Source organism: Monodon monoceros, unplaced genomic scaffold, assembly GCF_005190385.1.
Source record: "Monodon monoceros isolate NGI ecotype Baffin Bay Population unplaced genomic scaffold, NGI_Narwhal_1 Super_Scaffold_19, whole genome shotgun sequence".
NCBI classification, from domain to species: Eukaryota; Metazoa; Chordata; class Mammalia; order Artiodactyla; family Monodontidae; genus Monodon; species Monodon monoceros.
This window is the reverse complement of record NW_021703775.1, coordinates 42,737,827-43,026,184: the sequence shown is the minus strand read 5'-3', so window position 1 is coordinate 43,026,184 and position 288,358 is coordinate 42,737,827. Positions and strand designations below refer to the sequence as shown.

Sequence of the window (288,358 nt, the reverse complement as noted above, 5' to 3'; positions counted from 1 at the left end):
TGTACTTTTAATTTGCATTTCTCTAATGATTAGTGATGTTGAGCGTCCTTTAATGTGTTTGTTGGCAATCTGTAGGTCTTCTCTGAAGAAATGTGTACTTAGGTCTTCTGCTCATTTTTGGATTGGGTTGTTTTGTTTTTTTTCATATTGAGATGCATGAGCTGCTTGTAATTTTGGAGATTAATCCTTTGTTGCTTCATTTGCAAATATTTTCTCCCATTCTGTGGGTTGTCTTTTCATCTTCTTTATGGTTTCCTTTGCTGTGCAAAAGCTTTTAAGTTTCATTAGGTCCCATTTGTTTATTTCTGTTTTTATTTCCATTTCTCTAGGAGGTGGGTCTAAAAGGATCTTGCTATGATTTATGTCATAGAGTGTTCTGCCTATGTTTTCCTCTAAGAGTTGTATAGTATCTGGCCTTACATTTAGGTCTTTAATCCATTTTGAGTTTATTTTTGTGTATGGTGTTAGGGAATGTTCTAATTTCATTCTTTTACATGTAGCCATCCAGTTGTCCCAGCACCACTTATTGAAGAGGCTGTCTTTTCTCCATTGTATATTCTTGCCTGCTTTATCAAAAATAAGGTGACCATATGTACATGGGTTTATCTCTGGGCTTTCTGTCCTGTTCCATTGATCTATAATCTGTTTTTGTGCCAGTACCATACTCTCTTGATTACTGTAGCTTTGTAGTATAGTCTGAAGTCCAGGAGCCTGATTCCTCCAGCTCCATTTTTCTTTCTCAAGATTGCTTTGGCTGTTTGGGGTCTTTTGTGTTTCCATACAAATTGTGAAATTTTTTGTTCGAGTTCTGTGGAAAATGCCATTGGTAGTTTGATAGGGATCGCATTGAATCTGTAGATTGCTTTGGGTAGTACAGTCATTTTCACAGTATTGATTCTTCCAATCCAAGAACATGGTATCTGTTTGTATCATCTTTAATTTCTTTCATCAGTGTCTTCTAGTTTTCTGCATACAGGTCTTTTGTCTCCGTAGATAGGTTTATTCCTAGGTATTTTATTCTTTTTGTTGCAGTGGTAAATGGGAGGGTGTCCTTAATTTATCTTTCAGATTTTTCATCATTAGTGTATAGGAATGCAAGAGATTTAGGTGCATTAATTTTGTATCCTGCTACTTTACCAAATTCATTGATTAGCTCTAGTAGTTTTCTGGTAGCATCTTTAGGATTCTCTATGTATAATATCATGTCATCTGCAAACAGTGACAGCTTTATTTCTTCTCTTCCGATTTGGATTCCTTTTATTTCTTTTTCTTCTCTCATTGCTGTGGCTAAAAATTCCAAAACTATATTAAATAATAGTGGTGAGAGTGGACAGCCTTTTCTTGTGCCTGATCTTAGAGGAAATGGTTTCAGTTTTTCACTATTGAGAAAAATGTTGGCTGTGGGTTTGTCATATATGGCCTTTATTATGTTGAGGTAAGTTCCCTCTATGCCTGCTTTCTGGAGGGTTTTTATTATAAATGGGTGTTGAATTTTGTTGAAAGCTTTCTCTGCATCTATTGAGATGATCATATGGTTTTTCTCCATCAGTTTGTTAATATGGTGTATCACATTGATTGATTTCCGTACATTGAAAAATCCTTACATTCCTGGGATAAACCCCACTTGATTTTGGCATACGATCCTTTTAATGTGCTTTTGGATTCCGTTTCCTAGTATTTTGTTGAGGATTTTTGCATCTGTGTTCATCCGTGATACTGGCCTGTACTTTTCTTTCTTTGTGACATCTTTGTCTGGTTTTGGTATCAGGGTGATGGTGGCCTTGTAGAATGACTTTCAGAGTGTTCCTCTCTCTACAATTTTTTCAAAGAGTTTGAGAAGGATAGGTGTTAGCACTTCTCTAAATGTTTGATAGAATTCGCCTGTGAAGCCATCTGGTCCTGGGCTTTTGTTTGTTGGAAGATTTTTAATCACAGCCTCAATTTCAGTGCTTGTGATTGGTCTGTTTATATTTTCTATTTCTTTCTGGCTCAGTCTCAGAAGGTTGTGCTTTTCTAAGAATTTGTCCATTTCTTCCAGGTTGTCCATTTTATTGGCATAGTGTTGCTTGTAGTAATCTCTCATGATCTTTTGTATTTCTGCAGTGTCAGTTGTTACTTCTCCTTTTTCATTTCTAATTCTATTGATTTGAGTCTTCTCCCTTTTATTCTTGATGAGTCTGGCTAATGGTTTATCAATTTTGTTTATCTTCTCAAAGAACCAGCTTTTAGTTTTATTAATCTTTGCTATTGTTTCTTTCATTTCGTTTTCATTTATTTCTGATCTGATCTTTATGATTTCTTTCCTTCTGCTAACTTTGGGGTGTTTTTGTTCTTCTTTCTCTAATTGCTTTAGGTGTAAGGTCAGGTTGTTTATTTGAGATGTTTCTTGTTTCTTGACGTAGGAATGTACTGCTATAAATTTCCTTCTTAGAACTGCTTTTGCTGCATCCTGTAGGTTTTGGGTTGTTGTGTTTTCATTGTCATTTGTTTCTAGGTATTTTTTGATTTCCTCTTTGATTTCTTCAGTGAGCTCTTGGTTCTTTAGTAGTGTATTGTTTAGCCTCCACGTGCTTGTATTTTTTACGGATTTTTTCCTGTAATTCATATCCAGTCTCATAGCGTTGTGGTTAGAAAAGATACTTGATATGATTTCAATTTTCTTAAATTTACCAAGGCTTGATTTGTGACCCAAGATATGATCTATCCTGAAGAATGTTGCATGAGCACTTGAGAAGAAAGTGTATTCTGTTGTTTTTAGATGGAATGTCCTATAACTGTCAATTAAATCTATCTGGTCTACTGTGTCATTTAAAGCTTGTGTGTCCTTATTAATTTTCTCTCTGGATGATATCCATTCGTGTAAGTGAGGTGTTAAAGTCCCCTGCTATTATTGTGTTACTGTCAATTCCTCTTTTATAGCTGTTAGCAGTTGCCTTATGTATTGAGGTGCTCCTATGTTGGGTACATATGTATTTATAATTGTTGTATCTTCTTCTTGGTTTGATCCCTTGATCATTATGTAGTGTCCTCCTTGTCTCTTGTAACATTCTTTATTTTAAAGTCTATTTTGGGGCTTCCCTGGTGGCACAGTGGTTGAGAGTCCACCTGCCAATGCAGGGGACACGGGTTCGTGCCCTGGTCTGGGAAGATCCAACATGCCGCGGAGCGGCTGGGCCCATGAGCCGTGGCCGCTGAGCCTGCGCGTCCAGAGCCTGTGCTCTGCAACAGGAGAGGCCACAACAGTGAGAGGCCCACGTACCACAAAAAAAACAGAAAACAAAAAACAAAAAAATGTCTATTTTGTCTGATATGAGAACTGCTACTCCAGCTTTCTTTTGATTCCCCTTTGCATGGAATATCTTTTTCCGTCCCCTCAGTTTCAGTCTGTATGTGTCCCTAGGTCTGAAGTGGGTCTCTTGTAGACAGCATATATATGAGTCTCATTTTTGTATCCATTCAGCCAGTCTGTGTCTTTTTTTGGAGCATTTAATCCATTTACATTTAAGGTAATTAGTGATATATATGTATGTTCGTATTACATTTTCTTAATTGTTTTGGGTTTGTTATTGTAGGTCTTTTCCTTCTCTTGTGTTTCCTTCCTAGAGAAGTTCCTTTAGCATTTGTTGTAGAGCTGGTTTGGTGGTGCTGAAATCTCTTAGCTTTTGCTTGTCTGTAAAGCTTCTAATTTCTCCTTCAAATCTGAATGAGATCCTTGCTGGCTAGAGTAATCTTGGTTGTAGGTTTTTCCCTTTCATCACTTTAAATATGTCCTGCCACTCTCTTCTGGCTTGCAGAGTTTCTGCTGAAAGATCAGCTGTTAACATACAGGGGAATCCCCATAAGATTATTTGTTGTTTTTCCCTTGCTGCTTTTAATATTTTTTCTTTGTATTTATTTTTGATAGTTTGATTAATATGTGTCTTGGCATGTTGTTCCTTGGATTTATCCTGTATGGGATTCTCTGTCCTTCCTTGACTTGATTGACTATTTCCTTTCCCATATTAAGGAAATTTTCAACTATAATCTCTTCAAATATTTTCTCAGTCCCTTTCTTTTTCTCTTCTTCTTCTGGGACCCCTGTAATTCAAATGTTGGTGTGTTAAATGATGTCCCAGAGGTCTCTGAGACTGTCCTCAATTCTTTTCATTCTTTTTCTTTATTCTGCTCTGCAGTGGTTATTTGCACTATTTTATTTTCCAGGTCACTTATCCGTTCTTCTGCCTCAATTATTCTGCTATTGATTCCTTCTAGAGAATTTTTAATTTCATTTATTGTGTTGTTCATCATTGTTTGTTTGCTCTTTAGTTCTTCTAGGCCCTTGTTAAATGTTTCTTATTTTCTTCATTCTATTTCCAAGATTTTGGATCATCTTTACTATCATTACTCTGAATTCTTTTTCAGGTAGACTGCCTATTTCCTATTCATTTGTTTGGTCTGGTGGATTTTTACCTTGCTCCTTCATCTGTGTGTGTTCCTCTGTCTTCTCATTTTGCTTAACTTACTGTTTGGGGTCTCCTTTTTGCAGGCTGCAGGTTCGTAGTTCCCATTGTTTCTGGTGTCTGCCCCCAGTGACTAAGGTTGGTTCAGTGGGCTGTGTAGGCTTCCTGATGGAGGGGACTGATTCCTGTGTTCTGGTGGATGAGGCTGTATCTTGTCTTTCTGGTGGGCAGGACTGAGTCCGGTGGTGTGTTTTGGGGTATCTGTGACCTTAACATGATTTTAGGCAGCCTCTCTGCTAATGGGTGGGTTTGTGTTCCTGTCTTGCTAGTTGTTTGACATAGGGTGTCCAGCACTGGAGCTTGCTGCTCGTTGAGTGGAGGTGGGTCTTAGCGTTGAGATGGAGATCTCTGGGAGATCTTTCAACGTTTGGTATCACATGGAGCCGGGAGGTCTCTGGTGGACCAACGTGCAGAACTCGGCTCTCCCACCTCAGAGGCACAGGCCTGACACCCGGCCAGAGCACCAAGACCCTATCAACCACATGGCTTCCTTCAACCAAGAAATGTTATTTTTGTCATTTTCAAAATGCTCAGCTGGTCTGACTTTTATCTTTTCCAGCTCAGTTTCTGACATCTGTTTGTTCCCAAGGGAGGGGGCCCAAGGCATGGGATGGGGGAGCAGCATGGTGACGCTGTGGCCATCCTCCCTTCTCACCTCTCGATGTCCAGCATTCCTCTCGCAAGCACCTTGTTAATGCTTACTCTGCCACAATGTTCCAGGAACCATGTAGAGTGATAGAAACAGCCCTTGCCCTCATGGAACAGACAGTCTCATCAAATCTTCTTCTTAGCTCTTGGGACTTCAGGTGTGGTGTAACCTGGGGAGTCTCTTTGGCAGAGACTAAGGTCGAGTTAAGGCCATCTTTTTCCCAGGATCAGGCTTCAGACTCTAACGCTGCCAAGCTCTGTGATTTATCAACCCAGTTGCCTAAGCAAAAAACTGTCAGGTTTGACATGTTCAAGCTTTTCCTTAGCCTCAAACACCCTCACCCTGTCTCTCTCTTGCTCTCTTTCCCTTACATATCTCTTGACTCTTCTTCTCCATCCTCTCTGCCCCCGTCGTACCTCACTCTCTCTCACCTAGTCTCTGGCCTCTCTGCTTCCTGTCCTAACAGCCCTCACCCATCTGTTCTTCACACTGTTCCTCACTGCTACTAGGGTTACCTTCCTGACATGTGAAACTATTTATGTTGTATCCTGCTCATGACTGTCAGTGATGCCCTAACTTTCTGGCCCGATTAAAAGGGCTTTCAAGGCTGCCCTGGCCTGCCCGTTATTATTTTATGTGTCTGTCCTTCCTTTTAAGGTGGGCTTCTTGAAAGAAGGGCAGTGTATTTTCTGTTTCTGTTATCTATGGCACCACCTGACATTTCATAGGTCCTTAAATAAGGGTTTGTTGAACGAATGAATGAATGAACTAAAATATACTAAATTGTCATAGGGTTTTCATAGACTGCTTCCATCCACTATTTTAATGAAACAAGTATGACACTCCATAATCTACTTGCAATTTTCTAGGACATCTAGAAAGTATCAAGGACCAGAGGTATCCCAGCAAAATTGATATTAAGAGGGTACTTTTATACTTTATTGGTCTTCTCTCACCAACTCTGAATGCTGAAGTGTTCTACAAGCTTAAAATGTTTTAAAGCCTCTAACAGTCACCTATTGTGAAAAAGCTACCCTTTTATGTGTGTCTTCTTTTTATTTTACTCCTCATAACGATCCCAGAGGATATATTTTCCAGCAAGTACTAAGATGGCCAACTCAGACTCGGGGCACCCACGTGTTTCTCATCCCAGCCCATCCTCTCCTCCCTTCCCCTCCATCAGGACCCACGTTCACTCCCATCACAGCTGAAGCCAGGAAATCACCTGCACCTTGTTTGCCTTCCCGGGAAACCCCACACTCCCCCGTCCAGAGCAGCCCCAGGCCCATAGACTCCCTGACAGAGTTCGAAAGAGGAGCACGTTTCCTGACGGAGGGGCTTGCCTGGAGAGGCCGGCTCCCCCATCGCAGGGCGCAGGCAGTTGGACTGGGTCAGAAAGGGAGAGCAATGCCTGAGGTGGTGCTGCAGGGGAAAGGCTTGAGGAAAAGGCAGCCATGGTCTCCTGGGGTGAATTCTAGACAGCTCGCTGCTGCCAGGAGGAACAACTGGCCCCCCCCGAGGACGTGCAGTGACATGGTGCATAAGGGTTGCTGCAGCCTTGGACCATGGCAGATATTGGATTTGTCCTTCCTCTTCCTGAAAGATGATAGACTTTCGGCCCGCCTGCGTGCATTTCACTCCCAAGTTCTGAACTCAGGCAGTCTCCCCACTGCACAGCCTTTGGGCCACAGCCTGGTCCCCAGCGCCTTGCCAGGCCCCTGGGGAGAGTGCCCTGTGACTATGGCTGGCGGTGGGAGGTAGGGGACAGGGGGTGGGGGGAGGGCAGGTGAGGCAGATTGAGATTTGCTTGATTGGTGGTGTGAGCCAAACTCCTTTCTGACTGGAGCGTCCTCACTGGCACCTGGAGCACGCAGGTGTTTCTCATCCCAGGAAGCCTCCGCCTCCGCAGAACTCCCGAGATCTCGTGAGATGGGGCTGTTTCTTGGAAGGGCGGTGGCGGCAGAAGCGCCTGGGCCTGATTCCTGTGAGACGACCCGAAGGTCAGCGCTCCCAACCCATCCTCTTCCTCCCCCTCCATCTGGACCCACACTCACCCCCTCCCCCACCCTGCAGCCAAAACCACAAAGCTCACCCTCCAGGCAGCTCCAACTCCACCCTTTTTGCTTACAAAGAAAAAGGAAAAACCAAAACTCGATGAAGCATCCAGCCTCGTAGGGAGAGTGCAAATGGAGCCGACCTCCAGCTTAGGAGGCATCACGGGGACTGAAGACCTGTGGATGGGGGCACTGGGAGCTCCTGGGAAGGCCAGCTGCACCCCGGCGCCAGGGTGCAAGGGCCTGGGAGCACTGACGGTAAGGAAAGGGAGCCAGCACTCGGGGTCCTGTGCAAAAGATGGTACTAGGTTTGGTGGGAGACCCAGGAAGTGAGCACAGTGGGATGAGAGACACCAGAACAGACTGTGGGGCTTGGTGGTTGCAGAATTGGGGGCGGGGGGAGAAGCAGAAAGTAGTTTGTTTCTGAAAGGAACACCCGTATCCACAGAAACATGCCTATGTTGGTTGTATCTGTTGCCAGTTACACAAATAATGATGATAATGAAACTTGAGTGCTTCCCCTGTGCTAACTGCTCTGTATTCATTATATCATCTATTTTCATATATTATCTTCATTTCATAGATGAGGAACCTGAGGGCAAGAGATCAAGTAATATGTCCAAGGAACTAGAGGTATTGAGGGGCAGCCAATGTGCAAATCCAGGTGTAAATCCAAATACTCTGATTCCAGAGCATATATTCTTATCAAAATCAAGCTGAAAATTGAAAAGGAAAAAACAATTCTGCTTCTGTTAACTGTAAACAGATGCTGAAATTGAAAAGGAAAAAAGTTCTACTTTTGTTTATTGTGTAAACAGTCATCTGCTAGTTTTTTATATAGGTCTTTCGTTTAATTCCCAACACCTATTTTTAGAAAGGCACAACTCCTTTACACAACGAATTTAAAACGTTCAAGTGATTTCTCATCTAGGAGTAATAATGATTACATTTCTCCCTCTTAACTGCTACAGATTCCTTGAAATTCTAGTTGGCATTTGACAGTTTTATTTTGATTGCACTACAGATGTAGGAAAAATTCTACACAAACCGCAGGCATAGTAATTTGTGGTTCTCTTAGTGTCACAGTGATTTGTGTAAAATAGAAATTTTCATTTAAAATACATAATCTATGGCAGCAGATACAGAAACAGCACTTGACTCTGAAACCCCCCTCCATGCTTTGAAATCCTAATGAGGATGGTATCCAGAGCTTCTGCAAGCAGGTTTAATTAATTCTGAGAAGTATGCTTTCTCCTGGCAACAGCATTTTTTTTTTCCAATTTAAAGTCAAAAGTTAATTTGAAAGCTGAGTAATATTTTCAAAATCAGTAAGTAAATACCATAACATAAGGCAATGATAGAACATAGAATCACAGAATTATAACAGTTGTCTGATTTTCAAGGTTACCAAGCGGGTAAGATGAGATGAAATTATCGTTAAACTGTGCTAAGCCTCTCTTTGCCAAAGTTGAATGTTTCTGTTAGACCAATCAGCTAATTCATTACTTTGGCGACAGTTTGGACTCTTTCTCTTGGGATTATCTTGTTAGATGATTAAAATGAGAAATGTGGATAAAAGATGATCAATGTTTTTCTTAACTTTGTTCAATAGGAAGATGTGAAAGAGGCCTTTTTCTTTTTCAGCCTTGCCTTACACCCAGATAAAACCCTTGTTGCAACTGGCCAAGTTGGGAAGGAGCCATATATATGTATATGGGACTCCTATAATGTCCAGACTGTGTCTATTCTTAAAGATGTCCATACACATGGAGTCGCCTGCCTGGCTTTCGACTCGGATGGACAGGTATGTGTCTTTTTGCATTTTCTTTTTCTTTAATGACTTCTCACAAGTCACCTAGAATTATAATGCACATAGCGTATAGGCTCAGAAGGTCTATCAGCCCTCCCTATCTCCCCTTGTCAGCCTCTTAGAATCCTCATATGTTTGGTCCTTTTCCACACTCATGGTGCTGAGATCCAGCTCTGGATAGGACCTAGTTTTGGTTCCCCCAGTCTCACTATTCGGTTAAAAAGCCTCCAGAAAGGAAGTTGTGAACTTCATGTTGATTGGGTTCATAGTGACTCTGATTCTACTTTGTCTTCCATTGTTAGCTTCCTATTTGGAATGAGGGTTGGACTGAACCTTTTTCACTGACCTCAAGCCCTGAGGATCTCCTTGGTTCCCCTTGCTTTCAGAAGATAGCATCACCTCCTAATAATTCATTGAGAAGATTCTATTTGATTCTTTAACCTTGAGGTGACTTCTAACTGCTTTCCCCTACCCACTCACCTCAATTCAAGCAGTCACTGATCCATGTGTATTTATTAGTTTCTTTACAGTGACTCTGACATTCATTCTCTCCTTCCCATTCTCCCTGCCACCATCCTTTAAGTTCCAAATCTGTGTCATGCCTGACAGTTTAAGTAACCTCTTAACTGGTCTTCACACAGTCAATTTCTTGCTAATGCATTTCACCAACTGAAAAAAGTGTCAGAACGTTGTTTAAAAACAACAGAAGCTTGGCGTACCCCCTGAATGAAGTCCACACTTTGTGGCTGAGCATTCTAGGCTGACCAACTTTTCTAGCCTTCTCTTCACTATTCCCTTGCAGTCAAGTTGGACAAGTCAGAGAGATTCCTCTACCAGACCAGGTACCTTGGCACCTCCAGACACTTTCTCATGCTGCCCTCTTCACCTCCAGTGCCCTGCTCACCCTGTTTGCCCCTTAAAGTGATTCATTCTTCCAAGACACTTCATAGGTCTTCATGAAGCCCTCCCAGTCTCCCATTCCAACAAGGTGTCTCTCTTTCTGTGGACTTCCAGATTTGTTAATGTGTTATAGATACCAATTCTATCTCAATTTTTAAAAGATGTTAAAGAGAAGGGAGTGGAAGCGTAAAGGCCTCATTCCTGGCTCCCCCTGCATTTACCTCCTCACGAAGGCCATGCCTTTTCTTCCTAGCCTTCTCCACGTTCGTTCCTAGGACGCCCTTCCTCTGTCTCTTTCACTCTTGTATTAATGCCAGTTAGTTCCTTCAGTCTATTTTTTGGTAAATTTTAGAGTTACTTCTCTAAGTCCATATTGTGGAAAGACCTGTGAAATTATTCATAGAAGATTGACCAAACTGAGAGTTTCCAGGTAGTTCAGATAGGACTTGACCTGGTTTGGGTCACTTTTGAAACAGTTAAGATTTACTTTGTGTTTTCTGCTATTTTGAGAGAGTAGTGATCATTCTATTCATTTTTCTTTCCAGAATTAGATTCAATACATATGTGGACCCCTGGTAAATATGTTTTTGATTTAACTACTCTATAATCTTGTCCAGTTTAGTCAGGATAATGCATAAGTTCTATTGTATATCCAGGTCTAAAGAGAAATAGCTAGATAGTAACATGTGTTCAGATTTGCAGTTATTGACTTCCTGACTAAACTGAATGAATGTGTCAGGATGCATATGTATGTACAAGTGTAAATGAATGCTTTGATGTGAACTTACATGCACATTCTCTATCTGATTTTGCTTTTCTAGCAAACATTCTTTATCAAAATTCTAGCAAACATTCTTTATCAAAATCACAAGAAAAATGTAATGTAGCAGGGGGAAATCCAGCTGTAACTTTTAGTTCTTTGTTCATGTTATTTTGTGTTAGAATCCTAGCTATTTTTTTAGGTTCCATTTTGAAGATAGAGACAGGGATGAACTGCATGGTACTTCCACAACTGTCAGTTGAGAAAAATAACCTCCTATTTGTTTGCTGTGATGGATTTCGTGGCTTGTTGATGCCTATTGCTTCAGATCTGCCTTTGTCCCTGGACAGAGTTCACTGGAATCGAGCGATATTTAGAAAATAACAAATGGACCATCACCTCACAAGCATCAAAAGGCAATTGAAATGCTTTTCAGGTAGCGATAGGGCCTGTCACTGCAAATGAACAGAATAGATTTCTTTTGGCTTTTTCTCAGTCTTCTTCACATTTCTTATGTGGGTTTTACTTTAGTGCCCATGTTTATGTTAACTGCTTTTTCTGTTTAAGTAAAGAGAAAAGAAAAAAATAAGCTGAATGGAATTCACCCACTTCAAATTTTCATATATAGATAAAAATACAACCATGTCTTAAAATCATTTCCATTACTGGAACTCTCAATTGAAAATTACAGCAAAGACCTCCTTTCAATAAGCACCTATTTTAAAACCTCCAGCTATATATTTTTTATACTGAATATTCCTAATGGAAGCTACCTTTAGTGAAGAAACCTGAATAATCTCTGCATAACACTAAATGTATTTAGCCATATATGGCTATCTATCATTGCATATATATGCACGTACACACACACAGTGAAATACATAAGCTCACATACTGTTATACTTGGGTAGTGATGTTTTTAAAACCTTTTGACTTACATTATTTCACTGATCCATACAACAATACTACTTTGTAGACAGAAAAAATATTTTACAGTTGAAAAAACTGAAATTTAAGGAGTTTAATTTTCTAAGGTCTTATGTCTGGCTAATCATGAAGTCAAAAGTGAAGCCAAATCTACTTACTCCCAGCCCAGACCTCTCTCGATTACATAGTTTTGTTTCTATGCTGCTAGAAGCTCTGATTTTGGTGTCCCTAATATGTGTTTTGACCCTATTAATTTTGTATATACTCAGGTGTGGGATTTTTTTTTCCCTTTGAGGACAAGGTCTGATCTGAATCCAATGAATTTAGACTGAGAGATGAAGTACCAGAGTACTTTTACTAAAATTATGTATCCTTCTGTATTCACTCCAAATGTTTGTGAAATTATGAAAATTAAGAAGAATGAAGATAATATTCATTTATGGGATTTCTTCTCCATGTGTTTGTCAAACCCTTTCATTTTAACAGTTTGGTGAGGCTTTTAGACTACAGAATCCTAGATGCTCTTAAAACCATATTAAGATCTTAAATTTGAAATTTTAAATCCTGCCTTATAGTCCTGTTCCTATGGTTTCCACTGATTAATCAAAGACTTCATGAGATTTTGCATGTTTCCTAGGTTTAAGAAGGACAAATTGGTTGTAGGTTTTAGGTTGTTGAAATTTTAGTGTATGCTAATGGAATAATATCTACTGGGATATCTTTAGTTTTGGATTTAAGATGGGTTTTGAGAAATCATTTTTTTCACAAGAAATTCAATACTTGGCCCATAGTAGGTAATAAGAACTATTTATCGAAAGACAGAATGGATAATAGGAAGTTTTCCCATCATTTTCTGGTATTAAATTATTGTTCTTATTCTTAGCGTTTAGCCTCTGTGGGATTGGATGCCAAAAACACAGTCTGCATTTGGGACTGGAGGAAGGGAAAACTTCTGGCCTCAGCCACTGGCCACTCTGACCGGGTAAGAAGACCTTGTTGGATCAAGCCATGCAGGTTTCATTACTGTAGGGGAACTGTGATGTAGCTTCTCAGAGTTGTATTTTTTAAAATAAAATTTTCAAGTGTAGATTCTCCCTCCATATGCAACTTAAAATGTTACTGTTTATAAAAATTAATTTATGATTAGTAGCTCTGTCGGCATGATCTCTTCTGGTGATCAGATGCTTTATTTAAATTGTTACTGTTATTCATAGGCAAAACAGATTTTTGATACTGGCATTTAGCTTCATAAAATAAAAGTAGAATTGAATTTGAAATTATATGCACTGTTTAGGTGTATTCATTTAGAAATGGAAATAGTTGTTAGAAAATAATATTCACAAGGTATGTTTACAAGTGTATACATTTGAATTTCAAATGAATGTAATGACAACTGTGTGATTCTTTGTTATATTCAAGAAACTGGAATATAAATTGTGGCCTGCTTACCATTCATATTGAAGTCATTGTGATCGTAGATGATAATTCCATGTAGCCATAGCTGGCAAGATGGGGTAGGAAGCAGGCATGTGCATTAGCTGGTCAGAAATCTATTTCTCAAGTGTCTGGAATAATTAAAATAATTTGGCTATTTTATTGTCTTGATTTTCTAATTTAAAAAAATGAATTTGCATACTGTCTTACATTGATTCCTAGTTGTTCTGTATTTCTGCAAAGTATAACTCCATGCAGAATGAGGCCTTAATTAAATGTAAATTCACTGCCTCTTGATTGGTGTGAACTCTAAAAGATTTCTTTATATGAATGGCATATTCATCTAGGGAGAATTCTCATTTTAAGGGGCCCCCATAGTTTTTACTGAACGTTTGCGCAAATTGTATTCGAGGATTAAGTCCTCAGAAAGTTCAGGAGTGATCAGCAGTGGAACGTTAAGTGTTGGAAGAGGCCTGGCACCCCTCTGGCGCAATGGTTCCCACCACTGGCTACACTTCCTGGGAAGTTTTTAGAGTATAGTGATGCTTGGGCTTTACCCCCAGGTATTGATATTAACTTACTGCTATTTAACTGGTATTAACTTAGTACTTAATGAGCAGGTTGAAAATATTTGTGATTCTTGCATTTGGTTTTTTTTCTACATTAAATTATATCAGTATTTATTCTCAATTTATTAATTTTATTTACTTATTTTTAATATAATTTTAATTTTATATTAAAGTATAATTGATTTACAATGTTATATTTCAGGTGTACAGCAAAGTGATCCAGTTGTACATATACATATATCCATTCTTTTTCAGATTCTTTTCCAATATATATTATTATACAATATTGAGTATAGTTCCCTGTGCTATACAGTAGGTCTTGTTGATGATCTATTTTATATATAGTAGTGTGTATATGTTAATCTCAAACTCATAACTTATTCCCCCCCCCCACCTTTCCCCTATGGTAACCATAAGTTTGTTTTCGAAGGCTGTGAGCCTGTTTCTGTTTTGTAAATAAGTTCACTTGTATCATTTTTTTAGGTTCCACATATAAGTGATATCATGTGATATTTGTCTTTTTCTGTCTGACTTACATCACTTAGTATGGTAATCTCTAGGTCCATCTATGTTGCTGCAAATGGTATTATTTCATTCTTTTTTATGGCTGAGTAGTATCCCATTGTACTTATACCACATCTTCTTTATTCCTCTGTTAATGGACATTTAGGTTACTTCCATGTCTTGACTATTGTAAATAGTGCTGCAATGAACATTGGAGTGCATGTATCATTTCGAATCATGGTTTTGTCTGGATATATGCCCAGGAGTGGGATTGCTGGATCATATGGTAGTTCTATTTTTTAGTTGTGTAAGGAACCTCCATGCTGTTCTCCATAGTGGTTATACCAATTTACATTCTTTTGTACCAATTTACATTCCCACCAACAGTGTGGGAGGGTTCCCTTTTCTCCACACCCTCTCTAGCATTTATTGTTTGTAGAATTTTTCATATGGCCATTCTGACTGGTGTGAGGTGATACCTCATTGTAGTTTTGATTTGCATTTCTCTAATGATTAGTGATGTTGAGCATCTTTTCATGTGCTTTTTGGCCATCTGTATGTCTTCTTTAGGGAAATATCTGTTTAGATCTTCTGCCCTTTTTTTTTTTTGGTTTGTTTGTTTTTTGATATGGAGCTGCATGAGGTGTTTGTATATTTTGGGATTAATCCCTTGTTGGTTGCTTCCTTTGCAAATATTTACTCCCATTCTGTGGGTTGTCTTTTCGTTTTGTTTATGGTTTCCTTTGCTGTGAAAAAGCTTTTTAAGTTTCATTAGCCCCCATTTGTTTATTTTTGTTTTTATTTTCATTACTCTGGGAGGTGGATCCAAAAGATCTTGCTGTGATTTATGTCATAGAGTGTTCTGCCTATGTTTTCCTCTAAGAGTTTTATAGTATCCAGTCTTACATTTAGGTCTTTAACCCATTTTGAGTTTATTTTTGCGTATGGTGTTAGGGAGTGTTCTAATTTCATTCTTTTACATGTAGCTGTCCAGTTTTCCCAGCACCACTTATTGAAGAGACTGTCTTTTCTCCATTGTATATTCTTGCTTCCTTTGTTGTAGATCAGTTGACCATAGGTGCAAGGGTTTATTTCTGGACTTTCTATCCTGTTCTATTGATCTATATTTCTGTTTTTTTGCCAGTACCATACTGTTTTGATTACTGCAGATTTGTAGTATAGTCCGAGGTCAGGGAGCCTGATTCCTCCAGCTCTGTTTTTCTTTCTCAGGATGGCTTTGGCTATTCAGGGTCTTTTGTGTTTCCATACAAAGTTAAAACTTTTTTGTTTACCAAATTTATTGATGAGCTCTAGTAGTTTTCTGGTAGCATCTTTAGGATTTTCTATGTATAGTATCATGTTATCTGCAAACAGTGACAGTTTTCCTTCTTCTTTTCCAATTTGGATTCCTTTTATTTTTCTTCTCTGATTGCCATGGCTGGGGCTTCCAAAACTATGTTGAATAAAAATGGCGAGAGTGGATATCCTTGTCTTGTTCCTGATCTTAGAGGAAATGCTTTCAGCTTTTAACCATTGAGAGTGATGTTAGCTGTGGGTTTGTCATATATGGCCTTTATTATGCTTAAATAGTTTCCCTCTATGCCCACTTTCTGGAGAGTTTTTATCATAAACCAGTGTTGAATTTTGTCAAAAGGTTTTTCTGCATCTACTGAGGTGATCATAGTTTTTGGTTTTTTTTTAAATTGGAGTATAGTTGCTTTACAATGTTGTGTTAGTTTCTGCTGTACAGCAAAGTGAATCAGCCATATGTATACATATATCCTCTTCCTCCCAGACTTCTTTCCCATCTAGGTCACCACAGAGCACAGAGTAGAGTTCCCTATGCTATACAATAGGTTCTCACTAGTTATCTGTTTTATACATAGTAGTGTATATATGTCAATCCCAGTCTCCCACTTCATCTTTGCTACTATTTTTTGAGGATTTTTGTGTCTATATTCATCAGTGATATTGGCCTGTAATTTTCTTTTTCTGTGGTATCTTTGTCTGTTTTTTTGTATCAGGGTGATGATGGTCTCATAGAATGAATTTGGGAGTGTTCCTTCCTCTGCAATTTTTTGGAAGAGTTTCAGTAGAATAAGTGTTAAGGCTTCTCTAAATGTTTGATAGAATTCACCTGTGAAGCCATCTGGTCCTGGACTTCTGTTTGTTGGAAGATTTTTAATGACAGTTTCAATTTCAGTACTTGTGATTTGTCTGTTCATATTTTCTATTTCTTCCTGGTTCAGTCTTAGAAGGCTATACCTTTCTAAGAATTTGTCCATTTCTTCTAGGTTGTCCATTTTATTGGCATATAGTTGCTTGTAGTAGTCTCTTATGATCCTTTGTATTTCTGTAGTGTCAGTTGTAACTTCTCCTTTTTCATTTCTAATTTTATTGATTTGAGCCCTCTCCCTTTTTTTCTTGATGAGACTGGCTTAAGGCTTGTCAGTTTTGTCTATCTTTTCAAAGAACCCGCTTTTAGTTTCATTGATTTTTGCTATCATTTCCTTCATTTCTTTTTCATTTATTTCTGCTCTGATCTTTATGATTTCTTTCCTTCTACTAACTTTGGGTTTTGTTTGTTCTTTCTCTAGTTGCTTGAGGTGTAAGATTAAGTTTATTTGAGATTTTTCTTGTTTCCTGAAGTAAGATTGTATTGCTATAAACTTCCCTCTTAGAACTGCTTTTGCTGTGTCCCATAGTTTTTGGATTGTCATCTTTTCATTGTCATTTGTCTCCAGGTATTCTTTTATTTCCTCTTTGATTTCTTCAGTGATCCTTTGTTTGTTTAGTAACATATTGTTTAGCGTCCATGTGTTTGTGTTTTTTACAGTTTTGGTGTGTGTGTGTGTGTGTGTGTGTGTGTGTGTGTGTGTGTGTGTGTGATTGATTTCAAATCTCATAGTGTTGTGGTCAGAAAAGATACTTGATATGATTTCAGTATTTTTTAATTTACTGAGGCTTGATTTGTGGCCCAGCATGTGATCTATCCTGGAGAATGTTCCATGTGCATTTGAGAAGAATGTTTATTCTGCTGCTTTCTATAAATATCAATTAAGTCCATCTGGTCAAATGTGTCATTTAAGGCCTGTGGTTCCTTATTGATTTTCTGTCTGGATGATATGTACATTCATGTAAACTGGAGTGTTAAAGCCACTTTCACTGTGTTACTGTCGATTTCTGCTTTTACTACTGTTAGCATTTGCCTTATATATTGAGGTGCTCCTATGTTGGGTGCATATATATTTACAATTGTTATATCTTCTTCTTGGATTGATCCCTTGATCATTATGTAGTGTCCTTCTTTGTCTCTTATAACAGTCTTTAAAGTCTATTTTGTCTGATGTGAGTATTGCTACTCCAGCCTTCTTTTGATTTCCGTTTATATGGGATATTTCCATCCCTTCACTTTCAGTCTGCCTGTGTCTTTTGGTTGGAGCATTTAATCCATTTACCCTTAAGGTAATTATCCATATGTATGTTCTTATTGCCATCTTGTTAATTGTTTTGGATTTGTTTTTGTAGGTATTTTTCCTTCTCTTTCTCTTTTGTTCTCATGTGATTTGATGACCATCTTTAGTGTTGTGTTTGTGTTGCTTTTTATTTTTTGTGTGCGTATCTATTGTAGATTTTTGGTTTGTGGTTCCCATGAGGTGTTTTGTTTTTTTTTAACATCTTTATTGGAGTATAATTGCTTTACAATGGTGTCTTAGTTTCTGCTTTATAACAAGGTGAATCAGTTATACATATACCTGTGTTCCCATATCTCTTCCCTCTTGCATCTCCCTCCCTCCCACCCTCCCTACCCCACCCCTCTAGGTGGTCACAAACCACCGAACTGATCTCCCTGTGCTATGCAGCTGCTTCCCACTAGCTAGCTATTTTACATTTGGTAGTGTATATATGTCCATGCCACTCTCTCACTTTGTCACAGCTTACCCTTCCCCCTCCCCATTTCCTCAAGTCCATTCTCTAGTAGGTCTGTGTCTTTATTCCCGTCTTACCCCTAGGTTCTTCATGACCTTTTTTTTTCTTAGATTACATATATATGTGTTTGCATATGGTATTTGTTTTTCTCTGACTTACTTCACTCTGTATGACAGACTCTAGGTCCATCAACCTCACTACAAATAACTCAATTTCATTTATTTTTATGGCTGAGTAATATTCCATTGTATATATGTGCCACATCTTCTTTATCCATTCATCTGTTGATGGACATTGAGGTTGCTTCCATGTCCTGGCTATTGTAAATAGAGCTACAATGAACATATTGGTACATGACTCTATTTGAATTATGGCTTTCTCAGGGTATATGCCCAATAGTGGGATTGCTGGGTTGTATGGTAGTTCTATTTGTAGTTTTTTAAGGAACCTGCATACTGTTCTCCAGAGTGGCTGTATCAATTTACATTCCCACGAACAGTGCAAGAGTGTTCCCTGTTCTCCACACCCTCTCCAGCATTTATTGTTTCTAGATTTTTTGATGATGGCCATTCTGACCGGTGTGAGATGATATCTCATTGTAGTTTTGATTTGCATTTCTGTAATGATTAATGATGATGAGCATTCTTTCATGTGTTTGTTGGCAATCTGTATATCTTCTTTGGAGGCCAGAAACTATCAAACTTTTAGAGGAAAATATAGGCAGAACACTCTATGACATAAATCACAGCAAGATCCTTTTTGACCCACCTCCTAGAGAAATGGAAATAAAAATAAACAAATGGGACCTAATGAAACTTAAAAGCTTCTGCACAGCAAAGGAAACCATAAACAAGACCAAAAGACAACACTCAGAATGGGAGAAAATATTTGCAAATGAAGCAACTGACAAAGGATTAATCTCCAAAATTTACAAGCAGCTCATGCAGTTGAATAACAAAAAATCAAACAACCCAATCCAAAAATGGGCAGAAGACCTAAATAGACATTTCTCCCATGAGGTTTTGATATAGCAGTCTATATATATACAAGATTGTTTTAAGTTGCTGGTCTCTTAATTTCAAATGCATTTCCAATATCCTGCATTTGTACTGCCTTCATGGTTGCTGGTTTTGATATCATATTTGTGTGTGGATGATTTCCTACATTTACTGTACGTTTGTTTGCCTTTCCCGGTGTGCTTTCCCATTCGTAATTTTTTTGTTTCTAGTTGTGACCTTTTCTTTTCCAGCTAGAGAATTTCATTTAGCATTTGTTGTAAAGCTGGTTTGGTCGTGCTGAATTCTCTTAGCCTTTGCTTGTTTGTAAAGCTTTTGATTTCTCCACTGAATCTGAATGAGAGCCTTGCTGGGTAGAGTATTCTTGTAGGCTGTAGGTTTTTGCCTTTCATCACTTTAAATATATCATGCCATGCCCTCCGTTTTCAGGTAAATTGAAGTAGATTGACTTCTTTTTCAGGTAGATTGACCATCTCTACTTCACTTAGTTGTTCTTCTGGGGTTTTATCTTGTTCCTTCATCTGGAATATATTTCTCTGCCATCTCATTTTGTCTAACTTTCTGTGTTTGTGGTCTCTGTTTCTCAGGCTGCAGGATTGTAATTCTTGCTTCTGGTGTCAGCCCATTGGTGGGTGAGGTTGGTCCAGGGGCTTGTGGGAGCTTTCTTGTAGGAGGGATTAGTGCCTGCCCACTGGTGGGTGGAGCTGCGTCTTGTCCCTCTGATGTGCAGGGCCGTGTCAAGGGGTGAATTTATAGGCGATTGTTGGCTCAGGACAACTTTAGGCAGCCTGTCTGCTGATGGGTGGGGCTGTGTTTCCCCCCTACCCCCACCACTGCTTGTTTGGCCTGAGGCATCCCAGCACTGGAGCCTGCAAACTGTTTGGTAGGGCCAGATCTCGGTGCCAAAATGGCAACATCTGGGAGAGCTCACACCAATAAATATTCCCTGGGACCTCTGCTACCAGTGTCCTTGCCCCCACAGTGAGCCACAGCCAACCACTGCCTCCCCAGGAGACCCTCCAAGACATGCAGGTAGGTCTGGCCCAGGATCCTATGGAGTCACTGCTTTGCCCTGGGTCCCAGTGCATATGAAACCTTGTCTACACCCTCCAAGAGTGGAGTCTCTATTTCCCCCAGTCGTGTGGAGCTCCTGCACTGAAGTCCCACTGGCCTTCAAAGCCAAATGCTCTGGGGCCTCCTCCTCCCAATGCCAGACCCCCAGGCTGGAGAGCCTGACATGGGGCTCAGATCTCACTCCTGTGGGAGAACCTCTGTGATATAATTATTTTGCAGCTTTTGGTCTCCCACCCAGTGGGTATGGCATTTTATTATATCATGAACGTGCCCCTGCTACTGTCTTGTTGTGGCTTCTTTTTTGTCTTTGGGTGTGGAATATCTTTTTTGGTAGGTTCAAGTCTTTTTTGTAGGTGGTTGTTCAGCAGTTAGTTGTGATTTTGGTGTTTTCATGAGAGGAGGTGAGCTCAAGTCCTCCTACTCTACCATCTTGTTTCCTGCTCATACCTTGCATATTGGATATTACTGTTTCTGCTGTTCCATGATCCCATTATATCTTATCTTCCAAAGTGGTTGAATTGGACTGGATCTATACATGAATTTCCTGTTGTTTTGCTGATGAACTGTACACTTTCCAGTTAGGAGTAGATTGTAAAAAGTACAGTGCTATCTAGTGAGAACTCTGTAATTTTAAGAGCCTAGAATGTTTTAATGAAATACTGCTTTTAGAACACTGTTCTCCCAGACTCCATAATTTGTATCGCACAGTTTTACTCTTTATTGTTGACGACAGTATGAATTATTATTGGTTGCTTATGGGCAAATAATTATTTTCAAGATTATTTTAGTGGCTAAAATACTTAGCCCCTAGCACTAATTTGTATAATCAGTGCTTTGTAGTCTGCAAAATGATCGTACATACATTATCTTAATTGACCTCACAACAGAACTGAGATGGTGTCATTCATTCATTTTAGAGTTGATGAGGTTAAGGTTAGAGATGCTAAGACTTGCCTGAGCTCGCATAGATAAAATGGGTACTTGGACCTTATTCATACTTGGTCCTTAGACCAAGTGTTCTTTCTTCAGAGCTGTTTCTGTGGTCAATACTTGTTCCTTTCTACCTAATCAAAGGTCCTCCTTCTTTGTCTGATGATTGGAGCAATAGCTTCCTACTTGATGAGAGGTTAGCAGCCTCTTTCTCTAGTCTAGTCTCTGCCCCTACAATTGGTCCTTCTTTCTATTAGAGCTTCACAGAATGTGGTCCATGGACCACCTGCATCAGAATCTCCTGGGCTGTGTTTTAAAATGCATGTGCCTGGACCTAATTTCTGATCCACTAAATCAGAATCTCTGACATGGGCTGGGGGAATATGCACTTTAAACAATTGTCATTCTCTTTGTTTTCATTGTAAAGCTATCTCAAAAGTATGTTATTAGCATTGTGGAGAGCCACCAAAAATTTGATCAAAAAACTATCCTAAATCATCACAGTTTATTAACCTTGGATGGACAAAGTTAAAAATGTGATACCAGTTCTCAATGATTGTGGTTAATTATTACTTATTCATTCAGGACTAAGGTAAGTAGATACAAGGTGCTAAAATGTGTATTAGCAATTCCTGACTCATCTCCATAGCCAAGTACTCCATTTGAGTAGGTAACATTGTGCTCTGAATGTTAGGATAGAGTCTTGGCAATTGGACAGTATCTGTAAGAAAGCAAAAACACATGAATGCTGAACAGAGCAACTTTTTATCTTTTTTAAACAGATTTTTGATATTTCCTGGGATCCATATCAGCCAAACAGAGTGGTTAGCTGTGGAGTGAAACATATAAAGGTAAAGTAGTTATTTTAAAGAAATTTTGGTACCTTGTATGAAAATAATTCCAGATGTTTATATATATAATTTGGTGTTGAGAAACTGCTTGAAACTGCTTTTTGCCCCTTAAATTTGGAGGCTTCTTAACCTGCATCTCTGATCCCAGAGCACAATAACATCAGCTGATGGGCCTCCCGTTTAGAAATGCAGTATAACAACAGTCAAGCGAAGTGCTCAGCAGGCAGCTGAAAAGGAAACTTTATGTTAATTAAATATTATACAGAAGGGCTTCCCTGGTGGCGCAGTGGTTGAGAGTCCACCTGCCGATGCCGGGGACGCGGGTTCGTGCCCTGGTCCGGGAAGATCCCACATGCCGCGGAGCAGCTGGGCCCATGAGCCATGGCCACTGAGCCTGCGCGTCCGGAGCCTGTGCTCCGCAGCGGGAGAGGCCACAACAGTGAGAGGCCCGCGTACCACAAAAAATATATATATATTATACAGAAGACAGAAGACTCATAATACTTTTAGGATTGCATGTTTTAAAACAGTTCTGATTTTAATTTTGTGAATTAAGTTTTTTCATTATGAATGTTTATACATATTGCATGTCAAAACTTTTTGATATGTCAAAACTTTTTGATATGTTGATATGTTCTTTTAGAAGAAAGATGCCATGTTGTGTTGGACCTAGAAGGAGAGCGATATATAGTACAAACCTACCTGGGCCATTGGCTTTTAAATGCCTAGCTTCCTGTAGACTACACAGCCTGGAATATTACTAGTGGAGCAGGACCTGCCTCTGTCTATTTGCTCCTCTCTATTTTGTTACACAGGTAGCAAAATTAACACCATAGACATCCTTTCCTCTGACATAACAAAAATTTCTCCTGGACCCTGGGATACGGCCCAGGATCTTCTGTCTATAGGTTTGTAGATAATATAAGTTAAAGTCCATAAAGAAAAGAGTGTAAGGGTTACTTGCTGGAACAGAGCATGTGTGGACCTCTGCTGCTACAAAAATGGTGCATTTCTGTGTGAACAGAGGAAATGTCTGTGTTACTCCTCCAACCAACTCCTCCTGTTTCCCAGTTCTTTTGTTCTTCTTTTAGTCTAGTTTTTCGTGATCCTTCCCATTATTCCTACTTAATGGTTAGAAAGGGACACATGATAAGATGCTCAGAAATAAACATAACAAGAAATATGCAAGACCTAATTTAAAAACTATTATAGAACTTTATAGAGGAATGTAAAAGAAGACCTGGGCAAATAGAGAGAGAGACAACTTTGATTCCGGACATGAAGTGTAAAAATGATAAATGCATTATTTATCTCCAAGTTAATTTATATTTAATACAAGTTCAATTAAAATCTTTATAAGCTTTATTGTTATCTGACAGCATTTCCCTTTAAGTTATTCTAAGTTAATCTCTGAGAATGAAAGAGAACCAAGAACTTTGGCACAAAAAAGAATACTGAAAAGGAAAATGCACTACTATTTACTAAAGCATATTATGAAGTTTCAAAAATTAAAATGGTACAAGACTGGGGTAAGGATAAATAAAAACCAACAAAAAAGAAACTAAGCTGAGAAATAGACCTTAATATGTATAACAATTTAGAATATAATAATAGTACGTCTGACAAGTGGGCACTAGAAAAATTTATTATTCTAGTTGTATGTCATTACTTCATAGCATATACTAAAATAAATTATTTATGAATTAAAGAGTTAAATGTTAAAAAAAACTATAGACGAATATATATGTAGATATCTAATTTCTCTCAAGTTGGAGAAAGGTGTTTCTAAATGTAAAAGCAAATAAACCACAAAGGTGTTTGACACAAATAACCAATAAACAGTCTACAATAAGGAATAGAAGGGAGTTTTATTTCAGCCAAGCTGAGGACTAGCCCGGGAGTGCAGTCTCCACCAAGGAAGAAAGCACTCTGGAGAAACATGGTTTTCAACACAGTTTTATATTTTCTCTGAACAAAGAACATACATACATCAAACATGACAGGGTACATTCCTTCAAGCTTTCAACAGAGATGTGTAGTTTCAGATTAGCACATACACAGAGAGTCAGCATGACCTTGACCTCTGGGAAGGGAACTTTGTCTTTGAAGGAGTACTAACATGGGCATCATGGAAGGGTAGGCATTTACTCCTGTGTTCAAAGAGAACATTCTTTACTTCTGGATAATGCATTCTTTTCTTTAATGGTTAAAGCAAATGTACAATGTATGTTTGACAGGCCATAAGTCAGGCTGTTCTAGTTCACATAAAATTCAGGCCAAATCACGTATAAGCCAGAATGGCTTCCCCACACCCTAATAGGTGAAAATTTCTTCCATCAAAGGATAATACTATAGATTCAACTATATAAATATTAAAATATTCTGTTTACCTTCCCACTACCCCCAAGAAACAAAAGAGGCAGACCACAAACTAGCAAAGTATAGGCAACAAGGCATAGAATGTTGGCTTGTTTTTGAAATATAAAGAATTCTAGCAAATCTATAGAATGGACAAAGAATGTCCACAATATTTTTATTTTTATCAATTGTCTGCTAATAGACACATGAAAATGCTGACTCATTAATAATTAAGGAATAGACATTTTAAAATAACAATGTTTTTAATATATCAAAATGATGATCAAAATGTATCCAGTATTGGGAAAGATTTGGGGAATGAACACTCTCAAACCTTGCTGGTGGAAGGGTAAATGAGTATAGTCTTTCAGTCCAGAAATTTGGCAATACCTGTCAATTACCTTAGAAATGTTGATACCCTTTGAAACAGTAATTTCATCCCAACTTTAGTATATGTGCTGCCAAAGTAAGCACAGCCAGTATTGTCATATCTTGTAATTTATCCCAAGGAAATTCTTAGGAGTATGAACCAAGCACTGGTTCATTGCTGAATAACTTACCAATAGCAAATAAAACCAAACAAAAGATGACCTGAAACCCCCTAACTGCCCTCAGGTGGTTAAATAAAATATGGTATATCCATATGAAGAAATACTGTGCAATCATACGTCATGTTTTAGAGGATTATTTAATATTATTGGACATATTTAAGATCTATTTACAGTCTACTTCTGGGTGGGATAAATTTATGGCTTTGATTTTTTTACTTTAAAAGTATATTTTTGTGCAGGAAAAAATTGGAAGGCTATCCCAAAACATTAAACAGTTATCTTGGGTAGTGAGTTGATAGTTTTTAAATTTTCCCATTATTTTAAAATTATTTTACAATAACATGCATTTCTTCCAAAATAAGAAAAAAGTAATGGAAACACAGGGGGCAAAAAGATAAGTCTATAGGTTCTACTCTTCAAAGGTGTCACATGTCCTTAGGGCTTCATAAACATTTTATAATCCTTGTGCAGAGAGCTGATTTTAACCTGAGACTATGTTTGCTGAAATGAAGGCACTTTTTGCTTCAACAGTAGTTGGACAATCCTTCCTCATAATTTATACAGTCCAACTGAAAGACTAGAAAACTCATTAAATTTGATAGATAAACATTGGTTGAGTTTGTACCATGTGATAGAATAAAAACTGACCCGATTTTCAGTTTGCTTAAAACTGAGCAATTAAAACATTGAAATAGAACATTCTGTAAGAGTGGCAAAACCAAAATTCTCTAGGGATAACAGAGAGATCCCAACTGGTTAGAGGAATGTTAAGTGGTTCAGGAAGGGATGCTATTTGAGCTGAGCCTTAATGGATAGGTGAGTTTGGTAGGGTGGGCTTGGAAGGCAGCAGAACCCAGGGAAGGGGTTGCCCTTCAGTCAGGAGTTAATAGGCAGGGACTGGTCACCCATCGAATCATAGGTCTGGGGAGCAGAAGGGTCCTTGGCCCATTAACATGTTCACAGATTATCAACTTTTTCATCACCAAAGAACATGTTAGTTTTCTTTCCCAGGGAACAAATATTTTGAAAAATTTTGGCCATGAAATACATGGTAGCCGTTACATCTTAATTCCCTTAACAGTTTTTAATTAACCAAGGATATGTATCTGCTAGCATGAGTTTCTGATCATAACATATGGAAGAGGCACTGAGTTGTTCTTTCAGCCACAAGCAAAGAAATACATGAGCTCAAGATGAGCCGGATTCCATTATTCCATGGTGGCTCTCTGGAAGTCTGGCACCCTGACCAGGGAGCCTTCAGCCAACTTGCATATTCCACAGTGAGGAAGCCAAGACCTAGGAGGTTGTTTGACTTTGAATCCTGGTTCTGTCTCCCTCTACTTGATTCTGGGAAAGCTATTTTATCTCTGAGACTGAATTTCTTTCTTTCCCAAAAAAACAAAAACAAAAAAGACAGGATAAAAAGGGGGGTGGGGATAACTACCTCCTGAATTTAAGAGTTACATTAAACAGTGTATGGAACCAGTAGGGGCACAATAATATTAATTTCTTTTCCCATTTCCTAGGACTACAAAAATAGTGGCACAGATAAGATTTAAACTCCGTTTCTGGCTCCCTTTGACAAGCTCTTTTCTCTTAGCAATTATTTCTTTAATGATCTATCTTGGCTTAAGTCCCCACCCCCAAACCAGGTTATCAAAGATAATAGAACCCTGGAACCTCATTTGAAAACACTAAGAGCTGTTTGTCCTGTTAAATTTGTTAATTGTGTTTTGGCAGACCTAGGCATTTTTTCTAAGCAAAACCAAGCATTTTTACCTCAAATGGAAGAATCTCCAAATGCAGATTCTTTATTAATTATGTCATTCTTTATTCTTTATTAATTTTGTTTAGAAGGAAATCCACAACAAATTTCAGCAGGCTTTAACAAATTATTTTCACTATCTGTATTTTCTACATCCAATTCCAGGACCCCCACCTTTTTTCCCCAAAGCTGCCTAACATCAAACGAATCATTCCAGTCACAAGGTGAATGCAGAATCTCTGATGCACTCCAAGAAATTTTTTTTTTTTTTTTTGTGATACGCGGGCGCCTCACTGTTGTGGCCTCTCCTGTCGCAGAGCACAGGCTCCGGACACGCAGCCTCAGCGGCATGTGGGATCTTCCCAGACCGGGGCACGAACCCGTATCCCCTGCATCGGCAGGCGGACTCTCAACCACTGCGCCACCAGGGAAGCCCCCAAGAAAATATTTTTATGTGAAATTTTTGTAGGGGTAAAATTCTTTCTCATTTTACAATCCCCAGTGTTTGGCAAACAGGCAAATTATGATTATCTGAAATGAATGCTTGAAAAACAGTAGCAGTTGAGCATTTTCTGCTTGCTTGGTTTTACAGGAAATGAGCCTACCAGGTTTGTTGGCTGTCATTGTACTTTCTCCATTCTCTAGTCGCAGACAGAAGGGACCTCAGGGATTACTTAGGGGCAGATGAGCTCCCAAGTACCTGCCAGTTCTAACAGAATTTGCATTACAATCTGTGAATGGAGATTGGAGAAGATAAACAATGTGCTTTCATTTGATGTGGAGTTAATGGTGTGTTGCTACCCTAATCTGTCACTGTTTTCCAAACATGAAGTGCTTCTCAAGAAGAGATAATGTCTCAGATTTGCCATTTTCTGCAGAAATTCTCATGCCTATCCTGTCATTACAGCTATATATGCCTTTTTAGAGAATCATCTGATTATCTGGAATGTTTCATGTTGACATTATGTCATCTGACTGGGTGATTTCATCAGAAAAAATCTTTGTGTAGGGATAAGTCTCTCTTTTTTGTGGTTGTCCATCTAGAAATATTTCAACAACTCAGGCCGAAGTACACATCCCAAGTTAAAGGGATAATAATTACCAAATAGTTACGCTTACTTTAATTTTCATGCATGGGGAGATATAGAAGGATAAATGTCTGCCTTAAGCATCACCATGTACCAGCAAGTTCTTTGGCATGTAGGTACAACCAGTAGTTATGTCTCATAGTTTGTTCAGTTTCAAAGTTAATACTTAAATGTTTTCCCAAGGCATATACCTAACTATCTTTCCCCAGATTGTTCTTATTCGTTTGATGTATACTTCAGTGCCTTTTTGTAAAATCAGTAATAGCCCAAGAAGCAAATCACCAGAGTTGATACTTAATGAGAGAAGAATCTTGTATAGTCTCAGATGATGGCACATCTTTCTCTTATTCTCTCCAAGGGCCACCACCTCCACAGCTGCCTGAGTCCTGGCCCTCCTGAGGGGTGCACCCATCTAGAACTGCTTCCTCCAATACCCAGCTACTCTGAGAGGACCATCATTTTTCCTCTCCTGCAGGCACAGAATATTAGGGTTGTCACTAATTTTTCAGCACACATTTCCTGTCACTTGGATTCACCTAACCCTGCTCTCCTAAACCACAATGCAATTTCTTCCTCACCAATGATGCAAATCCTATTTTTGTTCATTCCAGTTAATTCAACATGGCTCTCTATCTTCAAATTTCCTTACCACTTGTATGCAGTCTGAATATGCTGCCTTCAAATGATCTTTTTTGTTTTATATGTATCTTCTTCATTGGATTTAAAGTTCTCAAGGCAAATATTTCAATACCTTCTCATGTATAACCCCTGATGAACCTTTGGCAAGTCACTTATGCCTTCTTTCCAAATGGGTGTAATAATAATATCTGCCTTAGCCTATTCGTAAGGGTATTATGAAGATCAAATAACTAAACACATGTAAAGAGCCTTTATAAATTGTGAGACGCTACGTACATGGCAGTAAAATTATACCAGTTCACATACTGAAAGAAAATATGTCAGTATGAAATACTTAATTTCTACATAACCATGGGAGTCTCCCTGCTGCTATCTATAAAGCAGCTCAACCTTTATGCTTATGGTCTCCCTCATAATAAATTATGCAACTAAAACTGAAAAGCCTAGTCAATTATTTGGCTATATGAAATATAACTTATATTTAGAAACATTTCTGAGTAATGTTTCTACAGTGAAGATTTATGTAATTTTTAGTTAGAAATTATTTCTAAAAGAATATATATATACGTGCAACAAAAATACCTAGAAGATATATCAACATGTTAACAGGAGGTTGTGAATAATTCCAATTTTCCTCTTTTCACTTTTCTCTGTTTCTAAACTTCTCTACAGTGAACCTATACTAGTGCTATAACTTGACAAGAAATTAAACAACAAAAAAATTAAACATTTAGCAAAGTTTTGGAATGTTGCAACTTTGAAAGTTTAAAAAATATTGTTATAAGTTTTTTTTTACTGCTAGTAGTTGGCTAAAATGTTTTGCAGTTCTCTGCCGTTATAACAAAACAAGTTAAATTATGTGTATCTAGTGCACCTATAGTAAATTATGTAAAATGTATTGAAACATTAGCAAATAAATACCAATAATGAGATGCATCAGAATACTCTTTTTTTTTTTGGATCTATTTATTTTATCACTTATTTTCTAGTTTTGGACACTATGTGGAAATGCCCTGACTGCAAAAAGAGGGATATTTGGCAAAACAGGGGATCTTCAGACCATCCTTTGCCTTGCATGTGCCAAAGAAGACATCACCTACTCTGGTGCTTTAAATGGCGACATCTATGTCTGGAAAGGACTCAATTTAGTCCGCACCATTCAAGGAGCACATAGTGTAAGTATTTCCGTATAGAAATTTGGGATTGACTTATTAAATAAGTTAAAGTCACAAATCTCTGTATTTTTGCCCTGTTGCTTTAAGATCAGCCAGTTCTGCTGAACACTCACTAAACATTCATGAAGGATTTCCCTAATTATTTTTGTTCACCTGGAAGAAATTAATATTTCAAAAGCTTAATAACTTAATTAGATTTCGTCTCAATTATCGATTGACTGATTAGTGTTGTAATTCAGCAGCAGCAGCTTGACAGAAACTAGAAGTATTTCATCGTCAGTTTCATCTTCTAAACCAGCATTTCTTTTTTTTTTGCGGTACACGGGCCTCTCACTGTTGTGCCCTCTCCTGTTGCGGAGCACAGGCTCCGGACGCGCAGGCTCAGCGGCCATGGCTCACGGGCCCAGCCGCTCCGCGGCATGTGGGATCTTCCCGGACCGGGGCACGAACCCGTATCCCCTGCATCGGCAGGCAGACTCTCAACCACTGCACCACCAAGGAAGCCCAACCAGCATTTCTTAAACGTTAATGTGCCCACGAATCTCCTGGAGATCTTGTTAAAATGCAGGTTGTCAATATCACTGATGAGCATAGATGCAAAAATCCTCAGCAAAATACTAGCAAACAGAATCCAATAGCACATTAACAGGATCATACACCATGATCAAGTGGGGTTTATCCCAGGAATGCAAGGATTCTTCAATATACACAAATCCATCAATGTGATAAATCATATTAACAAATTGAAGGAGAAAAACCATATGATCATCTCAATAGATGCAGAAAAAGCTTTCAACAGAATTCAGTACCCATTTATGATAAAAACTCTCCAGACAGTGCACATAGAGGAAACTGACCTCAACATAATAAAGGCCATATATGACAAACCCACAGCCAACATTGTTCTCAATGGTGAAAAACTGAAACCATTTCAACTAAGGTCAGGAAAAAGACAAGGTTGCCCACTCTCACAACTATCATAAAACATAGTTTTGGAAGATTTAGCCAATGCAGTCAGAGAAGAAAAAGCAAGAAAAGGAACCCAAATCAGAAAAGAAGAAGTAAAACTGTCACTATTTGCAGATGACATGATACTATACATAGGGAATCCTAAAGATGCTACCAGAAAACTACTAGAGCTAATCAATGAACTTGGTAAAGTAGCAGGATACAAAATCAATGCACAGAAATCTCTTGCATTCCTATACACTAATGATGAAAAATCTGAAAGACAAATTGAAACACTCCCATTTACCACTGCAACAAAAAGAATAAAATACCTAGGAATAAACCTACCTACAGAGACAAAGACCTGTATGCAGAAAACTATAAGACACTGATGAAAGAAATTAAAGGTGATACAGACAGATGGAGAGATGTACCATGTTCTTGGATTGGAAGAATCAATATTGTGAAAATGACTATACTACCCAAAGCAATCTGCAGATTCAATGCAATCCCTATCAAACAACCAATGGCATTTTTCATAGAACTAGAACAAAAAACTTCACAATTTGTATGGAAACACAAAAGACCCCAAATAGCCAAAGCAATATTGAGAAAGAAAAATGGAGCTGGAGGAATCAGGCTTCCTGACTTCAGACTATACTATAAAGCTACAGTAATCAAGAGAGTATGGTACTGGCACAAAAACAGATTATAGATCAATGGAACAGAATAGAAAGGCCAGAGTTAAACCCACATACATATGGCCACCTTATCTTTGATAAAGGAGACAAGAATATACAATGGAGAAAAGACAGCCTCTTCAATAAGTGGTGCTGGGACAACTGGATGGCTACATGTAAAAGAATGAAATTAGAATACTCCCTAACACCATACACAAAAATAAAATGGATTAAAGACCTGAACATAAGACAAGACACTATAAAACTCTTAGAGGAAAACATAGGCAGAACACTCTATGACATAAATCACAGCAAGATCCTTTTTGACCCACCTCCTAGAGAAATGGAAATAAAAACAAAAATAAACAAATGGGACCTAATGAAACTTCAAAGCTTTTGCACAGCAAAGGAAACCATAAACAAGACCAAAAGACAACCCTCGGAATGGGAGAAAATATCTGCAAATTAAGCAACTGACAAAGGATTAATCTCCAAAATTTACAAGCAGCTCATGCAGCTCAATAACAAAAAAACAACCCAATCCAAAAATGGGCAGAAGACCTAAATAGACATTTCTCCAGAGAAGATATACAGATTGCCAACAAACACATGAAAGGATGCTCAACATCACTAATCATTAGAGAAATGCAAATTAAAAGTACAATGAGGTATTACCTCACACCGGCCAGAATGGCCATCATCAAAAAATCTACAAACAATAAATCCTGGAGAGAGTGTGGAGAAAAGGAAACCCTCTTGCACTGTAGGTGGGAATGTAAATTGATACAGCCACTATGGAGAACAGTATGGAGGTTCCTTAAAAAACTAAAAACAGAACTACCATATGACCCAGCAATCCCACTACTGGGCATATACCTTGAGAAAACCATAATTCAAAAAGAGTCATGTACTACAATGTTCATTGCAGCACTATTTACAATAGCCAGGACATGGAAGCAACCTAAGTGTCCATCAACAGTTGAATGAATAAAGAAGATGTGGCACATATATACAATGGAATATTACTCAGCCATAAAAAGAAACGAAATTGAATTATTTATAGTGAGGTGGATGGACCTAGAGTCTGTCATACAGAGCGAAGTAAGTCAAAGAGAAAAACAAATACCGTATGCTAACACATGTATATGGAATCTAAAAAAAAATAAGTTATGAAGAACCTAGAGGCAGGACAGGCATAAAGACTCAGACATAGAGAGTGGTCTTAAGGACACGGGGAGGGGGTTAGGGTAAGCTGGGACGAAGTTAGACAGCACTGATATATATACGCTACCAAATGCAAAATAGATAGCTAGTGGGAAGCAGCCACATAGCACAGGGAGATCAGCTTGGTGCTTTGTGACCAGCTAGAGGGTTGGGGTAGGGAGGGTGAGAGGGAGACACAAGAGGGAGGAGAGGTGGTGATATATGTATACGTATAGCTGATTTACTTTTTTGTACAGCAGAAACTAATAGAGCAGTGTAAAGCAGTTATACTCCAATAAAGATGTTAAAAAAAATGTGGACTGTTACTCAGTGGGTCTGGGATGACATTACTGCTGCTGGCCAGTGGCCCATATGTTGAATAGCAAGGGTGGAGACAGCTGTTATTTTTATAGTGGTTAATAAGGTAGATTTTCCTCATCCTGAGTGAGAGAGCGTCACCTCCATGTCCACATCACAGTTTCTTAAAATGCAAACAAAAACCACTGATAAATTCTTTTGATGGTCTGCTCTGTAAGAACAAGGACAAATTTGACTCTGAGCACTCTGCTGAATTCTGATATATATTAAAATAGTTATATGGCTGTGTCTATAGATGGTAAAGTAGAAATGACCAGAAGAATGGGGAGATGATGTGAAAGGTAAAGCCTGTTGTAATAAATGGAAATTTGGTAAAATGTTATCAGAAACTCAACAGACCTTTAGCTTCTTGTCCTATTACTATGAACCTGAAGAAAAGTTTCAGCAGCTCTTAGCAAAAGAGCTATGAAATTTTAGAACTTTCACTGTCTTGTATGTTGAAGACCAATTTTCTTGGCTTCGCTAATTATGAAACAGCTCTTGAAACAAAAGGTCAGTATTGGTCCTCATTCATAAAAACAGCTGCGTTAGTAACCTAATTTCTCTTTACACTGGATATTATGTCAACATTATACTCTTGTAACACATTTTCCATGGAAAAGCATCTGTAAGTTGTGAAACCACATCAGAGGTGAAGAGCATCTTCAAATAATGCTTAACAAGCTAACACAAGTGTAATTTATGCTTCCATTTAGGCTCAGATGGTGCGTGCTTGAGCTCATCAGGATGCATTTCTGTCACCACTGTCCCTATAGAAGTGTTTGTGCTCCTAGCCTGCATATCTTTACTTGTTTTAAAAGGAATTTATATGAAACACCCCCACCGTTGTCTTTATAATGATTAGCTGTCACAGAAAGAAATGTATGATTTTTATATTTGCTTTAGCCAAGGAATTCCTGAATTTTCTTTACAGCCTGTTATTAGTTTAATCGTGGCAAAGGAGCACTTGAACTAGTTTGCTTTAGTGGTATTATGAATTTTTAATCTAGCTAAAATGGCTACTTGTTCTATTGCCAGGATTTCAATAGAGAGCAAGAGATTTGTTTTTTGTTTTGTTTTTACTTTGTTTTGTATTTTTATCATCAAGATCCAGCTATAATGTTTAGAATGATTGCAGCATTGAGTATTATCTGCCTTAATCAACAGGCTGGAATCTTCAGCATGTATGCTTGCGAAGAAGGCTTTGCCACTGGTGGACGAGATGGGTGTATACGATTATGGGATACTGATTTCAAACCAATAACCAAAATTGATCTCAGGGAGACAGAACAAGGATATAAAGGTAACACGTATTAATACTTACCCATAGATCTTAATGTGTTAAATACAGTGTGAAAGTCTGTTTCTATATTTGTTTCTCTTACCCCATCTTATACCATGAAGGATTTAAGGTAGTTTACATAAATGTAATGGATGCAAGATTAAAAGTATGTTGAATGTAAGTGAATACCCCTTTTTCCTAATTTGCACAAAGGTATCTGTATGTACAAGCAGTGGTCCTGCTGCAAAGATAAACAACATAATAATAAAACTACTGAGTGGTAACCTGAGAGATGGGACTTTCAGTTATAAAACTGGGAAGTTCTGGGTAAGTTAGTGACCCTAAATGTAACTGCATGCAGCCTCTGAAAATAAATAAATAAATAAATAATAGGAAAAACAAGAGAACTTATTTTTGAAAAAAACAGCTTTAATGGAGTAGCTACCATAGTAGTAGGAGTTAAGAGCCCGGGCTCAGAGTCGGGGAGCCTGGGTTCAAATCCAAGTTTTACCTGTGATAGATTGGAGACCTTGGTCAAATTTGTTAACATCTCTGGGCCTCAGTTTCCTCATCTGTAAAATGGGGGTAATGCCAACACCAACCTCATAGAGTTCTATGAGGATTAAATACACTTGCAGAGGGCTTAGAGTAAGTCATGGTGCATGGTCAGCACTCAGTAAATGTTGGCTACTGTTAACAATATGTTAAGTATGTGTACCAGAGAATACAAAGCAGTTTATATACATCTTTTAAAATTCTCATGATAGGCTTATTATCTCATTTTTCATATAGAGAATTTGACACTGAGAGAGATTAAAGTGGAAAATGTAAATAGGAAAGATAAGATGAAGTAAGTCACAAGTGACGTTAGTCCACGGAGCACATGTGAGGAGTTCTGTTCACGTGAGAATTTAGTGTCCACTTCATTGCATGGACAGTCAAGGCCCTCAAGTTCTCTGCCAGAGAACATGGGCCAATGTAACTTTATCCGGAAAAGTACTTTAGGCAGATATAAACAAGTAAGCGCCCATAAAAGCAATGTTAAAAATGCTAGAAAAGCAGCCAAAAATGTTTGACCTTGAACCGTGAAACTTCTTGGTGTATCCCTCAAGGTAAACTGGAAGCAAAACATATACTTAGATAACTCATGAGTTAACTTACTAGATAGGATTATTGACCATCAACTGGCTAGATGTTGGGGAGCATCAACCAGAAATAATGATTCCTTTCTGGCAGTCACTTTATCCAGCTCATCCCAAAATTTTATCACATAATCAAGGTATAAATTTTAAAGTGTGAGGATCAGGGCCTTGCAGGGGGAACCTGCTCTACTTGTCTACCTGATACCCAGTCCCTGACTTCAGGCTCTCATAGGAGAGTTCAGGAGCCGGTTCAGAACAAGCATCTGTATAGCCAGGGATTTGTATTGATTGTACAAAGCCACCCCCATGGTCAACTCCTATCCCCAGAGTCAAGGGAAGGTGGTCAGGGACACGTTCTGTTTTCTATCAGTCTCAACTGATTCCCACACACACTTGCTTGCCAAGATCAAAGAGGATATAGGTGGTGCACAGTGGACAGAAGGACCTTAAGCAAGCCTGCATCTCATAGGTGTGGCCTGTAGCACCTGGGCTTATAGCTATCAGGGGAAGGATTAGCATGTATTTTTAGATGGATGGCCAGTGGGACAGTAGCCTGTATTTCAGGAGGAGTAGTGAACTATGCTTTTAAAGGACTGGATAGACCATGCTGCTGTTCAGGAGCCGTGAAAATGGGTGCCGTTTTCTTGCCACCTTCTTCATTTTTGCAGTCTCAGCTCACTACCAATACTCTTGTTTACTTCGTGTTTTACTTTAAATGGATGTGAATGCATCTCTTTCTTCTTTTTTTTAACTTCTCCTCGTAAGCAATAACATCTGTGAAATTATGACTTTAATATACTGTTTATATATATTTTTTTACTTGTTAAGGTAAGTTCTAGCTATTGGATTAAAAAATTTTGTCCATGTATCATCTTCACCATCAGTGGCGCCTTTGCCTGTCACACTTTTGGCAACACTGTAACAGAAGTCTACTAGGTGCTATCAAACTTCCAAAGAATCGCCGGCATTTTTTCCAGCCCTTAGTGGAAAACAGGACAAATGTCTAGAGTCAAACGAATGAAAGGCTCGTGGTTGAAGTGTTGGTAACAACCCCAAATCTGGCTTACTCGTCACCCTCAACTCAGCTAGTTCTCGAGTCTGTGTGGACGGGGCCTTGCAGGGGGAACGTGCCACGATCCTGAACCACCCTCAGGGACTTTCTCTTGCCCTCAGCCGGGCCTTGGCGCCATCATCACACTGAAGCAGGGCCGGGGGGCCGTTGAGTTGAGAAGCCAAGTCTCAGAACAGGCCCTCCATGATGTTCTCTGAGACCAGCTGCCAGGGCCACCCTGTGACAGGGGTGTACTCTAGGGCACCTGAAGGTGGGAGTGAGGCCAGAGTGAGCTAGGAGACCCAGCACAAACATAAGGATTAAAATATGTAGGATTGCAGGTGAGGATTAAAAGTAGTTGAAATGTATACAGTTTTCTGTTCCAGCTCCCTCTTCAACCAGCCATTACCATACATGCCCTTGCTCTTCCAAACATTTGCAGGCAGTGTGGGTTAAAGGGGAGTGAAGGAAAGACTGTGGGGAGAGGCTGAAACAGGAGGAAGAAGGCAAAATGGACAGGACTTGGGGTGTACTTTGTCCCACCCCATCCTGCCCTGCACACCACCACCCACCCGCCCCGCCACCATTCCCCCCAAAAGGAGTCTTGACTTTTCCTCCACCTTCAGGCTCTGCCTCAAGATGGAAACAAAGTGCCATTTGAAAGGAGCAGATTCAAGCAAAGCACTGTTAGAACTAGTTACCAACCAGGGTTCTTGGCCTCCTTAATCAATGGAAATTGATAAGAGGCCAGTCAAGAAATTCAGGCAAGGCTTTATTGGGGCTCCTGCTGCAGCACGAGGGAGCAAAAACAAGTAACACGTTCCCTTGCTCCCTCCCTGAACGGGGGTAAACTGCTTCCTTATATGGGGTGAGGGTAGGGGTGGGTCCAGGGGTCCGGCCGGAGGGGTGGCTTAGGCGGTCTGCCCACCCCCTTGGCGGTGCTGTGTGCAGGGGGCATGCGCAGTACCCTGCTTTTCCTCTGGGTTGGTCAGAAGTGGCAGTTGGGTTTTTGGTCTTTTTGTGTCTTGTTGTTCATAATTTAGCCCAACTGTGCACGCACACAGTTATTTTTAGTTCCTTATAGTTTATTTGTATTTTGTTGCTGGAGGAGACTGTCCAGGTGCAAGCGCTGCAGCAAAGGGTCCCAGGGTTTCAGGTCCAAGCCTGTCTTACTACTTTGCTCTCAATTTGGACATGAAGCTACATGTATGGACGGTTTTATTCTAGTAAAAATTTCTTGATATGAATGAGCCTTCTTCGATATTTTTGCTGTTTGTATAGCAATGACTCTTGAATTCATTTCTGTGGAAATATAGTAACTTCTCATATTACTCAAACAACTATTTAAATAAATTTAGCAAGAGAATTAATTATGGCCATGTCCCAATTCCCATGACATAGTACCGATATTCTGTAGTCCTTAAATTTATAAACTTACTAGTAAAAATTCAGAAACTGCTACTTAACGTTTGGTAATCTGAGTCTGTTTGTAACAACCACACTTACTATGGCACTATTTCTACTGCCCTTCCTATAGACTTTCAGAAGATCTACAAAATGAATCTGGCCATTTCCAAGTTGTTTTATGTAAATATTCATAAGATTTACCTATATTTGCATCTTCTGATAACTATTACTTGCTAAAAAACAAGAACGAGAACAGTTTTTAGATGAACTAAGATTAACACTAAGCTCAGGAAAAAAAAACCCCAAAATGATATTACAGCTTTATTATAAAGTGATGGTATTAATCAGTTCTCCTACATCTTTATAGTCAAACTTGAGCTAATTAAGACTTTGACTTCTACTGAAAACAATTAACCCTTCTTTAAATTGAGGGTGAACCAGCTTGGAGATAGGTCATTGTCATATCAACAAGAATCTGTACAGCCAGAGCTGATTCTCAGGGCTTCTTCTCCTCTCCCCAAGTCTTAGTAAAAGAAAATGGACTTCATAAGCCCAGAGGACCATTCCTCAATCAAAGGAATAGTAGTGTTTTATTTATACCAGTGACATACAACTTTTGCGAGTGGTGAGTCTGCAAACAAGTTTTTACTAACACTACATGGTGATATAAATCAGCGATCTAATTCATCCAGGATCCCTTATCTACAATTCTGAAGTCAAAAAACTCAGAATGCCAAAATGTATATATATTTTTTATGAGGGCAACCAACTTTTTTATTGTGGTAAGATATACACAATACACAGAATTTACCACTTTAACCATTTTTTCAGTAAACATATGAGTGCATCAAGTACAGTCACCTTATGCAGCCATCATGACCATCCATCTCCAGAACATTGTTCATCTTTCCAGACTGAAACATCATACCCATTAAACAACAACTCCCCATTCCCTTCTCGTCCTGGCCCTGGCAGCCCCCATTCTACTTTCTGTCTCTGTGAATTTGCCTGTTCTAAGTTGCCTATTCTTATTCTTGTATAAGTGGAATTATGCAGTATTTGCTCTTTTGTGACTGGCTTATTTCTTTTAGAATAATGTCTTCAAGGTTCATCCATGTTGTAGCATGTGCCAGAATTTCCTTTGTTCTTAAGGCTGAATAATATTTCGTTGTATACCACATTTTGTTTATCCATTCATCTGTTAAAGGATACTTGGGTTGCTTCCACTTTTTGGCTATTGTGAATAATGCTGCAGTGAACATGGGTACGCAAATGTCTCTGAGACTCTGCTTTCAATTCCTTGGGATATATATCCAGAAGTGGAATTATTGGATCATATGGTATTTCTATTTTTAATATTTTTGAGGAACTTCCATACTGTTTTCCATAGCAGCTGCACCATTTTTATATTCCTACCAGCAGTGCACAAGGATTTCAATTTCTCCACATCCTCACCGACACTTTCTGGGGTTTTTTTTGGTTTGTTTTTTTGTTTTGCGGTGTGCGGGCCTCTCACTGTTGTGGCCTCTCCCGTTGCGGAGCACAGGTTCCGGACGCGCAGGCTCAGTGGCCATGGCTCACGGGCCCAGCCGCTCCGCGGCATGTGGGATCTTCCTGGACCAGGGCATGAACCTGTGTCCCCTGCATCGGCAGGCGGGCTCTCAACCACTGCGCCACCAGGGAAGCCCTGGTTTTTTGACAATAGCTATTCTGATATATGTGAAGTGGTTTTCAATTGAATTTCCCTAATGATTTTTGATGTTAAGCATCTTTCATAAGCTTGTTGGCCATTTGTATATCATCTTTGGAGAAATTTCTATTCAAGTCCTTTGCCCGTTTTTTTTTTTCACACACACACACTGTATTTTATTTTTACAAGAGATAAACTGACACCAAGCATTGTAAATGGAAGACCACAACAAAAGCAACAATGATTGCAATTACCAAACACAAAACACACTCATACTATGTCATAATATTGACATTCAGTCCAGTAATCCTCCACTGTAACAGCTCCATTACTTTGCAGTGAAAAAAAAAATTTTTTTATTTCTGAGATATACATTTTAAAGTAATAACTAGAATTATGACTTATAACATTATATCAGACCGTATAAGATTTTTAGAAATTTCATGTAATGTCTGAAACATTTATATTAACATATTTCCATACAAATAACCCAAAGAAAGTTTAGTATTAGCTGGTTTTTTTGTTTGTTTTTTTATACTGCAGATTCTTATTAGTCATCAATTTTATACACATCATTGTATACATGTCAATCCCAATCGCCCAATTCAGCACACCACCATCCCCACCCCACCGCGGTTTTTCCCCCTTGGTGTCCATATGTTTATTCTCTACATCTGTGTCTCAACTTCTGCCCTGCAAACCGGTTCATCTGTACCATTTTTCTAGGTTCCACATACATGCGTTAATATATGATATTTCTTTTTCTCTTTCTGACTTACTTCACTCTGTATGACAGTCTCTAGATCCATCCACGTCTCAACAAATGACTCAGTTTTGTTCCCTTTTATGGCTGAGTAATATTCCACTGTATACATGTACCACATCTTCTTTATTCATTCGTCTGGCAGTGGGCATTTAGGTAGCTTCCATGACCTGGCTATTGTAAATAGTGCTGCAATGAACATTGGGGTGCATGTGTCTTTTTGAATTATGGTTTTCTCAGGGTATATGCCCAGTAGGGGGATAGCTGGGTCATATGGTAATTCTATTTTTCATTTTTTAAGGAACCTCCATACTGTTCTCCATAGTGGCTGTATCAATTTACATTCCCACCAACAGTGCAAGAGGGTTCCCTTTTCTCCACACCCTCTCCAGCGTTTGTCGTTTGTAGATTTTCTGATGATGCCCATTCTAACTCGTGTGAAGTAATAACTCATTGTAGTTTTGATTTACATTTCTCTAATAATTAGTGATGTTGAGCAGCTTTTCATGTGCTTCGTGGCCATCTGTATGTCTTCTTTGGAGAAATGTCTATTTAGGTCTTCTGCGCATTTTTGGATTGAGTTGTTTTCTTAATATTGAGCTACATGAGCTGTTTATATATTTTGGAGATTAATCCTTTGTCCGTGGATTCATTTGCAAATATTTTCTCCCATTCTGAGGGTTGTCTTTTCGTCTTGTTTATGGTTTCCTTTGCTGTGCAAAAGCTTTTAAGTTTCACTAGGGACCATTTGTTTATTTTTGTTTTTATTTCCATTACTCTAGGAGGTGGATCAAAAAAGTTCCTGCTGTGATTTATGTCAAAGAATGTTCTTCCTATGTTTTCCTCTAAGTTTTATAGTGTCTGGCCTTACATTTAGGTCTCTAATCCATTTTGAGTTTATTTTTGTGTATGGTGTTAGGGAGTGTTCTAATTTCATTCTTTTACGTGTAGCTGTCCAGCTTTCCCAGCACCACTTATTGAAGAGACTGTCTTTTCTCCATTGTATATCTTTGCCTCCTTTGTCATAGATTAGTTGACCATAGGTGCCTGGGTTTATCTCTGGGCTTTCTATCTTGTTCCATTGATCTATGTTTCTATTTTTGTGCCAGTACCATATTGTCTTGATTACTGTAGCTTTGTAGTATAGTCTGAAGTCAGGGAGTCTGATTCCTCCAGCTCCAGTTTTTTCCCTCAAGACTGCTTTGGCTATTCAGGGCCTTTTGTGTCTCCATACAAATTTTAAGATGGGGCTTCCCTGGTGGCGAAGTGGTTGAGAATCTGCCTGCCAATACAGGGGACACAGGTTTGAGCCCTGGTCTGGGAAGATCCCACATGCCACAGAGCAACTAGGCCTGTGAGCCACAATTACTGAGCCTGCGCGTCTGGAGCCTGTGCTCCGCGCAACAAGAGAGGCCACGATAGTGAGAGGCCCGCGCACCGCGATGAAGAGCGGCCCCCACTTGCTGCAACTAGAGAAAGCCCTCACACAGAAACAAAGACCCAACACAGCCATAAATAAATAAATAAATAAAATAAAATAAAATTTTTTAAGATGATTTGTTCTAGTTCCATAAAAAATGCCATTGGTAATTTGATAGGTATTGCATTGAATCTGTAGATTGCTTTGGGTATTATAGTCATTTTCACAGTATTGATTCTTCCAATCCAAGAACTTGGTATATCTCTCCATCTGTTGGTATCATCTTTAATTTCTTTCATCAGTGTCTTATAGTTTTCTTCATACAAGTCTTTTGTCTCCTTAGGTAGGTTTATTCCTAGGTATTTTATTCTTTTTGTTGCAGTGGGAGTGTTTCCTTAACTTCTCTTTCAGATTTTTCATCATTAGTGTATAGGAATGCAAGAGATTTCTGTGCATTGATTTTGTATCCTGCAACTTTACCAAATTCATTGATTAGCTCTAGTAGTTTTCTGGTGGCATTTTTAGGATTGTCTATGTATAGTATCACATCATCTGCAAACAGTGACAGTTTTACTTCTTCTTTTCCAATTTGTATTCCTTTTATTTCTTTTTCTTCTCTGATTGCCATGGCTAGAACTTCCAAAACTATGTTGAATAATAGTGGTTAGAGTGGACATCCTTGTCTCATTCCTGATCTTAGAGGAAATGCTTTCGGTTTTTCACCATTGAGAATGATGTTTGCTGTGGATTTGTCATATATGGCCTTTATTATGTTGAGGTAGGTTGCCTCTACGCCCACTTTCTGGAGAGGTTTTATCATAAATGGCTGTTGAATTTTGTCAAAAGCTTTTTCTGCATCTATTGATATGATCATATGGTTTTTATTCTTCAATTTGTTAATATGGTGTATCACTTTGATTGATTTGCGTATATTGAAGAATCCTTGCATCCCTGGGATAAATCCCACTTGATCATGGTATATGATCCTTTTAATGTGTTGTTGGTTTCTGTTTGCTAGTATTTTGTTGAGGGTTTTTGCATCTATATTCATCAGTGATATTGATCTGTAATTTTCTTTTTTTGTAGTATCTTTGTCTGGTTTTGGTATCAGGGTGATGGTGGCCTCATAGAATGAATTTCGGAGTGTTCCCTCTTCTGCAATTTTTTGGAAGAGTTTGAGAAGGATGGGTGTTAGCTCTTCTCTAAATGTTTGATGGAATTCACCTGTGAAGCCATCTTGTCCTGGACTTTTGTTTGTTGGAAGATTTTTAGTCACAGTTTCAATTTCATTATTTGTGATTGGTCTGTTCGTAGTTTCTGTTTCTTCGTGGTTCAGTCTTGGAAGGTTATACCTTTTTAAGAATTTGTCCATTTCTTCCAGATTTTCCATTTTATTGGCATAGAGTTGCTTGTAGTAGTCTCTTAGGATGCTTTGTATTTCTGCAGTGTCTGTTGTAACTTCTCCTTTTTTATTTCTAATTTTATTGATTAGAGTCCTCTCCCTCTTTTTCTTGATGAGTCTGGCTAATGGTTTATCAATTTTGTTTATCTTCTCAAAGAACCAGCTTTTAGTTTTATTGATCTTTGCTATTGTTTTCTTTGTTTCTATTTCATTTATTTCTGCTCTGATCTTTATGATTTCTTTCCTTCTGCTAACTTTGGGTTTTGTTTGTTCTTCTTTCTCTAGTTCCTTTAGGTGTCAGGTTAGATTGTTTACTTGAGATTTTTCTTGTTTCTTGAGGTAGGACTGTATTGCTATAAACTTCCCTCTTAGAACTGCTTTTGCTGCATCCCATAGGTTTTGGATCGTCGTGTTTTCATTGTCATTTGTCGCTAGATATTTTTTGATTTCCTCTTTGATTTCTTCAGTGATCTCTTGGTTATTTAGTAACATATTGTTTAGCCTCCATGTGTTTGTGTTTTTTACGTTTTTTCCCTGTAAGTCATTTCTAATCTCATGGCGTTGTGGTCAGAAAAGATGCTTGGTATGATTTCAATTTTCTTAAGTTTACTGAGGCTTGATTTGTGACCCAAGATGTGATCTATCCTGTAGAATGTTCCATGTGCGCTTGAGAAGAAAGTGTAATCTCCTGTTTTTGGATGGAATGTCCTATAAATATCAATTAAATCTATCTGGTCTATTGTGTAATTTAAAGCTTCTGTTTCCTTAATTATTTTCATTTTGGATGATCTGTCCATTTGTGTAAGTGAGGTGTTATAAGTGAGGTGTTAAAGTCCCCCACTATTATTGTGTTATTGTCGATTTCCTCTTTTATAACTGTTAGCAGTTGCCTTATGTATTGAGGTGCCCCTATATTGGGTGCATATATATTTATAATTGTTATATCTTCTTCTTGGTTGATCCCTTGATCATTATGTAATGTCCTTCCTTGTCTCTTGTAACATTCTTTATTTTAAAGTCTATTTTATCTGATATGAGTATAGCTACTCCAGCTTTCTTTTGATTTCCATTTGCATGGAATATCTTTTTCCATCCCCTCACTTTCAGTCTGTATGTGTCCCTAGGTCTGAAGTGGGTCTCTTGTATAGACAGCATATAGATGGGTCTTGTTTTTGTATCCATTCAGCAAGCCTGTGTCTTTTGGTTGGAGCATTTAATACATTCACGGTAAAGGTAATTATCGATATGTATGTTCCTATGACCGTTTTCTTAACTGTTTTGGGTTTGTTTTTGTAGGTCCTTTTCTTCTCTTGTGTTTCCCACTTAGAGAAGTTCCTTTAGCATTTGTTGTAGAGCTGGTTTGGTGGTGCTGAATTCTCTTCACTTTTGCGTGTCTGTAAAGCTTTTTTTTTTTTTTTTTTTTTGTGGTACACGAGCCTCTCACTGTTGCGGCCTCTCCCATTGCGGAGCACAGGCTCTGGATGCGTAGGCTCAGCGGCCATGGCTCACGGGCCTAGCTGCTCCGTGGCATGTGGTATCCTCCCGGACTGGGGCACAAACCCGTATCCTCTGCATTGGCAGGCGGATTCTCAACCACTGCGCCACCAGGGAAGCCTGTAAAGCTTTTGATTTCTCCATAGAATCTGAATGAGATCCTTAACGGGTGGAGTAATCTTGGTTGTAGGTTCTTCCCTTTCATCACTTTATCATGCCACTCCCTTCTGGCTTGTAGAGTTTCTGCTGAGAAATCAACTGTTAACCTTATGGGAGTTCCCTTGTATGTTATTTGTCGTTTTTCCCTTGCTGCTTTCAATATGGGAGTTCCCTTGTATGTTATTTGTCGTTTTTCCCTTGCTGCTTTCAATAATTTTTCTTTGTCTTTAATTTTTGCCAATTTGATTACTATGTGTCTCGGCGTGTTTCTCCTTGGGTTTATCCTGTACGGGACTGGCTGGGCTTCCTGGACTTGGGTGGCTATTTCCTTTCCCATGTTAGGGAAGTTTTCGACTATAATCTCTTCAGATATTTTCTCTGGTCCTTTCTCTCTCTCTTCTCATTCTGAGACCCCTATAATGTGAATGTTGTTGTGTTTAATGTTGTTCCTGAGGTCTCTTAGGCTGTCTTAATTTATTTTCACTCTTTTTTCTTTAATCTGTTCTGCAGCAGTGAATTCCACCATTCTGTCTTCCAGGTCACTTATCTATTCTTCTACCTCAGTTATTCTGCTATTGATTCCTTCTAGTGTATTTTTCATTTCAATTATTGTATTGTTTATATCTGTTTGTTCTTTAATTCTTCTAAGCCTTTGTTAAACATTTCTTGCATCTTCTTGATCTTTGCCTCTCTTCTTTTTCTGAGGTCCTGGATCATCTTCACTATTATCATTCTGAATTCTTTTTCTGGAAGGTTGCCTATCTCCACTTCATTTAGTTGTTTTTCTGGGTTTTGTTCATTCATCTGGTACATAGCCCTCTGCCTTTTCATCTTGTCTGTCTTTCTATGAATGTGGTTTTTGTTCCACGGGCTGCAGGATTGTAGTTCTTCTTGCTTCTGCTGTCTGCCCTCTGGTGGATGAGGCTATATAAGAGGCTTGTGCAATTTCCTGATGGGAGGTACTGGTGGTGGGTAGAGCTGTCTGTTGCTCTGGTATGCAGAGCTCAGTAAAACTTTAATCCACTTGACTGTTGATGGGTGGGGCTGGGTTCCCTCCCTGTTGGTTGTTTGGCCTGAGGCACCCCAACACTGGAGCCTACCTGGGCTCTTTGGTGTGGCTAATGACAGACTCTGGGAGGGCTCACGCCAACGAATACTTCCCAGAACTTCTGCTGCCAGTGTCCTTGTCCCCACGGTGAAACAGAGCACCCCCCTGCCTCTGCAGGAGACCCTCCAACACTAGCATGTAGGTCTGGTTCACTCTCCTGTGGGGTCACTACTCCTCCTGGGTCCCAATGCGCACACTACTTTGTGTGTGCCCTCCAAGGGTGGAGTCTCTGTTTCCCCCAGTCCTGTGAAAGTCCTGCAGTCAAATCCCACTATCCTTCAAAATGTGATTCTCTAGGAATTCCTCCTCCTGTTTTCAGACCCCCAGGTTGGGAAGCCTGACGTGGGGCTCAGAACCTTCACTCCAGTGGGTGGACTTCTGTGGTATAAGTGTTCGTCAGTCTGTGAGTCACCCACCCAGCAGTTATGGGATTTGATTTTACTGTGATTGCACCCCTCCTACCGTCTCATTGTGGCTTCTCCTTTGTCTTTGGATGTGGGGTATTTTTTTTGGTGAGTTCCAGTGTCTTCCTTTCGATGATTGTCCAGCAGCTTGTTGTGATTCTGGTGTTCTCGCAAGAGGGAGTGAGAGCATGTCCTTCTACTCCGCCATCTTGTTTTCGACTCCCTTTGCCCATTTTTAAATCAGGTTATTTGTTATTTTGTTGCCAAGCTGTAAATATTCTTTATATATCTTAGATATTAACCCCATTATCAGATATATGATTTGTAAATATTTTCTCCCATTGCATAGGTTGCCTTCTCTGTTGATTATGTCCTATGATGCATAAAAGTTTTTAATTTTGATGTAATCCAATATATCTATTTTTCTGTGTTGTTACCTGTGCTTTTGGTGTCATAGCAAGAAATTATTGCCAAATACAATACAATTTCATGAAGATCTCTCAAGATTTCTTATAAGTGTTTTATGGTTTGGGCTCTTATATTTAGGTCTTTGATCCATTTTTGAGGTAATTTTTGGACATGGTGTTAGGTAAGGGTGCAACTTTTCTTTTTCCAAAATATTTTTTATAACTAATTTGGCAGCAAAACATGACTTACACTTATTATGAAGCTGTTTATTGTCTTCATATGTGTGAATATTCATACCCTTCACGGCAGAAATATTTGATTTCAAGGTGCTGCCCCAGACTCCACTGGATCTATTACATGAGTTCAAAATCCAAAATTTTCAAAATTCCAAAATGCACCTACCACCAAAAATTTCAGATATATGGGATGGTGGACCTCCAGTACATTTTTCAGTGAATATCAAGTTCTGGAATTTTCAAGCTGGGCGAGACATAGAGTTCCACGTGATGTCATCACGTGGAACTCTATCACCTTATGATGAATAGAGTGAAGCTCAGGGCCGTTGTAGGATTAGAGCTGTAACTCAAGTCTCACACCAAACTCAGCAAAAGTGCGTTTTGAGTCTGATCATTTTTAAAGCAAATTTATGACCTAGGTGAAATAATGACGCTTAAATGACTTACAGTGGCAGCAAAAAAAGCCAAAAATAATTCTTAAAGCAAGGCAATCAAAATGAATTACATCTATGGTAATAAAATACTTTGAGCTAATGGTTGTAAATGATTATGTCTAAAGGAGTACAGTAATTAGTCACACAGTATAAGATGCATTATTCATTTACTTATCCATTCCATAAGCATTTATTAAGCATCTACTAAGTGTCAGAAACGTGCCTAGGAACTAGATAGGCTCTTCTAAAAAGTGTGCTTCATGCATTTTATTGGAGTTTTTTGTGTGTTTATTTTAACTCCCAACACATGTTTATTGAATCGTTGCTATGTCTAATGAACCGTAGACTCTGAATCTGGAGATACCTTGCATTAGGTCAAGCAGCATTCCCTCGGTGTTGAGCAAGAGAAGGAGGCTGAAGTCTCGAGGATACAAGATGCCTCTTCTTAGCCTTCTCACCATCTCCTCTGCCCCCTCACTGGTCTGAACCACCATCTTGCGTGCGGGCTACTGCAGTTGCTTTATAACTTGTGTCCCTGCTTCAGCTGTTATTCTCAGAATAGCAGCTGGAGGGAGTTGTTGGAAATTTACATGACCCAGGTCATATTTCCTCAAAACCCTGCCATGATTCCCATCTTCCAAAGAAAAAGAGTACACATCCTTAGGATGGCCTACCAGGCCCCTTCCCCCTCAGGCCTCCCGCCCTCTGCTCTGCCCTCTGCCCAGGCTGCTCCCTCTGCCTGCACCACTCTCCCCAGGAATCTGCATGATTACTACCCCTCTCCTTTGCTCAAGTGAAGCTGCCCTGATGACCTTATTTAAAATTGCAACCCACTCTGCCTCCACCATCCCGCACTCTTGATCCTCCCTTCACAGATCTTCTTTTCACCTTGTAACAAACAGTATAACTTACCTGTTTGTGATGCTTATGGCTGTTGTCTGTTTCTACAAGGGCAGGAGCCTCTTTGTTCACTGATGCCTCCCAAGCAAGCCCTTAGAACAGTGCCTGGCACACGCAGGCACCCTGGAAACGGACGAATGATGAAGAGTGCATCGTGTGACTGCAGTGCACGGTGACAGGTGAAAGGCTTCAGAGGGAGGAACAGATAATTTCTGTGTTCAAGCTTGGCCCCCACGGACCAGCGGTAGGAGGTCATAGAAAGGCTTAAGGGGGTGAGTGTCACGGTCAGGGCTCCACCTGCTCCAGAGCAGAGAGTGGACTAGAGTGGGGCAGGATTAGAGGTGGGAGCGCAGGTGACTCTTACCCACTACCCATTCTTCTTATTACCATTTTTCTCCCTCAGAGTACATTGAGGATCATTCTGTCCAGTGGTTCTGAAACAGGGGCGTTTTTATTTTCTGGAAGACAGTTGGCATTGTTTGGAGACATTTTTGATTATCAACTGGGAGGGTGCTACTGGCATTCCTGAGGCCAGGGGCGCTGCTAAACATCCTAAAATGACATATTGCAATGTTAGACACCTCGACTAAGAATTATCCAGCCCCTAATGTTCACAGTGCCGCAACTGAGAAACCCTGGTATAGAAGGTTCAAAGGACCAACTCTCAAATCTGAAAGCAGCCTTGTTGATGATAGAAACAAAGCAAATATCTTCTGTGGTTCTCCTGGTCCCTTGAGTGCTTCATTGCTCACCTCCACTCCCATCGCATCCATCACCTCTCCCTGTCTGCTCACCTTTGTCCTTTAGGGCCTCCTGCGTCACTGGTGTTCTGAGCAAGCAGAAGCCCTGCAGAGGAACGTGCAGGAGCTGCGGATGGTGAGGTGCGCCACCCGAGGAGCGGCGCCTGTTGTTTGCTCAGGCTTGGTGTGGGACGTGGTGTCAGAGAAGCAGAGGCTGACTGTCTGGTTTGTTCTGGTAGTAATTCCCCTGTAAACACTCTGACCGAGCCGGCCTCCTACAAAGACCAGCCTGGGTGTTCCTTCCCTGGGGTGAAGGCAGCGGGCTTGGCAGTGTGTTTCTGTCCTCTGGGGTCCCGTTAGGCTGTGTGGATCCTTCAGTATTCCTGAGGCTATGGGATTTGGGATCCTGAGGAGTGGATTTTGTAGAGAGTATCTGCTGGAAGTTCTCAGGGAGAGAGCCCTTGTAAACAGGAGCAGCAGGCCGTGGGCACTTCATGCTGCAGGCTCGTGGTGCTTTGTGCTAGGCGCTCTGCATGCAGGATCCCGTATTTCCTGCAGCAGCTCTGGGGGTCCCCAGGCACGGCTGGCTCCCGGGGCATGAGCTCTGCCTACTTGCAGGAGGGCCCTACAGTTGGTTTAGTGCTTGCTGTCATCATCTTGAAATTCTTTTTTTTTTTTTTTACATCTTTATTGGGGTATAATTGCTTTACAATGGTGTGTTAGTTTCTGCTTTATAACAAAGTGAATCAGTTAAACATATACATATGTTCCCATATCTCTTCCCTCTTGATCTTGAAATTCTTAATCAGTTTTAAACAAGGGGACCTCACATTTCCATTTTGTACTGGGCTCTGTGAATCATAAAGCCACTCCTGTTCCCTGGTCATTGGTGCTCACGAATCCCTGGGGAGATGCCCGCCTTCCCTCCCTCTTGTTTCCCTCAGGTTCCGAACTCTGCCTTCCGCATTACCCTAGGCCGCCAGAGCCCCTGGCCCACCTCCAGACTCCTTAGGCACCTCAGCCACCTCCTGCTGGGGGGGGGGGGCTGCAGTTTTCCCACACCCCCTCCCAACATTCCCTCTTCCCTCTGAGTGAAATCTCTCTCCCTCTTGTCCTTTTATTACCTTTTACCTGGGGCACTCCTTAGTACTTCACCTTTAATAAGATTAGGTTGGTAGGAGAAGGCCATCATGCTCTCTTGTTTGATCTTTGGTACCATGTCCTGGGTGCGCATCCACAGAGAAGGGAAATACCTTTGTGGGGAAGAGAGTTTGCTCCAGACTGGCACTGCCTGAATCCTCATTTTATCTCCATCACCTGCTCGCTCTGGGACTTGGGGCAAATAAGGTAAACTGTCTGTGCTGTAATTTCCTCATTTATGTATTTCCTGTCCCTACCTATGGCCTGGTGCTGTCCGAGGGCCTCCTCCTGAGTCGCTGTGAGCCTTCCTGGGCACATGTGCAAAGCTCTGGGTGCAGGGCTGGGAATGTCTGGGAGAACCGTTCCTGCCTTTACAGAACTTGCTTGTTTGACTCCAAAAGGATTTCTCAAAGTTGCACTTATTTTTGGCTATCTGCTCATCAGGCCTTCAGCTTTCTAATCTACTAGAGTGGAGTTTTCCAACGTTTGGTTGAAGAACCACTGCATTAGAATCAGCCTGGAAATCTGAATTTTCAGCAGTCTGACTAAAGTCTGAGAATGCACACTAGTTTGGGAACAGCTTGATAGTGGTTGGTTCTCAGCCCTGGTGAGCTAAAAATAACTATGCCCAGCTCCACTCCAGACCAATTGAGAGGAACTTCTGAGTAGGGTCCAGGCATCCATGTTTTGTTTTGTTTTGTTCTGTTTTGTTTTCGCCCACGCCGCGAGGCTTGTGGGGATCTTAGTTCCCCGACCAGGGATCGAACCCGCCCCCTCAGCAGTGAAAGCACAGAGTCCTAACCACTGGACTGCCAGGGAATTCCCTGGGCATCCCTGTTTTAAAAACACTTTCTATGTAGTTTCTGATGGACAGTAAGTGTTGGAGCAACTGCTCTTGGCCCTTTACCATATATCAGGCCTCGGTGCACCAGATTTAAGAACACTAATAAGTATCAATACCAACCCCCTCCCAGCTGCCAGTCTTCCCTTCTTGGGCCAAACAACTGAGGGAAGAAAAACATTTTATTCCCCAAAGAGTTCTTTTTGTCAGATATAGCCTTTCCTTCTGAGAGTCGGCAGTGCTGGCATGTCAAAATGACCTAGAGGAGTGGGATAGGGAGGGTGGGAGGGAGGCTCAAGAGGGAGGGGATATGTATGCATATGGCTGATTCACTTTGGTGTACAACAGAAACTAACACAGTATTGTAAAGCAATTATACTCCAATAAAGATCTATTTTTAAAAATGGTAACAAACAACATGACAAATAAGTTGTAACACAAGGATGTAACTAAGAGACTCAAGGAAAGGCAAAAGCAGCAACTTCGTAGCTCGTGGTGCTGACCCTGCCTGGGGACGGAACCTGACCACACGCACAGCAGGTTGTTCTCCATTGAGATGTGAACTCAATAAAAACCTGCTGGTTAAAAATAATAACAACTGATATTTATTGATTAGTTTCCTAAGTACCAGACACTGGGTCAAGTGTTTAAATATACGATTGCATTGAATCCTCATAACAGGGCTGTGATGTGTGAGTGCTAATATTCTCTGCAATTTACAGGTAGGGCAACTGAAGCTTTGAAAGGTTAAATACTTGCCATGTCACAGAGCTGGGATATAAATCCAGTCCATGTACTTAACCATTCAATGACCTAGTGGAAAATAAGCAATGTCCTTTAGGTCTGTGTTGATACTCATGGACTAGATCTCCCATGCCCAGGTTTCAGAACTGTCACAGAGGGGATTGAAAGGATACTGTTTCCCACTCCCTGGTCTGAATATAAAATCCGGGCAAAGGGCTGGTGAAAATTTGACCTTAGCCTCTAGGATTTTTATGTTGAGGTGGGTGGTTGCTCTCTACTGCCATCTGCTGGCTGTCTGGACCAAGCACAGGCCAGAACCCCACATTTCTCATGGTAGAACGAGCGGCCAAGAAGGCCCCCGTGTCCAAAATGTGCACCCCTCACCAATTCAGCAAAATGCCTTCAGTTCATTCTGTCAAGAGTCTCTGAAACATGCACTTTTTAAGAAGAAAGGAGAATTTCTGTAGTTTAAAATAATTAGGATGGTTTTCCCTGGCTCTTTTCACTCCTGGTGGATTTCTAACCGTAGTCCAGATAATACCTTATATTTGTCTGACTCCCAGAGCAGAAGATAAAGAAACAAAGCCAACTTAATACTTACCAAAGCAATGGTCACCTCGGCCAGTCCGAGGTGATCAATAACATTCCTAAATGGGACGTTATTAGGAAACTTGAATACAGCTCTCTACCCACTGAGATGTCCTTAGGAAGTCATTCCTTTTTTTTAATTTTTTAAATTTTTTTGTTGCTTAATTCTTATTTATTTATTTTTAACATCTTTATTGGAGTATAATTGCTTCACAATGGTGTGTTAGTTTCTGCTTTATAACAAACTGAATCAGCCACACATATACATACGTTACCATATCTTCTCCCTCCTACGTCTCCCTCCCTCCCACTCTCCCTATCCCACCCCCACCAGGTGGTCACAAAGCACTGAGCTGATCTCCCCACGCCATGCGGCTGCCTCCCACCAGCTATCCACCTCACGCCCAGTAGTGTATATATGTCCATGCCACTCTCCCACCCCGTCACAGCTTACCCCTCCCCCCCCATATCCTCAAGTCCATTCTCTAGTAGGTCTGTGTCTTTATTCCCGTCTTACCCCTAGGTTCTACATGACCTTTTTTTTTCTTAGATTCCGTATATATGTGTTAGCATATGGTATTTGTTTTTCTCTTTCTGACTTACTTCACTCTGTATGACAGACTTTATGTCCATCCACATCACTACAAATAACTCAATTTCATTTCTTTTTATAGCTGAGTAATATGCCTTGTATATATGTGCCACATCTTCTTTATCCATTCATCCGATGATGGACACTTAGGTTGCTTCCATCTCCTGGCTATTGTAAATAGAGCTGTAATGAACATTTTGGTGCATGACTCTTTTTGAATTATGGTTTTCTCAGGATATATGCCCTGTAGTGGGATTGCTGGGTCGTATGGTAGTTCAATGCAATCCCTATCAAACTACCAATGGCATTTTTCACAGAACTAGAACAAAAAATTTCTCAATTTGTATGGAAACACAAAAGACCCCAAATAGCCAAAGCAATCTTGCGAACGAAAAATGGAGCTGGAGGAATCAGGCTTCCTGACTTCAGACTATACTACAAAGCTACAGTAATGAAGACAGTATGATACTGGCACAAAAACAGAAATATAGATCAATGGAACAGAATAGAAAGGCCAGAGATAAACCCCCATACATATGGCCACCTTTGATAAAGGAGGCAAGAATATACAATGGAGAAAAGACAGCGTCTTCAATAAGTGGTGCTGGGACCACTGGATGGCTACATGTAAAAGAATGAAATTAGAACACTCCCTAACACCATACACAAAATTATAATGGATTAAAGACCTGAATGTAAGGCCAGACACTATAAAACTCTTAGAGGAAAACATAGGCAGAACACTCTATGACATAAATCACAGCAAGATCCTTTTTGATCCACCTCCTAGAGAAATGGAAATAAAAACAAAAAAAAACAAATGGGACCTAATGAAATTTAAAAGCTTTTTTGCACAGCAAAGGAAACCATAAACAAGACCAAAAGACAACCCTCAGAATGGGAGAAGATATTTGCAAATGAAGCAACTGACAAAGGATTAATCTCCAAAATTTACAAGTCATTCCTATTTTAAATGGTTCTCTGGGAAGTGAGAGTGGCCTAGCATCCTGTCTGTCTCTGTAGGTAGAGCCCTGGGGTCGACTTGTCTGATGTGACAAAATCCAATTTATCTCTTTGAAGAACTGAGTGTTTGTGGAGATCCTGAGCTGGTCTCCAGAGAAAATGTTCACAGCTCATTAGGTTTATGTTGCAAACAATGAAAATGAAACGACTCCTCCCCTGGTTCTCTCTGTCTCCTTCTTCCCCTGCCCCTACTTAGTCAGAAATAATCCATTATCAGTTTAAGTTCATTGCCTTTGCTACATGTAAATCTTCTCCCTTTTGTTGGTTAGTTCAGTGGAAAGCTTTTTTCAAATGAAATCTGCTAGAAAACATAGACTGTGAGTTGTTGAGAGAAAAGCAGGGGTTGGATCCTCAGACTCTGCCTCTCGCCCCTCATTTCCCTGCACTCTCCTTGCCAGGCCCCTGTGGCTCTTTTAGGAATCCAAGAACTCCCTGGACACAGTCTGAAAACACAGTTGGGTGCTGTGTAGCTGGACTGCCTCATCAGTCTAGGCTGAGGTGGAAGGTTCTTTTTTGTTCTAAACCTCTTAAAGACAAAGCAAATATTTTTAAAATGTTAACACATTGATTCCATGTGACGGGTTGTTTGTTATCATATTCTTGACCTTTCTGAATTTGTTCCCCAAACAAGAAGTTAAAAAATAGTGGGGGTGGTGGGGAGAAAAATGTTTGTACGCTGGATCAAATACAGTGCTGGTCCTTTGGGAGAAATTCTGTTTTCAAGCCATTTAGTCTTAGGGGATGGAGGAATACACTGTTGGAGGAAAACGGGAAGAACTGGCCTGTTCATGCTTGTAGTAGTGCCTTGGATGCCAGGCCTGCTTGGAAAGGGTGAGTCTTTAGGACAGTCAATGGAATTATAAAAGGATTGTGCTTTGAGTATTTTGATAACAGTTAAAATATGTAACATTGCTAAGATATATAAGATGTGTATATATATATATATATAGCTGTATATATGTATGTATATATCATTTTTACTGATATAATTGACATATAACAGTTTCAGGTATACAACATAATGATTATATACAATGTGTGATATATAATATTATATTACATATATTATAATATGTATGTATTATATATGTGTTGTCTATACATAAAGTATATATTTGTCTCAAAGCGATGACCACAATAAGCCTAGTTAATGTCCATCACCACACATAGTTACACATTTTTTTTCTTGTGATGAAAACTTTTAAAATCCACTTTCAAGATACATTAGCTGCTCTCAAATATACATTACGATATTACTAAATGTACATTGTACATATTCATCATGCTGTCCATTACACCCCCAGGACCTATTTATTTTGTAGCTGGAAGTTTGTGCCTTTGACTACCTTCGCCCATTTTGCCTACTGTCCACCCCTACCTCTGGCAATCACCAATCTGTTCTCTGTATCTGTGAGTTTTTTGGGTTTGTTTTTACTTTTATATTTTAGATTCCACATAAAAGTGAGATCATACAATATTTGTCTTTCTCTGTCTGACTTATTTTGCTTAGCAGTATGCCCTCAAAAGTCACCCATGTTGTCCCAAATAGCAATAATTCCTTTTTTTGTAGCTGAATGATATTCTATTGTATATGTATGTATCACATTTCTTTATCCATTGATGGACGCTTAGGTTGTTTGCATGTCATGGCTATTGTGAGTAATGTTGCAGTGAACATGGGGGTGCAGATACCTTTTAGAGTTAGTGTTTTTGTTTGCTTCAGAAGCAGCAGTGTTGGATCATACAGTAGTTCTATTTTTAATTTTTGAGGAACCTCCATGGTGTTACCCATAGTGGCTATACCAGTTTACATTCCCACAGTGCCCAAGTGTTCCCTTTGCCCCACATTCTTGCCAACACTTGTTATTTCTTGTCTTTTTGAAAAAATAATAGCCATTGTAATAAGTATGAGATAATATCTCATTATGGTTTTTGTTTTTTGTTTTTGTGTTTTTGGCTGCACCCTGCAGCTTGCAGGGCCTTAGCCCCCTGACTAGGGATCAAACCCCTGCCCCCTGCAGTGGAAGCATGGAGTCCTAACCACTGGACCACCAAGGAATTCCCTCATTGTGGTTTTGATTTGCAGTTCTCTGCTGATTAGGGATGTGGAGCATCATTTCATGTATCTGTTGACTATCTGTATGTCTTCTTTGGGAAAGTGTCTATTCAGATCCTCTGCCCATTTTTTAATCAGATTGTTTGGGGGTTTTTGCTATTGAGTTGTATGAGTTCTCTATATATTTTGGATATTAACCGCTTATCAGATGTATGATTTGCAAATATCTTCTCCCATTTGGTAGGTTGCCTTACCATTTTGTTGATGGTTTCCTTTGCTGTGCAGAAGCTTTCTAGTTTGATGTAGTCTCACTTGTTTACTTTTGCTTTTGTTGTTTTTGCTTTTGGTGTCAGAGCCAAAAAATTATAGCCAAGACTGATGTCAAAGAGCTTACCACCTATGTTTTCATCTAGGAGTTTTATGTTTTCAGGTCTTATATTCAAGTCTTTAATCCATTTTGAGTTTATTTTATATGTTTCTTTTGCATGTGGCTGTCTAGTTTTTCCAACACCATTTATGGAAGAAACTGTCCTTTCCCTATTGTATATTCATAAAATGAATATACGTATCTCTGCTTACAAATGTCTGGCTCCTCCTTAGAGTGCAAAATCCATGAGGGCATGAGCCTGGCTTGTTTACTGTTCAGGCTCCAGTCTTGGGCATGTAATAGGTGCTCAATAAAAATTTTTTGTATAAATAAATGAATATATCCCTCCTTCTTTGAAGGGTCTCATTGAGGGTGGAGATGTTGTCTTTTATTTCTTGGTATCTCCAAGACTTGAGAAATGTTTGTGATTTGAATGTTTTATTTTATTCATTCATCAATTCTTATTGAGCATCTACCACATGCCAGACTCTGTGCTAGGTACTGAGGATACAGCAGTGTATAAAACTGAGAAAACGCTTGTTTTCACAGACATTAGTGAGAGGAAATGGACAATGAATATAATAAACTAGTAAATTCTTTAAATTTTTTTGCCAATTTTGGAATATAATTAATATCCCTATTTACCTCCTATTTCTGAAGAACAAAGTATTATACCTTTCCTGTAATAAAATTGTAGATGATGCAAAGCCTGCTGGGGAGACAACAAATTCACCCCCTTCCTAGAGAAAATAAGAACATGTTAATAATAAGGCATGGGAAAAAGATAAGGATGAGAAAGGGACAGTAGCAAAACGATTGTTTCCTCCTTAGCTGAGCTTCCTGCCCTGTCAGTCTGCCATCTTATCCCGACTGCTTTCCCCACACATCTGTCCTTTTCAATCTTGAAAGCCCGTCGTGATGTTTGCAGTGGAGGATTTTGAGTGACCCTGAACTAGCCGTTGCCAAGGTATCCCTACTTAACTACTCACAGCAGGAATAATAAATCTGCCTGTGTGCTGTCTCCTTCCATTTCAAGACACATAACAATGAATTCAGAGCAGGAAGTAAAGAGAGTTATCTCATGTAATAATAGCCTTGTACCTTAAAAAAAAATACTTTTTGTAAACAAATTCATTATCTCATTGGATACTTTCAAGACCACAGTGAGTTGAGATGAGGATTTCAGGAACTTCCCTGGTGGCGCAGTGGTTAAGAATCCGCCTGCCAATGCAGGAGACACGTGTTTGAGCCCTGGTCCAGGAAAATCGCACATGTCACAGAGCAGCTAAGCCCGTGCACCACAACTACTGAGCCTATGCTCTGGAGCCCGTGAGCCACAATTACTAAGCCTGTGTGCCACAACTACTGAAGCCCGCGTGCCTAGAGCCCATGCTCCACAACAAGAGAAGCCACTGCAATGAGAAGCCCGTGCACTGCAGTGAAGAGTAGCCCCCGCTCACCGCAACTAGAGAAAGCCCACACACAGCAGCGAAGACCCAACACAGCCAAAAATAAATATTAAAAATAAATGAGGATTTCAGTTATGGTGTCCAGATACCCCCAATTAAACCTTATATTGTCCCATCATTTGTCCTGGATTTTTTTTAACAGACTTTATTTTTTTTAAAGCAGTTTTAGGTTCACAGCAAAGTTGAATGGAAGAAGGTACAGAGATTTCTCATATACCTCTGTCCTCATACACACACAGCCTCCCTGTCAACATTGCCCACCAGAATGGTACATTGGTTACAGTGGATGAACCTGCATTGACATATCATCACCGAAAGCCTATAGCTCACATTAGGGTTCACTGTTGGTGTTGTATATCCTGTGAGTTTTGACACATGTATAATAACATATACCTACCATTATAAGTCCTATGGAGTTTCATGGCCCTAAAAATCTTCTGTGTGTCTGCCTATTTGTCCCTCTGTCCTAGACCTTTCATTCTGTGATAAAGTGTCATTATAATTTTAGATTTGAAAATATTTTTGATAGAATTATTTAATAGGTTTTTCAGTATAGTAAAGCTGCTTTCTTGGTTAATAAATATTTTACAAACTTATGTAAATTTAATAATTTCTAGAGCCTACTTTTACTTGCAGAGGGGTCCTGATTTGGATGATAAATTACATGGTCTCCATAATTACAATCTGCATTTAAGGGGAGAAAAACTGGTCCCCAGAGAAAAGGGGACTCTCCCTGGTATGTCTGGCCAATCGGGTGTAGAGCAGGACTGAAGTCCAGGTGCTTTGATTTCTGGCACTTTCTACACAAAAGACACAGCCAGACGTGGAGACAACTCAGATCTCAAAGCTTATCACATCCTTAAGTAGTTTAAAGTTATGAAAGTGGGATTGCTTCTGCATTTCTAATTCAGACGTGAGAAAATTCACTATGTACGTAAATAATGTAGCCGGTGAGGAATAGAACAGACTGAGAGAAGCCCAGATCAACACGCAGGCAGGCAAGTGGGGATCTGCCTGAAGAGGATGGAATAATACGGAGGAAGGTTGGGTTTAAAAGGGAGTACTGTGCTCTTAGAGAAGATTCCATAAATCGTTAAGTCAGTGAGGAAAAACATCTTCAGATGTTTGATGGTATTCTGAGACTGAAATTAGAGTTTCATTTGCATATTTCTGGGACACGGGTGCATCTATTTATCCAGCAGAATGAGTCTAGGTTCTGATCAAATACATACTGAACTTGCCTAATATGATAATCAACCGTCCTGTAGTATCACCCACGTATAATTTTATTACAGTGTTAGCATCCTAAAGATTGAAGTGATTATTAACTTTTCCATAGCAAATCAGAAGGAAATTGTTTCAAAGAGGGTTAGGTTTTCATAAAGACCAATTCCTGTTCTTATATTCACTTTAAGGTGTTGTATTTAACATAGACGCTGCTGTAGAAACACAGTTAGCCTAAGTCAGACAGGAAAGAGCAATCACTCCTTTACAAAATAAATCACAAGGGGTCGGGGGAACAACTAACACACAGAAGGCAGTGGTCAATAACATAGGGTGGTGTGTGGAGTTGATTCTCCACCCCCAGGCATTGTTCAGATGTGTTGCCTTAGGTGCTATCCCGGTGACAGGGTATTAACTTTAGGTGTTTTATTTGTGAATGGAGATATGCGTTTATTTTATTTGTTTATTTTCGTCAGGCCTCTCTATCCGGAGTGTGTGCTGGAAAGCAGACCGCCTTCTAGCAGGGACCCAGGACAGCGAGATATTTGAAGTGATCGTGCGAGAACGGGACAAGCCAATGCTGATCCTGCAGGGCCACTGTGAGGGGGAGCTCTGGGCTCTGGCCCTGCACCCCAAGAAGCCGCTGGCTGTGACAGGCAGCGATGACCGCTCTGTCAGGTGAGGCCCCAGAAGTGGTGGCTGTAACCTCACTCACCTCCCTGGGATAACAGATTCATTTTGCCCAAATTTGTTTATTACTTTCAGAGAAGGATAGCCCACAGTGCAGAACCTCACAATTTCCAAACAGAATGTTAAGCCATTTTGCTTAACAACAGTTGGCTTCTTGACCTTTTCTTGTTGCTATCTTTCTCTGGCTCCATCTTAAGTCAAGAAAATTGTTCTTAGAAGTGAAAATTCACTACTGCTGGTTAGATTGGCCTCCAGGTCTCTTCCAGCTGAAGATGTAAGCTGAGTGCACTCATCTGTGATAAGATCACGTTTCTTCCTGTACCTTCGGTCCTGCTGGAGGCAGCCTGGCAGTTTCACAGCTGAGTCACTCATCATCAGTTTAGTCACAGACTAAGCATCACCAAGAGAACTGAAATTCTGATTTTCAGAGTCGTCCTTAGCACGTGAGTCATTAATTCTTTCTTTGCTCAAAATTCCCTGTGAGAATTTACAATGTCTTCAGATCAAAGGAAAGTGGGGGTTCCTAAGAAAATAGGCCCATTTTTTTAGGGCCTCAAGTGTTCTCACTATGGATCACCTGTTATTTGAGAACATGACAGTAGTAACATGAGCAAAGTGATTATGCTTCCACTGTTCTTGAGACTGTTGAAAGACTGATTTGAAAGTGTGAGATGAAGACTATTCCACTGATTCCAGTATTTCCGTACTGCTGAGCTTTAAGTGTGCTCAGCAACAAGCAGGCCAGAAAGAGAGTCCGTGACAGTGAGAGGAAGAGACTGATTGATATTCAGTTGATGGATTACTGCTTCTGGGTTTGAATAGCTAAAGTGGAGCACTGTATACTAGACTAAAGGTCACTGCTCCCCCCCCCCGCCCTTATTCTGTATGTTTGTGAATTGAATCCAGATGCAATGGGTATACTCATTAGAAAAGCATAAATCCAAAGATAAAACCATTTTTGAGTTTCTACTGAGCACTAAAGCCTCATCAATCTAAAAATCAGTGAAAACGATTACAATTTTCTCTTGATGTGACATAAATGTTTATTTGGCTTTTAGTTCTCTACACTCACTTCCTCCTCCTCTCTTCCTTTTCCTTCCATTACTCTGAGCGAAACCAATGCCAAGTTATTCAGACACCCAAGAAACTCGATTCATACCCATCCAGATATAAGGGATTTCAAGAAAGTTTTTGGCTTTTATATTTTAACAACTGTGTTGAGTCTTAGAATTGCAAAGAGCCCTTACTGCCAGAATTTGTATTACTTTCCTTAACCATTAATTTGGCTAAAGTTTTAAATGGCATTTTTACACTGAGTTTTGAAATGTAGGAAGGGTATAAGTCATAATTTCTTGATAAAGATTAGCTTAGCGGCTTTATAAGATTAGTGCAGTTTGCTGAGGAGTGATGGTTTCTTCATGCTAGTCAAGCAAAGCTTACATTGCTTAAAATAGTACAAGGCTAAAAGCAGCGTGAGATTATGAATAATGGACAAGGTATTGAAAGCATACCGTACGCTTTAGGCTGAACAGTGCAGGCTGCCTAAGGGATAAACTATTCACGGCGCAGCCCTGCATTGCAAGGCGCATGCCACCATCCCTCCTGAGGGCGGAATGCATTTAGAGAAATTGCACCGCATTTGACTTATTCGTGGTTCTTTATGACAGGACTTAGATTCTCAGACCCCCTCGCAGATACTGTTGTTTGCACGTTATGAGAAGACTGTCTTCAGAGTAGTAACAGAGAGAGGTCAGATGCCGCAATTGCGTCTCACATGGAAACCCTTATTTGGGTCTTCAAATGTTTAGTTCGTGTTCTCTCAGTTTGAGGTGCCTGGATTAGGTGTTCCAAGGAGCTGCTGAAGATTCTGTGAGTGGCACTTGCACTTGACCTCTGTTTCTCCAGCAGTAGCTGTGCTCATCAGCCAGGGGCACGGCGAAGCATCCCCCGCCGCCCCGGCCCCAACCAAGAGGGGACCCATCAGCAGTGGGGCGCCCAGGTTGCTCGTGAGGAGTGACAGCATATGAGTGTGTACAGCCAACTTTGGAACCATCCTGGGCAGGGGTATCATTCGTTCTTCTCCATCTAAAATACTTCTTGCTCAGGAGGCCAACAAATGTAATGTGTATTTCAATCTGTATGTGCTTACATAACACAGTTACTAGAATGGAACTCGAATTTTTTTTTTTTAAAAAAAAGCAATAACAGCATCTAGTAGTACTTCTTATCCTATAAGTGTTATTAACAGCCATTGGTATAAATCCAGAACAATTTTTAATCTCCAAAGTATAATTTTGTGTGAAGTAGTGTTTAAAATTTCCTTATTTTATGAATCTCAAAATCTTTGGAAATGTTATCTCATTTTATATTTCTTGCTGGGTATTTCAAATGGTGAGAATCACATAAAGATAGACTAAACACTTTCCCAGATTCCCAGACATGCCAAGAGGAAGGACACTGGTGTGAGGTTACTGCAGTCTTTCTTGTTATTATCTCAGTGGTGAACAGGCCTTCGGCCTTGGGCTGGCTGATGACTATGAGAAGTTGTTTTGTTTCGTCTTTGACTTTGAATTGTGCTTAGGCTGTGGAGCCTGGCAGACCATGCCTTGATCGCCCGCTGTAACATGGAGGAAGCGGTTCGTAGCGTTGCTTTCAGCCCCGATGGATCTCAGTTGGCCCTGGGCATGAAGGACGGATCTTTCATTGTTCTCCGAGTCAGGCATGTACTGATACTGAAAATGACATTAGAGATATTCTTTTGTTAAAATTAATTCTCCTGGTCAGAATGTATGCCAGGACCTTAGGAAAAATGCATTTACTGTTTTCAATAGGAGCACTGTAGATTCACAACCGCCTGTCTATAGTTACAAAATCCAAACACTCTGAGCGTCCGAAGTTCTTTGGTAACTTGTTTGGCAGCACTGCCTGACCCAATGAACTGGATGTACGATTGTTTACAGTCTGTTAATCTCTTTAGTAGGGATAGTCATGTATCATCTGATTTGCTGCAAAAATATTAATGTGTTCAAAAGGGGTTGCTGTCTTAACTCCTACTGGGGATGTTACATAATAGATTGTATGCAAACCTTTCTAAAATCCAATGAATGATAAACTCCCAAGCTTGTCTGGTCCCAGGGGTTTTAGATAAGAGATTATGGGCTTGTAATAAGCCAAGAAAAGAGGAAGAAAGAAGAAAGCAGCCTCCAAACAGCACTAAATTTTTAACGGTAAACTTAAGATTTTTCTACCTATAATCACCAATAAAATGGAACATTTCATATTTATCAACCTCCTATATTATTTCTACTGGAAAAAAATTATGACCCACCCTTGTAATTATTTGAAAACATTGGTTATTCTTTTGGATTACACATTTTGTGATTACAGAAAGTAAATGTAGCTGTAGATTAGATACTGCATCTCTCACACACAGCAAGTTCTATATAGCTCTTGGCATGGTTTATTACACTAAATTCTCATCACCAGCCACACAACTTATTACCAAATGGGTGGGCAACATTTTCTTTCTTTGCTTAGCGATGTGTGAAAAGATAGCTAATTACCAAATTTTCTTTTTGATGGATTTCCCAAGCTAAAAAACAATCCTCCCACACCTATTTTATGGCATTATAGTAAACTATAATGCTATTAGTAAGTGATGCAGCAGGTATGAGAAATTATTATGTGGAAGCAAATATTTGGCATTATTTATGCATTCAGTTCATTTTAGAGTTGATGAAGGCATCATTACTAGTTCAGGGGACCTGCTAGTCATAATCTTGTCTTATAGCTATGGGGGAAAAGCCTCAGTGAGCTTTCAAATAAGAGTAGAAATTCTTACCAGAAACTTATCAGAAAGGATATGGAATATTCCAGTGATTCAATGTAGGCATTATTGACCTTTCATAGTGAAAGTTAAATAATTACATAAAAATTCAACATTAAAAAAGTAGTTTTCCTCTTCTGCTTTTTGAACTTGCTCTTTTTACAATAAGCATCAAGCTTAACAGTCACTGGTTTCTTGTTCTTAAAGTATTAGAAAGATAGTTTATTTTTATGTTAACCTTGATATGTTTTACCTTTCTCTGTGACATATTTTTAAAACAATTTTACAAACCCCAAATTTTAATAAAAAGTTTTAGAGAAAAAGAATACGTATAATTGAACATGAAAGCAAAAATGCATTTCATTAAAATTGTTTTGTTTTTTACTTTGGGAGCCCAAAATATTATTTAAAATGTTTAATTTCTCCTGCATTGGCCATGAACTAAATAATATTTTATATCTTTCCATAAAAGTTAATTCTGTAATTCCTGTAGTTTTTCTCTCCCTTTCAAAGTAATTTTTTTCTGTGGCACACAGATTTTAAAACGTGACTTGGGGTTCCTATCTCTAGATTTGCTGCTTATCGCTTTGCTTTTCTATTCTTATAGAGATATGACAGAAGTGGTTCATATCAAAGATCGAAAAGAAGTCATTCACGAAATGAAATTTTCTCCAGATGGTTCTTATCTGGCAGTGGGATCCAATGATGGCCCAGTAGATATCTACGCTGTCGCCCAGCGGTATAAGAAAATAGGAGAATGCAACAAGTCTCTCAGTTTCATCACACACATCGACTGGTCTTTGGATAGTAAATACTTGAAAACTAATGACGGTGCCGGAGAACGGCTGTTCTACAAAATGCCATGTAAGTCACAAGGGCGATGAATGTTTGTACAAAGCGCAACTCTGAGCCATGGCAGAAAATTTATGAGGATATTCTTAGGACCTCAGGGCAAGGAATGTTTTCTGAAACAAGACCCTCAAACCACAAACTCTCAAAGAACAGATTCATAAATTGGAACACATTAAAATAAAAAATTATTGCACAGCAAAAGAGACCACGATGGGCATAAATACTTGGAATTGTTATAATGGACAAAGGATATACATGAACAATACAAGTTTGAACTGCACCAGTCTACTTCTGTGCAGATTTTTTTAGTTGTAAATACTACAGTACTACATGGTAGGAGGTTGGTTGAATCTGTGGTTGTGGAACCATGGATGCAGAGGGTCAACTCTAAGTTATACATGGATTTTCGACAGCATGGAGAGTTGGTGGCCCTAGCCCTCAAGTTGTTCGAGGGTCAGCTGTACACCTATAATATATAAAGAATGCCTAAAGATAAGCAAAAGGAAAAAATACTAGGAAAGTACTAAAAAAAATACTGAAGATTTGAGGATCACAGTCAACTACTATGATTGCTTTCGTCTCTTTTGTGTCCTTCATAATTGGAAGCCCTTATATGATTATTTGGTGAAATGTGCTCATTGGGATTAAAAAAACCCACAAATTTTATTTGTAACCCTCACTATAACTTCTATATGAGATTTATCTTATTCATCTTATTTATATAATACTCATTTAGTAACATTTAATCTGTGATGTTAAAATGTCATAAATAAAAGATAGATTTCTGTATTACAGTCTTTGATTAATGATTTTTTATAATGTAAAAGGAAAAATTTGATATTTAACATGAATCTTGACCGCAAAGAATTATATTTTAATTTTGTATTGAAAAATCAATTTTACCATAAAACAAGGTGTGACATATCTTCAACATTTTTAATAGTCTCTGCCCTATCAATTCATCAGTATACCTTTACTAGGTACATATTTCTTTGTGTCTACTTTCTCTGCTTGACAGTATTTCGTATATATTTTCATATGTGAAAAAATATGGAACACATTTTTGTCGTTTGCAGAAACAAAGTAACACCCTACTCAGTGATATCAAAGATACCAGTGTTATCTTTGCTGGTACACACAGTGCAGATCCAAATATCTTTGTAGAGGTGGGATTTTTCTCTTGTGAATTACTTCCTTGGACTATATTCTTTAAAGCAGGAACACTGGATCCAAGACTATGTTCAGACTATAAACTCTCCGATTCTGTGGTCTTCATAATGGATTTTTATATAATGCTGTGTTAGAGTCTAGAATTGCCAATTTGACAGTGCACCAGTAATGTACAAGAGCATCTATTCTCATAGGTTCTTTATTTGAAAATATTTGTTATTTTTGAGGGGGAAAGTATGAGGTAATACACTTAATTGTCTTGATTTTGAATTTTTAAATTGTGCATGACTAAGCATTTTTCCAAGCTTTTCCTTATCCATGGGCTTCCTCCTTCTTGTGCTCCCTGGGGACGTCCCTTACCAGCTGCTGGTGAAAACTGGGTATTGTGCCCCACACATAAGACCATACCTAGAACAATTGTCAGGACTATTTTCCCCAGCTAATTACATTTATTTCATCAAAATTTGGTGGATTTTCATTGTCTAGCACTTTAAAATTTAAATAGAAAATCTATTCATTTTTTCCACTAATTAATTGAGGCTGACTTCTAAAAAATCACTTCTGTGGTTCCTTGAATTATGAAAAGTAGGAGTTCAGAATAAACTCTTTAAAAACCTGGCAAAATGTTAGTAACTAAATATGATAATATATAATTTAATAATAGTCATTTCATCAATAACACAAAGCATAATATCATCTGTATCTAAATAATTAAGGTCAAGTAAATATCAGTAGTTTAAGACATTAGATTTAGTACCATGATCATTTTCTTTCTCCTATCGGAGTTTTGAGCATGTGCTTCCTTTAAACCCTGCTAGAAAAAAAAATCACCATTTGGGGAAAGAGATTAGAATTTATAGTTTCCTTGGTTTATAAACATTTTAAAACAAAGGTTTTAGACCTCTATGAGAAAAATGAATAAAGTAAATTAGGATATGATTTTATTTAAATGTAACATTATATTAAAATTTATTGATTATTTTCAGCTGGGAAGCCTTTAACAAGTAAAGAAGAAATCAAAGGGATTCCCTGGGCCTCCTGGACATGTGTGAACGGCCCAGAAGTGAGTGGGATTTGGCCAAAATACACTGATGTCACTGACATCAACTCAGTGGATGCAAATTACAACAACTCAGTACTGGTGTCTGGAGATGATTTTGGACTGGTTAAATTGTTTAAGTTTCCTTGTCTCAAGAAAGGTAAGGCCAAAAGAAATGTTTCTTTGAATGAAGATTCGATCTAGAATATACATACAGTATAATTAAGGCTTATTTTCTTGATGTCTGTTACTGCAGACTATTCATTTTATCTTTATATTTACTCTAACATTTTTCAATAGAAAGTCTGCTATCTTCTGCTTTTGACATTCTGAAATGTGGTTTTGCAAATTTAAGTCAGCATTTGTTAACAGAGATGTTACTCAACATTTCGTGATTCATAAACTTCATGTTTTAAACAAGTTGTATTCTATTTTATTTATATATACGTAAATATAATAATTTAAATTACATGTTACATTAAAATATTGTAACTAAAATTCTTTTATGTGTTACACCTAATTGTGCTTATACATAGGAAGCAAAGCAAATCCTTATAGACATATTTAAAATAAAATCTGGAAGTGATTGTTGTGGTGATAATACAGTTTGTGGGCCCCTTATGATAGCACTAATTTTGCACACCAGACTTACGTAACTGGTGAAATTTTTTTATTGAAGTATAATTGATATACAATGTGTTAATTTCTGCTGTACAGAAAGTGAATTAGTTATACAAATATATACACTCTTTTTAAAATTCTTTTCCATTATGGTGTACTACAGGATATCTAATATAGTTCCCTGTGCTGTATGTTAGGACCTTGTTGTTTATCCGTTCTGTATATTAATAGCTTGCATCTGCTAATCCCAAACTCCCAATCCATTCCTCCCCCAACCCCCTCCCCCTTGGTAACCACAGATCTGTTCTCTGTGTGTGAGTCTGTTTCTGTTTGGTAGATAAGTTCATTTGTGTCATATTTTAGATTCCACATATAAGTGATATCATATGGTATTTGTCTCTTTCTGACTTGCTTCACTTAGTATGATAATCTCTAGTTGCATCCATGTTGCTGCAGATGGCATTATTTCATTCTTTTTTATGGCTGAGTAATATTCCATTGTATATACGTACCACATCTTCTTTATCCATTCATCTGTCAATGGACATTTAGGTTGCTTCCCTGTCTTGGCTATCATGAATAATGCTGCTGTGAACATTGGGGTGCATGTATCTTTTTGAATTGTAGTTTTGTCTGGACATATGCCCAGGAGTGGGATTGCAGGATCATACGGTAACTCTATTTTTAGTTTTTTGAGGAATCTCCATACTGTTTTCCATAGTAGCTGCACCAACAATGCAGCAGGGTTTCCTTTTTTCCACACCATCTCCAGCATTTGTTATTTGTAGATTTTTTAATGATGGCCATTCTGATCGGTGCGAGGTGGTACCTCATTGTAATTTTGATTCGTATTGCTGTAATAATTAGAAATGTTGAGCATCTTTTCATGTACCTGGTGGCCATCTGTATGTCTTCTTTGGAAAAATGTCTATTTAGATCTTCCGCCCATTTTTTGATTGGGTTGTTTGTTTTGTTATTGTCGAGTTGTATAAGCTGTTTGTATATTTTGGAAGTTAAGCCCTGTTGGTTGCATTATTTGTAAATATTTTCTCCTACTCTGTAGGTTCTTTTCATTTTGTTTATGGTTTCCTTTGCTGTGCAAAAGCTTGTAAGTTTGATTAGGTCCCATTTGTTAATTTTTGCTTTTGGGAGACTGATAACTGGTGAAATTTTTGAGAGAGTTTGATTCAAAACAACTGTTTCTGCCCTTGCATTTTATTATTTTGTTTTATTGTTGTTAAAATCTTGTCACTTCAATTTTTCTGGCACTGTCAGGCTTTGTAGAATGTGACTGAATTAATCATGTAATGACCCTGTCCTCTTCTTCCTTCAAAAGTTTAGGCAAAGCCCATACACAGGCTTTTCTGAGACTCCCTGCCTGCACCCTGAAAATCTGATCAGCAGTAGGGATATGCTGTTGCCTGAAAACCCTTTCACTTGAACAGTTTTTAGAATAAGCAAGGAAAGGGATTGAAAATGTCATCAGAAAGTCATTTTCAACTAACTGGCAGTTTTGAAGCAGTGACAATCATGGTAAAAAAATTGAACATAAAATGCATAGCAAAACCACCATCACTTCCACTTGACAAAATGACCATCAGATTAAAATGCTTGAGGCACAACATTACCTCAACCTGCCTAATTCAAACTGTTCTCTTTCTCCATAATGGGTCTTTTGAGTAATAGGGCATGTCTTGTTAAATTGAGTAATGTACTTGCAGAAGTTAGGCAACCAGAAGGTATCTGGATATTCAGGAATCAGAAGAAATATCATGAGGGTCAGAAGCAATACTATTGGTATCAAGTATCAGGACTTGGGAATTCAGTGAGAGTTGGTATTTCCTATAAGTCATTGAGCCTTGTAGGATAGACTTGGGTCTAGAAAATAGCAGTGGAGATGTAGATCTTGGATTAGCTTATTAGGATGGGGGAGGCAGGTAGGGAGGTACAGTGAGTAGTGCTGTTTGTCAAAATGAGATACCCTTATATGTAAAACAACCCTGAGGAGGAAGGCAGCCAGGAGACATCTGAATGAACAAGGAGACACTGACAGCCGGAGCGACAGTATGGTGAGAGCAATAAAACCCACCTCAACAATCTGCATAAGTATCCATGTCCTCATAACAAACTGACTTGTTCTACTTTTCATGACACATTCTTTAAACATCTTGCAATTTGCCTCAGAGTCATTTAGGCTCTTGGAGCCTTTTTGTGCTAAAGCTACTGGTGGAGAAGTTTATAACAGAGTGTTGCTGATGAGAATGGTAACAGTTGGTGGAACTTGTCTCCCTATAACCAAGGTACAAGTATTCCCCCAACTTTTGAACCTGTAAACACCCAAATATTAGCAGGGGCTGATGACTATGAGAAAGTGTGGAGACTGAGTAAACATTATAGTTTTCCATTGTGATTAAATAAAACTCACAAGTTAATTGACACATTTATGATTATGTGTGCATAGTATTCTTTTGCATAATAATTAGACATAAGTGTTCTGCAGTTAATGAAAATGACTACAATTCATATTATTTTTATATAGCTGAACCAATTTGTTTTCCTCATTTCCTTTTGACAGTTTTCAAATCTTAAAATAATTAGGATCAATACTGATAATTTTCCCTGATGTCATTTAGAGTACATCCTGTTTGACCATCACCCTCCAGACACTGACATGAGGTAAAATTCAAAGCCTTGCTCATTGGCATTTGCCACATCTTAACACCCTTGGCATCTACCCACGCTCCTAGGGGAGGCTCAAGGCCGAGGATCTCCATGTTTCACTTGTGTGCTGCCATTCCATTAATCCTTCACACACACACACACACACACACACACACATACAGTCCTTGAACAACTACCTCCTATGGCAAGTGTCCTAGATACTGTAAGACTTGAGTTGCAGAAACCCTAGACCTTGGAGGGGAAAGTGCTGGCCTTCAGTATAGCTTGGATGAGCTTGATGGAGGAACAGAAAGGTCAGTGTGTCTAGAGCATGATGAACGAGGGGAGAGCTGTGCACTCCAAGGCTGGAACGGCAGTAGGGGCCAGGCATGAAGAGCCTTGAAGCAACTGTTAGAAATGTGGGTCTTATTCTAAGTGCAGTGGAAAACTGTTGAGGGTTTTAAATGGAAGACTGACATGAGCAATTTAAGTTTTTAAAATACCACTTTGATATTGTGTGGGATGGAATAGGGAAGGGGAGGCTTCAAGTAGAGAGATTATTGCAAGAGCCCAGGTAAAAGATGATGTGACTTGGACAAAGTTGTCAGGAACAGACCTGAAGAGAGGTGGTTGAGATTAGGAAACAGTGTCAAGGTAGAGCTGAAGGTCTTGCTGATGGATTGGGTGTGGGAGTAGAGGGAAAGAGAGGAATTGAGGAAAACTCCTAAGTTTTAGATTTGAGCAATGGGGTGGATGGTAGCACCATCTATAGAGATGGGAAAATGAGAAATGAAAAGGTTTTGTGTGTGTGTGTGTGTGTGTGTGTGTGTGTTTTATAGTGGTAACAGAGTAGGAGGGGAAGGGGAAACTCCTGGTTTTTCTGTGATAAGTTTGAGGCACCTATTAGACATCCAAGTGGGCATAGCACACAAGCTGTCAGCACTCTTGGGAGACTTCAGGGTTGGAGATGAATGTTTGGCAGCTGAGGGAATATCAACAGTATTTAAAGCCAAGGAGAAAGAATCAATAGAGAGGAGATGAGGGCTGAGCCTTCCTTAGGGTCCAGAGAATAAAGGGGGGCCTTGTAGAGTCACTCAGTGTCCTAAGGAAAACCTTGGAAGAGATGGATGTAGCCTTCATTTTTTCAGTAAATATGTACGTGCTATTCTAGAGGCTGGAGATATGTCAATGAATAAAACAAGCACAAGTCCCTGGAGCTCTTGTTCTACTGAGGGGACCTAGTCAATAAACAAGACAATATAAACACATCTGATGGTGAGAAGTGCTGTGATGAAAAATAAAGCAAACAATGGGAGTAAAGAGCACTCAGGTCGGGCAGTGTAGTATTGCTGTTTTAAGTAGGATGGTCAAAGCAGGGCTCACTGATAGTTTCATTTGACTAGAAACCTGAAGGAGATAAGAGAACCAGCCATTCAGAGATGCAGGGAAAGAGCATTCCAGACTAAGGGAACACAAGTGCAAAAGCCTAGAGGCAGAAGAGGGCCTGGCATGCAAAAAGGCCAGTGAGCGTAGAGTAGAGCAAGGAGGGAGAGAGAGGAAGAATTATCAGAGAGATAAGGCCTAAATATTGATGACACTAATGCTTTTGCAGGTTCTACTTCCAGCCTCCCAATGGTGTATGAGCTAGCTATTGCTGTAGAACAAATTCCCCTCCCTCCCAAATTTAGCAGCTTAAATCAATAATAATTTATTTTCTCACAGTTTTGGAGGGTCAGGAATTCAGGAGCAGCTTAGCTGGCTGATTCTAGCTCCAGGTCTCTCATGAAGCTGCAGTCATCTGAAGGCTAGACTGAGGCCAAAGATCCACTTCCAAGATGCTCACTCACCTGGCCCTTGGCTGGAGGCCTCAGTTCCTTGCCATGTGAGCCTCTCCATAGGCTGCTTGAGTGTCCTTTTCACATGGTATCTAGAGATCCAAAAAAGAGCAAGGAGCATCTGCACTGCCTTTTATAACCTCCTCTTGGATGTCACATACCTTCACTTTTGACATACTCTGTTTTGATTTGTATCAAATAATTTGTAGACATATATTTCATATATGTGTATATGTTGTGAAATGATTACTACTTTAAAGTTAGTTAACATATCCATCACCTCAGTTAGTTATCCTGTGTGTGTGTGTGTGTGTGTGTGTGTGTGTGTGTGTGTAGTGAGAACATTTAAGATCTACTCTCTTGGCAACTTTCAAATATACGGTATTATTAACTACAGTCACCATGGTGTACATTAGATCCCCAGAACTTATTCATCTTATAACTGAAAGTGTATCTTTGACCAGCATCTCCCCATTTCCCCCTAGGTCCCTGATAACTGCAAATCTACCATGTGCTTTTATGAGTTTAACTTTTTTTTAGAATTGTGGACATTTTTTAAACAATTCCAAAGAGACGGGTTAAATCATCTCTGAGGAGGGTCTAAAGGTCAGTGCAGCAAAGAATAGCCCAACAAGATCTATAGAGATATGGGAAGAATATATATTTACTTCATAATTATTGAATTATCATCAGCCAGCATTTCCAGCTGACCGGAGTTGGAATCTGTTTGACTTTATTAAATCTGTTTGACTTTCTTAAATCAGTTTGACCAAAACTGATTTAGGAAACTCTTTGAAATGGGCATGGTTGCTTTTGAGACTCAAGTCCTTCCTTTCCCCTTCTGTGGCAGCATTCCCCCTGTCTTTTTATAATAAAACCTCACCTGGTCAGAACACGCTCTCAGGGAAGGGACATGTGGCAGTCATTTTCGCCTACATATAAATTTAAATCATTACCTCTCCAGTGGGTATTTAAATTTTAAACATGTGATACTTGAAGAGATGGCCTTTTCCCCTGTTAAAGAGATTTCACTTAGAGGGGCTGTAATAGGTAGAAGTATTTCTGAAGGAGGGATGGTGTGCTTATTGGCCCCAGAAATCTCTCATAGTCTTTGGGGTCCTAGCCTCCACATGAGAAGATGGATCTTGCTTATTTCCATGAGTGCCTTTATGCTTCTGTCTACTCACCATACACTGGAGACTTTGCTGCAGTTATTCAACCACAAATAGAAGTTCACATAGCTTTTCTGTTGCATTCACTACCTGGGGATGGTGTTTACTGAGTAAAGCGATCAGTTTAAGAGAAAACAAATTCATTCTCCCAACTCTACATCTACATGACCCCAAACAACAATTTTACTCCCCCCGCCCCGCCACAGAAGTATTTTCCATTTCCCAGTTAAAGGATTGCCTGTTGCATCTTGTATTTAAATAAGAATGTGTAAGATATTCATTCTTTAGCATTTATTTTCAGAATCAGTGAAGCAGTAGGTGTTATTTGGAACAGGTTCAGATGTGTCTTTAGACACAGGGCTTAAATTTTAAGACCCAGTTTTAGTTTAATCCATACTGGAATGATTGAGATAGCTTTTGGAGCATTTGATTATTTGTTATTATCTATAAGATTGAAATTATATTTTCTAATATACTTAAATCTTTTACTTCTCAACATGAATAGAATGTAATTTTTTAACCAACAGATTCTATTTTTTGCACAACTAATCTTCTCCTCAAAAATATCTTTTCAGGAGCCAAATTTAGAAAGTATGTGGGTCATTCTGCACATGTCACAAACGTCCGCTGGTCTCATGACTTTCAGTGGGTATTAAGCACAGGAGGGGCTGACCACTCGGTTTTCCAGTGGAGATTTATTCCAGAAGGTGTCAGCAATGGCCTGCTGGAAACAGCACCCCAGGGTAAAACCAGTAATAATTTTTCAACATCTATTTATTTTTCAATAAAAATTTCAAAGAATGGTCTAACATCTCTTCTGAAGGTAAAGGGTTAAAGCTGTTTTGAAAAATTCATTCCTACAGTAAATTTAGCATTAAAAAAAAGAACAGAAGAAGATTTTGAGATATGGGCCAATTGAGTATGGGTCAGTTGGATAATTTCCTTCAAAGGATTTTGCTTATACCAAATGCAAGTTGAAGGTCTAAGGTTTACATGAAGAATTAACTTTTGAGAATAACACGAACAGATACATCTCGGCCTCCTTAGACGATTCTAACAGGTGGTGGGTCTGCTGGGTCAGGTGACAAGGTAACATTTGGAATAGAAGTTGCCTCCTGAACGGCGTTCAGAGAACGGTCCACTATCAGGGCCACTGTGTTCCAGTTCAATGGATGTGTATAGTCCTTTAATTTACTGTGGTGTTGGCAGGAATGATCATGTAATATGTGAGGAGATGTTCTTATTGGGAGGGGTTCTGCAGCCATTTTGACCATGGCAATTACCAGAATGGGTGGGCATGTTAGCAGGCTAATGAGGATCTTTACTGAACTGAGTGGTTGGATTTCTTTCTGTCCCAGCCTTCTCCTTGGGAAAACCTAGCCCCCCTCCCGCCCCCTTTTTTTCCCTTTCAAAGCAAGATTTAAAACCCAAAGATCTGTTATCTAATAGAAGTGTGGAAATAGTGGGGGGAGTTATCCTAGTCTGGTAATACTCCTGAAAAGGGGGTTAGAGGTATGGTGAACTTAACGAAAAGATGAAAAAAAAAAGATGTTTTAAGAATCTACAACAAATGAAAACTATGATGTAGTTATTTTTATTGACCTCAATAGGAGAGAAAAAAATTTTAAATAAAAGTTTTAGCCATTTAAAGTCTCAGAATTTCTGCTTGTTTCTCATGGGGTGTTTCTGCAGAAGGTGGCTCCGATTCCTACAGTGAAGAATCTGATTCGGATTTATCTGACGTGCCGGAGTTGGATTCTGATATTGAGCAAGAAACTCAAATCAATTATGATCGCCAGGTCAGTAAACAGGGAGCCTCATGACAAATGCCTTATAACCCCGAATCTCGATCTCATTGAATTTGGACATTGCACTAAAATTGGTTAATGCTTAGGCAGAAGAAAATCAAGAAAATTAGGGAAATTGCCTACTTCTTATCTTTAAATACAGATTTGAAATAAGGCGTTTACTGGATCATATCAGTAAAAAATTGTTAAGTAGAGGTAGTAGCAAATTTTCAAAAGGGAACCCATGACAGTTTGGGTTTTCTGCCTTCCTAGCAGCTAAAACTTTAAAATAGTTTTTACAGAAAAATGTGCAAATAAGTTACAAGATTTTTCATTTTCTTAGCAGATCATTAAAGCATGTGTTTTCTTTATAGAATAGGTATCCCTGGAGGCATGGTAGTTTACAAATGAGCTGTTGTCCTGATTCCTCTCTTAACTTATGGAGACTGTTATCCATTTAATTAAAGTAAAAGCCCAAATACAATGCACATTATCCTTCCAGTCAGAAATCATCTTTAGTAGAAAAGTTGGACAATTACAACCAAATTTTTTGAAAATAGACACTTAATTTTAGCACTAAATTGTGTGTATTAAAGCACGTAATCCTTCATTGGAATCTGGACAGCTATCACCTTCTTAATGGTGATAACCCTAGGGGTTCTATTTTCTTCCTTGTCATTTAACAGAGGTATGTGAAGCAGATTCCATACGTGAACATGGAGTGAATAAGATTTCAGACACAGCAACCATCAGTGTTGCCCCATGGAAACTTACCACATAGGCCTGTGGCAGCTGCCATGTATCAAGTGTCTCTATGGGGCCACATCCTGTGCTTTACATACACCGAATTCAACCCGACAGTAACCCCTGAGAGGCTGAGTACTTTGCCCACATCCACGTTGCCTGTAGTGGATCTGGGCTTCTCTCCAAAGCGCACATTGTACGTGCTACTTGGCTTTGCCTCTACGTAAGCTCTGAATGTACAACTTTTCAGATGATGACTTTTTTTTCCAACCCATAATTGTCACTCACTGATTCAATATTTGAAAAATTAGGTTAGTACAAAAGTAGTCCAACTGATGGTTTAGGTTAACTTCAAGACTAAATCGGTTTGACTGTGTATTGGTACAATATATTATGCTATAAAACTGCTAAAGATAAAGATTTGAAAGGAAATTATTAATATCATGCAAATATTATACCCTAATATCAAGGGGAAATGGAATTTAAGCAAAATAAACACACAATTTAGGGAAAAAGAAATGCAATTTTTTTAGTTGGGATGTTTCTATTTAATAAAAATAGTGCTAGTAAAAGAATGAAAAGGAATGACTCAATTGAAATTCATGCCTAGGATTTATATATTCTCCCTGACATCTTACTTTCTAAAGCTTTCACCTAGATTATTTAATTCATGTTGTCTATATTTGATTCCTGAGTTGTTCCTGAGCAGGCAGTCTGTTCTACAGATGGGACTTTGAGGCCCACAGAGGTTATGAGACTTGTTCAAATAAGCAGTAGAAATGCCAAGACTAGAATTCAGTTCTCTAAAGTAGTTGAGCTGATGAAAGCATCATGAATTCAGATGAATAATTATCATTAGATTTTAAAAGCTTAGCTCACTGCATCTGTAATAGACAAGGCAGTAGTGAGATATCTTCTGACTTCCGTTTTTTTTAAACGATTTTTGGTCAAATCCTAAATATGAATTTCATTATAATATTTTCATGATTTTTTGTAATATAGTTTGATTAAATGAAAACTTTCCTATATGAAGATGAGAAATTATGAATCGTATTTCATTTAAATGTGTTAAATTTATATCTCTTGATAGTAGGGCATAAATACATGATAGACAAAATTTTAGCTACATGATTTTATCTACATTTAAATTATCGAGAATGTTCTCTCAGCCAGCAGCACATTTTAGGTCCTAGGTTAGACCAAGAGCTTTGCTCTGTATCCCAGAGTCTGATCTGAAAGATTCATGAGGTCATGAAAGAAGGATAATTCCAAAGAGTGATCACCATGATTTATGTGGCCCACATTTTACACATTTCTGAATCATCAGGAGATTTCTTGCCTTAGAAGACATTATAACAAAATATTTAAATTATATTTTATTGATAATTTTATTTAATAATTTCCTTTCTTATTTATCAGAAAAGTAATATATTTTCTGGATATAAATTTATTTAGAAACATAATAGCAAAATTTTTTTTAATTCTTTTAAATCCCAATGACTTAAAAGATATTTCAAGTTAGTTTTGTTCATTAGAAAAAAGTAAAATTCAATCTCATGTCTTACGTTCTCAATGTTGTTTGTCTTTTCAAAGAACCAACTCTTAGTTTTGTTAATCTTTTCTATTGTTTTCCTATTCTCTATTTCATGTATTTCTGTGCTAATCTCTGTTACTTCCTTTCTTCTGCTAACTTTGGACTTAGTGTCCAAACTAAGTCCAAACTTTTTTTCTAGTTCCTTGAGGTATAATATTAAGTTCTTTATCTGAGATCTTTCTTTTTCCTTAATGTATATGTTTATTAGCTACAAAATTTCCCCTGAGAAATGCTTTTCTGTATCCTGTAAGTTCTGGTATGTTGCATTTCCATTTTCATTTGTGTCAAGATTTTTTAAAATTTCCTTTTTGATTTCTTCTTTGATCCATTAGTTGTTGAGGAGTGTGTTGATTTCTGCATATTTGTGACTTTCCCAGCTTTCTTCCTGTTACTTATTTCTAGTTTCATACTATAGTGGTCAGAAAATATACTTGATATAACTTCAATCTTCTTAAATTTACTGAGCCTTGTTTTGTGGTCTAACATGATCTGTCCTAGAAAATGTTCCTTGTGTGCTTGAGAAGAATGTACGTTCTGCTGCTGATAGATGAAATGTTCTGTATTTGTTGGGATATTTGGTCTGTAGTATTGTTCAAATCTGCTGTTTCATTATTAATTCTGTCTGGATGATCAATCCGTTGTTGGGAGTGGGGTTTTACAGTTCCCAACTATTATTGTATTGATATTTATTTCTTCTTTTAGTTGTTAATATATGCTTTGTATATTTAGATGCTCTGATGTCGGGTGCATAAATATTTACCATTGTTATATCTTCTTGATGAGTTGACCCCTTTATCATTATATAATGCCCTTCTTTGTCTCTTGTGACCATTTTTAGCTTCTTATGTTTTCAAAAACTTGAGTTCCTGCAATTAAAGATTTCCTGAGAATGTCAAGGCATTAATATATTTGGAACCTGAAGAGTCTCTAACTAAATGTTTCTGTTACGCTTGAAGGTTTACAAAGAAGATCTACCTCAGCTAAAGCAACAAAGTAAAGAGAAAAACCATGCAGTGTCCTTCCTCAAACGAGAAAAGGCTCCTGAGGACAGCTTGAAACTCCAGTTCATACATGGGTGGGTGGCCTGTCACCAGCCTTATCACCTTGTCATCCTTCTTCTCAGTGCTACCCCAATTCAGGCTGGCTCTTCTCTCCAGTTTACACTTACCTGCAGTTAATATTTTAACCATGACTCTCTGTCCAGTTTTCTCAGTGTTCTGTGGCCTTCTCAGTGTTCTGTGGCCATCTCAGTGTGTGTATCTAGATTTTTCACACTTCATGTACTTTCGTGTTGCATGTGTTACTACCACTCATTGTTATTTCATTTTATTCTCTCCATCTCTGCTTCCTTTATCCCATAACTCCTGCTCTATTCACCTGGCTTTCCCAGGACAGTATTTCCTTCAAATGCTTTTGTTCACGTGTACCCCAAATAATTTTGAATTTTGAAAATCATGTACAACCTTCCACACTTTAAGTTGACATCTAAGATTTTTCAACCTAAGCTTAAATGGTTGTGAAGAATATATCTTGTGTTTTATAAATACATTATTTATTTAGATGGCTCCAGTGGAACCCAAATGCCATAGATATTTGATTCCCCTTATCATCAATATCACAAATACATGAACTCATATTTCTATTCTACTTCTCCCACAGAATTTTACCCTAATATAATATTTTTATGCTTGTAAGTCTTTTATTGATTACCCTGTCATAACTTCAACAAGGAAAAAACATATCTATATGTTCAATTTAAATTTAATTCCCTGTGACCGTAAGTCTCTAACTCTGTGCTGTCTGGTACGATATCTACTTGTAGCCAATGATCACCTGAAATGTGGCTGGTCTAAATGTGCTGTATGTGGAAAATGCACACCAGAGTTTGAAGGCTTAGCATGAAAAAGAAATTTACCTCATTAAAATGTTTTATATTGATTACATGTGGACATGATAATATTTTGGACATAATGGGTTAAATGTTCTTAAGATAAGTTTCATCTGTTCCTTTTTTTTTAATGTGACAATTAGAAAATTTTTCAATTACCTATGTGACTCACATAATAGTTCTGTTGGACAGTGCTACTCTAAGCATTAACAGTTTTTTTCTGGATTTAATTATTGTTATAACTATTAGTAATAACTAGCTAGCCAAATCAACATAAATATAGTACAAATTCTGATAGCTATTAAACATAAATAATTTTATTGGAAAAATTCTTTTAATAAGATAGAATTTTTTCAATGAGTTCAGATATATGTGCATATATATTTCTTATTGCTAGAGGGTAACAGTTTAGCATTAATCTATTCCAGTTTTTCACTTTTTAATGTAAGCACTAAGAAAGCTTATTCATATCTAGCTACTTAAGTAGATGAGAATAGAGGCAGTTTTATCACAGCAATGGTGATCAATTCTTTAAACGCCTCTTTGTTACAGGCCAAAAATATGTGTCGTGGTTTTGATATATCACACAAAAATGTAGTTTAATGATCCATCAGCTAACAATTCAGTTAAATCACTGTTCAAATTTGTTAAAAGCAAAGAATTGGAAGTCACTTGACTTGCAAAAGGATTTCTTACCCAGTTGTTAGAGTTATTCACTTTCAACATCCATCCGCACTTGTATTTGTTTTGGTGTCCCTGGAAGGTTTGACATTCCAGGGTAATATACCATAGTAAGATTCCCGATGGATGAGAGGAATGACTTCCTAAATTGGGGGGAAGGCGATTAAGAAAGGGGAGGTGGGAAAGGAAAACCAGTACCTCATCACAGGTGTGTTCTCAGACTAGTCAGTTTTAAGAGAAAGCACATATAGTACCTGAGGATCTGGAAATAGATTCTGTTAAAATTATCAGTGTCCATTTGCCCCTTAGAAAGTCATCAGAGGTCCTCATACCCCCATTGAAGATCACTGTCCTAGGCAACTGTGGAGACACGTGGGTTCTGCTTGTCCATGTCCATATTAACATGTTCACTTTATCTTCTCACAACTTCTGTTCATTCACTGTGCGTTCAACTACTGTGCATTTCTTGGACCTGTGCTTCAGCTATAGAGGCTACGATTGTAGAAACAATCTGTTCTACACACAAGCTGGAGAAGTGGTCTATCACATTGCTGCAGTTGCTGTCGTGTACAATAGGCAACAACACACCCAGAGGCTGTACCTGGGACACGATGATGACATTCTCAGCCTGACCATCCATCCAGTGAAGGACTATGTGGCCACTGGGCAGGTATATATCTCTCCTGTAAGATGGGAATTTAGCCACAGAGAGAGAGGATTTAATTTTGAATTCAGTTTACATATGAGAAATTCAAGAAATACTTGGTAGAAATAAACATAAGGCAGGAAGCTGAAAGTGCAGTGAATGCTGGATCATTTCACGATGATGGGAGAGTCAACCAATGCATTCCAGCACTTTTGGGAAGGCTTTGAGGGATTCTTATTCTAACATGATGAGATCTATGAATAGGATTAGGTAAAACTAGAGTATTGTAAATTCCATGAAGTCTTAATATATTTTCCTCATTACTGTTTACCCAGAACTTAGTATATCCTAGGTACTCAATAAGTGTTTATTGAATGAACCATCTTTTAATACTACTGTAACATCCAGTGTATAGTTATTTTTGTAAAACTTAAAGTCATATGAACCTTGGCTAGTTTATTATATTTTAACCTTCAAAAAACTAAACTTTATATGAACCATTTTGGAATACCAAACTTTGGATTGAGTCTATAATTGAAAAGCTGCTCAAAATAGAGCCCTGTAGTCAATCATTTTGTGCGGAAAAGGAGGGGGATAGAAGTAAACTCAGTAAACAAAGAATCTGTTAAACTCAAATTTATTGTCTTGCTGGTAAAGCAATAATATTGTCAACAGTATTTTCAGTGTTGTGCTCTTTTCTACCAATGTATAGATTACATTTTTTGTTCAGTTTTATCATGGGCTTTTAACTGTAGGTAATACTTCACCTGATCCTCAACATGTAAATGGCAAATTCCAAGAAAAACTACTGGTATGAAGGTCAAAGATTAACATGAGACAACGAACTATTTCTGAGACTTGACATACAGGAGGTAGAAGTGTTTGAACAGGGTTTATAGCCTGATGTTCATGAGATCCATGGATGAAACTGAGGGCCTGACGGGAGTCAACCCCCAGAAATGTGCATTTGAGGGGAGAAGAGTTCGTAGCTCTTATATTTGTAAAAGGATTACAGTCTCCAAAACGGAATAGCCATTAACTGAAACACTGGTTTGCTGCTCTTCCAAATGCAAATTAGACCATCTATTCTGACATTAAGTTTTATAAGTAATTGATCACTACTTTGCCTTTTCACTCTTTCCTGCCCCTTCCCCCTTTATTGTCTTTCTTAGAAACAGAAGATGCTTGATTCATGGGTGTTTAGTAGTCTTCCTTTGAAAGAAAAAACAGAGATTGGTTCTTTACGTAAACCCCTGAGGAGCTACCACACTCTATACTGTAATTGGGAGGTAGACCAGTATGCAATAGCCACTCCAGGGGTAACTGGGCCTCCACAGGCCAGTGTAGGAGTTGGCCAGACTCTGCTCAGTTATGTGCATGGCTTTATGTCCCATTTTCCCTTTTAGAGTCATCATACCCAAAAGGGTTTTTTCCCCCTATGCATTATAAGTGAGGAAAACCACTTTAGTATTACAGTTTTCTCTGTTGTTGGGAATTGGTATGATAGAAGCTTGTGTCCCCTTGAGGAGAAGCCACCTTAATGACAGAGAGTTAAGCCATGAAACTTTCATTTCCCAGGGGGAGAAGTAGGGTCAGGCCTTCTTGAGGCGGGTAAATAATTGAGGTGGGTAAAAGAGCTCTGAGGATTGTGCCATGAAAACATACAGCTGAGTGGAATCATGTGTGGAGTTGAGAAGGCAGAAGGGAAGGGTAGAACTAACTGACAAAAACAAAGCACAGTGGACGTTTGAGCTAGAGTTTTAAATATCCCTTAACTGGGAGCCATGTACCAGGTTAGATTCTGCTGGCACCCACCTTGATGCCAGAACAAGACCCTTAGACCCTGTGCCTCAGTTTCCTCATCTGGATAACAGTGGAGTTGGACCAGATGATTTCCCAGGGTCTTCCTAGTCTCCAAATGTGTAGGTTTTGATTTCTGAGCAGCACTTGACTCTAAGGAACAAAATCATTCTTATTATAGTTTATACTTAGTTAATAACACTCATCCTGTAATTTAAGGTTGGGAGAGATGCTGCTATTCATGTGTGGGACACGCAGACTCTAAAATGTTTGTCACTGTTGAAAGGACAACATCAGAGAGGAGTGTGTGCGCTCGATTTTTCAGGTAAGCACAGTTTGCCACTGGAGTCATTGACAGATGCTTCCATATTTACTTTGGGTTTGTTTTAAAAAAAAAATCCTTTTATTTAGTTTAGTCCTGCTTGAAAGGAGGTAAGCCCTTCGTCTGTCAGCTACCCAGTCTTAGACTGGAAATCAGATGTGTGAATATGATCACACCTCCTTTCCTCATCTTCCCTCTCCCAACTCATTACCCAGAGCTCACACTGTGTTCTGCATTTGCTTGAGAGATTTGAAATCCAGAGCAGCTGTTACCATTGAAAGACTTAGTTGCAAACGTCTGGCAGTGACTCAGAACATCAGTTTCATCTCTCCAAATAAGTGGGAACACAGCACCTGTGATTTAAAATGTAAAGAACTAGAGCGAGGGGTGCAAATTCTCTGCAAGGGTCCACTTTACAACACTGGTGTTTTGGAAATAAAATTTTGTATTGAAAAAATAGAACTGAAGTTTTCATCTTCTTAATTTAAAATTTTAACACTGTGCTGTTAAAAAAATACTAACTTATAAATATAATTTTCTTTAGAATAAACCATTTCTTTATGCTAGAAGTGAGGAATGAGGACCTATCGCAAAAGGTGTTTTTAACCTAGAAATTTTTAATAACCCCAATGTAGATATTAGATCTGTAGAAAAAATTTCTAAACTTTCTACAGAAAACTGATTCTATAATTTCCTTTTTCTAAATTCCGTTCAAATGTTTAATATGTGCAATGTATAATATTGGTTGTTAAATTCCATTTCACAACCCCAGTCTCTCTCTTATGTACCTCCCTCTCTACTTTCTTTGTTCAGGCCCGAACTTCCTGTAGTCTGTGCATGGTGGTTATGCTGGTCTCTGATTCCATCCCCACTTTGTCCAATCCATCCTGCCCATTTCTGGAGTCTTCTGGAAGTGCAATTACATTGCTACCACGTGGACTCCCCTTGGCTGACTGACTCAGGGCTGAGCCCGTGGTTGGACATTCATGGCCTTCTATGATCTGGCCTCAACCTTCCTTTGCAGTGTTTTCACCCACTAACCCACTCGTGCTCCTTTCCATCTACCTAACTGTAGAACCTAAATGCACTCCTGTCCTTCTTTTTGCCTGTGTTCCTTTGCTCATGCTGTTCCCATGTGTCTGTTCAAGTCCAACCATCCTTTAAGACCAAGCTCAAAGTTTTCTCCTCCATCCTTCCAGGGAGAAATGTCCTGTCCCTTCTCCTGTATCCCTTAGCCCATTTGTTGTCATTGCTCTTGTGGTACCTGTTAGAGTCTATGTGGTACAGTAGTTATGTGTCTTAGCAGCTCCTATGCCCTTCTCAGACAGTAATCTACTCATCTAGCCCATCTCTCTGTTCCCCACTGCACATGCTGTAGAGACACAGAAGCTACTCCAAAAACGTGAATGAATGAATGAATGAATGAAGTTTTGCTTAATGCTCTCTGTCTTGCCTTTCACTGCTGCTACTAGAACTTCACATTGTAAACCATCTTTGGATGAAAGTTATCTTTATTCTCTGACCAATCACATGGTGCAGATTTGTGTGAGTGTGTCACACGCTTATTCTCATATGCTGTAAACTACTATACAAATCTGAGTTGTTATATCACTATTAGAAGTTATTCAATACTTTGGTTATTGAATTAGTAAAAATCAAAGCTAAATTGTTCATACTCTACACTGGTGGGCATGTGAGGTACATAAGGCATGAGGAGCGAGGAAGAGAGAATTACTTGGCTACCACCTGCCAGTTGAAGGCCCAGATAATGCACCTGATAAACAGTGAATACAAAGTCCTAAACTTCCAGGAGTTTGATGTACATACAACTTTCATAAGTGTACCATGTATCCTTGATAAAGCAGTAAAATCTAAAATGGAACTATAATTTGAGTTCAAATAAGATTCTCTTCCAAATATGTGAATGGATTTCTGCTTTTTTTTTTTAATAGTTCTACCTGATGGCTGAACTGTGTTCTTTTCCTAAATTAACTTGCTAGCGGATACACATGTGTATACTTAACATAAAAATTATATTAATCAGTATGTTCTAGAAGAGTGGTAAGATACCCATTAAATAAAATAATAAAAACTAAATGTGTACTAGGTTATGGAGACTCTCATAATTCATATTGTCAGCAACTTTGCAAATTGACTCAATAATTCTAGTAGACAATTTGGCACTGTTTAACAAAAGCTATAATTCAAAATGACAAGTATGTGGACCATGTGTATTTCATACACATTTCTATGTATCAAGTTAAGAAAAAAAGTAGAACTCAAAGTATCTACTCACTGATTTCAACTGAAATGTGTGTATGTGTATTAATGTATAAACAGTGGCAGGAAATTTAGAATACTAGAAATAGAATTCAATAATCATCAGATTATTTTTTCTAGAGAATTGATTAAATTTTTGGTTTTTAAATTTAGGGAAATCGGAAGAACCAACTCATGCTGAATACCTTTAGAGAAGAGATTAGAGGAATGTTGATCAAAAACATTGATTATGAGGCAAGTTAGTAGCAATAAGCTGGTACCCAGTAACTTGATCTCTGCATTTCTGAGAGCTTCCGTCTCTTCTGGGCTTAGTAGTTTTATAAAAGGAAGATCGAGAAATTAGCTGCACTTAGAAATCTTCCCCTCGTAAGGCAGCCCCTTATGTCATTGTCCGGGATAGAGAAACCAGGCACTCTGGAAGAGGCCGAGAAGCTGATTCTGTCACTGCTTCTAATTCCCATTTTGGGAAAATAAAGAAATGCCCAGATATAAAATATTTTCTGCATAAAAAGGATATTTCAGTTTTAACATTCTCTATTCCCCAGATAATAGTCACTAAGGAAAAGCCCATTTATGCAGCAAATGTGGGTTTTTCGTTTTGTTTTGTTTTTTGTGGTACGCGGGCCTCTCACTGCTGTGGCCTCTCCCGTTGCGGAGCACGGGCTCCGGACGCGCAGGCTCAGCGGCCATGGCTCACGGGCCCAGCCGCTCCGCGGCACGTGGGTTCTTCCCAGACCGGGTCACGAACCCGTGTCCCCTGCATCGGCAGGCGGAGTCTCAACCACTGTGCCACCAGGGAAGCCCTGAATGTGGTCTTTTTGATTGTGGAAAATTATATTTTTGTCTCAGAGTTGAAATACGATGTTAATTTATAAATGGCAGAAAGGAAGCTAGGTGATAGTTTGAGAAGGCGCTAACATTAAGGACTATTCAGGAAGTAAGGAAGTATGTACTGTGTTTGATCCATCACCGTGTATGGTTACATGCAGATGAACTGTGGTCGATTGATCTTTGTGGTCTCTATGGTCCTACTGAAGGTGTGACCTGAAGCCTCTTTGGTTTAATTTATATTGATAGTAGTACCTTGTGTTATAATGATATAGCTTCAGTCTTAAACAGATGCCTGCACCACTTTATAGGCCAAGAATGTAGATACAGAGAGTCTGGTTGTATGGCTGTGGTAAAAGTCAGACAGTGGCAGATCCAGAGTGAGGACCCAGGTCTCCTGGCTCTCAGTCCCGTGAGAAAGCCACCAGGCCTGGGGCCGTCAGCTGGTGGAAGCTGTGCCGGCTGTGCTCTCCCTCTCCGTCCTCCTGCCCTTTCCTGCCCCTGCCCTCCACCGGGGCCGGTGTGAACTTTTAGCATGAGAGTCGTACCTGGACCACTCATTGTGCCCCCCTACTTCCTCACTCCTTCTACCCAATGGCCAGTGCCTCCAGCTGCCTCCACCCCCGCTCTCCAGTGTAAATGTGGTGTGGGCATGGTGGTGCATAGAGGCTGTCACGTGCAACAGCACCCTCGTGAAAAGAGACCCCTGTCCTAGAACAGCCCTGAGTCAAACACTTTCATGAGCAGGAGTATCTATCCCTTCTTTTTGGATGCTTGCAGTCAAGTGAGGAGTTCAAGTCAGAATGCTGAAAGAGAAGATGATTTAGGTTTCCCAGTTTAACCATGTAAACAGGACACCTACATTGGTTATTACCTAGCTGGTGGCCCCAGCTGAGTGCCTCAGCGTATCTCCACACCCACCTGTCTCTTAGACACATCAGCTCATCTTGGGGGGTGTTGTGGAAACCTACCGATAATAGAAAGAAATTAGAGAAAGAGATTGTCATGGAAATACAAAGCAGGCAAATGAGGTGAAAACTAGACAGCAGATAAGCAGTTATACCTAGGAATTCAAATTATTCTTGCCACTCTTCCAAAGCAAACAAAAAAGATGACATTTTTAATCAAAAACATTTCTAACAACATAACCCATACCTCTAAATTATGTCAACTAGAAAGAATGAATTTATATTGTGTCACTTAATTGAGCAACTCGTTGTGGATTTATTTTCAGTGTCTGGGGAAAACAGAGCCGTCTTTGCTTCTGTACTTGCAGTCAGGAAAGTGCTTCCACATGAACAGAAAACCAATTAGAAAGAGACAGGTTCAGATATAAATATTTTCTAGCCTAAATATCATCCTCATATTTTTAAAAACCTTCATTGAATAATACCGATTTCCACAGGGGCACATCTAAGACTAGTGTGATTTCATTGTGTCAGTTCCAAAAACGTATGCATTTTTTATGAGCGCTGAATACAGGACCAACTTGTAATTATCTGAGTAAAATATTTCTCTTTCTAATTTGCCCTTTACTGTTGACATTAAGCTCCTTAGAATTATTTCTGGACTATGTCACAAAATATCCATAATTAATACATACTGTGACTGGAAAGATTTGAAAGGACATTACCTAAACCCTAAAAATATGGTTGAAAATCAAAAACTCTGACTAAATGGTCAAGGAACAATGGATTTTCAAAGCTAAGATCAAGCCTCTGTGAGGGGAAACAGAAACTCAGAAAAAATTAAAGATAGCCAATTATATTTCCAAACTGTGTGGTATGTAGAAATTGCCCACACCTGCAGAATTCAAGAAGAAGTCACCATCCTAAAGAAGAGGTATGGCTGTTGAGGCACCTCTAGATTTGTTCTGCTGCTTCATTGTTACTCATAGTCACAAACTGGGGTGGAAAGGTGGTATAACTGGGAAGACAAGCTGATGGGGCCTTGCAGAAATTCCAATAAAAAGAAGCAAAAAAAAAAAATATCAACTTACCCTGAGGACTTCTTCAAAAGACATAAAATGTAAAAAAAAAAAACCTATTTAAAATGTGTGGATGTTTGCATTCTAAGAAAGACATACTAATATAGCTACACAGGTTACAAAAGAAAACAAAATGTAGAATTAACAAATGCAAAAAAAAGGAGACACTGAATATCTGTGCAGTGTTTTTGATTAAAATTTTTATATAACAGAATATTCCCATTCCCTCTGCACCATCCGTAGGCATATTCCATTTTTATCTCCCTCATCCTCCTGATGTCACCAGTATCATCAGAATTCATTGAAAACCATCTCAGTACGAGGATCATGTTGGAAATGCGATACAAGTACTGTAAGTCTTAAATAAGAGTTTAGGATCTAAAAAGGGAGAGAGAACTCTCTAATAAAAATAAAATCACCAAATACAGAGACATGCTAATATGGAAATATAACCAGGCCACACCAAGAGGTACAGGAAAAGTAATGCTGCTGGTAATGAATCGAAAGTCATCACCAGTCCCTTCTCCCAAATGCATGAAAAGACACGGGGCACAGTTTAAAGCCTGGTAACGTTTAAGCATAAAGACATATTGTGATTGAGAAGACACATTTGTTTACAGTACTCACCTGGTGGTGATTTAGGCCTTTGGCAAAGTGTTAATGTCTTCACCTACTGTAGTCTAGGAGCTTGAAAGGGTTAATGTAACTTTCAAATCCTTGCCTCATACTTGGTGGTAGTAGAGGATTGGGGAGGATTTGGTTTGTTAAGCCAGGCTCTTACTCTCGTTTTTCCTCCAGAAAAGGAGCAGACTATGGTTCCCAGTTGGTGGGGGGAGGGTCTCTGGAACAAGTAAGGGCACCCAAGGGTTGGCCATTAGTTAACCAGCATTTGGGGAGGGTCACCAGATAGAGCAAATAAAAATACAGGAGGCCCAATTAAATTTGAATTTCAGATAAGCAACAAATAATTTCTTAGTACAAGTATGTCCCATGCAATATAATTGCATGCAATATAACATTGCAAGGGACATACTTGTACTAAGAAATTATTCATTGCTTATCTGAAATTCCAATTTGACTAGGCTCCTTTATTTTCCCTGGCAATCCTAATTTGGCATCTACCCCAGGGCTGTCTTTGAAAATACCAGTTGAAACCCTGAGTGGGCTGTGGAGAAACGGCTTATCACATACTCATGTTTCTTTACCCTAAGGCCATTGGCTGTGTGTGGCCAGAGAATACACCCTGCTAAACTGAGCCTTGGTGAGCTTGGCCACCCGTCTCCTAGCCCACTCCAGGCTAGGGAGGAACTGCTGGCCTGAGATGCTTCTCCTGTGAAGCTTTGTGAGGAGGCAGCAAAGGAAAGACTTACTGACTGTACCTCTTCTAATGTCTTGAAATGAGAAAGCAAATTAACTATTTTGATTTCAAATTCATTTACATATCATGTATATACATTTTATTTTGGAAAACAACCTGTCCGAATTATTGATAGTATTATAAATAATATTTAATACTAAGGGAAAATGTTCATCATATAACAAGTAAAAACAATAAGTAATAGTATGTTCACTATGATCCTGATTTTGTCTTTTCAAAGCACGTTTAGGTAGAGAAACTGATAGAATGTATATCAAATGTAGGCCTAGAAATCTGGATGATTTTTAAATTTCCTTTGTCTGTATCTTCTAAATGTCCTACAGAAAGCATATTACATTTGAAATAGGGCAACTAAGACATTAAGATTTTTTTTAAATCATAAAATCATCTTTTGAAAGAATTTTCCAAGTTAGTTTCTATAATGCTCTTATTTTGGAGGGTTGAACAGAACCAGTTTTTTTTTAGAGCGCAATAGACTGAGTCACAAAGTTAAATGGCTCTTCTAGTAAATGTCATGAGATTTGTCTGGCACAAAATAAACAAGGTTTTGGTGACTTACCTGAGAAGCTTCCCCCAGCCCTGTGTCTCAGATTGGAATGTTGGGTCAGCGATTTAATTCAGCAACCGGTTATTATACATTGAGAACCTCCGCTATTAGTAGTTATGCATTTCATTTAGTGAGGTCCCCTTAATGTATTATTCTCCTAATGTATTTGAGCCTAAATAATATTCTTAAGATCAATTTCTTGTTCCTCTTTACAGTATATAAAATGTTGTGGTTTTTCATTGAGAAATGAGTCATTTGACATTTGTGTTGTTTTCATACAGCCGATGGAAAATGTCTGGTGTCGGTTGGTTTAGACGATTTTCACAGTATTGTATTTTGGGACTGGAAAAAGGGAGAAAAGATAGCCACCACCAGGTAAGAAGCTGCCGAGGTCTTAACGGCATCCTGCCAATGATCACACTGCAGTAAAAGTTAATAGTTTGCATTTTCTGGTAAGATTTCATCTTCAACCTCAGATGAAGTTCCCATAGAAAGCTTAACACCTAAGTAAAAACATATTGTAATATTTCATGATGACAAACCTGACATAGAGGAATTAATGTTTCTTTCAGGCAATTGGAAAATTCTGAAATCCTTTCCAGAGAGTTATTCATCACTTTGCTTTTAGTAATATATGCATTATCTATATCAAAGCTTCTTCCCAGCAGTAGGAAAGCAGCTTTCCTCAGACTTGTGCCTTGCCCCTTGTTTTTCCACTATCTTAGCATCTAGTGAAGGACTGTCAATGTCACTGGAGTCAGAAGTTCCACTTGTCATGAGGCTGCAGCATGCAGGAAAGGAGGCCTGGCGTGTGCACCTGCCACTCGCTTTCAAAGCAGGAAAATTGTTGCCCTAATCTCCCCATCTTATAAATAGACCTTCCAAGACCACCTGCTATTTATAGGCCACCTGTCCTCCCTTGCCCCAGCCTCCCTCCCTGCTGAATCAGCCCTAAGTCTGAACACTGCTTTCCACTCCTGCTTACATTGGTCTTAGCTGTTTGCCCAGCCATAGTCGGAGGTCAAAATAGTTGGCCGCCAAGGCCCAGCAATACAATTTGTTGCCCAAGGCATGTTATCAGTTTATCTCTCTACTGGTTCTTCCCTGCGTAAACCAACTTCCTTTTTATCTGGCACCATAAAATCATTTTTAGGTTAATGACTTTGAACCCCAATATTCACTTTTTAAATTGATATTTTAAATTATATAGGAAAAAAGTGTTTTTTGGCAATTTGATTTAATGAATGAAGACCTATAGATTGCTGGAGACTCAGAGGAGGAGCAAATGGAGCCTTGAGGACTCCAGCTGACCATCTTAGGAGAGGAAGAGGAGCTTTTCTGATGACTGCTACTGAGATGGAATTCTTGGCAGCAAATGACAGCTCATAAATCTGCCTACCCAAGCGGTTTTTCTTTTGCTCTCTCTAGTATTCCTCACGGTTATACCACTCCCCGCTAATACTCAGATTCAGCTTCTAATCGCAAGTCCGCTTTCCTCCTAGATTAATGTACTGAATTTTACTTTAGTATTTCTGATAACATATCATCTGTATTACAGATAATCTCTGGCAAAGCACACGTCTGCATTTCAAAAGCAACAGAAACGCAATTTTCCTGCTAGAAAACCCTCTGCAAATGTGGGTAGCTCACCTGTTATATATCAGAAACAGTAATAGAAATGGAAGAAAGAAATATTTATTAATATTTTAGAAGTATGTATTTGATATGTTTGGTAGTGTTACTTCTATTTAATTAACACAAAATGACTTAACACCATTATGTTAATAATACAGTTTATTTTTAGAATTGTTCCCAAGCCATATGTCACATTCCCCTAACAGAACACCTGCAAAGTTGTCTTCAGAGACCAATTCTGCAATTGTAACATTCACCATTGCTCTATCCAAAGAGTATCAGAGATTGTTAAAGTTCTTTGGATGAATACTAGATTTTTAAATAATAAATAATATTTATACAATATTATCAATCATAAATATTTATGTAAATAAGTAACCAAACAAATTAAAATCCTATTTATGGCCTGAGATTAAGGTGCTTAAGTAGATAGAAACTTTAAAAACAGGGGCATGAAAGAAGTGACAAAGAAAAAGGAGTAATACTTTACCAGTGGGACCTTACTGTCTTCTGGGAGTCAGTGTAGCTCCTCCAAGGGTCTAATTTACTCTCAGAAGATGGCTGATTCAGTGACACCCCTCACTCTGCACTTCTGCATCTCAATCACGGCCTGCATTGCCACGAGCAAGGCTTAACAACAAACCTGCTTCCCGCAGGTCGTGCGGTTCTGGCAGGTGATGTTCTGCAGTAGCACCCGTCACCCAGGATGTGAGATTTCCCCATGGAGGGAGGGGCACAATGGCTGTGATGGCATCACCGGCAGTACCGCTGCTGCCCAAGGCTAACGTGGACCCCCTGCACTCAAAAGCCGCCCTTCAGTTGGGAACATGTTTAAGTGAACCTATGTTTTTATCAGCTCAGAGAAATTAGAGAAGTTTGGAATTGGCCCATAAAGATCTTATTACAAGATCTTGATGAGACTTGATTCAATCTCTTTGCACAGTTTTTTTGGATCTTTGCTAATTTTCATGAATGACCTCAGTCCCCTCCATTACAAATGAATTTTTTAGTCTCTTTTTCCTTTTAAAGATTGTTCAGATTTTAGTCTAATATACAAGTAACCTATGTAATAACCGAGAGTAATCTCTTAAGGGCAGTAGTGAAATAGCCTGATATCAGCGTCAATCAGGGCAGAACAATGAGATAATTAATCAGGCACCTCTATGTCCCTTTATTTAGATTTCCATCACACCAGTAACATGACTGGGGGACAATGGCTAATTATTATTGACAAGCTTCATCTCAGAAGTTTGAACAGTGGGGATATTAAGCAAAAGGTACAGTTATCGAGTTACATAACAAGATTACTTCAATGTTAATGAGAAATAGTTGTGCTACTAAAAAGCTTAGGGACAAAACATAGGCCCACATGGAGCAGGTACATAGACCTTCAGCGTATGTGTTAGCTCCACTGCTTGTTCTATTTTAGGTCCCTACCCTTACATACATTTAGTGAATGTGATCAGGTCTCCTGCATACCAAATTGAGATCTTTCTCACTTTCCTTTTTAAATTTTTCTTCTGTTTTCAAAACAATACATGATTATTAAAAAGTTAGAAAGCACAGAAAATCACTAAAAAGAAAATTAAAATGATTCATAATTCCACTACCCAGACATAGCCATGGCTAACATTTTAGCATATGTTCTCTGGTATATATTCTGCTAATATTTTTATCCATTTTTATTCATATGTGGGGTATTATGCATACTGCTCTGTAACTTGCTTTTTTTTTTTTTTTCACTCACCAGTGTATCATTTTCCTTTCTTCTTCTCAATGTTACCTGGCTTATTCTATGTTATTCTATATTGTAAGCCATTTTAAATCTTTTTTAGAACTGGGGTATAAATCAAACATTCATTCAGTCTTCCACTTGTGGGCTACCTTCACAAAAAAGGAGAAAACCAAATCACATACACTGAGACTGGGCCTCTATGCAAATGAGAGGGTTTTGAATAGAAGATTGGGAAACCAACTCACGTGGTGTGCAGCTGCCCTTGGCTTCTAGAAGAGGAGCGTTCCTTCCCTTTTCCCTGTACTTGCTGATAGAGTTTAAAACGTGGCCCTACGTGGTGAATTACCTATGACTCAGGTCATAGGAATAGTCCTGTATTAGGGCAGCAGTATGGACTCTCCTACATTCTTATTGCATCAGGGTAGGACCTGAAACTCTTTTCATTCTGTTTTTCTTACGCACACACACAGTTGTAGGCAACTTCTCTACAAATTTAACAAGCGTCTAAAGGGAAAAATAACAGAGGTATTCAAAGAATGTTCTTTATTTAGGTGTTGACATTAACTAAACATTTACATGCCATCACTAGTCAGTTTAGAATTTTAGCTACAAGAGAAACAACATTGGTGTTTTTATGACACCAAGAAATGAGGTGAAAACTAAAGTGTGCTCTCAAAAAAGACTTTTCCAACCATCTAATTGTTTGACCTTGTATAGACACTAGCAAACAAAACAATGCTCTTTTCTATGTGTGGAATGTAATTTGTGATATCTGTTCTCAATTTTCATTTCAGTTTTGTCTAGCGTCTTCTCTCTAAAGTTTATATTAATGATTTAGGAGCTGTGGGGATTTTCCTCCAATCAAGAAATCTTTTGATGTTTAGTCTTTCTTATGGTTATCTGGTTCACTTCTCCTCTTTATGTTAAGCACATTTTCTCTTCTCTCTTATCTAAACCTTTTTCTCACTGTCCTAATTGTTCCTGATACTTTCAGTGGACCTGGTGTCCAAGCTTCACTTTTGACTTTCAAAGAAACAAAGAGAGAAAGTTCAAAAATCAGTTTCTCCTCCTTTCCCTGCCTTTCACTGTAAGGCCTACATAATAGGTATGGAGATGCTTTGTTCTTTCTTTACTTTTCTTTTAACTTTTTATTATGGAAATTTTAAAAGTTACACACAAGCGGAGGAAACAGCATAAAGAACTCCCTTATTCCCATCACCCAGCTGCAACATCCTACAAATGATACAAAGCTCTTCCCCCTCCCCTCATTTTTTACTTTTGCTTTCTTTTTTGCTATAAAATTTTAAAGAAAACCCAAGACATTGTGTCACTTGACCAGTATGTACTTCATTAGGCATTTCTAACTGAAAAGACTTATTTTTAAAAACCACCATTCCATTGTCACAACTAACTAAAGCAACAGTAATTTCTTTCTTTAATTTATTACTCTATTTAAAATCAAACATAGCTGACTGTTTCAAAAATGAGAGTTGGTTTGTTCAAATCTGCATCCAAACAGGGCCCATGTATTACGTTTGATTGTCATCTCCCTTAAGCCTCTTTTATTTTATAGCAGTCCCCCTCCCACCTTATTCTTGCCATGGATGCATTTGAGAAACCGGGTCATTTGACCTATAGAGTGTGTCACATTCTAAACTTGACTGGGTCTTCATGAAAGCATGTCAAGCATTTCCCTGTATTTCCTATAAATGGTAGTTAGATCCATAGGCTTGATTAGATTCACATTCAGCTTTTTTTCCCTTAATACTAGTATTATTGATAAATCATATACCATACAATTCACGCATTTTAAAGTGTACAGTTCAATCACTTTGTAGTGTATACAGATGTCAACTTATAATGCTGTACACTTGAAACTTATATAATAAAAATAAATAAAGTGCATAATTTGATTTTTTTTACCATATTTACAGAGTTGTGCAATCATTAACACTATCTAATTTCAGAACACTTTCACCACCCCAAAAAGAAATCCCATACTCATTAGCACTAATCTACTTTCATTCTCTCTGGATTTTTGTATTCTGGACATTTCATATAAATGGAATCACATGAGGTCCTTTGTGACTGGCTTCTTTCATGTAGCATAATATTGGGTGGGCCAAAATGTTCGTTCGGATTTTTCCGTAAGATGGCTCTAGTAGCACTTAGTTGTCTTTAACTTCATTCGAAGCAATTTTGTTAGATTGTATGTGACAGCTGTCATATCAGCGTGCATTTTAAAAGACATCAAAATTGGTGAACTTTTGTGTAGCCATTTTAATATTGAAGATGAAAGAAAACAACATTTTTGGCACATTATGCTTTATTATTTCAAGAAAGGTAAAAACGGGACCGAAATGCAAAAAAAAAGATTTGTGCAGTGTATGGAGAAGGTGCTGTGACTGATCAAATGTGTCAAAAGTGGTTTGCGAAGTTTCATGCTGGAGATTTCTCACTGGATGTTGCTCCACAGTTGGGTAGACCAGTTGAAGTCGATAGCGATCAAATTGAGACATTAATTGAGAACAATCAACGTTATACCACGCGGGAGATAGCTGACATACTCAAAATATCCAAATCAAGTGTTGAAAATCATTTGCACCAGCTTGGTTTTGTGAATCGCTTTGATGTTTGGGTTCCACATAAGCGAAGCAAAAAAAGCCTTCTAGACCATATTTCCGCATGTGAGTCTCTACCTAAACGTAATGAACACGTTCTGTTTTTTAAAACAAATTGTGACGGGTGATGAAAAGTGGATACTGTACAATAATGTGGAATGGAAGAGATCTTGGGGCAAGCGAAATGAACCGCCACCAACCACACCAAAGGCCAGTCTTCATCCAAAGAAGGTGATATTGTGTATATGGTGGGATTGGAAGGGAGTCCTCTACTATGAGCTCATTCTGGAAAAGCAAACAATTAATTCCAACAAGTACTGCTCCCAATTAGACCAACTGAAAGCAGCACTCGACGAAAAGCGTCCAGAATTAGTCAACAGAAAAACGCATGTTTCTTTGATGACCAGGCAAAAACTGTTACAGTTTGGCTGGGAAGTTCTGATTCGTCCGCCGTATTCACCAGACGTTGCACCTTCGGATTTCTATTTACTTAGATCTTTACAAAATTCTCTTAATGGAAAAAATTTCAAGTCCCTGGAAAACTGTAAAAGACACCTGGAACAGTTCTTTGCTCAAAATGATAAAAAGTTTTAGGAAGATGGAATCATGAAGTTGCCTGAAAAATGGCAGAAGGTAGTGGAACAAAAGGATGAATACGTTGTTCAGTAAAGTTCTTGGTGAAAATGAAGAATGTGTCTTTTATTTTTACTTAAAAACCGAAGGCACTTTTTGGCCAGCCCAATATTTGAAGGTTCATCTATGTCATAAGAAGGATCAGTATTTCATTCCTTTTTATTGTGTGGATCCTACCACACTTCATTTATCTGTTCATCAGTTGATGGATAGTTGGGTTGTTTCCTCCTTTTGGCTATTATGAATAATGCTGCTATGAACATTTGTGTGCAAAGTTTTAAGTAAACATATGTTTAATTTCTCTTAGGTATATACCTAGGAGTAGAATTGCTGGGTCATATAGTAACAGTATTTAACATTTTGAGGCACCGCCAAAATACATTTCAAAGTGGGTGCACTATTTTTCTTTTAATTTATTTTTATTTATTTATTTATTTTTGGCTGTGTTGGGTCTTCATTTCTGTGCAAGGGCTTTCTCTAGTTGCGGCGAGCGGGAACCACTCTTCTTCGCGGTGCGCGGGCCTCTCACTGTCGCGGCCTCTCTTGTTGTGGAGCACAGGCTCCAGACGCGCAGGCTCAGTAGTTGTGGCTCACGGGCCCAGTTGCCCCGCGGCATGTGGGATCTTCCCGGACCAGGGCTCGAACCCATGTCCCCTGCATTGGAAGGTGGATTCTTAACCACTGCACCACCAGGGAAGCCCGGGTGCACTATTTTTCATTCCCACCAGCAAGGAATGAACATTCCAATTTCTCCACATACTTGCCAATACCTATTATTGTCTGTCACTTCATTATAGCCATCCTAGTAGATATGAAGTGATATCTTATTAAGGTTTTGGTTTTCATTTCCCCAGTAGGTAACGATACTGAGCATCTTTTCATGTATTTACTGGCCATTTGTATAACTTCTTTGTAGAAATGTCTATTTAGATATCAGTATTTTGCTCATTTTTAACAGGGTTATTTGCCTTTTTATTATTGAGTTATAAGGGTTTCTAAAAATTTATTCTGAATGTAAGTCCCTTGTCAGATATATAATTTGCAGATATTTTCTCCTAAGTTCAATTTTTTAGTCAAGAGTACCTGATATGTGCTTCATGTTTCACTTTATCAGAAGAAACATAATCAGTGGCATACCAGATGGTGGGGGCAGTGGGAGTAGTACTTGACAGGTGCAAGGAATAGGGCTTCTATTATCTGTAGGAATTTTTTAAAGAATAAGAAAACCAACTAAAAGCCAGTCTGCTTTTTATTACTTTCCTGAGCCAGCAATTCTAAACGGTGTCAGGGATAGAATTCCTCTTTCTCAGGAATTCCAGTCCACCCCATGGTGTGCCACTGCCCCGAATGTCTGGTTCTCCTACTCTTAGTAATACTCAGCTCCATTGTGGGTTCTGGTACTATCAGCCTCATCTTTCCATTGAAAGCTTCCCATCCATGTATTATCTAATGGTTGTAGCATCCATTTACAACTGTGGGCTGAATTGGTTATTTAATTAGGGATTGAAAATGATAATTTTCTAATTCTATTATTTATTCTTCATATTAGCTAGAATTCTTCTATAAATAAGAGTTTTCTCTCATGAACCACTTGGTTTCTCTGAAATACAATTCACACATAAAGTAGTCCTTTAAATATTAGGGGCTAATAATATTTGTTGTCTATAACTTGCAGATATTTCCCCTAGTTTGTCATTTGTCTTTTGAGTTTGATATGATGTTTTTCATCATGCAAAGGCTTTTATTTTTATGTGGTCAAGTTTATCAGTCTTTACCACTTCAAGATTTTGAGACCGATTAAGGAAAGTGTTCCCTGTCCTCTGGTTAAAAGGAAATCACTTGTGATTTCTTCTAATCTGCTATGGCTTCATCTTTACATTTAGATCTCTAAACCATTTGGAATTTATCCCAGTATCTATTATGAGGAACAGATTCAATTTTATCCTTTCTCCATATGGCTATCAAGGTGTTCCAAACACCATTTTCCTTTTCCCTTTTACATAGACTATTTTTTAGAACAGGTTTAAGTTCACAGCAGAATTGAGCAGAAAATACAGAGTTCCTGTATACCCACTCTCCCAACCACCTTCAAATCCCCACCTGGCACCAGAGTGGTATATTTGTTATAATAGATGAAGCTACATTGACACATCATTATCACCCAAAGTCCACAGTTTACATTAGGGTTCACTCTTGGTGTCGCACATTCTATGCGTTTTGACAAGCGTATAATGACATGTATCCACCATTATAGTATCATGTAGAATGGTTTCACTATTCACTGCCCTAAAAACCCTTTGTGTTCTGGCTGTTTGTCCCTCCCTCCCCTCTGTCCTGGAAACCATTAATCTTTTTACTGTCTCCATAGTTCTGCCTTTTCCAGAATATCATTTAGTTGGAATTATACAGCATGTAGCCTTTTCAGATTGTCTTCCTTCACTTAGTAATATCCATTTAAAGTTCCTCCATGTCTCTTCATGGCTTGATAGCTCATTTCTTTTTAGCACTGAATAATACTCCGTTGTCTGGATGTACCAGTTTTTTTAATCCATTCACCTACTGAAGAACATCTTGGTTGCTTCCAAGTTTTGGCAATTATGATTAAAGCTGCTGTAAGCATCTATGTGCAGGTTTTTGTGTGGACGTAAGTTTTCACCTCCTTTGGATAAATACCAAGGAACATGATTGCTGGATCTTATGGTAAGAACATGTTTAGTTTTGTTAGAAACTGCCATAATGGCTTCCAAAGTAGCTGTACTATCTTGCATTCCCACCAGCAATGAATGAGAATTCCTGTTGCTCCACATCCTTGCCAGCATTTGGTAACATACACCATTTATTTTTAGTATTAATTTTTCCCCCATTGATTTGAGACCTGTCTTTATTACCTACTACATTTAAATATTGGGTCTCTTTCTAGATTTTCTATTTTGTCATTGGTTTGTCAGTCACTTTGTGCACCAGTACCACACTGTTTTAATCATGAAGCCTTTATAAATTGTTTTAATATCTAGGAGAGCTACCCTTCCCACTTTGCTTTTCTTTTTCAGACTTTTCCTGGCCGTTACTGCTGTTTTATTCTTCCATAAGAACTTTAAAATCAAGGTGTCTAACTCCAGATTAAAGAACAGACACTAAATGCTCTTTTTTATTGGAATCAAGTTGAATTTATAAGCAAAGCTAGTAGAATTAACATCTTTATGATTGAGTTTTCAAATCCAAGAACATGGAATGTCTTTCCATTTTTTTAAGTCTACTTTTCTATCTTACAAATATGGGGTGTTTTTTGGTTGTTGTACTCATTTGCATATAGTGCACAGTTCTTGTTAAATTTATGCCTTGATATTTTTATTGTTGTTTATAAATAGAGTCCTTTCTTCCAGTATAGTTTTCAACTGGATATTGTATATATTAAGGTTATTGATTCTGTATTTAATTTTATATACTGCAACTTTCCTAAATTATCTTATTTGTACGTTATTTTCTTTTGAATTTTTTAGACATATAATTATTATCATTTGCAAAAAGAAATAGTTTTACCTCTTCCATTCCAGCTGCTGTGCCTTTAATTTTTTTAGACCTTGTCTGATTGCATTAGGTAATATGTTCAGTACAATGTTAAATGGTAGTGGTGATAGTCTTGTTCCTGACTTTATTGGGAATAACACTAAGTAAGAATCTGACTTTCGAGTTCACAGACACACACACAAACACACCATGAATAAGGTACTGTTCCAGCACATTCTGTTTTCAAAAAAAGGTTAATGGCACACAACGTCTGAAGAGCCAGTCTGTGTATAATTGGTCTTGAATGAATCTGGGTTTCTCAATGAGAGTCAAGAACTGCAGGGAAATATAAAAGTCTAAGAGATAACTCTAAAACATCCATTAATTCCTACTTTGTTGAGTGTTAGTTGAGTACTTTTTTAATCACAAGTGACTGTTAGATTTTTTTTGTGAAATGCCTTTTTGGCATCTGTGAAAATAACATAATTTTTCTCATGTATTAATATGATGTATTATTTGATTCCTTAATAATTAACCACCCTGCATTTGGTCATAATGTACTGTTTTTTAAATATGTTGTTGGATTCTCTTTGCTAGTATTTTATTTAAGATTTTTGTATCTGTATTCATAAGGGAGACTAGTCAGTCATGTTCTTTATGTTAATTGCTTTTCTTTTACATAATGAAAGTTAGGTCCTAGTATACGAGAGAAAACCATCAAATAGTCCATTAAGACCAGTAAATCCTTAGATTCTAATGTGATTATTTTATACTCTAAACCAGAAATATCCCTGGCACTGTGGAATGCTGGTCTACAGCTCCAGCCTACAGTCATTCCTCACTTTTATATTTGTCCTTCTGCCTCTTGGGTTATAAACTTACGTTTCTGAATGCACAGCATCCTTGAGTGCCTTAAATCGATAGACGACAGCCTTTCTCTCTCCATGGATGTGAGCCAGGGGCTTTGCCTTCTTGTGCATACATTTCTAGCTGAAACTCTGTTTAATCCAAAGTTATGCCTTCCCCAGCAAGAATATTACATTTGAAGCTTCTCATTAATACTTTTACAGTATCTTCTCCCTCCTCTTATACAAGACCTCTGTATCCCAAGATTTACAATTCTATAGTTGTGACATTAATTTTATCTTATGGAGACATTCTGATCCATTTAAAATATTTCATTAATTTACTTAAATCATAATTAAGTAGATTTTGGTAGCAATGATAGGGTAAGAAGAAAGGGCTCAAACATGTGAAGAAAAGCCAAAACTCAATATTTTAGTGTAGACCCCGTGTGTATTTTAAATCGTCTTCTAATTTACTTGTCCTATTAGATGTGCTTAATGAAAGTTAGACTAAATGCATGCTTTTAATAAAACTCTCTAGCAGTGCTGTCATCAAAACTGGAATTTTCCCCCTATTTGTCTCTTACAGAGGACATAAAGATAAGATATTTGTGGTAAAGTGTAACCCACACCATGTTGACAGACTGGTCACGGTTGGGATCAAGCACATCAAATTCTGGCAACAAGCAGGTACCATTGTTAGAGTTTATCCTTTATGTGGTTGAAAGTTTTACTCCAGCTGGGAAAAAAACAAACAACCAACACCACTACCTAGCCTGTCTCTGCAATCTAAAATTAAAGTATGCCTAAAAGACGTTTGCTCCCAAGTAATGTTTGAGCTGTGAAGCTTAGAACACTGTATATGATGCCATGCATATTCATCAATATCTAGAAAGCTTTGGGAAATGTTCTGCTGTGAAAATAATTATTTTGATATTCAGTCATCAGTTCTGAAAACAGTGATTATGTTGGACTACTGAGCAGGAAATAATCACTTTAGTTGGGTGAATACAATTTTCAATATTTTGAGGGTTCTTTTATTTATAATTGCATTTAACACATGAATTAAATATGACACACAGTAAGTGGTCAAAATAAATACTTGTGGTTTATAATGCTGATAATAAGGATGAGTAAATAAGCAGGACAGAACATGGAAGGATATCTTGTTTTTCTCACTAATAGGTCAGACCTTTCATTGGGACTGTTTCTGAATTCTTAGTATCAACTTTGGTACGAAGCCCAATCTTTTACTGGGCAAAACATAAATAAGCTACTGTTCCAATGCCTTCTGCTTTTGAAGAAAGGGTCATGCACCCACCATGTCTGGAGAGCCAGCCTGCCTACAGTTGTCTGGAATGAGTCTGGGTTTCTCAGTGCTAATAAGAAAGTACAGGGAAATGTGAACATTTAAGGAACAAATCTGATGTACTTCTCCTACACAGTGATTCGTTTTTCTCACCCCAAAGTCACTGTGATAAAAATCGAGGCAAAACATACATAAAACATGTTTACATTTTACATTACAGCCACTGCTGTTTTCACTTGCTTTGGTCAGCATTCAGGAAGACTTGCCTGGCTCCCCAGGGCACTCAGTCACCCCTTCCTCTGGCTGGCACAGAACTTGCGCTGAACCTTGGTTAGAGATGTATATCACGTTCTCTCCCCAGCCAGACCTTAAGTTCCTGAAGGCAGGAACTCTTCCTTTTCACCTTTATACCCCAGTGTCAACCACTGTGCCCGCCACAAAGTAGGGATTCAACAAGCACTGAATTAATGCATGAAGGAGAAAACCTTTTATAATGTTTTTGTTATGATGTTTTCTGCCATTTTAATACAGCTTTATGTAGACACATAATGTAGACACACTGGGTTTTTCACTGAAGATAGTCATTCTAAATGTCCATAGAAGGTGTCAGTTTTTCAAAAAGTAATAAATACTCTTGGTCCACTCCAGGTGGGGGCTTCACCTCTAAAAGAGGAATTTTTGGAAGTGTTGGAAAGTTAGAAACAATGATGTGCGTTTCTTATGGGCGAATGGAAGATCTGGTGTTCTCAGGAGCAGCTACTGGAGATATTTTTATCTGGAAGGAGATTCTCCTACTAAAGACAGTGAAAGCTCATGACGGGCCCGTGTTTGCTATGTATGCATTGGATAAGGTATAGTCTATTTTCCTCATTAGCTTTCTAAAAGTTTAAGTTAGGCTTAGGAAGGTCCACACCAAGAGGATGCCTGTGTGTAAAAACAATACCCTCTGAATTAGGAAATAGTTATCATGAATGGAGAGGAGCACAAATGGTCTTTAAATTTCTCTTTTGTTTATAATTATTTCTTTATGTGCAACTTCTCTCTTCTGTTTTCACACTTTTTCTTCCTGGCTGTCACTCCTAAGGACTCCTTAAGAAGTGTTGGGATAAATGCAGACACGCAGTAGCAAGAGTGTCCTGAGAAATGTCTTCCACCTCGGTGGTACAATGAGCAGAGACCTGGAAGTGCCTGGTGTTTGGATTATTGTCCCTCCCGTCAGTATGACCTGAAGTTATGTTGATAACCAGCTTGTTCCTGTGTAGACAGGCTCAGTTTTAACAAGCGTGTCAGAGAAGTCTTTTCACTGGCTGTGTTAGTTCTCCAGAGAAACTGAACCAGTAGGATGTAGATATAGATAGAGATATACACATACATATACATATACATATACAAAAAGGAGATTTATTATAAGGAGCTGTCTCATGGACTTACGGAGGCTGAGAAGTCCCACTTAAGCCATCTGCAAGCTGGAGCCCCAGAAAAACCGATGGTGTAATTCAGTTCAAGCCCAAAGGCCTGAGAACCAGGGGAGCCAATGGTGTAAATCCCAGTCTGAGGGTGGGAAAAGATAAGATGTCCCAGCTCAATCAGTGAGACAGGAAAAAGGAGGGTGATTTTGTCCTTCCTCTACCTTTTGTTCTATTCAAGCTCTCAATGAATTTGATGATGTCCATCTACATTGGGGAAGGCAGTTTACTGAATCTAGCAATTCAAATACTGATATTATCGAGAAACACCCTCACAGACACACACAGGAATCATATTTAATCTGGGCACCCTGTGGCCAGTCAGTTGACACATAAAATTAACCATCACACCAGCTGTACTTCTACTCAAGCTCATCTTTGTCCTGATCTGTCCCCTGCCTTGCAGTGTTGTTTTAAATAAAGATCACACTTGGGAATTCCCCAGTAGTGCAGCAGTTAGGACTCCCTGCTTCCACTGCAGGGGGCATGGATTCGATCCCTGGTTGGGGAACTAAGATCCTGCATGCCTCGAGGCATGGCAAAAAAAATAAAAATAAATAGATCACACTTACCTTCAGTGCCCTTAAAACAGTTTCTTCAATCAATTTGCCAGAAAATATCAATTTTTTGTTCACTGCTAGTTTGCTGATGGTACCAGTTTATGTGTGCTCTCTGACCTCCAAACAGTCTAAGCCACCTAATACACCTTATTAAGGTAAGCCTCATTTTGCATTTACCTGTTCCCAGGTAAATATGCTGATCCCGCTATGGAAGTAGGTTCTTGTTAGATGTGCAACTACAATGGTTGTTTTAGTGGTTAAGATGTTTTTCACTAGCAAATTTGTTTTTGATTAAACTTCAAGTTTTAGAAAAGATTAAAGCAGAATGCAAAGTTTTTTGTAGACTCAGAAGTTGATGTGATATAACTTGTTTAAACTCTTTTATTGCTTGGTAACTTAAGCTGAAAAATCATGGGAAATGGCAGGGATATCACATTATACTATACTGCATTTAAATTTAATTTGGAGAGTGAATGTCCCCAGGTTCACAATCTATAATAAGGATAAATAAGGATATTTAATATAATAAACTTCGAAAATATTATTTCCTTGTGAACTTCATTGAAATGAAGTACATTAGAAGTAAGTCAGAATACTGACTTACTCAGTATTTTTCTTTAAAAAAAAAAACAACAACTTTTTAAAGAACAGTTTGTATATGTAAGTTGCCAAAAAGGAAAACTAATAAAGCCAAGAAATCATAAGCTTAGAACAAGAGTAGAAATCATCATCTAGCAAAAAATACCCAATATGTTAAACTTCTTACTTTCCAGGTTTTGTAAAAATTAATCTGGATTTTAATTATTGTGGAAATTGTTGTGTATTGAACAAAATAGCAGGATAGTTTTGTTATGTGAAATACCTAAGTTACTCTTAATAATAAATAATGATGTTTTTCCTGGACGTAAATATTTTAAAATATTTAACAGTCATTTTTAATTGTGATGTTAATTCCAGTTCATTCAGCAGGAATATATGAGATACCAGAAACTCTGCCAGGCTTTGAGGTTGGTCCTTTTCTGTAAGAATCCACATTCCAGTCAGGGGACTGGGCACAGAAATGACCATCCATGATTCAGGGTGCCAAATTCCAATCAATGGTCTGAAGAAAGTGAAATGGACACACAATGAGAAAGTGTTTAATCCTGCTAGAGAAATAGGGGAGAGAAGCTTCCAGAAAATATTATATTAATATTATGTTATCATTCAGATTTTTCAGCCCCCTATACTTAGGAAGAAAACACAAACAAAGCTTCTTTACCCAAGGGGAAATCCTTTTGAGGCTGGGTGGGTACCTTGTCATTTTGATGTGTACATAATTCTGATGTGTGCCTTCACAGGGTTTTGTAACAGGTGGAAAGGATGGAATTGTGGAACTCTGGGATGATATGTTTGAAAGATGCTTGAAGACTTATGCCATTAAAAGATCAGCATTGTCAACCAGCTCAAAAGGTGCCACTCCTGAGTATGCAGTAGAAATCTTTCTGTTCCTAGAGATGGAAAAGATAGTACTAAGTTCTTGGAAAACCATTACCAAATCAACTGTCTTTTTTTCTTCCACATTCAGAGCCCTTGGCTCCTGGTAGAAATATCAAGGATAATTGCCTAGTACCTAGTACTTTGGAACTATAAAAAGAGAATTTATATAATCATTACAATTGTTTTATTTTTTATTATACTAAATATAACATTTGCAGTATTAAATGCAATTTTTCCTCCTCAGGCTTGCTTTTGGAAGATAACCCTTCAATTCGTGCCATCACTTTGGGACATGGACATATCCTGGTGGGAACGAAAAATGGAGAGATCCTGGAAATTGATAAGAATGGCCCAATGACACTGCTCATTCAGGTACTGTGTTTGCACACATCCTAAACCACAATTCACACCAGAGCTGGAACCAGGGTGAGGCAACAGGGGGCACTTAGGGCGCAAAATTTAAGGAGACACTCACTTTCAGGGTCAGGCAAATGCTGTATTAATCATTATTGCTGTATAACAAATTGTCACAAACTTAACAGCTTAAAAGAAAAACATTCCTTATCTTATGGTTTCTGCAGGTCAGGAGTCTGAACACAGTTTAACTGGGTCCTCTGTTTAAGGTTTTGTAAGGCTGCAATAAGGGCCAGGGCTGTGGTCTCATCGGAGGCTTAACTGTGGAAGGATCTGCTCCAAGGTCACTCGAGTTGTTGGCAGAGTTCAGTTCGTTGGGGATGCAGGACTGAGGGCTTCCGTTTCTTGCTGGCTATTGGCCAGAGGCCACCCTCAGCTCTCAGAGGCTGCCTATAGTTCCTCGTCACATGGGGTTCCCCAACATGGCTGCTTGCTTCCTCAAAGAGAGCAAGGGAAAGAGGAAAAACGGGTACTACTGTGCCTTTAAGTAACTTTAAATAACATAATCGTATCATCACATACGTGTGATCATGAACATCCATCCCCTTTGCCATATCTTATTGGTTGGTAATAAGCCACAGGCTATACTGCACTCAAAGGGAGGTGGTTACACAAGAGTGTGAAAACCAGGAGCATCATGAGAGTCACCTGTCCAGCACATCTGACCTGATGCATACCTGCAGCCTTGCTGTATTAGGACTAGTCCCCAAAATCCCACTGAAAGGGGCCCTCTGATTTGCTACACCTGAGAGCAGGTCTGCACACACATCACGGGTCAGGTTTTTAAAGTGCATGTGCTCAGGCCCCACCCTGGATATCCTGAATAAGAATCTGTGTTTTAAAAAAAGTTCTGTGTTAGAAGCAAACCTCAGAAGCTCTGTAGCTGATTGCTACAGGCAGCCCAGATTGAGAACTGTGCTGAGATGCGTCCTTAAGGGGAGATTTCTTTATTCTGCAGCTGCACTTGCCTTCATTTTCCTTGACCATGACTTTTTATTTAATTTTATTGAAAGTTCAGTGTTTCTTTCTTCTTAATCCTCAAATTTTTGAGACTTTAAATTGTTTGCCACATGCTATATTGCTAAGTATGTTGTAAGATTTATACTACAATATGATTTAAATAGCACCGTAGGATTTAAACTCTACATTTTCAAATTTTAAAAAGTAAATAATAGCTGAGCTAATTTTGTTTAAATATGTTTTAAACTTGACAATAAAGGCTTTTCACTTTTTCATTCTCTACAACTCTATTCTTTACTATATTTGTTTCTGTTGTTCTAATAATGCAAATAACCACAGGTGCCATTTATTGAGCACCTACTATGTGTCAGGCAATACTGTTGTACAAAATTCCTCTCTCATCTCCACGACAGCTTTGCTTAGTTATAATTGTTTTATAGATGAGGGGCTCAAAACCCAGTAAACTGCCCACAACCACATGCTAAGAACTGCAGGGCTGGGATTCACACTAAGCTTTGTCGGGTACCAGAGCCTTTTCTTTGTCACTCCACCAGACTGTTCTCCACACGCCTCAGCATGGAGACTGCATGAAAACAGTGCAGAAGGCATGACCCCCTAAGCACTGGGCAGGCAGGTGGTGGAGCTGGGAGGACCATCTTCTCTCCTTACACGTGTGCCATTCTTTTCCTTTATCTCAGCATCTCTCTTTCCTCTTCCAGTCTGTCAACCATTTGCCATCTCCTCCTAGGTAGAACTCAGTAGTTCAGTTCAATCAGTGTTTGTTGGGCTCCTGCCAAGACCAGCCCTGTGCTCTGTGTGGTGGAATAGGGCTTACTGTAGGGGCTGACAGTCCTGTCCTGAGAGGTGGACACGGAGGGAAAGTTAAGGAATAGTAGAGGCAGCGTCGTTAAGACCATCAGCTATCCTGCTGTGGGGAGATTTCAGAACCATTTTTCTAGTTTCTGTAGCATGGCAATTCAATGTTACTTGGAATAGATTGCTTTTTTTTTTTTTTTTTAAGAGAATAGGTTGGGGGGAGGAGAGAAGAGACAGGAGGTGAGTTCTGAAAATCCCCATTGTATACACTTTGCATATAATCAACTGTCAATTATGCAGCTGGTTATTATTAGTTTTAGGGTGGTCAGGAGGAAAGTAAAGTCCCAAGCTCATTTCCTTGTGCCACTCAAGAGACTTCCAGCCTGCCCCACTCACTGTCCGTTCCTATAGGATCCAGGAAGTAAAGTACATAATCACATTAGATTAAAGAAATACCATTTTAAATCAATATATGATGCAGTGGTTTGAAAGGGTCTGAGAGCCCCACAACCCTGTCCTCTGTGTGCAGAAGGACTCAGTCTGTAAAAGAGCCCCAAGCAGATCCAGTCTGGTGGACAAGGGAGGGCTCACGCCTGACCCATCCTCTGACCGTGGCCTTGGGGGTGGGAGGCTTCTAAAGGGAAGGAAACTAGAAAACTGGGGATGTCGGGTGCTCCAAATCTAATAAATTCAAAACCAATATCTATGCCCTTCTCAGATATTTGAATGTCAGCTGCATTGGGAACTTTGTATCTTCTGCCAAATTACTGTTTTGCTCAAACAGCTTCCCAGTTAAACCGGAATCTTCCAGTTTCTCTTTGGAGAGCCACCTGTTCCCCAAAGCGTTCCAACTACAAACACCTTTCAGATGCCTGTGTGTGGTCTTCCTTTTTGCTTTACTAAGCAAAGCCTTTTTATAATTAGCCACTAAAAGCAGAAATTCGGTAAACAGTCTGGTCTGTTTTATTGTTCCGTATCTAATCATTCGTTACACTGCTTTACTGAGTGATAAGTTAGAAAAATCAGATTCATTTTCTCCCTAATTGTTCATTCGTTAAACACTGTTTCATCTCAGTTATTATTCTAAGCCAGTTAAGTGTGTTTGTGGTAAGACGTCAGCATGTGGAATTTGTCCAATGACTATCAAGCCCCTTTCGGTTTTCTGTGCTCCATGGATAGAACAATTTGTGAATAAATGCTGACCCTGAGCTATACCCAGGACGCTTAAAATGAAAATTTAGCTCTCTCTAATCTGCTCTGCCAAATCTGTGCATTCAAAGAACTGAAATAGAATTAATTAACAAGAATATTGCTGTCCAGTTCCTCTGACAGAGATAAGTGGTACCTCCATTTTTTAGAATATGGTTTTATGGAAGAAAGTGGTTTGTGTCATTGTGACCAAGCTGTTTTATGAAAAGATACATATATACTGTGTTTATTCAATGTCAAACAGGATAAAATGAGAGCAGTTCCTTATTTACTCGGATGTTTCTAAATGGGAAGATGTTCGGCATCATATAAACAAAATTTAGGAGCAATGTGAGTCCCTACTTTGTTTTCCAAATGAATGCTTTAGCATCACGCAGGCCCAGATTTAGATTCAAGTTCAAGCGAAAAATTTATCCAGTACAATCACTTTGGCTCCAGGAAACTCAAACTGTGTTTGTTCATATTTGAACCTGTTTGGGACACTCGCAGGAAGGGCTAGCCGAGAAGCATGAACTGGTTTTTGTTGCCCCGTTTCCTCCCCTACAGGGGCACATGGAAGGAGAAGTATGGGGGCTGGCGGCTCACCCTCGCCTGCCTGTCTGCGCAACAGTGAGCGACGATAAAACACTGCGGATCTGGGAACTATCCTCCCAGCACCGTATGCTGGCAGTACGGAAACTCAAAAAAGGTACGTGACGTCCCCGTACACATCTGTAAAAGTATTTACACCCGAAAGTATTGGATTCATTCGTCTGTTCGTCCAGCTAATATTTACCGAGCGCACCTATTACATGCCCCCAGATATGCTGGGTGATGGGGATTTAGTGTTTGTTCCTACACATACAGCTAATCACCTGGAGAATCATTCCAGAAGCCTGGCCTGATCTATCAGTGCCCAGCTCTATTCTTTATTTCCTTGCACTGCACAGACATTTGCCACCTGGGGGCAATATGTCCTTCCTCTTCTCATCTAGAACTGTGGGAGCCAGTTGAAACTCATCAGCTTGTAAAGAATGCTGCTTATTTTTATGCCTAACCGTCTCCAGAACTGATTTTATTACTGAAAAATGAAAGTCAGTTTAAAAATAATAGTTAATATCAAGAAACGAATAAATATGTATTGAACACCCGTATGCACTAGAGCTAAGAGGTATACCAAGAAGTGCAAATTCAGGAAACATTTATTGAGCAGCTTCTGTATATCAGGCGCTGGGGATCCCAGGGTGAACAGTCCTGTCACTAGTGTCAGAGACGGACAAAATTTGAACAGATTCCCAGCAACGGCTGGTCCATTCAAATTGGGTAACTTGAGGAGCGTCTCAGAACGGGACTATTTGTAAAGGGGTGGGCAGGGTATAGGAAATGACCAGGGCTGGTGCAGCACGATGCAGCTAGTAACAGCCGGGTACCATTGCCAGCCCTGGGCCTGAAGGGACAAGAGGAGGGGCAGTTGCTGGAACCTTGAAAGTGAGAGCTGTGTGAGACGACAGCCTGGCAGGGGCTGTGATGGTCAGCCCGGAGGTTTAGCCAGCATGCAGTGACCCCACAGGGAGGCAGCCAAGGGAGCACATGCCCCAGCCTCCCTGTGCTTTATCCTTCCTTCCCTGTTACCCTCCCTCCAGTCTCCTGCTGCCCCTTGACCAAATGAATCAGAAGCCAGGGGGTGAGGGGCCCACTGATCGAGTCCAGGAAGGCTAGCTCCCAGCACAGAGCAGGGCAGAGAGCGGGTGAGGACAAACAAAAGATCTCTGGCACAAGCAAGGTATCGTGGAGGCTCAGGGTAAGGCCCACAGCCAGAGACAACTCCATCAGGGAGGAAACCTAAGAGCTGAGGCTCAAAGGATTTGTGAAAGTTAAGACAGGAAAGGGTGAGATTGGGGCCTGGCCCCAGAGTAGTTGTGCTAGGTACTTTTATAAATAGACATGGGGAGAGTATTCTAGGGGGATAAAATGAAAAGAGGTGTCAAGACAATAGTGACAATAATGACAGTGGCTAATATTGCTGAGCCAGTAACCGTGCTAGCACTTTGCCTTTGGTCTTCATGGGAACCCAATGAGTAAGGCCTTTTTTATTTCCACTTACAAATTATGAAGCTGAGGCACAGAGAACTTAAGTCATTTGCCCAAAGTTGCACAGATAGTAAGTGATGGAACTGAATTCATACTCAGGCAGCGTGGCTTCAGAGAGCACACCTGTGGCCACTGCATGATGATGCCTCCCTCCACCATATTGCCTCTCTTCACACTGGACTTCTGGGTCTCAGTAAGTAGTGGAGCCAGGATTCAAACCCAAGTCTGACTCCAAAGCCCATGCTCTTACCCACTACAGGACTGAATAATTTGGCCACTAATTTGTATTGGGGAAATAACAGACCAAGTCCTCGCTGTGAGTGACTTGAATATCAGCCAATGGACTTTATTCACTAGGTTAAAAATTAGTTCAAAAGAACAGCTAACACATCTGAGTTAGGATGGCCACTCAACCCAGTTTACAGCTGGTGTCCTGGTGTAATTATTAATAGCTCTCCCTTTTACTGTCCAGTGTCATCATTTGTACAATAATTTTTTCTTTTTGTGGTACGCGGGCCTCTCACTTCCGTGGCATCTCCCGTTGCGGAGCACAGGCTCCGGACGCGCAGGCTCAGCGGCCATGGCTCACGGGCCCAGCCGCTCCGCGGCATGTGGGATCTTCCCGGACCGGCGCACGAACCCGTGTCCCCGGCATTGGCAGGTGGACTCTCAACCACTGCGCCACCAGGGAAGCCCATGTACAATAAATTTTTATGCTTAACCTAATCGTGCTGTCCCTCCTCAAGGGCTGGTCTTTCTGTTCTTTCAGCACTAGCACCGTGCCTGATACATAGTAGGTAAATAACTGCAAAGTGAATGGATGAAGAAAGGAAGGAAGGTATTTTATACTTCACATGAGCCAATTTAAAGTTATTGGTGTGAATGTGGCTTTTCAGCCTGCTCTGAACAGTGGATGAGGGGTGGGTGTGGAAGCACAGTTTGGAATGCCTTAGCACAAGGCAGCACGACTGTCCCATCCTAGGGCTGTGCTCACCAAAGTCTTGACAATAAGAACAGGGCCAGGGAGGGGCCTGTCCTTAAATAGGATTCTTATTAAATATACCCCCCACCGAGTCCATACTCTTCGTGTGGAAATGTCTCCCTGTGACCCTACAAAGCAGTAGATAGCATTGATCATGTAGCACCCTCAGCCCAGTTTTGCAGACACCCTTGGAGAGAATGTCCATATTCCATTCTTCTCATGAGAGAAGAGACAGGAACAAAATCTTCCACCTCTAGAATTATGGATTATAATCCATGGATCAGAGAATTAGAGTGACTAAAAGTAGAACAACAAGGTGCTCTAAAGTAAGTTCTGTGTGTAAAGCATGATATGAAAAAAATTAGTTTCCAGAAATTTTATTACAGAACTCCCATTCTTAAGTATCACATCTTGGGAGTAGAAATACTGGTTATATTAATCCTTTATTCCTTTTCCCCCTTCACTCTACTTGTGTTTTGAAAACTCCAGGTATTCAGATACGAAGAAATGAATGGATAAACCTCAAAGAAATTGAAAACTTATTTTTAATATTATAATCATTGTCCTTGGGTTTGGAGGGAAGAGATATTTTAAATTATGAAGTTTTAGTTCTTCTCACCAGGAGTGTTAATTTAAAGACACAGTCATGTGTCCATGGACACATGCACACTTCCCCATCTCTTCATTTGCTTTGTTTGGTAGCAAAGTCTCGGATCATAACAGTGCTCTTTGTGGATTCTTTTGTAGGTGGAAGATGCTGTGCTTTCTCCCCTGATGGGAAAGCCTTAGCAGTTGGGTTGAATGATGGGAGTTTCCTGGTTGTAAATGCTGACACTGTTGAAGACATGGTCTCCTTCCATCACAGAAAAGAAATGATCTCTGACATTAAATTTTCAAAAGGTGAAGATGACAGCAAAACTTTTTAAAACGTGTTGGGACAAAAAGTTACAAGAGTGGACCCTTTTAAAATATTTCCTTGACCTTTAACCCATTTAAAAATGCTAAATCCCTGGAAGTAAATTCCCACATAAAATGTTTTGGTGTTAACCACTCATTTTTTCTTTATAGATACAGGAAAATACCTTGCTGTGGCATCCCATGATAACTTTGTGGATATTTACAACGTCCTTACAAGCAAAAGGGTTGGCATCTGTAAAGGTGCTTCTAGTTACATTACACACATTGACTGGGACTCTAGAGGTAAAGTATGTTGTGGCTTTTAAAATATAATTTCAGTTTTTAAAAATCATGTCCATTCATATACTGTTTCCAGAGCAAATGGCAGTTGAGTTTTAAAGAAAAACAGAGGGGGAAACTCACAACAGAACTGGTTGTAATTTTAGAACCCAGAGGCAGCTGCTGTTAACATTTTGAATATTTTTCCATATTATTTTTTTTTATTATTACTACCACTACTACTACTATTATTACTACCACTACTATAATAATTATTATTTTAATTATTTTAAATTTTAATTATTTTAATTATAATAGAATTTTTATAAAATTATTATAATTATTTTAATTATTTTTGGCTGTGTTGGGTCTTCGTTGTTGCGCGTGGGCTTTCTCTAGTTGCGGCGAGCGGGAGCTACTCTTCATTGAGGTGCATGGGCTTCTCATTGTGGTGGCTTCTCTTTGTTGCAGAGCACGGGCTCTAGGTGCGCAGGCTTCCATAGTTGTAGCACGTGGACTCAGTACTTGTGGCTCGTGGGCTCTAGAGCGCAGGCTCAGTAGTTGTGGCACACGGGCTTAGTTGCTCCGCGGCACGTGGGATCCTTCCGGACTGGGGCTCAAACCCGTGTCTCCTGCATTGGCAGGCAGATTCTTAACCACTACGCCACCAGGGAAGTCCCTATAATTATTAACTCAAGCCATTGAGTTTTAAGACTGCTGAAGATATATGCTGCCTTCTATTGCCATAGCTATTACTATAGCAAGCCACCACTTCACCTCTGAGTATGGCATGCTGTGTCCTTGCGTTGTATCTCCTCCTTACTGCATTCCCTTTTCTCCATCTCCCAGAGAACTGCCCAAGAGGTTTCAAGTAATTTTCACCCTCCATTGGAGGTAGGAAGCTACATTCAGCTCACCTAGAGTTTCTCTGGTTTCTCTCAAAACTCCCAACCTACCCCCTACCTCCTCCAAGTCATGCCCACAGATGCCATGGGGATTTGTCTGTTTATTTATGTAACAAACCTAGCTCTTGCCATGTGCAGTCTTAAGCCAGAAAATGTGGAGGATCCAGAAGGGAGTGAGACGTGGTTCCTACTCTCTGCAAAGTTTATAACTTAGTGCGAGAGACATGCTTGTACCTGAACAATATAAGAGCACAGACTGGGTAAAGCAAGGGAGTAAGAAATGGTGGGTCACAGGGGAAGTGGTGAGCAGGGGCTCAGAGTGGGCCAAGCCAGCATTAAGTACCCAGGGTGCAGCATCCGTGCTCTAGGGTGGGTCACTTTTAAAACCCATCCCGGGGATTTGGCTGATGTTGGAGTCCGGGGCAGATTTGTTTTGGAACAGGCAGGGTCCCAGCTTTCAGAGAAGTTTTAGTCTATTGTGGTAGTAAGTGGTGTCTCTGAGGAAAGAGCTCCCAGGGGAATCCATGGAGACTTCATAGGAGTGACCTTTGAGATGGATCTTGAAAGGTGAGTAGAAGTTCACTAGATGGCGACATCTGAGACGAGCGTCCCAGGCTCTGAAGGATCAGGGTGTGCCACTATGTGGAGGTGGGAAGAAGAACGGGGGATTAAGAAACAGTAATGCTGAGTGGCTGAGGGCCGGAAGGGCAGGGAATGCAGAAAGTCCAAGACAGCAAATAAAGGAACTGTTACCTCAAGCTAGGAAGTTTAACCCCGAACTTTATCCTGTAGGCATTAGGTAACTCTGAGGGATTAGAGTGAGGCATTCCTTACCATCCTGGGGAGGGTGAGTGAGGCTGGAGTTAGAAAGCAACTAAAATAAACCAGGAGAAAGAGATGATGAGGGCCTTGACCAAAAAGGGGTTATTTCAGAGATGCCAGAATATTTTATTTCACGTATTTCTTGAAGTAGTGGCCGGAGACTGATCCTTCTGCCGGGCAGGGATTTACTTGTAGCTGTACTTGCTGCACCAGAATTTGGACTTAAGTGTTACAACCCGCAGGCGTTTTACACAGTGCAATAGATGGGAAGAAGGCATGCATGTCATTTATTGTGAGAGGTGCAAGTCCCAAGAAGGGCAAAGGGAAATCAGATAAGTTCCTCTCACTTTCACGTCAGGACCATCCAGATACAGCGCTGAGGGCTTAGGCTGGCATGTATGATCAAGCAGGACACTGGCCTGGGAGACATCTAGGAACCAGTGAGGTCCAGGGGGTGAATGGAAGCAGCTGCTTCTCACCCACCTTCTTTGATATTCTATGCTTTATCGTTTTTTTAAAAAGCAAGGATTTAAAAAAAAAAAAAAAAGCAAGGATTTCACCCTATTTGTTCTCTGGCTAACATCCCTAGATATGCCCCTTTGTGAGAAAGCTTTAGAACAGTAAGGGTCATCTTTATGCATATGTAGAATAGAGTGTGGTGAGTTTTATTTAGAACCCAACACACACACACACAACACCTGACATAATATGTGAATCCCACCACTATGTTGACCATTAGGGTGTTAAAACCAATTATTATTTATGCTTTATGGAGTGAAGGACCAAGAGAAATTGGGGCATAGGAAGAATATGTTTTGATTGGGAAGATTTCTTTAAAATTATTTTTAATTGTGGTAAAGTACACCTCGCATAAAATTTACTATCTTAACCATTTTGAGTATAGAGTTCAGTGGCATTAAATACATCCACGTTGTTGTGCAACCACCATCCCCATCCATCTCTAGAACTCTTTTCATCTTATAAAATTGGAACCCTATACCCATTAAATAGTAATTCCCCCTTCTCCATCCCCCAGACCCTGACAAGCACCATTCCACTTCATGGCTCTATGAATTTGACTATTCTAGGTACTTTATATAAGTAGAATCATACAGTATCTGTCTTTTTGTAACTGGCTTATTTCATTTATCATAATGTCCTGAAGGTTCATCCATGTTGTAACATGTGTCAGAATTACTTTCCTTTTTAAGGCTGAATACTATTCCATTGTGTGTATATACCACACTTTTTTTGTTTCTGCTTTATAACAAAGTGGATCAGTTATACATATACATATATTCCCACATCTCTTCCCTCTTGAGTCTCCCTCCCACCCACCCTCCCGATCCCACCCCTCCAGGCGGTCACAAAGCACCGAGCTGATCTCCCTGTGCTATGCGGCTGCTTCCCACTAGCTATCTACCTTACATTTGGTAGTGTATATATGTCCATGCCTCTCTCTTGCTTTGTCACATGTACCCTTCCCCCTCCCCATATCCTCAAGTCCATTCTCTAGTAGGTCTGTGTCTTTATTCCTATCTTACCCCTAGGTTCTTCATGACATTTTTTTCCTTAAATTCCATATATATGTGTTAGCATACGGTATTTGTTTTTCTCTTTCTGACTTACTTCCCTCTGTATGACAGACTCTTGGTCTGTCCACCTCATTACAAATAGCTCAATTTCGTTTCTTTTTATGGCTGAGTAATATTCCATTGTATATATGTGCCACATCTTCTTTATCCATTCATCCGATGATGGACACTTAGGTTGCTTCCATCCCCAGGCTATTGTAAATAGAGCTGCAATGAACATTGTGGTACATGACTATTTTTGAATTATGGTTTTCTCAGGGTATATGCCCAGTAGTGGGATTGCTGGGTCATATGGTACTTCTATTTGTAGTTTTTTAAGGAACCTCCATACTGTTCTCCAGAGTGGCTGTACCAATTCACATTCCCACCAACAGTGCAAGAGTGTTCCCTTTTCTCCACACCCTCTCCAGCATTTATTATTTCCAAATTTTTTGATGATGGCCATTCTGACTGGTGTGAGATGATACCTTATTGTGGTTTTGATTTGCATTTCTCTAATGATTAATGATGTTGAGCATTCTTTCATGTGTTTGTTGGCAGTCTGTATATCTTCTTTGGAGAAATGTCTATTTAGGTCTTCTGCCCATTTTTGGATTGGGTTGTTTGTTTTTTTGTTATTGAGCTGCATGAGCTGCTTGTAAATTTTGGAGATTAATCCTTTGTCAGTTGCTTCATTTGCAAATATTTTCTCCCATTCTGAGGGTTGTCTTTTGGTCTTGTTTATGGTTTCCTTTGCTGTGCAAAAGCTTTGAAGTTTCTTTAGGTCCCATTTGTTTATTTTTGTTTTTATTTCCATTTCTCTAGGAGGTGGGTCAAAAAGGATTTTGCAGTGATTTATGTCATAGAGTGTTCTGCCTATGTTCTCCTCTAAGAGTTTGATAGTTTCTGGCCTTACATTTAGGTCTTTAATCCATTTTGAGCTTATTTTTGTGTATGGTGTTAGGGGGTGATCTAATCTCATACTTCTCCATGTACCTGTCCAGTTTTCCCACCACCACTTATTGAAGAGGCTCTCCTTTCTCCACTGTACATTCCTGCCTCCTTTATTAAAGATAAGGTGACCATATGTGCGTGGATTTATTTCTGGGCTTTCTGTCCTGTTCCATTGATCTATCTTTCTGTTTTTGTGCCAATACCCTACTGTCTTGATTACTGTAGCTTAGAAGTATAGTCTGAAGTCAGGGAGCCTGATTCCTCCAGCTCCGTTTTTCGTTCTCAAGATTGCTTTGGCTATTCGGGGTCTTTTGTGTTTCCATACAAATTGTGAAATTTTTTGTTCTAGTTCTGTGAAAAATGCCAGTTGTAGTTTGATAGGGATTGCATTGAATCTGTAGAGTCCTTTGGGTAGTAGAGTCATTTTCACAATGTTGATTCTTCCAATCCAAGAGCATGGTATATCTCTCCATCTATTTGTATCATCTTTAATTTCTTTCATCAGTGTCTTATAATTTTCTGCATACAGGTCTTTTGTCTCCTTAGGTTGGTCTATTCCTAGATATTTTATTCTTTTTGGTGCAATGGTAAATGGGAGTGTTTTCTTGATTTCACTTTCAGATTTTTCATCATTAGTATATAGGAATGCCAGAGATTTCTGTGCATTAATTTTGTATCCTGCTACTTTACCAAATTCGTTGATTAGCTCTAGTAGTTTTCTGGTAGCATCTTTAGGCTTCTCTATGTATAGTATCATGTCATCTGCAAACAGTGACAGCTTTACTTCTTCTTTTCCGATTTGGATTCCTTTTATTTCCTTTTCTTCTCTGATTGCTGTGACTAAAACTTCCAAAACTATGTTGAATAAGAGTGGTGAGAGTGGGCAACCTTGTCTTGTTCCTGATCTTAGTGGAAATGCTTTCAGTTTTTCACCATTGAGGATGATGTTGGCTGTGGGTTTGTCATATGTGGCCTTTATTATGTTGAGGAAAGTTCCCTCTATGCCTGCTTTCTGCAGGGTTTTTATCATAAATGGGTGTTGAATTTTGTCGAAAGCTTTCTCTGCATCTGTTGAGATGATCATATGGTTTTTCTCCTTCAATTTGCTAATATGGTGTATCACATTGATTGATTTGCATATATTGAAGAATCCTTGCATTCCTGGAATAAACCCCACTTGATCATGGTGTATGATCCTTTTAATGTGCTGTTGGATTCTGTTTGCTAGCATTTTGTTGAGGATTTTTCCATCTATGCTCATCAGTGATATTGGCCTGTAGTTTTCTTTCTTTGTGACATCCTTGTCTGGTTTTGGTATCAAGGTGATGGTGGCCTCATAGAATGAGTTTGGGAGTGTTCCTCCCTCTGCTATATTTTGGAAGAGTTTGAGAAGGGTAGGTGTTAGCTCTTCTCTAAATGTTTGATAGAATTCGCCTGTGAAGCCATCTGGTCCTGGGCTTTTGTTTGTTGGAAGATTTTTAATCACAGTTTCAATTTCAGTACTTGTGATTGGTCTGTTCATATTTTCTATTTCTTCCTGATTCAGTCTTGGCAGGTTGTGCGTTTCTAAGAATTTGTCCATTTCTTCCAGGTTGTCCATTTTATTGGCATAGAGTTGGTTGTAGTAATCTCTCATGATCTTTTGTATTTCTGCAGCGTCAGTTGTTGCTTCTCCTTTTTCATTTCTAATTCTATTGATTTGAGTCCTCTCCCTTTTTTTATTGATGAGTCTGGCTAATGGTTTATCAATTTTGTTTATCTTCTGAAAGAACCAGCTTTTAGTTTTATTGATCTTTGCTATCGTTTCCTTCATTTCTTTTTCATTTATTTCTGATCTGATTTTTATGATTTCTTTCCTTCTGCTAACTTTGGGGTTGTTTTGTTCTTCTTTCTCTAATTGCTTGAGGTGCAAGGTTAGGTTGTTTATTCGAGATGTTTCCTGTTTCTTAAGGTAGGCTTGTATTGCTATAAACTTCCCTCTTAGAACTGCTTTTGCTGCATCCCATAGGTTTTGGGTCGTCGTGTTTCCATTGTCATTTGTTTCTAGGTATTTTTTGATTTCCTCTTTGATTTCTTCAGTGATCACTTCATTATTAAGTAATGTATTGTTTAGCCTCCATGTGTTTGTATTTTTTACAGATCTTTTCCTGTAATTGATATCTAGTCTCATAGCGTTGTGGTCGGAAAAGATACTTGATACAATTTCAGTTTTCTTAAATTTACCAAGGCTTGATTTGTGACCCAAGATATGATGTATCCTGGAGAATGTTCCATGAGCACTTGAGAAAAATGTGTATTCTGTTGTTTTTGGATGGAATGTCCTATGAATATCAATTAAGTCCATCTTGTTTAATGTATCATTTAAAGCTCGTGTTTCCTTATTTATTTTCATTTTGGATGATCTGTCCATTGGTGAAAGTGGGATGTTAAAGTCCCCTGCTATGAATGTGTTACTGTCGATTTCCCCTTTTTATGGCTGTTAGTATTTGCCTTATGTATTGAGGTGCTCCTATGTTGGGTGCATAAATACCTACAATTGTTATATCTTTTTCTTGGATCGATCCCTTTATCATTATGTAGTGTCCTTCTTTGTCTCTTCTAATAGTCTTTATTTTAAAGTCTATTTTGTCTGATATGAGAATTGCTACTCCAGCTTTCTTTTGGTTTCCATTTGCATGGAATATCTTTTTCCATCCCCTTACTTTCAGTCTGTATGTGTCTCTAGGTCTGAAGTGGGTTTCTTGTAGACAGCATATATATGGGTCTTGTTTTTGTATCCATTCAGCCAATCTGTGTATTTTGGTGGGAGCATTTAGTCCATTTACATTTAAGGTAATTATCGATATGTATGTTCCTATTCCCATTTTCTTAATTGTTTGGGTTCCTTATTGTAGGTCTTTTCCTTCTCTTGTGTTTCTTGCCTAGAGAAGTTCCTTTAGCATTTGTTGTAAAGCTGGTTTGGTGTTGCTGAACTCTCTCAGCTTTTGTTTGTCTGTAAAGGTTTTAATTTCTCCTTCAAATCTGAATGAGATCCTTGCTGGGTAGAGTAATCTTGGTTGCAGGTTTTTCTCCTTCATCACTTTAAATATGTCCTGCCACTCCCTTCTGGCTTGCAGAGTTTCTGCTGAAAGATCAGCTGTTAACCTTAATGGGATTCCCTTGTGTGTTATTTGCTGTTTTTCCCTTGCTGCTTTTAATATGTTTTCTTTGTATTTAATTTTTGACAGTTTGATTAATATGTGTCTTGGTGTATTTCTCCTTGGATTTATCCTGTATGGGACTCTCTGTGCTTCCTGGACTTGATTAACTGTTTCTTTTCCCATATTAGGGAATTTTTCAACTATAATCTCTTCAAATATTTTCTCAGTCCCTTTCTTTTTCTCTTCTTCTTCTGGAACCCCTATAATTCCAATGTTGGTGCATTTAATGTTGTCCCAGAGGTCTCTGAGACTGTCCTCAGTTCTTTTCATTCTTTTTTCTTTATTCTGCTCTGCAGTAGTTATTTGCACTATTTTATCTTCCAGGTCACTTATCCGTTCTTCTGCCTTAGTTATTCTGCTATTGATCCCATCTGGAGTATTTTTAATTTCGTTTTTTGTGTTGTTCATTGTTGTTTGTTTCATCTTTAGTTCTTCTACGTCCTTTTTAAATGTATCTTGCATTTTGTCTGCTCTATTTCCAAGATTTTGGATCATCTTTACTATCATTATTCTGAATTCTTTTTCAGGTAGACTGCCTATTTCCACATTTTGTTTATCCATTCATCCATCAGTGGTTACTTGTGTTGCCTACAACTTTTGGCTATTGTGAATAATGCTGCTATGAACAGGGTATACAGTTCTTTTGAGTATATGCCCAGAAATGAAATTTCTGGAAAAAATGATAATTCCACTTTTAAATTTTTGAGGAACCACCATACTGTCTTCCACAGCAGCTGCACCATTTTACATTCCCACCAGCAGTGCACAAGGGTTTCAACTTCTCTGCATCCTCACCAACACTTGTTATTTTCTGTTTTGTTTCATTTTTGATAGTAGCTATCCTAAATGGCGATGAGACGGGACATTGCACTTGTATTTACATTTGGGGAAGGTTATTTTTTTTATTCTTCAAATGTGTTGTAGGCCCTCTGTCAGATGTAGGGATATAAAGAGGAATTAACTCCGGATGGGAAGAATAAGCCCTTGGTGGGGATCGGTGGGCTGCCACCATAGAGGGGCCTGGGTGGAGGTCGGTTTTAAGGTCCTCAATGTGGATCCATCACTTTGCAGGGAGAGAGGCAAACCTCACTATTTCCATAATTCTGCCCAAAGCCAGAGTCTGTGGTCCAACTAGCACATAGGGCGATAGGAAAGACAGAGTAAGGAGGCCAGGGTCTTTAAAAAGCCACTTTGCCTCTCATCCTAAGTGGCCCCTTCAGTTAGTTAAGAGGATCAGACCAAATGGTTTCTGTGGCCTGAGAGGAGAACAGAATATTTTTGATTTTTAGGGAGGAGTTATGCCATCTGGAGAATAAGAGCAAGTGTACCCGTGAATCTTCCCTGGTTTAACTCCAATTTTGTTGCCATGAGACGTGTGTCATATTGATATTCTTCTGCTCCTGATCTCCCAGTTCCTAAAATGCCTACCCTCCAGCATGTGCCAGGCTGCCTCAAGATCAACCTAGCTTTTCACAGCAGGGCCTCGAGGGCCTACAGAGGGAAGGGAGCAGAACTTAGATGCAGGGATCTGTTTCATTCCTTTGATCTTGTCAAAAATAGTGAACACATTTGCCGGAGCCAGCTGGCTCGTCAGGGGTGGGGAATGGCACAGCCGCCAGCCTCCGCAGCCTTCCGTGTCCATGGCAACCTCAGGTCCCAGGAAAACTGAAAAGCTCATCAGGCTTCTGCAGGAACAGCAGCTACCCCTGAATAAAAGCTCCTGCACAGAATGCCTGAGAAAGAAAAAATATAAATGGAAAGAGAGGAAACATGGAAGGGTATTTTCTCGCTGCTGTTAGTTCATTTCCAGAAATATTAGGACTGTAAGATCTTTTACCAACTAACAGTTTGAGCCATGATAGGACATCTCATTCCCATTTTCACTGCAAATGCCCTGATGTGTTTGGTTTATTTAGTACCAATTTTGGAATTGTTCTAACTTGTAAATTCTATAGCAACTGGGGTGACATGTATGAATCACTCTGGATTATAAAGCTCTAGGCACCTGCAATATGTGTGATTTACTGTACCTGCTTAGTGATGGGGACAGCTATCTCAATTCTCTTATTCTGTGTGAATAGACATTTCTAGTTAATAAAAATGTGAGGGTTCTAAAAGAATAGGGTCACTGTTATTCAGGGTCAAATTATACTTTTTGCTCTTTGCTTCTGCTCCTGTCTTCAGAATATTTCCGTGGTTATATATTACAGAGCAGCAGACAGTGGAAAAAAAAGGAGTGGTGACCTAAATCGTTCCTCTGTGCTTCAAAAAAAAAAAAAGAAAAATACAGTTTAATAACAGTAGTAAAGAAAATTTGGGGGGGAAAACACACCCATAATTCTACCTTCCTAACACAAGAATAATTGATTTTTTAAAAATTTCTTCATATCCTTGATTTCAGAAACCCACTCAAGCCAGCTTAAATTTTAAAAATAAGAATAAAGAATGACTTTATTGGAAAGATAGGGATATTTCATAGAATCCAAGAGCAGGAAGCCACATCTCCCAAGAACTGGCTTTAGGAATGAATCAGAAAATGCCTAGAACCCAGCCAGGGAGCTCCCCTCTCCTCCTCTCCTGCTCTGAGGCAGCCCGTCTCAGTGTCCACTGCTCTCCTGGGTCTGGTGCCCGCTTGTGGCCCCTCTCTCTGCACAGGCCGGCTTTCCCTAATTCATTTGCACAAGACCCACTTTCTGTTGCCCCCAAATGCCACCCCCAGTCCCAAAGGCTACATCTCCTCCCAGCAAGGCACCCACTGATTCAGCCTAAGATTCCAGTTTCCCAGAAGAGAGAATTCGACTGTCTAGCCCAGTCTCCAGCCTGGTCGCTCCTGGGTCAACGTCCACCTCCAGAGTGCAGACAAGACCGCAGGGGCCCAGCCCACGGTGGAGGGAAGTTCTCAGGGAAGGGTGTGGGCTTGGTAGGTACCCACAGGTGTCTGTGGAGCTGCAAAGCATTTCTGGTGCTTGCAGAAGTGGTTTTGTAAACATTCCTGCAGTCAGAAAATACTTCACTGAGCTATTTTTATAGTTTTGGGATTGTTTTTAAAGTAAAGTATGATCTTTGAAACTGTGGTGTAAAGTGAGTTGTTAGGATTATCCGGGAGCTACAATCCTTTGAGTTCTCTTAGTATCGATCTCATGGCCAAAAATATCTAAAATTATCTATATTCAAAGAATGTTTTCATTGAATCTTTTAATCCTTTTCCCACTTCCTTTGTTATTTGCAGTCACTCTTGAGAATTCTAAAAGTATACTTTGCAGATATATCTAGTTCATTGGAAAAATATTGATTACTCATTCTCATATAATGCTAAATAGCCAAAGCTGATTTAACTCCCTTTTTTCTTTTCTGATTTGTGTATGTTGAGCCATAAAGTCCGGAAGACGGGCCCATTTCAGAGAAAACGTTTTCGAATTTACTTGCTCCTCACAGCCAAGGCAAACCCCCTAATCACTATTTCATAACTCAGCAAACTGGAAATGATCCAGGTTTCATTTAGGAAATGAGAGAACCTTGTTTTTAATTAGTCATTTAGAAACAGACCTGCAACTCCTGAAGTTTAGCCAAACTAGATTTCAGACCTAGGTGGTACCCACTTAAACGTTAAAGAACATGATGTAACACGGAGTTCTTATTTTGCTATTATTTTTACCACAAAGGACATTTCAAGGCTACTAGATATAAATAGTTATGCAAGAAAGAGAGAGAGTAGGAAACGTTAGTGTGCATATGTACACTGAATTATTTGCAGATGAAATGTTAGGATATCTGACGTTTTCTTCAAAGTAATCTGGGGTGAGGGAATGAGGAGGTTCCTGCAGCAGGGCCAGCCATGTGCTAATAACCAGCCATGTGCTAATAACCAGGGCCAGCCATGTGCTAATAACCATGGAGGCTGGACATTGGCCCCATAGGGCTTCTTTATACTATTACTTCCATATATGTTTGAGATTTCCCATCGTTTAAAACATGCTGAAAAAATACTAGAAAGTAGATCTTTTGAGTCATTTAAATTTTCAAGCCATAAAGGATCATTGATATGATAGGAGGAGAATTAAGAAGTCTAATCTTTTTCAACATTAATCAAAATGAGTCCAAGATTTAAAATTTACATCAGACCGAAAGACTATTTTTGCTCAACATTTTGTTTTGGGGAAAGTCTCGGATTTCTTTATAAATTTTCAAGTAAAAAAGGAAGGGGGAAATGGAATAAGCATTTACAGTTTGTTTTATGTGTCCTTGTCTTCCTGTTTCTAAATGTTAAAGGGCAAATTTAGAATTTATATCCTAGTAAGCACAAACGCTTACGAGGTTCTTGCTTCCAGTGCCATAATTTTTGCCAAAGCAGTTTGCTTTTACTACATTTCTGTGCTAGGAGGCAACAGGGGAAAAGAGCAAAAAAAAAAATTTTTGTCAGGCTTTGGAAAAATAGCTATTTTCAATGCAACAGAGGAAAACACAGCAAGCTTGATTCTTCTAGTTTTGAAGGATGTTCAAGGTCAGATTTTATGAGGTTCATATTTTTAAAAATCATAGCTTTGGAGTTTGCACCTTGCCATGTAATTGTCTTTACATGCACTTCTGGATCATTCAACATATATTTACTCAGTTTATGAGACGTTGATTAAAATGAATCAGAATAGTTGCAATCATGCTCATCACTTTATAACAAAAAGATAAATGCAGAGTTTAATTGTCTTCCTACTTTATTCTATCATAACAGGGAAATTACTGCAAGTTAATTCAGGTGCCAAAGAACAACTCTTTTTTGAAGCTCCAAGAGGCAAACGGCATATAATAAGACCTTCAGAGGTAACAGTCAGACACAAAGCTTTTTAAAAAGTATTTCATGAAAATTTAGTATGTGCATTTTAACAAAACCTATCAATTATTATTCACTAATATCAGTTATAGTTTGTGTATCTTTAAGCTTGACCATTTCTTAAATCTGCCTGCTTAGCCTGGTTTCCTACTTTCTGAGGACATATGGATTTACTATACCACAAATGTAGCAATGCATAGTTGGCATTCTGCTTAATTTTTCTCTGCCAGAAGACAATGACTGAGCTAACAATTTGGATGCTACATATTACTTTTCCCATTCTACATGTCCTGTCATTTTATGCAAAGCTTTTTATGAACGTAAAGTTTTGAAACGTGCTTTCTCAATGGTTACTGTTTGTAATAGTAAAAATGCCTTCTACAACAAGAGAAATTATTTTTCAAAACAAAACATTCCACAACCTGACCATCCTAATGTAGCAAACTGTTTCCTTTTTCTATATTTTCCTCGTGCTCTTAGCCACATACACCATTTTTTAATTGCTGAAGTCAAAGCCTAGATAAAATTTTTGAATCCATGAACTAACGCCTTCCTAAAAGCTCTTCCTAAAGGCTCGCTGCTTTTGTCTTTCGGCCTGCACAGTGCTTCCGTGTAGTGAACCCTGATGGCCAAAAAGTCATTGCCTGATTAGCACTAAGGACATCCTTTTAGTCCCAGGAGACAATCGCTCTCATTTTTTCGCTGTGTAACCTTCGATGAAAGAAAAGGAAATATTGCTTCCTTAGAGGAAAAAGGGTCAAGGGTACGCCACTGAGGGACAGGCGTCTTCCTCTCTCTAGCTTCAGTTAGCCAGTAATATAAACAATCCCGGTATTCTAATGTACTCCCAGAGACATCTGGACTCATGTCCATTCATAATATTTTCATTGTTTCTAAAGGAAATATATGTGCAGTACATAAGAAACCCAAGTTGTTATGGGTGATGGCATTGTATTAATGGAAACTGTTAATGGATCGATTGATCTCACTCTCCAACTCCAGTTTATTTATCTTTGATCAGTCTTCATTTTAACTTATTTTATATGGGGAAACTTTAATAGCCTTGAGTAAGGGATATTTTAAGTTATGTCATTCCTTCACTGAACATCTGTGGAATGTGCCAGGCACTTCATATACCTATAATCCAATCCTCACAGCAGCCTCGCCTGATACGTATCAGTCTCATTTTACAGACAGGGAAATTAAGGCTCCAAGAAAGTAAAAGGACCTTGGAGCTGTGATCCTAGCCTAGAGGGGTCTGCGTGTGACTTCACAGCCTAGACAACGCAGCATCATTTTACATCACTTCACCTGTTCTAGTGCCCCAAATAAGTATTCTACTGATAAAATAAGATGCAATCGGACATTGGGGATGAGGCCAACTCGGGACAGATGAGCAATTATTATGTTAAAAAAAAAACCTACCAAAGGGAAATTTATGTTAAGTCTTCCTGAAGTGCCAGGCTCTGGCTCTGAAGAGTTAATTTGTCCCTCTGCAGTGTACAGTTATTGTTCCAGAGGCTGATCTCTGGTGCTGTTGGTTGGGGAGTCCCTCCAGCTAATGTCTCCTCAGCCTGGCCACCCTGGTATTGGCATTACTAAGAGCTCCAAAGAGGTAGCTCATCATTTTACTTACCAGTATTGTCAGGCTCTTCAATTAAGTATGAAGGATTTTGAAAATCTCCTTTTCAAAGAAGATTTTTTTTTTTTTTAAGAAACAGTCATGGTGAAACTAACACAAAGTCTACCCAGCAAATTGTTAACTATGCCAAATATTAAAATGTCCAATTTATATTCATCTGATGCAGCACGGTGCAGATAAGCTGGCTCTATACTAGCAGCCCAAGTCTCTGGAGCTCGACTTTCCCTCTGCTTGCCAAGCAGGCTGGGATTTAAGTGACTAACCTCTCTGTGGGCTCCAGTCACCTCCTCTGCAAAATGATGATGATAATGACATACCTGCCTGGGGCAAGGTGCTGTGGAAGACACCCCTGGAGGACTCTTCTGCCATCTAAAGTCCAGGGTTTTTAACAAGTTTATTTACCCCTTTGGGGTTTTGTCAGTTACAGGGATCATTCTTTTTTTTTTTTTCAATTTATTTTATTGAAGTATAATTGATTCCCAATGTTGTGTTCATTTCTGCTGTACATACAGCAAAGTGACCCAGTTATACATATATATACATTTTTTTCATATTCTTTTCAATTATGGTTTATCACAGGATATTGAGTATAGTTACAGGGATCACTCCTAATGCTCCATTTTAAATGTGATTTCTGTAGCTTCCCCTGGAGAACACATTGTCCAGATCTGGCCAAGGGTGTTCTGTCAGGGTGACTGTAGAGTGAGCAATGCCAGCTCACTGCCCATTCCTCCCTATATAATGAGGCCAGGAAAGGTGCCATCCAGAGAGGTGGCATTGGGGATGGACAAGGAAGTTGTCAGAAATGGAATCTCGTATCTGTAAGGGAGTCAGTGGCCAGAAAGCCCATTTCTAGAACTAGAGGGGAGGTTCCCTGCTTCTTTTCCTGTGACGGTCAGTTGAAGATTTCATAAGGAGTTGGGGAGATTCCACTTGCACCTCAGAAAACTGAGGTAATTGTTGGAGAACCACTTCTCGTCACCTAAGTCTGTGACCCTGCCTCAGGCACCCCAAGTCGCTGGGTGAACCGCAGCTTTTTGGTTCCAATTCTGCATGCGTCCAGAAGAAACACAGAATATTAAATGAGGAGAAATTTGAGTGGCCAAAATATGTATAGCACCTCCCCACGTTGTGACTAAAATCCTGGCTGCATCTTTATCTTGTCATTTCCCTTCTAGGCAGTGGTACCAAGCAGAAAACAACAGAAATGGAGGCGAGGTGCATTAACAATGTGCACCAGAAAGCAGTTTCCAGATCCAAAGAGAGCAATCTGGCCTTTAATTTTAGCTACAGTTTTCTAATGATTTTTTATACCCTTTTAAACAGTGCTTTAAAGTGCTTATGTAAAGAAACTGTAATGTTAAGGTATACTAGCAGATCTTGAATGAAAGTAAATGAGATCAAATCCCCCAGGAAAGTCTGATAACAAAGTGTTACTGTTACTGTTTTCTTTTTTAAAAAAGGAAAGAAAATCCTCAATTTTATCAGAATTTAACCTACATGAATTGCAAATCTTCTGTTCGGGAATTTCAGACAAAACAGTGTTAAAGGATAAAATGTATATTCGTGGCAATACAATATGAACAGCTTTTCCAGTTTTTAAGATGGTCTCTCTAGAGCATAAAGAATATTAAGAATCTTATTACTGCAGAATCTTATTACTCTTTCCTCCAAGGAAGCAGTCCTTTAAAAAGTTGTGTCCTGTGACTTTTAAAAATAATTTGCTAAATGATCAGCCCCATCGATCAGTCTAGCTCAGTGGTTCTCAATTGGGATCAATTTGCCCCCTCTCCCAGGGATATTTGACAATGTCTGGGGACAACCTGGGGAGGTGGTGCTACTGGCATCCAGTAGGTAGAGGACAGGGATGCTGCTAAAAAGGACAGCCCCTGACAATGAAGAATTATCCCTCCTAAAATGTCAATAGGGCCAATGCTGAGAAACCCTGATCTAGCTAATGGCATATACAATGATAAATGTCTAGGTAAGAACTAAAAACCTTTGGTATTGTCAGGTGTCCATAATTCCAACATGTTCACTTTATCTAGGGGAACATATATGGAGGTTTGACTACAGTGTTATTGAGACAGTGCATATACCACTTTAAAAATGCAGCCGAGAACTTAGGCACCGCAGCATACAACAAATGCCTGGTGTTGGCAAAGTCATAATTTAGAACTATTCAGCCTTCATTTGTTTCTTTTAAATAAAACAAAAAGATCTCTAGGTTTTACGAAAATATATTAATTTTCCTTCCTTCTTTTCAAGATTGAGAAGATAGAGTGGGACGCTTGGACCTGTGTTCTGGGGCCCACCTGTGAGGGCATCTGGCCAGTGCACAGTGATGTGACTGATGTGAATGCTGCCAGTCTCACCAAAGACCATTCCCTCTTAGCCACAGGAGATGATTTTGGTTTTGTTAAGCTTTTTTCATATCCTGTGAAGGTAATATTGCATGTTTATTATATATACTTGCTCAGTCTCATTAATAACCCCAAATCTATCTATTGTATCTAAGTGGATTTTTAAATATTGAAGGAATAAGCAATCAATAGTTAATCTACAGTATCATGGTTATTTACGCTGTATAGAAAGCTTTGTGACATTATGTTTACTAGTTTGAGTCAGAGTCTCGTGGAGTAGAATTCCTCCTTGAAAGGCCGTCAGTGGACATCAAATCCAGCATCTCACAAACTGCAAAGTAAGATTTTTCTCTGCATCTTGGACTGGTGTCTTTACTAGCATACTTCTAGAGATGAAGAACTTACTACCACACAAAGCAGCCCAATTCATTTGTAAATTGCTCCATTGTTAAAATGCTTTGCTCTATATTGAGCTGAATTTTTTCCTTTAGCCAAAGTTCTGCCTTCTGAATCATTGTTGAATGAGTCCAGTCTTCTGACAGCCTTTTCTCCAGCCTAAACGTCTCCAATTCCTTCAGCCACTTCCCAAGTGACATGGTGTCTAGCTCCCTCCTCCCTCTAAGCATAATCCATTTTATCAAGTCCCTTGACAAATTTTTTCTGTTTCTTCTTCTTTCAGTTTTATTGAGATATAACTGACATATAACACTGTGTAAGTTTAGGGTGTACAGCATAATGATTTGTCATATACACCTCATGAAATGATTATCACGATAAGTTTAGTGAACATCTATCATTTAATACTGATACAAAACAACAGAAAAAGAAAAAAAATTTTTTTTCCTTGTGATGAGAACTCTTAGGATTTACTTTCTTAACAACTTTCATTATATCATACAGCAGAGTTAGCTATAGTCATCATGTTGTAGCATTATATCCCTAGTACTTATTTATCTTATAACTGGAAGTTTGTACCTACTGACTGCCTTCATCCAATCCCCACACACACACCTCTCACCTCTGGTAACTACAAATGTGATCTCTTTTTCCATGAGTTTGTTTATTTGTTTGTTTTGAAGTATAATTGACCTAAAACACTGTGTTTGTTCAGATATTACATTATTATTGACTATATTCCCCACTCTGTACGTTTCATCCCCCTGACTCATTTATTTTGTAACTGGAAGTTTGTGACTCTTCATCTCCCTTACCCATTTCAATTCCATTTTAAACCGTCTCATCTAAAACCAAATTCAGGTCCATCGAGGTTGCTGCAAATGGCAGTATTTCATTCTTCTTAATGGCTGAATAATATTCCATTGTATACATGTGCCACATCTTCTTTACCCATTCATCTGTCAGTGGACATTTAGGTTGCTTCCATGTCCTGGCTATTGTAAACAGCACTGCAATGAACATTGAGGTGCATGTATCCTTTCAAACCATGTTTTTCTCTGGATATATGCCCAGGAGTAGGATTGCTAGATCATATGGTAGCTCTATTTTTAATTTCTTAAGGAACCTCCATAGTGGCTGTACACCTGAAAGTAGCACAACATAGTTAATCAACTATACTCCAATATAAAATAAAAATTAAAAAAAATAAAACCAAATTTGGTGATTCAGATGCAATCTGACCAGCTCAGGGTACAGTAGGACTCATCTTCTTGTTTTGATTTTATTTTTGCATTAAAACAAGCTTAAGATGGCATCAACTCTTTTGGCTGCCATACCACACAACTGAATCGTAGATGTTATTCCCCCAAATGTTAAGGTTATCCCCTATCTTGGACTTATCCAATTGATTTTCTAAAATCTGAGTAAGTACAGAACTTTGTATTTGTACCAAATAAGATATATCTTATTTATTTTCCCTAGTTCCAGCCTGTCAACATCTTTGAAATACCTTTTCAAAGTATTTGCTTTCCCTTCCAGCATCCTCTGATTTCACAAGTGTGAGTTCCAAATCATGGAAAGAAAAAGACAGAACTAAACACCACCACCACCAAGAGCCCCCATTCATTTTGGCATTCTATTCATTAATGCACACGTATCAGTAACAGACATTTAAATCTGTCTGACCATGTCCTCATGGAGATCACATTCCTGTCTCTAATCCAGCAAGACATCATTAAAACTTAGATGTCCTGCTGAAAGCCAGATTGTGTTGCTGGTATCCCTAATCTCTCCTAATAAACCAACCAATAAAAGATAAGCAGTTCACAGTGAACCCCTGTTGCTGCCTAGTCATCATTACTTCCTTTTCCAAGTGCTTATCAACCTTGTGTGTAATAATTCACCCTAGAATTTTCCAGGGATTGCATCAACTCATGAATCAGTATTTGCCAGAGTCTACTTGTTTTCCCTTTTGGATACAGGAACCTATTTTTTTGGATGCAGCCTCTCCTGGTTTCTAAACTCTCAGCTATTACTGACCTTAGTTCTATGGTCACATTTAAACATGTCTGTACTCAAGGGCAGGAGCTCTCTTTGGCCCTTTCTGGTTTGAAGAGCGTTCCCTTTAATAGAGGACATCATTAAATGCTAAACATGCTTTCTGTTCATATTAAACCATCTGATGTAAGAAGTGTTCCTAACTTTTCTCTCTTTTTCTTCTAGCCCTAAGTACATCCTTTTTTTTTTTTGTATTTCCAATGGTTCACTTTATATTTTTAAAATAATTTTTTAACATCTTTATTGAAGTATAATTGCTTTACAGTGTTGTGTTAGTTTTTGCTGTATAACAAAGTGAATCAGCTATATATATATATATATATCCCCATATCCCCTCCCTCTTGCGTCTCCCCCCGCCATCCCACCCCTCTAGGTGGTCACAAAGCACCGAGCTGATCTCCCTGTGCTATGCAGCTGCTTCCCACTAGCTATCTATTTTACATTTGGTAGTGTATATATGTCAACGCTACTCTCTCACTTCGTCCCGGCTTACCCTTCCCCCTCCCCATGTCCTCAAGTCCATTTTCTACGTCTGCGTCTTTATTCCTGTCCTGCCCCTAAATTCATCAGAACCACTTTTTTTCTTTTTTTTTTAGATTCCATATATATGTGTTAGCATACGGTATTTGTTTTTCTCTTTCTGACCTACTTCACTCTGTCTGATAGACTCTAGGTCCATCCACCTCACTACAAATAACTCAATTTCGTTTCTTTTTATGGCTGAGTAATATTTCATTGTATATATGTGCCACATCTTCTTTATCCATTCATCTGTCAATGGACACTTAGGTTGCTTCCATGTCCTGGCTATTGTAAATAGAGCTGCAGTGAACACTGTGGTACATGTCTCTTTTTGAATTATGGTTTTCTCAGGGTATATGCCCAGTAGTGGGATTGCTGGGTCATATGGTAATTCTGTTTTTAGTTTTTTAAGGAACCTGCATACTGTTCTCCATAGTGGCTGTATCAATTTACATTCCCACCAACAGTGCAAGAGGGTTCCCTTTCTCCCCACCCTCTCCAGCATTTATTGTTCATAGATTTTTTGATGATGGCCATTCTGACCGGTGTGAGGTGATACCTCATTGTAGTTTTGATTTGCATTTCTCTAATGATTAGTGATGTTGAGCATCCTCTCATGTGTTTGTTGGCAGTCTGTATATCTTCTTTGGAGAAATGTCTATTTAGGTCTTCTGCCCATGTTTGCATTGGGTTGATTGTTTTTTTGATATTGAGCTGCATGCGCTGCTTATATATTTTGGAGATTAATCCTTTGTTAGTTGCTTCATTTGCAAATATTTTCTCCCATTCTGAGTGTTGTCTTTTCATCTTCTTTATGGTTTCCTTTGCTGTGCAAAAGCTTTGAAGTTTCATTAGGTCCCATTTGTTTATTTTTATTTCCATTTCTCTAGGAGGTGGGTCAAAAAGGATCTTGCTGTGATTTATGTCATAGAGTGTTCTGCCTATATTTTCCTCTAAGAGTTGTATAGTGTCTGGCATTACATTTAGGTCTTTAATCCATTCTGAGTTTATTTTTGTGTATGGTGTTAGGAAGTGTTCTAATTTCATTCTTTCACATGTAGCTGTCCAGTTTTCCCAGCACCACTTATTGAAGAGGCTGTCTTTTCTCCATTGTATATTCTTGCCTCCTTTATCAAAGATAAGGTGACCATATGTGCGTGGGTTTACATCTTCAAAATCCTTTTCAGTTGTCTTAGTTTTTGACTTTTGCTTTCTTGAAACGGTACTAAAGTTGTGTGTAGAAGACTTTTGTGTTCATCCCTGGTTTTTTGCTCCAGCTACCTCTTCAGCCACTTTGGTTTCTTTAGATGCCTTCCTCTTTCCTTCTTCATTTGTTAGAATCTCATCAGATTATCATTTTGGGTAGCCTTTTCTAACATACACTTATGATTATGTCCAGTGTTCCCTTCATTGTCCATCCCTAATCCCAAAGCCATCTGGTAGCCTTCTCCCAATGACTCATCACTTTACTGTCACCTATCAGCCCTTCCTATTTGATAAGAACTCAGTTCTGTGTAGCAATTCCTCACTATTTCTACATTTTTTGAATCGAGACTGCTAGCAGGACAAGTCAAGAAGTTAGTGATACCCTGGTTTTAGTGGACTCAGGTTTGGGCAGGTGTTTAGATACCTGAAATCCCCATGGTACTACTGCATCTTGCTCCTGAGCTAGATTTAGTGTTGGTCTTGGGAGTTCATCATCCACATCCCCAGCCTGAGCAGGAGGGCTGTCTATCTATCGCAGTAATTTCACGCTGTGTTCTTCCGCCTCCCAGAGCTCCAGGAAGGCTCCTCAGTGACAACCCCAGAAAACAAGGTAGGGGCTCTGGGGCCCCACTCCTGCTCCAACCAGAGTCACTCTGTGTTTTTGTATTTTGTACATTGAGCTTCTGTGTAAGATTTTTTCCAAGATTTTGTTATGAAAATTTTCAAGCATACAGGTAAGATGAAAGAATGATACAGTGAACTCCCAGAAACCCACCACTTAGATTCTGTGGCTCATAGTAAATTGTTGACATCAGGATACTTAGCCCTAACTGTTTCAACTCACATATCATTACCTAGGGTTCAATATTTTTTTAGTATTTTTTAAGTAAAATTTATGTATAGTTGAGATACACCAAATTTTTTTTTTTTTTTTTTTTGCGGTACGCAGGCCTCCCACTGTTGTGGCCTCTCCCGTTGCGGAGCACAGGCTCTGGACGTGCAGGCTCAGCGGCCGTGGCTCATGGGCCCAGCCGCTCCGCGGCACGTGGGATCCTCCTGGACTGGGGCATGAACCCGTGTCCCCTGCATTGGCAGGCGGACTCCCAACCACTGCACCACCAGGGAAGCCCCAAGATGCACCAATTTTAAGGTTCCTTTTGATGAGCCTTGACAAACATATACACCTGCATAATCCAAACACCTCTCAAGATATAGAATATTATCATCACCCCAGGAGGTTTCCTCATGCTAACTTCTGGGTCAATCCCCACCCCCACTCCACCCTCAGATGAAAAAAACGATTCCAATGTTTTTTACCATCGATTAGTTTTCCCTGTTTCAGAACTTCATATAAATGGGATGATCAATTAGGAACCATTTTGTTTCTGGCTTCTTTCACTCAGATAATGTTTCTGAGATTTCTTCATGTTGTGTGTAACAATAATCCTTTCCCTTTTTAGCTGAGTGGAATTCCATTGTGTGGATATAGCAAAGTTTGTTTATCCACACAGCTGTTGGTGAATACAGGCTTTTCCCATGTTTGGTTATAATGAAGCTGCTATAAACATTTTTGGATAAATCTCTATGGACATATATTTTCTTTCTTTTAAATAAATATATAGGAGTGGAATTTCTGGGTTATTGGGAAAAATGTGTGTTTAACTTTTTAAGAAACTGCCAGATCTTTTTCCAAAATGATTGTATCATTTTACGTTTTCACCAAAAATGTAAGAGATTTCCAGTTGATCATTCAGTGTTGTCAGACTTGTAAAATTTAGCTGTCCTGATGAGACAATAATGTGTGATCTTATTGTTTTTGTAACTTACGTTTCCCTGATGACTAATCATGCTAGGCACTTTTTCGTTTGCTTATTGGTCGTTTGTGAAGTGTTTGTACAAATCTTTTGTCCACTATTTTACATTGGATTGTTTCTCTTTTTATTCTTGAGTTCTACTGTGTAAGATTTGATTGAAGAAAAAGTTTCATAATTTAAAAGCATTGGAAAATCACTAACCCATATAAACCACTTTGATAGTATCACTTCTCTCCTTTTTTTTCCATCTGATTTTCCTGGCACTCTTTCCCTCCCAAATTCATGGACCCAGGCTGATGAACATTTCTAGCTGTACAGTCACTCCTCCAATGCTCTGTGTGTATTGGCCACACTTCACCCTCTGTTATGGACTGAATGTTTGCATCCCTGCCAAAGTTCATATGTTGAAGCCCTAACATCCAGTGTGACTGGATATGTAGAGAGGGCATTTACAGAAATAGTTAAGGTAAAATGAGGTCATAAGTGTGGGACCCTGATCCAATAGGATTAGTGTCCTTATAAGAAGAGACACCAATGAGCTCACTCCCTCTCCCCATGCACACTCACACTGAGAAAAGGCTAGATAGGAACTTTCTATGTGCTCAATATAAGGGGTCCACAAGCCAGCGGGAGAGCCCACACCAGAAGCCAAATTGGCTGGCACCTTGATCTTAAACTTCCCAGCCTGCAGAACCATGAGAAATAAATAGCTGTTGTTTAAGCCACCCAACATGTGGATTTTTTTTTATGGCAGCCCTACCAGACTAAGACAGCATCCCATTGCAGTGTTCTAGCACTGAATACCATGTCACCAAGTCTTGGTGATGCCTATGAGACTGTATTATCATCATGTAGATCTTTGCCCAAAATTCAAGTTCCATTTGTTAGAGTCTAATGTCATGTCTTCTTCTTAACCCTTTTCCTTGTTCTCCTTTCCTATGAGTTACTAGATCTCTCTTCCAGGCATTTTTCAATCCATGACAAACGTAAGTCCTTATATATGCAGTTTTACAGTTTAAAATCTCAGTGTATTAGTCCCCTGATAATCACATTGTTTCCAGCATCCATAAGATAGACTCTCCTTTGGGCTTCCCTGGTGGCACAGTGGTTGAGAGTCTACCTGCTGATGCAGGGGACACGGGTTTGTGCCCTGGTCCGGGAAGATCCCACATGCCGCGGAGCGGCTGGGCCTGTGAGCCATGGCCGCTGAGCCTGTGCGTCCGGAGCCTGTGCTCTGCAATGGGAGAGGCCACAGCAGTGAGAGGACCGTGTACTGAAAAAAAAAAAAAAAAAAAAAGACTCTCCTTTGTCAGAGCCCACCCATTTGTCCAGTACCTTCAACCACATCCCAGAAAACCTGATGCTGTCCTTTACCTCCATCCGTATAGCTAGCCGATTGCTTTCCATAGCCTCCCTTCCCTTCCAATGCTGTTCCCCTTCACTCTATCAGAGAGGTTAAGATACCACCATGTCATTTACATTTTTTATTTTATTTTTTTAACATCTTTATTGGAGTATAATTACTTTACAATGGTGTGTTAGTCTCTGCTTTATAACAAAGTGGATCAGCTATACATATACATATATCCCCATATCTCCTCCTTCTTGCATCTCCCACCCTCCATATTCCACCCCTCTACGTGGTCACAAAGCACCGAGCTGATCTCCCTGTGCTATGCGGCTGCTTGCCACCAGCTATTTATTTTACATTTGGTAGTGTATATACGTCCATGCCACTCTCTCACTTTGTCCCAGCCCACCCTTCCCACTCCCCATGTCCTCAAGTCCATTCTCTACTTTTACGTCTTTATTCCTATCCTGACCCTAGGTTCTTCAGCACCATTTTATCTTTTTTTTTTAGATTCCATATATATGTGTTAGCATACGGTATTTGTTTCTCTCTTTCTGATTTACTTCACTCTATATGGCAGACTCTAGGTCCAGCCACCTCACTACAAATAACTCAATTTCGTTTCTTGTTATGGCTGAGTAATATTCCATTGTATATATGTGCCACATCTTCTTTATCCATTCATCTGTCGATGGACACTTAGGTTGCTTCCATGTCCTGGCTATTGTAAATAGAGCTGCAGTGAACATAGTGGTACATGACTCTTTTTGGATTATGGTTTTCTCAGGTTATGTGCTCAGTGGGATTGCTGGGTCGTATGGTAGTTCTATTTTTAGTTTTTTAAGGAACCTCCATACTGTTCTCCATAGTGGCTGTATCAATTTACATTCCCGTACATTTTTAAAATCCACCCTCAAGTTGTTAAGTTTCCTTCTCAGAATGTCAAAGTCTCTAGAGAGTGGTTCTTCAGAGAAGAACCTTGTACGTAAAATTTTACAGACAGAGAAACTATATGTAAAATGTTGTGAACGTGGGGAAAGGGTACGTAGCTTTCATCAGATTCTCAGGAATTTCTCACCTAAGAGCAGTTAACAACCAGCACTCTGGAGACATAGTCTAGATTCTCTATTCTTTTATGACCCAATGGAAGAGGAAGGTTGTGGTAGTGAGTCCTGATGGGTGTTACAAAAATGCATAGTTTGGCATGATGACCCAGAAAGACAACTCATCTGACCTGCTGTGCCAGGTCTCCAGGAGACTCCGTCCATAGGCCCTCAGGGAACCACCAAACACCCTCCTCCTGGGGGAGCAGCTAGCTTCCTGGAACCTTCTAGTAACTGTGAATTCCCATTATTGTTCTGTGGAGCAGTGATCTTGTTTCCTATTCTGAGAATCTTGAATCATCTCTGCTAAAAGAACCTCAGCTTTGTTAAACAGCTTCAGTGACTTAGAACTTTTTCCTCTTTCTTTTTCTCCTGTGTGGCACTTTCTTTTGCCCTGCTACCTAACTCTGATCACTTTAGAATATTTTTAACTTTGTATTTTTCTTTTGGGTTTCTTCTATCCTGTCTAGATGTAGGAGTATAGATAGGCATTTCTCAAGCTCTTTCACTTTCTCCTCTTCTCAAGAGACCAGCTTATATTTGTAGTTGATAAAATGGGTCAGTTCCCGCTTCCAGGAGGAAGACCAGCAGGACACATGGCTGTAGCCACTCTGACCGTCCTATTTGTTTCCATGCCTTCTGGATCTCACGTGGTCACACAGTTGTTTCCCTTGGAAATCCTTACTTTGCTCTGCCTATTCTCTAGCAAATAGTGGCTCTGGAGGGCTTCCTAGAAATGCTGCCTGCCTGCTTGCTTCCCTAATCTTTCTAGACTTAGTACTCTGCCGAGGGGTGGGCACTTCCACTCTGCTGTCAGCTAGGGGTCAGCCAAATACACAGAGATCTTGACCAAGAGTATTTCAAAGTCACACACTTTCCTGCCTCTGTCTCCTGCCACGCCTCTGGGCTGGTTTCAGGTTTCCCAGCATGCCCGTCCAAAACCGTCTGGAAGCCTCTTGTCAATGATTGAATAAAGTTTTCATCTGAGACACCAGTGGCCCTCGCGTGACCTCAGAAAGTGCATGCAGCTTCCCACGTTGCATAAGGTATTCCCTGGGAGTCACTGAGAGGATAGAAAAATTCTGCCTCTCTCAGTGGCTCCTGCTGGAGCTGTTTTTGCCAGGCTGTGGCTCGTGTGTCAAAAATGGAAGCTGGTGTCTGGTGCCAGCATGGGCTTCTCACCGCTTGTCAGGACCGCACCGGGGTGAGCAGCTGAAGGATGAGCTACCCTCATCCTTCCCCACTGGGGTGGTGTGACCTGGGTGCCACTCTGAAGAGCTTTCAGTAGTGACTGATAAACTGGGTTCCGTTTACTTGGTTACGTTTGTTTAAAAAGGAGCTTACTTTGTTTTTTTGGTGTTTTTTGTTTTTTAAGGTGCCATGTCAACTCGTTTATTAATTGGATTTTTCAGTTCATGTCTTTATTTTGAGGGGGGTTGATGTTGTTTGTTTTTTCCTTTTTCTTTGAGCTTACTTTGTTTTAACATCAATTACTTGAGTGTTTCTAGTGTTAGGAATTGTTTCCAGTGTCTGTGGCAGAAACTGTTGAGTTCGTTTTAAACCTTAACTTGCTGCCCCTGGATCATAAGAAGGCCCTTGCTCTTCTGTCACAGCCTGGGCTGTGGTACAAAACCCACTGTGGGGGATGACCAGGGAGACATTTCTGATCTCTAATTTCAACCAGACTTGCCATCAGGAGTTTGCACTAGAGACCTATGGAGAATGCACATTTGATACTTGAGAGGAGCAGAAACAAGCTTTTTATACTTTCTTAGGCTCCTTCCAGAAATAGGTTCTGTAGCTTGCATTTTATTCATTCCCTCACAGACTATCTGTTGAGGACTTACGAGGCAGGAAATGCTTTAGGGAAGAAAGAGAGCTAATCCCTGCCCTCGTGGAGCTTACACTCTAGAAAAATATAGGGAAATTACTACTTACATGAATCGTTTCCTTTGTATCCAGTGGAAACTACTCTAGAGAGTAACAGGGATGAAATAGTCCAGAAACAGGAATAATGAGACTCCCAGTGGGGTCATCGCCACTTTCCGGCTTTGCAGGGCCAGCACGCGAGATTCAAGAGGTACGTGGGGCACAGTGCCCACGTCACCAACGTGAGATGGCTGCACAACGACTCTGTGCTGCTCACGGTGGGCGGTGCCGACACGGCCCTGATGATCTGGACGAGGGAGTTTGTGGGGACCCAGGAGAGCAAGCTGGCGGACAGTGAGGAGTCGGACACTGACGCGGAGGAGGATGGAGGTGAGCCCAGTGGCTGGCGCCGGCCACGCCTTCCTCCACACCTGCTCCCGCACCACCGCAAACCAACTCTGCTCCCTTCCCGTGTTCTTCTGTTTGAGGCTATGACAGTGACGTTGCTAGAGAAAAGGCCGTCGATTACACCACCAAGATCTGTGCTGTGAGCATCCGGGAGATGGAAGGCACCAAACCACACCAGCAGACGAAAGAAGTTTCAGTGGAAGAAAGGTATGGTGTTGCCAGGTTTGCTTGCGTTTATTACACTTGACAAGAAACTCTTTGAAAGCAGAGTGCATTTTCTTTGCACTCAAAGTTGCTACTTAAGCTAGTCTTTATTTATGTATATGCACAGAGTCTTAACCTGCACACAGGCTTAAGCTGAGGGAAACTGCCCACAGCCTTTAATGTGAGGAAAGGGCGGGTTACACTTTGCGGAAGTTGTTTATGGAAAATGACTTGATTAGACATGAGATTTGGTTAGGCCAGGCTTCCCTTTGCCTAGAGAGGGTGTCAGGGCAGCCCAAACCTGTCCTGAATGTGATGGCTGATGGGGGAGCATGCTGACTGGGGAGGTGGGGGGAAGGCAGACTTCTAAGGTCTAGGAGGAATATCTGTGGATTGTGAAAAATAATCCTCCATTCTGCCCAGAGTCTGTGCATTACACCGTATCACTTGGTGTGCCTTCTCTTATGTGTCTTCACCTGCCTAGATGTGTTCAGGCGTGTTTGACCATTCCAGGCCTAACCAATTTGATTTTGTTGCTGTGGATCCTCTGTGTAGAAAGGGTTTCTGGTATTATTTTGGTGTGCTTTCTGATGTGCTACTGTAAGTATTGATAAAACACTTTAGCGTTTCTAAAAAACAAACAAAAACTCATAATTACTACAATTACTTGATTTACCATATTCATACTAAGGAGGATAAATATTGAATAAAAACTAACATCCAAAGAGAATTTCATGGATCTCAAAGATGTTTAAGAATTCTCTGTGGGCTCTTTCCACTGACATGGGTTTAGTGTTCACATGTACCCTGGTCCCATGATGTATAATTAATGCGGTTCAAGTTGTTTTTTGCATTCAGCATGGCTTTCTGCCTAATAAGTATTTACTAAATCTAATCTATCACCTTTTACTATTAGGTGGAAATTTAAATACAAAGAAATAAAATGTCATTTCTCCTCCTGCTTCAGTTTAGTGCCAGATGTTAAAATAAGCCTGATAAATGGTGGGTGTGCTACAGGCAAGAAGATTGAATTGATGCAAAAAAACAAAAAAACCCTAATTCTTCCCTAGCATCTTTGTTAAATGTTACTATGAGGGTTCAGAGTTCTCTTTTAATAAAAAAAAAAAAAGATTTTTATGCAGTAGTCTGTAAGTTATAGTTTATTTTGCTTGCAACATGGTTATTTAGTGGCCACAAAGAGGAAATATTTTTAAAGGAACTAATTCTAAGAATAAAGAAAGAAAATTTTTTAAAAATCATATGCACATAAGTACATGAATAAGCTTCCCACTTAAATAATCCACTCTAAAATAAACATTTGAACTAAATTACACATTCTTTTGAAAAAAAAAATACCCAACCTTTCCAGTTTCACATAACATTATGAAATGAGTTGACTTGGCTATTATTCCAAGGTTGTTTCTGGCTGCTTGCTACAACTCAGTGATTCATCATGCTGAGATTTAGACTGGCCACTAAGATATAGAAATCTAATCACATTCCTAAATCCAAACACTACAGCTAGTTTCTAACCTAAAATAAGGTTCACCTGAACCTCTCTTGGTCTTGGTGTCTCTGGGCAGGTCTATAAAAATCTCATACCTGCCCAATTTAGGAAGAGGTAAGAAACGTGAAGATAGAGAGGACCCTAAGAATTTTCAGTCCTAAAATCCAGAATTTTGAAGCTCCCTCATTTTCTTCATCACACAAGGTCGTCATAGATTAGCATACACAGGATTGACTTTTTTTTAATATGAAAGAAAAATGCTTCATAGTGTTATGAGATACAGGGGTAGGCATTTCACCACTTTACTGGCATTTAAAAAAATAATTCACACCAGGGTGTGTGAGTAAAACATGCAGTGAAGAAGATATAAATCCAGCGTCCAAAGGAATAGTCAAGCCTTTTCTATACATAGCAATGTCTTCGATAACTTTAAGAAGCCTTGACAGCATCAGTTCCCAGAGGGGGCTGTAACCATAGAGCAGGATGCCAGCTGCACAGCATGCTGGGAGCTAAGCAGGACCACACCAGGAATGGGCGAAGGGAGAAGGAGTAGTAAGTGGTGTCTGAGTTAGCAGCCTCCATGGTCATGAGTCAGTTCCTAATCAGAACTGAGAACAAGCAGTCTCCTCCAATCCTTGTCAGTAATTTTAGGGAAGCTTGAACCTCAGAGATAGGGCTGTAGGCAGCTTCCAACCTGCAAAAGAAAGGGGTGCCAGGCGAGGCAGACATTCAGAGAATTTGTGAGAAAGCAGGATGAGAGAGGGAACTTGGGGCAGGGCCAAGCCCTTGGGGTAGGGGGGACTCCAAACAATAAGTCAGGCAGACAGCTTCCCTGAGTCCTCCACCTGGAGCGCAAAATGGGCTCCACAGGCTCCAGCATGCCAGGCGTGAGAGAGAGGCAGCATCTCAGACGTCAGGTGCAGGGGGCCAGGCATCAAACACCCAGGTTCTCCCTGGGAATATTCGGGACTGTCAACCTTGACACTGCTCCCTTTGACTACTTCAAGCCCTACTGACCAGGGACTGTCCTTGACCTTCCCTTCATTGTTCCCTTCTGTGTATACCTGGAGATACCTGGGTGCCTGTTCTATGTACCTGTGCCGAGGCATGCACCAATAAGACTAACGGGAGACAAATACTTGAGGACCACAGGAGATGTGAGCTTGGAACACCCACTCAGTGCAGGGACTTATCTTGCCTCCTACCAATGTTTCAGGCAGTTCTACTTCTGGTTTAAATCCCTTTCCACCTTAGAACCTGTGAGATGAGTGTGGCATCTGTCATATTGAGAACAGTGCCTTGAAGGCAGCTGCACATTATGTATCAATCAGTTTTTAAGCAACTGAATCCCTACTTCCTAAAATTTATGATAGTCATAGATTGTTTCTAATTAGACTCGTTTGATTTTTAAGTAGCTGGAAGGCTTTTGATTACGCTTTTTTTGTATAATTCGAACACACTGTGAGTTCTTATTCTTCAGAAGCCATACGATCTTCAGTTTCAGTCTTTCAACAGGTGGGAAAGCTGAGAGAAATGTGTAATTGCTCTCAAAAGAATACTAGGCTACACCTACCAATATGCAGTCCCTTCCAGGTGCTTACCGAGCATGCTGGTCTTTGCTTTAGCACGCCAGACTGTCCTGCTTCCTTGACCCAGCCACACCTGTCCAGCTAGCACCTAGCCTTGCGTGAACTGTTGGGTCATCCTGGCGCTCAGCAGCCATCTGTGGCATTTATGTGGCTGAGGAAGGTCAGGAAGTCTTTTCCATCGTCAGGAATCCATGCTTCCAGAACCTCGTCTAGTGCTCAGAATGCACGCTCATCTTTGGTTTTCCTGTCCCAAGCAGAGAATCTGGTCTCTATTGAGTGTGCATTAGTTTGTTCCCCATAACTACTAGAGATTGCTTAAATTATTGTAGACCTGAAATAGAAAAAAGTAGGCTCAAAAAGTCATAAGGTTATATGGATATTTTAAATGTAACTTTTTTTTTGCTTTGTTTGAATAGGAGCTTTTTCCTGTCTTTGCACCATGTTATATATTGCATTTCTAAAGACTGCATTGGATACTCTTATCTAAAACTTCAGAAATCTTTCTTTTCTGGTTTCGATTCTTGGCTCAGGCTCCCCTAGAGTTGGCTTCAAAGAATATATAAATATAAGACAACTAATATCTTAGATAGAATTTCATAAAAGTGGTAGACAGTGAAAGGAATAACCTAAGCTTTCACACTTGGCCTAAACTCTGTGTCAGTTGTGACCCCAGCAAGAAAGAAAGATACTCTGAAAAGGAAGTAATTTGGGGAGAGCTTAATGAAGGGACTTAGCAAAGGTGTGGGCAGAATTAAAAGAAACAATAGGGGGGCTTCCCTGGTGGCACAGTTGTTAAGAATCCGCCTGCCAATGCAGGGGACACGGGTTCGAGCCCTGGTCCGGGAAGATCCCACATGCCGCGGAGCAACTAAGCCCATGTGCCACAACTACTGAGCCCACGTGCCACAGCTCCTGAAGCCTGTGTGCCTAGAGCCCGTGCTCTGCAACAAGAAAAGCCACTGCAATGAGAAGCCCTTGTACCGCAACAAAGAGTAGCCCCTGCTCACCGCATCTAGAGAAAGCCCACACGCAGCAACGAAGACCCAAAACAGCCAAAAGATCAAATAATAAAATAAATTAAAAAAAAAAAAGAAAAGAAACAATAGGGATGGGGTAGCACCTTGGGGATAGTAAGTCATTACCATCCCAGGGACAGAAGGGGCAAGTGCAGGAAGCTCTTGCCAGACGTGGAGAAGGTAGCTGTGGGAGCAATCCACCTTACAGGAGCTGAGACCTGACAGGGAGGGTTGAAGGTAACTAACGTGAGTCCCAGCAAGGAGGTACTGAAGGAATAGATGCCTCAATTGCATTCTCCTCTCACTCACTAATCTTCTACTGGTGCCTCTCTTTAGCTGAATCCAGTCAGAACCGGAAGGGCAAGACAGTCCATTGAAAGAGTCCACAACAGCCCAGTCATGGAGGGCACAGAACAGGAGAGAAGGGTGGAGGGTAGATTTTGGAGGGGCACATGGAAAATATCGGCTCATTCTTAATTTTTTTTCCTAAAGGAAACTGGTGTTATTATCACAGAAGAGAACTTCAGGCCATTTTAATATTGAACAGTAATTACTATCCTTTATAAATGCCTTTGAATATGTAAAGGTGTTTATTACCTAATATTATAACTGTATATATACAATCAAAGATGCCAGTAAATACAGCCAAATCAATATCAAGAATTATTAGAGACACTTAAAACTTTACCTAATTTAAGTGGGACAGTCTTGATGAGCCATAGTTTTTACACCATTGTCTAGGAGTGCCTCAAGAATCAACTCATAAAAGATGAGAATTATAAAATCAATATTTTATAAAATCAGTATTTTGTAGTCACATTGCATTTTTATATTCCACAGTATCTTTTTTTGCATTATTTAATTTATTTTTTAATAGATCTTTATTGGAGTGTAATTGCTTCACAATACTGTTTTAGTTTCTGTTGCACAACAAAGCGAATCAGCCATATGCATACGCATGTCCCCATATCTGCTCCCTCTTGAGCCTCCCTCCCATCCTCCCAATCCCACCCCTCTAGGTCATCGCGCAGAGCACCAAGCCAATCTCCCTGCGCTATGCTGCTGCTTCCCACCGGCCAACTATTTTACACTCGGTACTGTATATATGTCGTTGCTACTCTCACTTTGCCCCAGCTTTCCCCTCCCACCCCAAGTCCTCAAGTCCATTCTCTATGTCTACCTCTTTATTCCTGCCCTGAAACTAGATTCATCAGTACCATTTTTTTTTGGTTCCATATATATGCATTAGTGTGCGGTATTTGTTTTTCTCTTTCTGACTTACTTCACTCTGTATGACAGACTCTAGGTCCATCCACCTCACTACAAATAACTCAGTTTCATTTCTTTTTCTGGCTGAGTAATATTCCATTGTATATATGTGCCACATCTTTATCCATTCATCTGTCAGTGGACATTTAGGTTGGTTCCATGTCCTTGCTATTGCAAATAGTGCTGCAGTGGACATTGTGGTACATGTCTCTTTTTGAATTATGGTTTTCTCAGGGTATATGCCCAGTAGTGGGATTGCTGGGTCATATGGTAGTTCTATTTTTAGTTTTTTAAGGAACCCACATACTGTTTTCCATAGTGGTTGTATCAATTTACATTCCCGCCAGCAGTGCAGAAGGGTTCCCTTTTCACCACACCCTTTCCAGCATTTATTCTTTCTAGCTTTTTTGATAATGGCCATTCTGACTGGTGTGAGGTGATACCTCATTGTAGTTTTGATTTGCATTTCTCTAATAATTAGCGATGTTGAGCATCTTTTCATGTGCCTCTTGGCCATCTGTATGTCTTCCTTGGTGAAATGTCTATTTAGGTCTTCCGCCCATTTTTTAACTGGATTTTTTGATGTTGAGCTCCATGAGCTGTTTGTATATTTTGGAGATTAATCCTTTGTCTGTTGTTTCATTTGCAAATATTTTCTCCCATTCTGAGGGTTGTCTTTTCGCCTTGTTTATGGTTTCCTTTGCTGTGCAAAAGCTTTTAAGTTTAATTAAGTCCCATTTGTTTATTTTTGTTTTTATTTCCGTTACTCTAGGAGGTTCCACAGTATCTTTAAAAATAGTGTTTAAACATCTTTGGTCCATCTCCAGAGATTTGTATTTTCACATTAAGACAAAAAAACAGAAGTTAGAAACTTAAAACTATAGAAATGTTTGGTACCAATATCCGTTTTCTTGTATGGATCAAAATACCATGCAACCCCAGTTTTGCCTCCTGTGGTAACTGGGTGATGACCACAGAAATGAATCACAAAAGCATTTTCTTAATTTCTAGATAGGATCTAATAATAACTCCAAATGTGGGATATGGTCTTTTATTAAAATCCAAATATGCGGCTCCCCTGGTGGCACAGTGGTTAGGAATCCACCTGCTAATGCAGGGGACACAGGTTCGAGCCCTGGTCCAGGAAGATCCCACATGCCACAGAGCAACTAAGCCTGTGTGCCACAACTACTGAGCCTGCACTCTAGAGCCCGTGAGCCACAACTACTGAGCCTGTGTGTCACAACTACTGAAGCCTGTGTGCCTAGAGTCCGTGCTCCACAACAAGAGAAGCCATTTCAATGAGAAGCCCATGCACTACAATGAAGAGTAGCCCTCACTCACCACAACTAGATAAAGCCCATGCAGCAACGAAGACCCAACACAGGCAAAAATAAAATAAATAAAAATTTAAAAATAATTTTTAAAAAACATTAATTAAAAAAAAAATCCAAATATGCTGACCAGCCATTAGTCTTCCTAGTTGCACCTGGTGGGGCCATGTTCCCACCTCCTCCTCACCTAACTGCTCAGATTAACCATCTGCATGGGGAACAGTAATAATGGAGATTTTTATTTAATATATTCAGTTGGAACCTGTATTCAGACAGAACTCCAACTTTATGATAAAAGATACAAAATAAATATAAATTGAACTATTTTTATGGAAATTGGCATTAAAGTATTCACTAATTTTTATTTTTCTAAGTGGATGTAATTGTTAGCTTAGGGATTATTTTCTCAGTGCACCTGAGTCAGCAGTATGTATTTTTTCAGGGTCCTTTATTAACAAGTGCTGAGGCTTGCAGCTTCGGGCTCTCTGTCCAGGGATGAATAAAAGAATGTGGGACTTAACCCTTTCTGTTTCTACACAGTCTTTATAACATTGTCTTGCGTGTTATAGCATTTTCCACCTTTTACGAAAAGAATGAGAGGTTCAAACCCTCCACCCCTGTTTTCTCACCTTAGAAGCTGCATAACTTATAGTCACAAATCACAAATCAAAATACCAAGCTAGGGCTTCCCTGGTGGTGCAGTGGTTGAGAGTCCGCCTGCCGATGCAGGGGACACGGGTTTGTGCCCCGGTCCGGGAAGATCCCACATGCCGCGGAGCGGCTGGGCCCGTGAGCCATGGCCGCTGAGCCTGCGCGTCCGGAGCCTGTGCTCTGCAACGGGAGAGGCCACAACAGTGAGAGGCCCGCGTACCACAAAACAAAAAAAACAAGCTAAAGCATATTTATTTCTTCCCTCAGAAAGGCTTTGGGCTTCCTGCTAGCCTCTACTGTTTATCTCAGACTGGCAAGGTCACCTCTCTCTTAAAAAAAAATTCTGAGTTAGAAAAGTTAGCTTTTAACATTTAAATTGTGTTGTCTTAGCACCGGTTTGATGCAGTTTACTTGTAAATTATGGGTAACTCTAGTAATTGTGTGTGTGTGTGTGTGTGTGTGTGTGTGTGTATACCACAACTTCTTTGTCCATTTCATTCATTGATGGGCACTTACGTTGTTTCCATGTCTTGGCTATTGTAAATAATGCTACTGTGCATATAGGGGTACAGATATATTTTCGAATTAGTGTTTTTCATTTCCTTTGGGTATAGTCCAGAAGTGTAATTGCTGGATCATATGGTAGTTCTATTTTTAATTTTTTGAGGCTCCTCCATACTTTTTTCCATAGTGGCTACACCAATTTACATTCCCACCAACAGTGCACAAGGGATCCCTTTTCTTCACATCCATGCCAGCATTTGTTATCTCTTGTCTTTTTGATGATGGGCATTCTAACAGGAATGAATTGATACCTCATTATGGTTTTAATTTGTATTTCCCTAATGACTAGTGATGTTGAGCATATTTTCATGTACCTGTTGGCCTTTCATATATCTTCTTTGGAGAAATGTCTATTCAGGTCCTTTGCCCATTTTTTAATGGGGTTATTTGGTTTTTTGTTATTGAGTTGTATGAGTTTTTAAATATATTTTGGATATTAACCCCTTGTCAATATATGGTTTGCAAATATTTTTCCCATTCCATAGATTGTCTCTTCACTTTGTTGATGATTTCCTTTACTGTGCAGAAGCTTTTTAGTTTAGTGTAGTCTGCTTGTTTATTTTTTATTTTGTTTCTTGCCCTTTAGGTGTTATATCCAAAAAATCATTACCAAGACTTATATCAAAGAGCTTTGTTCTTATGTTTTCTTCTAAGAGTTTCATGGTTTCAGGTCTTACATTTAAATGTCTTTAATCCATTTGGAGTTAATTTTTGTGAGTGGTGTAAGTTATGGGTCTGGTTTCATTCTTTGACATGTGACTATCCAGTTATCCCAGAACCATTTATTGAAGACACTGTCTTTTCTCTGTTGAGTATTCTTGGCTCCCTTGTCAAATGTGAGTTTATTGTATATGCTTGGGTTTATATCTGGTCTCTTGATTCTGTTCCATTGGTCTATTTGTCTGCTTTTATATTGATACCATACTGTTTTGATGACTATAGCTTTATAGTATAGCTTGAAGTCAGGAAGTGTGATGCCTCCTACTTTGTTCTTCTTTCTGAGGATTTCTTTGACTATTCAGGGTCTTTTGTGGTTCTGGATAAATTTTAGGAGTGTTTGTTCTACTTCTGCAAAAAAGTGCCATTGGAATCTTTTTTTTAATATGTTTTTATTTATTTATTGTTGGCTGTGTTGGGGCTTCGTTGCTGCGTGTGGGCTTTCTCTAGTTGCAGTGAGCAGGAGCTTCTCTTCATTACGGTGCATGGACTTCTCATTGCGGTGGCTTCTCTTGTTGTGGAGCACAGGCTCTAGGCACACAGGCTTCAGTAGTTGCGGCACATGGGCTCAATAGTTGTGGCTCATGGGCTGTAGCGTGCAGGCTCAGTAGTCGTGGCATAGGGGCTTAGTTACTCTGCAGCATGTGGGATCTTCCTGGACCAGGGCTCAAACCCGTGTCCCCTGCATTCACAGGCAGATTCTTAACCACTGCGCCACAAGGGAAGTCCCACCATTGGAATCTTGATAGGGATCGCATTTAATCTATAGATGGCTTTTGTAGTATTGACAATTTAACAGTACTCTTCTAATGCATGAACATGAGATACCTTTCCATTTATTTGCCTCTTCCTCAATTTCTTTTATCAATGTCTTGTAGTTTTCAGAGTAGAGATCTTTCACCTCCATAGTTAAATTTATTCCTGAGTATTTTGTTCTTGATGCTCTTGTAAATGTGGTTGATTTCTTTATTCCTTTTTCTGAAAGTTTGTTGTTAGTTTATAGAAACACTACTGATTTTTCTGTGTTAATTTGTATCATACAACTTTACTGAAATCATTGATTAGATTTAACAGGTTTATGGTTGTCTTTAGGATTTTCTGTATGTAAAATCATGTCATCTGAATATAGAGACAATTTTATTCTTCCTTTCCAATTCTGATACTTTTATTTCTTTTTCTTACCTGATTACTCTAGCTAGGACTTCCAGTACTATGTTGAATAGTGTGGCACATTTGTCTTGTTCCTGATGTTAGAGGAAAAGCTTTTAACCTTTCACCATTAAGTATGATATTAGCTATGGGCCTGTCTTATATGGCCTTTATTTTGTTGAGATATGTTCCTTCTATTCCTAATTTGTTAATAGTTTTTATCATGAATGGATGTTGAATTTTGTAAAATGCTTTTTCCACGTCTGTTGAGATTATCATATATTTCTTTTCTTTCATTCTCTGAATATGATGTATCACACGGATTGATTTGCATATGTTGAACCATCCTTGCATCCCCAGGATAAATCCCACGTGATCATGGTGAATGATTCTTTTAATGTGCTGCTGAATTCGGTTTGCTAGTATGTGATTGAGAACTTTTACATCTGTATCCATCAGAGATATTGGCCTATACTTTTCTAGTAATGTCCTTTTCTGTTTTTGGTATCAGGATAATGCTGGTCTCGTAAAATGAGTTTGGGAGTGTTCCCTCCTCTTCAGTTTTTTGGAAAAGTTTGAGAAGGATTGGTGTTAATTCCTCTTTAAATGTTTGGTAGAATTTACCAGCGAAGCCGTCTAATTCTGGGCTTTTCTTCAGTGGGATAGTACACATATTTTAAAGTAGAAATCCTCACATTTAAAAATTTTAATTTGAAATCAGTCTCCATCTTGGCCATTTTTTAAAGCAAAAGTTAGTTAATGACATTTTTATATCAACTTTATTATTACTACCATTACCTCCCCAACATTTGAAACCTTTCACATCTTTCCATTTCCCTTGTTTTTTTGTTCTGGAATCTCTGACTTTGACAAAAAGAGTTGGTTCAGTGAGAGTCAAAGCAAAATTTAGCTGCCCTTGGTTTTTCTCTTACATCTAAAACCTCAATAGATATCCAGTGTTTACCTGGAAAGTGGCTGACTGCATTCTGGCAAGGGCTTCAGGCAATCAGATGTGGGATTGGTGGACTCCCCTGGTGGTCTGGTGGTTAAGACTCTGAGCTTCCACTGCACGGGTCGCTGTTTGATCCCTAAACGAGGGATCAGGGAAGTTCTGCATGCCATGGGTGACAGCCAAAAAAAAAAAAAAAAAAAAAACAAGTGGGATGTGGGATTGGTGTCAGAAGTGGGATCAATGCCACTTCTTTTTTAATCCTACTCCTGTTGGTTGGAGGTCTGAGGATTGCCTTAAGAGTTGAACAATCACAGGCCTTTGTTGTTTACCAGATTAGGAGATTCTTCTTAACCCCTCTCCTCAAACTAGGATGTCAACTCTGTGAAAGCAAAATTTCTGATATACTACTTTATCTCCAAATTTGATAACAGTACCAGCACTCCGTAAATATTTGTTGAATGAATGAATAAACTCCTTAACAACAAGATTTAGGTTGATTTCCAGTTGATTTCCAACTGACACCCATGGATTAGATATCAAAGTCTAAGATCTTGTCAGCATCTTGTCTTTACATTCATAATGCAGTTTGGAAATTTCTCTCTCTAAGTAGTGGACACCCCTGGCCCCTTCCAGCTCTCAGGTTAAAGGATTCTGCCTTTAGGCAATTTCAAACACCAGCCTTAAGTGGAGAGACCCTTACTCCTAAGCTACATCTCTGTGGCATTGTGGGTCATTGTCTCCTTTGGCAGGCAGAATATGACAGTGAGTGTTTAGGAGGGAATCTAGGGGATCAGGCAACTTCTCTGCTCAGTCATATATTCCACAGGTTTCCTTTCATATGGTTGAATGAGCAGTGCCTGCAACAGTTCCCATGGACAGGGACTCATCCCCAGGCACCAGGGGCCCCTTGCAATATTCACCCATTTGGCTGTCAGCATCTCATTATCTTTCAGTAACCCCTACTTGTGGATTTGCAGGCAGATCAGGATCCTGAAGGGTGATCTTTGTCCTCCCCCTCCCTCTAGTGCCTCACTCTGGGGAGGGTGGTTTGAGCACCCCCAGACATGTATTGAAGGTGGGGGGGGGGTTGTGTCCTGAGTGGAATCCTTCTCCTAATCCTCCATGGTGAGGGGATGGGAAAAGAATGTTTTCCACTCCACAGACTGCCTTCCCCCACAAGGCAACCTCACCCTTCATCCATTTCAGCTAGCCAGTGTGAGGAAACACTGAGGTGGCAGTGCCAGAACTATTCTTAGCAGGAGATTATAAAGAAGGAATCTGTGAATACTCTTACATTAATCTTTCAGTCCCTCTGGTACATATTTACTCTCAATCTAGGCCATATGTTCCTTAGGAAACCAAGAAGCTTTTACAAACAAAGATTAGAAGCAGATTCTGAGCCTTCTATAAATGGTGGCCCCCTCATCTCTGAATTGACAGGTCCTAGCACCAAATGACCTCAAAACAGAGTGGTCTAGCACTAGGGATTTCCAAACTTTTTCTTAAACCATGCTTATGGCTGAGTGGGGAAGGCTCTAAAGCTTATCTACTTCTATTATCTCATATCCTTTCCAAATCAATTTGTACAGATTTGTGAACTTAAACAAAAAGAAAATCCTATGAAGAAAACTGTACATCACGTTTAGGGGGATTGGTTTGCTTTAGATTTGTGTTTTTTGTTTCAGCCCCAAATTAATAGCTGCCTTGAATCCTTAGTTCCTTAGTACATGGGTCCGTGGTATCAAGCTAGTTAAAGTTCCACTGAATTACAAACTTTGTCTATGCGACTCTCAATTTATCAAGGGTCAGTCCTGTGCCTATCATGGTCACCACCATGTGCCTCACACAGTGCCTTGTACGTAGTGAACAGATATTTCTTCAGTGAGTAGATGAATGGACGCATTTACTTAGCCTGCTTCTCTGCATATTTAAGTAAATGAATCTGTCCTCAAAATGGTCTAAAAATCTGTTTTTTGTCAGCAAACCACTTTTACCTTTGTTTTGTTAGCACCGACGGGTGGTCTTACTTTTGTGGTGAAAGGTGTGACCCATGTAGAACTGAATGATGCCCCATCTTGCCATGGAACTGCTCTTGGTTAAATGATTTTTTATCTTCATACCCTCCATCCATTAGGAATTAAATGTTTATTTGGTTTAAATCTATTACAGTAACCCAAGGCAAAAAGAACTGAAAAGTTCTTTTTACAGACAAAGCTTCTTAGTCAGCAGATTTACAATGAAACAAAGAACATGCTCCCAAGTGGCAAAGTGTAAAAATATGGGAAAGGTTTAGATAGAGTTCCCTGAATTGCAACAAACCACCATCTATAGGTAATCCCAGTTTCTCTTTTTACCTTTCGTGCTATGTTTGAGGACAGAAGTCTGCTGAGAGAACCTGCCCCCAATTTTTGAAAAATGCCTTATTTTAATCAGTAAACCCACATTTCAAGTGTGCCTGAGGTTTGATGAGCATGATGTAGCGGGACAATGCTCCCATCCATGGTGACATCAACGAATGAACAGCCCAGCTCTCCTGGCACTTTCCTCAGCTTCCCTGGCCTGACAGAAGCCCTTTGTCATCACTGATCAGCAGATGCTTTGTGAGCTTGTAGTGTAAGAGTCTCTAAGAATTGACAGTCATGCTAGCAGGTGCTGCTGAATTTACCATACTGAGATCTGTTAAAACCACTCCATCCCACGGTGGAGGGACCATAAAGAGCCTAAGATTTGGTACAGAGCCCTGCAGTTGCATATATGTTGCATGAGAGCTAAGCTCAGATCTCACTCTGGGAGCGTGATTGAGCACGTGGAGGGCAAACGGGACAATGCTCTGCTATTCCAGAGCATTTCTCTCCAGGCTAAATTATTCTTCTTCACTGAATCCCTTAATTCTGTGAGTTCTACACTCAGAGCTGCCCTGAGCAGGTAAAAGGTGGCAAGTTTCTTGTTCTCTGACAAGGTGGAAGGAACTGAAGTTACAATATCTATTAAACCCCGATATGCTGAAATTAATCATTTCAAAGGCCTGTTGTTTGCCATGTAACTCTTCTGAAAGATGAATGGTTAGTGATTTAAGGGAATTTAATGCTACCTTCATAAATGATTTTCCCTTTGCACACCCCTTGATTTTCTGTGTTGTTTGAAGCAAAGTAATGACTTCTATGTAACTGATAATTTTAGGAACTTAGCCTGCCATTCATTAGAAAACAATTTGCTCATTTTTTTATCACAAAGAATGTTCCAGGGCATAAAAATGCAGAGGTGCTATGAAGTGCTAAAAAATGACTTTTTAATAGATTAACACACCTAGGAAATTATACTCCTACAGTGGAATCGGTTGACTCAAACCCACTTGCACATGGAGCTAAAGAACATATCACAAATGGGTAAGCGCTTTTCTACCAAGAGGGAGTTTCTCTCTCTCTCTCTCTCAGAAGACACTGGCGGCATTGGGTCCTCTAATTTTAATCAAGTCTCTGAACATCTCTCAGACCTCCATTTGGAGGGAATGGGTGATACTAGGGTTGTTTACCCTCCTGCTTTTTACCATTGTGTGGTCCTGATGTGATAACTGAGAAGGTATTTGCAGAAGCAGTCGTTAGGGTGCACGATTTGTGCCCCTTGAAACGATGTCACTGGGTGTAAGGTGTGGAGGCTCGGGCTTTCTTGCAGGTGTGTGTGAAGCATATCGGCGTGCTCTCTTCAAAGGAAATTCACTCCTTTGAAGTTCACATCATGCTCTGCCATCTTCTCCCCCTCCCACTTCCTGTCGTTTATCAACTTCCTGTCTCTAGCTAGTGGTCAACTGGCCGACCCCCCCAGCTCCTACTGTGCTGTGGCTTAAGTCATCACCCGTAGCTCCTGTCTCCATGACTTACCCTTCTCTCCTCTAGATTTCTCGTTCCCAGAACACCTGATCTTCATCCTCATCAAGACATCCAGTGTCTAGACACCTCCATTTTTTTCATCAGCTCCCTCCTGGCCTCACTTTTTGCCTCCTTAAATGCCGCTCTTCCAGTCCTCTCCGCTCTCCATTCCTATATTTCTCCTACAACCCCACGCCTCCACTCTTCTGACTAGAAAATCACATTGGTACCGATTGCCCTTACCAGAGTCCTTTCTATTCGCCACCCCACAAAAACTATTCACCTCCTTCCTTCTCCTCTCAGAGGAAGTGAGACCCTCCTCCTCTTCAAGGCTGGTCCCTCCTTCAAGCTGGTGCTTGGACCCCAGCCTCCCATCCATCTGAGCTCCCTCATCATCTCTCCTCTTTCCTATGTCTCCTCTGCCACTTGCCCAAAACTGGATCCATGTCCTCAGCCAAGAAACACATTCCAGTCTTTCCCATCCCCACCTAACTCTCTTCAGGAGGAAAACAAGACCTTTGGCTGAGCTTTTACACTTATACACATATTCCCACCCTCACGTTCCCTCCCTTTTCTCCTTCTCACCAAGACCTTACCAAGTCTCTCCTTCACTCTCCAGCCATTCCATCTGTCATGGTGACTCTCTAATTCCCAAATCCAATCCATTCTCCTCTTTGTCTTGTTTAAAGGGCAAACTTGTTTCTTCTAGAGTAGCATTGTTCAACAGAAATATAATGCAAGCCATGTATATGATTTTTCTAGTAGCCACATTGCAAAAATTAAAAGAGACGGTGAAACTAATTTTAATAATGTATTTTATTTAACCCAAAATATAAAAATGTCATTTTGATGTGTAATCGATATAAAAATAATTCATATTTTATATTCTTTTTTGAATTATTTTTACTAGGTCTTCGAAACCTGGTGTGTGTTTTGCAGTTATAACACATCTTAATGTGGACAAGCCACAGTTCAAGTGCTCAAGAGCTGCATGTGGCCAGTGCTACCATATTGGACAGTGCGGTTTTAGATATTCTTCTGTCATTTACCTTTTGGAAACAATCTCTTCTGGCCCTCCTCCAACCTCTCCAACCATTCCTTCCCAGTGCCGCATCTCGGCTTCCTCTTCCAGCCCCTCACATGCTGTTGGTCCTTAGGATTTCACTTTTGGCCGTTCTCTTTTTTCACCTTACACTCTCTCCCTGATTCATATATTCCACCTACTGGCTGATGATTCCCAAAGTCATATGTCTGAGTCCCACCTCTCAGTTTAACCTCCAGCTGGTACAGCCAACCCACAGATGTCCAAAGTCTGACATGCCAAAATGGAGCTCATCATCTTCCCTCAAAACTCTTCTCCTGTCTCAGTCAGCGGTGCCACCATCCACCTAGAGGCCCCAGCAGAAAACTGGTGTTCCACTTGAATTGCTCTTCCTCCTTCATGCCCTAGAGCTAATCAATTATAAAGTCTTTGCGGTATTCTTCACCAATATTTCCTTAAATATTCACTTGTTTCCTTCTCCACAACCACTGCTTTAGTCCAGATATACATCATCCCTCTCTTGGATTATTGCACTGGCCTCTTCAGTAGTCTTCGCCTTTACTTGTACTTCCTCTACGCCGTCCTTTATGCCCTCAATTTTTCACCCAAATAATTTGATGTTCACCTAAAATGGCCAAGTCTGGGACTATACCTCTATTTTGTTAAAAAGGGCTGTGTTATAGGCTTCAGTCAAGAGCATTTTCAAGATAGAAGGGTTCTCTTAGGGTAGCACATAGTTCCCCTGCCTGCCACCCTTCTTTCAACTCCAATTCTTCGCTGAGCAGCTCTACAGATGGTTCTAGAAAACATGGGAATACATTGAACAGAATCCGGTTCCTTTTGTTTTGATAATAGAGAGCTCCCATGGCTTTGGAGACTTTTCTTAAACCTGGACTCTTCCTGGAGCAGTGGTTCTTAGTTGATCCCAATCCCCCTCTCTGTCTGTCTCTCTCTCTCTCCCTCCAGACATCTTTGAAAATATAATTAAAACATGCCTCCTCTCCCCAGAAAAAATGTACATGTACAAAACAATTTGGCGTGAATGTCAGGGGTTTCACTGAGTCCCTGCAGCCCATCCATGGGGGCGATAGATCTTGTTGGAGGACAGTTCTAAAACAGTGCTCACATCACCCACTGGTTCCCACCTGGAACCAGGATCAAGGATAGCTGGGTTTCCCAAGACATTTTGAAAACTCTTAGAGCATTTTGATAGCACATTTTGGAATCTGAAGAAAGCTATGTTTCCTCCAAGGACACTTTGAACATGGTCTGACTAACTACACTAAAAACAATTCCAAACTTGCATTTCTTGGCTAAATGTAGCTGAGTTCCTCCACACCCGCACCTCTCTTTATAGAAGCTGCTTGGAACGACTTTGTTTCTCACAGGCTTTCTGAGCCTTCCTCCCTAGTTGGCTCTCACGTTGCGCTCGTCTTGGGTTGTGACTGACTTCCTTGACCTCCTCAGTCACTTCAGAAGCTGCCCCAAGAGCCCTGGCATTGAACCCTCTTCTGTGCATCTCAGGTCATCGTGTACTCTGCTCCACCCCTTGCTTTGCCAGCCCAGCACCCCAGGGAGGGGCGACAGGCGGGGAGGTGAATACCTGGGCGCTGGCCACCCCTGGGGCCCTTTGTGGGGTGAGAGCCTGTGTCAGGGTAACACTCACACGTCTTCAAGTGTGTCTAAGCTTTCTCTTCAGCAGCCGAGCTGCTGGGCAGTGGGGTTGCAGCCGGGATTGACCCGTCACGGTCCTTCCATGCCCACAGGAAACATGGGGCCTGGGGTGGTGACTCCACTCAGGGGAGTGGGGTGGGTCTCCAGCAGCTTGCACCCCCAGCACTGGGGAGGAATAGGGCTGCCTCGTGACGTAACACATCACACACTTGAGCTCCCAGGCCTCTCCTCCACCCTCTCTTACTTGAATAGCTGCACTCCCGCCCTCTCCAAGCTCAAGCCTGTCCTTCCTCCTCTCTCCTGATTATCCACTTCGCTTGCTCTCTTGCCAGGTTCCCTCCTTAAATTTCTTTCCCAATGGAAACTCTTTCTCCTTTGTTTCCCAGAGTCTCTTCAGAGCCCCACTTGCCCCCATGAGGCCCCTTCGTGTCTCTGCTCCTCCCCCCTCCCCCCACGGCTCGCCTTCCCAGCCCTTAACCTCTCTGCACCTCCCTGCTGATTCCCAGTTGCACTCACGGCCTCCTCCCTCTCCCGTCCTGTGTGCCAGCTGAGAACAGCCAGCTATAAAGAGTTTATTGGACTGAAAAGTGAGTGAATGTTCTCACACACTCTACTCTTTCCCACCTCAGCAAAACTTTTCAGAGTCACGTTTCCAAAGGAATCTGAATCTGGAAGGATTTAGATCCACTGAAAAATGCTAAACCTGCAGTGTTTGGCTGTGTTTGAAATTGTTGGCAGTCCCTACCACATCTGATGTTATGAACCCTGTTTATAGATGCCTGGAAAGAAGCCTTTAATGCTTGTATTGTGTTTTAACTTGCTTTCCTTTGGAGGCAGGGAATTGTCAAGTAAGTATGCACAGCACTCTGCAAAAGCCCAGGTGTTCGATGAGCATCTAGAACTAAGCGTTCATGCAGAATTCACAACCGTGAAGGGTCTATACTTACACTCTGCTGAATTTGCCACAATGCAGGTTTCTGCCTTTTGCCCCCTCATCTTCCGTTTTGAAGCAATACAGCTGTAAACATGCTTGTGAAATAAGAAAGAAACATTCTGAGATTGCTTTACTTTTCAGTTTTTAACTGAAAATCAAGGTGAAAAAAAGCATCAGATTGCCTCTACGTGTATATATATACACAATCTCCTGTATATATAAATACACAGTGGTTGTGCTTGTATGCATACTCTGTATACACTGTATAATATGTGACATATTATACAACCTGTGTATGCCCTGAAAACGAGCCCTGCGTGTAATCTCAAATTCTGCCTTATGAACCGTGCTCTAGTCCCAGCGTCCCCTTGCTCCCATCTCAGACCTTGGCTTGCTTTTGTCATACATTCGAAGACTCTTAGGTGGAAGGAGAAACCCATGGATTTCATTTAAAAGTTCCACTATAACAGAAGAAAGAGCAGATGTCCCGGGAAGCGATAATTAATGCGAAGGCAGTCTAATTGTGAAAACTGGCCTGCCCCCGGCCTCCCGCTTTTGCTCAATTTGGCGGCGATGATATCAGCCGGGGGTGTCGTTTTGCAGAGACGCGCTCTCTCCCCATTCTCCGGTGGTGATTGTGATGCCATTTGGTCCAATTATCACTTATGATTACATAACGTGTTTTGACTGAAGAGTTTCTGAGAAAATAAAGCTACCTTGTTTCTCCCCAGCACAAAAACGCGAGCCCTTCCAGCAGGCAAGCTGCCCTCCCAAGAAACACTGCGAACGATTAGGCTAAATTATTAGTTGAACTTGAGTCAGAAACAAAGCAGCCATTGTGCCTAACTCCCAACGACATCCAGGAGGATGTGATGGTTCTTCTGACAATAAGTTTCTCCCCAGCACACTCTAAAATAAGCAGTGGCCCCAGGCGCACTGGCAAAGTCCATAGAGGGTGCGGAAGCAGTGACAAGGCTTCCTTTTTTCTCCCTATCCTGTAGGCGCTTTAGTGCAGAGTTTGCCCAGAGACGCCAGGGTATGAGCTTTCTGAATTTGCAGAGCGGTGCACTCTTTCATTTCTGTTTTAGCTCTTTGCTGGCATGCTCGGGAAGCATGGTGTGTGCCACACGGGAATGTCTGTTCACTTGGACGATGCTTGTGCATGAATGAGGTGCTTGCTAGTGTGGCTCTGACCTGTACTAAGTTTCTCACTTGGCTTTGTGTGCTGCTCGCAAGGGGATCCAGGTAATCCTTTCTCTTTGCATAGCCCAAGAGCCGTAGCTAATGGATTTGAGCAAGCGGTGGGAGCAGATGCAGGTCCCACCTGTCCATCCCTGGGCCCCTAAACTCTGAGAGAAGTCTGATTTGAGGGAAGTCCCTGTTACCAAAAGATCGCCCTCCTCATACAAGTCCTTGAGGGCTTACCCATTAAAGAAATCTCTTAATTAAAATTGGAGGCCCAGATCTCCAAAACCAAGCAGGGAAAAGTAACCTTGGGCATGGTGGTAGCAGTTGAATGCAGACCATGACCCTGAGGGACAGGGCAGTGGAGGAGTTTGTTCTGTCTTTCATGCCTTTGCTTCCTACGTGCCCTTTCGTGTGGCAAGAATGACCTGGGCACTTGGCCTTCAGGGCCCGTTCCCAGGCATGGCTTATAAGTCCTACTTCACAACACGCCATGATCTCTGGCCACCTAATTCTGAACAGTGTTGGTACATCCCTGTCTGAAGAATGGCCGGTGGGTTCAGGAAGTGTGGCCTCTTCCTTCCCAGACTTAGGCTCCTCTTTAGTTTTAAGACCAGCCCCTATGGCTCACGCAGTCTTCCTGGCTCCCAGGAGAGAGGGACTGACCCTGGCTCTGATGCCTTACGTGTGGGGAAGCCCAACCCGGTGCCTGTGAATCCAGGACCCAAAATGTCAGAAACAGCTTTTCCTGGGGTGGGGGGGGGGGGGGGAGGGAGGGGGCAGGACAGATCAAACCCAGGCGTGGGGTCCTCCAAGTGGGGGAGGGGAGAGAGCCTGGCACTGGTCTTAGCTGACCTCGCTGGACAAGCAACCTTGCTGTCTTTTGTTCAACACTGTGTTTCTTTTGGCCACTCTCTGTTCTAGACCACCCGTTAGCAGAGCAGCTCCCCAGCCTGAGAAACTCCAGAAGAACAGTATCACCAAAAAAAAGAAATTGGTTGAGGTGAGGAGGTTCAACTATTTTGCTTTTAATCTGATGTCGATGTTCTAAGATCTGCCTGGTGGACATCACCATCTGCAAGTCCCACACGGCGGTCCCCAACCTTTTGGGCACCATGGACTGGTTTCGTGGAAGACAGTTTTTCTGCGGATGCAGGGGGAGGTGCAGATGGTTTGGGGATGATTCAAGTGCATTACATTTATTGTGTGCTTCTATTATTATTACATTGTAATATTTAATGAAATAATTATACAACTCACCATAATGCAGAATCAGTGGGAGCCCTGAGCTTGTTTTCACTTGCCACTCACGGATAGGGTTTTGGTATGAGTCTGCAAGCAATTGATTTATTACGGTCTCTGTGCAGTCACACCTCTCTGCTAATAATAATCTGTATTTGCAGCTGCTCCCCAGCGCTAGCATCACTGCTTCAGCTCCACCTCAGATCATCAGGCATTAGATTCTCATAAGGAGCGCACAGCCTAGATCCCTCGCATGCGCAGTTCACAGTAGGGTTCGCGCTCCTATGAGAATCTAATGCTGCTGCTGATCTGACAGGAGGCGGAGCTCAGGTGGTAATGAGAGCCATGGGGAGCGGCTGTAAATACAGGTGAAGCTTCTATCGCTCACCTGCTGCTCACCTCCTGCTGTGTGGCCGGGTTCCTAACAGGCACTGGTCTGTGGCTTGGGGGTTGGGGACCCCTGCCACAGATGCCTTCAAGTGACCCTAACTGGACCCGATGGCTCTCCCTTATCCTCTCTCCCTTCCACACAGTACTGTGTCCCCCAGCAGTGACCAGAGTCCCATCCCCACATCCCCTGGGTCACGTTCTTTCAGCCCTGCCTTGAAGGGTTCCTTCAGACCCTTTCCAGGTCCTATGGGTACTAACTCAAAAATGTCCCAGACCTGGCCCCTTTTCCCTGTACCTAGTACCACTCAGGGAGTGGGGTGCATAGAGAGTGCAGGCTTATTCACTGTCTCTAATGTTGTTTGAGCCCTTGCCGTGTGCCAGTACCTTGCTGTATATATACTTCCCACCAAGTATTTCACACATGCCTCACATCTACCTACAAGGTGGGTACCATTATTGTTCCATTTTATAGATGAGAACACTATAGCTCAGAGAAGTCAAGTGATATGTTAGGCCCCAGCCCAAGATCACCAAGCCAGTAAGTAGAGAGGGCTTTGTACTCAGTTGTTAGGATGGCAGCTCCAGGGGACCTGCTGTTTTCTGAAAGACGACTCCTAACTGTTCTTTCTGCCTCCAGACTTTTCCCTTTCCTCTTTGACACATGCCTTTGCTGCCCACAGAGTTAGCTCTTGAAAATACAACTCTTCATGCCTCACCCCAGCTTTAAGACCCAGGAGGTTCCCACATTCCTGATGGGATCCAAGCTCATGGTTTCAGAACCTCACCCAGGAGCCCCCTTCCTAGCTCATCACCTGAGATTCTCCACTGCAACTCATGTCTCTAACCCCACAGCCATGAATGTTCTCTGAGGCTGCCTGGGACTTTCAGGCCCCTGTGATTTCAAGCTCCTTATGCTGAGAAGCCTCCTCCTCTTCCCTCCCCACACCCCACCCTTCCAAGCCCTTCTCTGTGCAATCTTCCCTGATGCTCCCCGCCCTAACCCTCCTGTACTCCACCCTCCCCACACCCCCTCCTCCACACCCTTGTCGGGCTCTACTACCGTAGTTCCCTACTCCTCTCTCTCCTCTGCTGCGCTCCGAACTCCCGAGGCAGGAAAATTTCTGAAACATTTGTATTGGAAAAGGGAAATATGTTGCGGGGGGTTTATCATAGAACACAGCACAGGTCAAGAAATACAGCTGAACTTCAGGAAAGACAGGGTCCAGGAGCTGAAAAGCTGCCCTAAGCCAAGATGGTGCCTCTTTCTGCCCAGCAGGGCCTCGTGCATGCCTGATGCATTCGTCTCTTTTCCTGCGGACTTCTTGAACTTCTTTAGTAGACTGTGGTGCTATCCAGTGCCCAAGTTTTACATCTCTTACCCGGGTCCTCAATTATAAATTCCTGGCGGAAACTATCCGATTGGCCCAGCTTGAGTCAGTTGTCCACCTAGACTGGGGAATCACATATTACACACGCAGTTTCTGGGAAACACATGGGGTGGGGAAGAGACTAGAGGTGGGTAGCCGCTCACTCAGTTGAAAGGAGGAGAAGGGCTTTCCAGGTGAGAAATAATTAAAAAAAAAAAAAAGTCATAAAAATAGGAAACCTCCTGATATGTGAGCTAAATGGACATGTCAGCTTGACCAAGGGTCACAGGAGATGTGAGAATAGGGCCTGATTGTGCCAACTTAAGGAGTCTGGACTTACCCATAGGTAGTGAAAGTCATTGAATGCTTTTGAGTAAGGAGGTGTTGTGGTATTTTAGAATTAATCTGATGTTTGCAATTCGCAAGCTTTGGAGAGAGAAAAGGCTAGAATCAGGGAACCTGGAGAAAAGGGACCCATATCTTCTTAATCTTGTATCCCTCCCCCGCCCCAAGCCCCAACCAGCAAAGTGCCCGGTGCAGAAGAGCTGCCAGCAATACAGGTGTGTCAAGTCAAATTAAGAACAGAGCTGATCTGAATCAGTCACTGCTTTTGTCATGGAAGACAAGACAGGAAGAAGAGAAAGACTGTAAACCTAGAACAGTATCTAGTTGTTGGGGAGAAAAGAATGTAGATGGTGTAGAAACTTTGTAGGGCAAGCACCAAGCAACAGAATGAGCATGGCATTTGCCTCAGTGCTGTGCTCTGCCGGTCCCTGCTGCATCTGGGCGAATCAGAGCAGAGCTCTGAGACACCATTCAGCTCACCTTCGAGAGCACCTGCCAAGGCGCAGACGTAAAACTTCTGGGTAACCTTTACCGGATATCACCTTGGTAGGCTTTGCCTCACCTGAGAAGCAAGGAAGCAAATCTTTTCTATTTCGAAAACTCACTGTAGTTCTACATGTTAGCCTGTCCCCCTATTACGTCAAGGAAGTAAAGAAAGGGTTGCACTGTATCCCCAGCTGGTCAAGAAGGAGTGAGTGGTTGGCTGTCTCACCAGCCTCATGGTTCCCATGACATGCGTGTCCCCAAAGTGTGGGTTTGTTCCTGTGCCGTTACTTCCTCTAAGGACCCTTTCATCCTTGTGTGGGAATGTAGGAGCTGGCTCTCGACCACGTGTTTGGCTACAGAGGGTTTGACTGTCGCAATAACCTGCATTACCTGAATGACGGTGCTGACATCATCTTCCACGCGGCCGCGGCCGGCATCGTTCAGAACCTGTCCACAGGTAAATGGGTTGGGAGAAACCGCCATCTGAACACAGGCTTTTATTTTAGCCCTTTTATGCACTTTCCCACTGGTTAGATGCCCCAAAGCATAAGCTGTCTCTTCCCTTTAGAGCCATTCCACTCCATTCCAGACTGGTGCCATTTAGTCCTGGAAGATGCTCAGGCCCACGTTCACAGAGTCAGACCCTCTTTCTCTTTATCCCTCACCCAGCCACATCTCATCTCAGGCCCTGGAAGGGAGGTGTCAGTGTTTCCATCAGCTCCACGGAGGCCGAGAGGGATGGAGGGAAGCCAGAAGGAGGGTGTGGGGAGTAGAGAAACCCTTATAGACAGTAACCAAGAACAAAAAATGGGGGAGCTTTTCTCATTGATTTTTAACAGTCACCAAAATTTTTAGCAACTCAGATTTTCAAGTTTTGTTTGTTTTGAATAGTTAACCACATTCACAATAAGAATGAGAACAATAAACAAAAATACCTAAAATGTCCCTTAACTATAGAATGACTCTTAAATTTAAAAAAAAGTTTAAAAAGCAACACCTCAAGCAAAAAGAATCATTCAGAAACTAACTTAATAGACACCCTTATTTTTACCATAAGATTTAAACACGGTAACATGTTGCCTTTATTTGCTCTATATCTTAAAACAAACCTTTTCTTCCCCTCAAATTTTTATGCTCCTTCATAGTTTTTTGTAGTTCATGCATAGATTTTTTTAGACAGTAAAATCACTGGACACATAATGATTTGTTTTTTGGGGGCGAGGGGGGCCTTGGAATTTTCTATACATTTTGCTCAATTTTCTAGCCACATGTTACCAGGTTAGTAGCAATGTGCTGTATTCCATGCCATCACTCACCTCTCAGTTCCTGTGCATTTGGGTGGGTTTACAGTGACCACTTGGGCAGTCAGCAAACTGTTTGCTGCAATAGACGATAAAGATTTTCCTGTCCTTTCTTCCACTTCCTGTGACACATGTTGACTTAGGGCTTCAGGGGGGTGAAGCCATCACCTGTGCTATCCAGGCACTCAGGAGATTAGCACTTTGATAGATAAAGATGATTAAAAGGGATTTCCTAAGTACTCTCCTGTTTAGTCTTCCCTTTCCAATTAATATGTAGTGCCATTTTGCTCAGCAAAGCGCTATCTCCAGGTGCCCCCTCCCTGCCCTGCCCAGAGGAAGAGACACTGAGAAGCCGTGGGTCCTGGGCTGCAGGAGGAGGAACCGTTCTGGACTCTGGAAGCCTGTGCACTTGGGCTGTGCTGTGGCGCCACACAGGATGCAGAAGGATTGAAGTGGAACTTGTGTGTTTAGATTAGATAACAGACACCAGCTCTCCTCCCGATCCTGGGACAGAATGTGTAAATGTAAAAAAGGATCTCCCGTCTCCCTAAGGAAGATTCCGAAAGTGAGAGTTCGGCACTTTAAGCTCTCGCTTCTACAAGGCCTTTCCAAAGACTCACACAAAGCTTTGGGGTTGCCCCAAGAGCTCTTTCAGGCCCCTGCTCACCCTGCCCCGTCTCTCCTAGGGAGCCAGAGCTTCTACCTGGAGCACACGGATGACATCCTCTGCCTCACGGTGAACCAGCACCCCAAGTACAGAAACGTGGTGGCCACCAGCCAGATAGGTAGGAGGGTCCTGCAGCCGCCGAGGCTCTCCCAGCTGAGCAGAGACGTTGACTTAGCAGCAGTTATTGGGGAGGCAGCGGGCAGGTCATTGGTATCCACCCTTTCTCGATGTCACTCTTGATTTTTTGAGCCCTGAATGTATCTATGTCGCCTGAGTTGACACAACCAGTGATTGGTGACCTTAGGACCATTAAGTCAGACCAGAGCCTCATCATCCAAATAAATGGGTGGCCCCCATCCCTGGGGACTTGTGAGAATAATTTTTCAGAGCCCAGGTGTCAAGTGAAGAGCCCCACATCTGAAGCCTGGAGGTTGCGCTTGGCAAGGGTAGATTCCAATATGTGTGCCTGGCTCTTCTCACCCTAGGAAAATGCCAATGACAAATGTGAACTGATTCACATTTGTGAAGAGTGGTGGTGGTTTTCTTTTAACTCTGTCATTTCAAAGGCAATTTTTCCAAACATATCTTCCTGCTTGTTTTCATTGAACCCATGCCCATTTTAAAATTTAATTTGGAACTTTCTGATGCTGGTGTTAAGTGCTTCACTCTTAGAAACATGACTTATTTTAGCTATTGTTTTCCCTTGACGCTTCCTCATTGCCATTGCTCATCCAATGCAGGTGATATTACGGAGACCCCAGGTAAGGCTGTTCCATCTGTGAGTAGTTTGAATCTGCACAGCAAAACCATGTCGATGTACCTCGTTTGCTGATTGTACCTGGCTGAGTTGCAGATACAAATCATTGACCTCACCAGTTTCCTTTGTGTAAACTCCACCTCGAGTGTGTGTGTTGGACATAAACACCCTTAGGTCTCTGCCTCTGAAAGCACAGCAGATGTTTCCCGTTGTCTCTCACCTCCGGCCAGGCCAGGCCATAGGTCTCTTAGCCCCCGTCACTGTAACGCCCCGAACACCTGTCCTAAAGCGGCTTTTAGGTGAGCGTCAGCGTTGCCTTGGCTCCACCATTCCCCAGCCTTAGCTCTTCGTCGTACCTCCCACATTCAGGAGCAACACCTTCCATCCACGTATGGGACGCCATGACCAAACACACCCTCTCCGTGCTGCGGTGCTTCCACTCGAAGGGGGTGAATTACATCAACTTCAGCGCAACCGGGAAGCTGCTGGTGTCAGTGGGCGTGGACCCCGAGCACACCATCACCGTCTGGCGCTGGCAGGAGGGTAAGGGAAGCGGGCTTTCTGTCCCTCTGGGAGGCTTGTTTGTGGCATGGGCTGGGCTCCAACCTAGATCTGCCTCACTCCACGGCCCACCAGAGGCACTGCTGCCACATCAGCAGAAACCAGGGCTCTTGGGATCCTGGAGAAGCTGCTCGTCAGCTGCCACTGCATCCCTGGACCCCGTGGCCTCTGGAGTGCTGAGCTGGTCAGTGAAGGGTCTTTGGGCGCTTTGGGAAGGTGGCTCAGTGCTGGCTGGCTCCCTCCTCAGACAGGAGGCAGCAGCCTCCACCATTTCTGTCCTAATCACCTACCTACCCAAACTTCCTTGCCTGTCTGGTGAACCCTGGATCCTGCTGCAGCTTTGTCACCCTGATTGCCTTCTTACAGGAACTGGGTTGGGGTTTTATCACCATAGTCTTAGAAACTCTTTTTATTAACAGTTTTGAAATGGGGATTCACCTTATAATTAAGGCTTACATTTAATGTGACAAGATTTCTATCTTGTCCTCCCCCAATATGTGCATGCACACAGGCTGCTACTAAATTTACAGTCTTGTTTGGATCAAATATATGCAATCTTGCATGTATATTCTCAGGGTGGCAAAAGCGGATCCAGTTAGTTAATAATGAGGTCTGTCTCCAGCCAGGCCGCCTGTATCTGGGGCATGCTAAGCCAGGCAGGCACAGAGGAAGCACTTCTCCAATCCAGGGCTTCTCGAGTCCCGTGATCTCAGAGGGAGATCTGTGCATGATCTCAGGCACAGTACCTGCCCCTGCACAGTACCTGCCCCTGCACAGTACCTGCCCCAGCACAGTACCTGCCCCTGCACAGTACCTGCCCCAGCACAGTACCTGTCCCAGCACAGTACCTGCCCCAGCACAGTACCTGCCCCAGCACAGTACCTGTCCCTGCCTTGTCTCTTGCTCACCTAGGGCCCCTTCTGACTCCCCAAGTGGATTGGTGGAGCCGGGACTTTTAAATAAGCTCCCAGGAAAAAGAGAAGTCTTCCCTTTGGTAATTTTCTCCCATTATCTTTGTTGGAACCAGCATTTGTCTGTATGGAAGGGTTCTAAGTCAGCGATAATGTCTCATAGCCTGACACCAACCAGCAGCTCTTCTGAGCTGATTATGTGTGGTTTTTGCCTTCACTTCAAATCCTGCTTACAGATAATGTAGTTTTGAGGGAGGTTTATATCCATTCTTTGTTATCATTGGAGAGCGTATTATTCATTTCTCATTTGTCTTTAACAAATTATCTTGTGGAACCCCTGTGTGTGTGTGTGTGTGTGTGTGTCTGTGTGTGTGAAACAAAATTAAATGGAATAAAAAAATGAGCTTAATATATAAAATGCATGTTGTCAGGTCCTAGATACTTGTATGAAATTTGTTCTGAGCAACCTGGAAGCCAGTGCAAAGAGGGAGACAGGCATCTTCACAATTAGAAGTGTCCATGAGATTAAAACTAGGCAAAAGCAAACAGTGGATTAGAAGAAATGTACATGTTATTTATTTTGTATTTTCCCCATGATTGCTGAAATTAATCCTCTTTCCATCTCTTTATTGGCCACTTACATTGCTTCTTCTGCAGTTCAGCTGTTCAAATCCTTTTTCTACTGTGGGTGGGAGGGTTGTCTTTTGCTTATGCTTTGTAGCTCTTTACTGATTGTCTTTTAAAGCATCGCATATGTTTTCTTCCAGTCTGTTGTTTGTTTTTTAAATTAGTTTATAGTATCCTTGGGGACCATGGTTTTTAAAAGCTCTGAGCCCTAGGTAGTGAGGAATCTGTTCCAGTAAGTCAGGCATTCCATCTGCAGGGAGAGAATTACTGCCCCGAGAGGTAATCTGAGGGTCTCCCCAGCCATTCCTGGGAAGGGATTCCAGGAGGGAGTGTCTGAGGGCCGGCTACAGGCCCAGCCATGTTAAGAACCCACCAGTACTCTAATAGCCATTTAAAAGTAAATAAATACAAGTGACGAGGAAGAGGGGAAGAAAAAAAGTATGTGAGTAAATAATATAGGGAGATTGATTAAGACGAAGTTGGAATTAAGACATTAAGGATAAGAAGAAAATGGAAAGAAAAGTTTAAAATAAACATTAAAAACTCAAGGGAGGACCTTCAAGATGGCAGAGGAATAAGACGTGGAGATCACCTTCCTCCCCACAAATACATCAGAAATACATCTACATGTGGCACAACTCCTACAGAACACCTACTGAACGTTGGCAGAAGACCTGAGACCTCCCAAAAGGCAAGAAACCCCCCATGTACCTGGGTAGGGCAAAAGAAAAAAAAACAGAGACAAAAGAATAGGGATGGGACCTGCACCACTGGGAGGGAGCTGTGGAGGAGGAAAGGTTTCCACACACTAGGAAGCCCCTTCGTGGGCAGAGACAGGGAGCGGCGGCGGAGAAGCGTCGGAGCCACGGAGGAGAGCGCAGCAACAGGGGTGCGGGGGTCAAAGTGGAGAGATTCCCGCACAGAGGATCGGTGCCGACCAGCACTCACCAGCCCGAGAGGTTTGTCTGCTCACCCACCGGGGCGGGCGGGGCTGGGAGCTGAGGCTCGGGCTTCGGTCGGATCCCAAGGAGAGGACTGGGGTTGGTGGCGTGAACACAGCCTGAAGGGGCTAGTGCGCCACAGCTAGCCGGGAGGGAGTCCGGGAAAAAGTCTGGAGCTGCCGAAGAGGCAAGAGACCATTGTTGCGTGGTGCGCGAGGAGAGGAGATTCAGAGCACCGCCTAAACAAGCTCCGGAGACAGGCGCGAGCCGCGGCTATCAGCACGGACCCCAGAGATGGGCATGAGACGCTAAGGCTGCTGCTGCAGCCACCAAGAACCCTGTGTGCGAGCACAGGTCACTATCCACACCTCCCCTCCTGGGACTCTGTGCAGCCCGCCACTGCCAGAGTCCCGTGATCCAGGGACAACTTCCCCAGGAGAATGGACGGCGTGCCTCAGGCTGGTGCAACGTCCTGCTGGCCTCTGCTGCCCCAGGCTCGCCCCGCATCCGTACCCCTCCCTCCCCTGGCCTGAATGAGCCAGAGCCCCCTAATCAGCTATTACTTTCACCCCGTCCTGTCTGAGCGATGAACAGATGCCCTCAGGCGACCTGCACACAGAGGCAGGGCCAAATCCAAAGCTGAGCCCCTGGGAGCTGTGAGAACAAAGAAGAGAAAGGGAAATTTCTCTCCGCAGCCTCAGGAGCAGCAGATTAAAGCTCCACAATCAACCTGATGTACCCTGCGTCTGTGGAATACATGAATAGACAACGAATCATCCCAAATCTGAGGTGGTGGACTTTGGGAGCAACTGTAGACTTGAGGTTTGCTTTCTGCATATAATTTGTTTCTGGTTTTATGTTTATCTTAGTTTAGTATTTAGAGCTTACTATCATTGGTAGATTTGTTTATTGGCTTGCTTGCTCTCTTCTTTTTATTTTTTGTTTTAATAATTTTTTAAATTTTCATAACGATTTTATTTTGTTTTACTTTTTTCTTTCTTTCTTTCTTTTTTTCTCCCTTTTCTTCTGAGCCGTGTGGCTGACAGGGTCTTGATGCTCTGGCCGGGTGTCAGGCCTGAGCCGCAGTAGTGGGAGAGCCAAGTTCAGGACATTGCTCCACCTCCCAGCTCCACATAATATCAATCGGCAAGAGCTCTCCCAGAGATCTCCATCTCAACACTAAGACCCAGCTCCACTCAACAACCAGCAAGCTCCAGTGATGGACACCCCATGCCAAACAACTAGCAAGACAGGAACACAACTCCACCCATTAGCAGAGAGACTGACAAATCATAAGTTCACAGACACCCCAAAACACACCACCAGACTCGGTCCTACCCACCAGAAAGATAAGATCCAGCCTCATCCACCAGAACACAGGCACCAGTCCCCTCTACCAGGAAGCCTACACAACCCACTGAACCAACCTTACCCACTGGGGACGGACACCAAAAACAACGGGAACTAAGAACCTGCAGCCTGCGAAAAGGAGACCCCAAACACAGTAAGTTAAGCAAAATGAGAAGACAGAAATACGCAGCAGATGAAGGAGCAAGGTAAAAACCCACCAGACCAAACAAATGAAGAGGAAATAGGCAGTCTACCTGAAAAAGAATTCAGAATAATGATAGTGAAGATGATCCAAAATCTTGGAAATGGAATGGAGAAAATACAAGAAACGTTTAACAAGGACTTAGAAGAACTAAAGAGCAAACAAACAGTGATTAAAAAAAACACAGTAAATGAAATTTAAAATTCTCTAGAAGGAATCAATAGCAGAATAACAGGCACAAGAATGGATAAGTGACCTGGAAGATAAAATACTGGAAATAACTACTGCAGAGCAGAATAAAGAAAAAATAATGAAAAGAATTGAGGACAGACTCAGAGACCTCTGGGACAACTTTAAATGCACGAACATTTGAATTATAGGGGTCCCAGAAGAAGAAGAGAAAAAAAAGGGACTGAGAAAATATTTGAAGAGATTATAGTTGAAAAATTCCCTAATATGGGAAAGGAAATAGTCAATCAAGTCCAGAAAGCACAGAGAGTCCCATACAGGATAAATCCAAGGAGAAACATGCCAAGACACATATTAATCAAACTATCAAAAATTAAATATAAAAAAATATTAAATACAGCAAGGGAAAAGCAACAGATAACATACAAAGGAATCCCCATAAGGTTAACAGCTGATCTCTCAGCAGAAATTCTGCAATCCAGAAGGGAGTGGCAGGACATATTTAAAGTGATGAAAGGGAAAAACCTACAACCAAGATTACTCTACCCAGCAAGGATCTCATTCAGATTCGACAGAGAATTAAAACCTTTACAGACAAGCAAAAGCTAAGAGAATTCAGCACCACCAAACCAGCTTTACAACAAATGCTAAAGGAAATTCTCTAGGCAGGAAATACAAGAAAAAGAAAAGACGTACAATAACAAACCCAAAACAATTAAGAAAATGGTAATAGGAACATACGTATTGATGATTACCTTAAATGTAAATGGATTAAATGCTCCAACCAAAAGACATAGACTGGCTGAATGGATACAAAAACAAGTCCCATATATATGCTGTCTACAAGAGACCCCCTTCAGACCTAGGGACACATACAGGCTGAAAGTGAGGGGATGGAAAAAGATATTCCTTGCAAATGGAAATCAAAGAAAGCTGGAGTAGCAATACTCTTATCAGACAAAATAGACTTTAAAGTAAAGATTATTACAAGAGACAAAGAAGGACACTACATAATGATCAAGGGATCAATCCAAGAAGAAGATATAAAATTTTTAATATTTATGCACCCCGATGTAGGAGCATCTCAGTACATAAGGCAAATCCTAGCAGCCATAAAAGGGGAAATCGACAGTAACACAATTATAGTAGGGAAATTTAACACCCCACTTTCACCAATGGACAGGTCAACCAAAATGAAAATAAATAAGGAAACACAAGCTTTAAATGACACATTGAACAAGATGGACTTCATTGATTTTTATAGGACATTCCATCCAAAAACAACAGAAAACACTTTCTTCTCAAGTTCTTATGGAACATTCTCCAGGATAGATCATATCTTGGGTCACAAATCAAGCCTTGGTGAATTTAAGAAAATTGAAATCATATCAAGTATCTTTTCTGACCATAACACTATGAGACAAGATATCAATTACAGGAAAGAAACTGTAAAAAAAAAACAACACATGGAGGCTATACAATACACTACTAAATAACCAAGAGATCACTGAAGAAATCAAAGAGGAAATCAAAATATACCTAGAAACAAATGACAATGAAAACACGGCGACCCAAAACCTGTGGGAAGCAGCAAAAGCAGTTCTAAGAGGGAAGTTTAGAGCAATACAATCCTATCTCAAGAAACAAGAAACATCTCAAATAAACAACCTAACCTAACACCTAAAGCAATTAGAGAAAGAAGAACAAAAAACCCCCAAAGTTAGCAGAAGGAAAGATATCATAAAGATCAGAAATAAATGAAAAAGAAATGAAGGAAACAATAGCAAAGATCAATAAAACTAAAAGCTGGTTCTTTCAGAAGATAAACAAAATTGATAAACCATTAGCCAGACTCATCAAGACAAAAAGGGAGAAGATTCAAATCAAAAGAATTAGAAATGAAAACGGAGAAGTAACCACTGACACTGCAGAAATACAAAAGATCATGAGAGATTACTACAAACAACTATATGCCAATAAAATGGACAACCTGGAAGAAATGGACAAATTCTTAGAAATGCGCAACCTGCCAAGACTGAATCAGGAAGAAATAGAAAATATGAACAGACCAATCACAAGCACTGAAATTGAGACTGTGATTAAAAATCTTCCAACAAACAAAAGCCCAGGACCAGATGGCTTCACAGGCTAATTCTATCAAGCATTTAGAGAAGAGTTAACACCCATCCTTCTCAAACTCTTCAAAAATATAGCAGAGGGGGGAACACTCCCAAACTCATTCTACAAGGCCATAATCACCATGATACCAAAACCAGACAAAGAGGTTGAAAGAAAACTACAGGCCAATATCACTGATGAACATAGATGCAAAAATCTTCAACAAAATACTAGCGAACAGAATCCAGCAGCAAATTAAAAGGATCATACACCATGATCAAGTGGGGTTTATCCCAGGAATACAAGGTTTCTTCAATATAGGCAAATCCATATATATGATAAACCATACTGACAAATTGAAGGAGAAAAACCATATGATCATCTCAGTAGATGCAGGAAAAGCTTTTGACAAAATTCAACACCCATTTATGGTAAAAATTCTCCAGAAAGTAGGCATAGAGAGAACTTACCTCAACATAATAAAGGCCATATATGACAAATCCACAGCCCACATAATTCTCAGTGGTGAAAAACTGAAACCATTTCCACTAAGATCAGGAAGAAGACAAGGTTGCCCACTCTCACCACTATTATTCAACATAGTTTTGGAAGTTTTAGCCACAGCAGTCAGAGAAGAAAAAGAAATAAAAGTAATCCAAATCGGAAAAGAAGGAGTAAAGCTGTCACTGTTTGCACATCACATGATACTATACATAGAGAATCCTAAAGATGCTACCGGAAAACTACTAGAGCTAATCAACGAATTTGGCAAAGTAGCAGGATACAAAATCAATGCACAGGAATCTCTTGCATTCCTATACACTAATAATGAAATATCTGAAAGAGAAATTAAGGAAACACTCCCATTTACCATTGCAACAAAAAAGAATAAAATACCTAGGAATAAACCTACCTAAGGAGACAAAAGACCTGTATGCTGAAAACTATAAGACACTGATGAAAGAAATTAAAGATAATATAAACAGATGGAGAGATATACCATGTTCTTGGATTGGAAGAATCAATACTATGAAAATGACTCTACTATCCAAAGCAATCTACAGATTCAATGCAATCCCTATCAAGTTGCCAATGGCATTTTTCACAGAACTAGAATAAAAAATTTCACAATTTGTGTGGAAACACAAAAGACCCCAAATAGCTAAAGCAATCTTGAGAAAGAAAAACAGAGCCAGAGGAATCAGGCTCCCTGACTTCAGCCTATACTACAAAGCTGCAGTAATCAAGACAGTTTGGTACTGGCACAAAAACAGAAATATAAATCAATGGAACAGGATAGAAAGCCCAGAGATAAACCCACACACATATGGTCACCTTCATTTTGATAAAGGACGCAAGAATATACAATGGAGAAAAGACAGCCTTTTCAATAAGTGGTGCTGGGAAAACTGGACAGCTACATGTAAAAGAATGAAATTAGAACACTCCCTAACACCATACACAAAAATAAACTCAAAATGGATTAAAGACCTAAATGTAAGGCCAGACACCATAAAACTCTTAGGGAAAAACTTAGGCAGAACGCTCTATGATATAAATCACAGCAAGATCCTTTTTGATCCACCTTCTAGAGAAATGGAAATAAAAACCAAAATAAACAAATGGGACCTAATGAAACTTCAAAGCTTTTGCACAGCAAAGGAAACCATAAACAAGATGAAAAGACAACCCTCAGAATGGGAGAGAATATTTGCAAATGAAGCAACTGACAGAGGATTGATCTCCAAAATATACAAGCAGCTCATGCAGCTCAATATCAAAAAAACAAACAACCCAATCCAAAAATGGGCAGGAGACCTAAAGAGACATTTCTCCAAAGAAGACATACAGACTGCCAACAAACACATGAAAGAATGCTCAACATCATTAATCATTAGAGAAACGCAAATCAAAACTACAATGAGGTAACACCTCACACCAGTCAGAATGGCCATCATCAAAAAATGTACAAACAATAAATGCTGGAGAGGGTGTGGAGAAAAGGGAACCCTCTTGCACTGTTGGTGGGAATGTAAATTGATACAGCCAGAGTTGAACAGTATGGAGGTTCCTTAAAAAACTAAAAATAGAACTACCATGCGACCAGCAATCCCACTACTGGGCATGTACCCTGAGAAAACCATAATTCAAAAAGAGTCATGTACCACAATGTTCACTGCAGCACTATTTACAATAGCCAGGACATGGAAGCAACCTAAGTGTCCATCGACAGGTGAATGGATAAAGAAGATGTGGCTCATATATACAATGGAATATTACTCAACCATAAAAAGAAACGAAATTGAGTTATTTGTAGTGAGGTGGCTGGATCTAGAGTCTGTCATACAGAGTGAAGTAAGTCAGAAAGAGAAAAACAAATATTGTATGCTAACACATATATATGGAATCTTAAAAAAAAAAAAAAAAAAAAGGTTCTGAAGAACCTAAGGGCAAGACAGGAGTAAAGACTCATATTTAGAGAATGGACTTGAGTACCCGGAGAGGGGGAAGGGTAAGCTGGGAAGAAGTGAGAGAGTGGCATGAACTTATCTATTTTACATTTGGTAGTGTATATAGCTAGTGGGAAGCAGCTGCATAGCACAGGGAGATCAGCTTGGTGCTTTGAGACAACCTAGAGGGGTGGGATAGGGAGGGTGGGAGGGAGATGCAAGAGGGAGGGTATATGGGGATATATATATATGTATACGTATAGCTGATTCACTTTGTTATACAGCAGAAACTAACACAATAATGATAAGCAATTATACTCCAATAAAGATGTTAAAAAAATAAAAATTTCAAGGACTGGAAAATAATGATGAGATAAAAATAGATGGGATAAGACTAGAAGCTCAGAGATTTTAAAAGGAGGTAAAAGAGCAATAAAAATAACTAACTGTAGTTACTGCTTACAGAACCCTCACTGCACCAAGCCTGTTCTAAGGGCTTCCCTTTTATCAATTCTTTTAATCGTCACAACACCTTATAAAGTGGGAACTATTATTATCCCCAATTTACAGATGAGGAAACTGAGGCACAGAGAGGTTAAAATAATTTTTCCAAAATTGTTGTGCAGATAAATGGTAGAACTGGGATTTGATTAAGACAAAGGTTAAATAAAACTCAGGACAGAAATCAAAAACAGAAATAAATTAGGTTGAGGGAAAGAACTAGTAATATAAAAGGTAAGCATTTTAAACCTAAAAACCATGAAAGAAAAAGGAATGTGGGGAACTTTTTAAAGAAATTAAAAGCAGAGGAATTTTGGAGAAAACAACAGTCTGAAGGAATGTGTCTCCAGTGGCACTGTGGGGAGGCTGCGGCTTCCTGTGGGGTGAATCCTGTTGGAGGTGGCAAGGCGGGGGATGCCCTTAAGCTGTTTTGCCCTTTTCTCGTATCTGGAAACCTCTGTCTCCTGGGCCATCCTTTCCTCCTCTGTTCACAGATGCCTGGATGTGGCTCGTGGCTTGTGGGGACGGGGTAGAGTTAGGTTGGGGGTTCTGTTAGCAGCACCTGCTGCTCTGGAAATTTCCCAGACAAGGTCTCTTTCCCACCCGGGGAGTAGTGTTTGAAGGTGGGAGGGGGCGGCTGAAGAAGAAACCAGAAGTGTGCCCTGGGCCTTGCTGGGACAGAGAGCCCTCTGTCCTGGGCTGCAGCTCCCCTGCCTGGCCCGGGAGCGTAGGACCCACCTCACCAGACTCTCTCACCCACGCAGGTGCCAAGGTTGCTAGCCGAGGGGGCCACCTGGAGCGCATATTCGTGGTGGAGTTTCGCCCTGACTCAGACACACAGTTTGTGTCTGTCGGAGTCAAGCACATGAAGTTCTGGACCCTGGCAGGCAGTGCCCTGCTTTATAAGAAAGGGGTCATCGGGTCCATGGAAGCTGCCAAGATGCAGACGATGCTCTCCGTGGCCTTCGGTGCTGTGAGTTTCAGCAGAAGCTTCCTGACGGGACCCTGAACCCCTGGGCATGGGCATGGGGGGCAGGTATATCCTAGAAGCTGTGAACAGCAAGGAAGCCATTTCCACAGATCTCCTTTACTGGATTATTTGCAACCACTATTTTGTTTCCTTAGCACAGATGGGTGAGTTGACTGTATTTTTCCCCTCAAAATGTTAATCAGAAAAAAGCAGGACCCCGACCCAGGGCTGGAGTTTCATTATTCCAGAGCCAGATTGACTTGCAGGCCTGTCCGACTAGGCTAGATGGCCACAGAGGCTGAGGGGCATTTCCACCACTGGACAGCATCCCTTTCCCCCCAGTCCTCCTGTGTCATAAATCCCCTGACACCCTCACACAGGCTGTGGGCTGCCCTCAGCCAACACAAGCTCCCCTGGGGAAATTTTGGAACACAGCCAACTCTTGGTCCTCCAGGTGTGGATTTACCCTCCCTGTAGATGAGGCCAGGAAAGCCTCCTTGAAGACTGGGGTCCCGCCCTTCCCTGCAGTCACCTGAGGCTGCTCACAGAATGGAAGTGCATTAAAAAGCGGAGCTGTGCTCAGTGGGGAAATCAACTGTTCCCAAAACTAACACCGCAAAGCTAGGTGATTTCCTTACCATACGCTCTTTTGAGAATTCTTTCGCCTTCCCTTGGCACAGAAGGTCAATTTGAGTGTGTTTATGTTTCTCCGGCTCTGGTGCCTTAGCAGTGGAGTGGGTGGCTGGGAGGGAACAGTCTCGAGGGCTGCAGGAAGTGTCCTGGTGTGGAAGGTGTCTCTTTGTTTACAGAACAACCTCACTTTCACGGGTGCCATCAACGGCGACGTCTACGTGTGGAAGGACCACTTCCTTGTCCGGCTGGTGGCCAAGGCTCACACAGGCCCCGTCTTCACAATGTACACAACCCTTCGGGACGGGCTCATAGTGACCGGTGGAAAAGAGCGGCCGTAAGCCCGAACTCCTCTGGGAACAACTGGTCTTTTTGGATTGTCTTGGGAGAAACTGACAGAAGCATCTCCAACTTGGAGAAAATGCAGATTTTCACTCTCCTGTCTTTTCTGCATCACGGAGATGAGTCTGCCGTCTCTCCCAGAGGGCCCTGGGTCAGAAGCTTCAGAAGTAAGGGTCAGAGAGGTGGTGCCTTGCTAGTTGAAAAACCGGAGAGGTGTTCTCGAACAGACCAGGTGACTGTGCTGTCCATTAGGTGTTACTGTCAGTGGCTCTTTGGGAGGAGGCAGGAGGGGTGAGAAGAGGGCGGACGTCCAGTGCAGACCGGGACCATGTGAAAGCCAAGCTGCAAAGTGGGAGAAACGTTTCTCTTCGTCGTTCGATCTAATAAAAACATAGCTTGATTTTTTTAGGTTTCGATTCTCCTTCCTCCCACGGTGGTGGCATTTGAAAGCAGTCTAGGAAATCTGCAGGTTCAGGGGGTTCTGGTAGCTCATCAGCAGGGCTTATGAAAGGGGCCACCCCAGAGGGTCTGTCCTGCTGGGCCTGGGGATGAGGGGATGGGACCTTGCGGAGATGACAGGGAGAGAGGGCAGCGGAGGGTCCTGGGCGGTCTTAGGATGAGGGCTAACGTGCTACGTTCTTGATCTTTTTCAGAACCAAAGAAGGAGGTGCTGTGAAACTGTGGGACCAGGAGATGAAGCGCTGCCGGGCCTTCCAACTGGAGACGGGGCAGCTGGTGGAGTGTGTGCGCTCCGTGTGCCGCGGCAAAGTGAGCACCGGGTGGGGTGGGCCTTTGCCAGCGACGCCCAGAATTCGTCCAGCACCTTCCCAGCCGGACGCTTGCCCTGTGCTGAGTGGTTGAGTCCTTAGAACAAGCCTCCTGGGTGTGACTTAGTGCAGAGGGGAGGCAGCTTAGCATGGTCAGACAGACCTGGGTGCAGAGTGTGACTCACCCAGTAGAACTGGCTGTGTGACCTTGGCTGTGTTGCTTAGCCTTTCTGTGTCCAGCACACGGGTTGTTAGGACTGCATGCATCATACATGCACAGCGTCTTTCATTATGCCTGGCACATGGCCACAGTCAGTAGATGTTAGCTGCTGTTATTATAGACAATGTTATTTTAGGCACAGGGATGTTAAGTAGTTGCCCATGCCCAAGGGTACGCAGCCGGGAAGGGGAAGGACTGCCAAACTGTCTGACTCAAAGCCGTTGGTTTTCAAGTTGTACCTGAGCTAAATAGCACACACAACTGTGGAGTTTTGTTTTTGTCTTTTAAACATGGATATCCAGGCTCGTATCCAGAGCCGCCAAGTCAGAATCTCGGGAGTGGGGCCTTGACCTTGATGTGTGTTTTCCTTTTCTTCTTCTTTATTTTTAAGTCCCCAGGAGATTCTGAAGCACTTGAAAACAAATCTCTTAACCTCTATTTAATACCTTGTATTTATATTTTGGAATTGGTATCAGTCTAAGAATTTGCTTTCTAGATGCTCTCCACTAAAAAGGCAAACCTGACTTGGAACCTACATAATTGGAAATTGGGAATTTTGTTTTTAAATAGATACACAACAATCATCCGGAAGGGTAATTAGACAGACAGGAGATGAAGGGAGAACGAGGCCCAGAACCTAGAAGTCATCTGGAGATGGATTTTGTTCAGTGCGAGGAAGAAGTTAGGAAGAGTTTGGGCTGTCCAAGAGCGGAACCTGGCTGCCCTGCTCTGCAGTGAGCTTGCAATCACTGGGCCGTTCAGCAGAGACGAGATGATGGAGAGCTCTGGTGGAACTCTCCCCAGGGTGGCGGGGGGAGCACAGGCCAAGTGAGGGGCTCGCTTAAGGATGGCAAATCAGTGGCTAAGAACAAAACACTTCTTGGCTCTTCCTATTTTAATACCAGTGCCAGCAAAGGCACTTTCCCAAGTTACTCTAATAGTGTTTTTTTATATTATTTTATTTTAAATTGTGACAAAATATAGAGAACATAAAATTTACCATTTAACCATTTATAAGTGTACAATTCAGTGGTATTAAATACATTCACATAGTTGTGCAATTATCACCACCACCCCTCCCCAGAACATTTTGCATCTTGTGAAACGGAGGCTCAGTGTCTAATAAACAATAACTCCCTTTGCCGCATCTCCCCAGCCCCTGGAAACCACCATTCTACTTTGTCTCTATGAATCTGAGTATTCTAGGTACTTCATATGAGTGGGATCCTGTAGTGTTTGTCTTTCTTCTAATAGTGTTTTGATTACAACAGGGAAAGATTTTAGTGGGAACCAAGGATGGAGAAATCATTGAAGTTGGTGAAAAAAATGCTGCTTCCAACATCCTGATTGATGGACACATGGAAGGGGAGATCTGGGGCCTGGCCACACACCCCTCCAAGGACATCTTCATCTCTGCCAGTAACGACGGCACAGCCCGAATCTGGGACCTGGCTGACAAGGTCAGGGGCTGACGCTGCACAGGCTCGGATGCCCCATGTGGGCCTCGGAGCAGTGACAGCCCTGGGCGAGGGGAGGTTCAGCCAGGGTCAGGCCAGAAGGGGGGATGGGGATGGGCAGGAGATCGGCCACAGGGCAGCAATTAAGTTAGAGGGACTGATAATAAAAGAAGTCCCGTTCACACACACCCATTCATATTATATATATATCTCTTTTAGCTATGTATCCATCTATGAATATTTATAGTACAGGAATAATATAATTGAGAATGATTATTCTCTTGTCATGAAAGAACCCATAAAACTAAAAAACAAAGAGATAAATCATGTCTTCCCTGGATAGGAAGACTAAAAATGATTTAAAATGTCAAATGTTCCCAAATGGAACATTTCAATCAAAACCCCAACAAGGTTTCTCTTAGCATTTGGAAAAACAATTTAAAAATTTCAAAACAATAACTTGTCTGGAGTAAAAATGTCAAATAGGAAATCTGGGGGGGGGGGAGATTAATGTTACCAAGTCTTAGCTGATAGTAAAACAAGTACTTAAGTTCTAGTAATTAAAATACTTCGTTTCATTACAGAATGGCTAGTAAATGTTTCAGTCATATTTTCAGTGTGAGGATCATAGAACAGACATGGAGAAGGCTAAGTGTGGTGGTTATACTCCTTAGTTCATAATGATTATGTTTATTAACGCCCACTACATACCCAGTGCTTCATATATGCTATCGTTAATGCTTACAACACCTTGCAAGACCAATACTAATATCGATTCTCTACACATGGGAAGACGGAGAAGTAACTTACCCAAACACACCCAGCTAGGGACAGAGCCAGGATCTGGGATCTGAACTAACACATGCTGAAGCTCAAACTCTTCCCCCGAGCAAGAGGTCAGCAAGCTGCAGCCCAAGGGTCAAGTCTGCCTGCTGCCCGTTTCTGCAAAGTAAGCCATGCTTTTTGTTTATGTTGGTGTCCATGGCTGCCTTGGTGCTTCACTGGCAGAGCTGACTGGTTGTGAGAGACCATATGGACTCCAAAGCCTAAAAATATTTACTCCCAAACCATTCACAGAAAAAGTTCACCAACCTCTGTCCTAAACCGTGTTGTCTCTCCAGCTGCTCAGTCAAAACATACTGCCCCCCTCAGCCACTCAGGGACACCTACTATTAGAAGCAAGCGGTTTGGAGCCTCCCTAGAGGCAGCCTGGCTGCTCTGGCCTGGGTGCAGGATTTCCCCTGGAGACCAGCTGAGGCGGCCAAGGGCTCAGGTGGTATTACTTTGTGTCAATGTAGAAGCTGCTAAACAAGGTGAACCTGGGCCACGCGGCCAGGTGTGCAGCCTACAGCCCTGACGGGGAGATGGTGGCCATTGGCATGAAGAATGGAGAGTTTGTCGTCTTGTTGGTGAACAGCCTGAAAGTTTGGGGGAAGAAACGAGACCGGAAATCTGCTATCCAAGATATCAGGTACATAGCAGGCAGTCTGGGCAGGGAGGAGAAAGGCGGGCATTCATTCTCCCTCCCATGGTTCCCATTCCAGGAGGGTCATGGCTGGAATGAAGAGCTCACTTGTGAGAGGGTCCCTTTCAGTGAGCCAACTATGGAAGGAGACCCTCTCACACGTTAGTTCTCAGACATGTCTTTGCTAATTTCCATAAGAGTGTGGTTAAAAACTTATCATAAAAGGCCTTCTACAAAAGACTGCACACATCCATTTACTTATGGGGCGTTTTGATCCAGAGAAGCTGTCGAATTCCATAGACTTTAGGAAAAGCTAACCACACGTGAATCATGACGTGTGATCTAATTGCCTTTGAGCTTGGGAGGCCTGTCCCAGAGCAGACCTCATGCCTGACCAGCCCTACACAGCCCTCCTCACGGACCGTGCTCTTGGATTGCTTTTTCTAGAATCAGCCCAGACAGCAGATTCTTAGCTGTTGGTTCTTCTGGACACACAGTTGACTTCTATGACCTCACTCAGGGCACGAGTCTGAACCGCATCGGCTACTGCAAAGATATCCCAAGCTTTGTCATTCAGATGGATTTTTCCGCGGATGGCAAATACATCCAGGTATGCTTTGGCTTTACTGATATCTGGGGTAACCGTTAATAATAGTATTACAAACAATGGCTTTTATGCAATCAGTGCTTACTCTGTGTCAGGAAATGTGTTCACTGGAACTGTTTAAGTACTGTTAGTTTCCCTCCTATTTTATAAATGAAGAAACAGAGGCTTAGAGAACTTAAGAAAGTCAAATAGAATTTAAAATAGTACTTATTGTTGAGTAGGAAAGCGGGAAACAGCCCTAATCGTCTTGAGCCTCCTCTCACCACCACCCCTTCAAGGCTTCCTAATTCCTAGTTCTCTGGGGCTGCACGGAAGCCTGCGCTGCTTCTTACACTTACTCATCTCAATTCCACATCCCATGGATAGTGTGGTCCCTCCAGCTCAGGACTCAGACTCCAGTCAGCCAGCCTGGAGTGAGAGCCCATCACTGGCCCCCGGGGAGACTGACAAGCGGGGAGGGATCGCGAGGGCTCCCACTCTTGGCACTTAGAGCTGAAAATAGAACAGTGATTTCTCCAGCACTTTGAACAAATATTATGCATTTGTGAGCCAGCCTGGAGTCGGGCAGTCTTTGTGAAAGGAGAGAGGACGCTTCATTCATCAAGTGTGGACTGAACCAGGCGCTACGCCAGGCTTTTGGGTGTATGAAATGGGCCTGGTCCCTGCTCTCCTGGAGCTTGCCTTGTCCTGGACAAGACGAGCATTAAACAGATCGTCACAAAATACACCTATACCTACAAATTGTGATTATGTGCCGAGAAGGAAAAGTACAGCGCCCTGCGGGAGCATTTAACAGGCACTGACTGTTGTTAAATAGATGCACTGACATCCTCTCCGTACGGTGCTGTTTAAGCTGAGGTCTGCAGGGTGTGTAGGAGTCAGCCACCCAAGGGGGGCGGGAACATGGTTCCAGGCCTTCTGCATGAAGGCCCTGATGTGGGAAAGATCTCGGCTCATCCCTGTACAGCAGGGAAATCTGGGGTGGCTGGTCTAGCACCCCAGGGAGGGAGGGGGCTGGCGATGGTGGCAGCGGCCATTGGCTGGAAAATGGTCAATTGCCTCTAGAAGTTTCCCAGAGAAGCCAGGATCAGGTCCTAATACTTCAGAAATCATCTCCGTCAGCTGCTGTCCATAAGAAGACTTGCCTCAGCTCTGTTGCACAGGACCTTGGTTCTCTGAGAACAGGGGTTCCCAAACGTGAGCGCACACCAGAATCACCTGGAGGATTTGTGAAAGCCTGCTGGGCACCCCCCCCTCAGATTGTCCGACTGGGTAGGTCTAGGGTGGGGCCCAAGAATGTGCATCTCTAACCAGTGTCCAGCCGAGGCTGACGCTGCCGGTCAAGAACCACACTTGGAGAAGCTGCCTTAGGACTTTGGAAAATAGCAAGAAAACGGAGGGAATAATGCCCTGCTTATGTGAACTTTGCCACGGGCTGACCACAGGCTTTGCAGCCTGGAGCTGAGCTTGGTTTGGTGAAAAGTCCTGGGGATGCAGAGGTTGGGAAGCAATACACCCAAAGGGGAGTCCTTTGGACGGGAAAGAAAGTTGATAGGCCTGGCTGCTTCCCACTTGCAGGTGTCAACAGGAGCCTACAAGCGCCAGGTGCATGAGGTCCCCCTGGGGAAGCAGGTCACCGAAGCCACGGTCATTGAGAAGATCACCTGGGCCTCCTGGACAAGGTGACTGGAGGAAAACTCTTCTGGAGGAAAAGGTCACAAGGGAGACTCTCGTCCCAGCCTCAGCCTCCAAGTTTGTGTGTGGCTGGGATCCGAAGCAGCTTAGAGACAGAGCTCTTTCCTTTGTGGGGTCAGGGCGGGAGGCCTCTTGCTCCCAGTCTGGGCCGCTGGCTTTGGTCTGACCTGGGCTTTTGAAACGCAAAGTCCCTCTTTTTATGTAATCTGTCCTACTCATCCCCAGCCCCATCTAGCAAGTTCAAAGGGAAACCATCCCCCAGCTCTTGGCCAGACCCCCTGCGGTATAGTGAGGCCTCCTGCAATCCCTGGGAGGGAGAGGGAGGGCCGGCAGTGCTGGGTAGCAGGGTAAGCAGCAGGGCCCTGCCACGTCAAGGGAAAAGAGGCCACCAACCCGTGAGCTTGGAGAGCCCCGCACTTCTCCCAAGCTACATATACTCAGAAGCATCGTAGGGAAGAGGGAGAGAATCAAAGATGGAGGTAACTTTTCTTTTTAGGGTGAAAGGGACTGGGGCAGAGGACAGCAGGAGTTGGGGCAGGTATTCAGAGGGGGAGGGGACAGGTGCCGTTCTGCCAGAGGAGCCGCGTGATCACGCTGAATTCCCCTCGTTCCTGGGAGAGGGTGCCTGACTGCACGAAGCCTTCCCACCCGTCTCACACCTCTTCCTATTGGAACAGCATCCTGGGAGACGAAGTCATTGGCATCTGGCCACGAAACGCAGACAAGGCTGATGTCAACTGCGCGTGTGTGACCCACGCTGGCCTGAACATTGTCACGGGAGACGACTTTGGGCTCGTGAAGCTCTTTGATTTCCCATGCACAGAGAAATTTGTGAGTTTTCCTTAGAGTAACTCCCTGCACTGCCTCCAGGCTGGCTGATCTTCTGCGGTCAGCTGGAAATCGTGGCCACATCTACACGGCCATCTAGAATCTAGAACAAGAGGAATCTTGTCACAGCCCTGGGGAGACTTGGCAACACCTAACCTTTTCCTCTCCCTCAGGAGGGGAAGTCCTGGAAGCCAGGAGGATGGAGGGGGGACAGAGTGGCCACAAGTGGGGCAGGAATGAGGCAGGAAGCCAGTGAAGGGCTTGCTCACAGAGATGTTCAGACCCAACGGGCATCCCATGGGTGAAGGGAGGTCCTAGGAGGGGGGAACTGAGTCCTGGAAGTGGTCCATGGTGGCTGAAGGAACAGGGTCTCTTAATCACTTCCATTCACTTTTGCTCACAGGCCAAGCATAAGCGTTACTTTGGTCACTCGGCTCACGTGACAAACATCCGTTTCTCTCATGACGACAAGTACGTGGTCAGCACTGGAGGAGACGACTGCAGGTACCAGCCTGATTCTTCTAGCTCTGCCCCCAGGCCTAGCCTTCACCCCCCTCCCGTCCCCACCTCAGGTGTCAGCCCCTCCCAGGGGCACGTGGAGGGGCTGAGGTGGGACAGTGAACCAGAGATCCAGTGACGACTTTCTAAGTAGAAGGGCTTTAGTCTCTGGTGACTCCCAACCCAATTCTTGATGGGACTCTGTCCCCACTAGAGCTGTCCTGGGATTGGTGAGAAGCCAACGGCATGCAACAGCTACTCTGAGCATTGCTGGCTGGAGGGGCAGGTGGTGAGAGGCCCAAGATACTGATTCCAGTAGGAGCTGTTGGACAGCCCACGGCGTCCACTGCATATAATCAGGAGGTTAGAATGACCTTGATCCATAGGCCTTTTAACTCAGAACTTCCAATTCATCACCAGAGTTCTTAACGTGGATCATTAATCCACAACCGAGAGGTTTAAAAATAGTAATACTGAGCCTCAGTCACCCCGAGAAACGAGCAGGACATATGTTACCCAGTTATACACATGAGATCAGATAAGGGGTGAAGCCGTTAGGGCCAGTGCTAATTAGTAGCAGGAGAACCTCAACCAGCTATGTGGATTCCTGAGCCAGGGCTGCTACTGACCTTAACCACTGCTCACTGTGAAACAGGCCCATTGTCCTGTGAGGCATGGCTGGTCTTCCAGTGCCTTTTGGAAGGACCCCTACCAGCCTGCTCCAGAGGACATCAGCACTTCCAAGAAAGCAGCTTTCTCCTGTCCCTCCACCGAGGCCGTTTCTTATTTGAAGTGTGGAGCAACAGGATGAGGTCATTCGAAGTCACTCAGCTTCCCCACATCTAATGTAGTTGAAGGGCTTTATCGAAACGTGAATATTGGTTTCTGTTCAGCCCAGGCAGAACTCCTGGGGGGGATCAAGAAGAAATGCATGCATTCCAGATTTATTTTTAGTGGTCTGAGGTTATGGAAAAGGCACCTGAAGAGAATTTCAGCCCACTTCCTACCCAAAAGCACTGTGTAGAAAATGGCCCCAAAAGATGCTTTCTGATGGCCTGCCTGGGAGCACCCGTCTCCAGGCTGCTGTGCCAACCGCTGCTGGCACTTAGAGCCCTTGAGATAGTACTGACAGCAGCTCCCTGTGGGGCGCAAACACCCATTCAAAGCAGCATCTGCCAAACTGTGAACAGGCGGGCACCGGGAGACATAAGCGAACCCGTCCCCAGCAGATAGATACGAGGGGACTCTTGATTACTAAAAAAGGCTTAGATGTCACCTTTCCAGTGCAGGGCCCCCTTGGCCTTTGCAGTCATGGGAGGCTACCACGATCCCTGGCCCTGTGCTGAGCACCAGGAAGGGCTCTCCTACTCGAGTGGAGCTGATAAAACCTTTTCAGTAGTAACAAGAGAGATAGTGTGAAGTCAGGCTGCCAGAAGTCCTCCCGTTCAGAAGGGACACGCAGGCTGCTGAAAGAGCCGAACGAAACAAAAAACAATAGACCTTTTAAAAAAGCAACAGACCTTTAATTGGTGGCAAGATCCCTGGTTTGTTTTTTGAAACTGAAATCAAAATGTTCACTACACCACCTGGGCTTGACTCCGGAGCACTTGGCAAAGTTGGTTTTTGTCACTTGACAAAAGCATGATGTCCAGCCCTGCAAAATGACTGTTTGGTCTGCCTTTTCAGTGTGTTCGTGTGGCGATGCCTGGAAGTGCCAGAGTCCTCTTACTTTATTGCTGCTGCTGCCGCCAGCCACCGCGGAGGCAGTGATGAGGTGCCTCCTGGCCGCCAGCTGCTGGGAAAGGCCTACGACACCGCAGGCCGTACAAGCTCCAAGTGCTAGTGAAGTGGTGTGACGGCGCCCATCGCCTGGAATCTCCAAAACCGTCAGGCCAAAAAGGAAGGTCAGTTCTAACACGTTAAGACTGCTTGCCTCTGTTCCTGAGACCAAAAACTGTACGTACTAACTACACTGACAAAGAAATCCTATCTGACAATGTAGCCCACTGACAAAATTTAAAGCCTCAGTTACTCTAACCAATATGTAGCTTTTGATTTGCATCAAAACTTTTACAAAAGATGTTTTGCTAGTATGTTTCTATATACTTTAAAAATGTTCATTTTTACAATTAAGGAAGTTGAACAGGACAGCTTAAGTTAGATTCACTGAACTAGAAATATTGATAGCCTCTGTTCTCCACATTTAGCTTTCAAAACCAAATGAGCCATGTATAAACAAGTTGAGACACTTAATTTTTTAACGTTTCATTTGCAGAGTTTTATATCCATTAAGTGCCTTTGAAAGCTTCCAGGTGTGTGGGCTGCTGTCTCCCCTCCCACAGATTGTCTCCTTTCTACATACGGTGCTAAAACGTCAAAACTGAGGAGGGCTACAGGACCCTCAGCAGACTCCTGCTCTGTCACCCAGGTCAGGTATTTAGGTCAAGGCTTCCTAAATGAAAGACATCAGTTACCTGCCTGGGAAACAGTGGCTATTTGAAGTTGAGCAGCAAAGAAACTTAAATTCAGGAGTTGGAGGGTGGGTGGGTAGAACCGGTTTTCATCATATTGAGTGCCAAACCCACAACATCCAAAACACTTCAAATAAAACAAACCTCTACTACAGAACAGAAGGGAAAAAAAAAAAAAAAAAGCTCAAGTAGGTCCAGGAAGGTGAGCTGATTTATCTCGTTAAACCTAAAATGGTGATAACTGAGGTGACCTGAGGCTGCGCTGGGTTTACCACTCCCAGCATGGGGTGGACCTGGCCCCAGTGATTTGTGTCACGTGAACTACATAGGTCAAGTCTGGATTTTTAAAAACTCTTTGCCGAACAAATTCCTAAGCCCAAATAATATTTGGCAACTCAAGATTATAAAACAAAATCATCTAGTTTAGAGTTCCTCAGAGTTGGCTGGATGACAGAATGTGACTTGGCCAGCAAAACCAGAAGGCATCCTAAACCACCTCCATCGTACTTGACACCTGGCCGAGCGCTGACAACGGCGAGGGCTGACGGCATGCTCAGGAAGGCAGGCTGGTGAGTGAGGGACTGGGACTCTGAGCACATGTACCGATTCGTCCTTCTAGTCAGTGAACTAAAAAATTCTGCATCTTGAGTCACTGGCTATTTGCAGTTGTCAGTTTACAGGAAAGGTGAAACGAAGCATTTTCAATTAAATAGATTAACAAACATTTACCACAGAAGTGCTTCAGCATTCTAAATGGATTAGATCATTCATTAAGCTATTTTTATATGCCAATTTATTAATGCCTTACATTAATCCACTGATAGGTTGTTGGGCCCACAGTTAGAGTCCCTATGCAGCCCTAATTCTGTGTTCTGTAACCATGTGACTGGTGATGCTGAGTGATAACCACGTCTGCCTATATTGTACCACTGACCTTTCATACTGATCAGATCCTGCATTGAATAACCACGTGAAGAACAATAAATTGATCAATGAGGATATGTACACTATATTTAAAAAGCAATAGTGTCTGTGTGTCAAGAAAAGTTCTTAAATCTGATTTGTAAACATTTATATGGTATGATTTTACGTATGTTCATAAATCCTGCACTGTATTCTAGGTTAAAATATTGGTGCATGTATTTTCAATTATCAAAGTATAAAAATATAAAAAAAACATTTTGGTATGTGTCAAATAAATTTGATTATATAAATTGTTCTTTAGGTTTTTCAAAATAAACGTAGCTGTACTCTGAGCTTAAAATCTTTCTAAAAGTACAAGCCACTGCACACTCGTGGAAGTGAAGTCTACCATTTTGATCTGCAGCACATTCAGGAAACCAAAATACCAAACATATTTTAAGTCTATAAGCTTTATTGATACTTCGCTTTTACAGTTCACAATGCATTCCACAGATTTAGTTCAGTACAGCTTAAACCACAATTGTATAAATCGTCATTTTATAATTTCTTGCATAACAATGTTTGATATTTGCAAACAACACTTTTGGAAGCATTAGATTTCAGTCCAGGGTTTGTGACAAAATTAACTACAGTAAGACTGTGTGATGAAGTTTATGTTGAGGAGTTCTATTGGCATGGCATCGTTTCATGTTGAAAACAGATGGTAGTGCTCCTAGAAATATGTGTTCTTTTTCTAGCTTATGTGCTTTGGAACTACACACATGAAACCAACGACTGAAATATCAAGCACTGTGGGGCAACTGGAAAGGTAGAAGGGCTAAGCTTTGTGAAACACTATATATAGATAGATATATAATCTATATTTACTTATATTGGCAATTAATATAACGGTAAAATTCACAATACACCTAGAACATACCAGCGAGGCGAGCCTTTTCACTCCTGCTTTGGTGGTATGATCTCGTCTAAACATTTCATTTCAGCAAATCTGCATCAATCTACACAGACCATACACAGTGCACAAACTGTGAAAAGGGTTATTTTTTCAGCTCCACTTTCTCTGCAATTCCCCAAATACAGCAAGACTACCTGCAACAAAGTATAATAATATCCAGCTTCCTCAGATCTTTTATATTCACCAGTGCCTCATACAGGAAAAACAAATATGATTACTGTTTAAATCCATACATAGCAGCTTACAACACTTAAGATGATGGACACAGGGCAGGCAAGACAGGTCATTTTTCCTCAGATACTGTGTTGCTAAAATAAAGATCTGTGAAACTGCACTGCAATGTCAAGGCTTCATTCTTCCCTGACCCTCCCCCCCCACCATGGAATCAAATGAATATCCCCTTTAAACTCCTACTGTTAATTATTTCAGGTTTTTTCATTCCGCTTTGCGCTTCAATCCAGGGATTTTTGCTTGGATTCTACAAATGAAAAGGAGGGGGAAAAGGTTAGTGTAAATATTTTGGAATTTTAATATTTTGTTTTCTGCTTCTTAAAATGTCTATCCTTCAAGAATTACTTGTACATTGCTCAGCTTATACAAGAAATAAAATCCTAAGGCTGTCAAACTATGAGCTATAATTTTGCCGCCCTGGCCTTACAAATTAGACTTAAATAAAGTCTTAAATACATATAAGTACACATAGAAATTAATGATCCAAATGTTAGAAAAAAAATCTTTTGGCAACTCTGTCACACTTTAGGTCTGATTGTAATTGACTACTCATTATGTCTTAAATATGAGAATACTGCACTGTTGTCAAAGCCAGTACACCTATCCTTAGTGTTAAAAAAAGATTTTAAATACTTACTTAGCCATAGCATCTTTAACATTCTTATTTGCAAGTCCTAGATAATGATCTATTTGCGCCTGAAAGAGAGGTAGAAAGAAGTTACTAGAAAATTACCATTGCTAAAAAATCTTATTAAACATATTAAAGGCTTAAGAAACGACATTTCTCATTTTTATAAGGCTTTGGAAACTGGCACTGATCCATTTCTAAGTTCCATATAAGAGAGTGTGCTCTGTATTCTGAAATCTGCAGTTAAATTACCTGATGCCGTTCATAAATAACAGGAACACTGAAGAGTGAAATCAGAGCTGAAAAAGGAAATACACAACCTTTAAAACAGACTGGTATGATTTAGGGAACAAACACTACAAAGCCATCAAACTGGCAGCACTCTTAAGATAGTCAGAAGTGTTCCTAATGAGGAAGACACAAGGATCTCCTGGATGCACCTGCTGGTGGGGAGCCACCACAGGGCAATGAAGTAACCAAGGGAGGCTGCAGGAACCATTCCTGGCTTCAAATCACATCACGCAGACGTTATAAAATACAGGCATCCCTGGTCTTGGTTAGTTAGATCTATGACTGCACCATCAAATAAGGCCACCCTTGATCTGGTTTATCACTGTTAGTTGGAGTAGTCTTCAGGAAGTAAAGTGGCTTTTCCATAAACAGTATCAGTATTAGCAATTTATTTAAAGAGATCACAATCTCTAACCTATATCCTCTATTTTTCCTATAATATAAGGATATTCTCCACTAAAATGTCTTTAAGCTCCTTGCACACCATCTTTTTTTTTTTTTGGCTGTGCTGTGTGGCATGTGAGATCTTAGTTCCCTGACCAGGGATCGAACAGTTCCCTGACCAGGGATCGAACCCGCACCCCCTGCAGTGGAAGCACAGTCTTAACCACTGGACCGCCAGGGATAGTCCCCCATCTTTTTTGTAATTTCTCATTCCAATGGTTTTGTAGACTTACCCAAGATCAGTAGCGTGAGACCATTGAACAAGGCACCAACATAGGTAAATACCCACATCAACACTGCAAACTATAAGAAAATAACATTAGCCACTTAAAAACAAAATTCAAGTAAAGTTTCTTTTTTTTTTTAAAGATTTTTTTTTGATGTGGACCATCTTTAAAGTCTTTATTGAATTTGTTACAATATTGCTTCTGTTTTATATTTTTTTTGGCCAGGAGGCATGTGGGATCTTAGCTCCACCGCCCAGGTATTGAACCACCCGCACCCCTTGCATTGGTAGGCAAAGTCTTAACCACTGGACCGCCGGGGAAGTCCCCAAGTAAAGTTTCTTAATTAAGCCTTCAAATAAAAGCAACCCATCTAAATGCCAAACTAATAGAGGCATACTCCTTGGAGACTTGGTAAAATAATATGGGTATTTCACTTCTAAGTTGCCAGTCTCCACTCAGGAATTTCTGAATCTAATTAAAACAATTAATAGACTCAATTCATTGTTTTCTGGACTACACTACCAAATAGTTGATTCTGTTTTCTCTGAGATCAGAAAACATACCAAAGGTACACCACCTATAGCACGTAGCTTCTAAATGGGAAGACTGGAAAGCTATCATGAGAATTAGCTATTAAAACTGATTTTAAAGTACTAACAAGTTAAGTGATTCAAGATCTGTATGAGCTGAATAATTCAGACATTAAAATATCATACATCTGAATAAGCAATAATGGTGCAGGAAGACTCATTATCAGGGAGACTAGGTTTCAGGTACCAAAAATATCAGCCCTAGCATTTTATTAAGGATCAGAGGCACTGTCTCTCCAGTGATAACATGTTTTAACAGCCAATGAGGACCCCTTGGAATGAGGACTCCTCTAACTTTTATACCTATTAATAAAATTGACCGTTATTATTCTTTTAGCCACTGCCTTCTTTATTTATTTAGCAAACACTAATCCAGTTCTTACCATATTACTGCCAGGCACTGTTTTAAATGCTTCACAAATACAAACTCATTTATTCCTCCTAATAACTTTATAAGGTAGGCACTGCTATCATTACCACAGGAGATGCAGACACTAAAAAAAATAGAGTGTAGTAACTTGCCCAAGTTGAGGTAATACTTCACTCATATATCATATTTCACTGTCTCCTCCAGGGGACTGGGGACTGCAGTGAACTGACTAAACTCTCCTATTTTAGTAATCTGGTCTCAAAATCTGGGATTTTTTTTTTTAATCATTAAATACAGCAGTTTGGGAAAGGCCTTGTTTCCAAAAAGTGATTTCATTTTGAGAAGTTCTTTATTTCCTCTACATACTTTAGTTTACTCATGAATGGTTGAAAAAGAGGATTTCAAAGTTTTCTTCCAGTTCTTGGCGACATCATAGTAAAAACTCAATGCCATGTTCAGAGAAGTTCTTGAAGACTTACAAACACAAAGTCAGTCCAGATTTTATTAAACATTCAGCAGGAGCAGTTCCTTTGCTTCCTATTAAGAGCCTTCATGTGTCTGGCAATCTCTCTGCCATATTTAATTTAGTAGGTCACAAACACCACCACGATGCCACCATGTACAACTATTTAGGTACCAATAGCAAAGTATATATGAAAAGAAGGAGAGGAGAGAGGAGTTAGCACGTCCATCATCTAAAGCAGGGGTCAGCAAACTTTTTCTGTAAAGGAAGATAATAAACATTTTCGGTTTTGTGGGCCACAAGGGATCTCTGTCACATATTCTTTGAATATTATCCTTTAAAAACATAAAAACTATTCCTAGCTCCCAGGCTGTACAAAAACAGGCCATGGGCCGGTCAGACAGTAGTTTGCTAACCCTTATCTAAAGCATATCTTTGTCCATGTGTTCATTCACTCAACAAAATCTGATTGAATGCCTACTATGAGCTGGGTACTGAGCGGTAATTAAAGTATTGAGACTCTAATAATTATATTTACTGCAGGTTAGGAAGACACTTTGGATTCCTGCAGCAACTGTCAGTTCTACAAAGAGCAACACTCTGCTTACCCCTACAACTGAATTTAATGTTCAAGTGAGCAAATATCAAGCCTTCTTAACACTCATCAATTGAAAATCAAAAATTAAATGCTGCCCTGGGTCTTTGCAACCACTATGAAACCACTGATAGAACGGTTTGAAGCATGACTCCAGTTAGCAAGCCTTTTCCCTCTCACATAGTTTTAGACTCCTATTGCAAAAGCTAAATATAACTGCTGCACTTGAGCAAGTTTACCATAGAGCAACAGAGCTATTTTCATCCATCACCATCCACAAGTCGACACGGAAGAGTCGACCTTCTACATTTTAGAAGAAATTGCTTTAGCAATAAAGACACCCTTACCATGACAAAATTCAGAAACTAACACACAAGCTAGAAATAAGTCCCAATTTGGTCATTAAGTCACCGACAAGGCTGCACTCCAAAGCCACAAAGAAACCCAAGACCTCACTCACACCTAGGTGATCTAAGGGGCTCAAATATCACTAGACTTGCCTCTTGGAGGACACTCTTTCTAAAAGCCAGACTATCCAGACACAAAGAGAGGAACAGAGGGAGGCTTCAAAGGTCTATGGGGCCAGGCAGGTGACATAAACACATGAGGGAGCCTTGGTACGGACTGAGGCAGATATGTGCATTCTCCCTCTCAAGGAGCACACACAAAATCCAGCTCCACAGACTGTTGCCGAGCAAATATTCCAGGCTAATGTTGCCAAATTTTCCCATTTAAAGAGAGAGACCAGAAATTCACATTTTTATGTGCTATCACAGAATTTTTAAATGTTGCAGCTAAGTTTGGAGAAAATTTAACACTTCAGGGGCCCAAAACGAAAATATTGGGTAGGGGTTTCCAGAGAACACACCATCAGAAAAGAATGGCGTTAAGAACCAGCATCTAGCAATCGCACAATTACTAAAACTGTCAATAACAACAGCAGCTAACAAATTTTTGAACATACATTAGGTCAGTTAATCTCATCATAACCCCAAAAGTTAAATACTGTTATTATCCCCATAGAAGAGAAAACCAAGACACAGAAAGATTAAGCAAGTTGCCAGACTAGAGGTGACAGTGATCTCAGGTTTATCTGACTCCAGAATCTCTGCTCTGCTATATAGTAAAACCATTTACAGAGTAATCATTTATTAATGGTCATGAATGTACATGCTATTACAAAGAGGCAGGGAAAAGGTCAGTAAACACTTTAAACCTACAAATTCTATGCTCTTCTATGGCAAATTCTTGGCAACACTGCAGCCAATGCATATTAACTGAGGAAGTCAAAGGCTCATCTCTCTTTAGGCACTAATGAGACTGGAGGAAAGAGGGGCAAAGTACAATGGAGGTCTAGTAAATACTTAGCGGAAGAGGGCAAGGGCCATGTCTTGTTTGTCTTTTGTCCAGGGGAAAAGGGAATTCAATTTAAGTGCATATCACATACATATCTCATTGAAAAGCTCTGCAGATTTTTATTAGATGATGTCTCCGTGGGGTGGGGAGGCATTTTTAAGGAAAATGGGAGGAGGGTGTTTAACAGAATTTCAGAAATTACTTTAGCAATTCTGACATTTTCAAACTTTTTCTGAAGTTTTAAACACTGAAAATCATTTGACTTTTGACATCTTCAGCCTCATTCATTATTAGTATCACATTTACCCCAGCCCATTTCCTGTCTAATTTTTCTGTGGGCCAAAGAAACCAGAAAGGAAACTGTCAAAATGTGTATGTTAATTAATGCCTAGGAGCCCGAGGGCTAGATTTTAATGTTCTTTTGGGTCAGCTATTTCTGGAATTCAGGCCTTTTTTGCTCACTTTCAGATTTCAGACTGAATTCTGGAACATTATGGTTACCGGATGATCAGACAACCATAGCTAAAAATTTTTTTATAATTTTAACATATATTTTCACTGCTAGTCACAGAACTACTGTCATAAAGAATCCAGTCTTTATCACCCAAAGCCATATGACGGAAAAATAAGAACCTCTGCCAAAAACACCTAGTCTTAGTATCTAGTACACAAAAGTATTAGACTTTTTCTTGGGATTTGAGGTTTCAAAAGCCAGAACCCCCTAATAAAGCTGAGCCTTACTCAAGAAGTCCCAAAGCTGAGCCCAGTGGAGACTGTCACATGCTTTTCTTTTATAATAAAAGGGATGCAGAAGTAAGCGTAGGGGGAAAACTATAGCCTAGGGTTTACAGCTTAAAGACATAACTTTTAAATACAGTGTTCTCCAACCAGTGTCCTTAGAAAAATTAAATCACAATTTCAGGGGATGGGACCCCCAGCCCTTCCCCTTCCCAAGTATTATCTTATAGCTCCCCAGTGGTTCCAGTGCGCAGCCAAGACTGAGAACCATTGTTTTAAAACGAGCCCCTTTCAAAGACAGCTTACACAGAAGGTCAATCACAGAAATGGAATTAAACCTTAACTAGGTGGTTTAAATTTGTTCAACTATCTTATACTAGTTTTCTGGTGGTAATGGGTTATTTAAACACAGTTGACGAATATCACTAGGTTAAAGAAAGTTATCTGGGCTCTTCTGGACTTCTCAGAGAATAATAAAGTGATATACACTAGGCTTGTCAAGAAAAGGACACATATACAGCTTTCACAGCTTAATTTTCCTAGAGAACACTCCTCCTTTACTTCCCTTTCCACTCATTCTCCTCCCCTTAGCTTATGTCTGGCATGCAACATAACAAACCCACTTTAAAACAAATCCTGAGGATTGATCAAAACATTTGCCTGTGGTAAAATTTTACACTAATGTTTGAAATAAATCCTACTGAATGGAATTAGAAATATTTTTTCAGTGATTTTGCCCATAATATTTGACTAGAATTAATCTTTTGGGAAATGGATTGTTGCTCAATCTATAGACAGTTGAAATCTTTTCTAGGATTTAGAAGCTTGGATTTTCACCTGTGAGGAGGGTCAGTGTTCCTAATCCCCAAATTGTTTAAGGGTCAACTGTACACAAGTATTTAAAAGGAGAAATCTGCAGAACATGTCTTATTTTTATTTGTCCAAGTCAACCACCAAAAAGAGATCTAGACCAGGCACAAATGATGAACCACCACCTCACATCAAATCTTTTCCAACAGGCCTGATGAACCTTGGGGTTTGGTTATTTCTTTAGAATAACGTATAGAATAGCCTCTCTCTCACAGCACCAAAAAAATGATAATAAGCAAAGAGAAGAAAAATTTCACATGGTAAGAATAGTGGCTCTATATTTTTTAACTTCTGAGGAAGAAGGTTTCAAATAGAAGTAGCGGTGATTATGACCCAGAATCTCGCAATGTAGATTATATAAATTTGAGGGCATGAAATACTTATAAAGACAGTGAGTTATAGAGAAACCTCTTTCAAATTTTAAAAAGCTATTATTTTTAAAAAGCCACAGAGCTTGATACAATGTCAATTTTCTAAATGAAAAAAGATTTATAAATGAGACTAATTCCTACTGCATTTTCTTGAAATCAGGGTGGTTTCCATTTTCCTAGCTATGAACCATATGATAAAAGTAATCCCAATCAAAAGCTGAATCCTATAAATTTTTTTAAAACTCTGTTATTTAACAAGATCACAAATTCACCTGGAAACTGGAGAGACTGGGGCTATTAGCAAACTTGCCAAATTTAAAATCTGAATATAAGGAAATAAAATCAGTTTAACAGAGCAAATTGGTTTTTCCTTTACAATGAAAAAGTGAAAGAAAAAAAAAAACTGCAAAAAACATTTTTGCTTGCTTTAGGGAGGAAGAATATGATTCTCCTGCCAACTGCTGTAGCCAAAAGGCAAAAAGTAGCAGAGTTAGAGGGAAAATAATTTTCTTTTTAAAAATGCTCTCTATACGAACAAAAGCTATAGGGGATAAGAGTGGCAAAAATGCTCAAGGAACTCTCTCTAGAAAAAGAATACTATTAAGTCATTTTGAAAAGAGACAAGTGTTGTTTTTTCTCAGCTTTTTCCAATTAAGACATATTAAGCAAGTATCTTGTGTTTCTATAGTACCCTTAATTCAGTGAAAAGAAACAAATGAAATCTATAATACTCACACACAATGACATAAGGTTTAAAAGTCCCCCCATGAAGAATCAAAAAGAACCACAAAGTTTATCTAGGAAGACCCTTCGTGTATATTATGAGGGTTTTGCATTGAGAGAATAAGACTAACACCCTACCTTATTCTTTGCCTCAACAGATTTTGAGACCTAAATGCAAAGTTCATTCTAAGTGTTAATATGTTGAAACAACTGTTATTTATTTGGAGCCCTGAATGAATTGCCATCTGGAGAAGTCACCAAGCAGCTTTCCTTGAGCTCTGGGCTTGCCAAAAACACTACTCGGGAAAACCATTCAAAAAAACTTAATAGGGCTTCCCTGGTGGCACAGTGGTTGAGAGTCCGCCTGCCGATGCAGGGGATACGGGTTCGTGCCCCGGTCCGGGAAGATCCTACATGCCGCAGAGCAGCTAGGCCCGTGAGCCATGGCCGCTGAGCCTGCATTTCGCAATGGGAGAGGCCACAACAGTGAGAGGCCCGCGTACCACAAAAAAAAAAAAAAAACTTATTAAAAAAATAAGTTTTAAACTTAATAAAAAACTACGTTTTTTAAAACTTAGTTTAAACTTAATAAACTTAATAAAAAAATAAGTTTTATTTTTCTCTTTTCTAATCCTTAAGGAGAAAAAGTAGTAAACTACACTTCTAATGCAACTCTTTTTTACCCAATATTAAGAAACAAAGAATGTTTTAAAAATATAAGAAAAACTCATAAAAATAAAGCATTCCAGAAAGTAACCTATCTCGTTATGTGCCACTTCCCGTTACTTTCAAATTAGCAAAATCATTCAAGGCAAGAATTTACCAAGTTGTTTCTCTCACTTATGCTAGCTTCCTCATAAAAACACAATTGTTTAAAAAAAACACACAAAAACCCAAGGTAATTTTCAAAAGAAATTTTTAAAATGAGATTTAACAGCAAAAAGAAGTTATAAATGTAATTTATTAATAAAATTTCCTCATATTCTATTTTCAAATACCTGTGCAAATCATTTTAAAGGCTTTCTAAAGTATTTTATCAGTCCTCCTCTAACATTTCTCACTTCCTTAGCCTTTGCAAATATTTCCACACCTACATAACTGTCTACACAGAGGACTGTGTATAGATGACAATAAACTCTGAAAGAATAAATAAGTTCTCAACTGATTAAAGGGGAAACTTTAAATTGTAATTTGTAAAAACTGGAATACAATGAATGAATCATTCCCAGATCAATTTGTTTTCTTTTTAAACAGATATCTTCAAGAATGCCTCTTCTCTCAAGAAAAATGTTAAATTAGACATACATAGCTACCTTCACTGCTATACGCTGCAAACATGATGACTTTAAGTTTATTTTTGTTGCAGTTTTTATTAAGTCTATAAAAACAGTGATTCCTCAATCAAGTTTCATGATTCCTTTGAAGTCAGCCCCCCCCCCAACAATTTTTGACTGCCGAATTCAGAGATGGCCCTTTGCTGTTTGAAGCTCTGTTATCACTATTTACAGTGTCTCTTCTCAATCAACTCCTACCCACACAACCCTTCATCTTAAACTGCACTAGTACCTTCCCCTCAATAATTTTTCAAACATGTTCTACCCGAGCACTCAAGCTATATATTGTGAATACCACTTCAATAAATAGGAGCTGGTTTCTTCTAGGACCCATGTGTACAAGGTTCTATTTGATTTACTCCCAAATATTATTCCCTTTTGAAACTAATCAAACATCCCAAATGACATAACTATGATCTTTTTATTTACAGACTGACATCAGATTATTTCAAAGCACTACTACAGAATGAGTCACTAAATGCAAGCAATCTACACGAGATAATAATAAAAGTTAACTAAATTATTTACCATTAATATTATTAGTAACGGACGTTCCAAGCCTTAATAAACTGAGAGAAGCACACAGCTGAAAATAATGTCCATTTACTGGCCTATTAAGGCTAAGATATTTGTCAAAAGCATTTTGAGCATTTAAACCTATTCTGACCAGTTCAAAAATTGTTTCACCGAATCTAAAGACCCAATCATCCAATTGCTATGACATCCTTGGTTTGCACGGTAAATCGCAAATTTGTACATATCTATTGGGAAAGAGAAATTATGGTAATTACTACCACAGTACATTTCTACCCAGGCTTAGATTGGAAACAAGTCCGTCTTAAGTCACAGGCAATAATACACACAACACAAACGGCAGGTTCCACATAAAGGAAAAGCACTAAAGTCCCAGCGCTTGGGGTTCACATTACTTGATGAGTTTAGTGCTCACTTTAAATCAGTCTGAACTTTGGGGAGCTTACTTGCAAGGTGAGACTCTAACAGCTGCTATGTAGCAAGATCCAAAAACTAAAGAAAATTCCAACGTTTACCAACTGGTGATTAGTCGAAGTGTTCAGAATATTAAAGTTTTTCCAGAATAAAGATCCCAAGAAAGTATAAAAAATATGAAATAGCTTATATGTATGAATGAATCACACACAAGCTAAGAAATTAAGTGCTAGACTCTAAAACAAAGTCAAGCAGACGAGATCATATCTGGTAATAACTCTATTAGATAATCTTTATTCTTACAGCCAAAACTCTCTTTTATCTTCTCACTTTTAATCCTTATGATTTCTAAAAGTATGAATTTATAACATTTTTCTTTAAAAGGGAATTGTCTTTCCTCCATCTTAAATATTTGATCAGATACTGAATTTTGGAACCCAAGTTTACAGTAATGATTTCATTACATCTTTATCATTTACTTTAATATAGAAAATAGAATTTTACTCTCTTAACTCTGATATTAAATTCTGGGTATGCCAAAAAATGGAAAGCAAGTAAATTTACCTTCAGAGAATCAACTAAATCATCAACTAAGAAGAGGCGTCTGAGTTCTTTTATCGTGCAGTTCACATGGCCAAGAGCAGAATTACTGTACTTCTGAACCAACTCCTCAGATATAGCAACTTCAGATTCCAAATACGCCCTAGAAAACAAAACACAGCATAACTGTCACTGACTGGATGATTTTCCCTGGATATCTGTCAATCAGCAATAATATATCTGTAAAAGAGGACATTAGTAAAATATTTTACTATGGAAGCCTACTCTTTCCAAATTAAGCACAATGTAAAAACTCAACCAAGCATGGGGTCATTCATTGATAATGCGGGTATAGAAAAAAAAGCATACGCTTTGAAATCAGACCTATCTGAGCTTGAATCTTAAGCTCTACCACTTACCTGGCTGTGTAACGTTTGAAAGTTATTTAGTCATCCCTGTAACCTCAGTTTCCTCACTTATACAATGGGGATTATCTTGAGATTTCAATGAGTAATGTGCTTAACACAATCAGGCACAAAGAAGCACTCAATAAATGGTAGTTATTGTTATGGATTTGGTTTTTTCAGGAGGACATAATGTTATCCCATCAAGTTTTCCTAACAAAACTTCTACTCATTTCCAAATACTATACTCTCTCAGCCTAATCTTTAGGGGAAACTATCCAATAAGCCAAGCCCCCAATTGTGAAATGGCTGCCAAAAGTCAATCTCAGTGAAACACAATAGTTACTGTCCATTTAGATGCCCCAATCTATACTGAAATACAGCTGGAATTGTTAAAATTTAAGAAGACAACTGTAATGGGGGGAAAAAGTCAAGTAGGCAAGAATGCAAGGAATTGTTTCATTAGTTGCTGTTTCAAAGAAGCCATTTATCTTAGAGCAATCAGAAGTGCTAAGGATTCTCTCTTATCTGTTGGAAGCAACTCTTCACCCAGTCCCTCCTCAAAAACTCCCCATATCCGTGGACCCTAGTTACACTGGAAATTACAGTCCTCTTTGATAACTCCTTGTCTCATAGTTTTACCCCTGAAATATGCCCCAAATGCGCAGGCTCAGCAGCCATGGCTCACGGGCCCAGCCGCTCCACGGCATGTGGGATCTTCCCGGACTGGGGCACGAACCCGCGTCCTCTGCATCGGCAGGCGGACTCTCAACCACTGCGCCACCAGGGAAGCCCTGTGCCTCCTCGTTTTCACTCGCTATACCATCACTATAGTTTAAGTGCTCATAATTTAAAAACTGGAATAGTCTATCAGTGTCCAAACCAGTCTCTAATCTATCTTCTGATTCACTCCTTCAGCCAATGCCAGATTCGTTTTATTTGAGCTATACTAGATAGTGCTATTTAGGTTGAACTCAGGTGGGAATTAGGAGACATGCTACCACCTAGCTATGTAACCTTGCAAAAGGCATTGAACTTCTTTAGGTCATGGTTCCAACTCTACAAAATTAAAAAACAGACTTCCTGAATCCATTCAGACTCAAACATTCTATGGTTCCAACTTTTCTACCACAGCCCTCCTAAATCCTTCCAACCTTATTTCTCACTACAATGTTGTAGCTCAAACTTGAGCCATTCACCAAACATTTTTCATCTTAATGTGAAGTTTTATTCCTCACACTGTTTTCCTAATCCACAGTGCTCTCCTCTCACCTCACCTCTGGAGATAGCACACCGTCAGTCAGCACCATCTCAAATTCCATCCATACACGATGCCTCTCCCAACCCTACTATGTAACTCTAACAATGCTTTCTTTTGTATTATTCTTACAGTAATTACCATATCCAGCCCTGAAATATAAACATACGTGTATACTTGTATATTTTTTTCTACTAAAGTATAAACTGTCAAGGACTAGGAATATATCTTCATTAGTACAATGTCTAGCATAGGACGCTTGTTATTTATTAGCCAACAAATAGCAAGTTATTATTATCAAGTTAAAAACGGTCAAACATTCACACCTACCCTTAAATCAGCAAAAATTTATTTATGCAGCTTTAAGAAATATAGAAAAGTGGCTGATACGACTTTAGCTGGTATTCTGCTTCTTTGTACCACTGCTTTTGTTCTTGCTGAAAACAAGATGCCTGGCCAGCAGGCCACAAAGGCAGCACTCTCCATCAGTGACACCCTGTGGATATTTACATTCATTCAACTGGCATTTATGTGATACTAATGCAATGCCAGCACAGTTGTCACTATTTTCCAATGACCACAGGTTATTACATAAGAACTGTATGATATTAACTTTACTAATGTGACTGGAGAACTTGGAAAACTGTCCAAAAGGCTTATTAAATTGGCATGTTGGCTGAATTTACTTTATAATAACCATAAAAGGCCTTTGAGCTAAGGACAGTGTTTCTAAGGAAATAAAGAATAAAGAAATCACTAGTTTCTTCTAAAAGTCTTCTTTAAAAATCAAACAATATGTAAAATTTATAGATAATTTAGAATTGTTCGCTTGACAATGTTTTTATATATTTCAGTGTAACTAATTAAAAATCATATTCCTTTACGATTTGTGGCATGATATAACACCGCTATTTTGAAGTTGCAACTTCAAGTTACTGAATTCAGTTTGTTTCCCCATCTGTAAAATGGAGTAGTATCTATTCTCATAGTTTCATGAAAACCAGGAGCCTGAAATTAGGATAATAGTGGTGTTAACTGATAGAAATTGACAAGTCTGAGATAAAAGACTCATTTAAAGACATGATGAATTAGTGGCTGTGGGGGGCTGGGTGGGGAGTTGCTGCGAGAGGTACTGATGCAGAGTGTCTTTTGGGTGTGATGAAAATGTCTGGAATGAGATGGTGACAGTTGTACAATTCAGTGAATATACTGAAAACCACTGAATTTTATAGTATGTGAATTAGACTTATCTCAATTTTTAAAGGGAGGTGAGGGTGGGGAACGTGATGAGTATGAAGTGAGGTCAGAAGATCCAAAGCTGAGGTGCGTCCACCCCATTAGTAATTGCAGAGATAATGCTACTTGTCAAAATAAGGTAAGAAGATGATGGTTTAGAGGCAAGGAGATGCTGAAATAAAGGAGCTCTCCAAAGGATAATACAAAAGTAATGCCTTAGGGAAGGAGAAGAAGAAACTAGATAGAGAAGGAATGGTAAGAAAAGACATAGACATGATGAGGAAGCATAACAGAAAAACATTAACATACTGTTGGAAAGAAAGGTATTTCTAATATCAGATAGCATAAAAAGTAAGCAATAAAGAAAATATAACTCTCACCAATCCCAAACATGTTAAAAAGATACAGCTTCCATGAAAGTACAATTAGGTAACCAATACCTACTTCTAATAAATAAATATTACTAACAAGTAGTAGAGTTAGGCGAATGATACATAAACCCAGTCTTTTCCATCATGAGCCTATGAAATGACTGTTAGGAAATCTCAAAAGCAGATGCTTTTGGTATAGGTTTTCAGCAAACATTTGCAATTATCTTTTAGCAGTAAAAAATGCATGCCTGTAACTCTACAGATAGCAGAGTGAAGTCTCAATACTACTCTTGTTTATAGTGCTGCCAACGTGTGCCTTGTTTTCCAAACATCTCACCTGAATGGGTGGCCTTCATCAGATTTCTGGATAGCCTGGATCACACCCTTATATATCCTAAAGCTGATAGTCACAGAGAGTAGGGCCAAGGCAATGTAGGCCGTTACACTCACAATGCTGAATACCGTCAATGAAAGCAGCAGGAATAAGCTGGCACCAAACACCACTCCAGTCTTCTTAATGTCTCTCCAGTAGAGAAGGTCAACAACTAAAAATTTTAAAAGAAGAAATCTGAAATTAGAACATTACTTTACCCATTTGTATTTGGCACATTTATATTTACTCCACCCACAAAAGTAAAAAGGCCTCTAGATAAAGCAAAACCAAAACCTAAAATATTAAAGATTAACTTTATAAGCTAAATTTTAAACCCACCCTAAGCTGTATATTAGCATAACACCTTATATTGATTTCCACTTACCATAAAATATTTCTCATTCAAATCTATTTCCTACATGTCCAAGTCATCCTGGCTCTACAAGATTATTAAATCTCTCAAGCCCAACACAGCAGGACACCTAATCTAAAACAAGAGGCTTCTTAAAAATCATCTTGAGGGTTTTTATCTTCACAAAATGCATGATATATATATATTCAAATAACAGAAAAAGTATCTTATGCACTCACTAAAATAAGATATTTCAGTGACACAAAAATATACTTATCTGCAGAAAAATCACTAATTCAAAAAAAAAACATGCCAAGAAACTAAAACTTTACTAAAAACTACACAGATGAGTTTCACAGCTCTGCTTTTAAAAGATCTCTGAGAAACTTAACAAATTGTAACCTAACTTGGCTATCATTAAACAAAAATTTCCTGCAAAGCAAATAACAGAGGGAAACAGCCTTTAGATTACCCAAAAAGCTATCTCCCTCTAGGAGGAGGTACATGCAATGCCATAAAACTTTAGGTGTCAAAGAAAAAATGTGTTGCAGTGTTATATAACGTTTATTAATAGTAAGGAATCAGACAAAGCTTAACCTAGCAAGTCTGCTCTTGGCCCATGGACACAGGCCACTGTGGGGATCAAATAACCAGAGACCTGTGGTTTCAAGATCAGGTTATGTACAACCCAAGGAGAATTCTGCAGTGTGCCAAGGGGCTCTTGAATTCACAGGCTAAACATAATTCACCTCCTTCTGGACTGTGGACAGTTAGGGTGGGGGGAGCAATCTTACAGTAAAATAAATATGGATATACTCTCGAATACAATTTTAAATAGTTGTTCATTTTTAAGATGAAGGAGGTGACAAAGAAAAATCACATTTCTGGGGGCTGCTTTGGTCTTGGTCCCCAGGTCCTCGAAGGTATTTGACTTTAAGGGTACCCCTGTTAAGGGTACTTTTGTGGGAAAAATTATGCATGTGAACTGTAAAATGTTAGATATTATTATGAAGCCCTAAATTCCCATTAGTAAATATCATTTGAATACTGATTAAGATATTTTAAATGCCCATCACAGTGTGTCGCACATAGCAGGGATTCAGCAACATTTATTATGTTTAGGGAACATTTATTCCATTCTCCTAAACAGGATTTGATTTGAATGTTATTAATTTAACATCCTATATATGATTTACGGCTTTGTTTTCAAACTCTGATTTCAACTATTTATTAAAGTTTTCCCTATTTCAAGTTCGCTCCAACTCTGCTGAAAACATCTACATCAGTTTTGTTCGATTCAACTAGTTTCCACTACTGTACCAAGATACTAACACAACTGCGACAGGACCAGAACTTGAAATAGTATATCTACACTATGAATAATAAACACTGAATAAAGAAATAACAGCGATGCTAATAGTTTTCTGACATTCAGCAAACACTCATTGAGCTGATACTGTTCAAAAAACTCAACCTAGGGCTTCCCTGGTGGCGCAGTGGTTGAGAGTCCGCCTGCCGACGCAGGGGACGCGGGTTCGTGCCCCGGTGCGGGAAGATCCCACACGCCGTGGAGCGGCTGGGCCCATGAGCCATGGCCGCTGAGCCTGTGCGTCCGGAGCCTGTGCTCCGCAACAGGAGAGGCCACAACAGTGAGAGGCCCGCGTACCGCAAAAAAATAAATAAATAGATAAAAATAAATATACAGAGAAAAAGAAAACAAAATGTCAATCTATGAGTCACTTTAAATAAACTGTATTGCTGTGTTATGTCACAAACATGTTACTTTATAAACCACATGGAAAAGGATTTTAAAACTTATCTAAGTTTTCACTATTATAGGGCATCTAAAAGTTGACAACCTAGAAGAATGAGCAAGTAAGGTACACCCCAAACCTACTTTTATATGAAAAAATCCCTCCTTTGTAAAAATGTCTGGTCCTCAAAGTGCTCCAAAACATTTATTAACCTTCAAAATCACTATTAGTGATAAAAAATAAATGCAGATATCCTCACTATTCCTTACCATCATTAAAAACTAGTCAGTACAGGAATAAAGAAGCGGACGTAGAGAATGGACTGGAGAACATGGGGAGGGGGAAGGGTAAGCTGGGACAAAGTGAGAGAGAGGCATGGACATATATATACTACCAAATGTAAAATAGACAGCTAGTGGGAAGGAACTGCATAGCAAAGGGAGATCAGCTCCGTGCTTTGTGTCCACCTAGAGGGGTGGGATAGGAGGGAGACACAAGAGGGAGGGGATATGGGGATATATGTATACGTATAGCTGGTTCACTTTGTTATACAGCAGAAACTAACACACCATTGTAAAGCAATTATACTCCAATAAAGATGCTAAAAAGAAAACTAGTCCGTAAAACCTGATTATGAAATAAATGACTTAGGCTTAGAGGTATATACAACATATATTAACGTCTAACCAAATTACCTAATAAAATAGTGTTACTGTTGGAACAGTTTCAATGACTAGATAAGAATTATTTATAAGTAGTCTATGATTTCTATATAGATGGCTATGGTGCAAGGAAATATCAGTGACTGGGACTCAAGAGACCCACATTCTAGTACTGGCTCTGCATTGTATAACTTTGGATGAGGATCTACTTCCTCTAGACTCACAGAAACTAACATGATTCACAGTTAGTACAAAGATACATATCAATCTTGCATTCAAATTCCTAGTCAGTGCGTCCAAATTAGTGAGATTTAATGTTGTATTATCTGTGCCAAATAAAATTTTAAAATATCTGCTTCCTTTCTCGATCTAGATTTACTGGGGGGAGAGAGGCTTAAATATTTTTATTTATATCAGTCTTTTTGAAATGCACCTTCCTAGAAACTCTTTCTTTTTTGGTCAAACATTATTAAAGCTTTAGGAAAACAACAAATTCATATTCCTATAATTTTTCAAGCGATCATGAACTATGTCACTATGACAACAGTATGAGAGGCGCCAAAAAAAGACTGAAAAGCTATACACTTTTTAGGCCTGAGAAATGTTTTCCAGGTTGCTGATCTACAGTCTCCACATATCCCTTTATTTCCTGAGTCAACATTTACTGGGCACTTAAATTATACCAAATACTGTCTGTAGACATTACCTCTTTCAATTTTTAAAACCCTATGAGGCAGGCTTTCAGACAAGAAAGTGAGAGCCAGCTCTTATATGACTGGACCCAAATGATTTAATTAATAAGTGGTACAACATGAATTTTTAACACAGGCTTCCTACTGATAAAGCTCACACTCATGTATGATGCCAAATTAAAGGCCCAGCACATTAAAGTCCTTCAAAATGTTACACATTTGCACATATAATGAATAGGCAGAGTATAAGCAGATAATTATTACATGTGAGATGAATCATAAAGGCCAAGAAGAAAGTAAAATTAACAAGATAGGTTAATTGATAAGGAACTTGTAAATTTTTTTTTTTTTTTTTTTTGCAGTACGCAGGCCTCTCACTGTTGTGGCCTCTCGCATTGCGGAACACAGGCTCCGGACGCGCAGGCTCAGCGGCCATGGCTCACGGGCCCAGCTACTCCGCGGCATGTGGGATCCTCCCAGACCGGGGCACGAACCCATATCCCCTGCGTCGGCAGGCGGACTCTCAACCACTGCGCCACCAGGGAAGCCCGTAAATTTTAATATATATACTTCACCTACAGTTAAATCCAAAAAGGAGAAAAGAGCTCTATTCCAATATTCTTGACCTGTATGTTTCCATAGTAGAAAACTATAATTAATCAAGCTGTTGAAAGCATCTTTTAAGAACCATGTGAATCTGGTTAAGAGTGTGGTTTTCCCAGTAGGCTTTCCTATTGGGAAGAGAATACCCTCCCTACTAGCTTAATATGTACATACAGCTGATAGTTAAAATTCTGGTGCTTTGGGTATAATAAGTCAATTTCCCCAAAGTTGATGATATGGGAATAGTCATGTATATGATCCAGCAGTATTCAGTGACTGCAGCCTAATATAAACCTAACTGCATGAAAGTACAGTAAACCATAACCTACTGCTTCCTTTCCACCTATTAAATGGTTCCTAGAATGAGATCTTTTCAATAAATGGAAGAGCTCTGAAAATCTGGTATGCAAGTCGATACATATTGTATGAAAATACGTAAATAGCTATACAAGAGTTCTCAAAGCAGATACCATGAGAGTCTTGTGGAAATAAGCCCCAGGGATGCCCTGGTGGAGCCTTAAAGCACAGAGGAGGAACAAAGGGAAAAAGAGTCAAGAGAGACAGGACAACTAGGTACTGATAGGCACACGTAAGACAAAAGTAATATTTCCTAGAATAGGAAGGTCTGAGAGGCAATCTATACTGTTATCACAGTCATTGTGCAAAGTATAGAAGGATTTCAATCCTTTTTTGTGAAGGAATTTAAGAAATTGTTAGTGAAGCTGTAAGGATGAAAAAATATTAGTTTCTAGCCACCTTAACTGACACTCACAAATATTTCAGGTCTCAGATTCCTTAAATTGGTTTAAATGAAAAAACTTTGGAAGATTAAATTTATCCAGGATTGTTGATTCTCAATGGAGGGAGTCATAAAGTTTTATTAAAACCCTTTCTGAGAAATATATTGAAATACTATTGCTTCTAATATCCATCAAGAAATTTATATCCATTAGTTAATTTAGATGTTTGTTCAATCCTAATACCAAAATCAGGCAGACACATCACAAGAAAACTACAGACCAAGATTCCTTATGAATACAGACAAAATAATCCTCAACAAAGTACTAGCAATCTGAATCTAGCAACACATAAAAAGGATTATACACCATGGCCAAGTGGTATTTATCACAGGGATACAAGGTTGGTTCAACATATGAAAACCAATCAATAATACACCATATTAAAAGAATCAAGGACGAAACCCCACATGATCATCACAACTAGACACAGAAGAAGAATCTGACAAAATCCAAGACCCTTTCATTATAAAAACACCTGACAAACTAGGAATAGGAATGGAAGAAATGTCCTCAAGCTGATAAAGGTTATCTACAAAAAACCCACAGCTAACATCATACTTAATGGTGAAAGACTGAAAGCGTCCCCACCCACTAAGGCCAAGAACTAGGCTAGGATATCCCCTCTTTCAACTTGTATTCAACACTGTCCTGGGGGTATGGAGGCAGGGCAATTAGTCAAGAAAAAAAATAAAAGATATGCAGATTGTAAAGGAAGAAATGCAACAATCTGTTTGCAAATAACATGATGTTGTAGGTGGAAAATCCTAAGGAATCCACCAAAAAACTACTAGAACTAATGAACAAGTCCAGAAAGGTTGTAGGATTAAAAAAAAAAAAATCAATATACAAAAATCAATTGTATTTCTATACTAGCAACAAACAATCTGAAAATGGATTAAGAAAATAATTCCATTTACAATAGCATCAAAAAGAGTTTAAAAAGAGTTTAAAAAGAGTGAAAGGCTCACAAACTGAAAACTACAAAATATCAGAAACTGAAAACTACAAAATATTGTTGAAAGAAATTAAAGACAAATAAATGGAAAGACATCCCATGTTTATAGATTAAAAGGCACTATTATTAAAATGGTAATTGATCTACAGAGCAATCTCTATCAAAATCCTAGCTGCCTTTTAGCCAAAACTGACATACCAGTTGCAGAATTCCTATAGAAATGCAAGAGATCCAGAATAGCCAAAAACAATTGTGAAAAACAACAAAGTTGGAGAATTCACACTTCCCCTTTTCAAAACTTCCAACAAAGCTACAGTAATCAGTTTGGTAGCTGCAGAAGGATGGACAGATAGATTATGGAATAAAATGAAGAGTCCAGAAATTACATTTACATTATGGTCAACTGATTTTGACAAGGATGCCAAGACATTCAATGGGGAAAAGAATAGTTTTTTCAACAAATGGTGCTGGGACAACTGGATATCTAACTGCAAAAGACTGAAGTTGCACCCATACGTTACACCATATACAAAAATTAACTTAAAATGGATTAAAGACCTAATGAGTTTAAAGTACAAAACTTAGAAGAAAAAAATAGGTATAAATCTTCATGATTTTGGATTAGGCAATGGTTTCTTAGATATGTCACCAACAGCAGAAGCAGTTAAAAAAAAAAAAACCAGATAAATTGACCTCAATAAATTAAAAACTTTTGTGCTTTAAAGGACACTATCAAGGTGAAAATTCAACCACAGAATGGGAGAAAATATTTACAAATTGAATATCTGATAAAAGACTTGTATTCAGAATATATTAAAAAAAACTTCTTACAACTCAACAATAAAAAGACAAACCAATTAAAAACGGGCAAAGGATCTGAATATTAGTTTCTCCAAAGAATACATACAAATTGCCAGTAAGCAATGAAAAGATGCTCAACATCATTAGTCATCAGAGAAATAAATGCAAACCAAAACCACAATCAGATACCACTTCAGACACACTAGGATGGCTAAAGTAAAAAAGATGGACAATGACAAATGTTGGCAAGAGTGATGATGATTGGAATCCTCTTACATTGCTGATGGGAATGTAAAATTCAGCCACCGTGAAAACTGTTTGGCAATTCCTCAGAAAGTTAAACAGAGAGTTACCATATGACCCAGCAATTCCACACCTAGGAATTTCCACCCAAAAGACTAGAAAAAAATCTATGTGCACAAATGTTCACAGCAGCATTATTCCTAATAACCCAAAGTGGAAACAGCCCAAATGTCCATCAACTAATGAATAAACAAAATATTCATACAATGGAATATTATTGGGCAATAAAAAGCAATGAAGTACTGATAACATGCTACAGCATGGATGAGGCTTGAAAATATTATGCTAAGTTAAAGAAGGCAAACACAAAAGGTTACACAGTTGTATGGTTCTGTTTACATGAAGTGTCTAGAATAGGCAGTTCTAGAGAGGCAGAAAGTAGATTTGTGGTTGCCAGTAACTGGGAGGAGGAGAGATGGCGAGTGACTGATGATGGGTTTAAGATTGGTTTTTTTTTTGGGGGGGGGAGAATGAAAATGTTCTGAAATTAAATGATGGTGATGGCTGCACAATTCCATAAATATACTAAGTCAATGAGTTGTATGTACACTTAATTAAAAAAAAAAAACTCATTTTAAACATGTTTCTCTGCTAGGTTGTAAGCTCCAGAAGACAGCATTTTATCTTACTACCTACCACATCTCCAGAGCTGAGCACAAAGCCTGAACCAACTAGACCTTCAATAAATATTACTAATTGATTACAATGAATGCACACTTAATGCCAGTTTAAAGCATGCACTAATCCTAATTATTCAAAAAATGTTTCTGTGCTTTGGATTTAACATTTATTTAAACTACCATCAGATATCCACACTTATTAAGTAACAAATAGCAATGCTTTCAGATAATTTATAAAACAGTAAATATTGTTTTACAGGCTTGTCTCTCCTTACTAGACCCTGAAGGGCTGCTAAATGCATTTCATCTTTATATTCTCATTACCTGCTTCATTAATATTTGCTGCACTGTCTGAATAGTGATCAGATTAAAATGTTTCTATTCCTAAGAATAATTAAAGACTGTAATATTTTCAAATTAAAATAAAGGACATCTTTAAATAAGAACTATAGGGTCACTAAAATGCTAATTTTGGATTCCTCTGTAATCACTTTATTAGTTTTGTTTATGAAGGAAGAGTTCAATGGCCTCTTTATTCGTGAGAAACCAAAATTAAGACAAAGGGCTTGTAAAGGGAAATTTAAACCTTCATGATTCCTGAAGTTTCCTTCTACACTGCAGAATGGAGTGTTAATCATGCAAGGCAACCTACTGTGATGTAAACTTTATTCTTAAATAAAATGTTCATGAAATATCCTTTTAAAGATCTGAAATTAATCTAACAGTGCTTTTTCCTCTTATAACAATGGAGGATGCTTATGGATTACTAAAATAATTTTGATCAATTTAAACAAATTTTTGTCACTTAGAAAAAAGTGATTTATTCCCTGCAGTGCTTCCCCACTTTTGTTTTCCAAATGAAAATGTGAAAAATCTTTATTTTGATAGTGCTTTAAGCAGTAGCAATTTATCAAACTAAAATTTTCATTTAAAATAATTCAGTACACTATCATCTCTTATTCGAAAGAAACACTTCTGGCCCAATGCAGAGTAAGACGAGTTGCCTACATCTGGTAATCATTAACTGTCATCTGTCATAGCTAAAAATAGTGCCAGCCTTACATGCAGGAGCCATCCAATTACATTTTGCCTCAAATCAAATTCTTACGGTAGCTCTTCCTTGAACAGCCTGAAGTCCAGGTTTCAATTTTTAAATTTTTGTCTGGGTGGAAAAAAACATTGAACTAGGTGGTCCCCAAAATACTGGGAGAACAAGGAACAGCTAGCAGTAAAATGCCTACTTCCTAAGCAAAAGCAAATATTAAGTTCTCTTTAATAAAGTCAGATGAAGAATGAGAAAGGGAGAAAGGCAGTTAAAAAGGAAGTTAATAAATAAACATATGAATATTAGAATGATACTAAATTTTCAGTTATTTTTCACAACCATGGTCTTTATATTACTAAATAATTATGTATTTATTAGAAATCACAATCCTTAAATCAAATTCTTCCCAATTGCCAGGAAAAGTGACTAGAATTCAGAGTTGATCATATATTACCACATAGTAAGCATTTTATCTCCATATAATAACCATTCACTTGGCTAAAAAATGACAGGTGGTGGTCCACAAAAATATCTGTGCAGAGTGGGAGCTTAACTCTTTCAGCAAACACTGTAAGAGGAGCTTGAGTCCTATTTCTTCCTTCTAGTTACCATCATGTAAAATTAGAAAAATGATAGCCACCTAACAAGTTAGTTGAAAATGAATGGAGATTTCACACATGGAAATGCTTGATGAATTAAACACACTAAATAAAAGTAATGTCTGAAGAGATATAGTCAAGCAGGGCAATCAAATATTAATACGATGCTTAACTAAGCTCTGATTTTTTAAAAGGTGAGTTCAACTTTCTCTGAAAGCACTGCTAACTTGGTTTCAGTTAGCAAGTTTCAGGTTGAAGGATACCTAGTATTGCTACAAAGTATCTCAACCAAATACTTGGCAAACCAGCATCTCTCTTGGCCATCTCTCCTCATCCTGTAGCTAGAGTTTTTAAAAGATACAATTTCAGGTCCTTGTCTCTTTCATCACTAAAGCTTCCCTGTCTTACTTCTGACAACTTTACTGTATGTTGTCCATTTCAACAACCACACATCTAAGGAAGAAACATTTTACATAAAACTAGTATAAATTCTATATTTGCCCTTTCTATAAAAATTTAGTAATCCCCTATTCTGAGCAAGGAACTGTGCAAGTACTTTATATACATTATCACTAATCACAACAACTCTATAAAGTGTTTATTATCTGCACTTTATACATAAGGCAATCGAGGCTCAGAAGTATTATTAAATAAATTGTGCAGGGTTACTGATTGAAACTCAGGTCTGACTGTGAAGGTCTCACTCTTTCCATCATACCACATATTTTGTATTTAAAGGAATTTATCAGTACTCAAGTTTGCTTTTTACCCTACTTGAGGATTCCAAATAGTGTTTCAACCCCAATTTAAAGAGAGAAGTAATTAACTAACACCATGAGCAGAGTTATATACACAGACCAGTAAATTCCAGTAACAGATTCAGTAATAGGAGTAAATCATGTTCTGTTCAAATTGCAAATCGTGGTTCCTAGAAGCCATGTAAATTGTCCCTCTCTCTGAAAAAAATAAATTAAAACTATAAATAGCTATAGATAGATAGATATTAATAGATAAGACAACACAAATCAACCACAACACAAAACTGCAGATCTTCCTAATAATGTAGCATTTTGTACGGTTAATGTTTTGAGTGATGTTGGAGAATTACTCCAAAAGAGACTGACAGTCCAATAGGCACTTCAAAACAGAATATCTGACCTCAAAAGATTAAGAGAAGCCACGAGGAAAGTCATTAAAACCCTTGAACATTTTTGTAAAAGGACATTACATGTGATCCACTGTGAAAATTCAACCACAAAAATATCATGTTGTGCTACCAAACAATTTTGTAGTAAAAAATACACACCAAAAAGCCCAAAAGCTTGATTCATCTCTGTTCATTCTAAGACTTATGCACAGCTGTGATTACAACCTAAATTTTGTTAAAAATAAACTAAAACTTATTTTCGTAACTGTTGGTTTTATGTTTCAAGTCTTAACAAAATCTTTTTCCCTCCGTTATTTGCCATGAGATTTGAGCTTACTTTAAGTGCCTGTTTCTCTTATATTAAGTATCCTCAAGTAGAAAATGTCTTAATATACTGAAGGAAGGTAAAACTACCTATGATTGTTGCTGCCTTCTTAGGAAAATCCAAATTTCTCTGAGACTGAAAACAGTGAGGTTCAATAACCACCACAACAATTAATTTAATTAATTAGTTCATGTTGTTTTCAACACTTCCTTTAATCCCACATTCCATTTCCAGCTTTATTAGAAGATGACAAAAAATACAGCAGAAAATAATTCTAACTTCCCACTTCCGACTTTACTTCTTGTTGGCATACACACATTACAAGAAATAGGCACCAAACCTTAGAAATAGGAAATTGCTGCCAAAATCCTGTTTTCTACTAATAAAAACTAAATGGAAAACATACGTTCCATAACTCTATAAACCTGAAAAGCTTAATAAACTGGAATAGGGGGAAAAGTCTGAGCAAATTACTAGTTTAAAAAGAGAATCAACTTCACTAGTAGGTAAACTAGTTATAGTTATACTTCTATAACCTTACACACCTATGGCACACACTCAGTATAAATGCTCAATGAATAAATAGCTAATAGTACAGATAATGAAATAAGGTAAAGTATTCACATCACTGACCAGGATAATCTATTTTAATTTTAGATTATTTAAGTGGAAAAAATACACAAATGAGTATATACAACAACTATACACTAGCAACAGCTATTCTTATGGAAAATCAGAATTTTGGCAAATCTGTAATCTGAGAGTAGTAATTCCTAAATCTGTCTCAATTGCCAACTCTTAACAATAGACTTGCAGAAGTATCATTAACATTTAATAATTTTTTAATCTTAAATTGCTTTGAGCTACCTAGAATAAATATAAGATCGTGGTATTGAGGAGAGACAAACAGTATTTTAGTGTCTAGCAATACCTTACATAAATGCCTAAAAGGTGATTGGATTAAAGTTTGAAAGCAATGAGGCAAATTTAAACATATACATTACATACACATAAATACACATCCAGTAACATAAATGAACATTATCCATGATAATGACCCTATGCCACTAGCTGTCTAGTCCTGAACAAATAATTTAATCTCTTTAGTTTTCTTGGTTTCCTTACCCATAAAACAAGAATAAGTGACTATTAAGATGTCTTGCCTGTGGGTATGATCTAAAAATCCTGGATTTACAGAAGTTGCTTAAGTTAATTAATTGCTCCTTTAAAAAAGGGGTAAGGTAGGGGATCCCTTTTATTTCTCCCATTTGAAAAACCATTTAAAAAAATTCCCAAGAATGGATGTATAAGGCTCAGGCCAGGAGTAAACCTGGCTGAACATCAAAGTTCTCATCCTGTCACTTTGTTGAAAAGCTGTGCGGAGTCAATGAGAAGACCCAGTGATAAGGCCACCACTGTTTCTTTTGCTGCCTTCAAGGAATTTACAGACTAGAAAAAAAAGCCAATATTTATTTATTAATATATATATATTATATATTTTTAATTACATATATATTACATGTATTATATACATATATATTAGTTATATATAACTGTAATATATATAGATATATAACTGTAACAGAAGGCACAAAATGAAAACCAAGAGATAGGAGTTCTGAGGGATACTGGATTCCCTCCACCTGGAAGGTGAATACTTCAGGAAGGATTGGGCTTCTGACAAGACTTGGGCAAAATGAAATGGGAAGGGGGATTTTAGACAGAGAGAAAAACACAAGCAAATGCAAAGAACAGGCATGTTTAGGAAACAAGTCCTTCAATGTGGCTGGAGACAGAGTAATGGGAGATGGGATTATAAAGGCTAGGATTAGACCATGGAATGCCTCTTAAAAGTCCAGGATAGTATGAACTTAATTTGAAAAGTAAAGGAAAACCCCTTAAGTGCTACGATTAGAGCCATATTTTAGGAAGATTAATTTGGCTTAACATATAGGATTTAGTGGAAAAACCAGTTAGAAGTTCTGACAAGGAATTAAGAGTACCCGGATTTGGGTAAATAAAGAAAACTGAGAAGATATTTCCATTGCTCCCACTACTTATCCATGCAAGACTTTAAACCATATATAGGAGAAAAAAATTACCAATTTACTCTTTTTCAATTTAAATCTGGTTCTCATCAAGTAATTTACTTAAAACTGACAAAACAGCTATCTTAGAAAGAGTTAAAACCATCAGAAATGCATATATAGTACTTAATCTTGGCCAAGGTTTCAGGACAGACACTCCTATACATTACTCAAAATAATTTGTATCTTTCTGAAGGGAAGTTCTGCAACATGAACCAAAAGCCTAAATACTATAACCCAGCAATTTGGAAATAATTATAAGAGCAATAATTTATATTCAATTATATTCATTTTAGCATTCTTCATGTTTGCAAAAAATTTAGGAATAACTTGAATATTTAACTATAAGGGATTAACAGTACATACTTAGAATACTACACCCATTAAAACAATGTAGAATATTTCTAAATGAAAGGTATTTCCCCATTTAGTGTGAGAAAAATGATTATGGAACAAAATGTACCATACGTAACCCCAACACATACACACACCGTTAGAAATACACACCAAAACCACTCTGTGAAGTGATGGTTTTATTCTTCCACAGGCCTTCTAAATTTTCTACAACATACCCACATATATACACACACACAGTGTTGCACTACTAAACCAAGATCCAGAAGAAATATCTAATGAAATGATTAAACGCTGGGTTTCAACTACGTTTAGAACTGAAAAGCAGGAGGCTTCCTCCAATCAATAGGTCTCGCAATTGATTAACACCCAAGTTCCCTTCTCAGGATTTTTTTTGTGGGGGGGGATTCCCAGGGACATTTATTTCAAGCAGCCAAGACCCCTTTCTCCTCTCTACCTGAATGTCAGTATGAGCGTACACCTTTACCCATATACTCAGTAACCTTAAGCTTTGAAAGAAATTGAAAGTGACTTAGCAAAAGTAAAGATAAGGGAGCCCTACAAGAACCTCTGCAAGAAGTATGCTCCAGAAATGGTCCAAAGTCAGTTTTTGTCTTGCCGTATAATCAAACTGAATTTTAATGCTAGAAACATTTCTGTCCCCCTCCTACACAGACTCCTCTCAAAGGTCACCTACAGTATGTTAACTGCCAAATCCCAAAAACACTGCTAATAATGGGTAGTGTTGTACATATTCCTAAAATTCAACAGGGTCCACAATCATTTCTCAATCTTCACATTAAATGGCTTCTCTCTAGTATTTAACCATCCATTCCCTCTTGAAAAATCTCTCCCTCCCTAATATCAGGAAACCAGCCCTAACCTGCTGCTTTTACTGCTCCGACTATAACTTCTTGTGCTCCATGTCCCCACAATATAGGTTTTAGGCTCTCCTTCCTTAATCTTCTGTTCCTTTTTTTTTTTTTTTTTTTTGCGGTACGCGGGCCTCTCACTGTTGTGGCCTCTCCCGTTGAGGAGCACAGGCTCCGGACGCGCAGGCTCAGCGGCCATGGCTCACGGGCCCAGCCGCTCCGAGGCATGTGGGATCTTCCCGCACGGGGGCACGAACCCGTGTCCCCTGCATCAGCAGGCGGACTCTCAACCACTGCGCCACCAGGGAAGCCCCTTCTGTTCTTTCTATGCAAATTTCCTCACAGTATTCATCTGTCTCACTTTGCATTCAATTCCCAATTCTGCATTCATCATTAAGCCTGTCATTTCTCTGAGCTTCAAATTTGAAGTTTCCAAAACAGAACTTTGCATCATTTCTACCTACCTTAGCTCTATTTCTACTGACACTAAAGCACTAGCATTGCCAAGGTTGCACTCTGACTGAAATTTCATGTTGTCCTTTGAGTCCCTCCCTCACCCTAGTCCCACAAACCTATGTCAAATATCAAGTATTCCTTTCTAAGTTTCTCAAACCTGCCACCTCCTTTTCATTCCTACTTCAGGCCAAGTTCAGGCACATGTGGGCACAAATACAGTCATCCTGTTCTGCTTCTAAGTTCTTCTCCAATTTATCTTATATAGCACCCCAAAACAGTCTTTCAAACCTGCTGTCATTTTACCACTCCCTACTTTAAAACTTCCAAAGGCTCTTTATTTCCTTTATGATAAAATCCAAAAGTCAATGTCTTCTGCAATCTGACCCAGGGTATCTTTTCATAAAACCAGAGAACATCAAAATTGGAACACTAGAAATCATGCAGAAGAGGAAACTGAAGACCAAAAACGTTAAGATTCTCACTCTGGCCAAAATCAAAACATACGAGAACAGAAACTTTAAAAACTAGGTTGGTGTTTCCTACATTTGCCTAATATTAACACAACCCTTTGTCAAGGTGCTTAACGTATTGCCATGCCTTTCCCCTATAAATTCTCATGTGGTAGATCTGAATAGGGTCACAGGAATCATATAAAAATAAAGAAGCACTAGGTGATTCTCCTCTTCAGGGAAGTTTGAGGAAACCTGACCTAGATCTTACAAGTCTTCTACATTCTTTACTTATACCAATCTTATCTTTCAACTGCTATCCTATAAATATTGTTCTACCCAGAAAGCTCTATTCACTGTCTAAATTACACCTTGTTTAGTGGTTAAATCATTCTCCCACCCCACCCAAACCCCCAAACCTACCCAATTCCTTCTATTTTAAGCTCTTGAAAATCTTTTGACTGTCTTAATCAATGCTTTCCATTTTAACCCCAATAATCAAGTACTTCATAGATTTCATTTGTTGTAAGTATCCCGCTAAGAACAACAGAAAATCCAAGATGAAAAATGTATAAAATATAAATTATTAATTTTGGTCTTAGCCTGCAAGATAAATGTCTTAAATACTAGTTAATAAGCTAAAAAAAAAACTCTTTAAAACACGGAAATCAGAGTATCTCTCACTTCTTTATACCCTTACACGTTACCATAATCAGATGTACCAACTGGATGTGTTTCAACCATGGGACTTAAGGAGGGAACAAGGGTGGCAAAAGAGTAGAATAATATATGGGCTTAAGTTTGTTTTTTAATATACCTAGAAAGCTTAGATTCTTTCCTCTATCGCCACACTTTTCATAAAATGAGGAAAAACTCACTCCCTGGCAGTTTCAGTTCCATTTAAGTCATAACCTCTAATCTGCAACGTTAAAATTAGCTGCTGATAAATACTAAAATATAACTTAAGCAATGAACCAGAACAATAGGTAAAGTTAGTCTTCCCAAGCAAAAAAGCCAAACACTAAAAAAATATCAGGCCATTCCACTTACATACAAAATGAGGCTCCCCAGAGACAGACATTCAAGAGTAAATTTGATTTTATACTTAGTACCTAAAAATAATCAAAATAAATGTCTGGTATAATAATATGGACTATACTGGAACTTAATTTCTCCAATCTCAAAATATTCCTAAATTAGTTTAGCAAATAAAGAACTTAAGATGCTATTAAATGGTCTAAGACTCAAATTATTAATACAGAGCCTTAATAGTTGCTGAGTAGGCCCTGATGTGATTTTTTACCTATTTTTAAAGTCTGGATTTATTGTATTGTTATCACTACTATCAGTTTTACTTATCAAAAACTAATATAGCAATTTACTTTCCCTTTGTAATGCTAATGGTCAGAAGGATGAAGAAATAAAAATCCTTCTGTTCATTAAATTCACATGTAAAGAAACCATAAAGGTAAAGCTCCAAAGCTATATTATTTTCTGTTAAGTGTTAACTGTAAGATCTTTCCAATGTCTCAATATGAACTCAATCTTAAGCTCACCTTTTCCCCACAATACTTCATTGAACCAATTTTTAAAAGGATGTTGTAAAGGTTCCTGTAATTAGCTCCACATATTGCTTTTAGAAACATTATCACCAATCCTGCTAATAATTCTGCTATAGAAATATTTTTTTTTAATTATAAAACTTGAATGTGGCCAGAAAAACAAATTGCTTGTGTGGAATGTCTAAGTGGACTACTTAAAAATAGCTCTAATATGGGAACATATGTATATGTATAACTGATTCACTTTGTTATAAAGCAGAAAGTAACACACCATTGTAAAGCAATTATACTCCAATAAAGATGTTAAAAAAAATAGCTCTAATAATTTTTAAGGCAATTTATTATAAGGTCAGATACACAGCCCACCCACCTTCCCTTTTTCTTAAAATGGCACATTTAAACCATCTACATAATAAAATACTTTAAAAATATTCATTACACTTACAAGCTTAAATTCTTACACAACCCCAATCCACTGAGACTTGAAAGGATCTGGGCTTTCAAGGGGGAGGAAAGGGGATCAAGATCACTGATTGGTTATTACAAGGACAAAGGTTAGTGACTTAAATATGGACACACATTTAAAACTACTGTGTATACATTTTAACCATTTTAAGATATACAAAATTATAATCTAATTAAAAGGTGACTGGTAATAACTTTAAAGGTTCAATAATATTTCCAAAGAAGAAAACAGGCTTACTGCAAACACAGGATCTTGCTATCTACAAACCTTTGGATAGAATTTCAACTACACCAAGTCAGATTTAAAAAAAAAAAAAAAAACTTAGTCACAGAAAATATGTCATTATGGAATACAAACATGGCTATGTAGATTTATCACACCAAAGTGACCAAATGAAATTATGTTAAAACTATATTGTTCACAACCTGCAAGATTAAAGAATAGAACCTAATCAACGATAGGACTGCAAAGACTAAATCAAATGCCAGTGAAGCAGAAGAGCGTGACATTTTCTCATACATAACGAACTGCAAAAACACATTTGAAATAGCTGTTTTAATCCTTTACTCTTAAACCCTTCATAGGCTTCATTTTCAATCCAAAATATATCTAAATTGCAAAGCTTATTCATAGAAATATATATTACTGGTCACATTAAAAAATGAATAAAAGATTAAAAAGCAGATATACCCTTGTCCTTCCAAGTTTTCTTCTGACCGTCCATCTCTTGTCACGATCTGCCCTACAGATGCAATTATCAATTATGCATACCAACAGAAAAGCTGTAACTGCAAAAATCTACCCCCTGAGACATGAAATATCCGTTTCCTCAACCGTATCTGCAGTCTCCTCTGCTGCACAACTGCAGCAGGACTGAAGTCACCTGACGCCTTCTGGGTGTGGAGCAGTCTGACGCAGTGCAATCTGTAACTAGGCTACTAATACTCAGGCACTACCGCCTTCCTCTATCTGTTTATTGTTCTAGTCTTTTGCTTGTTGCTCACACCAAATGGAGCTACTTTTGCAGGGGGAGGGGAAGGCCACCAAAAGAAAAGAAAGAAAAGAGGGTTGTTATTCTGGCAGAGTAAACCACTGAATATATTTGAAATGCACTTAAAGCCATGTACAGTTTTTTATAACCTTATTTTGTTTTATTTTTATTTATTTATTTTTTGACAGATAGGGGAATTATGCTGCTGGTTTCCAGCTTCATTTAAAACTTTAAAATCAATGGTTACCTGATAAGATAAAAATGGACTGATCCAAAGAAGGGTAACAGCTTAAATTTCAAGCCTGGGAAATGCGAGTCTCTTCTTACTTTCTCTTAAATTATCAGCATTTTGCACCCTTATGAGGGTGTGACAGGAGAATCACAAAGTCAAATTATTAATGTTTACTGAATATGTTACTTAAATAGAAAAAAGTTTTTACTTAATTTCAGCAACCTCATATTTCTCAGGTAATGCTATCTTTTCCTTCTTTTGCAACTACAGAAATCCAGAGACTTGCAAATATATACTTATTCTTAATTACCACCTGCTCCAAATCGATCTTTCAATAAATATCTATTAGACACCACTGCAGGTACTATTAATAGACTCTTTGCTTGAGGAGAAATATTCAGGTGCTAATTATACCACATTTGCTTTGGGAAAGTGACATAAGACCAAACTAAAATTTTACTGATAAAACAAAAACAAATCTATATAAGAAATTTCTGAAATTTTTGTTCAACTTTATAAAATTGGCATTCGTTCCAGTGCAGAATATTACGTCTTTACTAACGTCTCACAACTGTTTTAACTGATATTATCATTTGACTTAGCAGAAAAGGCAACATATAATGACAAATCAGCAAAAATATTTTTAAATGTGAGATATGCTGAAGCATTATAAGATATGGAGCCTATGTACGAAACTACATACTTCAGAAGACTATATAGCTACATTGAAATAGGTATGATATTTTTTGGAACTTGCTGTAAAACTGTGTGGGCTGCAAAACCCTGCAAAATTCTTCAAATCAGAAGTGGCCTGAATATCAAGAACTCAGTTCTTTTCCTCCCTGCCTCTCTAACTCCAAGCATAAATAAAGCAAAGCAATTTTTAAAGAGAGTCTAGTATTCTCAGCTCAGAAGTTAATATTTAACTTTAAACTTTATTCACTGAACCCTTGTATAATGTGATATTTGAGAACACTTGTCACCAAGTCATATCATAGCTGAAAGTCTCTGGCCTCCTCATGCAATAGTTAGAAATCCCAAACTATTCATTAACTACATAATATTTTCAAAATAGTATTTTCTAATAATGAATCCCTTAAGACTGAAGGCCAATAAATACTTTAGCATTAGAATAACGCACTCAAAAACATCGCCCAAACACTGTTTTGAAGTCAGAGATTACTACACTAATAGTAAGGGGGAAAAAAGATTTCTTGATAAAAAGGGTATTTACCATTCATTTTATTCACATCTTCCAGTACTTGACTTGGTGTAACAATTTTTAAAAATCATCTGAGGGAGCAAGAACATATAATAACACCCATTCATCTAAATGTTAAACATACTTAATACTCCCCTGGCAGATTAAGAGGTCAAAATAGGAGCCCTGAAATTAGACCTTACATAGTAATATCTAATTCTTTAGCTTTTATGATCTTTGCAATTTAGGCTATTAAGTTTACAGAGAAAACTAACTAAGATAAATCAATTTACATTTTGCCCATTTCTTTCTTAGAAAGTTTTAAAACTAGAGTTGTTTTAAGTTTGGTAACCTAAGGAAAAAGTGCTTAAATTTGAAAATCTAATGAGACCAATCTGTTAAAAATGTAAAGCCACTGGGCGAGGTTTATTGTGATGAGAGGATCAAATGAGTTTGTGTATGCAAAAGGCCTTAGGACAGTGCCTGATAAAAAGTGGCCCTATGTAAGTGCTAGCTATTTACTATTATTATGCTAAAATTTTTAACCATTAAACCACAAGGAAATAAAGCCTGTAAATCATATCTAAGAAAGTGCATATATTAAGCCATTCAATTCTAGGCAATAACCCAATACCCTCTTTAAAAAGAAGCGCACCACCACACACACACACACACACACACACACACACACACACACACACACACATTACTGTGCTTTGTTACTGTAGTTCTATTCTCCTCCAGCTGAGAAAAAATTTTATATGGGTAGATTACAGGTCCTATTCCATATTAAATGCCAAGATAACAGGCAAATAGAGAACACAAATCTGTTAAAAACTTATTTGTTTTCCTCCAAATATTTAACATTTTGTTTAAAAATGAAAAATTATTTCAAGGACAATTTTCAAATAGAGCAGATACATATACCACATTGATTATTTGGGATAGGAACTTATTTTCCCTTAAAAGTAAAGGCTTCCAAAGGAGAGGAGCCCAGAAGATTCCTTTATTTATAATACAAGCAAATAAAAGTGCTGTCTGAATTCTAAGTCCTACTGCATATTGTGCATCGGGGTAGGGAAGGGGGGAATTCTTCTCTTCCTAAACTCAAAATCAGCCTTACACTGAACTTTTGAAATCGCCTGTTCCGAGTTCATGATTGGCAACTTCTCATTCCTCAATGTCCATAAACCCAGTACCTCCCCAAAGCATGACAAAAACCAATGACCAAAACCACCCCAAACACACCCCTAACTCCTTTCCAAACAGTACCCATGCTCTAAAATTACCTACACTCTCTACATTTCTCTTCTCTTCATATCTCAGATCAAAACTCTCATTTTCTTCGTGCACTTACCTCATTAAAAGGAAAATTATATGATTAAAATAAGTCCTACTAAAGAATAAAAAACTCCTTCCTCTATAACACTCTCATAAACGTGTGTGTGTGTGTGTGTGTGTGTGTGTGTGTGTCTTGTACCTAAGTGGCAGGATTTCAAACAGTAGAGGACTGTATTTTGGAATAGGCAACAATATGTAAACTCTAAGACCTCCCAGGCCAGCTCTCCCAAAATATTCCTCTTTTTCCATTTCTTTCCTTCCTCTAATTCTGAACCCCAAAAAACTCAAGTTTTTGTTTTGCTTTGTTTGCTTTACAATGTTTAGAAATGAAGGCAAATAAGGTGAGAAAGAGGTGGTCATTTGGATTGAAAGTGCTACTCTCTAAACTGGGGGTTGCTTGTATACAATTCTTGATCGCTAAAAAAATTATTTCTACTTTCCAGCAACAGACAACAGGACTTTTTAATTAAAAAAAAAAAAAATTACAGCTACACAGTAGTTTTAAACTTACTTCAAAATTTAATTATTCTGAACTATACAAAAGTATAAAACTAAACATATGTCCCATTACTGAAAGATATTAAACAATGCCGTTTAATACCATATGCTGTAACGTAATGCCCTCTATGGACTAAATTACAGCACTTCAGCACTAACTACTGAATTGAACCTTAAGACATGAACAAAGACTTTAGTCTAGAAAATGAATGACAAGTTAAAAAATAACCAAAATATAATGAGCATTTTAAGGTCTATAAACAATTCCATATAAGCTGATAAAAATACATACTAAAAATTATACAGAAAGAAACTGAAAGTGATACTATTCAATGAGAACTAAATAAATGTTGATTTCTTATATTATAATCTAAAATAAATACACAGATAATCCAAAAGATCCAAAGCATTTTTAAACCTGGAATTTAAAAATTTAATAGTCATTGGGTTTTGAACAGATCTTTTAAAACTTTTAAGTTTTCACTGAAGTACATGTTTGGGGGAATCTTTAAGGTCATTTCATAATGTTTATCATAGCATGATTCAAGCATTTGTTTGATTCAGTACAATGTGTCAAAATTCAAAATCCTTTTATAAAGTCATTTTCAAAGTCATTTGTTACTGTGAAGCAAATATCCACAACTCACTAAATTTCTCGGCCCAACTGAATTTCCATATGGTCAATTACAGAGCATTCCACAGACATCGTTTTCTATCTACAACACTAGATGGCACCAACACCCATAGTACCGTTGACTGTCCAACCCAAAGCATGCAACCTGGCTAAAATTGTTCTCAATTTTCTGGCTCTTCCTTAGGATTGTTGCCTGGTACTAGGGGACTATCAGAGTGTGATGGGGATAGGAAAACAACTCCAACACCAAAAAGGCATGTGGGATAAAATGATCTCTGACCAGAATTCAAAATCAATTTTGAACAGATCAGAATTAAACATAAAAATGAAACTATAAATTAGTAAATAAATTAAGTTATAAATTTTCCCAGGTGAAAACTGAAAATATCCACCAAAATGTAAAGTAAAATAAAAATTATTTAGAAAACTGTAACATGACAAGGATTTGCATCCACTCTATATAAAGAACTCTCATAAAATCAGAAAGAGGCGATTCTAAATTTTAAAATGGGCAAAGGGTATGAACAGGCAATTCACAAAAGAAATAGCCAATAAATATGTGGAACATGCTCACCTTCACTAATAATCGAAGATCGAAACAGCAAGATAACTACTTTAACCTATCAAACTGGTAAAGGTTTTTTTTTTTTTTTTTTTTTTAAAAGACAGGTATACAATGTCTGGAAGGATACATGAGAAGTCTAGTAAATGACTCTAGGAAGGAGCACTAGGCAGCTTAGTTAAGACAGGAAGAAGACTTACTGTAATAGTACTTTTTGAATTTTGTATAATGTATTAGTCCTTAGCTATCAAAATTTTCTGATTAAAAAAACAATATTAATAAATAATACTAATTGTTGGTGATCAATAGAGAAATGGGTTGTTGTCTTACTCCATTAGAAGGGTAAAAATTAGTACAAGTTATGACACAGGATTAATCTGCAAAATATACAAAGAGATCATGCAGCTCAATATCAAAAAAAAAAAAACCCAATCAAAAAGTGGGCAGATCTAAATAGATATTTCTCCAAAGAAGATATACAGATTGCCAAAAAGCACATGAAAAGATGCTCAATGTCATTATTAGAGAAATGCAAATCAAAACTACAATGAGGTATTACCTCACACCAGTCAGAATAGCCATCATCAAAAAGTCTATGAACAAATGCTGGAGAGGGTGTGGAGAAAAGGACACCCTCCTACACTGTTGGGGGGAATGTAAATTGATACAGCCACCACGGAGAACAATATGGAGGTTCCTTAAAAAACTAAATATAGAACTGCCATATGATCCAGCAATCTCACTCCTGGGCATATAACGGAGAAAACTAGTTCGAAAAGATGCATGCACCCAAATGTTCATTGCAACACTATTTACAATAGCCAGGACATGGAAGCAACCTAAATGTCCATCAACAGAGGAATGGATAAAGAAAGATGTGGTACATATATACAATGGAATATTACTCAGCCATAAAAGGAACAAAATTGTGCCATTTGTACAGACATGGATGGACCTAGAGACTGTCATACAAAGTGAAGTCAGAAAGAGAAAAACAAACATCATTAGCTTATATGTGGAATCTAGAAAAATGATACAGATGAACTTATTTGCAAAGCAGAAATAGAAACACAGACATAGAGAACAAACGTAAGGATACTAAGGGGGAAGGGGGTGGGTGGGATGAATTGGGAGATCGGGATTGACAATATATACACTACTATGTAAAAAATAGATAACTAATGAGAGCCTACTGTATAGCACAGGGAACTCTACTCAGTGCTCTCTGGTGACCTAAATGGGAAGGAAATCCAAAAAAGAGGGGATATATGTATACGTATAGGTGATTCACTTTGCTGTACAGCAGAAACTAACACAACGTTGTAAAGCAACTATATTCCAATAAAAAATTTTTAAAAATTAGTACAAGTTTTCTGACAGCCAATTTTTGTCAAAACGCTTAAAAATGTACATACCCATTTCCTAGGGTTTTATTTCTAGTAATTTATGGAAAAGAGTAATTTGGAGATATGTACAACATATTTAAACATAAAGAGGTTAATAATAGCATTATTTATAAATTTAAAAAACTGGAGACAATCTAAGGATCCTAGAGAACTGATTAAATTATAATATATCCAATACCAAGGAACACTAAACATTAAATAATCACACAGCAGAAAAATAAAGACATGGAAATTTTGGCATTGTGCAATATAATATATTGCTGAATTTTGTAAAGCAATAAACAATATATAACGTATGATCCCAGTTTGGAAAAACACTTTTTTTCACTGCATTCATAAAGTATCCATATGCATAGAAATAGACTAGAAGAATATATTCTAAAACATTAGCAATGATTATGTCTGGGCAATACAATTACAATTTTTTTGTCATCTAAATGCTTTTCTCTACTTCTCAAATTTGTACAATTAGCATATATATATTACTTCAGATTGCTTCATGTACTGCTACCCTGACTTCACTGACAGCAGGTCCCTGAGAGAAATTCTGACTACTAAATTTAACTGAAGCTCAAATAGATTAAAACATCTGCCCAGGGTCATACAGCTAATTGGTAATAAAGCCAGGATTAGATCTTAGGTGTGTAAGATGCCCAAGATGAAGTTCTTTCAACCATATTATATGTAGCAGTATCTATCTTTTATAAAGGTTCATATTTCATATTTATTTTCAATCTGTATTGGACCCACAGTAAGCACTAAATAAATCCACACTAATTTGACAATGTCAAACATTTGAGTAAATATAATCATTTCCTTATTAATAAGTCAGTTTCTAATTTAGCTACACTTATATTTACTCAAAGCCTTCCAGTTAAAGGTAATTCTACTCAATGTGTTAGATTAAACATTTTTATTTTTCAGGGTACTTAAATTTCTACTTTCATCAGATTAACTGCTCACTGTCCTAATCAAAACCCAACTAATAATATTCAAGAAGCATCCTATATATGCTCACTAAAAATGTATTTTAACAAAATACTTAATATCTATAATGCTTTACTGAGAAAGCCCAAAAGCTATATAATCAATTTTTAAAATTAATATAAGAAAAATGTTTTAAGTTATAAACATCATCAAAAGAAAGTTCTTATTCATGAACACATTTAAGAAGTACCTATAAATTGGCAAAGGATAATTTTTAATTCTTTACCTAGATAAATGGGCCATTTTTCAGCGAGTTCTTTATTATGGCAATACTATTTGGTTATTCCTGGAAAGCACATACTTTAAGTATAATGAATAATTAACTTCTGGTTGGTTTACACTTCACTCACCAAGTTACAACAGGTCAGCAAAACACAATCTATACTATGATTATGAACTTAAAACGTTCTGTGCACTAGTGGCAAACCAAGCAACCAACAAACATGTATTAAGCAATCACTATCATTAAGTCAAGATCTCAGTGGTTTCAATGGGAGACATTAGCACCTTTCTTCACCAATGACCCACCAACAACAAAGACAGCAGCTGTCCAGCTGAATAACAATAGGGTTATTCAGTCTCCACGTGGAAGCAACAGAAGGTTACCCTCATTCTAATATCCCTACTTATAGAAGACCCCATGAGAAAATGGACACAGTAACCAATGTTCCTGATGTTTTTAAAATGCCTTGCATTGGTTAATGCCCCCAACACAATAGGTATGTAATAAAAGCAGCAGCACCCTGGTCATCTGCTATTTAGGACAATAACTGCTTGCTCCAAAACTGTGAAGGGGACAAAACCTAGGTCTCATCCCAGTTCTTCACTTGTCGGAAAAAATATTTCCTTTGTGGAATCGGATAAGAACTAATATAAATAAGAAAGTTAGTCAACTAATCTATGACAAAGGAGGCAAGAATATACAGAAAAGACAATCTCTTCAATAAGTGGTGCTGGGAAAACTGGACAGCTACATGTAAAAGAATAAAATGAGAACACTCTCTAAAATCATACACAAAAATAAACCCAAGATGGATTAAAGACCTAAATGTGAGGCCAGAAACTATAAAACTCTTAGAGGAAAACATAGGCAGAACACTCTCTGACATAAATCACAGCAAGATCTTTTTTGATCCACCTCCTAATGAAAATAAAAACAAAAATAAACAAATGGAACCTAATGAAACTTAAAGGCTTTTGCACAGCAAAGGAAACCATAAACAAAACAAAAAGACACCCCATAGAATGGGAGAAAATATTTGCAAACAAACCAACCAACAAAGGATTAATCTCCAAAATATATAAACAGCTTATGCAGCTCAACATCAAAAAAACCACCACAATCAAAAAATGGGTGGAAGATCTAAATAGACATTTCTCCAAAGAAGACATACAGATGGCAAAAAGCACATGAAAAGATGATCAACAACAGTAATTATTAAAGAAATGTAAATCAGAACTACAATGAGGTATCACATCACACCAGTAAGAATGGCCATCATCAAAAAAACTACAAACAATAAATGCTGGGGAGGGTGTGGAGCAAAGGGAACCCTCCTACACTGTTGGTGGGAAAGTAAACTGGTACAACCATTATGGAGAACAATATGTAGGTTCCTTAAAAAAATAAATATAGAACTAACATATGATCCAGCAATCCCACTCCTGGGCATATATCCGGAGAAAACCGTAATTCAAAAAGACACATGCACCCCCAACGTTCATTGCAGCACCATTTACAATAGCCATACATGGAAGCAACCTAAATGTCCATCGACAGAGGAGTGGATAAACAAGATGTGGCACACATATACAATGGATATTACTCAGCCATAAAAAAGGATGAAATAATGCCATTTGCAGAAACATGGATGGACCTAGAGATTATCATACTGAGTGAAGTCAGACAGAGAAAGACAAATATCATATATCGCTTATATGTGATCTAACCAAAATAAAATGGTACAAATTATTTACAAAACAGAAATAGAGTCACAGACGTAGAAAACAAACTTATGGTTACCTGAGTGTAAGGGGGGGGATAAATTGAGAGATTGGGACTGACATATACACACTACTATATGTAAAATAGATAACTAATAAGGACCTACTGTATAGCACAGGGAATTCTACTCAATACTCTGCAGTGACCCATATGGGAAAAGAATCTAAAAAAGAATGGATATATGTGTAACTGATTCACTTTGCTGTACACCTGAAACTAACACAACATTGTAATCAACTATACTCCAATAAAAATTTTTTTAAAAAGTAAGTTAGCCCAATGTCTGGAACACAATAGAAGCTCAAAAGTACTGTGCTTACTACATAATATGCAACCTCGGTAAAGTTTCGTAACATCCTTAGATTTAGGTTTTGTCATCCATGAAATGATTCCTTCTTTCAGATTATGGTGAAGACTAAATGAGATGACTATGTGAAAATGCTTGGTGCTTAAAAGATTTCCCATAAATGGTAGTCTCCCCTTTCTAGGTAAAATGCAAAGAATTCAGGTTCTTTTCTCAGCCTTTCAAAATTCTTAATTTAAAAATGTCCTAAATAGAGAGAAAGAAAACCTAAAACTGAAAGCAGACTGAAACAAATCTAACTTTATTTCAAATGAGTATTATAACCACACTGAAGATGGGGGAAGGTAGAAGTAAAAGGGAAAATAAAACTAATCCAAGTAACCTGGGCAGGGTTGAGGGAGGTGGATTTGAAAAGTAAACCTGAACCCTTTATTATATTTATTATAATGATATTATAAAACATTCTAAAACTATTTTAGATGTACTCAAGGATTAAACAAATTAATAAATGTATTGGTAGTGTTAGAAGCCAGGTTCTCACTATAGAAGGAACATACAAATGTGAAATGGGGGAAGAAAGAAATAGTCCTCTGGGAATGTTTTGGATTTGGAGGTATCTATGTAAACACATGATTTCATAAATATGTGTATGTTTATTTGTATGTATGTATACAAGTATTTCCTACCTCGGTCCACTGGAAGGGCTAAAATGGAAAGACCCCACAGGAGCAAAGTACAATTAGCATCCAGCTCTTGATCACTGAAAGGAATCAAGGATCCTTGGAGAAACTGCTGACTTCAGGGCTGGGACAGAGTGGGCAAAAGATGAGCCTACAGCATTTCGTTATGCTAGAAAGTAAGAAGTGCTTCCCTCTCCACTCAAAAAAAAAAAAAGGACAGCTGCATGTCCTTGAGCCAATTTGAAGGGGAGCCCTCCAAATCTGTGACCATTGACAACCAAAATAAATAAGTACAGTAATGAATTATGAACCATTGGGGGGAAAAGAGAAATTCATGAATCCATACTGATAATTAAATAGTTAATTAATGGAAAAGGAGAGCTCTTGCTAAGAGTAGAATGCCAGGGTTGATTGATAAATGTGGAGGAAGTATTAGAACAGAAAAATCATCTTTTGCAAACTTAATGGTAAAGAATAAATCAATCAAGAATCATCAATAGATACTAAATCTAGGGAGGGAATTTTGACGGAGGGCAGGATATTTACATGGTCTTGAAGTGTCACCCATCAGACTGCTTATTAGTTGTCAGGAAGGAAGAAAGATAGTAATTATACAATAAGGAAATCAGGAACCACCTTGACCAGATGGTGTAAATTAAACCTCATCAATGAGGGACTGATGAATAGTAGGTACCTCCAGATTGCTATGAGAGGGGCACTGCATTATCTTCATTTTGGCCATGAATCCACAAACTCAATCTAATCACTAAGAAACATTAGACAAAACGCAAAACAAGGAACTTTCTATTAAAAAGGAAGAAGGGAAAGGGCCTGTGTTCTTTAAAAATGTTACAATCGTAAGAGATAAAGACTGGAAATGTCCCAGATTAAAGGAGCCAAAGGTAACATAACTAAATGCAAAACCTGGCACTAGACTGGATCTTGTAGTACAGGACACTACAAAGAACATTATTAGGTCAACTAACACAACTAGAATATGGATGGTAGATTAGAAAAAAGTATTGAATGAATGTAAAATTTAGAAAGTTAATAGCTGTACTGAGGTTATGTAAGAGAATATCCCTTTTTAAACTATTTAGGGGTAAAACAGAATGTATATAACTTAGTCTCAAATGGTTCAGGAAAAAAAGGATATACTGTATCTACGTATCCATAGTCTAGTTATCTATAAAAAGAGAGATCATAAATAATAATGTAAATGGAGAAATGTTAGTAGGTAAATTTAGATGAAGAGTATAAGACATTCTTTGTACTACTTTTATTTTTGCAATTGTTTTTAAGTTTGAACTTATTTCCAAATGAAAGTTAATTTTAAAAAAGCAATCATCCTTTTTTTAAAAAAAACTCTCTAAATGAGACCATAAGTTTAAAAAAAATTCTGCTTAATTCCAGTCAGAGAAAATTTAGCATCCAATGTATCATAAACCCTCCTTTAGCATAGATTGGTCTTTCAGTTTAGTTCTGAATAAACCTGAATGTTTCTTTTCACTGAGTCACCCATGGCCAGTCTCAAATCCATCTATGTCCCTAGCTTCAAGTGAATAGCTTGAATAGCTTCAGTTTCTACATACTGACCATAATACCCACACATACCCACCTGCCCCAAAAATACCAAAACAGGATCTGGAAAACTTTTATTATATTTATATAAATGAACAGGTCTATGTGTTTACTCACATTTGCTAACTGTAGCTTTTATAGAAGCATCTCTTTGTGAAGCCATTCCTAATATTCCAAGGTAGAGACAGCCTCTCTGTGCCCTTAGTATGTGTTGATGATCTTCCACTTCCAATCATACACTTATATCCCTAAACTGTCATTCTATGCCAAACTGGAACTTCCATGCATCATCTGAGAAAAAGATTTCAGCTGTCATCTGGTAGTGCTGCCTATCAGTTAACTATTCTTTTCAGTAGTTTCACTATCTGGGTCTGTATTTAGTAGTATAAATTTAAGCAATTATTAGAATATTGTAATTATACATTTATATTTAAAATGAGTGGAAAATGAAAAATTAAAGTGCCAGTGATAATATATTTTAAACAAAAATGGAAACCATCAGGGTACTGAAAGCATAAATCTTTAGCCACAAAATTTTTTAAAAGTAAATAAAAACATATATGGAACGCTGAGCCTCTAAATAATGACGTACAGTGAAAGGAAAAACAGAATGAATGTTCATAATTATGAACTGAGAAAAACCAGTATTTACATTTCATTGTTAAGAATACAGTTTGACAGAATTCCCTGGTGGTCCAGTAGTTAGACCTCGGTGCTTTCACTGCTGTGACCTGGGTTCAATCCCTGGTTGGGGAACTAAGCTCCCACAAACCACATGGCGTGGTCAAAAAAAAAAAAAAAAATACAGTTTGATAAAATACCCTTATCAAGGGAGAAGACTAGTATTCATTTTTCTCATAACAAATTTTATCCAAAACTATCAATAAGGCATCAATGTCTGCATCAATAATACCTTGCTCATCTCCCTTACAAAATCAGCCTTTCTTCCCAAAATTAAAATTGAATTCTGCCTACAAATGTCATTTTAAGAAAACAAGAGAAACAAACTGGGGATAATAAATTATCTGAGCAAGTTTTATTTATTATTTAATACTTATCAATACTTTCAGGTTTAAATAAGAATAAGAATCAGAATTACTGAATCTGATTCAGTAATAAGAATCAGAAAAATTTTTTAAAACACCTAAATATATCATAATCAAGGATGTAGAAAATCGTTAACCATCTGAGAATAGGGATTACCATTATAACACCTTCCCTCCCTTCTGACAAATTCTCAATCCTTATCTTAACTGAGCTCTCTAGTATTTGATAATGTTGATCAATTCCTCCAACTTTAAATCTTCCTCTTCCCTCGGCTCCCCCTAGTTGATGTCTGTGGCTTTAATTACAATCTCTGAGCCCATGGTAAATACACACATACGGTCAAGGTCTCTCTCAAGAGCTTCATGTTTAATACCCATCATTCTTGGATGTCTCATAGGTACCTTAATTACAATATATTCAAAACTCAGTTTTTTATTTTCTTCCACTTTATTTTCTCATGTTCCCTAACTCAGTTTCTCATACTGCCATGTATCTGCACATACAAGAAACCCAGGTTTCCTAGAGTAAGCTTTAACTCCTCCCCTTAACCTTCAGGTCCAATTCCAATCAAACACTAAGTACTATGTCTCCATGCTCATCCCATTGCCTTACGTTCATAATTTCCTCTTTCTTCAATTACAGCAACTCTAAACTGGTCTCTGCCACCAGTACTACCTATCTCCAATGCATAAGTATATTCAGTAAATACACAGTAATCATCTAAATTAGAATGCTAAATAAAAAACACATGTACAAATCACTTTACACAAATCAGATATGTGGGAAGTGTAGAGTCAAAAGAAAAAATGAGAACTAGTACTTTTCAGGAGAATTAAAAATAGCATACCTCAATTTATACTTTTCAAGAAAACGTCTAATACTCAATATGCTTAACTTTATACCTTTTACTGGAAATTATTGCATTATATTGAAAGATCAGAAACAGGTAACAGAAATGTTCTTTCGTCAAAATTTTTAAATGAAGATATTTCTGGGAAAACAAAAGTAAACACATCTGAAAATATTTTGTTTTAATACCTCTTGCTCTTCATGCTATCAGGAAACACTAAAGCAAAAGAAGGGAACAGACACTGAAGCCAATTCTAAAAAAAGTTTTTTCTAGTTCCATGGTGCATAAAAATGACCAACAAATAATTGTGTGGAAAAGCTAAGAGCAAGGGTGCGTGATGAGTGCAAGAGGGCTAGAAAAAGCACTAAAATCTTAAACTGAGACAGTAAAAAGAATTCTTATCAATGTGATATATCAGACACTATAAATGTAACATACTACACAAAATGTAGTGGAATGTTCCATAGGTCAAAAGGTGGCAAGAAAGCACAAAATAAGGTATGGATTGATTACCTGAAGTTTTACTCAGCTCTGCTGAAAACATAGCAGATGGTGGTCTGTGCTCTTTTTCTGTACCAGAAGGAAGTTTTTTCTCAGCTTCTTTCACAAGAACTTTGGGTTTAACTATACTGCCTATCCCTGTTTGAGCATCCAAAGCAGAAACATCTGGAGGCAGTAAGGGCACCTTTGAAATATCAGCCCTATCTTTGGAGAATTCATCTGGGACATGAACTTTTTCTTCATCTTTAGGCTGTACACTCTTGACAGAAACTTCATGGGGTAATTCTGAGCAAGGCAAAGACCCAGCTCCATCCTGGACACTAGCAACTTCACTTTTGTAGGATATTTCTAGGTCACTGTATTCCCTGGCTAATGTAGGAGAAGAATCTGTTTTAGAACTGACAAATGTAGGAAACTCATCTATAATCTCAATTGGAGATGAATCTGAAAATGTTTCACTCTCTCTTATTTTTGCTTCCTTAGCAATATATAAGCCATCATTTGAATAAACTGCAGTATTGAGCTCCTCCATCTGCAAAGGAATTTTCTCCTTTTGGATCAATGTTGAAACTTCATTAGATGATAAGGTATCTTTTGTGGTACCTAAATTGGGCTGAAAAGATTCCAAATACGGCTTTCCCCCCTCAGGTGGTGGTGAAGCACTAAGTTTTTCCTTATTTTCATGTTCTATCATTGATTCAGATGAAGTTTCAATGAGATTTTCTTTTACAAGTATCACAGCTTCATCTTGTTTTTGTGGAACTTCAGGAATTGAATCATCACTAAATAAGTCAACTGGTTCAGAATCAGGTGAGGAATCTTCAACTAGCTCAGAATGAGTGGGCACCAGCTGTGCAACTTTTGCTATTTCTGAATAACTAGAGAAATCTGGAGTTGGTTCAGTAGAGAGCTTTGTTTCTTTAATTAAATCACATGCAATAGATATATAAGGAGCTTCTGTTTCTTGAACAGCTACACTAATACTTTCAGCCTCTTTAATTTCTTCATTCATTCCTGATACTTTTTTTAGTGATACATTCATGGCCTCTTCATATGGTGGGGGATTTTCAGGCTCAAGTTTTATGCTTTCATAATTAACCGAAGGAGGAGCTTCTAATGGTGATGAACTGAGCTGCACTGCAGAAGCACCAGCACTAGGAACTACAGAATTTAATGGTGCTTCCATGACAATGTCAGGCAAAACTGGTGAAGGAGTAGCTTCAGATTCTTCAAAGGATGGGCAAAGCTGTGCTACAGGGTAAAGTGACTCCTGCATAGCTTCTGAAGTTTGAACCAAGTCCATTTTTGTTTCAAAGGCAATTTTTGTACCTGTAGCTTCACTCAATTCACTTTCACATGCTTCCTGTACTAAATCTGGGGTTAGACCTTCATGCATGTTTGCCACTACTTCCTCAGTCACCTCTGATAAATGATCTGTTGTGTCATAATCTGTCTTAGAATCCTGTGTTGCCACAAGGAAAGGGTTTGATGTTTTGGCACTAGCATTCTTCTCTGTTACAATTTGGGCCTTTTTTTCTTCTATTTTTTTTTCATCTGTCTTATTTTCTGAAGTATGATCTTCCAACAAGGGAAAAATGTTTGCTGAAGGGTTAAAGGGAGCACATGTGATATATGCTCCTGAACCATCTTTTATAGCTTCTGGTGTACTAGGAAATGAAGTATCATCATTACTACTTTCACTATCTTTTTCACGATTTGTTTGTTCAAGGCTATCTGAAAAACGTTCCGTATCCACTTTACCTTCCAATTTGCTCTCTATATTACCTCCAGCAGCCAAAACATCACTATCTTGCTTATAAGTATCTTTTACTTCCCATACTTGCTCAAATGGTTTGAAGTCTGCATATTCCTCCCTCACAGGAGCTTCTGCTACAATTCCCTTTTCATTAAAACTGTCTTTTGTTTTTTCTGGAGACATAACTCTATCCTCTTCTTTAACTGATTTGCTAAGGACTATCGGTAACTCTTGCTGAGTACGAAGGATGTTATTACTAACTAAGTCCTCTTCTTCATCTTTATTCTTCACAATTATTTCTTCCCTAGGATTTGCTACTGTTATGGCAGATTCTGCTCTTGGAGAGCCACTGAATGATGATCCCATTTCTGAGTATTCCAATTCTGAAAACTCTGGTAAATCTCTGTCTACAAATGGTTTTTTTGCCTTCTCTGAGAATTCTTTAGAAGCTTCATCTGAAATTTCTCGAAGTCTTCCTTCGGTAGGTAGTACTGCTGGTAAATTACCAAGGTATTCATGTTCTTTAAAAGAAGCAGCTGAGAGAGGAGCTAAAGAAGGAAGAGAAGCAGCAGTTTCAAGCAGGACAGATGGAAAATCCTCTTGACCAGCAGAAACAGTGTTACCTGGCTGCTCCTTCAAATCCATAATTTTTTCTGTGACCATGGACAGAAAGGAAAGTTAGAGAATGCCAGTGTTCTCAGATTTAATGCAAGTTTTATGACAGATTCAAAAATACTGTTAGTAAAGACTTACTGTTAACTAAAATGCTAATAACATTTAGTTAATAAATAATAATCAAGTAGACTGAATCATAATTGAAAAATTAAAGCTACTGTCAAAAAACATGTGCATGGCTACAGAAGCTATTATATACTATGCAAAGACATCAAGTCTTTGAGAAAATCCTCACGTACAATTAACTGAGAAAAGCTACTTCTAACTAGTCTCAGAGGAAGAAATGAGGATTTGAGAAGAGAGTTTGACAGCATAAGAAAGAAAGGGCACTGGATAATTAACTGTCATAGGCTGACATTCTTTTCTATGAAAGCCTGTCAGCTCTAAGCAAATAAACTGTATTTGGAAAAAATGACTAGTCAATATATAAACATAAATCAAGGGGCCAAGAATTCCTTACACATTTCCAATTATTAATCAGGTTTCTGCCCATTTCTCTCTTGGACACTGCATATAAAATGCAAATTTCAACTTGGTCAGTAGATAAACATTCTTGGAACCATGCTTATTTTTAGTAAATTCAAACTACTAAGCATAGAGTGAACATAACTAAAGAATTAAAGTTAGAATACACAGAGGATAAAAGGCTAGCAGAAAGAACTTGCCTGCAGAGGAGTGTATCACAGGCTCAGATGCAGCAGGAAGAGCAAAAAGTGTCTCATCTGAAAAACAAATAGAATATAACCTCAGCAGAAATAAAGACAGAGTTGGAAGGAGACTAAAGAGGAACAAGCAAGGGGTTCAGTTTGTAATGAGTTAACACAAAACTTTATCTACAGAGAAAAAGCCATGATGGAAAGGAAAAAGTAGTACCATTAGTAGTACCATTAACCCAGATTAAATTATAATATATATTATAAAATTGATTAAATGATATCTATAGAACCTATCATTTTTCAAGAGGCAAAAACATGTTTATGTTAAAGAAACTGCATGAACCAAAGTGGCTTGAATATACTCATCTTCTTATCTTTTTTTATTGGTATATGTTCAATTTAGAACACTTTCAGAAAATCATGTATATTCTCTACTTGTTATTCTAAGTGATTTACATGATGCAAGAACTCATTTTACTCCTTACAACTCTAATGTTACAAGTGTTGCTGTTAATATCTCATTTAACAGATTAAAAAAAAAAAGTGATAGACAAGTAACTCACTCAATAGATAAGTAGTGAGACTCAGACAATTCAACTCCAGAGCTCACTTTCTTAACCAATATATGCTGTATGTTATAAATTGAATGTTTGTGTTTCCCCTAAAATTCATTATGTTCAAGCCCTAAGGTTCAATGTGTTGTGTTTGGAGATGGGGACTTTCGGAAGTAATTAGGAATATAGAAGGTCATAAGGGTGGGACCATGGTCACAGGAAGAGGTCACGTGAGCACACAGAAGGCAGCAACCTATAAGCCAAGAAAAGAGGCCTCAGAATGAAACCTAACTTGCCCACATTTTGATCTTAGACTTCCCAGCCTTCAGAACTGTAAGAAATAAATTTCTGTTGTTTAAGCCACCTAGTCTATGGTATTTTGGTATAGAAGCCCAAGTCAACTAATACACTATATATTGGTATATTAACCTTGTACAATGTCATTTTATACCTGCAGTTGGGAGATCTTGAGCTAAAGATCTTCTGTGGTTTATTTATACTAGAGAAAGGGCTCTAGCAAAAGACAATGTGAAACAGTCTGAGAGATGACAGGAGGTATTCCTTTAGTGTAGAGGACCTAATAAATTTGGACACTTCTATCTGGAAGAACAAGCTAGACAAGGCTGATTAATAGAAAAAAAAAGAAATCAGAGATGTGGCTATCATGAACATGGAACTTGTCTTCCAAGGGTATTCCTTTTGATGAGTAGGAGAGTTAAATTCATAATGTCACATAAATTTTAAATTCATACTAGGTATGATGTCATATCTAAAGGATTCTTAGATGGGGTGGAGAGGGGAAATCCATTTAAAAGAGTCTCCTATAACCTAGAACAACAGGTTGAATGGGCCCCTCATCCAAACCAGTAAGGCACACTGCCTTATGAGATTTTATAAAATGTACACATGTGTACACACTTTTTAAAGATGACTTGTTATGTAATCTTAGTTAAATTACACAGTTCTCATTTGTAAAATGACAATTTGAAAATTCCTTTCAGCTAAAATAATGAATTTTAATGTTGTACAAACCGAGAAAGAGCAGAACCAAATAATTACACAGCTGCTCCACCTAAATAAAAGGAAGCAAATTCTTAACAAAATGGTTGTCTTCTTCATCTAGACAATATAGTTAAAAGCCAACTAATTTAGAGACAGTTTACTTGTAAAGTGAACTAGAAACATGTTAAAATCAGAGGGAAACCAAACTATATCTAAAACTGTGCCAAAATTTTGAAGTATTTTTAAAAAATATATCCTTATGCGTATCTAATACCAGAATATCTCTTATAATAAAAACTATATTCTGACACTTGGTCAAGTGAGAAAGTTTATAAATTGGTAGTTGAAATATTCACAAATTTCCAAAAAAAAAAAATCCTCATTTTGTAAAATGAGACTCAATCCAAAATTAGCCACAAAACAAGTATTCCATTTCTAAAAGCACTTAGAAAAAAATCCAGAAGAAGTCATTACCATTTTGCCTTCAAGAAGAAGAGAGTTGCTCAGGGACTCCTACTAAGGCCCATCATGAATCATGGGATCAAATTGCCTGGGTCCAAACCCCAGATCCATCACATGTTACACAATATAAATGTGTAACCCTGAGAAAGTTACTACTTAGCCTTTCTGTGCTTCATTTCCTCATTTGCCAAATAAGAGTAACTACCTCAAAATGTTGTGAGGGAGGGAAGGGGAAAAAAGAAACAATTTGCCCTAGGTCACAGAGCTAGGAGGCCAGAGAGCCAGGATTTGAAGAGGTCTAACTCCCAAGTTCATGTGCACTCCTATGCACGAGTGCAATAATAAATTACGTATTCCTACTTTATCAGCCCCATAAATTTGAGCTCCTGAAACAAGATAAACAGTCACCCAGCAAATACCCTGTAATTATCCAAAATATTTGACTGATTGTTTGCTTTTACTTCACCATATAACAACATTTATAGAGATGTTAACGATGGCCAGGCACATTGATTTCATATGGTTTTTTTTTTTGTTGTTGTTGTTGTTGTTGTTGTTGTACGCGGGCCTCTCACTGTTGTGGCCTCTCTCGTTGCGGAGCACAGGCTCCGGACGCGCAGGCTCAGCGGCCACGGCTCTCGAGCCTAGCCACTCCGCGGCATGTGGGATCTTCCCGGACCGGGGCACGAACCCGTGTCCCCTGCATCGGCAGGCAGACTGTCAACCACTGCGCCACCAGGGAAGCCCCACATGGTCTTTTAATACTCAAAACCACCCTGTAAAATAGGTACTACTGTTATCTTGATTTCACAGATGAGGAAACAGAGGCATAAAAAGGCTAAGTAACTTCCCCAGAGACACAAAACTAAAAAAAGTGATGGATCTGAGACTGAATCCATAGTTTACCAGTCCATGCTCTTTCCTTTAACTGCTCTGCAGTACTTCTTTTCTAGACTTTACTATATAAATTTAGAATTTGAAAATGACTAATAAAATTAACGATGTCAAAAGAAAATTTTGATCAACAATACTTATATATCACAAAAGCTACCAAATTCTAAGGCTAAAACACCTAAAAATTATCTATTTCCTGTTCTGAAAAAGAATTACTGATTTTCATCTTCCTTTTTCTGCAAGACCCTCACTTTCACAAGTGAATAAACTATTTTATAATAAGGGATGCTATATTAAGTAAAAAATAAAATGTTCTGAATTGCTGAGATATGTTACACATACACTTACATTACTGGGCTTACAAAAACGGTAAACAACTCCCCTTCTTTCTATGATCTACTCATAATGCCAAATTCTAACTACTGAATGAAATTAAAACCTTAATCATCAATCTCATTTGTACTATTTGAACAGACAGCCAGAAGAAACAATAAATATTAAGGACTTAATTATATATATCCACACTAAGTAAAAACATAATGTCATATTACAAAAAAAAAACAAGTTTTCACTGAATAGGCAAAAGGGAAGCCAGAACTCTCCTATTACATCTCTCCTCTACAGCCATCAAAAAGGACAATTCTATACATTTTTCTTGCTCGAAAACATTTAAAAGCTCCCAGTTACATACTGAATTACACCAAAAATTCTTAGTCAGATATATAAGGCCCTGCACTATATGGCCCCAATTTAACTGTCTAAGCTTATCTCAACATCTCCTTACATGTCATCTATGCTAACAAAATAAACTTCTTCCTAACCAAACCCATGCTTCCCCCTCTTGCATATGAATGCTGACATCCACTAATGCTCAAATTCACCATATTCAGCCTCACTAACTCTTTGTAAAACCTACTCATTCTTACCTTATTTTTGTTAATCCTCTACATTTCCAGGTACCTAAGCTCAGAGAATAAAGCAACTTATTCAAAGTCACATAGCTTAGTTAATGACAAAGCTAGAAAATAATTTAAACTATAATCATATATATATTTATTTCCTTATTACCCTCAGTAAAATGAATAGAATCACTAACTGCTTATAATGACAGTATGAAAGATTTCCAAATGATCTATTCCTCATGTTGGCCCTAATGCTAGATTCTTTTCCTTACCTAAGCCTAAAACTAGAATATAAGTTTCCATTAACTGCCTCAGGGCTACAAACTGTGAACGCTAATTACTTCCACCACACAAGAAGCAGTTGCAAAATTAAAGTTCACTGGCGAAATTTTTTTTTTTTTTTTAGTAAATCACTTTTCAAGAAAGTAAAAATGGCATTATCAGTTTTGAATTTATTACTGGTCAATTCAAAAAGTATATATATGCTATCACAATCTCACCAATGTCCACACACTCTTATACTGAGTATTTTCCTTGACACGTTCATTTCAAAACCTGTTTATCAACCAAAAGTATAAGTGGTCAGGGCTTCCCTGGTGGCGCTGTGGTTAAGAATCTGCCTGCCAATGCAGGGGACACGGGTTCCAGCCCTGGTCCGGGAAGATCCCACATGCCCCGAGGCAACTAAGCCCATGGGCCACAACTACTGAGCCTGTGCTCTAGAGCCCGCGAGCCACAACTACTGAAGCCCGCGTGCCTAGAGCCCATGCTCTGCAACAAGAAAAGCCACCGCAACGAGAAGCCCGCGCACCACAACGAAGAGTAGCACCCGCTCGCCGCAACTAGAGAAAGCCCACACGCAGCAACAAAGACCCAACGTGGCCAAACGTAAATAAAAAAAGAAACTTAAAAAAAAAAGTAAGTGGTCAGTAAAATCATATCTAATTTATAAAACAAGAAAAATAAACTGCACTTTAAAATCATAGAGAAGAACCTCTGCTTCTAGCCATGAAAGTAATTTTATCACACTAACTCTTCCAACATAAACAACTATAAAACTGGGCAAAATATGTGAAGCAACTGTCCTGAGACACTGGACCACAGGCAGAAGTGTAATTCCTGAGAAGAGGGAAGCACACCAGAGGAATGCCCTGGCTTTCCATCTGAAAGCACTTTCTGTCAACAGCACATGGCAGAGGAGCCCAAGGATACTGTGCTCTTGCTGAGCAGAGGAAGCTGTTGAGTTGTCTGGGATTTGTGGGGCAGGGTGACATACAAAGGAAAGCTTCAAAGAAAAGGTGCTCCAGAAATCTAGATAGATGTTCCCTTTAAACATCTGGCTGAATACAATGCTGCACATATAGATCACAAGACTTACCAAGACCCAGCAGACAAATCTATGATAGAGTTGTGAGCTGAATGGATATTCTGGAGGCCAGACTGTTCTGGAAGACCTGACCTAAAGTTCTGGCCAGTCAGAGTGGAGAGATCTCATAAACACCCCAAGCATAAAAGTGAGATTCCAGAAAAGGTACACCTTAAGAGTGGGACTACTATAACCCTAAAGTAAGGGATACTCTAGACCAAGAGTCAGCAAAACATGGCTCATGGGCCAAAGTTGTACTGGGAGAAAGTCATGTCCATTCATGTGATGTATTGTCTATGGCTACTTCTGCATTATAATGGCAAAGATGAGTAGTTAGATAGAACCTGTATGACCCACAAGCCTAAAATATTTACTACTTTGCCCTTAAAGAAAAAGTCAGCCAGCCACTGCTCTAGACCCACCCTAACTTTAAAATCAAGACTTAAAAAAGATCAAGGTGATTTGCCAGCAAATCAATTGCCTTCCAGAACAAAACTATCACCACATCCATGACAAGCAGTATAAAATAAAAAACTACTGGACGTGAAAAGAAGAAAATTTGAGCATAAATAAGAAAAAACAGCCTATATAAACAAAAAGAAATAGTGTAAATGTTGGATTAATGAATATTAAAATGGAAATTTAAACAGCTTTCAAAAATTCCTAAGTATGTAAAGTAAAAGACATAATGAGTGAACAGAGAGTCTTGGTAGAAAAACATGGGCTAGAAAAAGAACCAAATGGAAATGCTGTAACTGAAAATTACATTAATCTAAAGAAAATTTCACCAGATGAGCTTCAAAGTAGATTGGACAATGGAGAAGAAAAGATCAATAAACTTAAAGAGCAACAGAAAGAAAATATCTAAACTGAAGCACAGCATGAAGAACAAAAAGCTGGGGGGAAAAAATGAACAGTCTCAATGACCTATGAGATAATCAAGCAGTTAATGCATACATAACTGGAGTCCCCCCAAAGACAATAATGACTGAAACAGGAAAAAAAAGTTTTAAGATATAACAGCCTAAAATTTGAAAATAGTGATAGAAAATACCAGCCCACAGATCCAAGAAGCTCAATGAACCACAAGCAGGATAAACACAAAACCACAAAGAACTATACTGTAGAAGCCAAACTGCTGAAAACCAAAGACAGAGAAAAATCTTAAAAACAGAGGGAAAAGGCAGGTAAACAATAAGAATGACCTGACCTCTCACTGGAAACAACGCAATCCAAAAGATAATAAAACATTCTTTAAAATGATGAAAATAACTGCAAACCTAGAATTGCATGCAGTCAACCCTCATAATCTGATTCCTTAATTTGCCAACTGGCCTACTCACTAAATTGATAAACCCAAAATCAGTACTTACAGCAGCAGGCACATGCAGAAGAGCCATACATTCCAGTCCCCCAACATATGTTGCCAGGTGAGGTCAAACAAGGCAACCTTATTCCTTCTTGTTTCAGCTCACATACAGTAAACAAGTATTCTTTTAGCAGTCTATTTAGTGCCCTACTGTTTGCATTTCTGTGCTTTCTGTTGGTATTCTGATATGGCCCCTAAGCACAATGCTGAAGTGCTGCAATGCTGAAGTGCTGTCTAGTGTTCTTAACAGCAAGAAGGCTATGATGTACCTTACAGAGGAAACACGTGTGTTAGATAAGGTTCATTCAGACATGAGTTATAGTTCTGTTAGCCATGAGTTCAATGTTAAGGAGTCTACAATATATATCAAATAATGTGTTTCTTTAAATAGAAACACACTTAAAACAAAGTTATATACTGACGAGTAACAAAAATGTTATGACTAAAGGTTCACAGGAACCTAACCCTGTATTTCCCCTAGGGACAATGATTCAGTATCTGCTAATTCAGTATTTTCTGTGACTTTATAGACCATAACCACCACAAATAACAAAATTGACTGTATTCATCAAAAAATCCTTCAAAAGTAAAGCTCAATTAAGATATTAACAGACAAACAAAAGCTGAAAACAAAAGCTGAAAGAAATCATCACCAAGGGACCTGCACAATAAGAAATGTTAAATGAAGTTCTTCACAATGAAGGAAAAAGATGCCTGACAGAAACCCAAATCTTCATGAAGGAATGAAGGGCAGAAATGGCAAATGTATGTGTAGATACAAAATATTCTCATTCCCTAAGTTCTTTAAAGAAATGGTAAATATATGAGTAGATAAAAGTATTCTCATACCTTAATTTCCTTCAAGAATGATTGACTTTTGAAGGTATACAAATTTGGAAAGAAGTAAAACTGTCACTGTTTGCAGATGACATACTATACATAGAGAATCCTAAAGATGCTACCAGAAAACTACTAGAGCTAATCAATGAATTTGGTAAAGTAGCAGGATACAAAATTAATGCACAGAAATCTCTGGCATTCCTATACACTAATGATGAAAAATCTGAAAGAGAAATTAAGGAAGCACTCCCATTTACCACTGCAACAAAAAGAATAAAATACCTAGGAATAAAAAAAAAAGAACAACTGACTTTTGAAGCTTAAATAATTACAATATACAATAATATATGTAGAAGTAAAATGTATGACAATAAAAGCACAAAGGATGGAAGGAATATGTAGAAGTACAAAAAAAACAGAAGCAGATGGGACAAAGAGAAAAGAGACTTAAATGGGGACTTCCCTGGTGGTCCAGTGGTTAAGAATCCATCTTACAATGCAGGGGACGCTGGTTCAATCCCTGGTGGGGATACTAAGATCCCACATGCTGTGGGGCAACTAAACCCACACGCCACAACTAGAGAGAAGCCCACGCACCGCAATGGAGGATCCCACACGCCACAGACTTAAACAGACTTAAGTGAATCATATTAATAATTACACTGGGGGCTTCCCTGGTGGCGCAGTGGTTGAGAATCCACCTGCCGATGCAGGGGACATGGGTTGGTGCCCCGGTCCGGGAGGATCCCGCATGCCGTGGGGTGGCTGGGCCCGTGAGCCATGGCCGCTGAGCCTGCGCGCCCGGAGCCCGTGCTCTGCAACGGGAGAGGCCACAACAGTGAGAGGCCTGCGTATGGCCAAAAAAAAAAAAAAATTACACTGAATGTAGTAAACGGCCCCAATTAAAAGGTAGAGGTTTTCAGGCTAGATAAAAACCCTACTATGTGCCACTTAACAGGACACACACTTTAAACATAAAAACACAGGTAGATTAAAAGTAAAAGAATGTAAAAGGATATATGATCCAAGCACTTATCCTACAAAATCTGGAATGGCTATACAAATGTCGAGCAAAAGTAGATTCAAACACAAGGAGTATTATCTTGAGATTACCAAAGGTAAAGAGGGGCATTTGATAATGAAAAAGGAGTAATCAGACCTAACACTAAATAGATATAACAACACTAAAGGTATATGGGAAAGGTGTAATGGAAGTATATGAAGCAAAAACTAAAGAGAGACAAGGACAAATCTACAAATATTATTTAAAAAATTTAACACTCAACTCTCAGTTAATTGAGAGACTGGACACACATGCACATAACACACACACTCAATAAACAAGGATATAGATGATTTAGACAACACTCCAATGAACTTTTATAGAGCCGAGCACTACAACCAACAACAAAATATACATTCTTCTCAAGTACACATGGAACATACACCAAGATAAGCCATTTCCTGGTCTATAAAGCAAATCTCAATAAATTTAAAAGGATTGAAATCATGCAGCGCATGTTCTTTGACCACATGAATTAAACTGAAATCAATAAAATAGAATTCTGGAAAATGCCCTAATGTTTGGAAATTAAACACACAATTCTAAATAACTCATGGATCAAAGAATGTATCACAAGAAAAATTAAAGAATAATTTAAATCAAATGATAATGGAAATCTGCAGGATACAGCTAAAGCAATGCTTAGAGAGAAATTTATAGCTCTAAATGCTTTGAGAAAAAAGGTTAAATTCAAAGTTTAAAGCTTCCACCTAAGGAAACCAGAAAAAGAGCAAGTTAAACCCAAATAAGTAACAGCAGGAATCAATGATATAGGAAACATGCAAACTACAGAGAAAAATCAATGAAACCAAAAGTTGGTTCCTTGAAAAGATCAATAGAATTGATAATCCCTAAAATGATCAAGAAAAAGAGAAAAATAAGTATTGGAAATAAAAGAGGGACTATCACTATAAATCCTAAAAAATAAGAGAATATTATGAACAAGTTTATGCCAATAAATTAGACACTTAGGTGAGCGGACAAATTCCTTGATGTCCACTCATCAAGATGAAATAGTCAAGTTCCTTGAAAGGCATACATTTCCAAAACTGACACAAGCAGAAATAGAAAATCTGAATAGCCTTATATCACTTAAAAAAAGAATACCCATAATTTAAAACCATCTCCACAAAGAGAACTCCAAGGCCAGATGGCTTCATTAGTAAATTCTATAAACATCGAAGGATGCTTATGAAACTCTTTCAGCAAATTAAGGAAGAGCAAGCACTTCTCAAAATGTTTCACAGACTTATGCACTAATACCAAAACCAGACAAGGCTATTAAAAGAAAATAAAAATACAGAAAAATATTCCTTACACAGGCATGCAAAATTCTTTAACAAAATATTAGCAAACTGAATCCAGAACTTGGTAGAATAATAAAACTCTCAATAACTTAATAATGATGGTGATTAGTTGAGACTGAAAAGTTATAAAGGCTATTTGTGAAAGAGATTTATATGATAGGTTTAAACCCCCTTAGAACAAAGATGAACAGAATTTTAAACAAGTAAATTCCCTTCTTTTCTGAAACCAGAGACTCCAGTAGATTAAAAAAAATTTTTTAATGCTTTAGGTCAGCTTCACCTAGGGCTGTCAGAACACCGAGATAAATAAATTTAACAATGGCACCTTCCAATTAGTCAAATTTACAAGTCAGTCTATAAAGTTGGGGATGAAAAAAACAAGCGATTTTTTTTCTCTTTTCACAAAGGCAGCTGACGGAACATAAATATATAATTGGCCCTATAGTACAACCACAAGAGTCCTCTGGTTTTAAGACAGCAGAAAATACTTTACGGGTGGGGGCTTGTATTCTTTCCTAATCTCCTACATGTACCTCTCATAACTACGATCTCTACTCATCTTTTTGTCCCCGTACTCCACCCTAAACCTGGTTTAAAAAAAAAAAAAGTGTGTTAATTTTTTCTTAATATTGAACTTCCAAGGGATCACCAATATAACCAGACTATTGCCAAATCTGTTTGAACAACAAAACTTTATAAGCCTTCTTCATCTATGGTAATAAGAACAAGTCATTAAAGAAATAATGTTTTTTTTTTAAACTAGAGGGCCACCTAAGCAAAGGACTCAGGGACTACTAAAAAGATAATCCAATATTTAGCAGCTTACAGCTCCTACTATAAGAGTAGGAGTAGTACCTATTGTTTGGCATTATCTATCAACATTTTCAATGCATATACCCTTTGGATCAATAATTCCACTTACATGAATTTATCCTACAACGCATATATCCTACAACACATATATATACTTCTATGCATGTATTTGCAAAGAGGTATATATAAAGGTGTTCACAGCAATGTTATTTACAACAGAAAAAGCTGAAAGACAACCTAATTAACCATCAATAAGAGACTGATTAAATAAAATAGGGTACATCCATATACCTTGCATATGTAAATAAATTAATGCTTTAATTCAAAAGAGTTGGGATATTTTTTTTCTTTTTGGCCACACCACGATGCAGAACTTCCCTGACCACAGAATGGAACCCATGCCCCCTGCAGTGGAAGCATAGAGTCTTAACCACCGGACCGCCAGGCAAGTCCCAAGACTTGGGATTTTTATTTGAGAGAAAATATTGCAGTAATTCTAGAACGATACAGAATATAGATCAGGATTCATCTATAATATTATATTCATTCAACAAATATCTGAGTGCCTATGCCACATCTAAGGCACTGTGCTCAGCAATGCAAATATAATGCCATACAGTCCTTTTCCTCAAGGAAAAAAGGTAATACAGCCCCCTTCCTCAAGGAGCATATAGTCTGGTGAACAGAAATGAGTAAACATACCATTCCCATATATATAGTATGATACATATGATGAGGTAAGAATAGAATGTTACGGGAACACATGAGTAAAGTAACTTAAAAATTAAGAATCACCATTCCAAGAAACAAAAAACCATCAATTTAGATGTGAGATTATCAATTCCCCTTTAGAGTTGAGAAGAATGATGAGGCCATTGGTCTGAGAACACCTTAGCATAAGCAGAGCTGGGTCCTACCATTTTGCATGCCTATGTCCTACATTAGCTAGCCACAAAGGTCACACTCACCCATTTAAACACTGCTGATGAATTATGGTTCTGCCCTTACAGTTCCCATCCCTGGTGCTACCACCCCCAGAGGGACCTTCTAGGGTCTATATTTAGAAACAGGAACAAAAAGTCTCAAAGAATGTACTATAAGAATAGTTCATCTGCCAACATTTACTTCTACTTAGAGGTACCAGGGAAAACTCAAGAACTATTATCCATTTGGTTGGTACTTTTACCCTGGGCTAGCAAAGAACCTTTAAAATGTGTCATTTAAGTTGGGGCCTTGCAACAGCAGTGGTTCAAATAAACTGCTTTTAGGTATATTATGAAATAACTACACATAAAACAGAATCAATTACTGAACAATAGAAAATATGTTCCTTTTTGGAAACGTTTCATATAACATAGCAAATCTTCCAAGTTTACAGAAATACAGTGCTCAAATAGCATGTTTTCTAAATACTATTCCACATAATTAGACATGTATCAAAGGTTCAATATATATTCATCACTTCATTTTAAAAAGGATTTGAGGAAGCTCATGAGTTACTAAAAAGAACTATAAATTTGACACTGAGCTTCCTAGGAACCAATGTGAAATGTAATTCACTTTATCCTTAAGGAGCACACCACTTGTTCCCAACTGTTATTCCTAGTCAAAAAATTAGAAATGGTTAACAAGAGAATTATTCAGAATCTCTAAATTCATCAGTTCCATTCCTTGTTATCATTTTCTAGATTATAATAGGAGGAGAGAGGATGGGGAATGGATTATGGCATGACATCCCTTTCTTTAGAGGCAACTACTTCCTGGGAGTGTCACATCACTGTTTACTTGAACTTTATGTTAAGGACTGATATTTATTAAACTATGTATCACTCAAAATCTTTTAACATTTCTAATATGTGCTCCTATGCTGATATAAATAATCATATAATAAATGACTTTGTAAAAGACTAATAATTTTTCATCCTTAAGCCATAACCTATACTTATGAGCAATATTCAATTCTATACAAGCTTCCATTGCAAAAACAACTTTGGACAATCTCTGAAATTGATTTAATAAGCATCAACATTCTTTTCTTTGTATTTATATCCATGGCCTCCAAGTCCTATCAACTTTGCTTTCATAAAACGTCTTATTAACCTAACTATAAAAACAGAGATTCAGAGCCAAAAAAAGCATGCTTCCTAGAGTTTCTTATATTCCTCCCTGTATTCCATTTCCACTGAATGAACTAGTAATGAACTAGTTCAGGCTCTACTCACCTCTCTCAGAACTACTGTGAAAGATTTCTAAATAGTTCCCCTATTTTTCTTTCCAACCTATCTTGAATATTGTCACCAACTCACTATTCTAACACTGCTTTCATGATGCCATGCCTCAGTTCAATAATTTTCAGTGGCTTCCCAATGTCTAAAGCAGTAATTCAGAAGGATGAAAAATAATGAAATAACTTTATATTTGGGAAACAACAAAAACATTTTTTGTTTCATTATTTAAATTGCCAAAAGCAAAGGCAACTGTGAATGGCAGAGCATGAATAAAAGCAGGATGATAAAACCCTAATTCCTTAATTTGGCATTCAACACCCTTCAGAATCCAGATCTACCACACATTTTCAATCTTAATTAACACTGGCTTAGAACACATCCAGAGACCAGCTCAATGCCATCCTTTATGAATGTTTGCATATCCTCAAAGCCTAGGTTAACCAACCACCTTTTTAACCTGAAGCCAATGCTTCTCCATGAAAAATGGTCAGCAGGGGAGGCTTCAGTCTCACTTCAGTTACTTCATTGCAATGGAGATGCTCCAAGCACAACAGCAAACAGCAAAATTACAACTTACCAAGTAAGGGAAATCAGCGTTTACTCAAAAAATAGGGTAAACAACAATGTTTCATACACAACTGTCAGGGATCTACCATATTCACTAACATAAATCCTCTTCCAGTCAGACTGCTCTATGTTTCTAACCATGTTCTGCACATTTCTCAGCTCTTTGTCTTTACTCACATCAGTCCTTTTAGTTTCTCTAAGTCTTCAAAACTACATTTCTGCTCCAAAATCCCAATATAAATACTTAAGGAGCACATTTCTAAAATAAACAATATTTTAAAAAGCAAATTTTTTTACCATAGCCTGTTAGAGACCTCAAATGATCTAAGTGTAGTCCACCTCCCCACGCTCACCTTATACCACTCTCCCCCTAGTTTTTCTCACTAGTCTTCTTACTAGATTCTCAAACATACAAAGTTTATTACTGCCTCAGGGCTTTTGCCTCCTAGGAGCTTCTTGGAAATTTTTTATACCTGCAGCTTAAATCTCCCCTCCTCAGAAAGGCCTCTCTCAGTGCCGCCCTACCTAAAAAGGCTCCCACACATCTCAGTCATTTTCCACACCACCATTCTGCTTATTTTCCTCAAAACACTTAACAGTAATCTGCCTTCCTTAATTGTGTGCATATTATCTGTACTCCCCCCACGGGGAACACATGTGTCTTGCTTATTGCTATATCCTCACAGCCTAGAATAGTGCCTCTTTGTAGGTAATCAATAATCAGTTGAATGAATGAACTCGTTAAGAAACCTAGACTCAGTGAAACGCCTTAACTATCTGTGCCCCAAATCATAATGTTCCTGTATTTACTAAAGGAACTAAACTTTCCAAATAGGCAACATCAATACAGAATTAGGGAACTATGTAAAGATAGAGTCGCTGAGTAGGCAATATTCTTTCTCCTTTGTCTTCCAAACTTAGTATTCCAAAAGTCAAAATTCCAAGAGAATGCTGTCACCTCCTGAATCTCCAAGGTTCAAACAACAGAACTCTTTTCTTTGTTTCCATGAAGGAATACAAGATGACAAATTAGTATGCCTTTCTTAATCATTAAATTTATCATTTGCAAATTTCTTATTATTTAATATTTTTCTACCTCACCTTAGTTTCTCTAAAATGTGTGTTTTTGCCCAGAAAAAGGAAAATTTGAGTTACTCCTCAGATTCTAATATCTTTAGTGTAGTGAATAATGTTTTGAGTAATGTTTGGGGGTATGTCAATATCAAAATGCTACTCAGAAACATCACTATTGGCTTATTTTCCCCACTGTGGAGCAGGAGTGAATTGAAGAAAAAAAAATTCTTCTGTGATCTCCCACTGAGTTCCTTTTTCTAGAAAAAGAACCATTTCTAAAATCCTACAAGGCTATGACAATTTCTCAGCAGGCTGTTACACTACCTGATTCTTGATTCTTGCCCTTTTATACATAAAAATCCTACTACTAGTGGGACACTTTGTCCCAAAAGTAACAAGCTATTTGTTATTAAGCTAATTAACGTGTCTAATAAGATGAATTCTCAATCTCTAACGAACTTGATTTTTTCTCTTCCAAAATAAAGTTTCCCAAGATGAAAAGGGTAATAAAACAATGTCACTAATAATAATAACACACAACCAGATGCTCGTGAATGAAAAGATTTGAAAATATTCACAGACTATGCAGATTTGTCTCTGCAGACCTAAAACATTACTTCTACGAAGTAGTATTTCTAACCAATAAACGAAAACGTCTGTCTCAAAACATTTCATGAAGTCTCATGGTAAATCTGCCACAAGTTCAACTGGCCTATTCCCGATAGGGAATCCACAGGTTTCCCCTTCTTTAGGAATGTCAACCATTTTGCCTTTTCCTTTTTTCTCTACGATTCAATCACGATGCCTTAATAGGCTAAACCTGTCCACCCTAACAGCAATTCCCCTGACCCTGCGGCAGAGCCCCTGGCAGCACTGCGCCCCCTCGGAACACGACGCCCAGGTCCTACTTCCCCGGCTCGGTTAAGCCGGGAGGCGGGGAGAGACGCCACATCACAACCCGGTAAGCTGGGCGGTGGCAGGCCTTCGCCAGAACTCCTCTCCCCAGTTCTCCACGCGCCACACCACTGGAGGCGCTCTCCCTTCACTGCAGTCGGGTCAAAGTGGACGTTCTCCACTGGACCAGCGGGGGGAGGGGGGGATGAAGCGCATGGGGCCACCCAAGCCGAGGGAGGGTTGAGGAGGGGGGCCAGAGGTGAATGTAGGCAAAGACCAACAGCAAAACTGCGTCTTTTCCCCAGGAGCAACCCAGACGGGCAGACAAAAGATTAGGCCACCAAGGCCTTCCATCCTCACCCCGGAACCGAGCCAGCCCGATGAATCCGCACCCCTAGTTCCTCGATACACACCCAGCTCCTGCAAGGGGTGGGTTCCTAACTTCCCGGACGCGGTGGAATGGAGACCTGAGAGAAGAACCTGGGAGCGGGCGGGGTGCACTTGTTCCCCGACACCCAGACGGACAATAAAGAACAAGCCCGGGCTTCCTCGACCGCCCCACCCTGCTCCCCGCGGCTCCCACCAGCGGGGGCGCTTTCGCCCCGAGGTCCGCAGACAAAGCCCCCTCCAGGCGGAGAGGAAGGCTGGGCGCAGGCTTTGGGGGCTGCGCACAAAAGAGGGAGGGGCGCGAGGGGCGGCGCGAGGCGAAGGGCGCGGCACTCACCCACTGAGCCGGAGGAGCCCCTGCGTTTGGGCGCGGCCGGCGTGGAGGGGGGCGCGGCGGGGGCAGGGGCGGCCGGGATCCACGCGGGCTCCGCCTGAGGGCTCACGTCGGCCGGGGGAGGAGGGGGAGGCCGGGCTGGAGGCTCATCGTCCTCAGAGAGCTGGGAGGGCGAGGTTTTGGTAATGGAGGGTAGGGAGGGCGCTGGCTCCGCCGACGACGCGGGGCTCGGGTCCCAAGACGGCTGCCGCTCCGGGGCGGCGAGGGGCGCTGCCGGCAGGGGCCCCCGGGGCGCCGGGGGCACGAAGTCATTGCCGAAGTCCAGCAGGGGCGCGCCAGCCGGGGTGGCGGCGGCGGCGGGCACTGGGGCCGCCGACAGCGCGGCGGCGGGCTTCCTCTCGAGCACCTCCAGCTCCTCCAGGTCCTCGTCCTCGTCCTCGTCTTCCTCCTCCTCTTCCTCTTCGTCCTCGGGCTCCTTCACAAACTGGTACTTGAACGCGGGCTGAGGTCGGGGCGGGCTGTCCGAGGACGAGGAGACCATTGGCGACTGGTCCATGTCTTCCATTGCTGGCGGGGAAGAGATGATGCTGCAGCTGCTGCCTCCGCGGGAGACGCTTCTCCTCACAGCCGCGGGCAGTTATGGGGGGTGGGGAAGACTGAGAGGGGCAGGGCCCAAAGAGCCGAGGGACCTGCAGTGGCGACGGCTCCCGGAACAATGAGACTGCTCCTCCTGCCTCCGCGCCCGTGATGCGCCACCCGCCCCGTCCCCAGTTGCCGCCGCCGCCGCCGCCCAGACGAGCGAAGGAGAGAGGCCAGCCGACTCTCCGCCCAGTTTGGCGTGACACCCTCCTGCCAGGGAGAGGCAGGCACTAACGCGGGAGGAAGCGAGCCAATCGGCTAAGAGATAGAGTTGACGGGCAACCAGCCGGCCCAACGGAAAAGGAAAAAGACGCAAGTGGGTGGGTGTTACCGCACTTCCTCTCTTTTACCGGCCAGGCTGGGTTCGATGGGCGGGGTTTGGAGCTGGGAACCCCACAGTCCGCCTAGGGTAGTTGAGGGTCGAACTGGGGGGGGGGGGGGGGGGCTAGGCCTTGCCCACAGCTGGAGGTCAGTCTGTGTAATTAGAGTACTGGGAAAGCGAGCCGGCTGCCTGCCTGCCCTGAGGGGTCGGAGACGCTCCTGGCGCGCCACCGGAAAGGCATTATCTTGCGGACTGGGAGTGGAAACTTTCCTCCCAGGAAAGGAAAAATCCCAGAGCGCAGAAAGGTACCAAATAACGGGACCGTGGAGTAGCCTTAAGGATTGAAGTATACGTTAAATTTTAGATTTTGATATAAGATTGTCTTTTTTCAAACTTAAATTCCCAAACCACCTTATCACTACTACCATCACCACCTTAAAAGAAAAAATAATATTTTTGACAGTTTTACGATCAGTCCCAGTCTAAACTGCGGATCCTGGATGACGTAGGCAAAACAGCTGGGCTGGACGATCTAGGGACTGGGGCAGACCATTTGAAAGTCTGCTCGTCTCCTTCAAAGAGGGTTTTGGGATCTGCCCGCTACTGGACTCTTACTTGGTAGAAGGATGAGTCACCCAAAGAGGAAGGGGAGAGAGGAAAGTGGAAAGAGAACGATGCCTTGGAGGGCAAATTTGATTCACATTATATTTCAGTCACTTTAGGCTCATGAGTCAACATTTCGGATGATTCAGGCCTTCTGGGAGTCAGGAAGCCAAATACATACTCGTTTCTTTGGTATGCCAGAATAAGCATTATCCCCATTCCACTTTTTCCAGAACTGGAGGGTTTAAAGAAAGTGGTTGCAGAACATTTAAGTATCAGCATCCAGAGGTTTAGAGATCCTTTTTATCTTTCTGATATACCTTTCAAAAATATTCCCTTCCTGCCTAATCTGGAGGCCCTGGAGAGAGGAGGTTAGCTTGCTTTCAAGTTGCTCACAGTCTAGGCCTGCACTGTTCAATACCTTAGTCATTGGCTACTCCTGGCTACTGAGCACTTGAAATGTGAGTCATCTGAAATGAGATGTGCTGTAAGTTTGAAATGCACATTAGATTTTGAGAGTTAGTACAAAAAAATTTAAATATCTCAATTTTTATATTGGTTACATGTTGGATTGATAATATTTTGGCTATACTGGGATAAATGTAATATATTATTAATTTCATTTCTTTTTAATGCATCATCTAGAAATTTTTAAATATATATGGCTTATATTTTATTTCTATTGAACAGTACTAGTCTGAATTGACGATTAAGAAATGTTGATTGGGACTTTCCTGGTGGCGCAGTGGTTAAGAATCCGCCTGCCAATGCAGGGGACACGGGTTCGAGCCCTGGTCCAGGAAGATCCCTCATGAGCAACTAAGCCCGTGCGCCACGACTATTGAGCCTGCACTCTAGATCCCGTGAGTCACAACTACTGAGCCCGCATGCCACGACTACTGAAGCCCGCACGCCTAGAGCCCATGCACCACAATAAGAGAAGCCACCGCAATGAGAAGCCCACGCACCGCAACAAATAGTATCCCCCGCTCGCCGCACCTAGAGAAAGACCATGTGCAGCAACAAAAATCCAATGCAGCCAAAAATAAATAAATTTATTTTTTTAAAAAAAGGGAAATGTTGATTGCCATGGGGAATCACGGGTTATTTAAGCAAATTCTTAGCTCCAACTAATTAATATTACCCTAGGCTCAATTTGGGTATTAAAAAGGAAAAGCAGGGGTTGGGGGGAGGGAGGAGGGACACAGAGGTGGAACACAGGAGATTTTTAGGGCAGTGAAACTATTCTGTATGACACTGTGATGATGGATACATGACATTTTACATTTGGCAAAACTCAGAACTGTACAACACAAAGAGTGAACCATAATGTAAACTGTGGACTTTAGTAATATATCAGTATTGGTTCATCACACCAATGCAAGATGTTAGTTATAGGGGAAACCGATTGGGAGGTGGGCATGGGAGTGTATAAGAACTCTCTTTAATGTTCAGTTCTTCTGTAAATGTAAAACTAATAAATAAACTTTATTATTTTTTTTTAAAGGAAAGGTAGAACAAGATTTCCTGGCAATGTTACCTGATCAGGTTAGTTATCAACAATACATTCAAGACATGACTTATCGGGGCTTCCCTGGTGGTGCAGTGGTTAAGAATCCACCTGCCAATGCAGGGGACACGGGCTCCAGCCCTGGTCCAGGAAGATCCCACATGCTGCGGAGCAGCTAAGCCTGTGCACCACAGCTACTGAGCCTGCACTCTAGAGCCCGCCAGCCACAACTACTGAAGCCCGTGTGCCACAACTACTGAAGCCCGCATGCCTAGAGCCTGTGCTCCATAACAAGAGAAGCCACCACAATGAGAAGCCCTCGCACTGCAAAGAAGAGTAGCCCCCGCAGGCCGCAACTAGAGAAAGCCCACACACAGCAATGGAAGACCCAATGCAGCCAAAAAATTAATTAATTAATTAATTAATTAAATCTATTAAAAAAAAAAAAAGACCTGATTTACCAGTCCCACAGAGATGAACTGGCTTTATTTTTAGAAAATTGTTGTGAGTTGCTTTGAGTTTGTTTGTTTTTAGAAGGGTTGGGAAGAGTAGGAAGAGAGAAGTGTTAGTGTAGAATCTGGGGGCAGGAGGTTAATGCCAAAGTAAAAATTTTTAACAAAACAGATTCCTCAATAATAACTAAAACAGTCCTGTTTCAAGTATTTGTCAAATATTTGTCAAAAATTATCAAAAACATACATGATTTTTCAACTAAGTCCATACATATATAAAAATATACTAGCAAAATTCTATGGTATGAACTTTTATATTAAATCACAATTGAGCCATCAGCAGTTCAGTCTTCCCCATACTGTTTTGCCTACTGTGATTGTTCTGAAACTCCTTAATGGAAAGTTTCACAGGGTTTTAATATATTAATTGTAAGTTGCTTATATGATATTTCTGCATTCGTATATCTCTGTATCTGCTATTACTAAAATAGTCACAAAGAAATATCTTTAATTTATTAAAATTGTCATAAAAGAATGATTACAGAAAAGTGGTAGATTTATAATTTTAATAGTAAATAGCATTAAATATTGAGGCAATAATATAAGCACTCTCCTCTGACACAGGAGAAAAATAAGAATTTTATATTGTTATCTCAGTGACTTCTAAAAAATTAAGTATTTGATGGATGAATACGAATAAAGAGCTTATCCAGTGTTCATAGAATGGTCAACAAAGCATAAGGAAAGGAGAATGTTACTGCTATACCAGAATTAAAAGTAGTGTTAGTGACACATTAGGGTAACTAGATGTAAATACCACTCTCACTAACAAGAACATTCTCGTAGGTATTTTGAAATGGTTAAAGGAAGAGTATAAATTCTAGTTCATAATAATAGAAAATAATTATTCAATGAATTATCTTTGAAATTATCTTACCAGATGTAGAAGTTTAAAGTTTCCAGTTACAATGGGTTAATAACTGTTCTCTCTTAGAACATTAAAAAATATCCATTCAGGCTGGTGGAATCTCAGAGTTGGAAGAACTCTGGGAAATCAGCTTGACCAATCTCCCTCCCATTACAAGAATTCCCTACAGAAGGTTTTTTAAACTTGGCCATCTGTGGTAGATTAAAAATGGCTACAAACTCTGCAACAACACCCATCAAGAGGTTGGGTCAATTTCCCCATCTCAGGATCTGGCCTTGTGACTTTTTTGTCCAATAGAATATGCTGGAAATGTTCCAAGCCTAACCAGCAGAAGTATTACAGCTTCCACGCTCTCTCTCTTGGCATGCTGAGGCCCCAGATGACAGACATGGAGAGAAAGACCTAGCCGTCCCAGCCACAGAGCTGATGTCCCAGAAATATGAGACCATCTCAGAATGAATGTTCAGCCAACCCACAGAATCATGATAAATAATGAATCACTATTTTAAACTACTACCTTTTGGGATGGTCCATTACGCAGCAAAAGCTAACTGAAACATCAGCCATGTTGTGCTTCCATTATGTGCTTAATTCATTCATACATGATATGTATATATATACATTATGTATTTACTCTGCACCAAGCACTGTTCAAGACTCTGAACAACGGCACTGAACAAATCAGACACAAATGTGCATGAACACTTTCAGTAAAGGGAGACTCACTACTTAGGGAAATAGCCCATTCCATTTCTGTAGTAGTATACCTTATTGTAGAGTGTCGAATTGACACCTAATCTGGTATACATACATAGAACAGGTTAATTGTCCTTGCATCATGTATGCCCCCGAGAGAGTTAAAAGCGTGGGATGGGTGTACTCTTGTCTACATACTATAGGATGTAGACTGGAGAGTAGATTCAGCAACCATGGGAGAAAGATGAAAGGTAGATTCCTGACAAATCTGTTTCAAGAAGCTGTGCATCACAGCTTTTTTGCCAACAGAGAAAGACTTGCTTGTGTTCAAAGAGCACCAATGAGCTACGTTCAACCTTTGTATTCAAAAAAGACCAAAACATCATTTTGGCACTCTTAAGGGAAAAATTAACAGCTTGCTATGTCATTGTCCCTACCATTTCACTGGGATTTTAGATTTCATGAAATGTACCTTTTTGTGAAATGCAGCTTATGGTTCTGGCTAACATCTTGACATACACTAAGTTCATCTGTAATAAGAATAGACATATAAATAGTATAAGATCAACATCTTTGGCCATGCTGGTTATACACTGACAATTAGAGTTGGACCTAAAATTAAAATTTCAAAGAGAAATCATATAATATGCAAGTGAAAGTCATAAGGCCCAAAAAGGTCCTCTGTGTTAATACTGCATTTCCTTCCTAGTTTAATATGCATCATTTCTCTGGTGATATTTATTTTGATCTAGCAAAAAAACTATTTTTGATCAGTTGTTCTAAGCATCACAAATCCAAGCAAAGAAATTCCTAAACCATCTTAGAGAAATAAAAGAAAATCTGTCCTCATGAGAAAAAAAGAACTACAAAGAAGAGTTTACAAAATTATCTGGGCTATAAATAACTCACTCTAGTAGGTATCCCACTCTTCCTAATACCTAAACATTGAGGTATAAATTTTGTTATTTTATTGTGAATGGAAATAGAAACCAGGTGGTCACTATCTTTAAAATAAACATTATTCATTTCTTCAACTAAAATCTATTGAGCATCTAACACATTTCCTAACATCAACGAACATATAGTCTAATTTACGTAAGAATATATAGGTATATATACATATGTGTGTATACACATTCATATGTGTGTGTATGTATGTATGTATATACACATGTGTATGAATATATATTACATGTATCAGTATATAATAGAGAGAGGGAGACAGACAGACAGACTGGTCTAAGTGAAACATAACTATTGCTTATAGTTCAGGCAGAAGTTGATGAAAGCCTAAACTAATAGCATAGGAAATAGGAGAAGATAAATTTGAAAAACATTTAAGTTGAATTCATAGAATTTGGTGACTAATAGGATGGAGAGGCTGAAGAAAGAGAAGCTGATTCTAAGGTTTAAGTTTAGGTGACAAGGTAAATTGGTACTGCCATTATTAAAGAAAAGAAGTCAGGAGAGGAGCACAGAATGGGTGAGTAAGGCTGGGGAGGATATAATGACCTAAGTTTTTAGATACAATGAACTTGAGTTGCCTGAAGAACATTGGAGTAGTAGAAATAATCAGGAGACAGCTGAAAACTAGGGCTGGAGCTTAAATCTAGTCTGGAGAGCAGGTAGCTAAACCTGTTGGTTAGGTTTCATGGGTAAATATTTGAGGAAAAATGGTGGGGTAAAGGAGAGGATGGCCAAGCAGGTTGGTGGATACTGTCTACTGCCCATGGGAGAAAAAGGCCTAGAGTAGAGCCCTGGGAAAGATCAACATGAAGTATCTCTGGACGTATTTGAACAATGTTATTTCCACTGATCCTTTTCTTTTCCTAGACAGTACAAATCAAAACAAAACAAAAAACTCCAATAGGTCCAGTTTTTAAATAGGCGCTCATTTTGTTTTCTCCATTCACCTTAAACTCAGAACTCAAAATAATATTCCAGTAAGTGCCCAGTTTAATTCTATTCAGCACTAAGTAATCTATAGTAATAGGGGCAGCACCAATAATTTAAGCCTCAGATAATTCTTAAACCGTCATTAAACTGGTAACTCCAGCCGCTTAGCCAATAACAAGTGGTAGAATTGCCTGGTAGACTTTTGCCTCTTTCTGTAACTAACCAGCCACTAATGAAGATGCTAAAGAGAAGGAAATGGCTGAAAGAAAGGTAATAAGAGATTAAGCAAACTCTATAAATTACAAAATTAAACAATAAATGATTCTTTTATATACTACTTGTATTTATGAGGTATATGATTTTTTTAATCAACAGATCTATATTGCTCATATTCAACTTTTTTTCTACTTTCCTGAGAACTGAGAAACACATTCATCACTGGAAGTGCTATAGTATATTACCCTGCATGTGTCTTTTTTGAAATTCATTTTCCTTTTATTACTACAAACTTATTATCATCTATTATTTCCATTTTATCTGAGTTTTATTTATTGTCCGGAGTGGAAATTTTTCCTGTCAGGTGGTAAAAGTAATGTTGTAAATCACTTATGAAATGATAAATACTATTTACTCTAATGAGTTAAATATGATGTGTCATTCATTTCCTCTCCCTCCTAAAACCCCATTAAAATGTCAGTAAAGCAATAAAAATGGTATTAACCAACAAAGACAAAGAGAATAACAGAGGAGACAACAGTGTATAAAATATTTCAACATATTTTTGGAAGACAAAGCAGATAGAGGAGCAGTTACTGATTTAGCAGACTGTGAAGTTACAACCTAAACACCTCTCAAGGGGCAATATCAACTAGAAGTAAGTCCTTTTGTGCCATAGAATCCTTGAGATGCTCAGCCCTTGGAGGTGCTAGTATTGAAAACAAGTGGATTAAGTAAGAGAGGAATCCTCAGCCCCTTTGTCCCCTTCCTACACCCAGAAAGCCTGCAGCAAGGCTTAAACATATCACCACTGCCCCACTATCACTGCTCCCCCAGCCCCTGCTGTCCCCTATACCTCATTCTCCTCCAGAAAGGAAATGGATAATTCATTTGTGGAGAAACAAAATGGTTCCAGTGAAAATTTCTCAAAGTATTGGCATTTGGAGTACCCCAGTAAAAAGACTTGATGAGCCCCACCTGCCCCCTTCTCCCCACAAAGCTTCCGTCCATTTTTTAAAATTCTCTACTCTTAAACATAAAACAAAACACAAGAACCACCAGTCATTTCACAAAAGTCTTGAATGGAAGCTAAAAATGAAAATAAACAGAAAAAGAAACTTGAGGGAACAGAGGCATACAGAAAACAGAAGAAAACATCATAGAAACTTTAATATTTACAGGGAGATAACAGCATATATCATTCCATAAAACAAAAAACAGAAATAACAAAAATGAAAAAAAATCAAAGAACATGAGTGAGTTCACAAATTAAAACCAATTTCATGTTCATAGCAGCATTATCTACAATAGCCAAAAGGTAGAAACAACCCAGGGTCTATTAATGAATGAATGGAAGAACAAAATGTGATATATACATACAATGGAATAATATTCAGACTTAAAAAGGAATGAAATTCTGATACATGCTACAACATGGTTGAAGACTAAGTGAAATAAACCAGACACAAAGGAACAAGTAATGTATGACTCCACTTATATGAGGTACCTAGAATAGTCAAATACATAGAGACAGAAAGTAAAATAGTGGGTACCAGGGCTAAGGGAAGGTGGAAATGGGGAGTTAGTATTTAGAGAGTATTTGGTATACACAGAGTTTCATTATGCGATGATGAAGAAGTTCTGGAGATGGATAGTGGTGATAGTTGCACAATGTGAGTGCATTTAATGCCACTGAACTGCTCACTTAAAAGTGGTTATAATGGTAAATTTCATTTTACTACATCAAAAAGATTTTAATTGCAACTTTAAAAAATTAAAGTGTTGGAAGTTACATTTGTAAAACTTCCCAGGGAAATAGAAAAAAGAACGAAAAGATGTATTAGTAACAAACAAATGGAAATTGAAGTATTTTCTTTTTTAAAAAAAGCAACACCATTTACAATAGCCTCAGAAAACATGAAATATTTAAGGATGGATTTAACAAAATATGCCCAAGACCATTACACTACAAACATTGCTAGAGAAATTAAAGAAACTAGAAGGACTTCAACTTGACTTCAAGATTTATAATAAAGCTACAATAATTAAGACAGTGTAGTACTGGCATAAAAATGGACAAGTAGATCAGTAGAACAGAATAGAGTCCAGAAATAGACTCATAGACCCACATATATATAGTCAGGTTTTTACACTGGTGTCAAAGTATTTCAGTGGGGAAAGCATAGTCTTTTCAACAAATTGTGCTGGAAAAATTGGACATCCATATGCAAACACACACACACACACACACACACACACGACCTTTGATCCTTATCTCACATCATAATAAAAAAATTAGTTCAAAATGAATCATGGACATAAATAGAACAGTCAAAGCTACAAAATTTGGCAAGAATACATAATGAATGTTCTTGCAAGTATAAAATGGTACCACCAATTTGGAAAATCATTTGGTAATTACTTATAAAGTTAAACATACCTAATGATATGACTCAGCAATTTTACTCCTGGATATTTATCCAAGAGAAATGAGAACTGGAAACAACCCAAACTAACGAATGGATAAACTAACGAATGGATAAACATATTGTGGCTTTGGAATCATACTTGGCAATAAAAAGGAATAAACTATTGATATACACAGCATGGAGGAAACTCAAAAGGATTATATTAATGAAAGAAGCAAGACACAAAAGCTTCCATACCCTATGATTCTGTTTATGTGATTCTTAAAAGGGCAAAACCACCAGGGGCAGGGGGAGGGGAGGGAGTGATTGCAGAGGGGACAGGGAACTTCTTGGAGTGATAGTGTTGATGGTTACACGACTATATACGTTGTCAAAACTCATTGAATTATACGATTAAAATGAGTGAACTTTGTTGGATAAAAATTATATCTCAGTAAAGCTGATTATTTTTCTTAAAAAAGACAAAGATGTAATACAGAATACAAAAGATGAAAAAGCTAGAAGATAAATTTGGGAGGCCTGTGAATCACTAATAAGAGTTCCAGAAAGAAAGAACAGAAAAAACACGGTTTCCTGTTAACCTAATTTGTCCTCTGGGAAGGTGAACTTGCAGTATGGTACTTCAAGCTCCATGACAGAGCATTATTTAAGAGTTTACATTTTAACTTAACCTTATAAATGTGTGCAGACTTTTCTGGGTGTCAATAAATGTTTTAAGACTATTTCTTAAACAATTTTCCTTCTCTAAATCACCTTCTATCTCTATGAAATTGATAGTGCTGTAAATAAAACTAAGTCTAGCTTAAGTTGTTATTTATATCTTAGAATTGGGGCTAGTTGCTGTTTTCAGGTGACTATGTACTGTGCAATTTTTTAAAAAGAAACTATTATTTAAAATGAATGTTTTCTAAGCGTATTGTGCTTTCATTGCTGAACCTCTGAAACCCAGCCATTAATCTTTTTTTAAACAGCTTTATTGAGGTATAATTCTCATACCATACAATTCATGCATTTAAAGTGTACAACTCAGTGCCAACTATTCTTCACCTTTTGCACAAGTTTTGAATAAGATATGGAAGAAAATACGATGTGATTCAGTAGAGCAAGATTCTAAATCCACAGCTTGGTGACCTTCAGGAGCCTCTGGGCTTCAATATCCTCATCTGTGAATCACGGGGTTAAACCTAATGACTCTCTCACTCTGATCTACCTTCAAAATCATTTTTTATTGTTTATTTTTAGCCTTTAATTTCTCTCTAGTGCCAACATCAAATATTGGGATAAGCAGCTCAGAAAGATGTATTTTACAGTAGGAGAGTTGCAACAATGCTCTGAATTAAAGATGATGCCGGCAGATTTATTACAGCATTTGGAAGTCTTTATAAATGTAACGAGATTCTTTAGAGCCTTTCTTGAAAGAAGACAGTTTCCTTTTATACGTTTCAAAGTAAGAAAAAAAAGAGAAAGAGGATAGTCACATGGTGTGTTTAACTTAGATGAGCTTCTTTTCTAACTCTATCTTTCTCATTTCTGAAAGCAAATATGAAAACTATGTAGAAAGTTGAACCGGCTTGGAAACATATTCAAGAAAACTATATTAACTTCAGTGATTCAGCCAAATATCTTAATCAAAAATATAAAAAACATTGCCTTCCAAGCTTTTGCTGAAGTAGAAAATGAAGAGTTCCCATAAAAGCCTGGTTGACATGCAAAATTTTATCACTGCAGATTTTAATAGTATATTCCTTCATTTGTTTCTTTTCTCTATTTCAAATAACAAAGGTAAAGTTACGTTTTTAAATTAATATGCCTATATTCCTAAAAAGCTTACAAGGGATTTCTTAGTAACTAGATATTGCTGTGGGTTGAATTGTGTCCTCCCCAAAGATATGTTAAAGTCCTAACCCCAGTACCCCAGAATGTGACCTTACTTGAAAATAGGGTCATCACAGATGTAGTTAGTGAAGATGAGGTCATAATGGAGTAGGGTGGGCCCTTAATCCAATATGATTGGGATCCTTTTAAGAAAAGTAGAAGACAGAGACACATAGGGAAGACAGCCATGTGAAGATGGGGCAGAAATTGGAGTCATACTGCCACAAGCCAAGGAACACCAAGGCTTCCAGAATCTGGAAGAGGCAAGGAAGGATTCTAGAGGCTTTGAAGGGAGCATAGCTCAGTCAACAAGTTGATTTCCTACATCTAGCCTCCAAAAGTGTGAGAGAATACATTTCTGTTTCTTTAAACCACCCAGTTTGTGGTATTTTGTTATGGCAGCCTTAGGAAACTAATACGAACATAGCCAAATTTTACATGCATGCAGATGTGCACACACAAAAAGAGAACCCTCATTTTAATCAAATTATTGGATTTCAAAAAATCTAATATAATCAGTGTGAACTTGAGTAATTAATTAAAATAATGCATGATGCCTTATAACCTTTACACAATCTCTTGAAGACATTGCCTTTCTAAATTTTGTGTTATGTAAGGGAACTAAGCTGAAAAAAAGGAAAGGAAAGGAAAGGAAAAAGAAAAGGAAAAAGGAAAGGAAAAAAAGGAAAGGGGAGGGGAGAGAAGGAAAGGGGAGGGGAGGGGAGGGAAGGGAAGGGGAGGGGAGGGAAGGGAAGGGAGGGGAGGGGAGGGGAGGGAAGGGAAGGTGTATTTTTCCAAGGGAGATATAACACAATATCTCTGAGAGAGGCAAGACAGCCTACTCAAAGGATAAAAACTCAGAAAACAGCTACAAGAGAACTATTTCTAAATTGGCAGCCAAGTTACAGCATTTGTTATTACTAAACCATTTGAGTCTCAAAGGAAGAATTTGAGACAGTAATAACTTATTTCATAATTTTATGATGAAACCTACATGGAAAATTTTCATAAACAGCTTTAACTATGAAAATACTGAACAAGGAAGTGATAGACAATTTTTCTTCATGTCCTTTGTTGCTAGATTTGGTACATGTGATTTCTTTTATTTATTTATTTTTTTGGAGAAGAATTTTAAACTTCACTAAAAGATATTATAGAGACAAAGATATGAAGAGTTATAAGAAGATTCAGTATCATAAAGGAGGCAATTATTCCCAAACTGATTAGTATGGTCAAAGAAGTTCAAATCAAAATCACAAGACTTTTACATGAAACTTGACAAGGTACTTTGAAAATTTACATAGCAGAACAAATAGTTGAGAATAGCAAAGACTCTCTCAACTCGCTTCCCCTATCTAGCTTGGTGAAACCACAAGCTCAGTTAAATCCAAACCTGCCTTCTCTATTCTTGCACCATCATAACTTAAAGTGGCTGGAGAAAAGCATACAGCTCTGCCGTCCAATCTGAATTTGTATTCCTCCTCACTAATCTCAAATGTACCCTAACTCGATATGCCAGTCATTATGTATGCGTATATGATTTTATTGGAAATCTCTCTGAGAACATATTTAGGGAGTCATGAGCCCTGTAGGGTCTTAGCTTGTAGATTACGATTCAAGCATGGCATTCCTGCCTGTGGTCTTTATAGGGTCATACTGATTCTCCAAAACTTTACAAACACTTCATAATCACTTTCCATACTTAGATCAAAACCTCTCCAAAGCAATAACCCATCTTGTCCTATTCCATTCTCAAGTCTCACCAAGCTTAGTTATCAATTTTACTTTCATCTCTTTTGCCACTTCCAAGCAGAGCTCTGCTGTTATAGCCAGTACGACTGACCACCACCAAGAAGAGAAGCATTCAAGTGAGCAATGTTATTACAAATAATAACAACTTGGAAGGGAAAATATTATGTCGATTTGGAGCTAGAATGCTCTCAAAAATTTTTTTATTCACAAACAGTTTCCAAATGTAAAGCTTGTGAGAAAGATGCCATTTGCCAAAGGTAAGCCCTAAAGAAATGACTAGAGAGGTAAACGACAACCAGACCAGTTCAGACACACTTCATTCTGCGGCCTCACAAATGAACTGCATCGGCAGATTTGTCATTCCTGTTACGTATGCCCCCAGAATATATTCTAAAACATGTTAAACAATTTGACAATCACTGTTTTGAAGAATCGCCTTCACTCTGAGACAGTGAAGGTAGGGGTTAAAAGCATAGATTCTAGAGCCAAACGTCTTAGGTTTAAATCCTGACAGTCTCATTTACTAGGTTTGTGATTTTGAACAATTATTTTCTCTGTGCCTCATTCCTTATCTGTTAAATAGGGATAATAATCGTGGCCACTTCAAAGACTGGTTTCAAGGATTAGTTGAGTAATCATAAAATACTTATAAGAGCACATGGAAGTATACTATGCAGTTTAGTTTTTATTCATAAACATTATGTAGGATATTTTATGCAGTGAAATACGAATTTCAGACAGTACAAGTCCTGGGAAGTTCTGAGAAGATGCTGCTATATTTAGAAGGAAGGAAGGATGTAAGGAGGGAAAGATGGATGGAAGACTGCTAACATTCGTTCTGCTGGAAAATCTCACCTAAAAAGACAGTATCTCTTTTGCTTTTCTCAAATAGCTTCTACTAATACCATGCTGAGCTCATAGATAAGAAAAGTATTGAGAAGAAATAACATCCGTGAAGTTCATTTAGCACCATTATGACATGTAAGTGCTTTAGAGCCATATTCCTTATGTATTAAAATTTGGTATTGTTACTTAGGCAATACCTGTCTTTCTTAGTGGCATTCATCCCCACCTTCTTCAAAACAGAGATGGAAGGAAGGATCTGGTATGAATTACACATTACTCTGCGCTGTTATAATTGGTGATTAGGCAGTGGTCCTTGTTCCTGACTAGGAGACATCCAGGAGGTAACCAGAGGTGATAATAGAAGCATCAGCTAGTGTGAGAATTAACCCAGGGAAACTTTAAATAAAAATAGGATAAGCAGGGGAGTGCCCTGGTTGCCTAGTGGTTAGGATTCTGGGGTTTCACTGCCATGGCCCGGGTTCAGTCCCTGGTCAGAAAACTGAGATTCTGCAAGCCGCATGGTGCGGCCAAAAAAAAAAACAAAAAAAAAAATTAGGATAAGCAGTCCTCCAGGTCTCAGGAGAGTATGCTCCTCATACTCTGGGTTGCTTCCTGCCAAAACGAAAAGAGATCATCAGCACTGGGTACCTATCTGAACCAAAGGTGGCCTCAGGGCCATGAAAATTAAAAGCTAGTTGACCAAGACTGCATTAGTAGGCACTTTGGGGGATATTAGGCTGGTCCACACCCCTTTGCTTTAACTTCCCTACACAGGGCTGAATCCCTGGCATTTATGTTTGTATCGTTTCCCTGCTCGCCTGTCCAGAGCTGATCAACCAAGGATGCACACATGACCCTAGTCAGGCCAAACAACACCTCAATCTCTCTGTCTCTGTCTCTCCGTCTGTCTCTAAGAATTAGCCCTGAGAGATGAGAAGCTGGGCTGGTCACCTGAACTGAGGATGAGTATGCTCAAGAGCAAGGGGGTAGCTATGTTTGGCCTTATGAAGCCAAAGCAACCAAGTCAATCTGGAAAGAGAGAAAGAGAGAGAACTGGAGCCAATGAGCACAGTAAGTCAGACAAGAATTGGCTGCTTGTGTTCTTGACGGATCCCCAACTCCTGATTCTAATCCTTCCTGAAACCTGGCTGTACTATCTGCCTTCCTTGAGATACTCCATTCTTTAAAGAAATTTCTTTTTTGTTGTTGTTTACACTGGTATGAAATAAATTTCTGTTACCTGCAAACAAAAGAGCGTTGATGAATGTAGCTACAGGCATTATTGTATTATCTATGGTGTTAAAATCTTTTCTGATGATCATTATCTGTAAAAGGCAGGTAGGAGTGAGACTTCTCTGGTTATCCTTTTTATGTCGTTTTGACCTTCAAATTGTGTAATTGTATTACCTATTCAAAAATATTTAATTTAAAATTATTGTTGAAATAAGCTCTGCATATAGTGATAGTATTTACCACATCAAAATTCAGGACACCTCATTTAATATAGAGTGCAAAAACAGATCAGAATTTTAAAACTCAGGCCCAGAGCTTCCCTGGTGGCGCAGTGGTTGAGAATCTGCCTGCCAATGCAGGGGACACGGGTTCGAGCCCTGGTCTGGGAAGATCCCACATGCCGCGGAGCAACTAGGCCCTTGAGCTACAACTGAGCCTGTGTATCTGGAGCTTGTGCTCCGCAACAAGAGAGGCCGCGACAGTGAGAGGCCCGCGCACCGCGATGAAGAGTGGCTCCCGCTTGCCACAACTAGAGAAAGCCCTCGCACAGAAAGGAAGACTCAACACAGCCAAAGATAAATAAATAAATTAATTTTAAAAAAAACTCAGGCGCATGCACCTTAGCTAGAAGTTTTTTTACGGTGCAGGATCATAGGGTATGCAATAAGATATATATTTCCTATGTTTAAGTAGGAATGACTGACAGTATGGCTTGGTATCCAGAGAGTAACTCAACCCCCTCAATGGACCTCTTTGGGATCCTATGAGATCTCCTGACCTAGGAAAAAAATGCACAAATGCAAAACATACTCTCTTAAATGGTTCATGCACCCTTTGAAGCCCATCCATGTCTGCCAATATATTACAACTTACAGGAGGTAAATTTACATACCTGAAATGACTAAATAATCATACGGTGGTATTAAACATCTTAGTTAGTAGAAATTGGGGTCATAGAAGATATAGAAATAGAGCACACTATAGAAAAGAGCAAAGCCGACGTGGGACATACGGACACAGGACTAGCTGGAGCAAGAGTGTGCGTTAGCAAATTGAACAGGGACAGCACATAACAGAGTCTGCGATTTGGGTACTCAATTAATAGCAATTATTATTGTTGTTAGGAAATAATAATAATTATTATTAGGAAAGGAAGATAAGGTCACATAGGTAAGGGGAGACCATATTCTAGAGGACCTGGAATGTCAGAGCAGTTAAGGCTTTACAAGTCATTGTATGTTTGCGCTGGAAAAGAACTTGATTCAATAAAACTATCTGGAACATGAAAAGAATAACTTGGAGAAAGTGAAGGGAAAATGGGTAGTAAGAGTATTTCATTGGGTTTTTTTTGTAGTACTAAAGATGAAAAGGACTTAAACAAGGGTGGTAGAGTGGAAATAAATAATATATTTGAGGGACTTAAAAAAAATGGAGAGACCTCAGGGGCTGATTAGTGATATACAGGGGATAAAGGAGAGGGGAAAGTCAGGGAAGATATTTTTTTTGATTTATTATATTTTTATTATTTACTTATTATTAAATATTACTAAATTGATTTTCTATTTTATGGAACCTACAAGTGTTGCACTATGGGAATGTTTGCTCTGGGTAAAGGGTACAAACATTCTTGATTAAGCCGCCCACAGCTCACACCAAAACGAAGCTGAGATATGACGTGGGAGGGAATCAGGGGTTTCTCTTCAGCCATGAACAGCTTTTAACTGAATGTGTAGGTGGTGATAATGTTAAATGCACCACTCAAAATCACAGATTCTTTTCTACTCCTAAGGGATTACTACGGTATACATGCCAGCTACCAGCCACTTTCAGCTGGCATGCATTTCACAGCTTTGCTGTGTGGAGGAAATTTTAGCTGAGGTTCTCCTAGTAGAATCCGCAATGTTCTCCTATTGGGTTAAGCGCGATTCATGGTAGTTGGAGGTTTTCTTTCTCTCTGGATGATCACATTGGGTGCAGCTGCAGGAGCTCAGCCAGGAGAACAGAGAAAATAAAGTGGTGCTTCGTGGTTGCTAAGAAAAATGGGGGAAAAAATCCCACAGAAAGCTTTAGAAATCATCTCTAAGTCAAAATGTACTTCAATCATAAGGTAGCTCAGTTAGTTGTCCTTGGCACACTGCAGAGTCAAAAATGCAATGCTGGTCTTAAGTTTTGGCTTTCAGAAGGTAGTGCCATACATAAGAGACGTGGGACAGTCAGAAAACAAGGCTTCTGATACCAGATTTCTAACTACGGAGAGGACCTTGAGCAAGTCAATTAATCTCTTGTTATTCAGCCTGCAGCAAGGTATCATTTCAGGAATAAATGAAATTTGGTTTTCAAAGTTCTTTGTAAAGCACGAGGGAAACATAAGGTATTTTTGGCGTTTTTTACTTTTGTTTTATCTGTGTTGTTCCTGACCCCCTGAGAATACGATCTATGATTTAGACTTAATCAGTTTTTTTCTTTTTTAAAAAATAACTTCATACATATAGTAAAAATTTAATTATTACTTTTCAATTAAAGATGCCAGAAAGGAGAAAACTCTCCTGGAATGTGTTTGGCTAATCAGTAGGAGATACAGCCAGCAAATGGTGTTACCGAACCCAATTTGGGTCCACCAGCCCAAAGCACAATAAAGCCAATCTACTGACATCAGATTATGGTGAAGGAAAGTACAGTGTTTATTGCAAGGCCAAGCGAGACACATGGATAGCTACTGCTCAAAACTCCCAAATGGCTCTCAGGGAAGGATTTTTAAAGGCAAGGTGAGGAAGAGGGTCGAGGGCTGCCTGATCAGCTTGTGGACATTCTTCTGATTGGTTGATGGTGAGGTAACAGGGTGATGTTACAGGGGTCAGTGTTATCAATCCTCAGGCTCCAGCATCTGGGGACTACATGCTCATGGTCATCATGCAGTTAGCTTCTTCTATCTGGTGGGAGTTTTAGTATCTGCAAAACAACTCAAGGATATGGCTCAGGATATTATCTATAGCCCCTGAGGAGGAACAAAGGTCCTTGACTTTGTTTTTATGGCTGAACTATTATTATTTTGTCTTGCTTGACTGTTTTCCTTTGTTTCTGCTGGTGTTTTGGGGGATTTTTTGTTTGTTTTTTTCACTCCTTTGATTAAATTTGCTCTCTGGAATTCAGGGAAGGCCTAGGAGGCTAAAGTTTTTTTACAAACTAGGGGACACTGGGGGTCTGTCCCTGGGAAGGCCCTGCAGGGTCTTGCTCTGTTTCAGTGGGTGTCTGGCTATCTTACTATTGCAGGAGTAGGAAGAAGAGAGAACTGGCTATCTTACTATTGCAGGAGTAGGAAGAAGAGAGAAGGTGGGGAGTAAGGAGAAGAAAAATATCTACTTGAATTTCTAACAATCTCCTGAAAAACACATGGAATTTAGTTTTTCATATTTGGTTATTTTTCTTTTATTACAAAATGCCAGTTCAATGTCCTGGACTCCAAAAGAAATAGGTACAGGGCAATAAAATTAATAATACCTGCTCATTATTATTTTACCATTTTAATGTTTTCTACCTTTTGGGATTTGGGGGTTTTTTTTGAAGTTTTATAGTTGTTCTTATCTTTTTAATTACAATTATACCACATGGTTATGTTTCAGTTGTACTTATTTTTCAAGTACCATGATCTCTTAAGCGATGTCTGCTGAATTTTCAGTGTTAGTGGAAGTCATGGGTAATTTCTGCATTTCTTTCCCATACTCATTTATTCCTTCATTTAAAAAATATATATGAAGGGCCTACTCCATGCTGGGCCCTGCGTTACACAGTGGTTATGGAGTGGGAAGCAAAACAGGCATAGTCCCTGCCCTCATACAGCTTACAGTCTAGTGGTGGACTTCTTGTTGGCCCCCAGTATCCATTATCCCCTTCTTCTTGAGAAATAAACCCCCAATTTGTTATGCTGAAGAATTTTAAGTAAATAGAAGTCATCATTCTTCCCCTAAATTTTAATATGCATCCTTTAAATTGAGAACATTTTCCTCCATGGCCAAAATAACATAATCACAGCTGATTATTAATAATTCCTTAACAGTATATCATATCTTAATACCCACCCACATTGACATCTCTCCACTTTTCTACACAATGCCATTTATAGGTGGTTAGTCCAAACCAGGATCCAATTGAGGACCACACATCACATCTAGTTGTTATGTTCCCTCAGTCTTCTTAAAATAAATTAGTCCCTATATTCATGATACTGAAATATTAAAGAGACAGAGACAGTGACAATTGTTCCAATTCCTCAATCTGTCTGATTGCTTCCTCAGGGTATCATTTAGTTCATTTCTCTTTTCCTTGTAATTCCTGTAAAACTGGAAGTTATAACAAAAGGTCCAATTAGACTCAAACGTTTTTGGCAAGATTACATCACAGGTGGTACTGTGTACTTCAGTCACATCAAGAGGCACAGCATATTTGACTATGGTACTGGGTTAAACTGATGACGGCCTGACTCCTCCACTATAAAGCTACTTTTTTCTCCTCATGGACAAAAAGAAATCTGTGTAGAGTTTTGGGGGGCACTTTATGGAGGTCCTTTTCTCATCAGCCATTTACCTAAAATAGTTTTAACACCAATTGCTAATCTTTGCTTGAACCAACATTAAAGAACTCATGACTTTTAACTGTGTTTACAACCTCCCCCACCTTGCATAAAGACCACATTTACCTTCCTGATTCCTGATGGAGGAAATAAAAGCATGAGGTCTGGAGCTTGAGCAACCACTTTGAACTGTGAGGTAGAAGCCACATGATGAATTCAGTGGAGTAGCTAGAGAGAAGGAACCTAGATCTCTTAGGATCATAGGGCTATCATACTAACCTTGATCTACCTATCTCTAAACTTCGTTTATATGAGAGAAAAATGAACCACTATCTTTTCCAGCCACTGTATTTTGGTTGGCAGTTGAACCAAATCTTAACTGATGCAACAAAGAAGATAATAAATAAGAAAATACATATATATTTACAATTTGGGGTAAGTGCTACTTAAAAAATAGAGTAGGAGAATAGAAGATAGTGGCTACTTAGATCAGGTGATAAGGAAAGGCCACTCCAAGGAGGTTAGAGTTAAGCTGAGAATGGAATGCTGAGAAGGAGCAAACCATGTGAGATGGTAGGGAGTCTCCTAAGGAGAGGGAACTGCATGTGAAAAGGGATGAGGTGGGAAAGGGCTTGCACGACAAGCTCAAGGAATTAAAAGGAGGCCACGTAGCTAGAGCTTAATGGCACCAGATGGGGTGGGACAGGTTAGTAGATGCCACATTACTCTGGATTAGTGGGCCATGGTAATGAGTTGAATTTCTTTCTCAGATGTTATGGTAAGAGTTGTAAGCAGGAGAATAAAATTGATTTATGTTGTTAGAAATTATTCTCACTGCTCTGTGGGGAACAGACAGAGGGTGTCAAAAGTGAAAACACCTGGGAAGTCCCTGGTGGTCCAGTGGTTAAGACTCGGCACTTTCACTGCCTGGGCCCAGGTTCGATCCCTGGTCAGGGAACTAAGATCCCACAAGCCTTGTGGCGCAGCCAAAAAAAAAAAAAGTGAAACCACCATCACCAGAAAAGAGATTATTTTGGAGGGCTGGGCAAGAGAAGCTGGTGGCTTGGGCTACTGTTGCACTGAGGAGGGGAAGGAGAGCAGAAATAAGAGATGGTTATGAGGGAGAAATGACAGAACTCCCTGATGGGTGGAATGTAAGAAGAGGAAGGAATCCGAAATAAAGCTTGGGATTCTGGCTTAAGCAACGTGTAACTGGGTGAGCCTTTTTCTGAAGTGAGGAAGACTGGAAGAGGAACAGGTGGGAAGTGGGGAGAGGAGAGAAGTACATTAGAAAGGGGTGGGAAGTCAGGATTCCATTTTAGAACTCTTGAGTTCCAGATGTTGAAGCAGAAGTGTCAAGTAGGCAATTTAATATAAACACCTAGAGCATGAGAGCAATGTATGGTTTCCAGTGTTTTTAAAAATTCCCCATCCATAAATTACCACAGGTGATACTTTACTTTAAAAATATACTTCGGTCACTCAGTATTTAATCAAAAGAAAGAAACCATACTAATAAACCTATTTCCAGTAATATTAATTTATTAATAATTGTAGTTTCAAGCAGTGAATAACCAGAACCATGTTTACGTTTAGACACAGGTGATAATGTCAGATTGTTCTAAACGTTAAGTTTGTTTGTTAGTTTGTTGGAAGTTGTAAGTTAAGTTTGTTAAGTTTATTCTAAATGTTGTAGTTTGTTTAAAGATTAAACCAAAAAAATAATTTGCTAAAAATTACTATTGAGTGTCATTTTGGTAAAAATGAAGTGATATAGTACTCTCAATTTTTATTTGTTTTACTTATGATATGCTACTGAAATAATGTTTTATTTAAAAGATCTGAATTAGGTAAAATATTGATTTAAAAACATTAATTTAAGCTCTCAAATGGTAAGAAACACATGATAGCAAAAATTTATTTTTAAAAGAAACTTCCAGAGTCATCCCAGGTTTAGACCATCTGTAGCACTTTTGCAATAATCATTAATATTTAAAAGGTTAACACAAAAGTTCCTAAAGCATCAAAAAATAAATTGGAATATTTTATTTGGTATATTCTATCATTTGGTAAAATATACCAAATAAAATGAATGCTTATGTCCACTAAAAGACGTGTAAAGAATACTCATGAAAGCTTTATTCATAACATCTAAAACTTTAAAAATAAAAAACCAAATATCTATCAACAGTAGAATGGATAAATTCATGCAATGAAAGACTATACAGCAATAAAAAGGAACAAACTACTACTACACACAATAATGTGGATTGATCTCAGAGAACTGATGTTGAGCAACAGAAATCAGGCACTCACATACCAAAAACGTACAGTATGATTCTATTTATATGAAGATTAAGAACAGACAAAATCAAACTATGTTGATAAAAATCAGAATAATGGTGGCTGGGTTGGGGTGGTATTGGCTGGGAACAGCTGGGGAGCAAAATTTGCCCCCCAAAAGGTCTCTCCGGTATGTGGATTATTTTGAGCTGAAAACAATCAAGGCCCAAAAGACTCAGGAAGAAATCTTTGACCTTCCCCCTAACTGCCTAAAGAATGTAGCTGGAGGACCTGTTCCAGGACAGGAGCGATCACCATAGATAACTGTAATATGAACTAGGTGTACAGACAGGGAAGAACCTAGCAAAGTCTGTTTGTTAAAATTCCTGTGTCCCATTGTCTCTGTATGGCCCAGCAAACATTTATTTACCAAACTTTTGCTTTTCCATCTCCCTGTAAATTGCATTCCACCCCCTTGAAGTCCCAAACCACTACTCCCAACATTCTCTTTTGTCTTTAGCTGAAGATGGTATTTAAGATGAGGGCTTCAGCCATTTTGAAGAGTTACTCAGTTTTTCTGGGTCTCTCCCATGTTAACATGTTATTAAACTTCTGTGTGATTTTCTCCTGTTAGTATGTCTCATGTCAATTTAATTCTTAGACCAGTCAGAAGAACCTAGAAAAACAGAGGAAAATTTCTTCCTTCCCAAAAATCAACTTGGTGGAGTCTTCTAGAATGCTGGGAATATTCTATACTTCGATATAGGTGGCAGTTACACAGGTATACATATACATGTAGAAATTAATGTACATGCACATGTATATACACATGCAGAAAATAAATTTTAAGATTAGTGCATTTTACCGTATGGATATATTATTGTCAATATTTTTTAAATTCAGTAGTCAATTATTGTACATCCTCTAATAGATTAATAGAACTTTAAAAAAGGAATAGAACTACATATATGAATCAAATGAAATGATATCCAAACATATTAAGCAAAAAAAGCAATTTGCAGAGTAGTTTGTTTAGTATGATTCCACTTGTGTGTATGTTTTAGCAGATATATGTATGATTGTGTGTCCATGGACAATTTGTAAAACGATATACAGGAAATTGTTGGCAGCAGTTATCTCAGAATGCTGGGGTATGGGACTAGGACTTGGGGTTTTTACATAGGCTGTCTTTTTATTCAGTCTATACTTTTTCATACTTTTTATATAATTTTTAACCTAATTTAAAAGATTTCATTAATCTTCTGTGTTTTCAAAATTGCATTAAGTTGAGCCACATGAAGTTGTCATTTTTATGTCAAAAAATGAGAGAAGGGCTTCCCTGGTGGCGCAGTGGTTGGGAGTCCGCCTGCCGATGCAGGGGACACAGGTTCGTGCCCCAGTCCGGGAAGATCCCACATGCCGCGGAGCGGCTGGGCCCGTGAGCCATGGCCGCTGAGCCTGCGCGTCCGGAGCCTGTGCTCCGCAACGGGAGAGGCCACAACAGTGAGAGGCCCACATACCGCAAAAAAAAAAAAAAAGAGAGAGAATATTGACAGTTTCTCATAGTTAAAGCTAATACAATGAACAGATATAAAGAGGTTTTAAAAACCATTCATTTAGATATTACTAATTCGGAATTTGAAATAATCTGCATGTCAACATAAAGAGCATAACTCAAACCCAATATGATTTGAAAATATATTTGAGTTTAATATTGGTCACCTGAAAGTAATTTAATAACCCCTTTTTCAAACTGATGATAATTTGAATTGTTCACATGCTAATAATTTCTAACAGTTTCTGAACCTATATGGTAGTATTTCAAAAATATGATGAAATTTAAAATTGGAAAATCTTAGGTCAGATCTCATTATTTTACTGTCTCTCTGACCTAAGATAAACTGCCTGATTGCTCTGGACCTCTTTTCTTTTCTTTTCTTTTTAATAACATGGAGAAAACAATACCTGACCTATAAGATTACTCAAAAGATTAATTCGTTGATGCATATAAAAGCACTTTGGGTACAAAACACTATCCAAATGTAATGATTATTGTTTTAAATGAGGAAAGGAAATAGCCCATATTTGCTTTGAAGAGATCGTTTGCAGTGCCCATACTGCAATTTATGGTACTCTAGATCAGTGCTTCCCAAATCATTGTTCTCAGGACCCCTTTACACCCTTTGTGATGTGGATTTTAGCTATTAACATTTACTGTAATATAAATTAAAACAGAAAGTTTTTACGTACCTATTTTAAAATAATATTAATAGGGGCTCGTGCGCGGGAGTCCATGTGGGCGCCGGCGCGGCAGGAAGCAGCGCAGGGTTGCCATGGCGGAGCTGCAGCAGCTCCGCGCGCAGGAGGCGGTGGACTCTATGATGAAGAGCCTGGAGAGAGAGAACATCTGGAAGATGCAGGGCCTCACGTACTGGTGCAGCGCCGGCTGTTGTGAGGACAGCCAGGCGTCCATGCAGCAAGTGCACCAGTGCATTGAGCGCTGCCATGCACCTCTGGCTCAAGCCCAGGCCCTGGTGACCAGCGAGTTGGAGAAGTTCCAGGACAGCCTGGCCCGGTGCACTATGCATTGCAACAACAATGCCAAAGATTCAATAGATGCGGGGAGTAAAGAGCTTCAGGTGAAACGGCAGCTGGAGAGCTGTGTGACCAAGTGTGTGGATGACCACATGAACCTCATCCCAACCACGACCAAGAAGATGAAGGAGTCTCTCTCATCCATTGGGAAATAGATGTCTGCTATTGGCCATCGGGGCTGAAGGCAGGAATCTATTTAAAAAGAGGAATGGGGGTTCGGGTTTTCTAAGGAAAGTTTATGAATGAGGAAATTAAGGATGGCAGCAAGTTTAAGGCCTATGTCACTTGCCTCTGGACACTGGTTCCTTTGTGTTTGAATCCTAGAAAGTGAAAAAAACTGGTGCTAAAATTTGGGTCAGAGATAGCACAGGAGAGTTTTTATGAGCCTGAATTTCACGTGGCAAGTGCTATCCTGGCAACAGGGAGTCTCCCTTGTACCAAACCAGAGCCCTCCAAGGTACCACATCCTCTTAGTACACAGATACCAGCAGGCTGGCAGGTTCATCTGACCTGCTTATGAGCTGGTGGAGTGTGAGGAGAGGTATTTCTGTTTGTTGCCAACCTCCTGTTTACCAGAAGGATCGCTACAACATTTCCCACAAACTGGAAATAAAACAAAATCCATGAGGTCACTAATTTAGAAGGGGAAAGGGGGCTTCTGGGGATTTGTTTTGCTTGGTTTTGTTTTATGTACAAGGGCATGAAGTTACTTTAAGATGTAGAGTTGGGAGAGGCAGTTTGGATAAAAACTCTGAAAGGGTCCTTGCGGATATTCAGTTCTGGCCATCAAAATGTGGATGCGCATTTCTTAAAATTCTCACACATGACATCTTTCAGCATGGAGACCCTGCAAAAATATAAGAAGCGCTATCACAATGGTAGGGGAAGCAAACCTTCCCTCTGACTGGCAGCCATGATGAGCCCTGAGTCCGTCTGCAGCAGAGTCAGCCGAGTGACAAGACAATCTTGCAGTGACACTCACCCTTGAAGGGAAAGGGGATTTTGATTGTGCTATGTGTTAGTATTCAGGAATGAACAGCAAAAGAGGAATTGTTAGCTGCTTAAGTAAGAGAGTTATGAAGCACTGGCTTTGGAAAAATCTGGTTTTCATATAACAAAATAGAATGAAAGCCTAAACCCAGTATTGCTTACTTTGCCCCCTGTAACAACAGAACTCTGTTGAAACAATCCCTTGGCAACACGAAGGTCAAAGGAGAAAAAGTAAGCAACTTAGGGGCAAGCTGTGACTCCTTTATGGCAAAAAACGGGACAGCCCCCCATCACCAAATACCACTTTTGCGACGTGTTGTTCTTGCCCCAGTTTGGGCAACTTATCGTTTTATTAAGGACCTTGTTGTGTTTTTACCAACTTATGACTTGATAATATAGCCTGTCTGTTTGCTGTTTCAAGACTGTGATATATTTTCCTAGTGGTTTGGTTTTAAAAATAAATAAGACAATTTTTCTTCCAAAAAAAAAATAATATGAATATACCCATTCATTACATGTTAACATAACTAAGTTTTGTGAGAAAGAGCTATTTTTCCCTAAAACAAAGAATAATTAGTGAGGTGAGAGATACTATTTTACATTTTGCAAAGGTCTTTAAAGTCTAGCTTAATACAGGACAATTGGATTCTCACATCTACTTCTGCATTCCATCTGTTGCAACATGTTGTTTTGGTTGAAGTATATGAAGAAAATTTGGCCTTACATAGATATGTATTTGGAAAAGGAAGGAGCATATTAACAGCCTTTTCAGATAATTGTTAATATGACTATTTGATACTACACCAAAACCCAGTAAGTTGTGGTATTTTAAAGGTTATTTGCAGTCTGAATCCGAAACCAACAAACTTGGTTCATTGCTTTTTTGTGAACAAAAAGTTCACATCAATGAACTTCTACTCTGCTACATTAAAATCCATTGGTCTGTCTTGCACTTTGAATGAATCATCCACCCATCCATGATTTGGTAACATTATTCATTGGTTATATCAAAAATATCAGTACAAAGATTTATTCAGGTCTTCCCAATGTTGACACGTTTCCTTATACAATACTATACAATCACATTAATTAATATCACCACTCATCTTATTAGGAAAGTCTTTTAGTATTCAGAAACTGTCAAACTCACAGTGGTGGATACAAGTTTTCCAAAATTCTGATTTTTGCTTAAAAACTCAAATTTTAACTTTAGAAAATATTGTAGGTTTTTTTTTCACTTGAAATAATAGGTTCACTTCATTTATTTTTTGAAACGTTCTGCCAAACACCCAAGTTTGAATAACCATAGTTTGTATTTCAGTAGTTCTTCCAAGTAAACCTGGTGCTCCATGGAAAAATTGGCTAGTTCAGCTTGCAACTCAAACAATTGCACAGTGCTTTTTCTCAAGACAACTACTGCACTTCTGTACTTCAATATGTAGCCACAGTGTTTTATGTGTACTTCCCATTTTGTCAACCAGAATATTAAAAATATGGGTATTCAAGGGTCAAGATTTGACAGAAATTAATAATTTCTACTGCTTCAACAGGATCTTAAGTAAAATTTTAAGTGAAACTGAATTTTCTTTTTACTGCGAGTGCATGGAGGTGAGGAAGACATTGGAAACTAGTACACTTGAAAGCCACTGCTTGACTTGTGCCAAGGCACCAGGGGTTCTCATAACCATTCCTTTGCAAAATGAGTGAGGAGAGTGGTACAGAAAAAAGAAAAGCAAATAATTTCTTAATATCATTATGAGAAAAATTTGGACCTTTCAGATTTTCTGAAAGCATCTCACGAGGGCCCAGGGGTATGGGGGCAACACTTTGAGAACTGCTGAGCTAGATGAAAATTCAGCTGAAGAAACTGACACATTTTACCTAGTTCAGAGCCAATCCTAATGAGACTGATTAAAATAGTTGTGGTTAGCCCAATCACATTCAAGAATTCACTTCTTTAAGATATGTAGTTCTAATCTTTATTACTGAGATGTGGATAATGCTTCTCATCCATGTCAGCATTCTTTTGGAAAATAAAATACCAAAATAATTTGGCCCTCTCTACCTCCTTCCTTTCCCCCAAATCAGGAACTCTCTTTAATACTCTAATTGCTCCTCTTATTTAGTACATTCAATTCTGCCACTGTGTAAGAAGAGCAAGCTGAAAATATCTGAATGTCCAGAGACTACCTATTCATAGTTCACTAATATTAAGCAAATAGGGTTACAATGTGTAGGGCAGTATGGAATATAATTGTTTGTCCTCCTCCCAAGAGAAGCATAGTTTACTCTGCTTTCGGGAAAATTAGCCTGTGGGTTTTCTTTAAGGCACTCTGGGCAGACTTTCAAAACTAATAGCAGAAGCTCTGAGATAGGCAGTTCCCAAGAGAGACCCAGTCAGCATTCCTGGTGGTGCCTCCAAGGGCCTGCAACTTCATCCATCACCCAGTCTCTGCCAGACTGTGTGTTCAGTCAGAGAGCAAGTGAGAGTGGCCAGAGTGGAGAGGTACCACATCAGTTTGATGTCAAAGAGGAAAAGGCTGGGGGAAACACAGAAATATGAATTAAGCCGGGGAGGTGGGGAGGATGACAACTGGGGAGCAAGGATTGAGAGAGGGGGTGAAGAATTAAGAGGAAGAACCATATGGGACAGAAAGGGAACACATTATTGAACTCTCTTTTTAAAAGTTTTGCCCATCATTAGTTTATGTAATTCTGACGGCAGAGACTGAACATGTGACTAATTGAGAGCATGCCAACCACCATTAACCAAGGCAGAGAGACATCTAGAGCAGGGTTCCTCAAGTCTCAGCACTGGTGACATTATGAACAGGGTAATTCTTTGTTGTGGGGTCTGTCCTGTGCTTTGTAGGATATTTAGCAGGAGGCCTAGCTGCTACCCATGAGATGCCAGTAATACTCCCTCCCAGTTAAGACAATCAAAAATGTCTCCAGGCATTGCCAGGTATCCTTGGGGGAGGGTTGAGGGGAGGGGGCAAAATTGCCCCTGGTTAAAAACCACTGGTCTAGATGTATCATTACCTCAGCATAGAAAATCTTCCATTTCTTTGTCTCCATCAAAGACAAACAGCTGCTCTGATTTTTTTTTGTTTTTCCTGCGGTATGTGGGCCTCTCGCTGTTGTGGCCTCTCCCATTGCGGAGCACAGGCTCCGGATGTGCAGGCTCGGTGGCCATGGCTCACGGGCCCAGCCGCTCCGTGGCATGCAGGATCCTCCCAGACCGGGGCACGAACCCGTGTCCCCTGCATCGGCAGGCGGACTCTCAACCACTGCACCACCAGGGAAGCCCTGTTTTTTTGTTGTTGTTTTTGTTTTTAATGGAACTGTAAAACTATAAGCCCAAGCTGAGTCCCTGGGAATTGTTTCACATTCTACCTCACTTCTATAGTAATAATTTACTGGCTAGAGGGGTCTCCTGCTTGTGATCTATAAGAGAAAATGTCCAGCTCAGAGTCAGTCACCCTGCGTCCTATTACTGCTCTACAAATAAATCCTTATGTCTCGGTTTCATCATTTCTCAAATGGGTGCAATAGTACGTCACCTACCTTCTGCACAGGTGATTATAAGGATACAATGAAAGGAGATGTAAAAGTGCTTTAAAAAATTAAGAGAAAATATACTCAGATGTAATTAGTCATGTTCTTTGCAAAAAGGGAAACCCCTTAACAAGCAGCCTCAAAGTGTTTGACTCCCTTTTCTACTTTTAACTGCATATGATTTGCCTTGCCAGTGTAGGAGTGGGACAATTTGCCACTAAAAATATCAGTTGTTTGCTACTGCTCGTGCACAGAACAAATGTGATCTGATTCTATGAAAAATACTGCAGGCACTCACTGACTTCAAACACTTAATTTCTAGATTATCTCTTCTTAGAAAACAGTAACACAAACCCTTCATCAGAATCCCAGCACTGCTGCCATGTTGTGATTGTAGTGAAAAAAAATCCAAACAAAACCCCAGAATCTTTTGAGAGATTCTGTGGATTTATTAGTGAATGAAGGGAAGAATCATAACAGTTTAGGAGAGATGAGTCTACATAACTTTGTGACATAGAGGTGTTATAGTGACTGAGTTAGCTTGAGGATTTTAGAACCCAAAAGGAGAGAGAAGAACAGAAAGGAAAGTTGAAAGATTTCTAAGATAAACTTCATTTATCTGAGAATTTTCCAGACTACAAGAAAGTAGAAATGTTCACCATACTCCTCCCCCTGCTTCCTGCACTAAATGGCCCTCATCCTATCCCGTATCATTAAAATAGTCTCCCTTTGTATGGGTGTGCACAATTAATGTAAACAACTACTTATTGATGGAAATGTGAGTCATTTCTAGTTTTTCTTTCTTTCTCTTTTTAATTATAAATAAAACTGACTAAATACCCTCAAAGAAAATTGTCACGTGTATCTATATTTCCTTGGGATGCATTCTTGATCATGAAGTTTCTGCATCAAGGGGCATACACATTTTTAAAGCTTTCATTTTTGATAATAAGTTTTTTGAGGAAGTCCCTTTCTTTCATTATCATGGTGCCATCTTGGTGTTCTAGATATATCTCCACCACTTAGCACTTGAGTACATGCCTAATGAGACTTGATATACATCCTAATTTTGAAACTGTCCAAAGGAATGTTTACATGATCTTCAAATTTGGAAATCTGTAAATATAAAGATCATAATAATAGCCATTCTTCGTCTTTTTTTTTCAGGGTTATCATTTGTGCTTTATACTTCCTCAAATGTGCCATATTTCTTTCAGATAATCAAAAGATAAATTGTTAGTGTTCTTGGGACTTCCCTGGTGGCACAGTGGTTAAGAATCCGCCTACCAATGCAGGGGACACGGGTTCGAGCCCTGGTTCAGGAAGATCCCACATGCCGCAGAGCAACTAAGTCCGTGCGCCACAACTACTGAGCCTGCATTCTAGAGCCCACCTGCCACAACTACTGAGCCCACATGCTGCAACTACTGAAGCCTGTGAGCCTAGAGCCCATGCTCTGCAACAAGACAAGCCACCGCAATGAGAAGCCCGTGAACAGCAACAAAGAATAGCCCCTGCTCACCGCAACTAGAGAAAGCCTGCGCACAGCAACAAAGACCCAATGCAGCCAAAAGTAAAATAAAATAAAGAAAAAAGAAAAAAAAATTGTTAGTGTTCTTTCTGTAACTCTACCCGCTGAAACAAGATTCTTCAGCTGCTGTGCTTCACCATTTTTTCTCTCATTCAATTGCCTCTTCCAATTTCCATTACCCAATACAATTATTTATTTCTGCAGTTTTATTAGGCAATGCTATTAAGAGGCTAAGCTGAACTTCATATATTTTAAAATAAATCATAAAGAAAAGTTTTACTGTAAATACTATACAACAAAAAACAAGACAATTCTAACTAGCTCTATTTCCCACAGAAACCATTTTTAAACGGAGTTTATTGCTATGCATACACCTAGATGACCTTTTTGTTTCCTGCTGGGGATAACCTTTAGCTCAATCTCATTATTTATTTCTCTCCATAAATATCAAACAACCAAGAGTATCAGTTTAATCAGTGTGCATCTCATCAGATTTAACTATCTATGGTACTGTCTGCAAATAACTTTACAGGAAACATAAGTATGCAGTAGCATAAATTTAGTTGTGACCATTAGAAGAAACAGTGCAGTAGTTCAATTCTCATGTGCTGTCCACAGGACTAAGAGTAGAAGGAGAAAGGGAATTTGGCAACAAATTCGTTTACTTAAGGAAATGGTTAATGACTGCTCCAACATCTTCTGGGAATTATAGCAGAATGTGCAATCTATATGAAGCTATATCATGGTGTCAATGTACAAAAATTCCAGGAATCCATTAGGTACCACTTTAAATACAATCTCTAGAATTCCCATTTGTCTTCAGACTGCTCATACCAAAGGCCTTCTGAAAACATTTGCTGAATCGTGTACTGAAAATTATAATCTAACAGCCTAATTCACAGATATTGAGAACTGAAAAGAACTCTACAGGTAAAGCACAATTTTCTTCACTTAAAGGCAAAGAAAGAGACTGATAAACTTGTTCAGATCACTTATTGGTAAAGTGGCAGTGCCAGAACCTGAGCCTTAGTCTCCAACATGAGATCTGGCACACCACCCACATCACCACACGCCCTTAGGGCCACCTGCCCCAGGCACTTCACCAGGTTACATTAATTGTAAGGCTAAGCCAAAGCCACAGCATGTCCCAAAGCAACTCACTTGCCTAACCCAATCAATGAAATTAGGTGGCAACATTAGCACAATCCACCCTTGGAATAGATTTCAAGTCTCTCTCAGACACTCACATTCTTGAGGGTGATGTGCTTCAGTAATTCACTTGCTTTGCAGGGCGTTGTGAAAGGTGGTAGTGACCCTAAACCTAGCTCACAGATGAGTGCCATTGAATAAGAAAACATTGGAGACCTTCAAGATGGCAGAGGAGTAAGATGTGGAGATCACCTTCCTCCTCACAAATACATCAGAAATACATCTACATGTGGAACAACTCCTACAGAACACCTACTGAACTCTGGCAGAAGACCTCAGACTTCCCAAAAGTCATGTGGCTGACACGGTCTTGGTGCTCCAGCCGGGTGTCAGGCCTGTGCCTCGGAGGTGGGAGAGCCAAGTTCAAGACATTCGCCCACCAGAGACCTCCTGGCTCCACATAATTCCAAACAGCGAAAGCTCGACCAGAGATCTCCATATAATCGCTAAGACCCAGCTCCGCTCAATGACCAGCAAGCTACAGTGCTGGACACCCTATGCCAAACAACCAGCAAGACAGGAACACAACCCCACCCATTAGCAGAGGGGCTGCCTAAAATCATAATAAGGTCACAGACACCCCAAAACACACAACCGGATGGGGTCCTGCCCACCAGAAAGACAAGATCCAGCCTCATTCACCAGAACACAGGCACCAGTCCCCTCCACCAGGAAGCCTATACAACCCACTGAACCAACCTTAGCCACTGGGGGCAAACACCAAAAACAATGGGATCTATGAAATGGCAGCATGCGAAAAAAGACCCCAAACACAGTAAGTTAAGCAAAATTAGAAGACAGAGGAACACACAGCAGATGAAAGAGCAAGGCAAAAACCCACCAGACCAACAAATGAAGAGGAAATAGGCAGTCTTCCTGAAAAAGAATTCAGAGTAATGATATTAAATATGATCCAACGTCTTGGAAATAGAATGGAGAAAATACAAGAAACGTTTAACAAGGACCTAGAAGAACTAAAGAGCAAACAAACAATGATGAACAACACAATAAATGAAATTAAAAATTCTCTAGAAGGAATCAATAGCAGAATAACTGAGGCAGAAGAAAGGATAAGTGACGTGGAAGATAAAATAGTGGAAATAACTACCACAGAGAAGAATAAAGAAAAAAGAATGAAAAGAATTCAGGACAGCCTTAGAGACCCCTGAGACAACATTAAATGCACCAACATTCGAAGTATAGGGGTCCCAGAAAAACAAGAGAAAAAGAAAGGGACTGAGAAAATATTTGAAGAGATTATAGTTGAAAACTTCCCTAATATGGGAAAGGAAATCGTTAATCAAGTCCAGGAAGCACAGAGAGTCCCATACAGGATAAATCCAAGGAGAAACACACCAAGACACATATTAATCAAACAATCAAAAATTAAATACAAAGAAAGCATATTAAAAGCAGCAAGGGAAAAGCAACAAATAACATACAAGGGAATCCCCATAAGGTTAACAGCTGATCTCTCAGCAGAAATTCTGAAAGCCAGAAGGGAGTGGCAGGACATATTTAAAGTGATGAAAGGGAAAAACCTACAACCAAGATTACTCTTCCCAGCAAGGATCACATTCA

At 39.4% G+C, this 288,358-nt stretch overlaps 3 protein-coding genes, 1 non-coding gene and 1 pseudogene across 7 annotated transcripts; 4 read left to right on the top strand and 1 right to left on the bottom strand.

The window, feature by feature from the left end:
- Positions 1-58,170: 58,170 nt before the first annotated feature.
- LOC114900463 (echinoderm microtubule-associated protein-like 6) lies at positions 58,171-62,856 on the top strand. The gene is made up of 3 exons (XM_029231614.1): positions 58,171-59,433; positions 62,027-62,168; positions 62,833-62,856. The coding sequence occupies exons 1-3, from the start codon at positions 59,192-59,194 to the stop codon at positions 62,854-62,856; spliced, it is 408 nt and encodes a 135-aa protein (XP_029087447.1). The 5' UTR covers positions 58,171-59,191.
- Positions 62,857-63,890: 1,034 nt separating this feature from the next.
- On the top strand, positions 63,891-207,625 carry EML6 (EMAP like 6). Of its 2 annotated transcripts, XR_003794845.1 has the most exons (29): positions 87,475-87,530; positions 89,385-89,478; positions 100,669-100,769; positions 102,037-102,239; positions 104,755-104,866; positions 105,138-105,265; positions 108,839-108,980; positions 112,092-112,244; positions 112,413-112,544; positions 124,702-124,790; positions 128,711-128,887; positions 139,313-139,514; positions 139,613-139,739; positions 160,110-160,188; positions 163,343-163,472; positions 165,003-165,101; positions 166,110-166,283; positions 176,355-176,563; positions 177,370-177,527; positions 178,186-178,300; positions 179,791-179,979; positions 181,275-181,447; positions 181,889-182,051; positions 183,627-183,730; positions 184,421-184,574; positions 184,975-185,075; positions 186,756-186,973; positions 189,849-189,923; positions 207,603-207,625. XR_003794845.1 is itself a non-coding variant. In XM_029231565.1 (28 exons), the coding sequence occupies exons 1-28, from the start codon at positions 63,931-63,933 to the stop codon at positions 180,779-180,781; spliced, it is 3,930 nt and encodes a 1,309-aa protein (XP_029087398.1). In that variant the 5' UTR covers positions 63,891-63,930; the 3' UTR covers positions 180,782-180,831. The 2 variants fall into 2 exon arrangements, 1 of the variants encoding a protein (XP_029087398.1); XM_029231565.1 differs by lacking the exons at positions 87,475-87,530; positions 181,275-181,447; positions 181,889-182,051; ... (4 more) ...; positions 189,849-189,923; positions 207,603-207,625 and adding exons at positions 63,891-64,135; positions 66,280-66,492; positions 73,197-73,364; ... (3 more) ...; positions 81,981-82,086; positions 180,770-180,831.
- Positions 188,896-255,530, bottom strand: RTN4 (reticulon 4). 3 transcript variants are annotated; one of them, XM_029231566.1, is made up of 9 exons: positions 254,651-255,530; positions 238,601-238,657; positions 235,517-237,913; positions 203,745-203,952; positions 200,163-200,301; positions 191,247-191,316; positions 190,531-190,577; positions 190,288-190,346; positions 188,896-189,897 (listed from the first exon to the last, which is right to left on the bottom strand). In XM_029231566.1, exons 1-9 carry the CDS (start codon positions 255,210-255,212, stop codon positions 189,855-189,857), a joined length of 3,582 nt encoding a protein of 1,193 aa, XP_029087399.1. In that variant the 5' UTR covers positions 255,213-255,530; the 3' UTR covers positions 188,896-189,854. The 3 variants fall into 3 exon arrangements, with proteins under 3 accessions (XP_029087399.1, XP_029087400.1, XP_029087401.1); XM_029231567.1 differs by lacking the exons at positions 235,517-237,913; positions 238,601-238,657 and having other exon boundaries at positions 254,651-255,513; XM_029231568.1 differs by lacking the exons at positions 235,517-237,913; positions 238,601-238,657; positions 254,651-255,530 and adding an exon at positions 221,375-222,274.
- Positions 255,531-275,497: 19,967 nt separating this feature from the next.
- Positions 275,498-275,569, top strand: TRNAE-UUC. Its single transcript has one exon. It is a non-coding gene; the product is annotated as a tRNA-Glu (tRNA).
- Positions 275,570-279,227: 3,658 nt separating this feature from the next.
- On the top strand, positions 279,228-279,644 carry LOC114900423 (annotated as a pseudogene).
- The last annotated feature ends 8,714 nt before the right edge of the window (positions 279,645-288,358 follow it).

Bases quoted from the DNA above. Each gene is read 5' to 3' on its own strand.
- LOC114900463 (XM_029231614.1), top strand. From the start codon at position 59,192: ATGGAGATATGCGTTTATTTTATTTGTTTATTTTCGTCAGGCCTCTCT. The intron at 59,434-62,026 runs GTGAGGCCCCAG...AATTGTGCTTAG, and splicing joins AGCGATGACCGCTCTGTCAG to GCTGTGGAGCCTGGCAGACC. The intron at 62,169-62,832 runs GTACTGATACTG...TTGTGATTACAG, and splicing joins TTGTTCTCCGAGTCAGGCAT to AAAGTAAATGTAGCTGTAGA.
- EML6 (XM_029231565.1), top strand. From the start codon at position 63,931: ATGAAATTTTCTCCAGATGGTTCTTATCTGGCAGTGGGATCCAATGAT. The intron at 105,266-108,838 runs GTACTGTGTTTG...CCTCCCCTACAG, and splicing joins CAATGACACTGCTCATTCAG to GGGCACATGGAAGGAGAAGT. The intron at 112,545-124,701 runs GTAAAGTATGTT...CTATCATAACAG, and splicing joins CATTGACTGGGACTCTAGAG to GGAAATTACTGCAAGTTAAT.
- RTN4 (XM_029231566.1), bottom strand. From the start codon at position 255,212: ATGGAAGACATGGACCAGTCGCCAATGGTCTCCTCGTCCTCGGACAGC. The intron at 203,953-235,516 runs GTAATCAATCCA...TAAAATTTTTAG, and splicing joins AGAGCTGAGTAAAACTTCAG to TTGTTGACCTTCTCTACTGG. The intron at 190,578-191,246 runs GTAAGTCTACAA...TTCCTTTTTCAG, and splicing joins TCTCACGCTACTGATCTTGG to CTCTGATTTCACTCTTCAGT.